Raw genomic sequence first — 242231 nt, 5'->3', positions numbered from 1 at the left:
AAAAAATTCTACTACTGGATATAAAGACACAGATTAACATCAACCCATTAAAGCAGGTGATTTCAAAACTCCACTTGTTTTAATAGATGGGTCATTTGGACCAAAAACATCTGAATTAATTGGCATCATCCATCAAATGGACTTATCTACAGAATATTCCACTCAAACACCAAACAATACACATTCTACTCAGCAGTGCTCCGGAGCTTATCTAAAACAGCCCAAGTTCTGGGACACAAAACAAATCTTTACAAATTCAAAAAGGCTGAAATACTTCCCTGTATCCTATTTGACAACAATATAGTAAAACTTAAAACTGACACCAAGCAAATCTCTAGTAAGTACACAAACTCATGGAGTTGAAACAACTCGTTGCTGAATGGTGAATGGGTCAAAGTAGTCAAGAGGGGAAAAAAAAGTCCTGAGACTAAATGAAAATGAAAACAAAATCTCTGGGACACATCAAAAATAGTCCTGTGAGGGAAATGTATAGCTCTAAGTGACTTTATTACAAATCAGAAAGAGCACAAATGAATGAATGATGCAACTCAAAAATTGGGAAGAACAAGAACAAACCAAATCAAAACCCCGTTGACGGCAAATTAATAAAAATCAGAGAAGTTGTCTTAATTCTTCTATTTCTGCAATGAAACACCATGACCAAAGCAACTTGGGTATATCTGGCATGTGTTCCCATATCACAGTTTATAATAAAAGGAAGTTAGGAAAGGAAATCAAATAGAGCAGGAATCTGGAGGCAGGAGCTAATGCAGAAGCTATGGAGGAGTGCTGCTTACAGGCTTGCTCCCTACGGGTGTGCTCAGCCTGCTTTCCTATAGAACTCAAGACAACCAGCCCAGGGATGGCACCACCCACAATGGACAGGGCCCTCCCTCATCAATCAGTAAGAAAATGTCCTACCAACTTGTCTACAGCCCAATCTTATACAGGCATTTTCTTAAATGAGGCTCCCTCCCGTCTGATGACTTTAGCTTGTGTCAAGTTAACATGAAACTAGCCAGTACAGAAATTAATGAACTAGAAACAATGAAAACTATATGAAAAATCCTGTAAGAGCAAGTTCTTTAAAAAGATAAAGATTGACAGATCTTTATCTCAACTAACCAAAAGAGGGAGAAGACCCAATTAACAGAATCGTAAATGAACAGAGAAGCATTACATCAGACAGCAAAGAATTTCAGAATATTATCAGGATTGCTCTTAGGAATGTGCTCCATTTAGTTGGAAAACCTAAAAGAAATGGATGAATATCTAGATTCAATCAAATTACCATAATTAAACCAAGAAGTCAATATCCTAAGCAGACCGTAACAAATGAGATTGAAAAAGCAACAAAAAGCCTTCTGCCTTTAAAAAAAAAAATGAGATAAAATTCAGGGCCAGATGGGTTCATAGCAGAATTCTATCAGACTTTCAAACATCTTCAGCCAATCCTTCTTAAAACTATTCAAAAAAGTAGAAACAGGTGGACCACTCCAAACTCCTATGATGCCAGTATCACTCTAATACCAAAACAGTCATGACAATAAAAAAGGAAAACTACATGCCAATATTTCTGATAAACATAGACTCAAAAATTCTCAGTAAAATACTTACAAACAGCATAGAAACATACATCAAAAAGAGTAGCCACTGTGACCAAGTTAGCTTTATCCCTGACATGCAGGAATGGTTCAACATATGCAAGTCAATAAATGTAATAAACACTTAGTTCCATCCATTTGCCTGCAAACCTCATGATGTCATTGTTTTTCTCTGCTGAGTAGTACTCCATTGTGTATATGTACCACATTTTATTTATCCATTTTTCAGTTGAAGGGCATCTAGGTTGTTTCCAGGTTCTGTCTATTACAAATAATGCTGCTATGAACATAGTTGAGCATGTGTCCTTGTGGTGGTATGATTGAGCATTCCTTGGGTATATGCCCAAGAGTGGTATAGCTGGGTCTTGAGGGAGATTGATTCCCAATTTTCTAAGAAAGCACCATATTGATTTTCAAAGTGGTTGTACAAGTTTGCATTTCCACCAACAGGGTAGGAGTGTTCCCCTTGCTCCACATCCTCTCCAGCATAAGCTGTCTTCAGTGTTTTTGATCTTACCATTCTGACAGGTATAAGATGGTATCTCAGAGTCGTTTGGATTTGCATTTCCCTGATGATTAAGGATGTTGAGCAATTCCTTAATGTCTTTCGATCATTTGAGATTCTTCTGTTGAGAATTCTCTGTTTAGCTCTATAGCCCATTTTTTAATTGGACTGTTGGGCATTTTGATGTCTAATTTCTTGAGTTCTTTATATATTCTGGATATCAGCCCTCCATCAGATGTGGGGTTGGTGAAGATCTTTTCCCATTCTGTAGGCTGTCTTTTTGTCTTATTGACCATGTACTTTGCCCTGCAAAAGCTTCTCATTTTCAAGAGGTCCCATTTATTTATTTGTTTCTCTCAGTGTCTGTGCTACTGGTGTTATATTTAGGAAGTGATCTTCAGTGCCAATGCGTTCAAGACTACTTCCTACTTTCTCTTCTATCAGGTTGAGTAACTGGATCTATGTTGAGGTCTTTGGAGCAGAGTAGGAGAACAGGGAGGGAGATACCATGATGAATGAAGTCCCCAGGGGAATAGGAAGAAGCAGAGTGCTAGAGAGGTCCCCAGAAATCCACAAAGATACCTCCACTGTAGACTACTGGCAATGTTCAAGAGAGTGCCTCAGCTGACCTGCTCTGGTGATGGGATGGCCAAACACCCTGGCTGTCATGATAGAACTCTCATTCAGTGTCTGATAGAATCAGATGCAGAGATTCACGGCTGAGCCCCAGGTGGAGCTCCGAGAGTCCAATTGAGAGAGAGGAGGGATTGTATGAGTGAGAGATATTGAGACCATGATTGGAAAAAGCACAGGGACAAATAGCCAAACTAGTGGAAATACATGAACTGTGAACCAATGGCTGAAGAGCCCCCATGGAACTGGACCAGGCCCTCTGGATAAGTGAGACAGTTGATTAGCTTGAACTGTTTGGGAGGCCCCTAGACAGTGGAGCTGAGACCTGTTCTTGGTGCATGGGCTGACTTTTTGGAGCCTGGGGCCTATGCTGGGACACTTTGTTCAGCCTTGGTGTAGGGAGGAGGAGACTGGACCTGTCTCAGCTGAGTCTACCAGGCTGGACTGACTCCCCATGGGAGACCTTGCCTTGGAGGAGATGGGAATGGGGGGGTGAATTGGAGGGGAGGGCTAGGGGATGGGAGGAGGGAGGACGGGGGAATCCGTGGCTGATATGTGAAATTAAGTTAATTATAAAATAAAAATATATATTTAAAAAAACACTTAGATGGACTTAAAGACAAAAATCACATGATCATCTTAATAGATAAAAAGCTTTAGGGGCTGGAGAGATGGCTCAGAGGTTAAGAGCACTGGCTGCTCTTCCAGAGATCCTGAGTTCAGTTTCCAGCAACCACATGGTGACTCAAAACAATCTGTCATGAGATCTGGTGCCCTCTTCTGGTGGGCAGGGATACATGCAAACAGAACACTGCATATATAATAAATAAATAAATCTTTAAAAAGGAAGAAAGAAAAGAAAGAGCCTTTTGCAAAATCCATCATGCCTTCATGATAAAAGTCATATAGCATATAGGACTAGAGGGAACACCTCAACATAAGAAAAGCTGTTGAAGTAACCATCTTATTCAATAAGAAACACAGAACCAATGCAAAGAAGAAAGCCAAGAGGTCAAAGCTAAGAGCTAAAAACCTTACCCTTCCTCTCGCAGTGGTCCTACCTCTCCGAAAGAGACCTACTTCTTGTGTGTCTGTCTTTATAAAGACTTTCTGTTCTGCCTTCTCATTGGTTGTAAACCCAACCACATGACCGCCTGGTCACTGCCTGTCTGTACAGACCTCCAGGTCCTCTATGGTTGGTATTGAGATTGAAGGCGTGTGTCTCCAATGCTGGATGTATCCTTGAACATACAGAGATCTGCCTAGCTCTGCCTACCAAGTACTGGGATTAAAGGCATGCACCACCAACGCCCAGCTTTCGCTATGGCTTGCTAATAGCTCTGACCCCCGGGCAACTTTATTTATTAACATACAAATAAAATCACATTTCAGTACAAATAAAATATCACCATAAAAAGCTATATATGAGAAACCCACAGCCAACATCATCCTAAATGGAGGAACAATTTGAAGCAATTCCACTGAAGTCAGTCATAAAAAAGTCCCTTCTCCTTTTCAGTACTGTGCTCAAAGCACTAGCTGGAGTAGTAGAACTAGAGAAGGTAATTAAAAGGATACCAACAAGAAAAGAAGAAGCCAAACTATCCCATTTTGCAGATGGTATGACATTATACATTAGTGATCCAAAAATTCTATCAGAAAACTTCTAGAAACAATTTTTAAAAATTTAGCAATATTACAGGATACAGAATCAACTTGCACAAATCAATATATTTTTATACACCAACAACAGACATACAGAGAAGATCATAAACACACTTCCACTCACAATATTCTCAGAGCAGATAAAATATCTAGGAATAAATCTAACCAAGAAAGGGAGGGACCTCTACAATGAAAAATTTAGAGCTCTGAAGAAAGAGATAAAGATATTAGACAATGGTAAGCCATCTCATGCTCATAGGTTGTGAAGATGGCCATTTTACTCAAAGCTGTTTCCATATTTGATGCAATCCCGATCAAAATACCCATCTTATACTTCAGTCTCACTTAATATTTGACAAAAATATAAACTGGAGAAAAGAAAGCGTCTTCAACAAATGGTGCTGGGAAAACTGGATGTCCATGTATAGAAGAATTAAAATAGACCCGTATCTATCATCTTGCACAAAAACTATCACCTTGCATCAAAATGGATCAAAGACCTAAACATGAAACCTGAAACAGCTAGAAGAAAACATGGACAATAGTCCCCTTACATTACATAGGGTAGGAAAGGACCTTCTGGACAATGGACAAGTGGGACTTCACGAAACTGAAGAGCTCCTGCACAGCTAAAGAAACAACTACGTGATGAGGAAGCCCACAGAATGGAGAGGGCCTGTGCTGGCTGTACATGCGACAGGACTAATATCCAAAATATATAAAGAACTCAAATCACAGAGTGAAAACAAAAACAGACTCATTGGGAAAATGGGCCTGAGGCCCAAACAGGAAGTTCTCAAAAGAAAAAAAAAAAAAAGAAGACTAAGAAATATCTTAAAGAATGTTCCTCACTCCTAGCAATTAGGGAACGTAAATCAAAACAACTTTGAGATTCCATTTTATCCCTGTCAGAATGGCAAAGCTCAACACAACCGCTGGTAACAAATGCTGGAAAGGATTCAGGGGAAAGGGAACCCTCATTCTCTGTTGGTGGGTTACAAACTGGCACAGCCACTATGGAAGCCAATGTGGAGACTTCTCCAAAAGCTCCAATTGAATCTACCATATGAGCCAGCTGTACCACTCCTAGGCATAGGCAAAGGGCTGTACATCCTACTCCAGACACTTGCTCAGCCATGTGCTCTACTCACAATAGCTAGGAAATGGAAACAATGTAAATGGCCTTCAACTGACAAATGGATAATAAAAGTGTGATGCAGATACACTATGAAGTACCGCTCACCTGTAAATTAAAATCAAATCATGAACTTTACAGGATGGAACTAGAAAAGATCATACTGAGGGAGGAAACCCAGACCCAGAAAGACAAATGTCACATGTTCTCAATTATTGGAGGCTCCTAGCTCCAAATCTTCAGATGTGAGTACATGTTATGGAGTAACTACAAAAGTCAGGAAAGGAAAAAGATACCATTGTTAGGGTTCAGGATGGAGGAAGTAAGAGAAATAGCAGGTACATATGATCTGATTGAGAAAATGGAAAAATGGGGGGCTCTAGTTATGAGGAAAACAGAGAAAGGAAAGGAGAGTAAAATAAAACATTGAGAATGCCTGAAAAAGTCATAAGCAATCACACTATTAATGATCTACCTACATATATGGTTTATATGAAATTCTCTCATCTGGGTTGGCAATGCTTTCTTGGAGAATCAAAGACCTAACAAAAAACCTACACCAGGCATGAGAAGCCTGCTTTTGAGTTATTGGTCAGGGCTGTTCAAGACACTCCAAACATTACAGGCTGTTACTATTGCCCTTTATTTCGACCACATCCAACCGTAAGACGATTCTATCTATCACTCCACCTTCCTTTCCTCCCTCGGTCTCCAGAACACACAGCACTTTACTCTCCAATGATTTCATTTTTGTGCAAAAAAGGTAAGCAAGAGAAAGGGGCTGGAGTATGGCTCCATGGTAAAGCCCTTGTCTGGCAACCATAAAGCTCTGGGTTTGATCTTCAACACTATGAAAAATGAATAAAGAAAACAAACAAAACTAGGCATCATTAAGTAGTCACATTCTGGGACTGAGGAGATAGCTCCGTGAGTAAAGTGCTTGCCCTGAAAACATGAGGATCCAAGTTCAAATCACCAGAGCCCATGTAACCTTAGTGTTTCTGCAGAGAGAATGGGTGGGGGTGGAGAAGGACAGGACGGCTCAGCGAGCTGGCGGGTACAGCAGGGAACAGACATCCCGTCTCAGGTGGAAGGCGATGAGGGACACGCAAGGTTGTCCTCTGATCTCTACTGTGTCACATACACGGGCTCATACTCCCAGAGACACTCCTCATACAGAGCATACTCGCTCTTCTCACCCCTGCTGCGTCATCCTAATGTCCAGCATGAAGGACGGGAACGGAGAGCAGAACAGCCACTTCTAACAACCACAAACTTCTCTGCCTGCCCTCTCACCCATCCATTCCTGTTCCCCCATCAGATCACTGAGAAGTGCAGGGACTTCTCCTGAGCCTCCAGAGAACAAGACAAGGCACCGTGTGAAGAAAGGCATCCGATGAAAACTCACCTCTGGTTGCTTTACCAGGAAAACTTAGGCAGGCATCTTTGTGTGTCACACCCTCATCTGAAAGGCATTCAGTGTGCTCTGTTGCATCTGTGACTGAAGTCCAAAGCGGAGCTCTACAACAGTTTGGTCATGCCTTTTTTGTAGTAAGTGCCCTGTATCTTACATCATTAAAATATTGTTATAGTTTATTTTAATTTTTTTTATTTTATGTGCACATTTGTCAGTGTGAGGGTGCCGGATCCCCTGGAACTGGAGTTACAGAGGGTTGTGAGCTGCCATGTGGGTGCTGGGAATTGAACCCAGGTCCTCTGGGAGAGCAGCCAGTGCTCTGGAGCCATCTCTCCAGCCCCCATATCATTAAAATATTATGTCATGTGTGGCTAAACCTTTTTTTCTTCTCCACTTGTATAGTAAGAATTTTATCTTTTTAAAAACTAGCTTACCAAAGTAGCAGGTTTCCTTGCAGTATTTCACACATACCTGGGTTTGGTCGACTCCTCATGGTACACTCTCCCCTCTTCTGCTTCCTATTCCCACTTTTTTTTTTTTTAATGATGTGGACCTCAGACTCCCAGACCTGCAGACACAAACAATGACTCATACAGCACCAGCAGTCATTATTAATCCAACATTACCCCTCCACTTCCCTATTGGATTATGAGTCATTGGCCACTAATACTGAGATCATTATAAACCACAAAAATCTAAGGACAAGATCCTTGAAGATACTCCAGAGTTTCCAAGGGTCTCTTGCCATAATTAGTGTCTGTTTTGTTATACATTCTTAATCTGGAAAAAAAATTTAATCACTGTTTCACCCACATGCCATATTAACCCTTCGGTGATGGCTGCTCTTCTCAGATAATAAGTGGGTTTTTATTGTTGTTTTATCAATACATGCATGGTCATTAAAAACAACATGAACCAACACAGGAATGCTGACTACTCACACAGTGTCTTCATTATGAACCCAAAAAGCTGAACATGAAGCTCACATCCAAGTGAGAATTTGTAAATCAACTTAGGGAAAATCCATTCTGAGAGTGTAAAGCGGAAGGAACTGTAAGAAGATTGGCATTCTGTTCACTCATCCATGCTCTCTGCTTTCTTGTCTTCCTCCTCTTATTATTATTCATCTACATGTGTGTTGCACTGCTATATGTTCTTATTAAACAAACAAATGGCCATTATTCTGACTACCAGGAATATTGCCTATAATTTTAATTCATGTGACATATAACCACCCTAACCCTAACCCTATGATTGGATGTATCATAGTTACCTAACCTTTTCCTTACATTTGGATGTTTAAGATATATTGAGTTTTAAAAACCAACCCCCAAGTATTAGGTTGTATTTTTAGATGCTACTAGTTCTTCATTTCAAAACCATCTGACCTGGCCAGGTGTGGTGGCACAGGCCTTTAATCCCAGCACTTGGGAGGCAGGGGCACACAGATCTCTGAGTTCGAGGCCAGCATGGTCTACATAGTGAGTTCTAGGACAGCCAGAGCTATGTAGTGAGACCCTGTTTCAAAAAACCAAAAAGAAAAAGTAAAAAATAAAAAATCTGACATGTCGGGACTCTGTACTTTCGGTCACTAATCTTAACAGCCCTGTTGTTCTCAACCCTCCTGGACTCAACAACTCCCAGATAAGCCCAGACGGCCAGCACCTCCCTCTAGGTATTTGGCTCTGACCTTCTTCCTCCCCATTACCACCATCCAGCATATCAGTGTGAGGGCCTAAAGGCTGAAGAGCAGAGTTCAGCTGTCACCGCCCACAGTGACAGCTCCCGGCAGGTGACTGCTTCTCAGCACTGTCATCAGGTGCTCATGCAGTTCCTTAACTCTCACCATGCCTGTGACCCACCACTCCCATTTACTCTGCCCAATCAACACTCTGCAGGCACAGCTCACATGGAAAGGGGATAGAGATGGCAAGTCCCTTCATTTACAAGAAGCGTCATTTAGCACTCTCCCCTCCATGATCTGACCAAGACAGTCCTTCCCTATAAGTCAGATATGGCACAGAGACCTTCACACATGCTTGTTTGGTCCACGTAGCAGTTTTAAGGGGAAAAAAAAAATTGGGTACATCCATTGGAATTTTGAATGACATAATATAGATCTAGTTCCCTGACTTCTTTTAATCTAAGGGGTAAGAGGAATTGCTCAGTTGGTAGCATGCTTGCACATGGATCTGAGTTCAGATCTCTGGCACCCACATAAAAGCCAAGCATTATGGCACATGTCTGTAGTCCCAGCACTGGAGAGACAGACAGGAGTCTCCCTGAAGCTCATCAGCCAGCCAGACTAGCAGAACTAATGAACTTTGTGTTCTGGGACAGTAACTACTAAGAAAGACAACTCATGTTGATATCCGGCCCCCATACACACATGCCCAGCCGCAAATATGTACACAAACACACACATGTATGCCACATACACAAACTAGGGACATCTGTAGGCTGAGCGTACACTTCAGTGGTAAAACATACCTTTAGTATGTATAAGGCCCTGGGTTCAATCCCCAAACCAAGAGGAGATGGGGGAGGGGAGTTCTAGCAACCAGGAGCCTGCACTTCAGGGATAGCCTGCTGCCCTGGGATTGCTGTGGGCAGGGCATGCCTGTCCCACCTGTGAGAGGCCTTGCTCAGTTCACATCACCTTAACTCAGCCCTGGAGGCTCATGGGAGGGTGACCTGTGAAGACCTCCCATCTATGCTGTTTCCAGCAGAAGGAAGGAAGTAGGTTTTAGTGACCAAAAAGCAGTACTACATGACATGCCACATGCACAGGAGGCTGGAGTCACTGACTCAAGGACATTTCCATGGCTCGTACGGAATCTCACTGGTTTTGTTCCTTTAGACATTCTGAAGGCTGGTGACAGCTGCAGGCTGAATGAGAAATGACAGGAACACAAAAGCAGAGCAGCAAGCCATCCCAAGCTCGTGCCCCAGCCATCTTGCTAACAGGAGGGAGCGGATGCTGGCACCACTGTCCCCAACAACCCTGGCAACATCCCGTGGTGACTGCAGGAATTTACAATGTCCCTTCTTGATTAGGTTAAGAAGGCAGCCTGTTCTAGCCTGATTTCTCTGTGCTGTGATAGACATCATGACTACAAGACACAAGAAGGAGAAAGGGATTATTTCATCTTGCATGTCTATGTCACAGTTCATCATTGGGGAAAATCAAGGCAGGAACTCAATCAAGAATCTGGAAGCAGGAACTGAAGCAGAGACCACGGAGGAATGTTGTTTGCTGGCTTCCTCCTCATGCTTCCTCGGCCTGCTTTCTTATATAACCCAGGACCACAGTGAGCTGGATCCTCCTACATCAGTCATTACTCAAGAAGATACCCCACAGACATGTCTACAGGCCAGCTGACAGAGTAACTTCCTTAGCTGAATTTCTATCTTCCCAAGTGGCTCTAGTTTGGGTCAAGTTGACAAAAAACTAGTCGGCTGGCTGGGCGGTGGTGGCGCACGCCTTAAATCCCAGCACTTGGGAGGCAGAGCTAGGCGGATCTCTGTGAGTTCGAGGGCAGTATGGTCTACAGGGCGAGCTCTAGGACAGCCTCCAAAGCTACAGAGAGAAACGCTGTCTCAAAAAACAAACAAACAAACAAAAAAAAAACTAGTTATCTTACAGCCCTTAACCCTGCCAAATACTGTGATTTAGAGGTCCTGGTGGAGGCAGGATCTCGAAAAGCCAAACTCACTGCTCTCCACTCCTTGAGGCTTGCCTTGGGAGACTTCATCCCACAGCACTGCATTGCCAAACCCCCAGGATGCCCCAGGCATCTACAATTCCACTGTATGGACAATCCTAGGAAAAGAAGCCTCCTTGTATTAAGTGGCTGACCAAACTAGAAGTTTTGCTCCACATTCAGCCAAGGCCCTGGTGAAGAGGACACTCGGCTGATAAACTGTCTGGTGGCATCAGGCACATAGGAGGATGTGCGCCTAAGGAAGAAAGGCCTAACAGACTCAGAAAATGAATGATGAGTCATGCTCCAAGCCTCAAGCTACCAAAGGGCACACAGGCTGGAAGCTGGAAGGTGGCAATCACACAGGGCAGTTGTCAAAAGCCAGTTTCCTCTGGGGTTGACCAACCCAGGTCAGGAAAAGTGCCCAAGCTCCTCACCCCACTGCTCTGTGTGAGAAGACACTTGGCACCGGGGAGTGGGCTGAGTGCCTTGGTAGTGACACTGCACGCTATTTACTCAATATCGGTCTCGGTCCTCCCTGTTCACAGAGCTCCAACTTTGCTCAGGAGACAGTATGACAAGCTTGGAAAACTCCTGTCTTCCCAGTTTGCCAAACCCGTGCTATGATTCCCAGAACTATAGATGCCCAGAAAGGGAAATAGGGCAAAACCCTGCTAGAGACAGTCCCCTTTGTCCTCCTTTCCTTCCTTGTCATTTTTAAATGCTGACAGGAGCCCCACAAATACAACAGCCCTCCCTTCTCGCCACCATTAAGTAGCATGAAGACGAAGTGGGTAGACGGTAAGAACCAGGGAAAGGAAGTTACACAGACCCCACATGTTAGGAGTACTCATGAAACAGATAGGACCCTGCCCTCGGAGGAGGGGTGCCACACGGCTCGTCATTAGCACATCAAGATCACTCTAGGTCATCTTGTTCTGCCTGTAGTCACAGCTATAGAACCCAGAACTCCCAGACTTCACTCCCAAGGGCAGACCCCCACCAAAGGCCACCTTCCCGACCTAACATCTGAGATTCGCTGGCTGTCTACTGCAGAAGAAGACTGGAGCCTTTAAGTCTGTTAATAGAGGCAGAGACAGTAACAGTGTTGTGACTGGAAATGACTCTGGGCTCTTAGCATCCACACGGGAGGGAAGGGGAAATGGAAGCTAAAGACTGGGCTTGGAAAACAGATGGGACCTTAGATGCCTTAATGCTTTGTTATATACTGGGAGGGGCAAACTCCAGCTTTTTGAATACGAAGATTGGTATGTTTCTTTTGTGTTTTGTTCCAGAGCCAGAATTATTGCTAATGGGGAGGCAGGAGGGAGGGATGTGCCTCACCCTGGGAGACAATTCTTCTTGGGTGTATTGTGTTTCTGTACTTCAGTGAAAAGACAGAAAAGCTTTTGTTTGAAGTGCTTTTCAAGGCCACTTAGATAGCAAGCAGCCTTGTGTAAGAGATACAGCCTCTCCCTGGGACCAAGAACAGATTTTTGTTGTTGTTTTGTTTTATAATGTACAGGCGAATAAGATAAAGTCTCTCATGGGCAAAACTGGGCCAAGAATGTTTGCAGACTCTTTCATAGGTTGGGCTTCCCAGGCTCATCGTGTCCAACTGTGTATCTGTCACACCCACCTGGGCCACTGTTCCCAGTGGGCCTCAGGGGGAAAGGATTACAAAAACACCAACCACAGTGCCCGTGGAGCCAGTCCGTTCTAGCCCAGGAATCTTGTGCCTTCTCTCACCATCTGAGAGTGAGGCTGCTGACTTGTGAGCAGCAGTGGGGTTGGCTTCTGGCTGCTTCTCAGTCCTTAATGCTTCACACAGATGGGGACTGTCGGGAGCACACAGAAGAGGAGGAGACTGGTGTGGAACTCCAGGGCAGAAGATGATGGTAGAGTCAATCCTGAGAGAGACATGACAACCAATGACTAGCTTTGAAAGGCAGACAGGGGCAGTGCAGGGGATCTGCAGGGTGCAGTCCAGGGGGCAGGACCGTGTTGCAGCCTTGGATAGGCAAGCTCTACAAACACAGCAAGCTCTTGGGTGCCTTCTCACTCAGTCTCTGCGCTGCATTAGAGTTCCCTCAAAATGCCAACTGCAGACTTTTTTTTAAGTCAAACTTTATGAAGCACATTAGGGAATCAAATTCCTAATACTGGAGCCTGCGAAGCTGGATTATTTAAGGATTTAAAATGAGGCTATCCATTTTCTGTGGTAAGTGGGAAAGCACTTGTGGTAGTTTCAAAGAAAATGGCCACATAGCGGGTGGCACTATTAGGAGGTATGGTCTTGTTGAAGGAAGTGTGTCACTGTGGAGGCAGGCTCTGAGGTCTCATATATGCTCAAGCCCCACCCAGTGACACAGTTCACTTCCTGTTGCCTGCGGATCAAGATGTAGAACTCTCAGCTCCTTCTCCAGCATCATGTCTACCTGTATGCCACTAATCATGATGATAATGGACTAAACCTCCAAACTGTAAGCTAGCCCAATGAAATGTTTTCCTTCATAAGAGTTGTCATGGTCATGGTGTCTCTTCACAGCAATAGAAACCCTAAGGCAGCTCTGGCCTGTTAAAAAAAAACAAGAGCATTCATGCATTCCTCAAAATTCACATAGGAAAATGTGTATGCTAGTTCCTGTCTGTAACCCCAGCCCTTGGAAAGCTGAGGCAGAAGAATCATGAGTTTAAGGCCATATATAGTGGTATATCGTGAGACTCCTTGTCTCAAAAACAAAAAAACAAAACCACAAACAAACAAACTGCCCACCTAAATTGGGATGGCCAATAGCCAGGTGACCACTGTTCAACTTCTATCCTTTTTGGTTCTGACTCAGGGCCCCATTATCACTGTCACATCTTTGTATGAGCAGACTTCCTAACCAGCAGCTCCAGGTGTTGGTCTAAGGTAGACACTGTCCCACTAGATCTATCAGAAATCTTGCTGACCCTCAGAAACCATCCTCCAGCAAAATAATTGGGATGCCTCATGCCAGTCTTCCTGGGAATGGCCCCAGATAGGACCACTACCCACCTTCATGTGCCCCATCACTGTGGATGCAAAGCCAAGTCTGCTCAGACATCAGAACCTCTCAGGATTCCTGTGGAGCCTGGAACTCTTAAGGCAGGCAAAGGACATGATTATACCCCAATCAGTACCTAGCCTTCTTCTTGAGTGTACCATGTGTCAGTGTGTGGTCCACAGCCTCCCCATGTGAGGCTTCGCTGTCCCTGTCTTGAAAAGCCAGGTCTCCTTGGAAGCCACTAGTCTTATGCATAGCCATCCTTACTACTTGATCCAAGAGCATGGGATTCATGTGAGTCTCAGTTCTGCCCATCAACACAACAGTGTTCTGTCGATCTAACCTGAATTCCACTCCCTGCAACACAGCAGCTCCAAAGAGCAGTTGGTTGAGAAATCCATTAATCCTGGAGAAACTCCCAATTTATTAGCAAACTAATCCTTCTAATATGGAATTCCCAGTCATAGTTACCTCCCCAGTTTGATGTTTAAATAGGATTTGTGACATGGAGGGAGCCAGAGATGTTCCAATGCCCAGGAGGCTTAAATAGTTTCTGTTCTCAGGAACCAGGCTTGGGCTATTCTAGGGTCATCTGACAGCTACTGGAATTGTATTATCATTCCGAAAACCCACTTAGAGACAAGTGGAGACACTTCTTTGTTGCAGAATAAAAGCCCATGCTTTAGGAGAACACAGGCTCTCTACACAAAACCAAATTACCCTGACATCTGCCTTGCCATTTGGTCAGCTCAGACGCTCTCACAGATTACCTGAACAACATACAGATTTCTCATGGCTCTGGAGGCTGGGAAGTCCAATTCAGGGTGCCAGGAAAGGTGGATTCTTTTTGAGGCCTCTGTTCCTAGATACTCTTGGAGGAGGTTCTTGTCTCCTCTCTTTTTTTTATAAGGACACTCAGGCCATCTTGGGATCAACACTCATGACCCAAACCTAATTACCCATCAATGGTCATCAAAATGCCACCTCAATAGAGATTACAGCTTCCATACATGAACTAGGTGGAGTGTGTGTTGAGGGAGGCATACTTTCAGTCCACAGCACTGGAATGCTACTGACATCGAGGTTAGCAACATAGGCCAGGCCTGCAGAGCCTTCATTCTAACAGAAAAGATGTCATTCATGTCAGTTCAAAGTGGTGGAGTCTTAAAAAAAAGGAAGCCACAGGAGTCCATGGAGGGTGGGGGACAATGGAGTTCATCAGACTTTCCTGATAAAGCTCTTCAGGACAGGCTGAGGCATGAACCGGATTTAGAGAGTAAGAACATTTGAACTCTTTTCATCTCTGAAAAGGTATTACTACTGCCATACCTTACGAGGGCAGGTGCTGAGGCTAGGAGAAAGTGGCCTGGCCGTGGCAGGTGACAGTGAAATGAATGTGCTGAAGCTCCCTCTGCAGCACAGCAGCAGCAGCAGGAACCTGTCTGACCCACTCTTACTTGAGTGCCTTCCTGACCTCCTTCTCATATCCTAGAAATGAGTACAATGTTTGACATGCATGAGGTTCAAAAGATGTACGTTGAGAGTTGGCATTAGCAATTCCTCAAGGAAACAGCAGAAATTGAATTGGGATTTGAAATCAGAGCCCCAGATATTCCTCTCTAAAAAAGACATTATATACTCTTAAGAGCCATTTTCTTGTACGATGGAGTGAAGGTCTCATGTAGCCCAAGCTGGCCATGAAGTTGCTCTTTAGCCAAAGATGACCTTGAACTCCTGAACTTCCCACCTCTACCTCCCCAGGGTTGGGATTACAGGCATATGTCACCGTGCCTAGTGTTTTGGTTATTTTCTTATTTTCTCACACTCTAACCAAGTAACTGGGAGAGCACTGGGAGGAAGTAAGTGTAAGTGTGTGTGTGTGTGTGTGTGTGTGTGTGTGTGTGTGTGTGTGTGTGTCTGTGTTTGAGACTGAGAGAAGAGAGGATATAAACATGTGTATGTGTGCAAGAGGCTCCATCTCTGCTGAGCCAACCGAGCAGGCACCAGAAGTGCATACACAAAATTACATCTGTAGTAAACAAGTAGACCCATTCTTTTATTATTCCTCAAAGAATACAATCTAGCCATGTGCACAATATTTACACTGTATTGTGTATGATAAGTAATTGAGAGATTACTTATGAAAAGGTGTATCTAGGTTACATACCAACATTATATCGCTTTATTAAAAATTTGAACACCAGTAGATTCTGTAAGGGTTGAGGGGGATTCTCAGGGACTACTGTGCCCATTACACAGCAGATTTTTGGCTTCTGGTATAATGGGCATCCTAATATTTTACCAGTTGACAACACGCTAATCTGGTATATGTAGAATACATTAAAATGATTTTTTCCTTAAATTTTTTTTGCAATGCTTCAAATTGAATTCAAGAGCCTTGCACATCCTACATCCATATCCAGCCACTGAGATACAGCCACAGTTGTCCCCTTTTAAGTACAAAGCCTTAAAAATTGTTGGCAGGGCGGGGGTGGGGGGGCGTAGAAACGGTTCAGTGGTTAAAAGCATGTATTGCTCTTCCAAAGGACCTTAGTTCAGTTCCCAGTACCTACAGCTACCTGTAACTACAGCTCCAGAAGATCCACTGGCCTCTGAGGGCCTCCACAAGCACTGTATTCACACACACACACACACACACACACACACACACACACACACACATACTTAAAATAAAAAAATTTAAATTAATTTTGGAGCTATCAAGATGGACCAGTGGGTAAAGAGAAAGGAAAGAACCAATTCCCCATAAGTTGTCTCCTGACCACCACATGTGTGCCATCACACACACACACAGTAAAAAAATTTAAATTACTTTTTACTTTAAAACTTTACACATTAGCCGGGCAGTGGTGGCACATGCCTTTAATCCCAGCACTTGGGAGGCAGAGGCAGGCAGATCTCTGTGAGTTCGAGGCCAGCCTGGTCTACAGCACAAGATCCAGGAAAGGCACAAAGCTACACAGAGAAACCCTGTCTCGAAAAACCAAAAAAAAAAAAAACAAAAACAAAAAACAAAAAAACTTTACACATTATGTAGCTCTGTTTTACACAGTCTTAAGACATATCAATAGGTATCATAAAATTGTTTTAGGATAAATTATTGTTATCATAAATCAGTAGGTATACATAAAAGTAGGTATCTACTTTTAATAATTTGACTCAATCATTCCACTATCATAATCTATCTAGAGCTATGTGCAAAGTGTTGGAAATGTAACAAAGGTCCCAGCAGCTGCATTCAGTTGTGAAGAGCCCACATCTGTAACAGATGGTGGATAGGGGTCTGCTAAACAATAGCTAATCCACATTGCCTCTCAAACATCTCAGACTCTGGGCTCCTTTACTCCTTCAAAGAAGGTTGAGGGCCTTGAAGAGCCCTTGTTGGTGTGGAATTCCTGTGGATATCGTGTTACAAATCAAAAGGGAGGACTACTGAGAACACTGAAAATGCAAGCACACACCCCTTCTATCCTGTATCACGCTACACCCTCTCTGAAGACCTCCATGAGTGACAGCAGAGAGGGGACATGACAGCTTTGGATTAGGAGACAGATTAAACCCCAGGGACTCTTGCCCACTAAGAATTGCAAAAAGTCCATCCACAGACCAAATTTTGAGAACACAATCTATTTGAACACCATGCAATCCCACATACTATTACTATATAAACTACTCACTGATATGGAAAAAAAATCCTGAATCAATGAGAGACAAAACATTTAAGGATGTGATTGTACAGTCTCCCAGGTGTAGCTGAAGTTTTCCTGTGTCCCACCTGGCCATGGGTCAGGACAAATCTCTCTCACCCGCCAGTCCTGCAGCCGCTTGGACCAAGTAAACACACTGAAGTTTGTATTAATTAAAACTGCTCAGCTATTAGCTCAGGCTAACTAACTATTAGCTAGGCTGACTAGCTCTTATACTTAAATTAACCCATAATTCTTATTCATGTTTAGCCACGTGGCTTGGTACCTTTTCTCAGTTCTGCCTTCACATCTTGCTTCCTCTGTGTCTGGCTGGCGACTCCTGACTTAGCCGCCTTCCTGTTTCCAGAATTCCCCTCTCTGCTTATCCTGCCTATACTATACTTCCTGCCTGGCTAATGGCCAATCAGCGTTCTATTTATCAACCAAATCAGAGCAACACACATTCATAACACAAAGACATCCCCAGCACCCAGGTAGCCTTGAACTTGAATTGATCCTGTCTCTGAAGTGCTGAAATTACAGGCAGGCACAGCCACATCGTCTTACTGTACAATTTAAAACAGAACTCTTAAAAAGTCAGCCTTCTAGTGTATTACAAGCACAGAGCTCTAGATGCTACACTTATTCTTTGGGTTTCTGCAATGAGATTGTTTTACTTTTGCAATCCAATGTTAGCTTAGTTATTAGAAGACACCAGCAGATATGACCAACACTAAGGTGCTCACTTGTTTCTTTGTCCTATGCTGTAGATTGAGCCCAGGGCCTTGTCCATGCTAGGTACACATTCTACCACTCAACTATGCCCCTCAGTGCCAGGAACCTGCCAGTCCTGCCAGTCCCCGGTGAGGCCAACCAGAGTTGTCTACACTCCACAGCATCGTTTCACTTGGAGCTTGCTAGAACTGTGGCTCTACAGCCCCATTCAAGAACTACCGAGTCAGAACCTGTGCTCAGAACCCGCTGCTCTCTGTGGACAGCAGCTGTGAAAGCCCTGGCCGTGCATTGCCTCCACCTGGGAGCTCAAAGAGCCAGGCGCCTGGGAGGGCTGCTGGGAATCATCTCGGCTGATTCCACCAATGCATCCAGAAAATGAAGATCTTGGTTTCAACTCTGAAAAAGGTAAAATTGAAACCTCCAGTATATAACCACTGCTTTGAAGCTTGTGCTCTGCAGCCGTCCCCAGCACCCACATGTGGGAACCTCCCTGCCAGTTCCTGGGTCCCAGAAATGTCAGCAGGACAGAGGAAGTGGGTGGAAAACAGTGCCTTAGTCCACTCACGCTATTAAAATAAGTGCTGCAGGCTAGGTATTTTATAGACAACAAAGAGTATTGTTTACTTTTCTGGAGGCGGAGGAGTCCAAGGTCAGGGCAAGCGAAGTTTTGAAGTTTCAGTGTCTGGTGGAGACCCGGTCCTCACAGCACATCCTAGGCCTCTGGACTTGCAGGAAGAGAGGAACAAACGCCTCCAGGGATCCTTCATAAAGGCACTCAGCCCACTTAAGACCGTGGAGTCCTCGTGCACCCATCACCTGAAGCTCCTCCCCCTACTTAAGACTGTGGAGTCCTTGTGCACCCATCACCTGAAGCTCCTCCCCCTACTTAAGACTGTGGAGTTCTCGTGAACCGATCACCTGAAGCTCCTCCTCCTTCTACTGCTTCCCTAGAGACGCCTTTCTTGGTTTTATGAGTATTTTGCCTGTATGTGCATCATGTATGTATGGGTATTGTGTGCTGTGGGGTATCTGCAGGGTCAGAAGAAAGATTCCCTGGAACTGGAGTTATAGTTACCCATGGTTGTGACCCGCCATGCTTGGAATTGAACCCCAGTCCTCTGCAAGAGCAGTAAGTGCTCTTAGCCACTGAGCCATTGCTCAAGCCGGGAATCACTTTTAATACAGAAAAATTTCAAGGATACAGTCATCCGAGCCACAGCGGCTGGCTTCCCTCATATCCTCCAAGACTGGAGAGAGTTTGCGCCCTGCCCACAGAGCTAGGGGCCCATTGATTTGCAGTTGTGTTAACTAAGTTTGGGGACAACTTGAGTGGGACAGGGTGTTGAGACTGTTACTATTTTTGTCTTTAATGGCATGCTGTGATGGACAATCCTAGCAAGTTTTCGGAATTATTTTTAAAACATTCCTGTGACATAGAGAGTTTGTTCCCTCGATGTAATGTTGTATGGAAAACTCTTTTTTGGGTTATCTTTGCTGCAAATGAAATCCACAACCACCAGGCCATTGGTTCCACAGTTTTACCTTCCTTTGCTGAGTGCTCCACAACCCCTCCAGGCTCCACACGTGACCTTACTGCCTGGAGTCTGGCAATCATAGCCCCGCAATGATTAAGCATCCCCACAACCCAGGTCTTATCACTTCTACCTCTACCCCTTTGGATACTTGGAGTCTATTCTTCCCTGGGAAAAAATGGCGGTTTAACTCTGAACAAGTCTAGACCTTCAGCCTGTGGAGATTCCACTGTGGTTACACCTCTGAAACTTACCTGAGAGCTTGCGGCAGTACCTGGAATACAGTATACTTTCACGACTGTTAGTTCAAGGGACAGATGAGTCATGTACCCCAGCAACGGCTGGCAACTGAGAGTTGGTGAACTGCTGGGTTGTTCTGGTGACAAACGTGAGGGACTCCCGAAGGCACAGATCATTTTATTTGTATTTTATTTATGTGATTTTAATCATTGCAGCAGGTGGCATTTCAGATAATTTGCTTCAAACAAATACAGAATGCACCACCCTAATCTTAAATATAATGTAATAACACATTCTTTATTTAAAGTACCCCCCCCCAAAAAAAAAAAAAAGATGGCAAGACTGGCCAGGCATAATGGTGCATACCAGGAATTCCAGCACTTGGGAGGCCTAAGCAGGAGGAATGAGTGCCAAGCAGCCTAAATTACACAGTAAGCCCCAGGTATATATACTGAGACCCTATCTTAACAAAACCAGAAAGCAGCAAGACTTTCCAAGAGCATACGGCAGACAGACATCATGCACCCCACAGTGTTCAGCTCCCTCCAATCAATATAACATGGGGACTCCTGACTGCCAGGGAAAGCATTCAGCTTGCAGCATGCCCCTTCAAGCCTAAAAGCAACAGGCACTGAGCTCTGTCCAACCCCATCAGAAAAACCACACCAATGGGATGGCTTCAACAGGCCATTTGTTCCCTCAGAGTTCTAGAGGCTAGAACTGCATGTTCCCTGTGCCTCCCAGTTTCTGGTAACTTCTGTCAAGCTTGGTGCTCCTCCGATTAGGGACATATGACCTGAATCTGCCTTCCTGTAAAGGAGGATTCCCTACACTCTGTGGGCCAGTGTCTGAGGTCCTGTGTAGACTCTCGGGGTATGAAATATTGAAAGACAGTTTAACCCGTGATAAACTCCTAGCATGTAAGCATGGTTTGCATGTTCTCTAAAATCAAAGTTGTAGCCAGATGGCATGAGGATTGTCACCACAGCTCTTGGATGCAGGGGGATTGCTGCAAGACTGAAGGCAGACTGAGATACAGAACAGGAAGTATCAGGCCTGTTGGGGCTACTCAACAAGACGTTGTTAAACCAAGAAACAAAAACCAAAAACAACAAAAAGTTAGAAACCCTCAAATCAAAGCCAACTCCACCAGCCCCTCGGTCATATTTTGAGAGGAAAATTCAGCAAAGTTTGCTCCCTTATTCTAGATAGTTTATGTTGAAGAACTGAGGTGCAGCTTAGGACCTGGGACCCTGGCTCACACAAAGCCCTTAAGTGAGGATTCTGTGCCCTGGGAGAGAGGGCTCAGCTTATGCCTCCTTCCACCAGGATGATGGATGCCTGGAAGACATAGCACCTCCAGAGTGGCAGATAACCACTTGGTGCCAGTAAGCGCTGGCTTCTAGAAACTGCATCTGAGACTGCACAGGAGGCAGAGCCGGCTTCCACCAGGCCTGCACAGCCCTGCTGCAACAGGGCAGTAAAATGCCAGTGGCAAGATCAGTGCATAGATATTGGTGAGAACAAAATGCTCCGTGCTCTAGGTTCTCAGAAGGAGCCCCGGGTCTCAGGAGCATGAAGGGATGCCCCTATCTTCCCTAAGCACCTGCCACCAGCCCAGTACTCTGTTTCCCATAGGAAGCTCCCTCTCCAGCTGCGGCCAGCTGTGGTTTTCCATGGCCAACACTAGAGGGCAGGCCACTAAAACTTTTCTGTTCTAACCAGTGAACAGGTTCAGGGAGATGACAGCCGCATGGGCAGCTTGTCTTGTGCGGCACCGATTCTTCCTGGAATTCATACCCACCGTGTAAAACCATGAGTTCACCCGCTCTTCTGTACACTACTTTAGCTCTCGTTCCTAGAAGTGGAGGTGTAAGACCTGGGGGTCTAGTTCAGGCTAACTGGGAGGGGACGGATCAACTTTCCAAAAATTTTACAAGGGTATAGCAAGCTTCCAGAGGGAAGCCATAATTAATTCCTCAAATCAAGAATGTCCTAAACACCCCCAGTATAATAATAAATAGGCTCTATATTTATAGCAAGTCTCTCAAAAAATTAAAATAAATAAAGGTCAAGGGGAACCTTGAGGTGGCTTCAGAGCTTAGTTTCTCTTCCCCACTTCCTGTGCCCAAACCCAGGAACACGACTGCCATGCCCCTAGTCCTGTTTCCACTAAAAGTCATCACTCAGCCCTGCCTGTTCGTGCTGCACATTTGGTTTCCACTTGTTGAGTGTGGGCAGTACCTCACTGTCACTGTCCCCTGCCCCAGTGCGCTGGCCACAGTGGCCAGTGTCTATGACCAGGTTTGGTTCCCAGTCCTTCCTTGGAGGTCTGCACAGATTTCCCAAGGGAAGGAGCAAGCACCAATGTATAAATGGCAGAGCTTTCTGGGGAAGGCCTGCCAGGTCACTGGGCTCTGACCCTCATTCTTCAGCCCACCCACTTCCCAGGGCTCTTCTCCAAGAGAGCCGGAAACAGGCGCTGGGAGAGCCACACACCACAAAATGATTCCATTCCTGCCCACACAAACACGAGCCCCCAGCGATCAAGTGCTTTTCCAAAGCAGCAAAAGCTTGGACAGAGTCCTTTCTATGAATCTCCTGGAGGCGGGTAACCTGGGACCTGAAGCAGGAAGGAAGCCCAGAGAAATGCCAAGGGGTTAGACCCTGGGAAAAGGAACGGGAGATCAAGTACTCTCTGATGTGTTCTGTTTTTTACTGTTCTTTTTATGAATAGAACATTTTTTATATTACAGAGGCAATCTTTGTGAGGACCAGTAAACAATAGAAATAAAAAGAAATGGGAACCATTCCCTAAAGTCTAGAGTCTGCACAAGGAAGAAGCTTCTGCTAGTTTCAAGCCTTGTAAACAGGGCATCCTTGTAGCTAGAATCTTTCCCCTGCTGCCAGAGCGTGGAGGGAATGACTGGGACCCATAACATCAGGCAATAAGGGACATCAACAGGACTTGCCCATCCTCAGTCATGGACAAATTTCCTCAAAATCAAAATACCTTTGTTTTCTATATCCAGGGAGGCGAGGCACGGCATTTCTCACGGCTTAGGGACATACTGCTCTGTCCTGTCTTAGAGCAGTACTACATGAAATGGAAGGTTTTGTTTCCATTTGCTCTTAGAGCATTATGCAGTGACAATCACAACAGAAAGACAGGTAAGCTGGTATTTTCCAGTGGCTTAAGATGACAGTTTCAAGGGACTACTGGCAATTACTTTCTTATAAACACTGTGACTTTTATCTAGGTCCACTGTGTATTAAATGTTCATAAGGCTTTTTTTCTAAAACAAAAATACACAGTCCAGAATGGCAGGGTCAAGGTCTGGGATCTGTGTTTCCCAAGGTTCCCAAGGTGTCTGTAACAAGTAGAGGACAACCCTGGGACAGAGAATGCCTGCTTACAGGGTGCTTTGTCTGTCTAATTTAGCAGCAACCCAGAGAGACTCAGTCCCTACAACCACAAGTTTCCCCTCCCTCTCAGGACTGACCGGTATTTCTCAAAATCAACAGTGATTTCATCAGCATCTTAGGACCTCAGCAGTGTAGGGGCTTGAGCCCCATTCTGACCTACCTCCTTAGGAATTCTGGGGATGGTGCTGGTTGTTGGGACATGGGATTCAACCCAAAGTTCCAGGCACACTACAAATGCGCTATCCCCCCGGCCCAGGCCTTTTGTGTTTTAACCAGCCATTCCAGAATGTTTTACAATAAGACAACATAATCCCATGTAAGGTAGAACCAAGTTTATTAATGACAGCTTTTATTACAATCACTCTCGAGTGTAAAAAATAAAGGGTGATTAAAATTTAAAACTCACTTGGGCTTGCGGCTTGGCTTTCACTGGGGGTGCCACAGGGTGGGGATCTTGCCTGATTCTGAATCAACTGGCCAGATGCAGTTCACTGGAGAATGAGGTAATAAAGAAGACAGACGTGCCGGTCCGAGAGCACAAGTGTCCGTGTTGAAGGACATCACAAACGACGGTATGGACAGGGGTGAAGTCATGTGACCTCACATCCACACATGGAATGACTATCTCTACCTACAACAGACACAGGTACATACATGCAAGAGCCACACACACCCAGACTGCAGAGATGGGACTTTTAAAGGAGTGCCTGTCCTCCCTCTGAGCGGACTGTCCACCGGCCACGGCAGCGCACAGGTTGTGGAAATGGGAAGCCGTGCTGAACTTCTCAGAAGGCTGTGGGCGAATGCGGAACTGCTATCACAGAGGCTGTAGCCTTCCCAGCAACCCACGGTCTAAAATCTGCCCCCCAGGACAGCAACACCCAGGAGCTATCACAGACTGGGAGAAAATTTGGGGCCCAGATCCACCCTCCCAGTGGACACGAGGCAGAGGAGGCCCTGAAGGTGGCTTCCCACCTCGTGTCACAGAACCGTGGCTGGGCCTCAGTGCAGCCCCTCAAGTATTTGTGCTTTGTTACTACCCTGAGGCCACCTCATGAGGACATCTCTGGCCGTGCAATACGCTAGGTTTGTTTTTCTTTTTTTTTTAATATATGGCAAAAAAAAAAATTGCAAGAAGAAGAAGAAAAAAAAACCCTCGTCAAATGCTTTTTGGCTATGTCATCCCTGCGTTAGAACTCGGTGTGGAAGACAGGGCTGTACAAAAGTTCAGCTGGATGCTGGGAGACAGTGAGCCCACCGGGTGTAAGAATACATGGCTGGAACAACATGCCACAACCACCCAAGGCTGGGACCTATGACAGAAACGCTGATTGATGTTCTCAAGTATCTCTTGGAAAAGAACATGGTGGATTCAGGGTCACAGCACATGCAGGTGAGGATCACACACACACACACACACTATTTAAGCTGAATAAGAAACATTACGCAGGACTGTATTATAGCCTTTGCCTTTGGGAGACAAGAAGAACCAAAATAACAACCAATACAAAAGGAAGCAAAAACACAAAAACGCAGCCCAGAGTATTCCAGAGTATCAGGAGAACCCAAGCACTGGTTTGGTAAGGTGGGGTGAGGGAGCGTTGAATTAGTGCCTCTCATTAACCTCATTTTCTCCTTGGATGTCACTGATAAAGCTCAGGCTGGCCACTCAGAGGAAAGATCAGTCCTGTGGAAACATGGGTCACAATCTCTGCTACCCTAACTTGCTACACCCAAACACCTGGCTTTCTTTCTTAAGGGGCTCTCTAGGATGTGCATCCTGGAAGTGACCCGTTCCAGCCATCTCAAAATCTGAACACAGGGGACAGCTGTTTTTCCCTCCAGAGGTCAGTTGGAACAGTTTCTGGAAATGTGCATTGAGAGATTTCAGAACACTTGGCCCTGGGGGGGAAGGGCCTCAGTTTTAGCCAAGATGTGGACAGCACTGGATTCTCCACAGATTCAAGTGCATGCAGTGCCCAGCCTCCCCGCTTTCCGCTTCTGGTGGCATCCATCCGTCCATCAACTCATGGCTACAGTAGAGATTCACGGCACAGCGACTCTCACACTGTTCTGTTTTTCTTTTGAAAAGTTCCATCTGGGAACAGCATTTCCCAGTTTTACCCTCACAGAAAGTAAGTTCTTGGCAGCTCCATTAGGTAGGCCGGCAGGCCCGTGCCCAGGTCCCTGCAGCCCGCCATCGGCCAGCACAGGAGAGTCAGCGAGGGGGTCAGTCCAGTGTCTTGCAGCAGTGGTCGAAGAGGTCTACCAGCTAGCCCTGACAGCTTCAATGTCACTCACCAAATTCTGCGCCAGGCATATCCCAAAAATCTAAAAGAGGAAAGAAAACCAAGTTAGACAGTGGAATTCAAATGCTTTGGGCTTTTCCTTGGCCACTGAGTCTGCCCACTTCCTGTTTGGTAATCTGATTCTTAAACTGATAGACAAGGGATGAAGATGTAACTCAATCAGTGGATTGCTTGCCCAGCACACGTAAAGCCTGGATTCTAACCCCAGCACCACAGAAAACCAGGCACGGTTGTACACATCTATAATCTCAGCGCTTGAGAAGGCAGAGGCAGGCAAGCTTGAGGCCAGCCTGGGATACATGAGGCTTGACTCAAAACCACTGAAAAGGAGAGTGAGGAGAGAGAAAATAAAAACTGAGATGCAATTAATATTCTATAGAATCCCTAATTTTAGCATGACCTTAGCTCTTCAATACTAAATACAGATAGATGTTCATTGCTCTCAAGCTAACTCTGTACCAAGAGAGGTCATTTCCAACCCTCCCTGTGGCCTTGACACCTCTCATCTACCTTCTTCCTCTACGGCTTTGCCTGCTCTGGACTTTTCATGAAAATGGGATCAGATAGTAAGTATGTGGTGCCCGTGACGTTTTTCCATGTAGTAAAATGTTCTCCAGGTTCATCCACTGGTACCGTTCAAATGCGAGGTCCATACAATCTCATGGGTTTGAATACTTAGCCCCCAGCTAATGGTACTGTTTGGAGAGGTTCTAGGACATTTGAGACTGTAGCTTAGCAAGCAGAAGTGGGTTGCTAGGGACAGACGACAGAGGTGTTCTCTGCCTCTGAGTTGCCTTGATCTCTAGGCCACCATGCTGGGCACTAGCCTCTCATGGGCCCAGACAAACCTCTCCTCCTTTGTTCTGCAAGACATTGATCACAGTGGTGTAAAACTTCATGACCCAACTACCCATTTTCTTTATATGACACAAATTAAGGAACTTAGGTGAACATTTTGATACAATGTACAGAAAGTTGAGGTAACCTCAACATGCACATCCTGCCTTCATGACCAGGGAAGTCACATGGGTACATGAGAAGGTCAGTGTGAAGCTCAGCTGGGTCACAAGGCCACCCAATCTTTCTATGGATTTCACCTGATCTTTCAGGTAGTAAACCTCAACGACGTCCCACGCAAATGTCGACTCAGCCTGTCTGATCCAGGCACCGCCTGCTGCACCTGCCCAGCTCTCCCTGCTGAGGTCAGGTCTGAGACATTCTGGAGAAGATTCCACCACTTCCCTGGGGCTGCAATGTCATCAGTTCCTTAGCTTCCTCCTCACTCTCCTCAGAGAGTGTCAATCCCCATCAACAAGGTCACAGTGGGAGGCAGAGCTCCAGGCTGATTGGGTGGATGAAAGTCCGAGGCAGGGGCATGGGGTGGGCTGAGAAGCCCCAGAGGTGGGGATGGTGAGACCCTGGAGTACTCCCAAGGCACTGTGGTGGGTGGCTGACTCAGATGGGGCAGGGGGGCAGACTGGGGGCAGGGAGACAACAAGTGCTGGGTTCTATACAAAAGCAGCTGAAGAAAGAAACCAGTGACTCTCCCAAAGACATGTCCAGCCAGTTGTTCTGTCTGGCTTTGCTCTTGAGACAGGGTCTTCTTATATAGTCTAAGTTGTCATCCTCCTGCCTCTCTGGGACTGAGATAACAGGCATGCACCACCACACCTAGTCAATTCAGTCCTTTTTGACGGCTGAGTACTAATCCTATTGTAAGTATATACCAAGGTCTTTAACATCCATTGATGGATTCCCCACTGTTTCCAGTACTTGCTGCTATGAAGATGTGTGTGCAAATGTTTTGGTAAATGTAAGTTTTCATTCCTTCTGCTTGCATTCGTGGAAAATGGTGAGGTCACATGGCAATTCCATGTTTTCCAAAGAGCTGAGCCGTTTCTCATTCTTCGCTCCAGAAACGTGTTCATGTTCCGTTTCACACCCTCGTGGAACACCCTCTGTCTTTTTTATTATAGTCACTCTAGCAGGTATGCAATGGTGAGCTCACTATAGTTTTGATTGGAAGTTTTCTAGTGACGAGCGCGGTGGACATCTTTTCATATGTAATGGGCCAAGTCTATCTATGCTGGAGAAATGTCTACTGAGATACTCCGTTCACTTTTAAACTGGGTCTTGCTAGGTAGCTCAGGTTGACCTTTCTTCTTGTTTGGTATAAGCCCCTTTTACATGTTCTAAGCATTAAGATCCCTTTCAGGTAACCACTCACAAATACCTTCTGCTATTTTGTGAGTAACCGTAAATAGCCTCATTTTCAGTGTAGAAGTTTCATATTTTGATGAAGTCCCATTACTTAGGTTTTATTGGGTGGTTATACTTTTGCCGTCATGCTCTTTGAAGGAAAATGTCCAAGACAAAAGTCACCAATTTACACCCTATTTTCTTCTAGAGTTTCACAGCTTTGGTTTTTATATTGGGAGTTTTGTTCATTTGTTTTTACACCAGGGTCTGACTATGAAGGCCAGGCTGGTTGTGCGGTCTTAAGCGACCGTCCTGCTTCAATCTTTTTAACAGCTTGCATTACAGGCATCCAGTACACCACACTTACATTTGAGTCTTTCATCTATTTTACGTGAATGTTAAAATATGATATGAAACAGGTATCTAAAAGTCAGTCTTTTCAGACAGAAAATCAGTATTCCTACATCATCTGTTGAAAAAAATTTTCTAAGTTTTTTTTTTAAATGTGTATAGGTGTTTTGCTTACATGCATGCCTGCACACCACATTCATACAGTGTGTATGGAGGCCAGAAAGGGCATCAGATCCCTTAGAACTATAGTGAAAGACAGTTGTGAGCTGCCATGTGGAGGCTGAATTTTGAATCCTGGTCCTCTGGAAGGGCAGCCAGTGCTCTTTAACCGCTGAGCCATTTTTCCATCCCCGAAAAACCTTTTTTTTTTCCCCACTGAATAATTTTGACTCCCTTATCAAAACAAAGCTCACAGAAATTCTGTCCGAAATTTAACTCCATTTGTCTACAATGGCTAACCTTATAAGAATATAGACTGTCTTGAGTCCTGTTACTTTGTAGGAAGTTTTAATTAGGAAACATGAAATTCTTTGTCTTCTTTCTCAAACGTGTCGGGCTATTCTTGTTTCTTGGTTTTCCTTGTGATTTCAGGCCCAGCTTGCCCACGACTGGGACTGAGAAGGTTGGGACTGAGCTAGAGACTGCATAGAACCTCTAGGTCATAGTGATGCCACGTGAATCATACTGAGTTTTCTGATCCATGAACACAGGATGCCTTTCTATTTACTCAAGACTTCTTTAACTTCCTTCCACCGTGTGCCCATTTGTGACCTCCGCAGAAACCATCACATCAACAGATGAGTCACTTCTGAGACTGCCCTCACGGGCACTCTGGCAAGCTGGTCCGGAGAGACAAAAGACACAGCACAGACTTCTGCATCTCCACAGAGCCTTAGCCCTGCTGCTGAGATCCACTCTGAGCAGCCATGTCTCCCCCAGCTGTCACAACGCAGTCCTCTAAGCCCATGGAAACAATGGGATGCCAGTGATTCGATCAACCTCTTCATGGTGAAGAGGAGGCATGGTTTCCTAATGTGCTTCCGGATCTAGAACCAGACCTTCAATAAACACAAACCTAACAGTTCCAGTCTGTTTCTAGGACCTCCAGTGTGCCTCAGAAGAGCTGGCGCTGAGGAGGCTGAGAAAAGCTCCTGTCCTGTTGAGGTCTCTCTGGGCACCACTGAGCTATACCACCAAGGACCCACACCTTACCTGCAGCAATGCAATGCCTATGAAAATGCCAGCCACGATGGTTAAATTGTCCTGTAGCCACTTCTCAAACTGGGGCACGCAGCCTTTCGTGTAGATTACAATCTGTTGGTCAACTTCCTTTACAGGGGAAGAGAGCAGAGTGTCACAGATACAGCCTTGCACACGCGCACACGCTCCTCCCAACACGCTGTGTGCTAAGACACAGGGGCAGGTTCCACTTACTGGTTTTTGCCTGGCATCATAGCCACACTGAGTGTTGATGACATCTTCCTGGGGGAGAGAGGAAGAGGAAAGTGAAACTCATTCTTGTTCAACAGAAAGCCCATCTAAGAATGAACAGGAGGCCCCGCAACATCAGTGGTGAGACCCGATGAGGGCACACAGACCACAGCACAGTTCAAGGCGCCATGTGCATCAGATGCCACATGCGTATGAGAGCAGCTTCAGAAGTATGCAATGAAAACGTTTCCACCTTAGAAATGAGGAAAACCGAGACCCTAGCAGGCCCATTATGCTGGGAAGGAACAAGATTCAAAATACTGCCAACCTCAGAAGGCTTCAAGGGTTTGGGGAAGTGGAGACATAGGCAAAAATCAAACTTAAAGGACAAAATGACCATCTTTATGCTCTTTCACAATTTCTGCTTAAAAAAAAACAGCAGAAGAGATTAGATCTAGGGTTTTATGCATGCCAAATACGCGCTCCCTTTAAAAAAATCTACAAAAGATCTAGGATCTTAAGCATGACAAATATGTGCTTGTCCCTTTTCATCAATAAAATCCTGTCCCTTAAAGTTTTTTTGTTTTAATGAAAAAGCATTATGTTACTAATTACAAAGCAAAACACTGCCTGACCACGTACGTGTCAAACAGACATCTCCAGGATCTGGTTGGAAATATTGTGGGTTAGCTGCTTCCTCCCCTCCGGGGTCAGAGATGGACCTCACCAGCTCAGAGTCCATGGCATAAGGCAGACTACTGTTGCTACCCACTCTCACGATTTTTCTCATGGACAGCTGATATAGGACAGAGACAGAAAACAGAGAGCATGCTGGCCAGTATGTGACCAGGCTGCCTGAGTGGGCACCACAGACTTCAACCTAGGCGTCCTGCTGCTACCTGACCTGCCTCAGGGGAGGAAGACAGGCTGGCTGGAATGGAATCACAGGCAGGGTGGCACAGTTCTTAGTGATGCTCAGCCCAGGCTGATCTGCCCTCCGATGGGCAGCCTGCAAGAAGGTCAGCACCCACGGTACTCCACTGTGGGGAAGGGCAGGCCTGTCCAAGGAGGGCAGTGGCCACTCCTCCCATGGGCCACACCAACTCCCGGTTCTGGCTTTTCACTTATTTTTTTTTTTTTTTTTTTTTTTTTTTTTTTTTTTTTTTTTTTTTTTGGTTTTTCGAGACAGGGTTTCTCTGTGTAGCTTTGCGCCTCTCCTGGAACTCACTTGGTAGCCCAGGCTGGCCTCGAACTCACAGAGATCCGCCTGGCTCTGCCTCCCGAGTGCTGGGATTAAAGGCGTGCGCCACCACCGCCCGGCTGCGCCACCACCGCCCGGCGGCTTTTCACTTATAATACAAAAGGTTCTTTTGTTTCTTAATTCTATGAGCCATGCACACAGTGTGACACGTAGTAAGGAGAAATGGCTTGTGAGTGGGTTCTCTATTTTCTTTTCAACGTAAAACGCAAATGACAGCCGCTGCTGCCATCCTCAGGCCCCCCTCGGGGTCACCGTGGCTCCCTAAGCAGCATGCCCACCTTGTCATGTCTCAGTCTCTCCTCCTACCCCAATCCTCTTCCCAGAAGTCATATGGGAAGAGAAGGCTGAAGAAACCCAAGCTGTTCCAGACAGCTCACCTGTGAGCCGTTTCATAAAAGAGGGACAAGTGAGTGGCACAGGCAGGCTGCCTGGGTCTGGCACCCAACTCCGTCACCTGTCAGCACTGCGATTTGGGAGAAGTCATGTGTACTCCACATGACGCCACGGTTTTTTTTTTTTTCACCCGAGAAAGGGAGCTCCTTTTCTGACCTCTCATGAGCCAATACACAGCAAGGCTGAGAATAGAAACCAACACACACACACACACTTGCTAAATAAATACCAGCCACCCTGTCTTGACTGGGAAGGTTGGGGCACAGCACCCCCACCTAGGAGCTGGATTCAGGCATGAGCTTGTGAGAAGAGATTCTGAGACAAAATCACTCTGCCGTCACACCCGCAGTGAGCACAGGGCCCAGCAGCCAGCCTTGAGTGAGCTGTGGCTCTTACCGCAGGGTCTTTAGTGCAGCAGGAGAACGGCACACCGCATCGCTCTCGGCTTGCATTGGAATCTGTGCAATTGAAGTAAATATTTAGGTTCCAATCATCAGCTCCAAAAGCCCCACAGCACTGCCACTAGAGCAAAGAGGAGAGAGTTAGAAAGAACATCCAGGCCGGGAGGTGACCAGCCACCTGCGCCCCACCCACACGACACCGGTGCGTCCCCTGCCAGGTCCAGCACCTCAAATTTCATTTTTAAGTTAAAATCAACCTAAATGGCCCTGCAAAGCCTTGCAAAATAATGAAGGCTGAAGGCTCTACAGATGGGCTGGCATGGGACACTAGGTGGGGGAGGGAGGGGCACTGTGGAGCAGGGCTCAAGATCTGTTTGGCTTGGTCAGATTCTAGAGGGATAAACAAGAACTTCCTAGAAGGAAAGATAAGACACTAACAACAATGGCAAGGTCTAATGAGGCAACTTGGCTATGCCTGAGGATCTGATCTTATTTGAATGGTTCCTAAACAGTTTCACCGAGTGTAGTGGCATCAGATGAACATCAGACACTTTGGTAAGTTCTGACTGTGTAGAACGCTGTAGAGCTGTCAACCCTTCACAAGACTGTGAACATCAGGGCTGGTGTTCAGCGGTGCAGTGGTCAAACATGGTAGGGCCCTGAGTCCAATCCCCACGACCACAAACAAACAAAACCCACCTCTATACAAACTTAGAGGCTTAATTTTCATGATCTTGGTCTCCATGCTGAATTTATTTTTTAATAACTTTCTATTATTTCATATTCATTGGTGTTTTGCCTGCATGTATGTCTCTGTGAGGTGTCAGGTCCCCTGGAATTGGAATTACAGATAGGTGTGAACTGCCATGTGGCTGCTGGGGATTGAACCTAGGTCCTCTGGAAGAGCAGCCAGTGCTCTTAACCTCTAAACCATCTCTCCAGACTCTGATTTAAAAAAAAAAAAAAAAAGAACATATTTTTATATTTTCAACTTTACAAAATAATTAGCTAATTAAAATATACTAACCAAGATGTTCAATTCGGCGGTTCTTAAATGGAGACTTATTCCAGCTACAATATAACCCACCCACAACCTCCCTGTCCTGGATTATCCTGGCTTCTTAAATAAAAAACAACCCTTGGCCATTTTAAGACTTTCAGGACCAAAAGCTATGTCAAAACTCTAACTCTAGAACAGAAGACCAGAATCACATGAAATAACAGTGTTGCTGAGTACAGCAAGCAGCATTTCAGGAACACTCATGAACACATGCTCTGTAGGTCCGGCTGCTTCTCTGGGCTTGATCTGGGCACCACAGGTTTCCCTGGGAAGCCCAATCAGCTCTGTCATGCAAACCACTCAGGGAGAACAGCTGGGAAGCTGTGAGCTTGCACCCATTGAGACCTAACACCACAGGGAGGTCTGCTGAGCAGGTCAAACAGGGCTTCATTTCACCCGTGGGCAGCTTGCTGTAGAGGGCAGCTGTTTGGAAGCCACGAAGCCACTGAGCGAGAACTAAGACCCCAGCTGACTGCTGAGCATCCTGACAAGGGTGGCCTTCCTCGACAATGGTGATGCCTTCCTGACTCGAGGTACATGTTATCCAGCCCAGCCGTTCCAACTCAAAGCAAGACCTTGGTCCACTGAGCTTGTGTGGCCCCTGATCTTGCTCTAAACATCAATGCCATGGACACCACTGGCCAAGTTTGCTTGGCTTACTCCTATTTTTCCAGCGCAGGTATGTGAGAGCCCCATAACCTGCAGGACAATAACATCTTGGGCCTAATATGAGACCATGCGCATCATTAGAGTGTCCGAATATCCACAGGAATTAGACAACAGCTCACGTTTACTCTCATTTTACTATCAGGGAAAGAGTTCAGGCTTCTGTTAGTCCCAAGTCAGTGAGACCGTGCGTCTCTTGGCTCCCTGTCTGTGCCACTCTGCATTTTGAGTGGCATGCCCTGTGCCTGTTCTGTTGGCAGGAGCAGTCAGTCACACGGTCGTGCTCAGACACCTGTGTGGCAGGCAGGGGTCCGCCTATCCCATGTTAGAAGCTCGCAGGCTTACAAGTCTCTAACTTTTGGGTTGGACTGCACACATGTGGCAGCTGGATAGGTACATTTGAGCAGCTTTATGAACAAATATCCTGTCAGTTATTGTGAGCTGTAGGGAAAGGAACATGGAAAATTCATATTCAGTCAAACAGAACTTTAAACATACAGAAAAGCAGTTTTCTCCAAGGCCCGACAAGGGTACAGCCATGGTGATCGCATTTTCACTTAAGAATTATGTCTTCCTTCCTCTAATTTAATACAAGTTGAAACAAGTGAAATCAGAACGTTTCTGTTTGGGATACAAACGTAAACCGTGGAGCAAGGGAAACAAGTAAACAAACAACCAGAAGCTACGTAGAAAAGTCAGCCGGATGTTGCCAGCCAGCAAAGACACGCAAGGCATTATGGGAGTCAAAGGCTCGCAGGGCATTATGGGAGTCAAAGACACACAAGACATTATGGGAGTCCCCCTTGTGAGAAGCTGTTTCCACTGGAGAGGAAAGGAAGCTTGAACTTACGTATTCCTGGGTGAAGTCTATGAGGTTCTGCAAGTCAATGTCATCTCTGTAAGCCCTGATGTTGTTGTTAATAAAGAAATAGAGCTGGTCTTTGATCCAGTCTTTGAAAACAAACGCCAACACCCCAGCAGTGAGTTCCAGGAAGAAAATAATCCCCAGGAACACAGAAAACTACAACGAGAGGAACAACAGGGAATGGTCACAAGGGTGAGATCACAGGAGTTAGGGGCTGGCGCTGAAAAGGACTGTAATTACATTCAACTGGGACAATCTCTGAACTGGAACCCTCCGTTTCTTAAGGTTTGTTAATGGAATATTACACTTCAAGAAAGGACTTTTAAAAATTAAAGATCACTTCATAATCACATTTTAGAGTCTCTGGTGTTCCATTTGATAATTAACCAACAAAGCCCAAATCAAACATGAGTAATAGGAATTTCTCATTAGACCCACATTAAGGCCTAATGAATTGCTCCTGATTAATGTACTACCAGACATATGAACAATGTTCTGCCTGACCTCCAGGAAGCCTTCTTCCTAACTTGAAAGGTAGATTATCCCATGTTTTACGACCGCCTGTCATTTGCTACCGTGGCTTGATTCCACGCACACTCCATTATCCTGTTCTGGATTCCCATTTTAATCCCTCCTTGCGCCTCCTATACAGTGTGAAGTAGATCTGTTCATCTTAAAGAGGTCAGAGAGGAAGTAGGGGGGGGGGTGGCTGTGACAGGAAAACAATTTCCAATCCTGAAAATGAAACTGGGGGTTAAGGGCATTCTCAGGAACACTAGCCGCTCTTGACTCCCGTCTGGGAAGCAGCAGCCTCAGGAAACACTTTAAATAACACCACAACGCAATCAAAAGGAGACTTCTGGCGAAGGCTGATAACAAGGTATAAGGCTAGAGAGCATGAGACCCTGAGGTAACCCATCAGAACCCTGGGGAAATTTCCCTTCCACCTCGATCCTTCAGAGTTTCATGTTAGTCATCCTGACTGCCGCTCCACCCACGGGCCTTTGCACACCTCCCTCCTCCTGCATCTTAACCCTCCTCAAGCTATGACCTGGAGGTGGCACGTGGCGGGGAGGGCATGCTGGGGGGACAGTGGGATGTGGCCATTCTCTTCATGGCATGGAGTGACAAGTGTATCTTTATGGGGGAGTGAGGGAAGAAGGCCAGAAGGACAAAACCAGTGCCTGACAAAGTCTAGGATGCCAAGGCACAGGCTCTGCTTCCAGGCTCTTCGGCTCAGCCTTCCAATCTCCCCCTGAGCTGCTGTTTATCTGTCCTCAATGAAGTAAAATGCCAAGTTCTCAATTTTCAGTGGTACCAATAATTTCAAACTAAGTTTGCCTTAGACAAGAAAAAAAAAATGAATACTTATGCCCCCTGCCTTCCTCTTCATATAAAACAACCCCCTTCCCTGTATAAGCTATCACCCCAAACGTGGACACATACAGGCCTCACACCACAGAAAGAATAAAATGTGAGCAGGCATGCATGTGTGTGAAACAGCTGGACAGCTGCACAAAGACTCCAGACTTCTGTTCTCACCTCCACAAAGGTTAGGGAAGTTCCCTTTCCAGTTGCCTGCTAAGTTCTCCAGTTACATAATATACACATCAAATATGGAGTCCAAATTCAATCCATATCAAGTCCTTGGCAGGGGCCTACCTGTCGAGCTGTGAGCTAACTCGCCCATTTCCAGAGGTGCAGAAAGTGACCTGAAGCTTCATTTGAGGGCATCAGTCAGCCAAGAAATGCCACGTCTATTTCACACTTACCTCTTGGGTTTCCCCCCAGCAATCTTCCTAGTCTTGGGCAACATGATCTTTGAGGTTGTGGGGAGGCATGGTGACACTATTTCCAACTTATCTCATAGCTCCTCCTTAGAGAGAGTTCTAGGCCAGCTTCTATTGTTAGTACTAAATAAAGGGAGGCCATTTAAATATTCTCTAAGATGAAAAGTTAAGAACATGACTCTTTTCACATCTAATGTGAGGCTTTAGGAAGGGGACTGCTATAATGAATAAAGCCATGTTCAAGAAAACCATATTAAAGGGATCCCACATTTGGGAGCATGGAGGTTGCATCGGTTGAGTAGTGGGGCAGATCATGGGTTACAGTGAAGCCAGGCCAGCATTTAGAGATGCCTGATACCAAGAAGACTGGCAGGCTGGCAGGTCATGATCAGGGACAAACATCCCTTGGAGGGACTCCATAGGTCTTTGACTCCGTGAAGAAAGCGGCAGTGGGGGTGAGGATGAGGGTGGGGGTGTCACACAAGCCTCTGTGTGTGCCAGTGTAGAAAAGGGTCAATCTAGATCAGGTAGCTAGGCAGCGAGAACCATGGGAAACTAGTCACTCCCACCATGCACACAGGAAAAAGAGCTAGCTCCTCATTAAACTATGTCTGAGAGCAAGGACTCCCCAGGTCTTCCCTCTTGGAGTGAGCCACATAAAAAGATTAAAGGAAACATCGATCAGGGAGCAGGAGCCGCCCCAGTTCAAAATGGGCTACCCTCGGATTGGAATGGCGAGTCTCCTCTTGGAGCCGGCCAAGAACACACGTCAGAGAAGAGTCCGGCGGACACGCTATGTGGACACGCTATGTGGACACGCTATGTGGACACGCTATGTGGCTGTTCGGAGTAGTTCTAGGACAGGCTCCAGTTTTAAGTGACAATGACCCAAGAAGATGTGTCAGCAGGGGTGCGAATGGCTATAATAACAGGCAACATCACACAAAATTGTTCTCTGGAAATTTCCGGGTCCTCCCTCCTCACAGGAAGGCAGGTCCTTCTGATCTTCCCTATCTTTGGAGAGAAGAGTGAATGTTTTTCCTACAGAAATCACTAGAATGCCAACCCCCACACAAAATGAGGCCAAATTCAATCCATACCAAATATTTGGCAGAAACAGACATGCTGTGAGCTAACTACTCATTTTCCAAAGTATAGAAAGCAACTTGAAGTTCCATTTGAGGTCATCAACAAGGAAGTGGCCACATTTACCAGCCTTATTGAAGACACAAATATGTTATAGGTGCCATTGTTCCGCGTGGAAAGGGGCTCCAAAGGGGAGACTTCCACTCCTCAATCTCTACTTTGCCCCGAATCCCCACATACCTCCTGCTAAAGTCCCTCCTCCACAAATGCAGCCGTCACACACTGGAAAGCAGCTAAAAAGTGCTGCTCGTGCAAAGGAGAATTCTCACCTTGACCAAATCGCCATGTTTATCCAAACTACGCAAGCTGGATGGGCTACTGAAGCCGGGCCACCGCCCACTTTCTCTGGCTCACTCTCTGCACAGCTTTCTATGTCCAGTATTCACCAGCCACACGTGTGTGCTCTCACACATACAACACACACCCCTACACATCTCATTCCTTCCTGAGGCTACATTAGGGACTGGAGACGAGTCTGTTGCATATATGTACAAAACCCTCATGCATGGCAAGGCTGGGTGGCACTTACACTGCCAAAGAGGCATGGGTAGGGGCAGGATTGGAGAGCCCTCCTGAAGTAAAAATGGACCAGGCCATATTTCTTGCCTAGGCCTTTGGTGTGCTTACCATCTTGCCAGCAGTTAAGAGCGTCATCTTGGTGTAATAGTCTGGATCTCAAATCGAGAGCAGGGTTGGCGATACTTACGAACTTGAGAAGGAAGGTGTTTTCCCGAAGTGCTCCGATGCACCCTGCAAACCCCAGAATGAACATCACTCCTCCCACCACGAGGAAGAGCCAGACGGGGTCAAAGCCCCCGAGGTCAGTGATGGACGAGATGTTGGAGAGGACGCCCTGGGAGAGGAAAAGAGCACACGAGGGGTCAGAGCGCAAGGCCGCACTGCCAACAAGGAAGGGTTAGTCACTTGCCTTTCCCTCCCAAAGAAAACCCTCGGCAATCACCTGACCATCTGGGATGATCAGGAAGAGACCACAAAAGGGAAGAGGAAGGGGAACAAGCAGGGAGGGGAAAAGGAACAGGAAGGGAAAGAAAGGAAACGGAAAATAAGAAGGGAAAAATTCAAAGGAAAGGGAGGGAGGGAGAGAAACAGAGTTCTTTGCAAGATCAACAGTGCTTATATTTCTGGTAAAACGATAAACAGCAAAAGAATAATACGATAAACAGCAAAAGAATAATAATTAAAGCATCATCATCAGACTCTGGATGCCAAAAATGTAGATGATGCCTTTGCTTCAATGCCCTCAAATACATATGGTTTTGAGTAAAAAGTGGATGTAACAACAAATACACCACCTTGAGCAGAAAGAGCAATCATTTTAAGCCCCCCAGGACCACTTGGAAGTCCTTGGCATGTCTCCAGAAATATGGGGGTAAGGGGGAGCTAGGAGCTTGAAAATGAACTTTGCTGGCTTGACTATAAGTGCCCAAAGCTTCCCAGGAAAAGCGATCCCCCAGAATCCACCCTTGAGCCTCGTGGGCGGCCCCATCAGGGTCAGGTCCCCAAGGCCCACTTTGTGCTCTGTGCTCGTGTGCTCCGTTAGTTGTTGGAGGCATTCCCTACACTTCAGAGGTGGAGGTGAAAAGACAACAGAAGTCACTTTCAATTCCTTTATTCTTCTACCCCAAGACTACACAAGGAATCCAAAGTAATGTTATTTCTCCACAAACAATACCCATTTAAATGAACTCCTTTCTAAAGTGTGAGAACACATCGAAACCTGCCAGAAATGATGATAATGTTTCTCTAAAATGTAATGGACATATTTAGATTCGGTCCTATGAGGTCCGTGATAGAATGTAATGTACATACTTAGATTCAGTCCTATGGAGACTAGTGACACTGTTTTTGGAACCCAAAGTCTGAAATACTCAGAATCACCAATATTTTATTTTCCTATTATATTTTTTTGAGCTCTCAAATCAAAATACCTACAGACAACTGCAGTATTGTTTGCCACACAACTTAAAATAGGTATTGAATACCTGTCTGCATAGCACTGCCACCAACCTGGAACGGGGTGGATGCATCTGATTTTGGATGAGGAAAATGTAAGTTGGAGGAGTTTGGTGGCGGGCTGAAGGTCACGGGTTATTTTAGAACGGGAGCAGATGTCTATCTCAGCACTTTCTGATGGAGCGGGCCACACGTCTGCCTGCGTGTGCTTCCCAGGCACTGCCTATCACACCCGGGTGTAGGAGTTTAACTTTCTATCCACTTGAAAGTTGTTGAAACATTTTGGGAACAGCATTTTAGGGCTTGGGGGGTTGTTTCTTTTCAGGAGTGTCAACTTGAGGACAACAGAATGTGTCTGAAGAGAAGCTACAACACTAACCAATAAAGCTTTAACTTAGCAAAAATGGCTGAGGGCTCAAATAAAGTCACAAAGGAAAGCTGGGCAGTTTGAAGGTTTCAAAGCAGGGGGAAGGAGGGTGTGTGTACCAGGACGTGGCATGGCAGCTGCACCCTTCAGGTCACTGCACAGACCCATGGCTAGGTCTAGCTCTGTGTTTAAGCTTCAACTTGGACACTCACCCCAGGAGGGAAAACCTGGACAGAAAATGCAGAAACACCAAAACAAATCTGCACTTACACAATGATGCTGAGAAAAAACTGTTGCTAGAGACATTAACTAGAATGCAGCAGGGGCGTTATGGTCCCATTGCTGGAAGGAGGCCAGCCACTGGGCTTGCCACAGATGTTAAAGTCTTCATGGTTTGGACTTGTTCAGTCAGTGGCCAAGCAGGCTTTGCGTGCACATGATGCACTTTGGAAAGTTCATTAGGGGAAAAGTAGACCTGACTTACTTGGTATGAAAGACAAAGCAGCAACCGTGTGAGGGAGAGAGAAACATGTCCCTTTGCCTTACAAATTTTTTAATTGTTAAATTGATACATAGTAAATGCACATGTTACTTTAGGGTACAATGTATCATTTCCATAGGCGGTTATAGTGTGCGATGATCAGCTGGAAGTAACTAGCATAATATCACCTTGGGTATTCATCATTCCTTTTCAGCAGTTTTACATTTATTAAGCATTTACCGTGTGTGTGCAACATACATATGTGTAGTGTTGTGTGTGCATGCATATGTGCAGTGTGTGTGTGTGTGTGTGTGTGTACATATGTGCAGTGTGTGTGTACAGTGTATGTATACACCAGAGGCCAACCTTGGGGTGTTATTCTTCAGGCACCATCCTCTTGGTTTATTTTTAAATTTTATTTATCTTTTTGAGCCAGAGTCTCTCACTGGAGCTTAGGGCTCTCTAATTAGTATAGCTTGCCTGGGCAAAAAGCCCCAGAGGTCTATCTGTCTGCCTCTCCAGTCCTGGATTACATGCATGAGCCACCACAACCAGCTTTTTCCATAGATGCTGAGGATGGAAGTGAGGTCCTCATGCATGTCCACCAAGCATCCTACAGACTAAGGCATCTTCCCAGCCTCATTAGTTTTGTTGTTTTTTAATTTGGTTATATAAGGCAAGTATATACTTGTAACTATATGTACTTTGAACACCCCCTCATCTCGCTAACCTCCCCTTCCTGGCTCTCCACACTCTCTTTAGTCCTCTGAATTTCCCTAAACATCTATACACACATGATTTTATGTATTTATAACATCTATTACCCGTAAGTGAGAGAAAACACCGGAATCCGTCATTCTGAGGACCACCTCATTTGCTTAGCAGGATGATCTCCATCATTCATTTCCTTCACATGACAACTTCATTCTTCTTCACGGCTGAAAACAACTCATCGTGTGCACACACCGTGTCATCTTTATCCATTCCTATATTGACGGGTATGGGTACCACAACGTAGTTATGGAGGATGGTGCTGGAACAAACACTGATGTGTCAGTGTCTCTGTGCTATGTTGACTGGAGTCTTTTAAGTAAATATCCAGGAGCAGAATAGAGTTGGGTCCCAGGGTGGGTCTACTTTTTGTCTTCTGCGGACACTCCCCACTGATTCCCACAGTGGCTTGACTAGTCCACATCCCACCAGCAGTGCTTACGGGTCCTCTTTTGTCCACACCCACACCACTGTTTGATGTCGTCTTCTGACGGCCACTCTGCCTGGGACGAGATGGGATCTCCATGTAGTTTTTATTTGCACTTCTCGGATGGCAGTTGAACATTTTTCATGTTTATTGGTCATTTCCTCTTTTGGTAACTGTCTGTTCACTAGTCCATTTATAGTTTGGTTCATTGGGTATTTTTTATTTCTTTGTATATTCTAGATAGTAATTCTCTGTCAGATAGCACAGATTTTCTCCCATTTTGCTATGTCTCCTCTCTGTTGCTTCCTTTTCTGTGCAGAAGTTATTTTCATTTCATGAAATCACACTTGTCAACTGCTTTGTGAGTCCTATTCAGAAAGTTCTTGCCAGGGCCAGCGTATTTTTTAAGATTTTTTTTTATTTACATGCGTGTATATGCACGCCTGCGTGCAGGTACCTGTAGAGGCCAGAAGAGGTGCCAGAGCCCTTGGAGCTGGAGTCACACAGGTGGCTGTGAGAAGCCAAATGAGGGTGCTGGGGGCCAAACCCCAGTCCTCTGGAAGAACAGCAAGCACCCTCATCCACTAAGTACCTCTCCAGCCCCTATGCCAACACCTAGAAATGCTTTCTACTGATGTCTGTGGTGATATTTTATTTGTGCTGAAATGTGATATTTTATTTGTATGTTAATAAATAAAGTTTGCCTGGAGATCAGAGGTCACATAGCGAGCCATAAACAGGAGTCAGGTGGTGGCAGCACACGCCCTTAATCAGATCACATGGCAGGCAGAGTCTCTGTGTGGTCAAGGACATAGCCAAGCGTGGTGACACACGCCTTTAATCCCAGTACCAACCACAGAGACCTGGAGGTTTGTATGGACACACAGTGACGAGGAAGTCATGTGGCTGGGCTTAGAGCCAATGAGAAGGCAGAACAGGAAGGCAATAAAAGCACAGGTTAGTGAGGAAGAAGCTCTCTCTTGGGAAGCTACGGCGTGGTGGTAAGTTAAGGCTAGTCAGGGGCTCTTCGCTATTTCTCTGATCTCTCTGGCTATTACCCCTGAATTTGGCTCTGTGTTTATTATTAAATAAGACTGTTTAGAAATCTGTCTGCAGGTATCAGAGTTTTTGGGGCTCATGCTAAGGTTTTGGATCCATTTGAGGTTGATCTTCGGCAAGAGCTAAGGCTCTAGCTTCACTCTTCTCCACGTGGATGCCCAGCTTTCCACCATCATTTGTAAGAGACTCTTCTATAGTCTTGGAATCTTGTCACAGTTCAGGCAGCTGTCACCGCACGCGTTTACATCCAGATCCTGTGTTCTGTGACTGACTCGGTGGCTGTTTCTGTGCCAGTCCCGAGCTGTTTGTCACCGGCTCTCGAGTCCCTGAGACACGCTATGAATCAATTTGTTGTCCTTTTTCCTCAGGGTTGCTTTGTGTATCAGGAGTCTTTCGTGCTTCCATATGAACTGAAAAATTTTCTTCTACTTCTATGAAAAATGATGTTGGAAGTTTGACGGGGATTGGACTGAATTTGTAGATTGCTTCTGGTAGCACAGTCATTTTCACAATATTAAAACTTCCAATCCACGAGCATGGGAGGTTTTTCTGTCTTCAGTGTTTTAAAGTTTTATTGTAGATAAAACTTTCCTTGGTTAGGTTTATTCCAAGGTATTTCTCTAGGCAATTGTGAACGGGGCTGTTTACTTTCTTAGTACATTTGTTATTGGTATATAGGAAGGCTACCTTTTATATGAGAATTTTGCATCCTGTTATTTTGATGGAAGTGATTATCAGCTCTGAGTTTTCTGGTGGAGTCCTCAGAGTCTCTATGTATTGATTATATCAGCAGCAAATAAGAAAATTATTTCTCTTTCTGTCTGTATCTTTTATTTTCCCATCTTATCTTATTGCTCTGGCTAAATCTTCAAGTGGCGTATTTCATCAGAGGGAGAAAAGTGGTGTGGGGAGAGCCTGAGGAGACAGTTCAGTGAAGAAAGGACTTGCTATGCAGGCACAAGGCCTGGAGCTCTCTAGCATGCACATACCAGCCAGGTGTAGTGAGATATGACTCTCATTCCAAGGTGGGGGTGGGGGGGGGTGGGAACAAGTAGATCCTGGGGCTCAGTAGCCAGATTAGCTTCAAGGATAAGCTGCACCCTATCTTGAACACTAAGGTGAAAAACAGAGAGAGGCAACTTCAGCCTCAGGCCTCTGGATATGTACACTACACACAAGTGTGTGCACACCCCCAAACCCCAGAGTGGAAAAGGTAGGGGCCCCCATCTTGCTCCTGATTCCAGTGGACCTTCACTGAGCTTTTCTCCATTTAGTATAATGCTGGGTATATGTTTATTACATATAGCTTTCATTATGTTGAGCTATGTTCCATCTACTGAGCTCCTTAAGGACTTTATTCGGATTAAGCTAAATCATTTTAAAATATGTGTAGTGTGTGTACAAGTGAGTGCAGGTGCCTGGAGGCCCGTCATGTCATTTTCCCCTGGGACTGGAGTTCGAGGCAGCAAGCCTGGCCCAGGTGACTTTGTTGTTTCTGTGTCTTTGTCGTGTTTTGGAGCCACAGTAATGTGACTTCATAGAATGCCAGTGTTTCCTCCTCCTCCTCTGTGCTATGGGATAGTTTGGGGAGCACTCGTGTTCTTCTTGAAAGGTCTGGTAGAATCAGCATGAGCCCATCTGGGTCTGGCCTTTATTTTAGTTCATAGTTCTTTTTATTATTATTGCTTGAATATTTTTAAAAATATATCTAAGTTATTTGTCTAATCTTGGTTTAACTTTGGTAGGTCATATGAGTCAAGAAATTCATTCATTTCTAAAAGTTTTAGGGATAGGTCCTAATTTTCTGATTTTCATTGGTGTCTGTTACAGTGCCTCCCTCTATCTGTAATTTTATTAATTTGTGTCAACTTTCTTTTGGATAGTTTGGCTAAGAGCTTGTCAGTCTTGTTTATTGTTCTAAAGAACTAACTGCTATTAATTCTTTGTGTTTTAGGATTTTGTTACATTAATTTCTGCCCTGATCTTGATTACAGCTTTCCATCTGCTGGTTTTATGTTTGGCTTATTCTTGCTTTTCCAAGACTGTAACATGCATCATTAAGTTATTTGAGATCTGATTTCTTCTGCTTTTTAATTTTTTGATATGTCTGGGTGTTCCACTTGAATGTATGTTTGTGCTCCATATTCATGCCTGGTGCCCATGGAAGGTGTCAGAACAGAGTATCAGATTCCCTGGAAATAGAGTTACAGTTGTAAGCTGCCATGAAGGTGTTGGGAATTGAACCCAGGTCCTCTGGAAAAGCAGCAGTGTTCTTAACCACTGAGCCACCTCTCCAGCCCCTAACATCTAAATTCCAATTGTACATACTTGTAGCTATGACCTCATCTCTTAGGATGGCTTTCATTGTATCACGTAAGTTTATATGGGCTGTGTTTTCATTTTCATTCAATTTTAGGAACTTTAAAGTTTCCTCTTAATTTTTCAGTGACCTATTCATCATCTAAGAGTGTGCTGTTCTGTCTCCATGTCCTGGTGCACATGCTGGAGGTTTTCTTGCTGTTGATTTCTAGCTCTATTCCATTGTGGTCAGACAGTATGTAAGAAATGAACTCAATTTTCCCATAATTGTTAAGACTCACTTTATGTTTGGTAGAATACTGATCTATTTTAGAGAAAGTTCCTTGGGCTTCTAGGAAGAATTTGTATTCTACAGTGTTTAGATGAAGCTCCTACAGATGTCTCTTAGGTTCATTTGATCTATGCCATTTAATTTAGATGTTCCTGGGTTTTATTGGACTGTCTATTGGTGAGAGTGGGGTCTTGACATCCCTCACTATTATCATGGTAGGGTCAATCTGTGTCTTGCATAAAACAGTGATTATTTTATGAAATTTGGTACGCACGTGTCTGGTGCATACATGTTTCAAGTTATGATTTCCTTTTAATCAGCATTAAGTGACTTTATCTACTGTGACTAATTGGTTTAAAGTTTATTTTGTCAGATATTAGAGCAACAGCCCCTGCTTGCTTTCTAGTTCCATAGACTTGAAAAATGTTTCACCCTAAGGTTTTATCTTTGATGGTAAGGTATGTTTCTTGGGACAACAAATAGATGGATGCTTCTGCATGCGTGTGTGTGTGTGTGTGTGTGTGTGTGTGTGTGTATGTGTGTGTTCATGTATTTGTGCTAGTATGTGTGTGGATGAGTATGTGCCTGTGTTTGCTGACCAGACTGTTGACTTCAATCATGCTCCACCTTAGTGTAGAGAACTGCCTCTCACTGAACATGGGGTTCAGAGATTCAGCTAGACTGGTTGGCCAACTAACCCCAAGGTTCTGCCATCTCTGTCTCCTACTGCTGAGTACAGGAGTGTGCTGCTGCACCCAGGTTTTCTGTGTGAGTTCTGGAACCACTTGGTGCTGGTTTAGCTGGGCCCTGGGTATGCAGTCTCTACTGCCCACTTCCAAGCAGAGATCTCACCTAGCTTCATAGGTACATGTGGTGGTTTGAAAGAAAATGGCCCCCAAAGGGAGAGACACTAATGGGAGGTGTGGCTTTGTTGGAGGATTTGTGCCACCGTGGGGGTGGTCTTTGAGGTCTCCTATGCTCAAACTATACCTAGTGAGACAGACTACTTCCTTTTGCCTTCTAGTCAAGATGTAGGACTTTCAGGTTCCTCTCCAGCACCTCCATGTCTGCCTGCACACCACCATGTCACACCATGATTTTACTGGACTAAAAATGTAAGCCAACCCAATTAAATGTTTTTCTATATAAAGTTGCCGTGGTCGTGTTGTCTCTTCACAGCAATAGAAACCCTTCAACAGTATGCAATTACTGTCTTTCCCTGATTTTATTTTAAAAATTAATGAGTGCTTTGCCTGCATGTATGTATGTGTACCTCATGCATGCCTAGTGTCAATGGGGGTTAGAAGGCGGTGTCAGATCCTCTGGAACTAGAATTGCAGGTGGTTTGTGAGCTGCTGTGTTCGTGCTAGAAACACAGGACCTGTAGAAGAGCAACAAGTGCTCTTAACCACTGAGCCATATCTCCAGCCACTTACCATGAAAAAGAAAGTAGATATGTAGTGTGTGTGTGTATACATATATATATGTATATATAGTAGAATTCATCACAAAATTTTTAATATCTCTTTTCCTCTTCTTCCATTTCTACACTTCAATTCCTCTTTTTCTAAAGCCAGCCCATATGTCCTTGAAGTTTCTATATGTATTCTAGGCTGGCCTCAACTCATGATGCCCCTGCTTCAGCTTCCTGAGTGCTGGGATTATCAGTGTGCACTGCCACACTCAGCTAAGTTCCATCCTAAACAGCGATTGGTTACCCAGAAGTCTTGTCAATGAACACTGAATGCTTTCCTTAGAAGTATAATGTGAGAGGGCTGGAGAGATGGCTAAGTAGTTAAAAGCACTCACTGTTCTTGCAGAGGACCTGGATTCTATTCCCAGCACCCACATGGTGCTCACAATCATCCATAATTCCAGTTACAGGAAATTCAACTCCCTCTTCTGACCTCTGAGGGTACCAGGCATGCATGTGGCATACAGATACACATGCACACAAAACACACAGACATATAACATAAATCAGTCTTAAGAAAAGTATACCATTGGCCGGGCAGTGGTGGTGCACACCTTTAATCCCAGCACTTGGGAGGCAGAGGCAGGCGGATCTTTGTAATTTCTTGGCCAGCCTGGTCTACAGAGCGAGATCCAGGAAAGGCGCAAAGCTACACAGAGAAACCCTGTCTCGAAAAACCAAAAAAAAGAAAAGAAAAGAAAAGTATACTGTGAACCTCTGTTATTGTATTCTAGGATGGATTCCCAAATGGATGGGAAGTTAATATTTAATGACCTACAGGCTACTTCCAACTTAGGATTCTTCTGGGATGTCATCAATTTTTTAAAAAATGGGCTTTTTATTTGTGACTCGTGTTCAAGTGTGAGCAAAGCTCAGATTGTTCCCAAACACTTCCGTGATCCATGGTTGAATGTAAAAAGCTCAGCAGATAACAGGGCAATTATCTAGATGGCTCAGCCAAAGCCAACAAATTGGGTGTAACTGAAATATCAAGATAAAATTCTTCCCTGGATGGAAAAAAAAAAGAAAAAAAAAAGTAACCCCAACTAGTATAGAGCAGATTCCTCACTCATTCGTCCTCTTTGGCTTTACTGTGAGGATAACTTGGCTTCTCAGAGAAACTCATTTTAATACTCTCCCTAGCCTGCGGGGACACTTTTAATTGAGAGGCTTTCAACTGTTTCCATGGAAACAATGATAATTTGGGGGCCCAGTTTCCTTATCTAATTCTAAATTCCAACAAAAGACAGGGCTGGAGACAGGTACCACTGAGTGCTGGGGGCTGAAGCTCTGCTCAGCACAGGTAGGGCCCCTGAGGATTTACTTTTGATGGCTTCAGAACATACCTGGGCTGTATCGGTTGTAAATTAATGCAGACTTCTTCCCAGAGTGGAAAGAAAAAACTTAAAACGTAGTTAACAGATGACCTTACATATGCTGCCAATGTGGTGGCACGTGCCTTTAATCCCAGCATTCAGGGCAACAGCAATGGGCCTCACACTGGAGACCACATTGGACTAGAGACTCTGAAGGTATCCTGGGCTACACACACACACACACACACACACACACACACACACACACACACACACACATACACACACGGGGTGGGGGGGGAAATGACAACACAATGCTCCCAAAACAGCAAGTGTGTATTTACACTGTACTATTATTATATATTACCCAATAAGCTCAATGTTTCTGAACTAAGTGTGTGTGAGCATGTGCATACATGTGTGTGGGAATGACGAAATCCAGATAATATATATTACCTCACATGGTTCTAATTTTTTGGTGGTAAGTACACAGTACTTTTCAAGAATACCGCCTATCAACTATGCTCACTAAGTCGCCTGGGATGACATTAGATACTTGGATGTGGGGAAGCAGGCTGACGCTCCCATGTGCGCACTGCACAACACTTGCTTCAGAGAACTGCTCTATTTCTGAGTACATAGAACTTCAAAACACACTGTGCATATTCCTAGGAACAACGGTTTAGTATTAAAAAAAATGATGGGGAGTCAAGGCATCATTTTTCTGGTGTCATAACCATGAGGTCTCTCACTGGACTTTTAATTCCATGAAGCTCAATGTGACAAATTAGGAAGAAGTGCTAGTCCATGCCTGCTAAAAAGTGATTATAATTCAAGCTGGAAGAACAGAACTCTAAGGTCACAGTTAAGTCAGACAAGTATGAAGTCGGTGCTTGGATTTGTAGTAAATCCTGAGAAACCTGAGAAGAACATGGCAGACACCTGGTTACCAGAAACCTGCAGCACTGGCCTCTTCTGTGAGGACTTCTCTTCCTCATCCTTTTCATGCCTGTCAATGCTCCACAGCTCCACAAGAGCCCCAGCCTCAGAGAGCAGAGAAGCCTCAAGTCCTCCACACTGAGGTTCTCTGGGGAATGAATCTGTGAACTGCACACCCCAGAGCCATGTAGCCATGGACATCCATGTGTCAGACTTTTCACCGTGTGGAGAAATGTAAAGGCGGTGCTCAAGGAACACCCAAGAGCAGGGAGGGGGAATCCTGTTGGCATTACAGATAACTGGTCCAGAGTCCTGAGTCCTCCTGTCACTCAAGATTTTTGTAGCCAGCTGGAGGTTTAGAGAACTCTATTTGGTGGGCAAGCCTGCAATCCCAGCACTTTGCAGGTGGGGGCGCAAGAGTCAGCAGTTCAAGGTCATCCTTAGCTACATAGTGAGTTCAAAGCCAGGCCATACAAGACTCTGTCTCAAAACACAAAACAAAACATCAAGAAAAAACCCCAAGGATTAAAAAAGAAAGTTCTATTTTGGTTTTCATTTGGACCGAAGAAGTCCTGCTCTGATGCTACTGAAAATTTTTGGGGAGCACATGCATGTCTAAAACTAAAGCTCATACTTATGCTGGGAAGGGGAGAGTATTGTTTATGGGGATCAGATAAGGGGTAGAGGAAAGCGCTAGATTTTAACTGATCACTTCGGCTGGGTAGCTGATATTTCAAGTTAACAGCAATGAAGGCTGGTCCAGTCTCATTTATGAGACCCCACTTTCAATTCAGCATTATCAATGAGATGAGCAGTTCTAGAATGGAAACTGAAAGGATTTTATTTACATTGCTGCCCAATAATACCTAACCTGGCTTAAATTCTAATGCTGCATGTAAAGTTGAATGTTTCGCTTTTGAGTTTAAACACTCACTTTAAAATTTTCAAACTTATTTTTAAAAACGAGCACAAACCATCCTCTGGCAACTGTCCTCCGTGACCAGAGCAGATCACAAGCGCACAGGCCTAGCACTGGAATGTCACGAGTTCTTATCCTTCTGCCTGCTTCCTGCAGTGATGCCAAAGGTGTTGATCTTGGCAGACTGTCAGAAAACACCGCCCTGAGATGCTGAGTCTAAGCGGACCAAGAAGTGGGGCAACTGGCCACATGTACTGATTTCCGTTGAACATTTCTTTTCAGTTCACATGGAAGGGAGGTTCTGAACACAGGGAGCGAAGACAGAAAGAGTGTGAGAATAAGAGACTAAAACAGTGATCACAAGAAGAAAATATGTAAGGAGATTAATAATACTGAGTATGCCTAAACATATATTTTAGTAAGACATTAAGATTATATTAATAAGAGCTGATATAAATGAGCACACATTCATAAGCATGTCTCAGATTCATGATGCAGTCTGGCCTAGATTACTTTTAGCATGGCTGCTAGAGCAGGTAGAAGAGGAAAATAAATCATTTATATAACAAAGTAATACTATAAACACAAGGTACACACCAGTTCATTAAAAAGGATGAAAGCTGGGCTGGAGAGATGGCTCTGTGGGTAAGAACACTGGCTGCTCTTCCAGAGGTCCCAGGTTCCATTCCCAGCACCCACATGGCAGCTCAAAACTGTCTGTAACTCCAGTTCCAGGGGATCTGACACCTCACACAGGCATACATGAAGGCAAAACACCAATGCACATAAAAATAAATCAATCTAAAAAAAATTCAACAAATCAATATTCCAAAAATTGCAGATTGAGAACTGTATGTAAGAGGGTGGCTCTGGAATGTTCTCTGGACAATGTATTTGGACAACTAGCTTTTGGTGTAACAATTTGAAGCTGCAAAGAAACAACCCTCCTGTAAAAACAAGACTTCCATCATCCACAAAGTACTGGACCCCAGCTCAGCAGACACCAGTGTGTGCTGAAAAGGAAGACATGTTCAGGGAAAGTTCTGAAGAGGTATCTACAGTAACAGAACCAGCTGACAAACAGATATTCTTTTTTTTTTTGGTTTTTCGAGACAGGGTTTCTCTGTGTAGCTTTGCGCCTTTCCTGGAACTTGCTTTGGAGACCAGGCTGGCCTCGAACTCACAGAGATCCACCTGGCTCTGCCTCCCGAGTGCTGGGATTAAAGGCGTGCGCCACCACCGCCCGGAGACAAACAGATATTCTTATGTTCATCATGGTACCAAACAGAGTGGTATTTCTGTAGCTGGAGAGTTCTCTCTGGGTCCCGCCAAGCCCTGGCAGTCCGACAGCCCACTTATAAAATAAACACGCAGACGCTTATATGATTTAAACTGTTTGGCCTAATGGCTCAGGCTTCTTGCTAGCTGTTCTTAGGTCTTAAATTAACCCATTTCTATTAGTCTATAAGTTGCCACATGGCTCGTGGATTACCAGTACCTTACATCTCACTTGTCATGGTGGCCGCAGGCAGTGTCTCTTGACTCAGCCTTCCTGTTCCCAGAATTCTCTTCTTTGCTTGTCCCGCCTATACTTCCTGCCTGGTTACTGGTCAATCACCATTTTATTTATACAGAGCGATATCCACAGCACTTCCCCTTTTGCAGTGGCAGCGAAGGGTAAGAAGGCATTTTTAAGTCTCAGCTCTAAGCTACTGCTCTGACCTCTTGGGCTTTTAGCTCTGCATTTGGCTCTGTGTTTCTTATTTAATAAGACCGTTACATCTACAGTATTCCAGCAGCTCAGAACATCTACACCACAGTGGGGCAGAGAACATTCCAGAGCCACCCTCCTACATACAGTTCTCAATCTGCAATTTCCCTGTGGTCCTCAACACAAGTAGGACAGCCCAGACAATGGCTGGATTACAGAATTGTCTGTCAGGGCTGGAATTTAGCTCAGCTAATAGAGGCCTTGCCTAGTATGTATGAAGCCCTAGGTTCACCTGCAGCCCTCATGGCGTGGTGGTACACACCTGTAATCCTAGTACTTGGGAGATGGAGGCAGGAGACTCAGAAGTTCAAGGTCATCCTCAGAGCACACAGTGAATTCAAGGCCAGGCTGGGCTACATGAGACCTTGTCTCAAAAATATTAGATATTTACTTTTAAGCTAAGACATTAAGAACATAAAATTTGTGTGCACTTATGGGATACCCATGGAATGTGTCAACAAATTTACATACTTGTATGATATTTTGTTTGTGTTCTGACAAATAAAGCTTGCCTGGAGATCAGAGGGCAGAGCTAGCCACTAGTTAACCACAGAGGCCAGGCAGTGGTGGCATACAACTTTAATCCCAGCACCCAGGAGGTGGAGACAGAGAATACAAGATGGGTAGAGACAGGATTTTGCCCCATTGTCTGAGGATTTGTAGAGATAAGATCGCTGCCTTTGGTCTGAGATTTCGTAGAAGTAAGAAGTCTCTGGTGGCTGACTGCTCTGCGTCTCTGATATCTGATTCACCCTGCTATCTGACTCCAGGTTTTTATTTGTTAAGACTAATCAGGATCACATTTCACACACTGTCATGTTGAATTCAAGGTAAACATCTATCTTGAACATTTCTTCACGATTCAAACATCTGAATGTTTCATGTAGCTCTCTGAACTGCATGGTGCTTTTTCTATCATAACTGTGTTGGGGCATGAGAATTCATGCACACCTAGAACTCACGTGTCAATTTTCCTCATCACAGTCTTTCTGTGCCTCTAATTAGCAACTGCCCTTCTACTCTCAGCATCTACAAATGAACTTTTTATATCTCAAGTATGACTGAGATCAGGTAGTTTTTTAATTTCTATGTCTGGATTATTTCACTAAGAGAATAATGCCCCAGTTCCATCCTTGCTGTCACAGATCACAGGACTCCGTTTATGGCTGTATAGTATTCCACTGAGCATATATACGTGTTCTTCATCCATGCACTAGCTGATGGATACGTAGGCTGCTCACTTTCTTGTCTATTCTGAATGTGCTGAAATAAATGTGGGAGTGTGGGCTTCTCTTCAACACGCCAATGTCACTTCCTTGGGATTTATATCCAGAAATGTGATTGCTGCATCAAATGATAGGGGTGTGTGTGTGTGTGTGTGTGTGTGTGTGTGTGTGTGTGTGTGTGTGCGTTATATGCATGTATGTGTGCCTTCCTGCTACGTGGGAGTGTGTAGATGCCAGACATTGACACTAGAATTATTTCTTCAACTGCTTCTCCATAATTTTTTTTTGAGACAGAGTCCTTCACTGAACCTCAGTTTTGGCTATACTGTCCAGCAAGACCCTGGAACTGTCTTGTGTCTGTAACCCGCCCCTCAGTGCTGGAGTCACAAATGTACCACCTTGTCTGATTTTACATAGATGCTGGGGATCTGAACTCAGGTCCTTGTGCATATGCAGCAGACACTTGACCCGCTGAGCCATCTCCCCGGCCATGACAGTTCTATTGTTTTCTTCTGAGACACTCTCAGTATGTAGCTCAGGTTGGTCGTGAGCTCATTGTGCAATCCAGGCTGGCCTTGAACTCAGTGTGATCCTCCTGCCTTAGCCTCCCAAGTGTTGAGATAACATGCATACACCACTTCACCTGGCTCCTACCTTTAATCTTTTGAGGAACCCCTACGCCTTTCTCCATAATGGCTGCTCTGATTTACATTCCTACCAACACTGTGCAAGGATTCCCTCTGCCACATCCTCATTAGCCCCTGTTATTATCTTTCATCTGACAAAACTGTTTTGCATCTCAGTTTCTCTACTTACTGCCTATGTGATCATAGGTTGGACAGCTCACCTGCCTAAGCCTCAATTTACACATCTGTGAAATTATACCACCTGTGAAATTATGCCATAAGGTTATTATGAAAATGAAGTAAATCAAGTAAATGCACCATGCTAAGTACCCGGCACAAAGAGAGAATTCAGTGAAGTTCATCTCTCTCATCTGCATCACTATGATGTTGGAATAAGAGGAACCACTGCATCCATAGGGGCACCTGGGGTGATAGCCCTGCTATACTGGAAGAGAATCTCTTAATCCGAGTCCTTGCCCTGCCTGATGCCTGTCTAAGATTCTGCCTAGTGAGGTGGCAGTATCTGGAGCATGCTAATATGACCTTTAGGGGGTGTGTGAAAATAACCTAAGCTGTGCACAGAAAGGCAGAGGGAGACCATGCGTAAACAGGAGCTTCTGTAGGTACACAGACGTGGTACACTGGGATAGAGAGCACAGAAGTCACATGACATCACACACTCAGCAGCCGGATACTTCTGCAGCCAGGGAGCTGACTGTACATGTTGGCTGTTGGAATCCGAACTCTGCAATGACCTTCTTAGTTGCTCAACCACTTTCAGTCCCCATGAGCTCTGGCTGTTCAATGGCTTGATGAACATAGTATGTCTCAGGAAGAATGTGGAAACATCTGCCACCCTTCCTGCCCACCTTCACCGCCTCATCAGCCCCTCACGCAGCCAGCCATCTATGCGATTCAAGCAGCTTCTCCTTCGTGGTTCCACAATAAAGGAGTCTGTTCTGGGTAACGATTTCTTCTTCAAAGAAGTTGCTCTGCAAGCGCCAGAAACAAAAAAGAGGCAAACAAACTTTGGAGTATTCCGAGCCAACACACTTCAGGAGTGTCTGTGGTTTTCTTCAGCGCCAGCACAGAGCAGCCTCTGTGTGCCACCTGGCAGCCTGCAGCCTCTTCTCCGTCAACCCACACAGAGAAGAAATGCAAAAATAGCATGAACGCAGCCAGGGTCCAGGGCTCTGCTGCCTTTGCAGACACAAGCACATTCCTTCCAACTGCTGGACGAGAGACAGAGGGACAGGCACATGAAACGTGTATGAAAACCCAGACCAGATGGACCTCTCTGAGACAGTTATGACACTCACCTACCCCTCCATACACCAGGCCCTACTGTGGTGGGCCTGAACACTTCCCCAGAATACGAGGGGAAAGAAACACTGCCATCCTGACAGACAGTGACAGGTGTAACATTTCAAAGGAAACTGCAGCTACTCACAGAGTGGGTGGTCTTGGAAAACTGGAAATGTGGTTTTGAATGATGTCCACAGAAGGACCAGGCAGGGGCCTATGGTATCCAAGACCCTCCGAGAATGTTCCATTGGCAAAGCCACTTTGTAAAAACCCAACTTTCCATCTACCTGATGAATTGCTGCAGAGGCCGGAGAGGGGAGGGGATGAGATGAGCGGCGGCAGGAGAGCTTGCGAGACCCAAATAGTCTCAGGAGATATGGTGGGGTGAGGGCAGCTTAGTCCACGCCTAGTAGAAAAGCTCACCTGTAGGAAGGCGAGCTGATTCAAAGGCATGCGATCCTTTCCATTTCCCTTGTCAAGAAAGGCCATCAGAGTGAATCAAGTAATCCTTTCTTGCACATTAAAAAAAAAAATGTTCACGGGGTATCTTTGAGAGGCTGAGGAGGATCATCTTTTAGCCTATACAAAATGTGCTCTACCTGTGAGCAATACCAGCCCCATGGAACCTGGCCCAGCCACTCTCCCAACAGCTGCTTGGCTGCGAGGCACAGTCCCCACCCACACTAGTGAGCAGCTGCCCTGCAGACACAGAAACAGCCCAACACAGAAATGTCCCGTGTTCTAAGGTCCTCATGTCCCTTGCCACTTGCCAGACACTTTCATGCACCTATTCAGAATACGGAAAGCATGCTTAGGAGCATTCTAGTCTTCAGCAGCATGTTTGAACTGAAGTAATAATAAAGGCTCTGTGTAGGACTGAACACCTCTCCACCCCATTAATATGTTGATACATAATCATCACCAACGAGACAGTAGTTGAAGGTGAAATCTTTTGAAGGAAATTAGGCTTGGAGAAGTTCATGAGGCTGGACTCCCCGTGACCGGACAGGTGTCACTGTAAGAAGAGGAGGGCACCAGAGCCTCTCCCTTCTCACCCTGCCATGTGAAGATGCAGTGAGGAGCCACCATCTGCAGACCAGGATGACAGCCTTCTCTTGGAACTGTTGGCCGGCACCTTGATCTAGACTTCCAGCCTTCAGAACTATGGAATGAAGAACCATAATTCAAGTCCTTTAGTCCACAGTATATTATTATCTTGTCTGAGTGTGCAGCCCAAAGGTGAGACGCCAAGTACTGTGTCAGCCGTGGGCATTTAGAAGAAGATTCAGTGACACTCCATAGCGTGTCTACAGCGAGAGGCTACCCTGGGGCAGAGATCCACAGTGGTGCCATGTGCACAGAGCGGAGCTCCTGCACAGAAGCTCACGTCAGCACGTGTGGAGACGAAGAAACAGAACTTGGCCAACAGGGTCTGTGTAAGTGTGTGCCGAGGGACGAAAGCAGAGGAGGATGTCAGGGTGCCACTGGATCTGTCCTTGGGGCACTCGGTCACTTCTGTGCTGAGAGACCCTGTGCAGGCAGTGGCAGGGCACCATGGAAGCAGCTTGTGGACCTACTGCGGCGAGGGAGAGCTCAACCCTATCCTGAGCGTCACCCTGCTGTACACCGGCTCTGCCAGGCCCTGGGATGCCTGCACTACTTCATCCTCATGCCGAACTGAGCACTCTGGTGGGGAAACACACCAAGTGAGAGAGAGCAAGGCCCCCAGATCACTGAAGGGAGAAGGGGGCCCAGTGGGGATTTGCAGCTAGCTGGCCTGGCCACTGAGCTGTATGTCCTATCCTCTCGGGATGCCCTACTGAATGGCATCTGCACGCAGCAGCAGGAGCCGCAGCAGGAGAGGGGCTTCTTATTGCTAACGTAGCACAGTTCAGTCAAGACACATAGGACGCGTTAGAACACTCTTGTCTCAGATTTCACCGGAACAAACAACCAAAGTGAGTAGGAGCTAAGCCCTTCCTGTTCTGCACCCACCCCTGCCACAGGCACCCCTCCAGCCAAGTCAGGCATGCAAAAGGTGGTGAGAGCGAGCCTGGGGAGGGGACTTAAACTGTCCCAGAGGAGACTGCTGCAGGAACTGGGGAGATGGCTCAGCCAGTGAGGTTTCTGATGTCTGTGACAATCTGAGGCCAGATCCCCAGAACCCAGACCCCAAATAAGTGATTCATGAATGAAACCACTCGGGGGGCGGGGGGGTTGTGGGCGGTGAGACTTCTCTTTTTACTCACTGCTTATGTCGAGTGTCAAGGGGACAGCCAGGGAGCTTGCAGGTGGTAGTCTGTGATAAAGACACAGGGCCTGCTCACCAGGGAAAGGAGGTGGGCCCGAGGACTCACTCCTGCCCCCCACCCCCGGGAACCTCCTGGAGAGAGGGGGGATGCTGACTGCTCTGCTGTCAGAGGCAGGCGAGGGCTGTTCTGGCCTCTTTGGGAGATGGGTGTAACCAAGAGGAAACATGAGGGCAGCATGGAAGGGGCAGCTTGGGCCACGATGACCCCACCACGCAGAGCTGCCCCCAATGGCGTGATGTGACATCAGCAGAATTCAGAGGGACAGACATAAGGCAGACAGAGGAGCTGGTGGGGATAAGAAGGACACTCAGAGTCCAGCTCAAAGCAACCAAGAGACAGAGGGACTCGGCAGGGAAGCTTCAATAAGACCCTTACCAGCCACCACCGGGCTCGGGAGCAAAGCCTCATCTCTACTCGGAGCTGACAGGAATTAGACTAAGGAACTACGGCCAAGGTCCATATCCCTGTCCTCTTCTCAGGGCCCAAAGCAGTTCAGCACGGGTAAAAGATAACACCTTAGTGCCAGACAAGAGTCTGTCTCAGAATGGGCCAGGAATGGAGATCGGACCGTTAGTAACCAAGCCACTGACCCAGTTTGAACCAGTTTGAATTTTTGTACCTAAGAAGTTTGTCTGAATAACATTTCAAGGGTTACATACAAAACCAGAGATTTTATTTGATTTTTCATCATGTCCTGTACTTGCTTCAAGGCTGAGAGATCACAGGGTCATCTTCCAGGCTCTGACCAAAAGCTTTCTTGTGTGCAGCGCTTAAGACATACCAGGGAACTTCAGGGGGTGACAAGGATAGCTGAGGGAGGGAGGCAGAAAAACTTATTATACTTCAGTCAATAAAGGGAAATATTTGAAGACGACTTGCAGCATCTTATAGCTATCCCTTCAAAGTGGCCCACAGCCAGGGTAGCCAAGTCCTTCTATCTACCACATTCTTTGGTGATGGGAACCTAATCTCTGCCGTGAACTGCCTGACTGTCCAGGTCCCAGCATCCCTGACTCTCCTTCCTGGGAACACGGGGGCATTCTTCCAGGATAAGTCTACTACAAGATGGTGATGGACAGCCTTCCAGATACAGACACCAGGGAGGGAAAAAGGCCCTGAAGAGACAGAATTATCTCTAAACACGGGAAAGCCACAGTACAGGATTCACTTCCCACCGTCCCTCCTGGGATCAGGGCTGTGTGCCTGTTCTTTTCTCCCCACTCAGGGAACTGGTGGAGAATGTGAGGGAGGATGACAGAGGACCAGGAGGGACAAGGAGAGAGAGAGTGCGAGCAGGAATCCCAGCTTCACATCTCAGGGCCTCAGTTTCCCTATTTCTGAAACAGAACACCACCTTCCTCTTAAAATTTAACCCAAGGTAATGCATAGATCACAGGACTGAAAATGAAACCCCCTTATGAGGATGTTTTTATCCTAACCAGCACTTGGCAAGCACAGAGTTCTCTGCGCACCTGATTCATGTGGTTGTGAACATCTGGATGTCCATTCCACAGGAGGGGACCGTGAGGCCGAAGGCACAAACTACTGTCCTCAAGGAGTTCGGTTTGCCAAGTGGAAGGGGCTATGTTAGATAGAGAAGACAGAGGAACACTGGAAACTCCAGAGTCACATGCAGGATCAGGGGAGCAGAATCCCCTCCTCCCCACCAACAACTGTCTGTCAAACTCCCCCTTGCAGTCATCAGTGACGCAACCCCCTTTCCTGGCTCTGCCCAGAACTAAGTAATGAGCAGGAAAGATGGACAGAGCAAGAGAGGGGAAGCATCTTAATTCTCCCATGAAACAAGGTGATCGCCGGGCGGTGGTGGCGCACGCCTTTAATCCCAGCACTTGGGAGGCAGAGCCAGGCAGATCTCTGTGAGTTCGAGGCCAGCCTGGGCTACCAAGTGAGTTCCAGGAAAGGCGCAAAGCTACACAGAGAAACCCTGTCTCGAAAAAAAAAAAAAAAAAAAAAAAAAAAAAAAAAAAAAAAAAAAAAAAAAAAAAAAAAAAAAAAAAAAAAAAAACAGAAACAAGGTGATCATATAGATTCCCATTCTTAACAATAGAAGTGAAAGGCCATTTCCCAGCACTCACAAATACGGCTATTCTGAAGGCCGTATCCCTCATATCAGACACCAGAAATAAACCAGACATAATTTTATCTCCTTTCATACAGTAAGAAGTGTGAATACAGTCAGTTCACTAGAGTTCTTAGGTATCGATGACTGCCGTAGCTCAATGACAGAGGTCATGGAATGGCCAGGATTTAACAGAATGCAGCCACTGTTCATTATTCATCTTTCACTGTTTCAAAGATCATATTTCTTATGACTGTTTTTAATACATGGTCTTACCAAGTGGCCCAAGCTGACCTTGAGTTTGTAATCATCCTGCCCACACTGCCCCCAAGTGCTGGACTTACAGGCATGCATCATCATGCCCTGTGTAGATGGTATTTTTTCCCTTCTCTTCTCCCCCTTTCCTACATTTTCTGTCTTTGAGACAGGATCTCATGTAGCCTGAACTCTCTACATAGCCCCAAATGACTTTAAGTCCTCATCCTCCTGAATCCACCTCCAGAGTGATGGGATTAAAGGCATCGATCAACACATCCGGTTTATGTACTGGAGACGGACCCCAGGGCAGCCCTGAACATCTGCGCTACATCCCCAGACCCTAGACAGTATTTCTTAAGCATCACACTAAAATATGCTGTTTAGGGACTGGAGAAATGGCTTGGCCGGTAAGAGCATGTACCTCTCATGCAGAGGACCTGAGTACAGTACCCAACATCCGTATCAAGCAGCTTATACATACTCCAGTTCTAGTACATCTGATGTCCTCTTCTGTCTTCTGCAGACACTTGCATTCATATGCACATTCCCCGCCCCCCATGATTTAAAATAAAATAAAAATGTGCCATTTAATGTAGTAAGGTACTGGAGCCCAGCAGGAAATCAAGGCTCCTCGCCCCCAACTGAGCTTGCCTTTGTCCCAGGGAGAAACCCAGCAATACGTTTTTACAGCATAAGCAGAAGTCCTCCAAGGTGGGAAAACACAGGATGGGGGAAGAGTGGGCTAGGGACAGGGAGAGTGACTCCCTCCAACAGACAAGAAGCCTATGGGCGGATGGCATGAGAGCAGAGATCAGAAGGGAAAGGAAGGAGCCGACGGGGATGTCCGGGGTAAGTGTACCGAGCCAAGAAGAGCAGCTGAGGGGCCATGGTGTGCTGGGTCCACTTTTGGGTGGTAGAGGACCAGACAGCAGGGGTTGGTGCACAGGAAAGGAGGGCTCAGTGCAGGAGATAAGGTCGTAAGTGACAGGCACTCCCCCACAGCTCTGGGGTGAAAGCTTACTGCATGGTCTGGAACAGAAGCAACAGGATCTGCCTCACATTTTTGGGGAACACTCAGCTGTTACAAGATGCCTGACCTAGGTGGGTGCGTGGGGGAGGGTGGGCAGAAACCAAAGCCTCCATACTGATGCAGGCCAAGTCCCACAGCTGGACTCTCATAACATTGTTACGAAAGGGGCACAGAGGACAAGGGACCGGTATAGCTGCAGAGTAAAGGTGACTATTTGCTGACGACATGAATGTAGTTTTAAAAGAAAAGAAAGCGAAGGGTCTACTAGAAACGCAGGACTGTGACAGGGCAGTCTTGTCCTGGATATGCTGAGTGTTAGAAGCCCATTGAAGCATTAAATACAGATACTGGGTAGGCCACTGTGTGTGAGAATCCGAGGTTCAGACAAGGATGGGGCCAATGAAATACACCTGGAAGTCCCAGGATTTATGAAGTGCAGCCCCACCCCCACCCACTGAGACTCCCCAGAGCGTGAGTGAAGGCAGAACCAAACTTTAGAAGTCAAGAAGGTGAGGTGGAATTGGCAAAGCCGTGAGGAGGGAAAAGCGGCAGAGCATGGGTCTCCTAGAACCAGTGAGCAGATGAGAGGAGTGGAGCGCCACGTCCTTGCTCTACTCATGGGCTCTAAGTGTCAGGGGATGAGAACAAGGTTTGTGGCAGGACCCAGCAAGGGCTCCGTGAGAATGTGGAAGGTTCTGCCAAGTCCCTAGGCTGGCAAAGGGATGGGAGAAGACCAGGTGGAGGATGTCGCCTATCAAACACAGGGCTCAAAAGATGGTCCGACGCAATGGCAAGTAGAAACCCTGTGACTGACCCCAGGGTGCACATCAGGTGATCCAATGCCAGTCTCAAAGGGAAATTCTAATGACATGTCCTTCACCCGATCGACACTCTGAGGGATTTTATTAGTCACTGCCTCTAGAACAACTGAGAAGGCCTGCGCAAACAGCGGTCACAGGCCACCCCAGCCCTTCCGAGTCAGGTCTTCATAGACATGGAGGTAGAGGAAACGGGAAAGGAGCAAGACATCGTTGAGAATGAGGAACTGAGGGAGACTGATAAAAATGCTCAGCTGAAGCCACACTGTGTGGAAGGGCAGCCTTCTAGGTGAGAGCTTCGGGATGTAGGAGTGGAAAGGTGGACCCACACATTACCATGGGCATGCTTAACCTTGCACTGACCCCCAAACCCAGCTAGATGTGAGGCAGATGTGGTAAGCCAGCTGGGTCTGAGAACAAGTTGGAACTGTCAGCAGGCTGTGGACTCAGGGATGGGCAGTGGGTCTCAAAGTGTGTGGACGCTGCAAAAGGGAGATGGGACACAATCCAGGTCTATTCTCTTTTGTACAAATTGTATTTCAATATTGAGAGCATTAATTTGTTTATATTTTGTGTCTGTGCATGTTTCTATCTGCATATATGTATAATACCATGTGCATTAAGTGCCTGCACAGGGCAGAAAGGGGGTTGGACCCCCTTGGAACTGTAGTTACAGACAGTTGTGAACCACCATGTGGGTGTTGGGAACTGAATCCAGGTCTTCTGCAAGAACAGCAAGTGATCTTGACCGCTGAGCCATCCCTCCAGCCCCTAGGCATACTTTCTATGGCTCTTCTAGTAGCCTCTCAATGATGGAGAGGATAGACTATAGGGAGGCCAGAGGAACGTGACCAGGAGGATGGTGGTGGGACTTCGGCCCATAGCATGTGAGGACCACCCAGAGAAAAGATGCTTCATCTGGTAACCTCAAAGGAAGCAGAGCTCCCTCCTGAGAAACCTCAGGAGCAAGCATGTGGAAGGATTTATTCTGTGGATTCTGACAGGAGTGCTCCAAAACAGAGTGAAAAATCTACAGTTCATGATCCTCATCTGATGGGAAAAAATTTTTTAATAGTAAAAGTAACCCAGAGACAGAAATGGTGAGAGTAGAGAACCCTGGGAACTGTTACCTGCATATTCGGTCCCAACCAGCATTTACTTCAATGTTCTCGTATGTATATCTTTTATGGATATATGCATGCCCTTCCTGCATCTAAGGTCTGAGGTTGAGTCTGAGGATTCCAACTCTTTGCTTCATCTTCCTAGACCCAGCATTAGGACCCATCACGAGCTATGTGCTCAGTAATGTTATTGGGATACATGAGTTCACTCCGGCTACATGTTGCCGAGGGCGTTAGAGAGGAGGTTCACGTTGGACAACTGCTAACATTCCTTCCAAGGAGCAGATCCTGAGACCATGGAAAACTAAGAGCAGACCAGCTTCCCCTGGAGACACAGTCATTCTCTGTATCTTCAAGGCCAATTTGGAATTTAGATACAATTATTTAATAATTATTTCCAGTACTCACCTGCAATATTAACTATGACTCATAGATACTAAGTTTGAAGGGTAGTAATTTTTACCTCTGCTGCCTCTGTATTCTACATAAGTGTGTTTTGTGTATTACAGAAATCTGAGCCCTGCTGTGGATCCAACATCGTTCCAGCTTTGACTCAGTTCAAAACTTTGTCCTTGACTCCCCCTTTAAAGTAAATGTCACAGCTTTGTCTGGGAGTTTACTGATTCAAACTGGTGTTAGCTCAGCAGGTTCAAACTACATCCCACCTTCAACCCGACTGGGGTTCACCTTGAACTAGAGACCTGGGCTGGTGGAGGGACAAGGGGCTTCTGCAGTTCCGAAGGTGGAATCAGCAAGGCCCTGTCATCCCTCTCCCTGAATGGCCTCAACCTGTTCCTACGTAGATCTCTCTTACTTCCTAAAGATCCCAATGCCACCTCCTCAGGAAGGCTGGTTCTGAGCTCTAAGAGGGACACCTCAGGGTTAGGGTTATGGCTCGGTAACAGAGCATTTGCCTGGCACACACAAAGCCCTGGGTTTAAATCTTACTACTGTAACAACCAAACTGTAGAGTGGCAGATACCAGTCTCCTGCCACGCTCTACGTAGCCTGTGCTTAGTGTTTCTTGCCAGCGTTTGGACGCAGTTTCTGGCCAGTGACCTCCTTCCAGCCAGTGAGTGTCTCTCCTAGAATGTCAGTGCATGAGGCAGGGACTCCGCATCAACCTTGCTATAGCTTTGTGTCCAAGGTCCAGACTCAAGCGCGGTGCGCCACAGTTTGGGCTACTGTATGGCTGGCTACCTTGAGTCCCTGCTCCTCTTACCTGCACCTTGCTCATCAAGTTCTGCTGGGTAGTAGCTGAGTGATGTGGGCCATGTAACATCAGTTCTCAAGAAAAAGGTTCCACTTACTGGCAGCGGCCCTGACAAAGGACCGCTATGTCATCCTTTTCTGAACATGGTGGTGCCTCCTCTATTGGGAAGATGCTGCCAATTTTGGAAGTTTTTTATTTTATCAGAAAAGAGATATGTGAGGCCACCAACAAAATAAAAACATGATTGTATTTCATAAAGAGAAAAAAAATTTCAAAATGACCAACAGCCTGTTTATTGCTAGGACAGACAACTGGTTCATTGAATGCCTTCCAGTATCTTTTTCAAAGCGGCCACAAATGGCTCTTATTAAAGGGTTATAAGAAGCTGTGTTATCTGGCATTTAACCAAACAGAGGGTTCTAAAGGGAGAATTTCTGAGATTCCACCCGGACAAATCTCAAGGCTTAACTGGGATGAAGAAGAAGCTAACCACAATCCAAGAGAAGATTGGTATTCAACAGAGAAGTTTCGAGGGATGAACTTATCTGTTCGGGGAACTTAATTTGTCTTACTTTGTATAAGGGAGGCTTTGTCTCAAAAGGTTACTGTTTGCTTGGCAGTGGTGCATTTCTGGAATGTACTTTATATGTTATAGACGCATTCTATAAATATAAAAGGGGTGCTGCCTTTTTCTCCTTATTCTTTCTTTAAATTGTATTACGTTCATGCATTTATTGTGTGTGTGCATGTGTCTCTCTCTGAGTATGTGTGTGTGTGTGTGTGTGTGTGTGTGTGTGTGTGTGTGTGTGTGATACATACATGCCATGGAGGTCAGAGAATAACTCTCAGGAGTCAGCTCTCTCCATCCACTGGATGAAAACTGTGGATTGAACTCAGTTTGTCAAGCATGGCAGTAAATGCCTTTACCCTCTAGGCCAGTGGTTCTCCACCTGTGGGTTGTGACTCCTTGGGGTTCCATATTTGCATATCAGATATTTACATTTACTACCCATAACAGTAGCAAAAATACAGTTAGGCAGTAGCAACGAAATAACTTTAATGTTGGGGGTCACCACAACATGAGGAACTGTATTAAAGGGTCACAGCATTAGGAAGGCTGAGAACCACTGCTCTAGACCATTTCACTCAGCCTATTTTCTTTGTTTAAAAAAAAAAAAAAGGCGTGTGTGTGTGTTTGTGTGTGTGTGTGCATTCACATATGAAGAGTGCATGTGCGTGTGCAAGTGTGCATTCACATGTGTGCACATGCATGTGGAGGTCAAAGGTGGCGTTCTTCAGTTGCTATCCATCTCATGTTTTGAGATGGTCTCTCACTGGGACCTGTGAGAGACCTGAAGCTCACTGACTCACAGCCTGGCTGCAGGGATCCTACTGTCTCTACCGCCCCGGTACAGAATTAAAAACAGGTGCGATGATACCTGGCTTTTTGCATCCGTGTAGTGATGAACTGAGGTCCTCACATTTGTCTGACAAGCATTATACCAACAGAATGGTGTCTCCCCTCCTTTCATGCAGTGCTGGGACTAACTCAGACAATGCTCTACCACTGAGCAACACCCCCAGTCAACGGGAAGACTCAGGTCTTACTCTTTGCCTCCTGTGGTCTATCTGCAAGAGGCTCTACTCAGAGAAAGCTCACCTGGTGGCATCTGAAAGTCTTTTGTTTGACAGGAGCCTTGGTTGGGGTCTCCTTTCTATTTACTGATAATGGTTCTTAACACATTTAACACTTCAAAAGAACCTTTGCCTTCAAGTACAGCCAGACTCATGAGGACAAACATCAGGAGGTAAGAGAAGACTAGCTAAGTCCTCAGTTTGCTAGGACACTGACCAATCCAAACACTGCGCACTCTCACAAGGTAGGAGACAGAAGTCTTTGCTGTGTGGCCAAAACATGCTGTGAGTGACTTCCCTTCCAAACAAGGAAGAGAGAGGGGGTGACTCTCATTTTTGAATTTCAGTGGCGACCAGGGAAAGCGAGAGAAAATTAAAGCTGCAGTGAGGAGGAGACACAAGGGCCTGCTTACCAGCCCAGAAGCCCCATCTTCACTGCCAATTGAAATATGTCCCTTGGTATTTCCAGATTTTCCTTTTTCTATACTACATGTGACCATCGACTTAGAGCATTTCTTAATATTTATGACCAGCTGCTGCCTGTTCACATTCTTTAGCACCAGTGATGAGTTTATCTGATATTTAAACAGGAATTTATATTTGGCTTTCTTCCTACCACACGGCATGACAAACCATTTTTTAACATTTAAGTCATCTTCCAAAAGGGTTCATAAGACACGAGATGGGGGTGAAAGGTTACAGGTCACACAGTGACATTCCTAAGCATACTGAGATCATCATGGCGGGGGGAGGCTATGCCTTGGTCAAACCCAGTCCCCTCTGCACACTCTACACTGTGACTATAGTGATTAATTTGATGTAGTGATCACCTTAGACACCCAAACAGTCTTGAAGCGGGCTTCCTTTCACTAAACACTGTTGTTTTTCCCTGTGGTGGTCAAAGACAAAAGGGAATATTCAAGATATGGCCTTGAACCAAACCTGTTTGCCTTCATGAGATTCAACTTACTTTTTCATTCCACGCCCACAGTCCAATTCCAAGAAATGTTATTCCAAAAAACTGAAAGAGAAAAAGAGATCAGGGTAAGTGTTAGGGAAAATCCATGTTTTTACTCATGAAAATAAGTTCTTTTTTCTTCTTTGGTTTTTTGAGACAGACATTTCTTTATGTATCCTTGGCTGTCCTGGAACTAGCTCTGTAGACCAGGCTGGCCTCAACTCACAAAGATCCACTTGTCTCTGCCTCCCAAGTGCTGGGATTAAAGGCATGCACCATCACTGCCCAGAGAAAGTAAGTTTTCAATTAATTGCTTCACTAGATTACTTGATCAGGGGGGGAAAAAAGCTTTTTAAAAAATCTGCATTAACTAGGAAAAGAAATACCATGGCCTCCTCGCTTAAAATTATTATAACATTGAAAAGAGGTAGGTGCCTCAAAGTCATTCAAATTATGAATTAAAATCTTCAGGTAGAATCTTGAATGAAATGAACATTTAGAGTAGAGAAGGTGAGTGAGTATGTTCAAGAATCTGAGCCACTGTTCTTTAGACATGGACATAAAAGGCACGAATTTAGAGACACAGCGGTCTCTGTCCCACTGAACCATTATGAGCAGACCAGGTAGCAGAGGGGACACAGGAGCCCCTGTGTCCTCCAACAAGTCCTTTATGGCTCCTTCAAAGGCAGTAAGAATCCCATTAGGTTCAAAGTGATCTAAAGAAATCCCCAGATCTGTGAGGTTTGTTTTGTTTTGTTTTTTATAAACTAAAACTGTAGTTCCCAAGGCTTCATGAATTCCTCTTCCTGGTCTAAGCTGATCCCGTAACTCCACGGATAACTTGGCACACACACAGCATGCAGAGCGAATTAAGGCCGACTACCTTGCTGCTCCATCAGTTAGCCACACTGGGGACAGGAGGGCCATGACTCTGGGGACGGGAAGGCCATGACGGTGCCAGCACCCATGGTGGAAAGGGCCTGCCACATTAACTGATTCTCACTATATCCTGTCTGCTCTGAGACACACATTTTCCCCTTTACATTTTAACATCCCTGAAACTGAAATGTGGTTTAAAAGTCATAGTATCGTCCCCCACCCCTGACAGTATTTAAAATAACAGCCTGTCTTACAATTGAGGCACCAATGGTGCAGGTCCGCCCACCCACTAGGAAGCCATGACCCGGACTGAGCGTGCCGTGCGTGACTGGTTACCTCACCCACTCCTTGTCTTTACTCTCAACAGAGACGTGCACTTTACTTTCCAAACACTGAAGTGGGGGTGGGGTGGCAAACGGTTTTCGTCGGACAGCAGTGTGAGAACACTGTTTACTTTACTAACATCTTGATTAAGTTAAATGTCAGAAAAGCTCTCTACTGAGAGCGTGGGCAAAGAGCACAATGGTGGTGGTGGGGGGCAGCTATTCTTCAGTTTCCGGGAAGTCTGAGAATTGTCCGCCTAGCAAGATCTTGCCATTCACAGCAGGGAGTCTGAACTGAGGGAGGCAGGGGGATAGTAAATCCCAGTGGAAAAAGAGAAATGTAGAACTTCCCAGAGCTCAAAAACAATATGACATCAAATAAGATAGAGTGCAATACATTCTATGCACCCATCGAAAAGCCTCAGTGTGTCTTCCGCAAAAATAAAATAAAAATAAAAATAAAAACTAGGCCTCCATTCTTCCTGCCCTTGCTCTGAGGGAGCTACCTTAAAAATGCTGTCATGATTAGCTTTCTATTCCTGTGATGAAACACCATGACTAAAAACAACTTGGGGAACAAAGGATTTATTTTGCTTACACTTCCACATCACAGTCCATCACTGAAGATGGGCAGGAACTTAAGGCGGGAGCCTGGAGGCAGAACTCATGCAGAGGCCGTGGAGGAACACTGCTTACTAGATTGCTTCTCAAGGCTTGCTTAGCTTGCCTTTTCTTTCTTTTCTTTTTTAAATACAATCTAGGACCACCTGCCCAGGAGTGGCACCACCCACAGTGATTTGGGCCCTCCCACCTCAATCATTAAGAAAATGCCTCCATAGACTTGCCTTAGAGAGACATTTCCTCAAGAAAACACCTTGGCAGGTCCGTGTCCTATTTATAGGTGCCAGACAAAATACAGTCACAACTGGCAGGTGGATAGGAGTATACAGGATTCTCTGAGACCAGGATTACTCCAGAGGGCAGAATTCACGCTTTGTTTTATGCAAATGAAACCAAAGGCACCCCAGGGGGGAAATGTCTGACTCTCTAAGGCTAAAGCTCTCTGTGGACAACAGTCACCATCCCAGATGCAGTGCTCAGCCACAGTACCACCACCAGCAGTGGGAGGGATGGGAACAGAAGGTATCCTGGTTAACTGCCTGTCTCGCTGCAGGTTGCCCATGCCAGCCCCTCACGCTTACGTTTTCCATGTTTTCGAGGGTCTGTGCTGACTGTGTCGGACGCAGTGTCTTTTTTTTGAGCGTCACAGAAGCTTTACTTTGAAATTGGCACTATACTGGCCCTTTTCAGGAAAAAGGGAAAACAAGTTTGGATAAGTTTTGGAGATCACAGAGCTCCTAAGTGGAAGAATGGAGGTTTAGCTAAGGGCAATTGCTCTCACCAGTCCTAATGAGTTCCCATTCCCACCTGGGATGGAAACGGCCTTGCACTCAGGCCAGAAGTTTTATGGGATGTGATCAGGACATAACATAGGACCATGCCAGCAAGCAGAGGAAGTGCTGAAGTAAGAGATGGGCGCCTACCTCAATGTCAACACTTGGAGGTGGAAGCAGGAGGATCAGGAGTTCCAGCCCAGCCTTGGCTACCAGGGACTCCATCTCAAACAAGAAGAGACAAAATGTTGCCTCACATAAGGACTGACTGTGGAAGGGACATTCGCCATGCTGGTGCTGAGCACGGAGGGAAGTGGGAAGTCCAGCTGGGGTGCGGTGCGCACCTTCTTCTCTTTACACAGCTCTCTTTCCTCCTCTTGGCACTTTGGGGAAAATCGTTCTTTTCTTTCAAGAATCAGAATAAAAAACTAGGAAAGAGATGGTTTTCCACAGAGGGGAAAGAAAAAAAAATAAGAGACTCATAATTTCCTTTATAGTTTTGCTTCAGTGTTTCCTGTTTGACTTGTGTCTTTCCAAACTCGGGTTTAAGAATTTGGAAAGGGGGCATAATTTGGACTGAATGGAAATGTTCCACACCTAAGTGAGCAAATGGCACGGAGCAGGGCCTCCGCTTGCTGCATACCTTCGGCACTACATCAGCGGCAAACGTCCTCCCAACTGCCCTCAGCACATATGTTTTGTTTTAAAATCAAGTTGTTCCAGCTCCAAACAATTACGAGAGAAGAGCCAAACCCCAGAGACAGGCACACAGCACTTGAAGCAGTTTCCCCTTCCCATTTCCTGAAGGGAGGGTACCCAGAAACCCCACACTGACCTCCCTCTGAAACGCAGAGAGACTGCTGTGGAAGAGTGCTGGGAGCCCTTAATGGCAACCTGTTACTCTTCTGAGCTGGAAGGAAAACCCAACCTGACACTCTTCCCACACAGTCGTGTATGCAAATGTGTGGCGTCAATGTCTGTCCGTCAAACTGCTGGAGTTGTAACATGAGTAATGATACTTTCGTCAAAATTTGCTGAATGCAAAATATGAGCTGAGATACTTATTTTCATTTCTGTTTGTGGTGCTGGGGCCAACTTTGGGTCTCTTACACAGCCAAGCAGGTGTCCTTCACGAAGCTATACTCTCAGCCCCGAGATACTAGATCTTTATATTTTCATACACATATATAATGAATCTGTTTCATGTCCACCTCCAACTACCCCCTCTAGCTCTCCCAGGCCCACCCCCAACCCGTGTCTCTCCCTTCTCTGTGTTCTCTTTTTCTTTCATTCATCATTCACTGAATCCCGCCGTCTGAATGAACGTGGACTGCACTCTCAAAGAAAAATGACTCCTCCTACCCCAGCAGGCTTCACTTGCCAATAGCTCCTCAGGGAGGGATGGAGCTTCATGAGCCCCTCCCCCACCCATGCAGAAATTACTGGACTAGCATGATCTTGCGCAAGTCTTGTGCAGGTAACCTCGGCTGCTCTGAGTTCCTAAGTTGCAACGGCCATTATGTCTAGAGGACAGCATCTCGCAGGACTCCACCAAACTTCTTAACCTCTTTCTAGTCCCTCCTCCATGATGCTCCTTGGGCCTTAGGGAGACGGACAGAGGTGTCCTATTTAAGGCTGAGCCCGTATTCTGGACAGTCACTTACTCTCAGCATTGGACCAGGTATAAGACTCTGCACCGACTATTGCCTACTGCAAAAAGAAGCTTCCCTGACCAAGGTTGAGAGTCACGCTAACCTATGAGTATAAACATATATACATCTATATTTAGAAGGAAGTTTGGTAACATGTCTGTTGGCCAGAACAACAGTAGCATGTTGCTTCCAAGTCCACAGGCTTTTGACCAGACACGAATTCTCTCCACAGAGCAGGCCTCAAATCTCATCAGAAAGCGGTTGGTTACTTCTGTAACGGTCATGCCACTATTATACCTGTGAGCACATTCTTTCCTGTAAGGTCGGTATTGTAGCATTCAGGATTCAGCACCGGGTAAGTCCATGGATGACGTTTCTTGCCCAGCAGCCTGCATAGGACCTTTGGTCACTATGAAAGCTATGCATCAGGAAAGAAGATTCCAGGTCAGTTCTAGCTCGATTTCTCTGTCCTGCAATTAAAGTCATCTTGTACCTTCAGCAACAGGGTCTCACCACTAAGAAAACGTTTCGTTTTCTTAAGTTTACTTTTTCTTAAGTTTGTTTTTGCTTTTTTGAGACCGATCTCGACATGTATCCTGGGCTGGCCTAGAACTTGCTTTGCAGACGAGGCTGGCCTTGAACTTACAAAGATCTGACTGCCTCTGTCTCCCATGTACTGGGATTAAGGGCATGTGCTACCATGTCTGGCCCTGAGATTCTGTTTTTAATGTAAATTTGCAAAAGCAGTACTAGCAATGTGGTTGGTACTAACCAGTGGTGGTTCAAACTGAGGTACGGAGGCAAGTGGTAAGTGGACACCAGGTTCGAAGATGTGACAGGAATCAAAAGAATATGAAACCTCACTAATGGCTGTTTTGTTATTTATTCCATATTGAAATGTTAATATTTTAGATCGACTTGGTAAATATAAATCTATAATTAATTGCATCTGCTGTGGGATGTCTTTCCGTACGCTGTGAATATGTGTGGCTCCCACTGGATAATAAATGAAGCTGTTCTGGCCTATGGCAAGAAAGCTTACAGCCAGGTGGGAAATCCAAGCAGAGATACAGAGAGAAGAAGAGTAGAGTTGGGGGAGATGCCTGCCACCGCCAAAGGAGCAACAAGATGCCAGCAGACCAGTAACGCCACGACCACGTAGCAACATGTAGATTTATAGGAATGGGTTGATTTAAGATGAAACAGCTAGCTAGCCGGAAGCTGAAGCCCTAGGCCACAGAGTTTGTAATTAATATAAGCCTCTGAGTGATTATTTTATAAACGTCTGCGGGACCGCGGGTGGGAGAGATTTGTCCAGACCCCGGGGCCTGGCGGGACTGAGAAACCTTTATCTTTTCTCTTTTAATCATAATTCCTGGAAAATGTGCTGTATGTGCAGCCTGCATTAAATTACATTTGTGTAGAGTAATATTGGCCTAAAGTGTCCCACACCAATTCGATGCAGTAGATAGCTGAGATTACTCATATTTAACTAATAACTGAATAGGTTTAGAAACATTAAGTGTTTCTCCCAGCACTGCACAGGTAGGTGCTTGAGCTGGGTCACTCGGAGAATAGGTACTTTAATTTTTTATTTTTTAAATATTTTATTTATTTTTATGTGTATGGGTGTTTTGCTTGCAGTGCCCACAGAACTCAGAGGACAGCACCAGACCCTCTGGAACAGGAGTTATAGATAGTTATAAATAGCCAGTCGGGTGCCAGGAACTGAACCCAGACTCCCAGATTAGGGGTGCTCATCCTGTGCTTTCCTAATACGCCTAAAACTTGTTCTACAGTCCCAGCAGAGGGGGAGTATTGGGAATGCGCGCGCACTGATCCTCTACGTCGCTCCTCTGATGTCTAGGCATCAAAGGCACATTCTTTTGACAGAACTGAGAATGGCCCCCAGTAGAAACAGAGAGGGGTGCAATGATGGAAGCCTGCTAGACTCGGCTTCCAGGGCCAGCACAACTGATCCTTTGGCAAGGCTGGAAAGGAAAACGGTCTAATGGGGTGATTCCAGAAGGATGCATCTGCTGCCTTGTCAAGTGGAAAACTTCTTCCATATCCAGTTATTTTCAGCCTGGCAGGCTCTCCATTATCTTGGAATGGAACAGTGTCTCATCCTAACTGGCACTAAATGGATACTTCAAAAAGCCACTAATCCATCCCTTTACAGTAATTCAAGTCTTTTTGAGTTCCAGCTTTGTACTTGACCTTACATGTCTCAAGATACACAGAGGTAAGAAAACAGACACAGTTCTGGTTTGGAGTACAGTTCAGTTAGAGGAAATAATCAAATAATGAAAGACCAAAATTGCCCCGTGGTAAGAAGAGAGTAACAAGTCCCTGAGTTTGTAGGGAGACTGGTGTGGCGGGAACACAGCAGCTCAGAGAGACATGGCACGCACTCAGAAAAGCAAGTATGGCACCGCACATTGGCTCCTTGTAAGGCGCCCATTCATCACCCTAGTGACAGGAAGTTGCTCGGGGACCATCTGTGTGGTGGGTGGGAGTGGGTGGGGCAGGCTGGTACTGATGAAAAGAATCACCATGTGGGTGGCAGACGTCTGGAGTGGATCCACAAGGATCCAAAGGAGGAGGCTTGGAAATGCAGACAGGAACTGGTCGTGTCCAGCATAAGGAGGAGAAATGGGTACAACCAAGAGCTACTGGGTGACATTTTTCAGAAACGGCAAGACAGAGGTGGGAAAGTCATTGACCTTATACCTGGAGACTATGGCCCTTCAATTTCCAGTACAGGGGAAATAAAATCCACTGCTCTGCCAACAGAATCAACTTCTGGGTGCTGTTTTCAGAGCTGGCTGGACCTAGTGGCAATTCTGAAGGATGTTTTTCTTGAATGAGTACTTGGCTGCTATCTGAAGTCTCTGTGAAGCAAATCTCACGTTTTGTAGTTTTGAAAACTAAATTATCTTAAAATCACCAAATATTTCTACCACCTCTGCTAGTTTTATTTTAAAAAAAAAAAGACCAACTACATACGAGGGTGCAGCTCATCAAAGTTGTCAGGTAGCTTCTGAACTCTTGACCTCTTTACTCCTGTTTGCTCAGAGAGGAGCAGTTTCACCCCAGGCTCCTGCCCAGACCGAAACAATGTTCAAGATCAGCAGGGCGGGAAGCTGAAACGCTATAGAACCTCAGTACCAGCCTAGCAAGCAATGGAAGGAAGAATTAACATTCTGCCAAATGTTTGAAGAAAAAGTCAACATCTCTGCCTGAATAAACAGGACAGGTACACCGAAGGCTGTCCCCAGACAGTGCAGAATGAGCCAGCAGGGAAGGTTTTCTCTGGAAGATGCGGCACACACTTTTTGACCCTCTTTATTCTGAACCAACACTACGGTTCCGGCAGATGGGTAGCCCGTTTACAGAGGTCTGCTAAGTGCATACACTAACACAATACCTGTCTTCTTAGAGCAGGGACTTATTTCAGGAGTAAAACGTCCCTGGGACAATTCCTGCCACAGCAAAGAAGAAAGTGTGGGCTGGTGGAAAATTCAATACACAGAAAGTCAATCCTACTCTTGCCACGGGGTTCTGGTGTCCCAGTTTACACAAACTGCCCAGAACTGTCTTGATACGATGGCATGACAGATAAAAACTCAAATCTGTAAACAGGACATTCCTCATCGAGGCCAGGGCCAGTGTCTCTCACTCCACACAGTCACAAGGCCATTCCCAGCGTGCCCTGCCTACATACTGCTCACAGAACTCTAGCCCCAGTGCAGACCATGGGAAAGGCAGCGTTTGTTGGTACAATCAGCAGGGCTGGAGGGCTTCCGACAAGTCGGGGAACTGAACAGACAAGTGCCTACTAGCGGGGGGTGGGGGGTGGGGGGGGTGGTGGGTGGGGGGTGGTGGTGGTGGTGGTGGTGGTGGTGTTCGGGGAGAGATGAGCAATAAAAGTCACAAGCGAGCAGGGTTGCCCTGGGGTGGCCGAGGGCGAGGGCAGTGTGAGGACGTGGGAGCGCTGTGGAAGGCAGGTGTAGCCACTAAACTGTGAATGCAGGGTAGACAAGGGGTCTCCCTTAACCCAGGGGAGGGGCAGGAATTAATATGCAATGACTCTGGAGTTGAGTTTGCTGCTGCTGCGTAAGATTGGAGCTAGGGTCCTAGCACCCACATTTGGTAGCTCACAACCACCGGTAACTTCAGCCCCCGGGGATTAAACATCCTCTTCTGGTCCCTGTGGGCACATACACACAGAGACACATAAATAAAAACAAAATAGATCTTAAAGGAAAAACACCGGTGAGCAACGCGGCGCCGTGAAGAGAGGAAGGAGTCGACTGGCGGATGTCAGAACAGCATCCTAGCTGAAGCCAGACATCTGGGCCGAGGCCCTGAACAGAGGGGAACAATGTGTGACACCAAGTGCCAGGGGCAGGGAAGCACAGCACAGTAGCCAGGCTGTGTCAGGCTTCCTGGGCCACAGTCCTGAGGAAACAAGAACCCCTGAAGGGTCTTTGGCTTCCCAGAGCACTGCAGTCCTTGCCTGTGGAAAACAGATCTAACGAACGCCTCATATATCTAACTGTTCCAAACTGTAGGGTCTGTGAAACCAAGCGTGAAGAGTCCATAGGCAGCTCCCACTGCCCGGGATAGCAAGTATTCCATACAGATCTCTCCTCAGACAATCCCCTAGCTGATCCCCAACTCCTACCACCCACAGTGGTCATCCTAACACTGGACTCCCCTCTCAGCATCAGCAAACACCTGGTGCAAGATGCACACGGGCCCCATCTCCTCAGAGCTTCCCTACCACACCAGGGATGGCCTTCTCACGGCTGCAGGTGCACACAGGACTGGAAAAGAATGACGTGTCAGGCAAGAGGCAGGTCAGGACCTATGCTAGTCACGGAGCACATGCACACATGAAGCACCGGAGCACTGTTCAGTTCTCTTCTGTCACCAGCTTGAGGATCCTTCCAGAACAGTGCACCAAGTATCTATGTAAGTAAGAGACACAAACAAACTCTAGAATTTGAAATCCTTGCTACTCCTTTTCATGGCAGTCTGACTGAATCGCTCCAAGTCCCACAAATTTTGGGGATCCACAATGAAAGACATTTCTCAGGCTGGGGACGTTAGCTCAGAATGCTTACCTCTCATACACAGGCCCTAGGTTTGATTCCCAACAGTACAAAATGTAAGTAAGTATGAAGACAGATATATGAATGAATAAATGAAGAAATTTCTCCCAGATCTTCCATTTCTATGTCTCTGTCTCTCTGTCTGCCTGCCTGCGTGCGTGCGCGCGTGTGCGTGCGTGCATGTGTGTGTGTGTGTGTGTGTGTGTGTGTGTGTGTGTGTGTGTGTGTAGTATTTGTGTATTCATGCATGTTTTCAAATATGTAGGTATAGTTCTGTGTGCACACATGTGCAGAGGCCAGAGACTGCCAACTGATGACTTCCTCAACTGCCCTCCATCTTATATATTGAGACAAAGTATCTTACTTGAACCCAGAGCTTGATGATTAGGCTGGTCAAGCTCTAGCCAGCCAGCTTCCTCTAGGGACCCCTTCCTTGCCTCTGCCTCCCAAATGCTGGCATTCCCGGCAGGCTGCCACAGGCCCCCTGCACCTATGCGGTGCTTGGGATCTGAACTCACTCCCATCCTCGTGCTTACGTGGCAGGCAGTTTGTCCATTAAGCCATCTCACCGCCCCATCTATTCCAGGCTTTTTCACATCTTCTGGCTCTTCGGCCCATCATTCCTTGTTTTGGTATGATGACCTACATGCATGAGCTGCATTTCACTTACCTTCCTCCAGACATGTGAGTACACCAAGGCTGGTCATATGTCTTAAGAAATCATTCTACATGTTCGGGATGGTTTTGGTTTTTTGGGTTTTGTTGTTGTTGTTTTGGGTTTTTTTTTTTTGTGTGTGTGTGAACTTGACACAAGCTAGAGTTATCTGAGAAGACAGCTTAGTTGAGAAATGTTCCTACCAGACTGGCCCGGGGACAATCCTGTGGGGGCATTTTTCTTAATTAGTGATTGATGTGGTGGGGGCAGCATATTATGGATGGTGCCATCCCTGGGCAGGTGATCCTGGACTGTATAAGAAAGCAGGCTGAGCAAGCCATACAAAGCAAACCAGTAAACAGATGGCCTCTGCGTCAGCTCCTGCCTCAGGCTTCTCTCAGTGATAAGCATGTCTTGAGTTATAAGATGAAATACACCCTTTCCTCCCAAGCTGATTTTGGTCATTGGTGCTGTATCATAGTAAGAGAAGCCTAAGTCACATAACACTAGGCAAAGCCACACGGTCTCCTTTCCCAGGAGTCTGCTACTATATGCAGTGACTTCTAGTAACCTCAGTCTCCTTACACTACAAAGAACTTAGGAGAGGTAGTCTGCTCCAGAGAATGGAGACCAGACATTACCGCTTCTGGTACCTCACATATGGGGAACCTGAATACACTTTCTGAGGCTGGCTTCCATGTGGCACCCCTGGTTTTCTATTACAACAACCCCCTCAGCTCAAGCTGCTTCAGGGGACTTTGCTACATGCAGCCACAGAGTCCTAAGACACAGATAACTCCCATGTTGTGAACAGAACATTTAAAGCAGTCTGGAACCGCAGGGTTCAGGGGCTTCCTCTGTCCTGGAGTAGTGTGCTATTCTTTTTGAGGTGTTAAACTGCTGGGCCAGCTGTCCTGACCAGGCATGAGAAGGAATCCATGACTTAGTCTGCACATCCACCTGAAGGCTACCCTCTGCTTGTTTATGGAACTGTGGACACAGACTGCCAGGGCTCGAGTCCAAGAACCAGATCCGGAAGCAGTACATCACACAGAGCCTGGGAAAGGAATCAGGGGCCAGGAAGGGGGCCTCTTTGGAACTGCCCAGCATGATGGGCCGGCAGTATCTTCCCAGCGATGATGAAAGGGCTTTTGCCTTTGAGCATGCACTGTTCCAGAGAAGGCCTTAAAGAAATGCCCCCAGTCTGGGACAGTCCAGTTTAGAAAGCTCTTTGTTAGAGTTTGGACCTTGACATTTTAGCAAGAGCTAGTAATACGAGATGTGGAGGGGAGGGCTATGTGAGCAATAAAATCCATATTCTTGGAAATTACCCAGGCAATGCAGGCACGTAAAAAAAAGAATGTGAGGGATTAGCTATCCACTCCTGGATAGAAACATGGAAGCTGCAAAAGCTTACAGCTCACTAATCTTTGCTTACCCTGACAGGGCTGTTCCATTTGTTACCCCTCCCCCAGCCATTAGATACAGCCAAGGCTAAAAACACACCAGAGGGATGTCCTGAAGGCTGAAATGGACTGGGGGTATGGCAGACTACAGACGTGAGAGGTAAGTCATCTGCGGCCAGGCATGAGCCTCTGGGAACAAGCTCGAACCATCTGTGTCAAGCAGCAAGCCCTCGGACTCTGTCTGAAAGTTTAGTGTTCAAAGGTGCACAGCTTCTGTGCTGTAGTATCTTGTAAACTTAAAAAATAAAACACCATAGACGTGTTTTAAGAGAACACAAGATTCAAAATAGGATTCCTCCTTTTAAGGGCGCAAGAAGGATTATATTTTTCAATGAAATTCATATATTCAGTAATAAGCAGGCATCATGCTAGGTGCCAGGGGTAGAAAGGTGAATGACAGAGCCAGACTGTGGTGGCACACGCCTTTAATCCCAGGACTTGAGAGGCAGAGGCAGGCAGATCTCTGAGCTCTGAGTTCAAGGCCAGTCCGGTCTACAGAGCAAGTTCCAGGACAGCCAGGGCTACGCAGAGAAACCCTGTCTCGAAAAGAAAAAAGAAAGAGAAAAAGAAGAAAGAAGGGTGAATGAGATAATGGATGTGGCCTTTTATTAAAGAACTAATGGGGGCACATAAATAAAATCACAACTTAGGTTCAGGGACTGGAGCCTTCCCAGAGGCATAGACAAGTTGCCATAGAAACAGAGGTATTGGGGTTGGGGTTGTTGTCAGAAGAAGCTTTCTAGGAAGCTGTGTTTGAAAGGGAAGGCAAAAGGAGCCTTCTCTGCAGAGGATCAAAGTCTGACACAGTGAGTCCCTTCAGGAGTCTGCAAGCGTACTGCAAGGCTCCAGGCTGGCAGCGGTCCTCACAGGACGGTTCTGCACCAGCCATATCACCAGGGAACTTATTAGAAATGCAAGGTCTCAGGAATCTCTTGTCCTGCTACATGGAAACTGGCAAAGGCCAGCGAGCTCTTTCAGTGACATGCCCTCAAGGTCACTGTGATCCAGGGCTTTTAAAAAAAGGTTTGTTTTTATTTCATGTGCACGAATGCCCGCATACGTGAATGTGTAGTATGTGTGTGCCTGGTGCCCACAGAGGCCAGAAGGAGGCATTGGGACCCCTGGGACTGAGTGGCAGAGAGCTGTAAGGTACCATGTAGGTACTAGAAAGCAAACCTGAGTCTTCTGTAAGAGCGGGAGGTGCTGTTAACAGCTGAACCAGCTCTCCAGTCCCTGCTGTACGGCTTTTTAAGCTTGAGAACCTTGAGGCTAGAGGGCTAACTGAGGGCATGGTCAGCACACCACACGTGGTGTGAACACCCAGGGACCACCAAGCCACGGGAAACCAAGTGAGGACTGCAAGCAGAACAGGGACCTGGTTTGCACCTTGGAAGCTTATTCTCTATAGCAGAGAATGAAGAGAAGGGGGGCCGGGCTGCTGACAGCAAGGCAAAGTGGGAGGCCATTGCAGCCATCGCGGAACCAAAGCGGGAAGACACAGGGACACCTGGGTGGAGACTGAGGAGACTCCAGAGGACGTAGTGACAAGAGGCAGAAGGGTGGATGGAGAAGACCGCGGGCCCTTCCATAGGTGTGCCTGGGTTTGTCGGTAGTGAGAGGACTGAGCCACCGCTCCACACCGTCACACTCATGGTCAGACTTTTCCTAAATATTTCTGGGCCTCAAGCCTGGCCAAACTGGGATTCATAGTTTCAACACAGAGAAGAATTTGGGGCTAGCTGGTTTAGGAAGCAGAAATGGAGGATTTTAATATGGGCTCCAGCATAAGGATTAAGAGAGAGAGGGTTTCACAAGAAAGTAAGACATACCCAAGTGTGTGACTATGGGATTCTTAAAGAGTCACAGAGGAACGGCATAGGTAGGTAGGTGTGCGCTTCACAAGGGTGAGGCACAACTGTCTTAATATTAGCCATATATATATATATAATTTTGGTGACTCTCAAGTTACATCCCCCAAGTGCTAAGATATCTTTCTCCCTTCATTCTTTTTATGTGTAAGATTATTATAGAGTGGCTCCAGAGATGCCTTGGACGGATTATATATGATACACCAGAAGCCACTGAGATTATCCAAGGGTAGTAGGTTAGTCTGTGTCCTTTCCCTGTAAATGGGTTATCTGGGGAAAATTCCTAGAAAACTAAATTTTTCAGTTTATAGCTGAAAAGGGGAAAAGGCCTTAAGCAGTTATTAAGGGCACAGAAATTCTCACTTTGATGCAGCTGAGTGGCTGGTGTCAACCAGATTCCTGGTTGAAGGATTTCCTTTCCCTTCTCGTGGTCTTCAAACATTTTTGTCTTTCTACCTTACAGTAGGTCTGAGTCCCCAAAACGTGAGTTTGGCCAAACCATCCAACCTCGCTGCTCCTCAGTTTCCAAATACACGAAATGGGGTTATTTATAGAAACACAAGATCCAGAGAGGTAGAGGTTTTTGTCTGCTCAGTTCACTCTGTGACACCCGAATATAATGCCATATGTGTGTCAAACACATACACAATCACACAAACACAGCCCTCATTCAGACTAAGCTACTAGAGAAATCCATGTTGAACACAATCTAATTTCTCGTTGGAATTAGAAGTGAATGCATATAGACCCCATTAGTAACAAAGGCACCCAAGAAAGCCAGAAAGTACTTAGGGTCCCTCTTCAGACAGGAACTGAATTACCCCACAGTGGGCCTTCTGAAATGGTCAGTCCTAAGTGAAATAAACCACTTCCTAGAAACACTGCGGGGCCTTGTTAACAGCTATTACAAGTTACAATTCTGGTCAAGTCAATCACAAGGGAAGTGGTGGCAGGTGCCTTCACTTCCAGCTCACTCTTACATTTCCATGCCTGAGTTTAAAATCCCTTTAATACTTTTACTGGGCTGACGTCATCTCTCTGATCCTCTACATTCAATCAAAACCTAGAAAAAAAAAAGTAACTTGGTGAGATGAATATAAGATACAGAGAACACACCAAGGAAATCAAATTCATTGATTATCATGTGAAAGAAGGCCCAGAAGCAATTAGCCCTTTGTTGTGGGTGACAAACAGCCTCCATATACAATGCTCTGTACACTGAGGCATCTTTGATCAGCCTCACTGGCTCAGTGGCTCACAAAGGAGGAGGGAGCGGGATGCCAGAAAACAAAGGGCAGCCTGCCGGCAGCATTTAGTTATTTATTCTGTATGTTCAGCTCAGTTTTTCCTCTTTCCAACTTTTCATGACACTATAAAAAGAAACGGGATGGATCCCTTTCAGCCAAGAACATCGGCTCTGCATACTAAGGAGGATGAACTTCACAGGAAACCCACATACGCCACCACGCATCAACCTCTCTGCAGTTGGGTACGGGGAATGGGCTTTGACACATCAGCCATTTATATGTTCTTTTATATGAGAGCTGATTTCCCAGACTCTTGGAAATTCATTTGCATACAGGACAAGCTGTAGTCATAACCATGTGCAGCTTGAAGAAGATGGAAGGCTGAGCGCTCAACAGGCACTGCCTTGGAAGCTATCCATGTGAACACACTCTGGAATTTTCCTTTTCTTTTACATTTTTTTTTTGAAGAATGATGAGGAACAGCATGAGGGATATGAATAAGCTATATTTATTTCCCCTGGTTCAAAGACGCTCGTAACTTCTTGTTCTCTGAATAAAGAAAGCACCGTGATGGTCAAGTGAAGGGATGAAATAAAGAACCTGAAATCAACATCCTTCTAAAATGACTGATTCAGATAAATGTAAAGAGTCAATATGGAAATAGAAACGTATCAAGGATTAAGATCACTGAACCTTTCCCAGGTAAAAGAAAAGCACAGAGGGACTGCATGAATTAGAAACAGTAATACGGTCCAATAAGCAAGACCTTGAACGGCCAACTCCGGTTCAAAACTGGCCCCAGCACTCACCAAATGTGACCTTGGGCAAGCTGACAGACTGGGTTTCACAATGGTACGTGCAGGCAGTAACAATATTCACCAAGGCAGACGTAAGAACTGCTGGTTAAAACACTGCGTGTGCAGTAGACACTTAATAAACACACTCCTGCGGCAATTAAAACGTAATGGAGAAAGTTTCCCAAGCTTAATATCAGGTCACTCCTCAGCTAATGGAAAGAAACTACCATGCCATCTGTGCCTTACACAATTAATCGAGGAGATTTCTATCAGAACTGAAAGAGTATATATTGTGTGGGGAAAAGATTACAAAGAGGATTTTTTAATCCCCTTTTCCTCATTTGAAAGAAAGTTCTTTTCATACTTAATATAAAATTTCATTTAAAGCTGTTTAACCAGAGAAGATCGCCATGGGAGAGTAAACCACTGACAGAATATATTAGGTTTGCATTAATTCTGAGCGGTAGCATAATGCCTATGAAAAAGAAGCTGGCGGGAAGCCCACGGTCTGCCCGCGAGCCTCAGGCAGCAGGGAAGGTTCGAGCAATATGATTAGTGAATGGGGAGACCCTGGGTGATTAATTAGTGCCCCATGTCAATCCTATCAGAGCAGCTTTCTGCCAGTAATGTAAATAAGCCACCGCTTTTAACTTCCTGATCTCAGAACCAACGGCCACATGAACATGACTTTGTCAAGCACTTTAAATATTGAAGGAAGATTTCCTCCAAATCTCCTTTAAGACGAACCCTGCTTCCTTTGACGTACATTTTAGCTGGGGTAAGTGGCAGGCGGGATGGGAAAGACTCCAAATAAGGCAACTTGTCTGCAAATTTGCTGAGTGTGGAATTAAACTAAACCCACTTCAAAGTCTCCGTTACGTGTTTGATGCTCAAAAGAGAAATTTGCCTATGGATGAACAGACTTGCTAAATATGCTGAGAAGTCCATCAAGCCTACAAAAGAAGTCATTATAGGAAGTGTGTACCAGTTTATTCATAGTTAATGGTTGCCAGGGGAGGAGGGAGACATGGCAGTTCCTGGGGGCTGGTTGGGAAGAGTCAGGGGAATCGCTGGGGTAGGAGAAACAGGAGGATAACTGGGTGAACACGGCGAAAATACATTGTATTCATGTATGAAAACGTCAGAGCGAAATCCATTGTGAATAATTCAAATAAAAAGCCCCCCCCCCCAGAGTGTGCATTAGTGACTAGGCCTTCCTGGACTTGACATTGCAGTCATTGGTGGGTTCTATTTTAGTCTTTTAACTGTTTGCATCATTAGATGTTTAGTAATCTTCTTAAGTTATGAGCTCCTAGATGTTTCTGGCAGATAGTTTTTTAAGAAAATTATAAACAGCATGTATTTATTTCTCAAATTATAAAGTCTGGGAAGTACAAAGATGGCATGTATTTTAATCAAGGTACTGCCCCAAGATTGATGGGGCCGTGGCGACATCTGTTAGTCGAGATGGTATGGGGCAGGTCCTATTACATCCGTCAAGCTTCTGAAAATTAGATCAATGGGGACTAAAACAACCTTCCCAAATCGAATCACTTCCTTTAAATAAGGTCAGCCTTTGGGTAGATAATTCGTGTAAACATAAAATAGGCCCTGCTCTTTTCTGGATGTCATCATTAGAAGCACAAATCTGAGTTCCAAATGTGAGAGACGGCCTATAATTAAGGTATCTGTATTCTTTCTCCCCCACTGTAGGTAAAAGGCTCCAATATAAATAAGTAAAATACTGCATATACATGCTCTCCTGTCAAGGATCTACAGATCAACACAGAAACACATGAAAAGTCACTTCTGCGGTAAAAAGGCAGGCCTCCAGGCTGAAGTAATTACCTGTTACATGCTGCAAAGGTCCAAGGTTTAAGAATCTGCAACACCAACTTAATGTCAATCTTTTTCAGATATGTACGAAATCAAGGCAGCCTCGTAGATAAGCATGCCACTGGAGCACGGGCAAAGGCAGTCTAATTTGGTGGCTTTCAAATGTCAGCACAAAGGTAGGGGAGCGTCCAGGGCACTGTGCAGTTTCTAAGGGCTTCAGTGGCCAGGACACTCTGCGGCGTGTGTGGGTTGATGGATGAGGTTAGCACAGAGCCCGTGCCCTGACCGCACTCACCGTCAAGCCACAGAGATAAGTTGTAAATCAGTAATTAGCATAAGAGCCAATTTGCAGTAAATGCTGTAAATGAGATTGAGAAAAGTGATAAGGTCATAGAAGGCACCAGATGCCAAGATGAGGGAGGATTTCATGAGGGTCACGAGACTCCAGGGAGGGCTCAGGATGTCAAGAAATGAGGATGGAGAGCCTTCCAGACCACTGTTTTTCAAATAGCAGGTCACAACCTCCCTGCTGTCAGTTTAATAGGTCAGGACCAGCATTTTCTTCCTTAATGAAATGGAATACAATGTTATTGAGTGTGGCAAGATGAAGGACTACTTCAAGAAACTTCTGCTTCACCGTTAAAATGAAACATCGAGGGTCTTGGCTTAAAGGGTGTGTCCTGATTTATGGGAAACCAAGAGTGAAAATGTCTACCTGGCTAGAAGAGAACGTGGTCATGAGGTCCCTCCAGGCCATTATCTACAAAATGGCATTAGAGCGTTCAGACTGGATAATGGGTGAAGAACGAGGTCCTAAGAAGCGTTCAGTGTTTCGCCTTTTCTCCCTTATGTTTTACTGGCACCTGCAGCACATACCGCCTCGCCCACAGGCTTCTGCTTAATTGCAAGAGCTATCCTTTGAGGTAGTACTGACTGTGGCCATTACAGTGAGACCTGATAACCAGCCCACAAAATGAGGCCATGGTTTGGAATCCAAGGCTCAGAATAGCCAAAAGAGATACAAAACTACGGAGTGATCAGAGCCGGGGCCTCAGGAATTTTAATCTTGCACCTTCAAAGGACTAATGTGAATAGACATCACATGACTGTATTACTTGAGTGTCTTTTGATCACTCAATTCCAGAATATGAGATCAATTTAATACTCTCCAAATCTCAGGCAAAAAAATTACATAAAACCTCGGGAGTTTAACTGTTCTTTCTTAACAACTCCCCCAAAAAGGTTTGAGCAAAGGCTCTCATTTCTCATCAGCTGCAGTAAATCCCTCTTACTTCATTTGGCAGCAAAGAAGTTAATGACTGTTATCACTTGAAAAAATGCTTTGAAGAAAATATAAAAATAGGTGCAAATGCAAAAGGCGGCCTGAAGCAGAAATCCTGACATGAAAGAGGGAACCCACTGCCTTCCCCAGACTCAGTCAGTGCAGTCTCTGTTCTCCCGCTAGGCATCCTCTCTGATCCTGCCCACCCCAGAACACCCGATGATTCAGAGTGTGAGCCATGCACAGCCTGGAAAAGCCAGGGCTACAGACAACCCAGATGCCAGCCCTCAGGATGTCTGAGAACATCCCAACAGTCCCAACCAAAAAAATAAATGTAAAAGAAATATTGATAGACAGAACAATGGTGTGTCTCAAGGAGAAAAGAAAGGAATTGGAAGTCGTTAGTTCCGATGAATAGAATACAGGAGGTAAGGCTACTGAGCGATGAAAGGGAATCAGTCTTCCCCTTTCTACTAAAAACGCCACTCGAAAGAATCAAAGCTGTGCTTCCATATGCCCAGCATAACCCACTGCCCAGCGGGCAGAGGAGCCAGGACATGTGCTAGATGGCAGTTCTGCAACCCATCAGAGAAGCAGCTGTTTCTGCTCGTCTCCCACACTCTTGGTGATCTAGTCCAGGGTGCTTCCTTACACAGAAGAAAGAGACCCATGATGTGGACATTTCAATAAAATAGCCCTTAAATGTGCAGATGCAGAGTGGTATAAAATCCCAGATGAGCTGATCAATCAACTCCAAGGAACATTATCAAACCCACAGAAATCACACTAGCCCCAAGAATGAAAAGTAACAGACGCTGTTTTCTCACTGTCGCTAAAACACTGATGTAGCATCCAGTCTGCTTCTATATTTAATGTTTTGTTTTTGACTTCCACAAATGTTTACATAGAGAACACCTGTTTACATAAGTGTATTGAACAAAACAGCCAAACCCAGAGGCCAGACTGGAGTAATTAGCCCTCGTACTTAACCCAAGCCAGCCAGTTATGACAAGGAGTAAGAGGGCAAGTCTCAGATTCATTTGAAGACTTAACATTGGCAGCATTAGTGAGATTCAGTCTGATGTGGATGTAATCCAATCTCCGCTGAATGAGAAAGAGGTTTCCCCCTCATTTATTTACCAGATACACGATGAGGAATGATCAGTTTTGTGAGGTGCACCAACAAAGGTGGCCACCATTCGACTGGAAATGGAAGCATGCTACCAACTCAGAATAAGCGAACCGCAAACCAATTTTCATTTCTCTCATTCATTCTTCACAGTTATCTTAGGGCAGAGGCACTGTGAGAACCACATTTATCAGATGAGGGGACAGTTAAGGAACTCATGTGGGTCACACAGTGGTAAAGTCTGACTCCATAATCCAAACTCCAAATCACAGAAGCCTCTTGGCCACTTCAATTCTTAAATGATATAGCATGCTATGATGTAAATGGTATAGCATGCTATGATATAAATGATATAGCATGCTATGAGGTAAATGGTATAGCATGCTATGATGTAAATGGTATAGCATGCTATGATGTAAATGGTATAGCATGCTATGATGTAAATGGTATAGCATGCTATGATGTAAATGGTATAGCATGCTATGATGTAAATGGTATGTCATTCTGTGATGTTACATCAACCCCCTCACACACATTGAGAACACACACACACACATATGGGACTGCCCTCTACCCAAGTATTCACTTACAATGTACATGATCTTAGATCCTGAAGGCACTTGTATTTTTACCTGTCTACTAGAGTGCCCCCGATGTTCAATTAACACAGGTACCCTCAAAGGTTAAAGAAGTTGGAGACTTTCTCTTTCAATAGAGAGGGTCTGATTCAAATTTGAAACCAATCACAGCTATTCCTAAAATGTAAAATAACTGCCAGAAGCAGTCAGGTAGGTCAAAAGCAATATACTCCCTAGAAACAAAAATAAACAGAGCCAATGTTCGTGTCTTTACCATGGACCTGGTCTACTTAAGCATCTGGCTTGATCATCTCACTGAACTATCACACACACACACACACGCACACACACACACACTCCTGTGCCCTGGGCTGAGTTGCTTGGATTCCTGCTAACAGTGAGATAGAAGCGCTTGTGTGGTCCTTATATGGGCACGTCTGGTGCTCTGAGATATGGGGACCAGCACCCAAGATGCTAGCTTTTGTCACAACCTGGCACCTTCCTCTGCATCCCTAGCAAGAGGATTCTCCAGTTCTCCACTCACATGCAGAGAAATATCTAGATCCAGCAGAGGAAACAGACTGTGGGGGCTGTGGGGAGCCACAGGGATCCAGTCCTCAAAGACAAGGCTGCTTTTTTGGTTTTGTTATTTATTTGTTTGTTTGTTTATTGGTTTTTGAGGCAGGGTTTCTCTGATTGATTGATTGATTGGTTTTTCGAGGCAGGGTTTCTCTTATTTATTTATTTGTTTATTTTATTTATTTATTTATTTATTTATTTATTTATTTATTTATTTGTTTATTTATTTTTGAGGCAGGGTTTCTCTGTGTAGCCCTGGAACTTGCTTTGTAGACCAGGCTGGCCTCGAACTCACAGAGATCTGCCTGCCTCTGCCTCTTGAATGCTGGGATTAAAAGCGTTCGCCACCACTACCTGACGAAGCCAAGGTTTTTAACCAACAGTTGTAAAGTAGTAGCTGCCCTTTGAAAACAAGTGACTTGGAACACTATACCAAGGGCAAGGACCAGGACCTCTGTGGTCACGCTGCCTGCTCTTCGACCTTGGTCATCAGAGGATCTTCTCAGAGCTGGAGAAATCTTTGAGTCTCTCTGACCGAGGGAGGTAGAGCCAGAACCAGTGGTCACGTGGCCACCGGTGTGCCACGCTGCCCCCTTAGTTTGAAAGAGAGTTCATGATACAGGTGGGAGCAGAGGGTAGGGTTGGTATGTCTAGGATTCACACCCATGTGGTGACTATGACACGTGGTTCAATAGCAAAGACAAGATCATCAATATTAGGGCAGAGTCATCCAGTAAAAACTGGTGTTATGTCTCCCTATTGCCTGGTATGTGTGCTGTTTGACAAAATATTAGCCTTTAGTGAATGCAAAGCCCGGAAATTCCTTCAAAGTTAATATTTTATGCTATACTTTGTTATCTGTTTAGGCTGAAATATTTATCAACATGTTCTATGACTGCCTGTTCAGGAATTTATTCAAATTTATTCTGTTTTGCTATTCATTTCATATCGATTGTTACTGATATATTTCCCGACTATATGTACTAAGAAAGTATTCATTCAAATTTATTCATATTACAATGTGCTTTTTATTACCATTTTTCACCAAAGTATATGTTTGTTTTTAAAAGCCGAGTATGTATGACAAAGCGTCCTCTACCTGTAAATTACATCAGCCACTGTTTACCTGTAAGTTTCCTCTCCTGTCTGTGACTTGAGAGCTGAGGGAGGGGGCTGTAGAACAGTGACATGCACAGATGCTGTGACATCCTACCCTGCCTCAGGACAGTACATCTACAAAAGCACAATGCTTCTCTCTCCACAAAGACGGAGGGAGGGACTTCACTTTCAATACTTTCATGTTTGAAGTACTTAAATCTTTTCCCTCAAATAATGATTTTAAAATTTGGTTGGGGGAGAGCAGCTGGAGAGAGGTGCACAGCAAGACTGCTTGGTTCCCAGCACCCGCATCAGGTGGCTCACAGCTGCCTCATCTGTGTGATACCTTCTGAAATCATCAACTTCTGCAGGGTAACAGCACTTTAATGTTTGTGTGTGTCTATAGGACTCCACTAGCCAACAGTTTGAAGAGGTAACCCACACCCAGCACTGGGCTTTTTATTTGCTAGCCTGTGGTACTGAGGAGAAACGTTTGCTCCTATTATAGGGTAACTCCATTAAATCCCTTATGTATATGTAAATATGGAAGCTTCTACAGTAGCAGGTTCCATAAGCTTTTTCAAAGATTTGTTGTATTCATTATCCCCCCCCCACTCCCTCCTCTACCCTGCCCTCCCATACACCACCCACTTTAACTGTTCCTTTCCATTATTCCCTTTTCCCTGTTCATACCACCTGCATTTTCTCTCTCTCCCCCTGAAATCTTCCCTCTTATGGCCACTTACTAGTTTTCTTATTCCTGGATGTATTTCAGGGCAAAAACACACATATCTAAGGATTCAAAGTTAGTGTTCACCTATGAGAAAGAACATGTGGCATTTATCTTTCTAGGGCTTGGTTACCTCACTTAGAATGATTATTTCCACTCCATCCATTTACCTATGAATTTCCTTATTTCATTTTTCTTAGCAACTACATAATATTCCATTGTGGGTATGTACCACATTTTTATTATCCATCAGTTGATGGACAGCTAAGCCCTTTCCATTTCCTGGCTATTATGAATAAAGCAGCAATGAACTGATGAATAGGTATCTCTATGGTAGGATATAGAGTCCTTGGGGAATATGCCCAGGAGTTTTACAGCTGGTTCATACAACAGATCTGGTTCTAATTTTTTAGGAACCTCCACACCAATTTCCATATTGGCTGAACCAGTTTGCACTGCCATCAACAATGGATAAATGATTCCTGCCCTTCACATCCACGTCAATATCTGTTACACACACACACACACACACACACACACACCCCACACACACACACACAATTTTGGACATTCTGACTGGGATAAAATAAAATCTCAAAACAGTTTTAATTTGCATTTCTTTAAAGGCTAAGGATGTTGAATGATTTAAAAACATTTATCAATTATTTGTATTTCTTCTTTTAAGAACTCTCAGTCTAGTTTCATGCCCCAATTTGTAATTGGGTTGTTTTCCCTGATCAAAAAATATAATTTGGAAAAAACACAGCATCTTCACCAAATGGTGTAGCCATAAGTTTTCTCTGGTCCTGCCCAGCCCCACAGTCCTGCAGCCGCTTATAAAAAAAAAAAAAACATTCAGAAGCTTAATATTATTTACAAACTGTATAGCTTATGGCAGGCCTCTTGCTAGCTAGCTCTTATATATTAAATTAATCCATTTCTATTAATCTATGTTTGGCCACCTGTTCCATGGCTTTACCAATCTGCTGGCATGTTGCTTCTTGGGTGGCAGGCTGGCATCTCTCCAGACTCTGCCTTTCTCTTTCCTATCTCTCTCCTTGGATGTCCCACCTGCCTCTAAGTTGCCTTGCCATAGGCCAAAGCAGCTTATTTATTAACCAATGGGAACAACATACATTCACAGCGCACAGAAAGACGTCCCCCAGAAAAATGGTGCTGATCAAACTGGATAGTTACATGTGGAAGAATGATGCTAGTTACTAATATCACCCTGCACAAAGTTTAGCCCTGAATGGATCAAGGACCTCAAAGTAAGATGGCGGACTGTCAATCTGTTAGAGGAGAAGGCAGAAAATATATACTTTGGCTTAGAGGCAGAAGAAAGGACTTTCTGAACAGGACCCCAGAAGCATAGGCACTAAGATCAACAACTGACAAATGGGACCTCACAAAACTAAAAAGTTTCTAAAGAGCAAAGGACATCATCATTATAGTGAAGAGGCAGCTTGCTGAAGGGGGGAAATATCTTTACTAGCTCTATCTCCAACATGGTGTCCATGACATAGAAAGAACTCAACAAACAAGCACTAAGAAAGGTCTCTGCATCTTGACCTGCATCCAAGAAATGAAGAGGTGGAGGAGTCTTGAGCCTCTCACAAGTTTCAACTAGATTGAATCCTAAATACTTCATCCCATCTCAGAGGCGGCAGAGCTTTGGGTCCTCCAAGGACAGATGAGGGTAAAACCGAGGTGCACCCCGATCTGTTCATTCACTCTATTGCCATTACTCTACTTTTTCCCAAGCCACACACTTAGTGCACTGCAGACTCGGAAGGCAACCAGAAGGCTACTGGAGCACAAGAGAGCAGTCAGCAGCTTGTAGGGGGCACCTACCCTGTATCATTGCATTTCTATCACAATGCTCTACTGGAGGTCTACTGGTGATCCTTTATAGTTTGCAATACTTTGGGAGGGAGAGGGGGACCATAGGTACAAACTTAAGTTACAATCACAAAATTATAACTTTTACACTGTGGTTGGCAACCATCACAAGAGGCACTGATGGTCCCTGAACTGTGGTAGTAACACCCCTCCCACCTAAGATATACTCAGAGCAGGTGTGGCCAACAGAACACTGCATTTGTGATGAACCATCAATTTGAAATGAGCTTGTGAAGGATGCTGGTTTCTGTTTTGGTCACTCTCTGGCACATGGCACTAATGGAAGTCATGTTATGAGCAGCCCTTGTGAGAGGTCTACATGCAAGAACAAAGTGTACAGCCAGTGTCCCTCAGAGCAACTCTGAAAGAGTTCCTCCACACCCAGTGACTAGGGCCTCAGCCCACACCCTGGCTGCAGCTTCGTGAGACCAGCAGCTAGGCCATTCCCAGACTCCTCATTCTCAGGCCATGTGAGAATTTAAGTTTGCTTTACAGTGCAAGGTTTTGGGTAATTTGGAAGATAGTGATAGGTAACTGATAAACATCAATATTCATATTCTTCTCTGAGCTTTCTCCAGTAATGACATGAGTTACTTTTGCAAACAAGAAAACAAACTAGTGGTTTTTAAGCTCCATTCTGTGCAGACTTTGTTTGTGACTTCTCAATTGTGGAGCATTTTTCAATTCTGTAACAAACATCTAAAGGAGCAGCGTGAGGGTGAGGGATTTATCTTGGCTCCTTGTTTGAGGGGATGCTCTCCAACATGGCAGGGAGACACGGTAGAGGGAATACTGTTGGCAATGGAGGCAGCTCCTATCTGGGCAGGCAAATAAGCAGAGGGGTCAGTTTTGAAGACAGACAAAGGACCCAGCCATCCACTTCCTCCCACTAGGCCCCACAGCCGCCAAAACAGCACTACCGGCTGAGGACCAAGTGTTCCAACACAATCAGATCACAATGGAGGCCAAGGAAGGGCTGAACCGTGAAAGGAGATAACTTCCCCTTCATGTTGCCTAATTCCCGGGCTGAAAACCATGTCTCTTGGTCCTGAGATGCTACAGAGCAGATGTGGTCACAGATAATGGCAAGCTGAACATCATTCTTTCTGAGGAATCCTTAATTATTACTCACGTCCAACACAGCCAGCCCATGCCTACTTTTCCCACCCAAATAAGCTGATCCATTGCTGCTTTTGTTGACTGTAAAGGATCCCATGAAAACACTCTGCTGTTGAGTCAGACGTGAGAGGTGACCATAAAAAAACTAGAGGAAAAAAACAGGAAAATCTGTAGCCGGCAGGTTTCTCCAGTACCACCCGGCCGCACAGTCCCCCAGACGCTTATAAAATAATCATTCAGACTCTGTGAGTTCGAGGCCAGCCTGGGCTACCAAGTGAGTTCCAGGAAAAGGCGCAAAGCTACACAGAGAAACCCTGTCTCGAAAAAAAAAAAAAAAAATCATTCAGAGGCTCAATATTAATTACCAATTGCATGGCCTATGGCAGGCTTCTTGCTAGCTAGCTCTTATAACAAATTAACTGATAACTATTAATCTATGTATCTCCACGTGTTCCGTGGCTTTACCTGTGTGCCATCACATGCTGCTCCCTGGACGGCAGGATGGTGTCTCTTCCCTGCCTCTCCTTTCTTCTTCCTGTCTCTCTCCTGGATTTCGCACCTGCCTCTAAGCTGCCTTGCCATAGGCCAAACAGCTTTCTTTATCAACCAATCAGAGCAACACATATTCACAGCATACAGAAAGACATCCCACAGCAAAAGTCTTCAGCTTATGACAAACGTCACTAAGGTCTAGATCCTTTGTAGACTTGTAAAGGGAAACTGTGATCGATAAGTTATAGCCAAAGTTTATACAAGAAACAACAACCGACTCAGTGGCCATGATCTCAAGGAAAAGGCCTCTGACCTACATATAAACACCCCTGGTACTTTTAAATCTATAGCAAGTAACAGATCCAGGTCTCCATTTCTAGAGCAGTAATGGGGAAAACAAAATGCTAATCAACATGGTACTTTTAAAATAAACATTTATAATACGGTTTTGATTTTAAATGTGGCTAATCACTTTAGCTCACCAATTTCCTGTCATAATTGTAGTATAACAACAGTACTTCAACTCTAGCAGTATAAAATAACTACTATTAGGTTCTCAAGCTCCCACAAGAAAACAAAACATAATTATTTATCTCACCGGGCCTTTTATTTGTTTGTTTGTTTTGGGAGGGTTGTTGTTTGAGATAGGGTTTCCTCTGGGTAGCCTTGGCAGTCCTGGAACTCACTCTGTAGACCAGGCTAGCCTTGAACTCAGAGATCTACCTGCTTTTGTCTCCCAAGCGCTGGCATTAAAGGCATGTGCCACCACTACCCAGCTCACCTGGCACTTCTTATGTGATATATGTGTAGGCACACATGGACATGAACACATAATAATTCCAGGACTTGAGAATTTTAATGTCTTCAGAAAATTTCCAGTTTCTCCCCAAAATAACACACCCTTTAAAACTATCTGAATTCGGGCTGGAGAGATGGCTCAGAGGTTAAGAGTACCGACTGCTCTTCCAGAGGTTCTGAGTTCAATTCCCAGCACCCACATGGTGGCTGGCTCACAACCATCTGTAATGAGATCTGGCAACCTCGTCTGTGTACATAATAAATAAATAAATCTTTAAAAACAAAAACTATCTGAATTCATAGCTTTGTTTATATATGACTTTTCAATATTTGACTTACCAATTCTATACAGTTTTAAATGATGCACCATAACATGCTCTTATGAATAAAGGCATGCTTGCCTTGTTTCTAATTTAATTAGATATTTAACACACTGCAGATAAAAGGCTCTGGGGTGTGTCAGAACTTTTCGGGCTCTAGACCCACAATTCTCTTAAATTCCCTGGCAGTCACATTGCACCATCTGGAGTCCTCACTAAACCCAAAGCACTCTGTCCTGTGTGTGTGTGTGTGTGTGTGTGTGTGTGTGTGTGTGTGTGTGTGTGTGTGTGTGATCACAAGAAAAATTATGGTCTGTCTAGCAACTGAGAGACTAGACTAGACTCACGCTTAGCCAGTGGATAAAAGGAACGCTGCATAATGCAGAGCTGACCCTGGAGCTGGCTGCTCCACAAAAGGAAAAGGTGCAACCACTAAGAAGGTGGGGAATCCCATGTCTGAGTTTTGTGGTTCATAACAAAGGCAACACAGGGATGCCTGTGTGCAGTGGGTGCCTGCTGGGACATCCCTGTAGAGTGGTTTGAGTAGGGAGGTGTCCACAGGGTGGGTATGTGCTGTATGGCATCCAACAACTACTGTCTCTCTTAGCCAAGTGTCTAAAGTGGTCAACAGGGGTGGCCTGCATCCCGCTGACCCCTCTGTGTCCATCAGACAAACAACTGAGCTAAATCTACTAGTTGGGGGCTTCATTTTTCTACTTGGAGGATGTGAAACTAGAGCAGCTGGGAGCTGTTTCTAACACTGCCTGGGGACAAGCTTGCCTAGAAATGACGCCAACACAGAAAGGCACAGAAAGAAGTGAGGAGAAAGAGATTCTAACATCAGGGGGGCAGCTGGATATGGCCAATTCCAAATGAAATGCTCACCGACTCTTCCATTATGGGACCGAACAAATTCCTGTTTGTACATAAACCAGTTGGTATGCAGAATGTAACAGAGAGAGTTTCAACAAAGTCAAACTGCAAATATCTCGCTGCAATTTATTGTTTTCACGTAATCACATTTATTAGAGTTGACACTTTGGTTCATGGGGCTTAAGCCACCTACTCTTAATGGACTTCAAATGCCACTCAACTGGGGATGTGTATAAACTTAAGATTCTGTATTAATAATTCTAACAGAAAGTGTCTGCTAACCTAGAAAAGGTACATGTGATATGAAATAAATGTTTGCTATTAGTACTATAAATGCTGTTAGTGTTTGTGCATTAATATAGGATTTATATGTCAACCCTCACAACATTTTATAATAAAAAGTTTTATTGCCTTCATTGTAAATGAGGGACAAGTGACTCAGGGAGGTTAAGAAACCTACCCAATACTACAGCAGATGCTGAGGTCAGAACCCAGATGGAGCAGAACACTATAGCCAGAACATTTGCTCTTAGATACTCTATTCCACTCCTCTAGAACATTCTGCTGCTACTGAAAGGCCACCAGCTTGGCTCTGCTGTGCTTGGCCACTTAGGATGCCCTAAGCTATCCCTTACGACAGTGAAGATCACAGTGCACAGAGCACCTCTTGGGGACAGTTTTCCCACTATAGGTTGCAAACCATGAGCCAGTCACGGCACTGGTTTAATTAGTAGAAACCGGAAGAGTATTTCCCCAAACAGGAAATATGTTCTCAGAATACAGTATGTATCGTTCTTATAAGAGTGCTTTGTACATACTTCATTATATATCGTGGTCAGAAACCATTTGAAGGCTACAAAGGCAGAAGGGGAAGCTATGTAAATGTTGGCTGTAAAACTGCCCAAACCAAGAGTCACAGGCTCAGACAGCAGAAGCGGATCTCAAAGCCAAACCAGCTCCCAGGCAAGGAACATCAGAACGGACCCACACTGCAATCCATCTGCCAGAAGAAATCCTCTAAACTCATGCATCTGAGAATTCCCTGGGGACCTTTATCCTTAACTAAACCTTAGTGACCGAGAGTCCTTTCTGGTCCTCAGTACCCAATGCTCATGCAGAATCTGCATGACACTGTTCCACTCGAAACTTCAAAGAGCCATGATGGTGACAGTGAGACCAAATGGGCTGAACACTAGCTAGTGAGGTTCTCATGTCAGACTCACAAAAGCGGGGCTCTCAGTAGCCCCCCGCCCAAGCACCCCCATGAGACTGAAGTCAAAACGCACCAGGAAAGCTTGAGTTCAGCGAGCGTGTGTGTGTGTGTGTGTGTGTGTGTGTGTGTGTGTGTGTGTGTGTGGTGGTGGTGGTGGGGGTGTCAAAACGGATCGGCCTAACAGGAGCTCTGACTGAGTTAGAAGCATCCGGCATACCACCTATGCTCCCTCCATCTTTTCATGTGCAGCCAAGAAGGAGGTTGAGGGGGCCAGGAGACACAGAGGACTTTCACACCTGACCTTAAACTTAAGATCCCCCCCCCACACACACACCATGCTCTCTGACTCTCCTCACAGGGAAAGGAAGCTCCTGAAATTTTTATTAAATGGCTGTCATAAATTGCTTATGAAAGTAAAGCCACATTTTATCACTTTCTTTTCTCTTCCAAATGGCAAGAGGTGGACCTGAGCCTGTTCAGAGCTCTGAGCCAAGATCAGCTGGCAGCGAATTTCCAGCCATTAACTGTGAAACTGGAAGGGCCAAGGAAGCCCATTTTATTACAGGTTCATCCATAATACATCACGTTCTAATCCTGTATGGACCAAATTCATTAACATGGCCAACAGTATATCCTCAGGCTTAAATTCTTTTGTGCTCTTCCTAACTGGTATCACACCACTTCTCCCACCCGAGAGTTATTTAACTTCCAGAGGCCAGGAACCACTTCCTCTCTATCAACAAAAGGCATTTTCCCATCAGTGGTTGGAAACCGTTTGTGGGTTGGAGATACCTCTTTGTACATGTAATAATAGTGACAGGTCCTTTCTCAAGAAAAGTACTCACAGGTGTGGACGGGTGATAGATTCTTGCTAGGATTTCTAAGGGACACACGGCCAGAAACCCTTTACAGACCCTTAGAAAAGCATATGAACCTTGGTTCTAATCCATATCACATCTCAATTTTAGTTGTGTATGTTTATTAGATGGTGTGAAAGACGCAATCCAAGGCCTCCTGCGTAGTGGGCAGATGCTCCCTTGCTGAGCTGCACGCTCCGCTCTCTGTCATGTATGATAACATACTCATGGCAAAAAAATAAAAATAAAAAAAATATGTCCACTTACAGAGTTACTTTCTCTCAATGATACTAAAACAAAACAAGCAAAAATAAAAACAACTACCAGTTAACAAAAAAAAAAATGTTGTTAGAATTACCTATTTAGGATGGTGGTGGCATACACCCTTAATTTCAGCAATTGGGTGGCAGAAGCAGATGGATCTCTGTGAGTTTGAGGCCAGCCTGGTCTATGGAGCGAGTTCCAGGACAGCTAAAGCTACACAGAGAAACCCTGTCTTGAAAAAAAAAAAAACAAAACAAAACCCAAACCAAAAAACAACAATAAAACAACAACGAAGAATTACCCACTTAAGGCTATTACCCTTCAGAAATAACCAGTTAAGTACTTAAGGTCCAAATTATTTAGACTTTTGCATAGGATGATGCCAAGATAAAGCCCTAGTTCCTCACAGTAAAGCTAACACGATTCCCTCACACAACAGTATGCTAAATTAAATGGTCCAGTTAACAGTTTAATGAATCAAACTTCATTCCTCACTGATCCTTTTGACACTGGGGCTCGGTGGATGCTGTGAGTCTGTTTCCCTTCTTCTTGTCTCTTGTTAGGCAGCTCGATTCTGGCAGCGGCAGCATGAGATAGATAACAGATCTATGATGCAGTTCAAGTGATCATCACCTTTTACCTCCCTTGCCATGGGAATCGGCGTGGGAATACAAGATGCAAACCTAAGATTCTGTGTGTGTACATACTTAAGTAAGTGTGCATGTAGGAATGCTTGTGTGGGGGGCACATGTGTGTGGGGGGGGAGGGTCAGGGGTCAGAAAACAATCTCTGGAGTTCTCAGGAGGCATCTTCCAAAGTATTTGAGATAGTATCTCACACTGGCCTGGGGCTCACCAGTTAAGCTGGACTGACAGTGCCCAGGCTTCCTGACTCCACCTCCTCAATGCTGGCATTACAAGCCGGCAGCATCATGCCTGGCTTTTCCCATGAGTTCTAGGAATCAAATACCTACCCCCATGCCAACTGAACTATCCCCTAACCCCACAAACCAGAGATTCTCACTCAAGCAGCAAACCTACTTATTAGAGTTGTTAAACTGTCAGGGTGTCGGAATGCTAAGAAAGAAGTCAACCAGGAGAAAGGAAAGCCGAGGAATGGACAGAGCATTAGGACACAGGCAGACCACTGCATGTGGCATTTCGGGCATATGAGCCTGGAACTTCCATCTCACAGAACACACTGAGAACAGCGTCATCTTTGGCCTCTAACCCCTTCACCTCTCTAAGAGCATCGGGAACACACGAAGTTCTCACGTATGTGGCAGATTTAAAATGACGAGTGACCCATCCACTGCTACCTTGATGCACCCACATGCCGGCTCACAAACAATGGTGTCCATTTAATTAACAGTACACATTTTCAGCCTCTTATGTAATAGGCTTTTAAGTTAAAGGCTGTATTTTATGAACTAACATCTTAAAATGGAACAGTAAGTAAAATATACTGCTAGATAACACTGTGAGGATTAAATTACCTAATTTTCTATCTAAACGTACTAGAGTAAATTAAATAAAAGCTGAAACGATAAAACGGCATTTTAGCACCAACCTTAATCTCCAAGAAGCAGGAAAATTAAAATTGAGGCCAAAACACTAAAATGCATCTTAAATGTTAGACAGCTTAAAAACTGTTATCCCTAGGTGGCAGTATTTCAGAAAATTAGGGAAAAAAAAGAAAAGGGGTGGAGGAGAATTTCTAAACGGTCCCATCTAAATCACACTATCTGGATAATGGAAAAAAAATGAGCATTCAGAAATAAAAGACAAGGTAATGACCGAGACTGAAAACAATGATATGCTTCTCTCCCTTTAGAATGTCATAAGAATGGACTCACACTCCAGAAAAAATTGCTCACATGCTTTTATGGGAAGACTCTCCCAACAGCACATTTGCAGACGCACCTCCAAGTTGCTTCTGAGGAGGACCAGTTCAAAGGTCAAAATGAGCAACAACAGTTACATCAAACCCGGTCTGGCAAAGAAAACGCCCAAAGCATTCTTGATGAGATGTTAAATTCTCAGGAGCTTGGAATCAACAGGTTTTTTGGTGGTTGTTGTTGTTGTTGTTTTTTCAAAATAGACTGCCAGTTACATTTGATTCTTGATATTTTCTAATATGAAAATGTCCCTATTATAAAAAAGAAGCATCTTGCCTTAACTCTCTAAAAAGATTTAAGGCCTGTCTCTGGTTCCAAGACCAGCTTTTAACTTTTCAGCAGCCTTTCTTTTTGATTGTTTGTTGTTTTTTAAACCTGAAACTCACTTGATCTGAAATGTGAGTCTACTGATTCCAGAGTCCCACCGTGATTTAGTGAGGCTCCAGACTGCACTCTCTATGTTCCCAGTGTGAAATGTCAGGGAGCAAGTGGATAGAGGGTTCACATGGCACACCACACCCCAATTCTGACACACCAGTTACACTCCTTCAGTCATTGCTCACACCACTGTGCACAATCATCATCATCAAGGTTCATTATAGGGCTGGGGCATCGGCTCAGCTGGTTACATGTGACCCTGTCTAGAAAAAGGGGGGAAAGAGATTCATTATGGACTAAGTGGTTCTCAACCTTCCTAATGCTGCGACCCTTTAATACAGCTCCTCATATTGTGGTGACCCCCAACCCTAAAATTATTTTGTTGCTACTTCGTAACTGTAATTTTGCTACTGTTATGAATCATAATGTAAATATCAATATGCAGGCTGTCCAATTATGCAACCCCTGTGGGGGTCGTGACCCATAGATTGAGAACTGCTGCACTAACATAAAAAGTTTCATCTTGAACATAAAGCTATCTGAAATTATTGTGTTATCTCCAGTTTATTTACAGTTCAAATTTGGTTGGGTGCCTGCAGGCGTCCTATATAAAATTCTGGAGTTAATGAACAGCACACCCTGAAGTATTCTATTATCAGAGAATAAATATAAACTGTGTCAAAAATAAGCATTAAATATGCATAAAATGTAACAAAACGAAAGTTTCGGTTGAGACCTGAAGGATGGATATACAGATCTGAGAAAGAGCCTCCTATGGGGCAAGTCTTGCTTTCGAAGGAAGAGACAATATATGACAAATACATTAGAGAAGAGATAAACACTTAGCAAGTACTTCCAGGCATAGGTTTGAGGCAGACACTGGGGGAAAGACCAAGAGAAATAGCCTGCACGCTATTTCTAGATCCCCGAGGCTGCAAGAAACAGACTGCAAACACCAGAACTTTCCGTGAGCTGAGGCCCTGGAACATTAAATGGACCTCACCTATGAGAGAATAAAACAGGACCATAGCACCCAGCGAGGCCCCCACAGTGCTAAGATGATGCCTCCTGACCTGGGTTTTGTCTACATGGGTGTTTTCAGTGTGTGAAAACACGTCCACATGTGCCCTTTTCTAAGGAGAGCACACATGGGAGGTACTCTCAGACCTACCTACTCCCGGTACAGTTCCACACCCTACTCTCTCTGTAGTCTAGTCGTACAGGTCTATTCTTCAGTCTTTTACCGATCCAGGCAATCCCTCCCCCTCCCCCTTCTCACCCAGTGAAGCCATCTTTCTCTTAGAAGAATGGGCGGTTCCTACTTACCAGGGCTGACTTCAGATGTGCCTCAACTACGCCTTTGCTGGCCACTTGTGCTCCCTTATCCGCCTCTGTCACAGTTGCCACTTTATAAAATAATCCACTTTAATTACATTTGCAATTGTTTTTCAGGAGAGTCCCTTTCTAGGATGTATGACTCAAGAGAATGGAGTCCATGTCCATCTTGTCCACTTGTGGTCCCCCGAACAGCACCCTGCACCTAGGAGTGTTTTTTAAAAAGGCTAAATGAATACAGGAAGTCGGCTCCCCACCACGACCACCTATTCCGGTATTCTGCTAGAAGGCAAATGCAAAAACAAATAAGTAAACAGAGTTTTTAAGAAATAGCCTGAACTGATACAAAATGCCAATCTTCAGATGGCTATCACATATTCCATTACCCCACTGCCAAAAGTATAATCACTCACAGCGCTGAGGGCCAAAGAATAAACGAAGCTGTGCTCAGTGGCACACACATCTTGTCCTTGCTATTTGGAAACTGAGGTTGGAAAGCAATGGAGTGAGGCCCTTATCAAAACAAACACAAAACAAAAACCTAACAAAATTAACTTGGAAATCTGATCCTGCATTTTAACCAGAAAAGACCTTCCACAGTGACAGGGGGAGTTATTAATTATTCTAATTAATTCTATCATAAGCAGAAATGCTAGGGATTCATTCTTTCCATACAATAAGACTAGTAAGTTACTTGGGGCACATGCACTTGCATGTAGAGCCACATGCATATCCTGTACACAGGATGCATGCACACAAACCTTGCTGGGAATGCTCTGAGACCTCCTAATTCTTACATAGTATTGGCCTCAGATGCAGAGGAATTGCATGCCAATGTTGTGGGTGGAAAAGTGAATTCCATCCTTCCTGCAGGAGGATGTACAGATGACATTTCCATATCCGGTGGATGACTGCCTTCCTGTCTCGGGAAGCTCAGGAGGGCCGAGCTGCCTCCCATTCAGTCGCAGTGCCTTTCAGCCTTGCTCAGAGCACGAATCACCTGGATATGAAGCCAACATGGAGGAAGAGAAAGGGACTCGGCAATACTTTTGTTTCTTCTTATTAAACAGTATTTGTTTTTCTGGCATAAATGACAGTATATAAAAAACATGCACAGAGGGGAAAAAACCAACACTCCAGTTTGAACTTGTGTTTAAATAAGAGAGTTGCTGGATTGTCTGCTGCCTCTGAATTTCTCTGTTAAACACTTTTTTTGTTACCTATTCACTCATTTTAGTAATATTCACCAGTAGGCATGTAGGACTGGACGCCAAGGGTTTAAGGAAAACTGACAGGAGAAAATCTTACCACTGGAAACTTGCCTCTCTTAACCTCTTTTTTCTTCTTGAGGCTCAGAGCAGCCACTATTCACTGTGGCAGTGGACTGTGGGAGGGAGGCACTCTGGCAAACACTGTGAGAGGACCAACCTGTCACCACACTCCTAATTCTCTGCGGCAGCCCAGGCACAAACGCATGTAGGTTTCTATGCTTTGAAAAACTGTCTCATTCTCACTGACTATATATTCAACAAAAAGTAAGTAAAATTATTTTTAACTAATACATTTCTCAAAAGTGATATGGAATATTTATTTCTAGAACCACACCGTCACATAATGTGCACAGTGTTAAATATGAAGTAATTAAAATTGGACTCCATGGGAAATCTTTAATTATATATTCTTATTAGGAGTCAGTTAAAGTCAAAGGCAATTAATGGACATGAAAAGGCATCGTTGACAGTTATGTCCTTACAATACTTAGGGATATTAAAATGATAAATGTTTTCCTACTAACATTTTTCTAAACAGGGTACATACCCACAGAAATACATACAGGACAAACAGGGCTGTGATCTCCAAAAATGCCAGGGAGCTAACTGAAGCAGAAGAAACACAAACAGCCCTGGGTCTTGACCCGGAACAGAAGTAGGCAGCATCTGGCATGTTTGGCACACGAAGACAAACCCTGGCAGACGCTCTGCGTCCACGGTCTCTGGTCAGGGCTGGATGGCTGCAGTTTGGAAGGGTGTTTCTTCCCTCCAGTTAGAATAAAATGGCCACCACGGTGAGTTTATAGCTACAACAAACAGAACAGATTCTACCATCAAAGTTATCTTTAAAGTCACATACTTAGACTACAGCAGAACTCCAAATAATGTATTTCGACCCTCTTCCCAAAGTCAGCTAGGGGATAGTTCTCCATTCATTAAGCATATGTGTACAGTGACTTCCCTCTGAGAATACAGTGTAGAAAGGAGGGATAGACCAGAGGGACTTAGAGCAGAGAAACATGGCAAGATCTACTGGACAGGTGATCACACGGTGGTAATTCATGCCAAATGGATGCCCTAGAAAGGACAAAAAAAAAAGGCGTTTTATCTGGGATCTTCTCTCCCACTCAGTGTGTGGGGTGTGTGTGTGTGTGTGTGTGTGTGTGTGTGTGTGTGTGTGTGTGCATGTTCACATATGTAAGTATGAATGTAGGTGTGCTATGATGTGTAGCTAGATTTTTCCGTAAGTTACACCATTAAATAAATCTCCCTTCTAACTACGTGGAGTGGCCTTAATAATTTCACCAATAATGATGCTTGTAGGTCAGACGAAAACCTTGAGCATTGGACTTCACCTTCCACTCTGAGGTGGGTCTCTCGCTGTTCACCGCTGTACATGCCATACTAGTTGGCCCAAGATCTTCCAGGGATTCTCCCCTCTTGAGTGAGTGCTGGGATCACAGACACTCACTCCTGTATCCCGCTTTAAACAGGTGTTAGGGATCCGAACTCAGGTCTCATGGTTGCATGGCAAGCACTCTACCCATGGAACCATCTCCTCAGTCCTTCCTTTGGGACCTTCCTCTGGTATGTTCATGAGAAGTATATGAGGCAAATCTTAATTGGGGGCCCTCTAGAAATACTGAACAGCATTCCTCAGGCCTGTAAAATAGTCTGACAAACTGCAAACCTAGAGGAGCCTAGGAAACTACGATGGTGTGTAATACAGTAACTTGGAACTGAAAGGGATAAATGGTCAACCCTAAGGAACTCAATCTGGGGGTGCAGCCTAGAGGTAGAAGGGATATGCTGGCTGGTTTTATGTCAGAGTGACACAAGCTAGAGTCATCAGAGAGGAGGGAACCTCAATAATGCATCCATAAGATTGGACTGTAGGTAGGACTGTAGGGCTTTCTTAATTAGCAACTGATGGGCAAAGGCACAGCCCATTGTGAGTGGTGGGCTGGGAGTTCTGGGTTCTATTTTTTAAAAAGCAGGTTGTGCAAGGCACGACGAGCAAGCCAGTATGCAGCAATCCTCCATGGCCCCTACCTCAGCTCCTGCCTCCAGGTTCCTGCCCACTTTGAGTTCCTGCCCTGGCTTCCCTCAAAGGACTATGATTCAGGATATGTAAACCCTCCCCAAGTTGCCTTTGGTCATGTTGTTTCAGCACAGCAATGATGACCCTAGTTGAGACAGAGTCATCTGCAATACCACATACACACAAAAAAGCTACAAAGGTCAACTGGGGAAAGCATGTACTGTACCTCAACGCATTATAATCAATTTGAGTTCATAAACTGCAAATACACCATATTAATATGAGATCTTAATAATAGGAAGCTGAATGCTAAGTAAATGGGAACTCTATTTTATCTATGAAATTTTTTTCATTAATCTAAAATTTCTAAAAATTAAGTGTAACTTTAAAAATATATAATTGAGTATGGTAGTTTGAATAAAAATAACCCCCATAGGCTCAAAGATTTGAATACTTGGTCAAGAGGGAATGGCACTATTTCAGAGGATTAGGAAGTGTGGCCTTGTAGGGGGAAGTGTGTCACTGGGGGTGGGCTTTGAGGTTTCAGATGCCCATTCCAAGCCCAAAGTCTTTCTCTTCCTGCTGCTTGTAGATCCAGATGTAGAACTCTCAGCTCCTTCTCCAGCACCATGTCTGCCTGCATGCTACAGTGTCCCACCATGATGATAACGGACTAAACCTCTGAAACTGTAAGCCACCTCAATGAAATGTTTTCTTTTATAAGAGTTGTCTTAGCTAACTAAGACACTGAGTTTGATGTTTTGGTTTCCACATACAACAAGATAGAAATTCATCACTGGTACTTCTGTCCATCCTTAAATTTTGTTTTCAGTTTTTGAGACACTGGTTATTATATGTTGAATTAAAACAAAAGAGATCTTAACCAAATGGACCCAGAAATGGAGGCTGTAAAATCATCCATGCTACTCTCCCCTTAGGGACCAATGGTATGCAAGAAAACATCAAAGAGGAGCGAGGGTGTTGGGTGGCAGAGAGTGGATCCCATGTTCAGTGTCAGGAAGCTCTGTGAAGATCTCAGGATCTCTGAGAAACACATGCACAGAGAAGAGAGTACTTTGCAGTATTCCCTGAACTTGTCTAAGCACAGAACTGATTCTGATGGGAGGGTGGCTCTGCAGAGTCGAGGTTTCACGGTATAGTTTTAGCAAATGCAGGTGTTTTTTGCATCCTGGGCAGGCAGGATGCTGGCTCTCTGCTCGGAAGGCCTGGAAGAAGCCTACCTTCTCTACCATACCATGGCTGTGCAGGACATCAGGGGTCTGTGATTCTTGGTGTCATGGTGGTCACCACAGCATATTTAATGACCAATGTTGGAAGCAAGGGACCCACACGGGAATATTTCAAGGTTCTAAAAGGAAAGTGGGAGTTGAAACCTGGGCAGTCAGTGAAGAGGATGCGAGACTCAGAGACTCGCAGATATGATACTTTCTCACTGCTCGGCACCACTACGCTTTGATGGCTGGATTTAATTTGTAAGGAAGAGCTACAGTACATTGGGGATACTTCAGAAACTGAATATTGACAGTCAGTGCAGAGAACACAAGTCCCTGGCAAACTCAGAGGATCCACAACAGCCTTCAGACTGACCGCCTTCATAGTTTATTTAATAGATACAGCGTTTCTTCTGCATGTATGTCTGGGTACCATGTGTGTGCCTGGCATCCACAGAGGCTAAAAGAAAGCGATGATTCCTTGGGAGTTACTTCTGGTGAAAAGAAAACGTCTTCTACTCAGATTTGTTCAGTTTGGGGTTGGAGAGAAAACTCAGTAGCTAAAGTACTTGCCACACAAGCAAGAGAACTGGAACCCGGGTCCCAGCACCACATAATGTTGGGTGGCATGGGTGACCCACTTCTAATTTCAGTGCTGAGACAGGGGCCCCAGGAACAAGCTGGCTAGCAAGACTAGCTGTACTGGTGAGCATTGGGTTCAACTGAGGGACCCTACCTCAACAAATAAGATGGAAAGCAACTGAGGCAGATACCAATGTCCATCTTAGGGCCCTATATGCATTTTCATATAGAGGTATACTCACCCACACACATACACCTGTGACCATATACATGCAAACATGCATACATACTAATATGTATACACGAGAAAAAAGTGAAATTTGTTCATTGCTTAAATTCCATCACTAAACACCCAAGCTTCTTTATTTAAACCTTCCAGTAAGCACACTCATAAGTGTAGCATGTACATGGTGGACCCGAATTTTAACTAGATTTTATGTAAATAACAGTGAAAGTGATCTTCCTGTCTAACCCATTCTAGCTACAGATACATTTGTTATAGTATAATACGTCAGTCATCTACTGTAGCCCAAGAGGTGAGGGTTTTATTTCATCAAAACTCAGTTGGCTGAGACCCAGAAGAGGGCAAGACTCTTCTGGGCATGGGCCATTTTGTCAATCACTCAGATAGTGACTTTAAAACCCAGCCGCTGAAAGCAAGCTGACAAAAATCAAAGGTATGCATGCCTCAAGAACGCTGCCCATTCCAAATGTAAAAGAACGAATAGGCTGGGCTGTAGCTCATTGGAAGAGCACTTGCCTACAATACACAAGGCCCAAGGCTCAACTCTAGAGCTGGAAAGAGTAAAATAAAATATTTCTCTATAATTCATAGTTAGGTAATATGCTAGCCTTCGGTTAATATAAAGCTTAAAAGCACTTCAAATGTTCCTGGGCTGTAAGGACAGACAACGATAAAGCTTTTTTAAAAAGTGAGTAATTTCCTACACCTGGGAAGGTAATGTCTAAAGAAATTAGCAACTAGAAACTAAATCTCATGTTTTCCCTGGCCCCCAATCTCCTGGTTAACAGGAGGTCAGAACCGAGATTAGCAGCAGGAAGTGGGGGAAGGCTCTGAGCAGCTGGTAGAAATGGCTGTGTGCTGACACCCACCACCCTTCCTGGGGAGTTCTGTCTGCTGGCCCTTCAGAGGTAGGCTGCTTTTGTGACCCCCGTTTGACATGCACAGAGCATCCAAATGCTTTGAGAACTTCCTTCTACCAATTCCACACGCCAGCTGGTGCTTCCTCTGGGCTCTGATAATCCTTCCTGCTCTTCTAGGCCCTTCCTTAGCCTCCCATATCCATGGACACCTGTATGTGCTAGAGAATTTCAGCAAAGCACAGCCACTTCTAACAGTGTGGCCAGCCCATCTGACAGTGCAGGGGCGGTGGTCCAACAGAGAGGCATCGAGACTTTTCTGACTGACACCTAGACAACAAATTCAAAATGCTAATTTCTTCCCAGTGGTGAATAAGTTGCTTAGGAGCCTGACAATGTAGGGCCTGCAAATACTCTCACTTTAGTAAGAATGGCATAGAATAAGCCAAAAACCCACCTCCCCATTAGAATGGGGCAATGGAACCCTAACTTAAGGCTCTGCCCTCTTTCTGGCTTATATGATCTGTTCCCAGAGTGTATCTATGTGTCATGCATGTATACATGTGTGCGGCACAGATGGGAAATCTCAGCAGAATCTCAGATGACAGCAACACAATGCTTCTTCATTTAGTTTCTGCAGTAAAAGACAGCAATGAGGCAAAGTCACCAGTCTAAACGCTCCCTTTCCAACCTTCCAAACTTGGAAATCTTGAGGAATAACTTTAAATATATAAGTGGCTAAATAGTACTATGTAGTCAAGATGGATGCTTCAGCTAACTGTTCGGGGCTGTTTCCAGTGGTAGACTGTTGTCTAGTATGTATTGGGCCTGGGCTTCCAACCAGAACACCAACAAAACAAAACAAACACACAATACAAAAACAAAAAGCCCACACACAATAGTCTAATGAGGCAATTTTATTATGGGGTGCGGGGGGATTGGTATTCAGCTTTATTCATCTATCTTTTTGCAAGAAGGGAAATTCATCAACGAGTAAGCATGGGATAATAAATTAGCAACTAGGAGGCCCCAGAGGGTTTATAATCCTTTAAATATTCAAAAATATTAAGTATGCACTCTATTTTCTTGAACGCTGTTTTAAGGCAGCTTTTTTTTTCCTCTTACTAACACTAGGCTCTGTTTTTTGCCTGAAAACAGAGTAATAAATAATAAGCAGAAGCTGGAAATGCTTTATGACCTAGGGAGATTCCCAAAGCCCTTCCACATTTGCAAACGTTCCAAACACCATGCCAACACAACACCTTCCACCCTGTGTCCTCAGAGTCCGGACAGTCAGGGTCTCTTCACATTGGAGGAAAGCAGAAATCTGAGTCAGCCAACCAGCCCAGCCCACAGACACCCAACACGCACTTCATTTCCCTCGGTGCAGCATGACCTCTCCAAATCTGAGTTGTTCTGTTTCCCGCTCCAGAGAGGTCACTTCCCTGCAGAATCTCCACCAACACGCAACTGAATTTTTTCTGCAAAACAAGCTTTCACCCCAAGTTAATTCTTGCCCTGTTTCTATCCACAGCACCCCAACACAGAAGTGCAGCTTTACTAAGTGGAAGCATTCCCCCCTTTTCACCCATGTAACCTTCCAGACTGAGCCCTGTTGCCCCTCAATGACTAGCGCTCCACCCAAACAAGACGAGCCGTTAGCTTAGCATCTGATGACAAACGTCTCTTTCTTCCACTTCCCCCAGTGGCATTATTATTAGCAATGAAGAGACCATACGCAGAGTTTTTCAAAGGCTACAACAAAGTGGAGATTTTATTTTCTCAAATTTTTCCTCCATGATCTGCAAAATATTTCACTTATATTGTCATAATTTCCTATAACTGAGTAATATATTAATTTACAAGGAGACCTCCAAGTACGCTATTAACTAGTTCTTTCATGCCACAAAGAACCAGCACAGAGAAATATCATTGAATGAAGGACTAAATGGGTGTGCACTGTGAGGACGGCAAAGGTCTACTCACCAAACCCAGCAGGTGTCCATGACCTAGCTATGATAAGGGCTGGGTAGCAGGGATTTACTGACACACAGGCAGCAAATCTCTACCACGAAAAGTTCAAGAATCTTTGAAGACAGTGCCAGACATGATTCTAGGGCTCAGTGTCAAACCAACAAATCTTGTCTACTTGCATCAAGCTCTAGCCAGCTAGATAAAATAAAATCACGTGATAGAATGTAAGCCATAGCAGCTCTTAGGAAAAGGCAGTGTAACAGGGTAGGGGGTTCAGAAACGCTCTGTTAGCTCCTTTGGGGGTACCCAGTGAGTCCATGCCTCAGCTCCTCTTGAGATCTGAATGGCATTTTGATTGTCTTTGTCAACAGACTGCAAGAGACATGGTGTAGGAAGCAAATGGATCTACTCCATTGTCTCCCCTTCCCCCTTTACAGAAAACAGAGCGCAATAGCACTAACAGAGTCACAAAAGGAGAGCCTGGGTCCCTCAAGCACTGCACGGAAGGCATTCCTTCCACCGACCAAGCAGACAGCAAAAACAAAATGGACTCCCTTGAGATAACGGTCAGGTCTTTTCAATAGTCACGGCGGTAGACTCTGGCTAAATGCAGTTACACTCGGCATTTACTCGGTAATGCTAGTGAAGTAGTAACAAGCAGACAGAACTGTCAATAGGAAACCGTGGAACGGGCAGGGAACTGCCAGAGTGCAGGAAAAGGACTATTTTTTTTTTTTTTAAAGTCAGCAGTCTTACTGAAGACAAATGGACTAGCATTTACAACTTGAATGAACATAAGCCATGTTGACAGCTTGCTGAAGTCCACAGTCAGAGCCTGGTCGAGGTCACGGCTCAGCAGGTTATAAAAATGGAGTCCAAGTTGTCCCCCTGGTAAAGGTTTCTTATTAAAAGTCATGTGACAGTGACAGCCCAACACAGTTTTACTGTCACACAGTGCGAATGACACTAAATCAACACACATGGAAATGCTGCCAGGGTGTGCCACTGTCACCACAGCCAGGGGACACAGAAGTACACCATCCTTCAGCAAAGCTAGTCCCAACTACTGATCGCCTGTTTCTATCTGCACGTTATCCTCAGGGGACCAGTGGTAAATGCTTGTTTCCAGTTAAACCAGCAACAGCAGCTCACACCACCGAATTCTGCCAGAACCCATCTGAATAGGGTTTGCCTTTGATTTTCCCTTTTTCATATAAATGCCTGCCTGAGCACAACTGTCAAAGTGCACGTATGAAAAGCTTGGCTGGATGACAGGGATCTTTTAAAGAATGAAGTAAGCCACTTAGAAGCAACAAGTACTAGGGTATATATTCCTGGCAGGAGAGGAAGAAAACAAGACACCTTTGAGGAATGTCAATCCCAAGACTCTCCTACTGCCTTGAAGCATTTATACAAGACCATTTATTAAGGACCACTGGGACTACTGGGGGATTAAAAGGCAGCCTGGAGGCCGGACTCACATGGAGGCAGACCTAAATGACAAGGTGCAAAGACACAAACCATGGAGCATTAATTCTATAGGGTCAGGACATCATTGCCCGGGCCTGACTTGAAACTCCAGCAGACTCTGCACGGGCAGGTCCCCAGACAAAATCGAGAAGAGCATTTGAGTTCAGGGAACTAAAACAGTCCAGCTCCTGAAGGGGCTCCATGAAAGACGAGGACTCACTTTCTTCACAACTGACTCTCAGCCTAGACCAGGCCCTGAGCTCAGCGGATAGGGAATGTTCAGAGACTGAGGAAGAAGGATGAAATCAGACTAGAGAGACACAACGACCACAGGGCGATAGAGGATATCACATCCTCCACCAGGGAGCAAGCCTTTTTCTTTCCATTAAAAACATATATATATATATATAGTGTGTGTGTGTGTGTGTGTGTGTGTGTGTGTGTGTGTGTGTGTGTGTGTGTGCAGGTGCCAACAAAGACAAGAAGAGGCTATCAATCCTATGGAGACAGTTAGAAGCAGTTATGAGTCATCTAACATGGTACTGAGAACTGAACTTGGATCCCTTGAAAGAGCAGCAAATACTCTTAGCCATAGTCCCTTGTCTCCTCCTCCTCCTCTTCCTCCTCCTTCTCCTCCCCCTCCCCTCCTCCTCCTCCCCCTCCTCCTCCTCTTTCTCCTCCTTTTTTTGGTTTTTCGAGACAGGTTTTTTTATGTAGCCTTGGCTGTCCTGGAACTCACTCTGTAGACCAGGCTGGCCTCAATCTGCCTGCCTCTGTCTCCCTAGTGCTGGGATTAAAGGTGTGTGCTACCACCACAGCCCAGCAAGCTCTCTTTTTTTTCCTGGAGCACCTGGGTTGAGGGAGTTGATGCCCAAAAAGAAATAGCACTTAGGGGATGATGCCTAGAACCCCATAAAAATGGGACAAGGTGAAACAGGACAAATGGAAGGTAGAATAGCCATCATAGGATTTAAGAACTATGTGGGGAGGACTCAGTATGTGTGCGTGTGTATGGGTGTGTCTGCCCAAACACACATGCATGTGGGCATATTTGTAACAGGAGCTTCTAAGATGACGACTCCTAATTTTAGGAAAGTCAGGTTTAGAGTAAGTACACTTCAAGTGTGTTACAGCTGAGACACTTAGAAAGAAATGTTCAGGAGGTAGTTAGAGCCATGGTGCTCCAGAGAAGGTCTGAGGTGTTAATGAAACCGCTGCTGTGACAGATGTGCACGGCACAGCTCCCAGGGCTCCAGCTGGCTGGGGTCACTGGAACTGCGTTCCATTACTATAGCGGATTTCTGGCCAACAAACATACTCTATTGTGAGGGGTACCTCTTCCTAATTCATCATCATCACTGACAGGTGACAGGCTTGCCAGAGGAGCCGAGAGGAGACTTGGGAAGGAGAAGGGGAGAAGGCAGATGACAAAAGAGAGGAATACCCAGCAAGTCTACTTGGGGTAGGTCTCATTTAAAACTGATCGATAAAAAAGTTTTTACATCCAGTTAAGATTCCCACCACTTTAATAAGGTCTTAAATGGTCTGAACAGGGTCTGTGAGGTCGGAGATAGCTAGAGTTTGATAACAACAAAGCTTCCTCCTCTCTCCAGAGCTCAGGGTCCCTCTGGCTGGCAGGATCCAGAGTTCTACTCTCACCCACAGGTATCCAGCGCCTTTTCACATTAGGACACGACACTGTCATCTACAATGTGCTGGGCCGTATTCATCCCTATGCTGAAATGCATGCAGCCTGTGAGCAACAGGTCAGACACACTCCTGCCAGACAATGACGGGGGTCATGGTGCAGACACCTCTAAACCATCACGCTTCCATGTACACAGTTTCCCACCCTTCTGAAATCATGTAAGACCAGAATAAAAGCCATGGAGGACATCTTCTAGTGGCTTTTCTAACACTTGAACACCTACAATGCCAGAACACTGGTGTCGCTCTCTCAGGGCACACCACATCAAACCAGATGTTTAGAAATAAAAGCGCAGTTGCTTGTCCCTCCAGGGACATAGGACATTTGGAGACTGGGGCTGGGATGCTACTGCCATCCAGGAAGTGGAAGCCAATGGTGTCACTGAGCGATGTACAGTGCACAAGACAGTCCCCACAACAGAGGATGATGTGGCCCATGATGCCATCAGTGATGAGGCTGAAAAAACAGTGTGTCACTCTGTGAGCCCCAGGATGCCTAGACCCAGTGGAGTTCTTGGTGCCTAACAACAATGTTTGATGATACAAAATCAAATGGGAGATGGCTGCCACTATCTCATGAAGAAATGGGCCACAATTCCATCAGTTCATTTCCCACACAGAAACTGCCTTCCTTCCAAGAGTGCTTTCAAATGACGTTAAGATCATTAGAAATCTAAAGGGTGCATTCAGTGTGTGCTTTTTAAAAATGCTTTATAAGCATATGTTATTTCTACATAATAATGGATATTATTACGTCATTTTCATGATGTATTTTGAACATACACACACCCATCACTCTCTCTTGTCCCATCTTACTCCCGCTAATCTCTTTCCTCTTTCCAACTAGCCCTTTCTACTTTTATGCTGTGTGTATGCATGTGTGCGAGCATGTGTGTGTGAGCATGTGTGTGTGTGTGAGAGAGAGAGACAGAGACAGACAGACGACAGGCAGACGGACAGACACTGAGACACCCCCCCCCCCCAATGACTTTCATTAAGATTGTTTACTAGGGCATAGGTACCTTACTATTGGCTAGACCACTGAAGAAAATGTCTCCCTCCCTCATCAGCCATCAACTACCTATAAATCCTCAGGGAGGGGTGGGGGGCCCCATGAGAACTCCCCACCCCCAACCCCATTCCACAACCGAGTGTTAACACAGCTTATGCAGGTAATCAGAGCCACTTTGAGCTCAAGAGTACAATGTAAGTGCTTTTCTATGAAGGAAATTCTGTCATTTCTATCAAATTCTTGCCCCAAAGACAGTCTTTAGGAAGAACCCCTATTATTTCCAAAGACCACATAAATAATAGCAATGCCTATTCACTACCACGAAATATAAACAGAGTCATTTTGATCATTGTTCTTCAGCATATTAATATGTGCATATTAATATTCTGCCAGTTAACTAGGACTAATGAAGAGCTTCAACAGAAGGAAGTGAGATCAGAAGCTAAGAGAGGCAAGTCAACCTCACTGGGTCCTCACGTCTTCTAACCAATTCCTCCTTCCCATTCCTGACCCCAACTGCCATTCACGCCCATTCTCAAAATCCTAACGAGGGTAAATGACTTTCACACATTTATTAACGAGGCATCCAGTTTAACTTTGTCATTTGCTCAGATCCTGACACGAAATTAATGGTGTTTTAAAATTGTAAGGTCCTTTCATTTGTCCTGTCACCACATTAAATACAACAAACATGTTTCTCTCAGAAGCCTTAGACCACCATGCTCTCGCCTTCCCTGGAAAAAGACATGGGCTATGTCTGTCCCAGACTATCGCCCTCAGTCCTAAAGCCCTTCTGTCCTCATGCTGAATGGGGAGATATTGGGCTATATCTGCCCTAAGTGTCAGCTGCCCGGGAAGTGTGACAATGGCTGAATGTATTTTCATGGGACATAAATCACTCGCTCACTACATGCCACCTTACAGAGCTGCTTCTCATGAACCCCACATCCTGCACAATATGGCTCGTCATATCCTCTGTGACAGTTGTGAGCAAGGGGACCATTTTCATGAGGAGATAAACGGCATTTTCCTTTTAGAGACAGACTTCTCCTTCTCCCTGCATGATGAAATTTATTTTATTAAAATAACAGTCACATCCAATTCCCACATGTCGGTTAAAATTTCAAATATACGCTCATGCTTCATGTAACGGTTGAGTGTTTCAGTAAGACTCTTAAAATCATACTTAGCTGATCACTGCTTAATGTGGCTCTGAGTGTTTCAGCTCTCCTGCTGTCAGGATTTTATACACAAACTTCAGAGCAACTTTTCAGCCTCTTTCGGGAGAGGCTGTCTACGAAGATTTGAGGTCAGACAGGGTGACACAGGCCTATAATCCCAAAGCACAGGGGGCTACGGCAGGAGGATCATGAGTTCAAGGTTAGCCTGGACTACATAGTGAGGTCCTGTGAACACATATTTGCTGACTGGGAAATTCTATATAGACCTCTTAAACTGAGTGAATCCTCTTGAAAGTAATTCATTGAGAGAACCATGATCAAGACACTGTTGATGCGGAAACACCATCCACTCTAACTCTGCTGCTTCCTCAAGTCACTGTGCCTCTTCTCCAAAGTTAATCTATCGTACCTTTTATCACACGTGGCTGAGTTCCCCAGAAGCTGCGTGAAAAATGGCATGTGCAATAGTCCCAGCCAAGAAAGGCCCTGAGACTGGCCAGACTGGGCCCCATGCTCGCAACGCTCAGCTGGCCCAGGGCAAACGCTTACCTGTGTGCCCCGTGAAGACAGGAAGTAATGCTGTCATGCAGCAGCCCTATCCCACACCCCAGGCTCTCTGGGAACTCACTACGCAATTTAAGATAGGCCTGGAGAGAAAGTTAGTGAGCTTCAGTGGCCAAAAGGAACCGGGGATGGGGGTGGGGGGGTAGCACTCTGGTTTCAGTAAGAAGAGGAAGACAAGGCAGAGCGTGGGTCAAATGGAAAAGATGGAGGAGAGTAAGGGGCTGGGGCTGCTCTGTGGAAATGAGAAAGCCTCTAGGTCCAGGGAGCTGGCTCAGGGGGTAAGATCCCTCACTGCCAAGCCTGACAAACCAAGTTCAATCCCCAGTACCCACAAAGGTAAAAGGAGAAAACCAGCTCCTGCACGCTGTCCTCTGAACCCCACAACCTTGCCATAGCATGCTGCTGTCCTGCAGCTAAATGTAATTTTTTTTTTTTTTTAATTTAAGCTAAATGTCAGCCTCACTCTGGCTCTTGGAATTCTGAACTCTTCCTAGGGTCAAGAGAAGCAGGACTCAGAATCGGGGCAGAGTGAGAGTTACAGGTACTAACTGGGTTCCATGCAGAGCAGGCCCTGTGTTTTTCTAAAGTGGCTGGAGGTGGTGGTGAAGGAGGAGTCGGGGGTCGGCTAAAACAAGCCTCAAGGGAGAACAAGAAGGCAACCAGGGGGACTCACTCACGCCGCCACAACCCCCAGGACAGACAGACCACGGCAGGGGCCTGAGCATGTGGTTTCCATGTCAGGCTGGAGCCCAGCTGCAGCAGCCCTGTGAAAGAAAGATGCCATAGAGGAGGAGGTGAAGGCCAGAGCCAGTGAAGAGGGTGACAAATTGGTGCTCTGGTACCACAAGCAGCAGGCTTGTTTTCTCCGGGGAGCTGAGGCTGTTAGAGGCTTTTACAGGGGAAGCCCAGCTGCTGGGAAGCAGGCAGGCGGCCTGTGTGCGCTGCACCTTACTCTCAAAGGCTGGGATTCTGTTACCACCGGTACAGCAGGGATGCGGTGACTCACACTGAGATTCTGGTCTCAGGGACAGTGGGAGGCACGGCCCTGGATAGGGGCAGGGCATACTGGATGGGAGAGTCAAGCCCAGGAATGCATTCCCTGCGGACCAATAATGCTGGTTTGGCTTCCAGCAGAGGCAGCAAACGCTGCAGAGGATTGCTGTGGAAACAGCTGTCTCAGCGTGCACCAAGTGTGGGGGGACCTGTGGGCTCCTGGTCGGGGCAGAAACAAAGTTGCCCCCAGGGGCTCCCCAACAGACCCTTATAAAGGAGTGATTGGCAAATGACTTATGTCTAGCATAAATCTGTCCCCCACAAGTCTCTCTACTCTCAGCCCCAAAATTAAACAACAAGGATCAGATGAGCCTCCAGTCACTTGCTAGGTTCGTGAAGGCTCAGGAGAATGAAGTGACGCCCCCCCCCCCCCCGCGCCACTGCCTAGGTGTCCATCAGCCAATGAGTGGAAAATGAAAATATGGTACACATAAACAATGGAATTTCATACCGTCACAAAGAAAAAGAAATTATGAATATGAAATAAAATGGATGGAACTGAAAATTATTATATTAAATGCTGTAATCCAGGCTCAGAAAAGACAAAAACAAGTTCTCATGCAGATCCTAGCTTCTCGTGCGTGAATGCGTGCGTGCATGATTGTGTGCATGTGTCCATGCGCGTGTGCGTGCGTGTGCGTGTGTGTGTGTGTGCGTGTGCGTGTGTGTGTGTGAATGAGTATAGATAGAAGCCAGGAAACTAGAAAGGGGCCCAGGAAAGAGGAAAGGTAGCTTTAAGGGTAGGGGTGAAGGAGGGTAATAGAACACATGATATCAAAGGGAGATGGGGAGATGGAGAAAGGGGGGCAACCAAAACTAATTATGTATGAAAATTCCATAAAGAATCCTGTTACTCTGCATCTAGTTTTAAAAAAAAATGGTGAAGGGTACTCCTGGTCTTCAAGGGACTTAGCGCCACTCAGGCTACTGTGGTTGGTCTCTGACAGTGGACAGTCAGCCATCAATTAAACAGCACAAGTCAGCATTGTTTATAGCAAACACACATGAAGAACAGAAGAAAATGTTCTGGAGAAACTGGGCATGCTCACTGCCACCAAATTCACAATATTAAAGAAGAGTCATGTATTTCATAATAATGTTCTGTTAGCTGGACAAATACACAAGAGTGGTCCCTGAGGGGTCCACTGTCTGTGGTAAAATGCGGCCATCTCAGTTTGGGTAAGTGCTCTATGATCAAACAACAGTGAAATCACCTAACTATATATCTTGTTACCATTGGACCTGGCGAGAAGTTTGGATGGTCACTCCTGTGTTTGGAGAGGTGGAGGAGGGGGGTCTGTTTACAAAGAAAGTTTCTATAGAATCATCTAGAAAACTCATGAAGCCCGTTTCGCAATGAGCCAGAGTTTAGCTAAGCAACACAGCATGGCTGCTGATCACAGCAGACAGGTCTGCTTCTAGTACCAGCTTGAGACCCTTGGGAGTTCAGAGACGACAGGCAGGAGAAGGGGAGAGGAGAAGGTGCTGGAAGCAGCTTGGGAAAGAAGGTAGGTGTGTCTGAGAGACAGAGATGCAGAAACAAGCTGGGCCCACCCCAGGGAGAGAGAAGGTCAATCTGGACTCCAGCCGGGTGCACTAGAGGACAACAGAAATTCAGTGCAGGGGAAAAGAGGCTCAGGGTTCTACCAGCCCAGGGCTTCACTTTCTTCACCTATAAAGCAGGGTTAACAACACAGCATTGTATCTGAAGTGTTTGAGGCCAAATGTGGTTTGGACTTGGGAGCTCTTTAGGATTCTGGACTATTTGCATAGACTTTATAGATTTAACATCCCTAACCTGAAAATCCAAAGCACCTCGGATTTCAATTTTATGACTAGAAATGTCTTTGTTTAAGAGGATTAAATGGAAGTGTATGCAAAGTGCTTGGGCTTCAAGATGAAGTTTTGACCTAGGGAGCACCCTGAACAGATACGGCAAGTGAGCCAATGCCCCTTTCTTTGGAGATGGTCCAGGTGGGATTTTAGAGCTCAGGACACTTCAGCAGAGACACAGCAGAGACACAATGATAGGTTACGTTGGGACCATGACCCAGACCCCTTATTTATAGGGAGAAGAGCAGAAAAGCAGGCTGGCTGGCTCAGAAACAGGCAAAGAAAGGGAGAGCGTCATCTCTGGGAGTCTAGCCTTAAAAGGCTTTTAGGGGAAGAAGATGGGGCAGGGGGACCGTGGGGCTTTGAAATGAGGAAAACAATTCCGCTCTCAGAGTTGAACTTTAAGAACCACATGTGCAACGACCCCTCTACACACACACACACACACACACACACACACACACACACACACACACACACACACACACACACCACACACGCACACACACGCACGCACACGCACACGCCGCCCCTAAGGCCCATAAAGTTGAAAGTTTGAAGTCTAGGACTGAGAACATCGATCAGAAGGGGCCTGACTTGAAACTAGATATGCAAAGCAAATACTCAAAGAGAACAGCAACGGCCGTGCACTCAGACCAGCATCCATAGCAAAAGGGTCATGAGCAATGTTAGGACCCACCGTGGACAAAGACACAGCAGCTAAAGCCACCTGACTCAGTGCCTGCCACACTGGAGGCCCCCCGATCACGATGGAGACACAGGGGACTTAACCCAATGCCATCTGACACTAGACTTCTCTGTTTTCACTCCACGTGGGCCAACAAAGCATCTATGATTTGAGTCCCGACGGGGCCTGGCTAACAGGAGGAGAATGTGTACTGGCCATTCCCACACCAAGAATTCCAGGTCACCAAAGGGAACTAGAAACAGCTTGAGTCTGGCTCAAGTAAGTAGGCTATGATCTGGTTTTATGCAGCCACTCTCCGGGTGGGTTATCAAGATGGAGACGTCAGCCCTTTTTATGTTCAGGGTGGAGCGCAAGGGGCAGAGGGCCATGAGGCACCAAGGACATTTGCTGAAACACACTGCCTGCAGGGATGCCTTAACGGCAGAGAGGGTGGAAAACTGGAGTCGGCAAGGGAGCTCAGCGGTCACAGATGGGAGGTGACCAGAAGTGTCCACCAGGGCAGTGGCAACGGCGGCGGTGGGGACAGAGGAAAGGAAGACAATACAGAGGAGCCTGGGGGAGTGTGTTTGTTTCATTTCTTGTTGCCCTGACAAGTGACAAACTGGCCAGAGCAACTTAAGGAAAGGGTTTCTCTGGGCTCCCAGAGGGCATCATCCATGATGGTGGGGAGGACCCACGGAGTGGGGCAGCCGGTCATGGTGCACACCCCTCCAGGATGCATAGAGAGGGAGCGGGGCAGCCGGTCATGGTGCACACCCCTCCAGGAAGCAGAGAGAGGGGACTGCTGGTGCTCAGTTGGTTTTCTCCTTTTCATTCAGCCCAGGACCCCAGCCCATGAAACAGTTCTGTCCACACTGGAGGCAATTCTCCCCGCTTCAAATCTAATCTAGAAAATCCTCACACACGTGCCATGAGATCCTAGTATGCTGACAATCAATATTAACCATCATGGGGGGAGGCAGATGCAAAGATGACTTTAAGATTTTCTACCCCAGGGCCTCAGAACTTGGGTTTGGTTTGCAGAGCCTGTGTGAGAGGCCAGCACACAGCTGTCTGGTCTAGTGGCTTGTGGAAACCGTAAAGGTATTCTGGAAGCTGCTCACCACGCCTTCCATTCCATAAGTGCTTGTTCGGTTCCTACAGCAGGCCTCACTGGGATCCTATGTTCACGACCTTACAGCATAGCAGGGCTCACGGGACAACTCACCATTTTAGTAAACATAGCAAGTGCTGCGTCAGGAGTACACACAGAGCACAGCAAATAACGAACACTGTGGGGGGCAGAAGCGGGTTGTTCAATCAAAAGATTTAGCTTAATTTTAGGGAGAAGAATCGTCTTTTTTTTTTCATCTTTTTGAGGGGTGTGTGTGTGTGTGTGTGTGTGTGTGTGTGTGTGTGTGTGTGTTTGTGTGTGTTAGGTATAATGTATGTATGTGTAAATGTGTTTATGTGCATGAATATGGCTGTGCACATGCCGCAGAGCGTGTGGGGAGGTGAGAGGACACCCTCCAGTGTCAGCCCTCACCTTTGGCCTCATTTCAGGTGGGGTCTCTTGTCTACCACTGCATATGCCAGGCTGGCTGGTCTGGGTGCTTCTGGGGACTCTCTGTCTCTGCCTCCCATCTCCCTGTAAGAATGATGGGATTAAAGATGCATGCTGCCATTGCATGCTTTACGTGGGTTCTTGAGGAATCCAACTCAGATCCTCACATTTGCACAGAGTACTGAGCCAGTTTATTTATTATTTGTGTGTGTGTGTGTGTGTGTGTGTGTGTGTGTGTCTGTGTGTGTGTACCAGAGTATATATGTACCACATGAGCCTGTAGATGTCAGAAGAGGGTGTTAGAGTCTCTGAAACTGGAGTTAAAGGTGGTTGTGAGCACCATTTGGGTGCTAGGAATCAAACCCCAGTCCTCTGCAAGAACAGCGAGTGCTCTTGAGCACTGAGTCATCTCTCCAGCCCCTTTGTTTGAAGTTTTCAATCCACAGAAATGGCTATTTTCCTATGAGACATCAACAGTATCTTAGCTTTACGTCCTTTCGTCATAAGGGTGATGACAGAGAAATTCCGAGGGGTCTAGGAAATCTGACCTAGTCTGCTCCACTGCAGGAACATGTGGAGAAGCTCCCGAGGATAACACAGGCACATGCCAGATCGGTGACAGCACAAAGCAAGGCAGACAGCTGGAGCTTGGGGCCAAAACACAAACCCTGGGGCACTGCCCACGCAAAGACCACACGCTCATTCACTTCATCATCGGACATTAAATTTCCAAACTGCAACTCATGCGAATTCCCCACTCATTGAGCATCTAAGACGATTGCAGGACATGGTTATCTCATGTCCAAATGACATTTCCAAGGGTAAGGTCAAGTGTACAGATGGTGTAGAGCACTGTAGGACTGCCTATCAGTTCTAGATAGAGCAGAACCTCCTCCATCACTGGAAAGGATCAACAGTAGGGGAAATTACAGCTGAGAACACGGCACAGTGGGTATTTTAAAAATGCAGACAGTGAGAGGCAGAAATACAGAAAGCTATGTCCAGCCTCTGTCTTTCCCCCTTACCCTCATTTCCACTTATCTCTGCACAATTCCCTGCTGTCTATGCAGACTTGATGATCCAGGAGCAAATATCTCAACTATGCTCCTCACTCTTGGCCTCTGGTAGACCACGCATGCTGGGTATGTTCTTCAGTGGCCCCACTGGTCCACACTGAGGGCTGTCATGGGTCTGCCTTAAACATTTTCGTATTGTATTTACTGTGGGGATTTTGCTAAAGATCTGGTCTGAAATGCCTGTTGTTAGGGAAGCCCTGGGAGAGTGTTCAAGATCTATGAGGAATAACTATTCAGTGTTGGCCGGGAATGAGCCTAGCCCATTTATTACAAAGAGAGCTTACTGCCGCTTGTGCAGAGAGGGGAATGCCCCTTTAGGAGAACTCAGACCCACGAGGAGGAATCTGTCCATCGTTAACTGTTGCTATGTTTGGGGGCAGGGGTGGAAATGTAGTTCAACTTCAGTGAGTAGGTGAAATATGAGCTAAACCTTTAAAGGCTCAAGGTTGGCTGTTTTTGGTGATAAGGATTACCTTAGGGATTAATGAATTAAGAGAGCTGGAAAGCTAAAAACCTCCTTTCTGCATCATTCAATTCCGTTCAACACATATTTTCCCAGGCCAAGTGAACCATTTGCCTTGGCCGAAGCCCTTGGCCTTTTAAAATGATGACATTGCGGCCGGTTTTGTAACTGTGATTTATGCTTGAGTCTGTAGACTGTGGGTCAGATTAATTCAGTGCTGCCCTGAGGGACCTAGTTGTTGAAGAACTGGTGCCTCCCTATCCAGCAGCTGTGTTAATGACCCACCGCAGCCCCGAGAGCCCACGTGTTCCCCGCAATATTGTTTCAAATCACAGAAATACTTTGGAGATAATCTTTATTCACAATTTGCTGAAAAAGGAAGACAAATCAGCCCAAGATCCATAACACTTGGTACTGATGCTGCTTGTCAGTGGGTGATACGAGATCAGTATTTAACAGTTTGGGAATTCTTCGCCACGTCAATCAAAGCAGCGCCGCATGGCCGTTCCGCACCATTTCAAGTGATGATTTAAATTCGTTTCCAGTTGTCTGTGTTAGAGTGGACTTTCTGTGCTTTGAAACCGGCTGTTTCTCCACGCAGCGTTTTAAAATGCAGTAGACGGGAGTGAGGAGAAGTGTTCCTGAGATGTATTTGCTTATGTATATTCCTCCTCATCTCTCCAGGTCCAACCACAGAGGACACATGCAATTCTGGATGTAATGCCTGCACACTCGGTGTCCCCAAGGCCCCTTCAGAACTTCGTAGACATTTTAATGCTGCTTAAGTTGGTAGCCATGGACAGAACAAAGGAAAACACCTCTATGCTGAAAGGAAACAGGGTAGAAATGCCTTGGCACCTTGGCGTGCACCCCTGAGGACCCCTCACCTCACGGGAAAAATGTGTATCATTTTCTTTGGATCAGCGTTGATGAAAACAACATATGGTTACTTTTATGAGGACTTTGAGACAGATGGTAACCTATAGGCTAATTATGCCATGGGCAACATTCTTTAAACAAATCACTGCAATTGTGACATGGCTCTTACTCATGAGGTAGACAATCTGGATTGTTTATTGTCACACCACGTAAACATGTGCCAGGTGAAGGAGGAAAGGTGCTACCCGAGGGAGCCTATTTATAGTGTCTTTTCATTTGCATATTGATCTTCCTGGCCAAAAGAACAAAGGAAGTCAAGAAATTAAAGAGAATACACTAAACCATCAGCTGAGGGGAGGGTGTAGCTCAGCGGGGCCCTGGAGGGCTAGTGTGTGTAAAGCCCTGGATTCAGCTCCCTACCCACGAACAAACCAACAAAGCCAAACCCTCCCGTCACACCAGGACTGTTTCCTTGGGGGATTCCTACCTGTTAATCACTTGGAACGGACGCTTCTGATGTTCCTGCCATCTGAAAGCAGGTTGTCCAGAACAGCAGCAGCAGGCTTTGGATGAGCAAAGTGGGCAGGTCATCCCTCAGAGTTCTGCCATGGCTCCCCTCTGCCCATGCCTGTTCCTTCCTGTTCAAGATTGCTGTCACTCACCCGCTCCTTCTCTTTCTCAGCATCTCCTTCCCCTCGCTTAAATTTTCTACATTACACCTTTGACCTGAGGTATTGTGTGTGTTTAGAAGTTTTATTAGTGAGTGTGCCCTTCCGCAGGGGGAGCTTCACCAGGGCAAGGGACTCAGTCTGCTCTCTGCCGTGAGAGAGCTGCATATTACAGGGTCGAATGTTTGCAGAAGTAAGGCAGTGATTCATTAAAACCCTACAACACAAACATCGTCCTTTCTAGTCTGTAGACATGCCACACAGGCCCGGTGTGCGCACTGACCACGGGCTCCGATTGTTGTTCCCATCCCGTCCTTGAGAACAGAAGGGGGGGGAGGGTCACTGCCATGTTTTCCATCTCCAGTCCAACTCTCTGATGTGCACTTTTTTTCCAACTATACAAGCCAACTAATTCAGCCGAGGAGGGGTCACTAGGCAGGCTTGTTCCTGGCCAGCAGCCTAAATGGTGGGTGTTTCCCCGTCCATCCTGTTACATAGGTTTAGCCGAGGGAACTGACCATGGTTTGAATCCAGGTCTGTTTGGCATCCAGCCTCCTCCTCGGCTCCACCAGGAGTGGCTGACTGCTTCACACACAGGACTCTTGATTCGGTGTCGTTTCTTAAACCTCACAAAACCGCAGTACATGCATTTCTTACTTATCTGATGGAGAAACTTTATATAAAACTTCATGTAACAGTAGTTAGCTTAGTGGTGCCTTTTAATTACTTTTTCTTAGTTTTACTGATATTGTAAATTTGGGAAATCACCCAGGACAGCGGGTGGGAGACCTTTTTCTCTGGAGCAGTGTTTGCCAGCCCTCTGCGGACTCCGATCCCCCACGGCCACCTCTACACTATGCACCTCACGCTCTGAGAAGTTTCCCTCTTCACACTGTTTCATTTCTTCCCTGGCCAGCTGGCTAACTTTGATTTGTTGGGACTGCTCCTGGCCACCTCTTCCTCTCCTTCAATTTGTTGCTTTGTAAAAAGTCCCTGGTGTGGAATCAGGCTTGCTAGAACCCATAAGAATGAGGGACATGGCCGGATACATTCTGACTGGTCTGTAGGAATTTACTCTACATAGGTTTGGTTGGTTGGTTTTAGACCTTGGAAGGCCAGGTCCTTGGGTCTTTTCAAAGACTTGGGTCAGGTGAGGAATAGCATGCACCACTCTCGGGGAGGTTGGGCTCAGTTCTTAGGTGGGGCACGGCTGTGAAGGGGGCAATGTTTACCAGAGCAGAGGTAGCCCGATGAGATCTTAAACCTGACTGAGGGTACAGATGGTAGCACTAAGGCTCATGGGAAGGTTGGCTTCCTGTTGATGTTTCCTCAAGTTCTCATCTCTGCTTGGGTCCCCTGTCTCTGCCTAAGCCACGCTGGTGTCCAGATGGCTTGAGCACGGCCTTGTGTGTATTCATGCCTGCAGCTCGCTTTCTTCCCGACTCTGCTAACAGCTGAGATTTGCAGTCAGCATTTGTATGTGTCCCACAAGCAAGGCAGGCTTTCACTGCAGCTTTTCTAGGACAGGGAAGTGAAGTTTTCAGCCTTTCTGGCATTCTGTTGCGTTATATTGTTTAGTTTTGTTTTATGGTCATGCTGGCTTTCCACACAGATCCCAGCCTTTAAAACTGCTGTTGATGCAGGAATCTACAGCCCACATCCCAGGGTGTACCAAGGTCCCTGCTGGTGTATCTTCACCCATTTGCCATTGCTAGTGTCCTTTCCCTGTGACTGGGTGGAAAAGCCACCAGAGGAATGAAATATTTCTCCTGCTTTCCATCAGTCTGTCCATTCATCTGCCTGTGTTTTCAGACAAAATTTGTGTAGCCTATACCTGGACCTAGAGGTTCCCTATCTGCAAACTGAAATAATCACAGCTCAAAAATCCTAGGGAAAAAAAGCCCCTGTACAAACATCAACAGACTTGTCCCTTGCCATTTTCCCTAAACAGCACAGTGCAGTTACCATCTCTGTGACATGCACACTATGCTGGTCACTGCGCGTAGTTGAGATGATTAAAAGCGTCCAAGAGGCTGTGTGCAGGCTCTCTGGGAACACCTCTGTCCAGCAGAAGCTCAGTGGCCATCCAAGTGGTCCATTAAGATCTCCCTCCCCCATGCAATGTCCCAACATGTCCCAGCTAAAAGAAACAGTGCAGACCCGGCTTCCTATCACAGCCTACGCCATACTCTCAATCCTGGTTTCATCTTTTCTAAAAATGAAATGCCCTCTCCTCATTACTATTCTAGGTAACTAAGACTATTGAACACAAGCATGAAGAATGCTCAGAGAGGCCTGAGCCCCAGCTCGCAGTTAATGACACCACTCCTGAGGAGTTAGAAGACTTCTGCACAGTTAGGCCTAAATTTTAAAAGCCAGTCTATACGGCCTTTGGCTACTCTCCAGAGCATTTTATGTATCTGAATGAGAAATGAATATGGAAAGCTTGGGACCGAGGAGATGGCTCAACAAATAAACGTGCCATTCAAGTGTGAGGTCTGGTGGGTGTGGGAACTGGTCTGTGATCCCAGTCAGTGCTCTGGTGGTGGACACAGGGAGTTCCTAGGTCAAGGGGAACAGAATAGCTGAACTGGTGAGGTGTGGGTTTAGAGTGACACCTTGTCTCAATAAATGACATGGAGAGCGATCAAGAGAAGACACTCAACATCAACCTGGGTTCTTTACACAGGTGTATACACATGCATGCGCACAAGAACATATAAACACACACACATACACACACACACATACACCACATATACACACAACACATATACATACACACACACACATACACCACATATACACACAACACATATACATACACACACACACATACACCACATATACACACAACACATATACATACACACAAAATATACACACAACACACACATACACATAACACATATACAACACATGTACATACACACACATACACACAAAACATACACAACACACACATACACACAACACATACACACAACACATATACATACACACACATACACACAAAACATACACAACACACACATACACACAACACACATACAAACACACGCAGATACAACACACACATAACACACAACACACACACAACACATATACATACACACACATACATATAACACATACACAACACATACACACAACACACATACACACACCACACAGACACACACAACGCAACACATACACACAACAAATACACAACACACACACATACACACCACAGACACACAAAACATACACACAACACAACACAGTACACACACACACACACACACGGGCAGAGTGGGAGCCTCAGGAAACAGCTGCCCCAGCTTTCCTGCTTGTCTTTTTCTCCTGTTATGGTCTGTTCCAGCTAGTCAGAGCAACAGGGGTTAATTCCAGAGCTTTGTTTCCTTACATTAGATGGCCGGACAAAGAATAACACTCAACAATTTTCTGTCTTAATTCACAACAATAACAATCCCCTTTTTAAAAAAAACTCCTAAAAATAAAAACTCCTTAAAGGCTTCGCTCTCCCCTAAATAATCAACACATTACACATCTACACAATATTCTGAAAACTTTTTCTGTTTCATCAGAAACTAAAATACCCTATTTCATTTGATGCTAGTTCATGTATCTGGTTATTATATTTCCTTTCTCTCTCTCTGAAGGGTTAGAGTGCTTTATCATCTTCTAGATGATCATATAATTTACAAGAGGATAAAAAAGATCAAACAGTATTATTTTTTCTCCTCACAATTTATATGCACAATCTACTTTTCCAATGTTATTAAGACTTCAGTATCAAATCTATTTTACACACACATTTACCACCCAAAAGAGCAAAATCCACAACAGAATTAGGACTAGAAAAGCAATTAACTTTATATCTTTTTTCATAACTCATACCATTACCTGCATCAGTCCCTCCTCATCCCCTTACACTTAGCCTTTCTTGTACTCTTTTCTTTCATGCTAAGAAAGAGCTTCAAATATTTCAGTTAAGTCCAAATCAATCAGCAATATTATGGAACTTAAATCCAAATATCCGCAAATTTTGCTTTTTAATAAAAAAAAATCAGCAATACTATGAAATTTAAGTCTAAATATCCACAAATTTTGCTTTTTAATAAAAAAAAATCAGCAATACTATGAAATTTAAGTCTAAATATCCACATATTTTGCTTTTTAATGAAAAAAAATTTAAAATAACCTAGGTGTACATTAACCAAAGTAGGTCATCTATGATGACCACATAGTGCAGACTCTGTGTTCCAAAAAATGTCACGTCTAATGATTCTTAAACATGTATTTACTTACTTCATTTTATTGAGTCTCCTCATTCAGTATTCGTGGCTATAGAAAATAACTGCTTTAAGGTCTATTTAAAAATAGAAACCATTCCCCGCACATCTGCCTTTTCACATTTGTCAATTCAGAAGGCAGAAGCCAGTCAGTGCTTTTGACTCTGAACACTCTTACATTCTCGAGTCCTGTGAAGACGCGCACTTCTTCGGAAGCTCCTGTGCGAGGCGCTACTGAGTGGAAATGTCTTCTGCTCTTCCAGCCCCCAGAGCCTGCCTATCAGAATCCCTGGTGGCTGTGTTTTAGCCATGGAACTCCAGGACCCTCACCGGGGGGCTTTTTCAACTCTAGGTTTCTGCCACTATGAAATACACGCTCTTCCCTCACAGAATCTCTCCGACATTGACTCCGAGCCCTTACAGGACCATGACCTACCATTATGCAAGTGATGTAATTTGCCCCAAGGTGGGGGGAACTTTCTTAAGCTGTGTTCTATATTAGGGGCCATTTATTTGAGACCCTTTCTATACCAACATGCTTATGATGTTTAGCACATCTGACCAGAGCCTTCACAATGGACCTGAGAAAGGATGGCGCAATAAAGACAACCTGAAGACCAAGTTGGGGGGTGGGGGTGGTGGCCTGGTTTGGAGGAGCACTGGTTTGAGTCTGACCTTGAAGCTCAAATCCAGGGCTCCTATGCACTGGCATTGTCACTGGGGGACAACTTGGAAATGAGGTTATCCCAATGCTAATTCTTATTCTGGACTGGCTGAGGAGAACCTTGAACTTCCACTTCCAATCTTCCTGCTTCTACTCCCAGGAACCGGGCTTACAGGCAGGGGCCACCACACTCAATTCATGCGTTTCTGGGGACTGAACTCAGGGTCCCTTGCCATCGATCGTAGCAAAGCTACTCAGATGGGTGCTGGGTTGGTATAAAGAGATAAAGGGAGTGGCTGTGATGCCCTCAGCATGGTGCTTGGCACGTGGGAAGCCATTAGCACTAAACCCTTTTAGAGACCAGTTTACCAGTTCAGGACTAAGAACGCCGGGCGTCACCGACACCCAATCCTTAGTTACACCTTTTTCCCGGCAGCTGCCTGCATCGCATCCGATCACAAGACTCACCACACATCCTGGTTTTATTTTATGGGCACTTATTAATTCTGGGGAGTTAATTAAAAAGTGGAATTTATTTTAGGAAAGGAATGCAAACAGCGATGGCAAGTTAATCAATTATGCAAAGCTGTATGGTCAGGAGGCAGACCAAGGCTCACAAAGCCTCCTCCTGAGACAGGAACTTGCAACCTGAGCAGAAACCCTGTCACCTTTATCACTGACAGCTGTGAAGGAGTTCACTCATGGATCCAGCCCCCAAACACTTACACTTCGATAAGAGAAAATAATCCTGAAGGGACTCTCAGCTCATCTATCCCAAGACAAAGTCTCCTCTCAGCTCTGTTCCAAGAAACCATGCCTGGACAACTATATACGTGTGTGTGCACGCGTGCGTGTGTGTGTGTGTGCGCGTGTGTGTGTATGTGTGTGTGTGTGTGTGTGTGTGTGTGTGTGTGTGTGTGTGTGTGCATATATACATACATATAATTTGCCAGCCCCTGTCCTGTGCCGGGCTTTGGGGATAAGATGAAAAAAACAAAACAAAAAACAAAAAAGGGCAGTTACAAGCCCTTTCCAGTCTTGGAACCTGAGAATGATTCCTCTATTTGGAAAGTTCTCTGAGCATAATGTGGAGCAGAGAAGACTGAGGAGCTACAGCCATGAGATGAGCAGTCTGTGATTATTTCTACCAAAGAAAGAACAGAATACGCTCCTGCCCGCACAGCTGGATGCTCTTCCCAGTTTTCACCCTTGAACTCGGATCACTTGACCACAGAAGAAAGAGCAAAACGACTCCAGCACAACTCCACTGGGGAGAGAGTGTCGGCCTGCCCTCCTGCCAGACCCACATGCTCGTCTCCTGCTCAGCTCAACTCAGGAATCCTCTCTGCTGAGCCAAGGGTGATGCTTTCTGAAGATGCACACTGCCCACCCATAGGCCAGCTGAATGCTTCAGGGAGAAGGCAATGGCTGCTTCTCATTTGAGGTTGCCCCCCAAAACACTGAACGGATCCTGTGCTCTTTAACACCTCCACAGCCCTGATGTGCCCCCCCAAACACTGAACATATCCTGTGCTCTTTAACACCTCCACAGCCCTGAGGTCACTACTGATGTCAAGGAAATAAGGACAAGTGAAGCCGGGGCGGGAAAGGGAGGCTCTCTTCTGCACTGGCCACTGAAGTAGAGGACCTGCCACCCACCACTCCCGGTCAGCAGCAGCAGCTGGGTATCCACAGCCCTCCCTCTTCCCTGAGGCCCCAAGCTGGCCGTGCCATCCCCCAGCTTCACCCTGGCCTCCACCAGCATCCTCTCAACCCCTCTCTCCTCCCCTCCTCCCCTCCTCCCTCCTTCTGAAGAACCAACACAAATACCACTACAAAAGAAAACCAGTTCCCCGGCCTCCAAGACAAAGCTGCTGTTTTCACACCCAGACCTCCATCCTGGACTTGAGCTGTCAGTGAACTGGGTTAGCACCAACTGGATTGGCCGAACAGAAAGGACTCACGGTTCTGTTTTCAGAGAACTGACAGGAAGTAAGCCAAACAGATGAATGCTTAACAAAGGCCAGGGCTCCATTTTCAGCTAAGTTTGATTATCTTTTTTTTTTTTTTTTTTTTTTTTTGGTTTTTCGAGACAGGGTTTCTCTGTGTAGCTTTGCACCTTTCCTGGGACTCACTTGGTAGCCCAGGCTGGCCTCGAACTCACAGAGATCCGCCTGGCTCTGCCTCCCGAGTGCTGGGATTAAAGGCGTGCGCCACCACCGCCCGGCCGATTATCTTTTAACCACTTTTAAAAGACAACAGTTATTAGTTTCTGCACTAAAACCATGAAGATAGCAAGGCAGACAAGAGCACTGTATTGCACCCGGTACTTCAGCAGGAAGGCTTTCCCACACAGCGGTCTCTCCTATTATGCTCTTCAAGGGCTCCTCTACTCCTAGCTGTCTTGTGGGTCCAGGCCTATCTGGAAGGCAAAGGCTGCAGACATGTGTTCAGTCAACTCAGAGTTCCATCGATAGTGTAAAGGGCAGACATTTAAAAACTGGAAAATAATTATGACATTCTCTGTAGGTTTGTGTTACCTGCCAAACCCGGAGTAAAAGTTTCCATCAACCTTTAAGAGAATTGGCATATCCATAGTATGTGATGGTTGGCCAGGACAGTGTCTGCTTTGTGAGATTTTAACAACATTGTTCTTTCACGAGTGATTTGTGTACAGAATACAGAATATGCCTTCACATTTCCAGCCATGATGGCAAACATACCTGTCACCTCAGCATCTGGGAAGCAGAGGCAGAATAGTGCACTCCAGGCCAGCCTGGGTTACATAACAAAAGCCTGTCCTAACTTTTTTTAAGGGATAGGAATAAAGCTCAGTTGGTAGAGCGCTTGCCTGGTAGCCGCCCAGTACCATATAAACTGTGTGTGTGTGTGTGTGTGTGTGCACTGCATACCTGTAATCTCATCACTCAGAAGGTAGAATTAGGAGAGTTAAGATTTCACGGTCATCTCTGGCTACCTCTTGAGTTCAGGGACAGCCTGAGCTACATAGGACCTTTTCTCTAAAAAAAATCCTATTTATATAAGAAATCAGACACAGTTGAAAACAAAATTTCAATTACCTTCTTTAAGAAACATAAGCTCTTATTCATCACAGTTATAAACATGCACTTTTCTATGTCAGCTTCACAGAGTCGAGTCTCTGAAAAGCTGTTTTAGCTTGTGATCATCCACGGTCACTGAGCTGTGCTGATGAACCTGGTGGTGCAAGCAGCATAGTCAACCTGGTCCCAACAAAAAGTTCACAGAAGCATCAACTCAGCCAGACTGCCAATTCCAGCTTACCTCCCTTACTCTCTTGAAAGCCAGAGAGAGGTTCAGAGGGTCAAGTTACCCCTGGCTCACCCCGGCTCAAACTTCCCAGGCAGGCTGGAGGCCTCACCCACTGCTCTTTCAATCTACCTTCCAGCAGACCGAGGAGGGCAGGGCAACCCAATGTTCTAAAGGTGACCTGTGCTGAGTCAAGTATGGCTGTCAGCTGAACGCCAAGACCAAGAGGGAGTGTCCTTGGCAGCAATAAACCAACAACCAAAAAGTACGTCTGATTTATTCACAAAGTTATTTGCCTTTAAAGCTAAAACACAAATTTTGAAAAATTCATATATATATATATGTATGTTGTGTATATATGTACATATGTATATATTCATAAATGAAACGTTATACCTAGGACTATTCCCAATGCTAGCCAGTTGGTCAATGGTATAGGAAGGAGCCCCTTTAATTAGGTAAGCACTGGGAAGGGCAGAGCCAGCGTACTGTACTCATGCCTGGAGCCTTCTCTCTCTCTCTTTTTTTCAGAAAACAAAAGATTCTGACTGGCTCTGGATTTTCTCCTCTCTCCTTTGACTTCTCAGATCCCTCCTGTTTTGGTCAAAGTTAATGACTTCAAGCTGTAAGCACAAGCTGGCCATCTGAAACCCCAGCGCCCATCAAAAGGGCAAGAAAACTTCACCAGAACCATTGGTTGGTACTCCAAGACCCACCAAGCTGTGATACACAAACAGGAACTCCATGGCAGAGGGTCCTACTCATCTGGTTTTCGTCTTCTAGGATGTATGTTAGCATAAATGATGACCAAGAGCTTTCATGAAAACAAAACCCAGTAAGGTGGAGGAACAAGAAAGTCTGGGGACACACAGTGAAACAGGGATCAGTCCAGGCTGGTGGCCCTGCCAGCAACCACGCTACGTACGGAGCAAGTGCAGACCCGTCTCAGACCAGGATCGCCTCTGATCTGGGTCACCTGTACAGCCTAGGTGCTTAGCTCTCATGGATGTGAACTGTACAGTCAAGAGAGCTAAAACTCACCTGAGGGAACTGCCTGCCTCAGCACTTTATAAACTCCCTTGTCTTCTGGGCAACTCCCTCTGCTTCTTTTATCTCATTTTTGACTGCTAATCCCTCTGTAGGGTATTAATTACTCCATCACAATTACATTACTCCACAAACAAGAACAACACAGTGGAGTCCAAAGTGGATTAACTTTTCATTTATTGTATTAAAACCTTGATACTTTATAATTGCATCATTAAAGCAAATTTTGCTGCACATTAGACTGTTCCTTTGTCTTTGATTCAACCTTCTTCCCTTAAAAAAAATAGAAATATTTCTAAGTAATCTGTGGAACCAGTAATTTGCTTCTAAGAGAGAAGGTCATAGTATGTGAAGGCAAGAGTTGGGTCGGGGGTCCAACAGCACAAAGACCCAGGATTAAATGCCAGCTCGTGGCTGGGTTAGATGAGTACCCAGGATCACCTCTTTATTTGTGATTAGACAACCCACAACTAGATCACCCTCACATGGTACCCAGGGGAATAACGGTGAGACTATGCTAAGTGCCTCCTAGGGAAGACTGGGTCATGCACCTGCTGTAGCCCCTGTCCTCTGGGTCACTGTTCCTCCCATAACTGTTCTTCCCGGTGCAGCCAGTACCAGCATTTGAAGCATTTGTTCACACACTCACTCCATGACTCTGCCCTACTTGTTCCAGTTCCCCTTCCCACTGTCCAGTCTCAAATGTCCCCCATGCCAAAGTCCACAGGTCCCTACTATACCTTCAGACACAGGAGAGGGACATCGTGAGTTATTCTTGCTAGAAGAACAGTAAAAACTAATTCCATTGTATGAAAAACTAATTCAATCATTCCTGTTATATGTAAGCAATTAAAATGTTCCTCTCAGAGGCTGGGGAGATGCTGCTGCGGATAATGTGCACGCACTGAGGACCTAAGTTCAGGTTCCAAGCGCTCATGTAAAACACCTAGCTGTGGTGGCGCAGGACTGCTGTAATCCCAGTCCTGGGAGGCAGAGAAAGAAGGATTCTGGGGGCTCACTGGCTGGGGAATGTCACCAAGCAGTGAGCTCCAGCTTCTGTGAGAGACACTGTCTGGAAAAATAAGGTGGAGAATGACAGAGGAAGAAACCAGACATCCACACATATGGGCACATGCATCTCCACCTACATCTAACCACACATGCACCTCTTTTTATCTGAAAATGTCCTGTAACCAAGTCAACATGTATGCCCAAGTTTCCTGAAGCCAGAGGTTATGAACAGTACTCATCTCTGCTTCACAAGCACTCTCACAGTGCACAGACTTAAGGTCAGCTCAGCAACTGCCAAATAAAGACACTGCCTAGGCTTGAGCCAGGAGGCAAGGACACATACGTGCCAGGGCAGAGCGAATACATAAAATCACTCTGGAAGACACTCTACATAGTCCCTACCATGACACGAAGCCTCAGAGCCACCACCAGAATACGGTACTGTGCTGAAAAATGACTGCTTTCCTACAAGTCTGTTTTCAAAGTTTCTGTACTTCCCTTGGGCTAACATGTTCTCCACACGCTTTTCAGAAGAAAACATCTAAAAGTCATTGTATTTCCCCTGCTGTAGGTGGATCACTACCGCAAAGAACAGTGAGGGGAGCGTCACAAGGAAAAAAATAGCCACAAAGAGAACGGCGCATGCTTGAAAGGCACATTTTTGACAACTTATGCTCTGAGCATCGAAAGTTCCAGACTCCATCTAATTCCTCCTATTACTTGAAACGAGGGACTTAAAATTTGAGGCGACATCGCCTTTTCCTTCCAGTTTGCCAAGCAAGCTGATTGCAGTTTGGCTTCAAGACAATAGCTTTCTCACACGCTTCCTCACTCACACGCTTCCTCACTCACTCACACGCTTCCTCACTCACTCACACGCTTCCTCGCTCACACGCTTCCTCGCTCACACGCTTCCTCACTCACACGCTTCCTCACTCACACGCTTCCTCGCTCACACGCTTCCTCACTCACACGCTTCCTCACTCACACGCTTCCTCACTCACACGCTTCCTCACTCACACGCTTCCTCACTCACACGCTTCCTCACTCACACGCTTCCTCGCTCACTCACACGCTTCCTCGCTCACACGCTTCCTCGCTCACTCACACGCTTCCTCGCTCACACGCTTCCTCGCTCACTCACACGCTTCCTCACTCACACGCTTCCTCACTCACACGCTTCTTCACTCACACGCTTCCTCACTCACACGCTTCCTCGCTCACTCACACGCTTCCTCACTCACACGCTTCCTCGCTCACTCACACGCTTCCTCACTCACACGCTTCCTCGCTCACACGCTTCCTCACTCACACGCTTCCTCACTCACACGCTTCCTCACTCACACGCTTCCTCACTCACACGCTTCCTCACTCACACGCTTCCTCACTCAGCCTCACCTTCCACTGCACTCTGAGCAAGTGATTAACTGAGTCGGGAGGGATGCAGAGGAAAAACACAAAATCGAACACTAAACCTGGAGTCAGGAAGCCTGGTTTCTAGAGCAGATTCTGCCCTGACGCAGATCTGAGCGCTGGGTGATTTATCTCAGCTCTGGACGTGAGGCTCCTCAACCACGGAGCAAAGAACTTTCAGAGCTCTCAAGGCTTCCTCACTCCATCCGGACATGGAGGCAAAGTCCTCAGCTGAGAAGGTGGGCCTCTGTTCCCTACTGGCTGCCAACTAAATCTAATCCTTAAATAATTTCAACGGAGTATTCTGAAAATGTTGCCAGAAGAACACGTCTCTCTCCTTTTCATTCTCTATTCTGTTCTCTTAACCCCTGAAGATATTTTAGAAAAAAATGTAATCTTTCCCCATTCCCCTGCTTTTCCTGTTAAAAAAAAAAAAGACAGCAGACCTCATACAATGTCTAAGCTGGGGCACGGTTTCCAGGGTAACAAGTTTTTCAGACAAGCACAGATAGGTCACCCTCTAGTTATTTCATAAACAGGCAAGAAGGAAGACAAAGTCTTTTCCTCTTACACCAGGAAGAATTTGTTTGATGCTTTTACATTGGTAATGATTCTCTCTGGGCAATGTGGTTTCTAAAATACAAAACTCCAGAGGGGAGACTGCAATGGTTAATCAGAAAGTCTACAAGGAAGAGGGTCCCGGAGCATGGGGTCTGATTATGGAGCTGTTTCTGCAGCTCCCTCTCAGCCGCCACAGTGGCACAGCACACACTCCATTGCCCGCTCACCACACTTCGGGTAGTAACGATTCTCATTCTGATCTTCCCACTGGGCCACTTGCATGCACAAGAAATACACAGTGCCCTGTCGGAGGAGCAACTTTGGCTTCCAAATGGAGATAGGGAGCCAAGGAGGTGGTACCCCCTCCTACCCCAAAAACAAAGGCAAGGAACTGAATCCCCTGGCAGCTGGAAGGTGGTGGGGCCACCAGCCAAGGGTGAGGAGGCAGAGGGATAGTAGCTCTTCCTGTAGCGGATGTCCTGCCATGGCCAGCACCCAGAGCACGCCACTGTGGGCTAAGGGTTCTTCCCAAGCCTTCCTCCAAGAAATGTGAAGAAGCCAAAGAAGGGAAATGGTGGTGCATTCACAGCGTGGCAGAAACAAAACCAAACAGATGCCAGGATGCCGGGGGAGAATGGGTGGCCCTGCTGTGGGCACCAGGAATCCAATGAGAGAGCTTGCTCGGCACAGTCAGGTCAAACCTCCTGCAGCTACATTAGAATCTGGGAGCACCCAGCCTCCACGATTTCTAGAGTTCTGGGGTGCAAACAAAGACTCCTTTGTGTTGTCTTGGACATCCACACTGCCAATTTGTCTCTCACCTTCTAAATAAGCCTAATTATCAGTCTCTTCTTACACTGTCTGCTCTCTCCTTGGCTCCATGAAAAGTAAGCGAAGATTGCTCTTCTCAAAAGGGGTTGAGTCCTGACCAGGAACTCTGCAGCACGCAGGCCAGGTACAATGCTATCTCCGTAAGACCTCAGCGCTCTGACCTGGGCCACAAACATGTGCACATCCAAACTTTCCAATAACTGGTCTTCTCGGGTGTTCTCCTGAAGGTGTTCCTACACTCACCCTGTGGGGATGCAATGCAGGGCCTCATGCCACATCCCGGCCCTCACTGTCAGTTCCCACACGGAGCCCTTTGCCAGCCATCCTGTCCTCTGGCTCAGGCTGGGCTTGTCTGCTCTGGAGACTGGGTACTCTGTCTCCCTCCTTTGAGTCCCTTCATTTTCCTGTTTTGTAAAACCAGTGTGTCTCAGAAAGTTAAAAAGGAATTAACTTCCTTGTGGCCTGCAGGATGAAAACGTAAAAAGCATTCCATCTCTAAGACTTTGCTGAGCCTTAAAAAAAAAGAGCCAAATGTGCCAATGTCGCACGAATGCAGAGGATCACAGAAATCTGTTCCTGCCGCGTGTCTCACTGGGTTAGGAAAGGGCAGCGTGGGGCGTTAACTTCAATTTCCAAAAATGTTACAGTCCCATTTTTCATTCCCTGAGCCTGTCAACTCTGAAGACAAAACGTAGGATTGCCGTTGTCAACTTTCAAAGACTTTCTTCTCCTGGAGTTCTGACTATGTTTAATGTAATTTCTCCTCTCTTCCCACAGGCCTTTCACTTATTTAAGTTTACTATCACCAAAACATTACAGGTTTCCCATCTTTCTCAGGATTCGAAAATAAAGGCCCGAGAGTACTAAGGACCAGAGGGGGAAATAAGAGCCAGTTAGGTCACTGAGACAGACTCACTTCCCTGAGGCACCTTGATGTGGCCTGGAAGGCTTCAGAGAGGGAAGTCACAACCCTACCACAGCCGGTGAGCTCCTGGAGATGCAAATGCCGTCTCTCTAATGTAAACGCTCAGATAATGCCACCGAGTGTGTAATTAATCACCGCTTATACCTGTGGAAAGCTTTGTTTTTAAGATGTCTTCATGAACGCCATGTATCATTTTATTCTTTGGATGAGACGCTAGATTATAAACTGTGCCATGACATGGTTCAGGTGAGAGCGCAGATGCCAGGCAGGTAACATGGTGTCAGGACCCCCAGTGCTCGGCTCAGAGAGGGACACTGCCCGCTCAATGCTCCCCACAGGGGAAGATAATTCCCCAGGACTGATACAGGCTGCAACCCAGACCGAAGTCATGGTGACTACCAGACAGCCATACGCTGGAACGCCGAGTTCCCACACAGCGAGCATGGTCAGCACACTGGGGCAAATGCATGCTTGCTTTATAGTATTTTAGGGTCGACTACTCTCATAGAACTAAATCAACCCTGGTCCCAAAGCACAACTGAGCCCCCAAAGGTGGGTGCTTAACAGCTGGATCCCCGCCTCAGCTTAGAGGCCGGAAACACTCCCAGGCTTTCATTTACGGCCTCTGACAACAGAAGAGAAAGCGGATTCCCAGGGAATTTAATTCCCTATAAACACCAATTTTTCTGTAATTGACGAGGGGATGAGGGGTGTCTTTCTTGCTCCTTAGCAGGATTTTTTTTTTTTTTGCATTAGCTGGATAATTGCTTCCTTTCTCCCATTGCCTAAATCTACAACCAGGGACCAGGCTGCCAGCCACATATAGAATACCAGAAGTAAGTCCAAAACAGGAACACCAATAATATAATTAAGCTTTTTAAAAACACTTATCACGGTCTCCAAATTTCCATTACCTCCTGCTAAGTATGGGGTTTTGTTTGTTTGCTTGTTTGTTTCACTTTCTGACAAAACTGTACAGCAGAACAAAAGACAGTGACTTTTCCATATGGTGCTGCAATCCGGCTAGCAGTGTGGGGGGGGGGGGGATGCCACCGTGGAAGGTACCCCCCCGCCCTTTTAGACCCACCGGCCGAGTTATTTCTATCGCACATCAAGCTCCATTTCCACAGTCCCATCTCCTCCCTGGGTCTGCAATCACAGGTAATGAGCCTCCGGTGAGCAGATTTACTCTGAGCCTGGCAGCCACGGTCTGTGATTCTAGTCACATCACTGTGTATTAAGACACTGAAGAGCACAACAAGCCAGGAAATGAAGGGGCACTGGCCCCACCTCAAAAATACCATGCTGCTAACAAAACAGCACCTGTGGTCGCTCTCTTCTGGCCTCACTCTCTCTTCATTCCCTGGGTTTGCAAAATGAACAGGGCGTTACCAGATGTTACAAGGCGTTACTGGGCATTCAGCTCTACAGCAAGCTGATCCAGCGCCAGCTTCCCAACAGAGAAGGGTTTAGAAAGGCCTGCCGCGCTCACTCATTTCATCTCATCTAATTTTCTGGAAATCCCCGTGCATTCATTCCTTGCCTTCAGGCTGTGACAAAATACCCTGACAAAACCAACTTAAGGAAGGGAGGCCTTATTTTGGCTCACAGATCCAGGATGCAGTCCATTCTATCAGGGAGGCATGGTGGCAGGAGCGTGAGGCAGCTGGCCATGCTGCATCTGCAGTCAGGAAGCATAAAGTGAGGACTGCTAGTTCTCAGCTCGAGATCTCCTATTTATCTGCTGTTTCGGTGGGTCTTCCCACCTTGGTAACCTAACCCAGAAAATCCCTCACAGACACACCTGGAGACTGGTCTCTCAGGTGACTGAAAACCCCATCAATGTTGACAAGGTTCAACCTATGAAATGGCATTCTCATCTTGGAGCTGAGATTACCAAGCTCACAAAATGAGCTGCCTGCCTGAAGTCACAGAGTTGATCAGGGTCATGATGAGGGGCACTCCAAGCCTCCTGACCTACACGATGCCCCCAGAGCGCCGTGTCTGAGAGAGGCTGAAGGTGATATCGAAGAAGCTGAGAAAGAAGTGCCTGTGTTCTGGTCCGGTTTTTTTTTTTCCAAGAAAGGACAGGTCTAGGCCACCAACAGTTGGCCAGGTAACTGAACCCAGCCCTAGACTCCAACACACTACCAGACATCAAACCCCTCCCCTCAAAAACTCAGTAACCTACTTTAATGCATACCTTGTCCTAAACGTTCAAGAGACTGGTATCTTCAGAAACACAATTTCCTTTCCTTTAGGTTTGTCATGATAAGAGATGGCTATGAGATTTTGAGGTTTTAGACCACAAGTTCCTCCAGCAGCTGACTCTCCAAATAAGCACTCCACGGGCCCCCAGGAGGAGGAGGTGGCACCACTCGGGACACAGATGGGTGACACCAACTGATTTCCAATCCCCAAGTGTGTATCAAGTACCAATTCCCTTCCCCACTTTCCTGCCCTCGCCCAGGGCCTCTCAGAAGTCAGCATTCTGTCCTACCCAGCTTCCAGCAGGCACTGTAAGTTTTCTCTTCCTCGGGCACAGGACAGGGAGCTCATGTTCTAAGTTCAAAGGCAGAAGGGACAGGAACTGCAGGGTGATTTAACATAAAAGAGGCAGGACAACAGGAAAGGACAAAAGAGTAGGCCAAAAAGAACTCTCTTCTGCTGTTATTTATACTTTCGAAACAATGTAAGTATGAAGCTTGCCAAAGAGGTACAGGAAAATCCTGGGAAAACATGCACTTTAAGCCGTCTCCAAAGCCCTATGAAAATAATAGAACCCAGAAGGCTGTTTAGAAAGAATTAAAATGGAATAATAGTCTGAACAGATGAACAATTCCCAATTTTACACAGACTATAATCTAAAACGACACTTACATTTTCTGAAACTTGAACTTATTCCTATGTATAGGGAAAAAAAGCCCTAACTGATAATAAAATTTATCAAGAATGACACAGATGTCTTACATTTAAACATGAATCTTAAAAACAAAAAACAACAACACTTTGATGTAAAACTGACTTAAAATCCACTCACGTTGCATATACAGTTAAGTGTTTTGACAAGTTTATATACCCATTCAACTATCTCTACAATCAAGACCGGAACATGATCACTGTTCAGAGTTACCTTGTTAATCCTACATGCTGAACCCTAGACATTTTACCCGTCTGCTTTGTATAATCACGGACTAGTTGTGTCTACACTAGAATATCATCTAAATGAATGTGCACGATGCTTCCAAATTTCCATGCATGCTGTCGTATACACTTGTACTTCTATTTCTTTCCGCTGCTGAGTAGTATTCCATTGTGTGGATAGGCCACCCTATGTTACCCATTCACCGGGTGATGGACATTTGGATCACGTCCAGGTTTTTTGCTGTTATGAATAATGTTTCTAATTATATTCACAGATGTGTTTTTGTGGGCATGTGTTGTAAATGGTTTCAGGTAGCTCCTAAATGTTTTTCAAAAGAAAATGTACTATTTTATGCTGTGATTAACGGTACACATTTAAGGCTGACCTACAAGTGCCCCTTGACCTACAGCATGTCTGACGTCATCGCTGGCAGGGTAAGGGACTGCGACATGGTATACAAGATAACAAGACAAACTCTTCTTCCCCATTTTGGGAAAAACTAGAAACATTTGGCCATGTCAGAAGTTTCTTTGTTGACAAAGTCCTATTCACGTAACTCCTCTCCTTGGCCTCCATCAATGCCTGTTACCCAGAAAGCTCACACTAGCCCAGTCTTACCCAGATGAAGTCCCAGAGGATGGCCACTTGAGTGCCCCAGTTCCAAAGCCACATCCTTTATTTTTTTTTCTATTTCTCCCCACGAAAATCCCAACACCTTCCCCTGCTAACCTACTTGTACAGATTAGGAAGGCAATCTCAACAAACCGGTGGGCCCTTAGACGGCAGGGGTCCTGGGTGTAAGAGAAAGGCACTGCCATAGTTCCACCTGGCCGCTCTGGTTCCGCAGGAACCAGCAGGCGCCACACAGCAATGACCAGGAGACCGGACATCACAGAAGGTGGGGAGGCCTGCCGGAGAGTCGTTTACCTGGTCATTGCCAGAGAGGAAGTTCACTGTGTTTACAGACTGGACCTGCCTCGTCCTAGTCTCCCCCCGACACACACACACACACACACACACACACACACACACACAAACACGCGCGCGCGCGCGCGCGCGCGCGCACACATTTTTTCCCCTTTGGTTTCTTTCCTCCTTCTGCACCCCAGAACCCCTGGATTCTCGACAGTCTCACTTGCACCATGGCAGTGACAATGGGATGCCATGCATGAACTACTGGTTGTCACCTACACCAGAACAAGAGTGTCTGTCCTTCACGCTACCTTCCACATCCTTTGGACTGCACCCTGCCAGGCACAGCGCTCCCAATCCCAGGAACGGGTGTACGCGGTTTGCTGAAGCCACTCCTCCTCAGTGCCGTATCATCACCATCACAGATTGCCGTGGTGTGGCTGGAGGAGATGTACCCTGGACCTTTTAGAAAAACCACATTTCGGAAGCTCAAGGGAAGGAACAATCCCGAAGGGTTGGGGAGGTGGCTCAGTGGTTAAGAGCACTGACTACTCTTCCAGAGGACCCGGGCTTGATTCCCCTCATGGCAGCTCACAACAGTCTACAACTGTGGGAATCCGACATGTCTGTCAGCCCAGACATGCATGCAGGCAAAACACTCATACCTACAAAATAAATAGACATTTAAAAAACCATTTTAAAAGGAAGTAATTCTGCTACCAAGTCCAGTTTGTTGTCAAGACATCTGAAAGCCGAAACGATCATTAGCTAGCCCCCTCACACCAGGGTAAGGAACAGAAACAAAAGGCAAGCTATGAACTACACCACTGCATTTTTATCTCCTGCTATCTCAACCCCAAGAATAACTCTTCCGGATCGCGCAAGGTGAAGCACGCTGGGCGGTGTGATGAGGTGGGCTGCCAGGCCACGGCAGGCCTCTTCTTCCCGGGTGTGCCTGCGCGCCCTGCTACTCATTTCCGACCCCATCCACACTCACGCACCTCCTCTTCAACCCGCTAATTGCTCTGCAACGGGCAATGGGCTCCGGGCCACGGAGCATGGTAAAGCCAGCCACACAACCCCTCTCCCTTCCTAACCATGCACACTCTCGGGAAGCCCAATCCCAACTAGCACATTAAGGAAAAAAAAAAAAAAGTTACCTTTAATCCCAGCACTTAAGAGGCAGAGCCAGGCTGATCTCTGTGAGTTCGAGGCCAGCCTGGTTTACAGAGCGAGATCCAGGACAGGCACCAAAACTACACAGAGAAACAGTCTCGGGAAAAAAAAAAAAAAAAGTTACTTTCCTGACTATCCAGAATTACGTCATTTTGAACTGCTGCTCTTTGTCTGCTACTTCCTGATGCTCACCTGGAGAGGTATGAAAACAGGTTGAGTCAGGATTTTAAAAAAGTGTAGGGGGAATGGAAGGATATCATTAGTCATTTCATCACCCAGCCTTGCACTGGGGCCTTGTTCTTTTTGGGAAAAGCCATGATGGAATGTCACTCCGAGAGGCTGAGAGTCGGCTACTGGGAACTTTCCCAGCTCCAATCCCCGAGGCTTTGGCTACGTCTCATCCTGGTACCAAACCACAGCACAGGGCAGTTTTAATGAGTTCTTGGGCTTCTTCAAGGCTATGCTCTAGAAAAACGAATGATTGGTAATGTTGGGCAGACTCACACACAGAATGCTGTCCTAACCCTTCTTTAACAAGACGACAGAGCTACTTACCACATCTCTGCCGCCATGTTGCTCTGAACCCAGGAACTGAGATGAGTCAGCGCCAGACCCTCTTATCAGATGGCTAGCCCTGTCTGGACCCGTTCATGAGAATGAGTCCCAAAGCACCATCAAAGTGCTTTTAATCAAAGCACAATTAAAGTAATTTTAATACTATATGCAGTCTGTGGTTCCATCTATGAAAATACAAGCTGCAATGAGCTGGGGTAGTGCTTACTTAAGAGATTTAGACAGAGCATGGTATATTTTGATAACGTAAAAGTGGGAAAAAATTTTTTTTTACCTACTAAAAGGTTTTCCAACTACAAACTCCAGAGTAAGGGAAAGAGAAGAAACCGTGTACTGAACACACATTCCCTGCCTTTTGAGGTGTAGGTGTTCTTTTCATTGTTTTCAAGACAGGACCTGTGTCATGTAGCCAAGGCTGGCCTTGAACTCTTGATCCTCCTGCTATCATCTCCCAACTGCCAGAGTGGAAGGTGTGCATGCACCACACTGTCTTACTAACGCTACGCTGCAGTTAGAACTGATGGCTTCTGCAGACGAGGCAAGCATACTCCCAGCTGGGCTACGTTCCCAGCCTCACAGTCTTTCTAATTCCTTAAATTTTGTGAGTATTTTTAAAGGAAGAAAAAGAGAACTCTTCAGCTTGGTAAAGCAATCCAATTTGAAGCTCAAAGCTTTACTGTGTTCTCATTCCAGTATTAAAAATACATTTTCATCTTTCCAAGGCATTTCTGAATAATCATCAGGCGACTGTGATTTAGAAGAAGACAGAGGACACAGGACTCAGCGGAGAGGCAAGGGAGACTGCAAAGGCCTTCCTCCCCTACTCAGCTCCCTGAGGTAGGAAGGCTGGGCCCCTGCTTTGCTGCAAGACCTGTCACTTGCTTCTGAGCGGCATCGTCCACACTGGTGCGGGCAGCTCCCAGTGTCCCCTCACTGGAGCTCCCCGCCTCCTCACAGCCCTGCAACTGAGTCGGCAAACTAAGAGAAGAGAACTAAGCTCCGTGAGGGGCCAGGCGCGAGGCCAGGCTGGGGTCCCCTCAAGACTCCCATGTCAAACCAACCATGCAGGTGGGAAGCTGTCACAAAATGTGATACCTCCAGATGTCTGGTAAAGGTAGCCAAGATGGGTACACACGGTGACAGACTATAAAATCTCAGACCGGAACAACAGAGTTTCTCACCTAATGACATCATTTGTCTTTTTTTTTTTTTTTTTTAAGCTTTCTAGTCAGGCTTAGTGGTACAGGCCTCTCATCTCAGCTAATTGGAAGGTTGAGAGGATGGAAGGATGGAAGGATGGAAGGATGGATGGATGGATGGATGGATGGATGGATGGATGGATGGAAAGTTCAAAAGTAGCCTGGGCTACAGAATAAATCCAAGGCCAGCCTGAGGGACATAGCAAGGTTCTGTGTCATCTTTACCTTTTCTGAAGTAAAAATAAGGCTGAGGTTAGATTACTTGCCCAGCATGAGTTCGGAACTAGGATCACTTCCCAGTCCCAGTACTTCAAAAAAAAGGGAAGAGGAGGACAAGGAGGAAAAGGGATGGAGGAGGAAGGAAGGGGAAGAGGAAGGAGAAAGAAATCTATCACCCACCATGTTTCTCTTTTGGCCTTGGTTTCTGGGAAGCTCCCATACAGGCATCATACTCATCTGCACGAGGTTTGATAGTCTAATGCAGTTGGAATAATTATTCCCCTTTCCTGTATGCAGCTTTTATCATTCATTTGCAATTGTCAGGGTGTGTGTGTGTGTGTGTGTGTGTGTGTGTGTGTGTGTTTAGTCTAACTTTCCTTAGATACTTTCCGTCTGTAATTAAAGTACAAGATTTTAAAAAAGGAAGCCATTTGTGATGCTCTACATGAAATCTATATACACCACACCTATCCATAAATTGACACTTTTTCCCACAGGATTTCACAAAAAAACACTTTTAGCTTTGGAACCAGATTCATTATAGTGTAACATGCGAGACACACTGCTAGAGTGTGAATGAACCAAAAGTCTGTTTGAATTCACAGGATTCTAGACTGTGGTACAGACGTACACACACCCCCACACATACCAAGAATACCTGTGACACCAATCTATGCACTCCCCAAGGCTACCTGTGACAGGAACTCACATACCCCACCAAGGCTACCTGTGACAAGAACCTATATGCCCCTACAGCCACCAAATACCCGTGACAGGGATCCATACACCTGCTCTCCAAGGACACCTGTGACAGGGACACACATGATCCCTATGGCAGGGACTCTTTTTTTCCATTAATTCCTTGGATCTAAGTTTTGAAAACCAACTGAACTTCTCCCTACAAACTGGTGTTATTGCCCCAGCTGCCAACGTGGGTCCAGGGCACTCAGAGACCCTGGGTTCCATTGAGGTTGCCCCCTCCTGTTACAGCAACTGTAGGCAGAATAAGTTCACTCTGAGATGGGTCACATGGAGTCTTCTCGTGCCCCACAGTTCCAACAGGCCCACTCTGTCCAACTCATTCTCTCTCCCCAGGGACTCACCAAAGGTCCAGTCTTTGAGGTCCCAACACTGGCTGGTGACAACAATCGTATGATGCCCGGGTGTCCTGGCCCCAATGGGGTCTACAGAAATTTTCAGCCTCTTTTAACGTGTCTCTCTCCAAAAGGAGAGCATGTAACACTCCAGGCCGTTACAGTAGAAACTGGCCATTCGGGTCCATGACTTTGAACCATAGTCCACATCCAGGATGCACCCTTATGGGGTCTGTCCAGAGTGATGTTTTCTGGTTTAGTTGTTGGAGGACTTTCCTCACTAAGACCAAAACTTTAACACCATCAAAACCACGTTCATTTCTTTTCCTTCTCCCATTCCGGCATCTAAATGGTTTTCTTTCCTCCTCCAGGGAGAAAAATCCAGGCATCAGTAAACTGTGTGTTTTCTGTTTCTAAGAAAGCTCTCTATCACTCTGAAATGTTGGAGGGTTTATATAGCAAGTCAGGGTGAATTCAAGGTGGTCTAAAGACTGGCCACAAGAATGGGAAGGGCGAAAAAGTAAACAGCAACAATTAACACGAGAGGAAGATTTTCAAACCCAGGGGCCACATTAAATTCAACTAAAAATAAAGAAATCATTTAATAAGAAATCCCGCTGCCCAAGCCCCACAGATAACCAGGCAAAGTGGGATGTACTGGGGAAGGGGCAGGGAGCAGGACTATTTAAAGCATCCTTGCTACTCCACTTACAGCCACAGTGGAGAAGACCCATCCAGACTGCCGCTGGGAGAGGTGGGGCAGGGGCCAGGGCAGAGGGCAGGCTCTGCTCAGCAGTGAAGGCAAACTAAGATGCGAGCTGTGTGAGACCCTTCCCACTGGTCCTTCTGGGTAGACACAATCACCCAACATGGGTGTTTGTAGAAATCCATTTCTAAGGAACAGAGGTGGACAGTCAGTGGGGTCTTGTGCCTGGAGACAAGAGTGGTGGCCAAGGAAAGGAGATACCGGGGTATGCTGCCTCCACTCCTCTGTGATCTCAGGGCCTGGGTCCAGTCTACTCTATAGACTGAGCTTGGTCATGGAGGTGTGAAAAGGATGCTTCCAGCAACTTCTTCACCATTATCAACATCACTTCTCACAGTAGGGGACTAGCGCCCTAAATCCTTCTTCCATAGATGGTTAAGGCAGAATTTATTTATCCCTTGCCCTCAAAGGGCAGAAGAACCACCAGCCCCCCAAACCCAGACTTGGGGGGGTAAGGGACAGCCAGGGATGAGCTTGGAAGGGATGGGCCAGAGTGGCTAAGGCCTGAGAGTACAAAGGAAGCTCACGGGGAGCCTATTGCTGTGCCTTCTTGGTGTGCAGAGCAGGAGGGCCCTCCTCCAGCGCACGCAGGCTAATGTGATCTGCACTCCTCAGCCCCCTCAGCCCCATTGCAGAAAGGAAGGGCCTCAGGCTCGCACGGCGCTGTCTCCAGCTGAGGCCACCGCCATCCTCCCAGTCAGAAAAACATTAAGATCTGACAGTAGCTGAACCAGCTTCCCTCTTACTGGGGTTCAAATTTAGTTATAAAAGTCGGGCTTTCATCATGAGCCAGGTTGGCGGAGGCCATCGTACAGACACCACCAATTACTGGGCCACTCAGTGCTTAGCACATATCGGTGGACTGAATGAACTAAACCCAAGAAGCACATTGGAGCTGGTGTGCAAAGAACAGCCTGGATAATTTGGGATGACTGTCGACAAATGGTAAGGTGTCAGCGGCAGCCCCTCACTGTGTGTCCTTATTAGCTAACACCTTGCCTGGGGACCCTCACCACCGGGATGCCAGGTCGGGGAAGAGCAGAGACCACCGAGGCAGGTAGGCCCCCAAAGCCTCCTTGCTATTTTCAGTACTGTCTCCCCTAAGGCTGCCTGGTATGGTGATACAGACATGGCTTCCCAGGCAGAGGCAGGGGACTGCTTTAGGCAAGGAGTTCAAGGTTAGCACAAATTAATTAGCTCTTAAAACACCCATAGGTGAACATGCCTGGTCTGTGGCCCCAACCCCTGGGGAAGGGCATGTTTGCCAAGCTCCCTGGATACTGCTATAATCGGCAGGATCTAATTTGACACGAGGAATCTATCTTTGAAGTCATCTTCTCTCTCTGTTCTGCGGGGAGGGGCAGGATTAGGTATCAAACCCATAGCCCTACACATACTGAAGTGATTGAATATGTACAGGGCACTATCCCTTGAAGTCATTCTCTTAAAGAAACAGTCATTTCTATTACTGGCTAAGAGACAGTGACAGATGTAGTCTCGTGGTAACTGGTAGGAAGGCACAGCTACCCTCCAGTCCTGGCTACTCTGTACTCTGTACTCTGATCTGAGTCTCCACTATCCTCGGGGATGTCCTGTTACAGGAGACGAGCTGTTTTCCAGCCCCAACTCCACCACATAAGAAACGTGCCTTCTTGGGCAGAGGGGTCCACAGAGCTTACTGAGTGGGGTCGTCTCCCACACTGGGCTATCTTGAACTCCCCAGGCTGGGTGGCTGGAGTGTTTCCTAACAAACAGAAGACACTCCCTTCCTCTGAGCTGACCTAGCCCTGTGCCCTGGCTTGGGCCTCTGGGGGGTGGCAAGTGGCTACACTGTAGTGGATTCTGCCCTTGCGTGGTCTCAGCTGAGAGCATGGGGGCAGAGGACTGTCTCACTAGGTCACACAGGCCCCTGTCCCAGACGGAGTGTGGGTGGACCTAATGATTCCCTAGGATATTGATTCCAGACTGGGGAGTAACTGCCACCTATCACTAAATACACCAGCGTCTCGTCCTTGGAAAGTGAGTATAGTTCATTCTGAAGAATAAACTGGGTGAGCTTTCTTTCCTGTCCCAGGAGGAAAAGAGGGAGCCGGAAGCCAGCGCCAAGCTTCACAAAGACAAGCTGGAGGTGAGGGCTTGACTGTCCAGCACTGCATGTAGCTGCCAGTGAGCAGGATGAAAGGACCAAAGACAATGGCCAAACATCAAAGGATTTACAAGAACAAGATGCGGCCTTCAATTTCATTCTTTTGCTAAAATTAATCTTTCAGCACTTGTAATGTTTTTCAGGTGAAGTCCATTTATAACTCCTCAAACAGAGCCAACAGCCAGGAGCTTCCTTAGCAGGGACAGGGCTAAAACTGACAAGTCATTCTACAAGCACAGGACTAAGGAAACAGACTAGACACAGCATGGAACGACCACTGTGACCCGCCTAGAGTCACAGTCCCTTCTCACACCCCACTCAAGGCCTTAAACCTAGCTCTTCCCACTCTCTGGCCTTCACCGTCTTATACCAACCTCTCCGTGGCGACACTGTTCCACGTGGAAGTACTCTTGCCCCGCCCCTCTTCTCCTAGCTCCTCTGCATCCTTAGGTTTTCAGCAGCATCCTCTCTCCCATCGAAACTCCCTTCCTCTCTCTCACCCTGCCCCTCTCCCGTGTTCTATTTTTCCCTCACAGCAATAACTCCAATTTGTAATTATGAGATTTCTTCCCCCTGAAGTATTTACATATTTATTATCAAGCTCTAAGACGGACAGTCAGATAGAGATCATCAAGCAGACATGAATTATGTTTTTGTTTTGTTGTTGTTTTTCACTATTTTAGACTTGGCACTGTGACAATCACCAAGATCAGTATGCATTCACTTAAAGAACGGGAAAGTAGAAGAGACCCAAGTGTGGTGATATTGTGTTCCCAAAAATATTGTGCACCTTAATAAACTTATCTGGTGTCAGAGAACAGAACAGCCACTAGATAGACATAGAGGCCAGAAAATGGTGGCACACACACACCTTTAATCCTATCACTTGGGAGGCAGAGATCCATCCGGATCTCTGTGAGTTCAAAGCCACACTGGAAACAGCCAGGCGTGGTAACAAGAGCCTTTAATCCCAGAAAGTGATGGCAGAAAAAAGAAAGGTATATAAGGCATGAGGACCAGGAACTAGAGCCTGGTTAAGCTTTTAGGCTTTGGAGAAGCAGTTCAGCTAAGATCCATTTGGATAAGAACACAGAAGCTTCCAGTCTGAGGAAACAGGATCAGCTGAGGAATTGCGAGGTGAGGAAGCTGTGGCTTGTTCTGTTTCTCTGACCTTTAAGCGTTCATCCCAAGAACTGGCCTTGGGTTTGTTTTTATTAATAAGACTGTCTAAGTTTCGTGCTACACCCAAGAATTAAAAGTTCAGTGCCTGGGGCTCAGGAGAAGGTTCAGTCAGTCATGTGTTTGCTGCTCGTGCATGAGGACCTGAGGCTGAATGCCCGGCACCCAGGCGGAAGCTGATCATGTTGGCACATGCATGTCACCCTAGTCCTGGGGATGAAGAGACAAGAGGACCCTGGAGCTTGCTGACCAGTTAGTCAAAGTGTGAGCTTCGGGTTCAGCGAGGGATCCTGTCTCCAGTAAGTAGGAGAATGACAGGACCACTCCGACACTGCGCTCTGGCCTCCAGGGGCACACACGAATACATACACTGCAGTACAGTGCCCAGGCCCAGCACTGTGGATCCAATGACAACTAATCAGAAGTAAATCCAAAATCCGCTTTGTTTTGAGTCGCACAGGTGGTTCGATGCCCTTTGCAGAGGAATATGAACTTGACATTTCCCTGGCAAACTAATATACTGAACTAGAGCAAGGTCCAGTGACTAGCTCGATAGGAAGGGTCTGGAGAAAAATTCACAGTAATGTTACAATTTCTGATAAGTACCCTCTCCCCCACAGAGAAGCAGGCCCTCAAACAGTGCCTGTGCTCCACTCTCCTAAGGCATCTCAAGGTATAGTTACTATCCCATGAGTGACGGAAGTAAAGCCCACCCGCTGTATTATGGTCTCCATAAGCAAAAGAGAAGAGGCCTTTGTGAATGACTAAGAATCCACATCACTAGGCTACTTTAGCGGGTGCCAAGATTTTATCCATAAATCTGTGTTCTCTAATCATGCAAATGTAGCCTTTGCAGAACACTGAGGTCCAAAATCCCTTCCTTCATAACACGACAGGGCCCCAGACTGCTTACTTCATCATCTGCTAACACGCCAATCTTCCCTATAAAAGCCTCTGGTCGCTTCTGGAGACATCAAAGTTTTGGCCAAACAACAAAAATGGTTGACGGATGCAGTCCAGCCCAGCCTAAGCTATCTTCTGAGGGTGGTTGTGGTATGAACTATCACAAGCTGTAAATAGAAACTGGGAGAAAGAGTGCTAGATGGTGAAGTGTAAATTTAAAATTGCGTGCTGGTAACTACCAAACATCAAGTGTTTACTTTGATCCCTCACCCCCCACCCCGCCCCAAGTGGCTTAAACTGTGTTTTCACATTGCTTTCCAATTTTAACCCTCCCTCAGCACAGCCAATTATCACTTTCAGCCTTCATCTAGCTGACTAAATGGCCCCTTGCATCTCTTTATCCATTCCTGATTTCTGGAAATGTTTTTCTCATAGAGCTATTTAATCTGTAGCTTTTCAGAGACAACGACCAATGGCCTGAGCAATCACTTCACTCTAAGGAAGCAGCTTAGCAGTGGCTTGATCTCTCAGAAATGAGATTTACAGGGTCCCCGGGTTTTCTGTGATCCACCTGCATTTTGTAAGCATAGACACTGAAAAGGAACAGAGCTCAAAACTTCAGGGCCTCGGGACAGAATTAGAATTCTGCTTTAGCCTTCAGTCTTACTAGTCAGTCGCCCAGGTTCCGCATCCTCAACTCAGCCACAGCCCTGTCACCCCCCAACACACACACACACACCACAGCATTTCCTGAGGGCAGAAGCTGATTCACATCCCAGGGGCAAAGGTTTCTATACAGTGATACCTCCATCACTGATAGGACCAGAAGTGAGCACATGACCCAGGACAGCCAATGCAGAGACAGTTCAGCAGGCCTCCCCAGAGGCCAAGAGAGGTCAGGGCCACTCATGCTCTTAGAGCTCTCAGTGATGTTAAAAATAAAGAAATGACACAACATTTCAATGCCTGCATTGAGCAAATTAACATTTCCAACACCCAAACACTTATGACTAATTATGCCCTCCATAAGACAGTTACAAGAGTTATAAAACATATTAATTCAGGGTGCGCTACAGGCAGAATGTCTGTTAATGAGAAACAAATTTAAATTTGGATGATGAATGCCATCGTCTTTCAATCCTGCCAGCTTGCCTCTGACTAAATGTGTAAGTTCAGGAGGATAATGGAAAAGCGTGTGGGAATGAGGCCTGAGCTCCGGCTTTCCCACAGCCTGCCTCCACCCGTCCTTTCTAACCACAGACGACACCTTGACACCCAACAGCCTGTGACCACGGACCTGGAGTGAGTTCTGCTTACACAGAAATAACGGTTACTGGCCCATCAGTCACCCTGGCAGAAATGCTGATAAATTATTAGTCATAAACTATTGCTCAGCGCTGCTGTGGATCTAGAAACATCTGTCAGTCTAGTACCCAGGAGACCTAGCCAAGGACCACCCTTCCTATCCTTAGCTACCCTCAAAACTCTCATCCTTTGCCATTTGTAATCTGCTATAATAACATCACTGCTGGACAGCTTTTGTACCTTGAATCTGGAAACCAGGCTCACACCACAACTTTCTTGCCAATTTTTGAAAGGCTCCTGTTGAGCAAGTTATCAGCATGAAAACCTCAGGCAAAAGAGGAGACTATAGTCCTGTGGCAGTCATGAAGGCCTGCCTCCAGTACCCCAGCAGTCAACTCCAAGGACGTTCAAGTCCTTTGTATCAAGTGCCACGGTTTGCATACAAGCATTACATATCCTCTGGTATATTTTAAATCACCTCTAGGTTACTTATGGTACTCAATGAAGTGTAAATACTACCAAAACAGCTGTTATTCCATATAGTTAGGGAATGGCAACCAGGAAAGACTCCTGTATGTGCCCAGAATAGATGAAAATTAAAAATAAATATTGGGGGGTGACAGGAGGGAAGAGAGGGGGATCTGTGGTTGGTATGTAAAATTAATAAAAAAAAAAGTCTTAATAATAATAATAATAAAGACATGGGAAAAAATAAAGTGTTTTCCCTCTTAAAAATAAAAACTAAAATAAAAATAAATATTAACATAAAATCCGCAGTTCCTGAAATACTTGGATGTGGAACACAGCACGCAGTAAGTTTCTCCCTCAATTAACAAGCTGTCCCTCCGTTGTAGATAGCATCCGCCTCTCTTTAAACTAATTTCACTCTCCATTCCTCACCTTCTTTCTTCTTACAAACTCTCAGTGTCCGCCTACTGTTATTTCTAGATTCTTGGAAGACTTCCGAACAGTGGTTTTGGGTAAAGAAAATGACTTCAATAAATATACGTGCTGGTTCTTCAATTTCCAGTTTCCTTTCTGTTGCTGTGATGTAACACTCAGACCAAAAGCAACCTGGGGAGGAAGGGGTTTATTTCATCTTACACTTCCAGGTCACGGTCCATCATGATGGACATCAGGGCCCATACTTCCCTAGCTTTCTCATGCAGACCAGGACCACCTGCCTAGGGATGGCACTGCCCACAGTGGGCTGGGTCCACAGAACAAACTGATAAGGCCATTTAGTGACCCAAGTAAGACTTTAGATGGAGTCAAGCTGACAATAATCGTTAACCAGGGCGCTTGGATGAGCTAGAATTTCAGACGTATTTAACAAGTTCATGTTTTAACATAAAGACAATGTCCAGTAGGAGAGAAAAGGCTGAAGGAGAAACAATGGAACAGGGCTGGTACCAGAGCCCCGGGTCACAGGGTGTCAGGTGCTGCGGTGAGGTTAAGAAGTAGAAGAGAGAAATGAGATGCAGGCAGAACTCAGTTCCCAGGACGCACACCAACCTCTTTGAAGCTTTCCAACTGCACAGAACTTGGCCAGAAAGCCATCTCCTGACACCGGGTGGATGGGCAAGGCCTGGCTGGTGCGGATGCCACTACAGATCCACGACAGCCTCTGAGCTCCGCGTGAACACCAATCCCTCAGCTTTCTCGCACTCCACAGAATCCTCCTCTCTCCCCATCCCACACCTCTGCTTCCCTCCCACAAGTTAAAACCACAGGTAAAAGGAATTGCAGGTGAGGACGCAAGAGGTTACTGCTTCTAAAAATATACCTAAGCCCCAAGCCCTGCTCAAGAGGAAACCTGGAGCTCCAAAATTAGTTCTACCTTAAAATGATGCTGCTGGACCTGGGTGAGGACCAGAGAGCATCCCTCCTTGATGCTGCTGGACTTGGGGAAGGAACAGAAAACATCCCACCCTGATGCTGCTGGACTTGGGGAAGGACCAGAGAGCATCCCTCTCTGATGATGCTGGATTTGGGGAAGGACCAAAGAGCATCTCTCCCTGATGCTGCTGGATTTGGGTAAGGACCAGACAGCATCCCTCCCTGGGCTGCTGGACCCGGGTGAGGACCAGACAGCATTCCTACTGTCACAGGAGAGTCAGTTTGAGAGTCCTTTGTCAGGTCACTCTGCCAAATGTCACTAAACAACATGAGAAAAGCACACTGAAGGAGCTCTGAAGGGGCTGAGGTGTCAAGATGCTTGAAGCCCACCTTCTGCACTCAGAAGTCTGTGCTGCACGGCTGCATTCACCAGAAAACATTCTGGGGCCTCAGTCTCCTCCTCTTCCCAGTATCACAGCTGACCAGGTGGCCTCTGAGTGCCCGTAAAAAGCTCCTGTGGTTCCATGGCATGCTTTCTGGGCCTTAGCTCTCCAAGAGCGAGAGCAAGTAGTACTGTCCCAACAACAAAAGGAACAAGACTGCTTTACAAACACCAACTGAGAAAACGTAGGTCCTTAACATGATAGTCAACTCTAATTCCCAAATGCTTTAACACTAGTTATTAAAAAGCTCTAAATTTTTAAGAAAAAAAAAAATTAAGAAGAAAAGAAAGGTACGTGTCTTAAATAAAATTCATGAAGCTCACATTTAAAAGAAAAGACTAAAATCATAAAAACATCAAATTTACGTGGTCAGATTTGGACATAAAACATCATTGTAGTCCGAGTTTTCATTTTATAGACAAAATTTGCCAGGCACGGAGAGATTAAATAATTTGCCCAAGGACATGCAGCTAATGGGAGGCAGGATAAGTACAAGAATCCAGCCAAGAACGATTTAACTATTCCAAAAGGGTATTAGAGGATGTTAGCAATGTCTGGGATAGGCTCCTAGTCTTTAGAGGCTAATGTCAAGAGGACAGCCAAGCCCTCCCACGAAGCATCACTCTGTGCTCCACACAAGCCGCAACTCCAGGCTGATGAGCATGGGATGCACGTATCTTTGGTTCCTACATTCTCGCCTTCCCATCCGCACCAAAGGTGGCAAAAGTCCTGCATGGCGTAGCAGCTGACGCCCCTTCTAAGTCTGCCAACAACTCCCACATGGTCACGACCCTCTCAGATTCCAGGCCCGGTTTCCCATCTCATTGTTGTTATTGTGTACACACACACACAGAGTCATCTCACTGAACCCCACAAAGCCAATGCACACTGCCAGCCCACCAGCTGAGCAGCGGCAGCTGCCCCAAAGACATCATTCTGGGACCTCACTTCCTGTTCTGGCAACTCCACCTGTGTCTGTGCCAGTTCGGGGTCTGGCCCATCGTTTTCAAAGCTTAGAACTGGACAGGTCCCAGATATCCAAGAAACCATCTGTTATAAAACCTTCCCTCTTCCAACTTCACTTCTCCACAAGCCACAGCATCTGCCGCCATCCCTGCTCTTTCGAACAGAGGACATGGGGCTCTCATCCACCACCTGTGAGACAACCAGGCTCATTCAGAGCTGGCCCTGATGGGGAAGAGCCACCAACTTTAAATCCAATGTTATAAAACAAACAAGTTCACATTCTACCTGGCAGCGTGAACTACCACAGTTGTCAAAAAAAAAAATGTAGAAAAGTACATTCGGTTTCCAAAAGTCCTTATTTCAGCTTATATTCTTTTTTGCATGTGTATGTGTGAGTGGTGTGCATGTGCATATGTATGTTTAATGTGCACGTGCGCACGCTCACGTGTGTGTGTGTGTGTGTGTGTGTGTGTGTGTGTGTGTGTGTGTGTGTATACACATGTGTAGGCCCAAAGTTGAAATGGGCTGTCTTTCTCAATTGCTCTCCACTTTATTTGTTGAGCCAGGGTCTCTCAATTGAACTCAGCACTCACTGATTGCCCCGCCTCTGCATCCTGAGTGCTGGGATTACAGGCACTGGCCTTGCCTATAGCTTTTCACAGGGGTGCTAAGGATTTGAACTCTAGTCCTTACATTTAAGCAGTAAGCGCTGTATCCATTGAGCCATCATCTCCCTGGCCCGTGTTCATTCTTTAATAGAAGCTTTCCAAAGCAAAATCCTCAAGGATTAGACAAAGACAAGCTGAGAACGATCTTCTCACTAATACTATACTAATATTCCAGACCTAAAACAACGTAAGTTTTCTTTCCAATGAGAAACAAAGCCAGAATAAGATCAGTCTTTAAAGCCATTCAAGTACTCCGCCATATCAATTCCAAGTAGACCCTAAGCAACTGCATCTATATAACTAATAACTAATATTGATTAAACATTCTCCACCTGACAAACTGCAGCCGGATCTTTATAGGCATGACCGAACTGAGTCCTAACACATCTATCAGCCATTTTCGTTTTTGTGAGGGGGTGACGGGAGACATATGGACGGGGACTAACTTGCCTAAGGTTACATCAATAAAAGGTGATAGGGTCAAAGTTCACACGTGGGTCCATGCAATTCCACCGTGCTTTTTGACACTATACTGCACTGCCTTGGGGCGGGGGGGGGGGGGGGGGGGGGGGGGGGTCGTCGTCGCTGTATAAGAGAAAAAAAACGAAACTGCACCATTAATCACAGAACCACCTGACTCTGCATTTTAAAGGGTCCTGTGCAAACCTGCTTTGGAATTTTACAGACCAAGAAAGGAAACTGGAACTCATCTAACAGGTCTGAAACAGCTGCCAGGCAGCTGTGCAGAAACAGGGGAGTAAGTGGACGGTGTCTGGCACGGTCACATGTGTCTCTGCCTCCACCTAGAATTCTTAAAAGAACTGAGGACCAGGCAGATGAGAGACTCTCACACTAAATTCCACAGGGAGTGTTAAATAAACACGACCAGCCCCATAAAGCTCTGAGAAAGGCAGTCTGTTAAAAATAAAAAAGTGTCCCGCCTCCCACCTTCCCTTCACCCAATAAACACAGAAATCCATGAGCACACACAGCCCTATTAGCGATGGCCTATTTAAACCTTAAATTTTTAATTCTGTTTATTCGCCTTTGTAGAAAGCATTCAGCAAACATCCAGCCTCACTTTTACTTACGTTGCTGTGTCTAATTGCAGGTGTCAACAGGACTTGGCAGCTTCACAAGGCGGCCTCAGACTGACTGCAGGGTCAAGAGCCGGGCGACGGTACGACCAAGCCACCAGTCACACATACTTCCATCCTGGTTCGGCCTGGTGTACAGGTCTGTGATGCTTAGGGCTTTGCTAGTCCTACTTTTTTTTTTTTTTTTTTTTCAATTTCCATCAATCTACCAAGCTCCTGCTCTCTTCCAGCCACTAAGAGGCTCAGAGTCCAACAGTTGGGAAAATAAGCTTACCGTCTCACTGGAAAAGCAGAAATCAATTAAATCATGAGGCAAAGGAGTGAGTGGTTTACCAAGGGGCACTGCGAAGGAACACAGATTGATTAGCGGCTGTCTGCTCAGGCGACTGCTAAACGAAATTACCAGGGAGGAATAACTAAAACACAACAGACGTTTCTTCTCACAGTCTGGAGGTTAGGAAAGCCAGGACGGCAGCACCTGCAGACTGAGGTCTAGTGGAGCTGCTTGCTGCTTCTCGGATGGTGCAAAGAGGCTGCCTTGGGCTTCCTTCATAGGAGCAGACATCCCACATCATCCAGGACCTACTCACTTCAGAAAAGCCCCCCCACCCCGGGCTTAATAGTATAGGGCCGGGGAGTAGATTTCAACATATGAATTGGGGGTGGGGGGACCTCAAACATTCCGACAATATAGAACTGAGTATCTGAGCAGTTATTAAACTATTAAAGGTGGCCTCATTCTACTCTTGGTTCACTGAAAAGTGAGATCTGAGCCCATTCCTTGTGCATCCTGGCCAGCCTGTGGTGGAAACGATGCTATGTGACTTTGAGGCAAAGACAGAAGAAGCCATGCAGTTTCTTGCTTATTTTATGTCTGGAATTCCAGTTCTTAGAACTTTAAATGCCCCGGGGGGAGGGGGTGGGGAGTGTGAACACCCTGAAGTCACCTGCTGTGAGGACATCTCAGCTACATGAAGGAGCTGGGCCAGGAGGGCTGAGCCTTGCCTCAAGTCATGCCAACTCAGACTACTGGAACATCTTCCCAGGAGGTTTCACAGCACTGGAGAGAACTGCCACGTAACTGTGCCCTGTCTGAATTCCTGGCCCACAAAATCCATACGAGTAGGAAAATGGTGGCTATTTAGCCAATGGCATTTGGTGTGCTTTGCCACATAGTGGTAGGTCACCGGAACAGTGCTGTGTGTGACAGAGAGGCGGCCCTGTGCTGGGAGGTCACACGGGGGTTCTCCTGCAATATGACACTGGGGCTGCAATGTCAGGGTGAAGAAACTTCCATCAGACGTAAAGGAGAACCAGGCTATGGACAGAACCAGCTGCCATGCAGACGGGGTACGCAGACACCATGGAGTCAGACCATGATAAGGGGTTGAACCTCTCAGACGCTGGAAGTCCATGGAGGGTTTGTTTTCTGTGGATGTCTTTATGTCTTATTTTTGTTCTTTATCTTTATATCTGTTGTTGTTTCTCAGTATGTGTGTGGGTGCTTTGCCTGCATGTATGACTGTGCACCGCTTGCATGCCTGGTGCCCAGGAGGCCAGAAGAGGGTGCTGGATCCCCTGGGACTAGAGTTACAGATGCTAGGAATCAAACTCAGTTCCTCTGCAAGAGCAACAAGTGCTCTTAACTGCTGAGCCATCTCCCCAGCACCCTCCTCCTCCTCTTCTTTCTTAATTGAAGCAAATCACACAATATAATAGTCACTGTTATAGACTAAATGGTACACCCCCTAAATCATATGCTAAAGCCAGGATTTCACAGTATATTTGGAAACAGTTATTACAGGTATAATTAGCTAAAAGGAGGTCACCAAGGGCGGACACGACTCCAGTATGACTATGTCCTAATGAGAAGGGGAATCTGGACAGGCACACACAGGGAGACTGTCACATGAAGATGAAGGCAGAGACAGGGTGAAGGGTCTCCAAGCCACTGACTGCCAGTGAGTTCTCACCCAGGAGCAGGGGCGGGGCCTGGAGCAGATTGCCCCTCAGTCCCGAGAGCAACCTCCCTCGCTCACACCTCCATCTCAGTCTTCCTGCCTATCAAACTGTAAGACAACAGATTTCTGTTGTTCCTGCCACACAGCTGGAGGCACTTCATTACAGGAGCCCTCGGGGACCAGCATAATCACCGGCTTAGACTATTTTTAAGTGGCCAACTCAGAGATTTTTAGTAGCTTCATAATATAGTACATCTTTCCATACTGTCCCCAACTACAAACCATTTTCCAACCCCTCCAAAGGACCCCCATTCCTTCCCCCCCCCCCCCGCACCCTGATATGCTCCCTGTCTCCGTGGGTTTGCCTGATCTGGACACCTCACAGAAAGGAATCGCACAACACGTGGCCCTTTGCAGATGGCTGCTATAATTTAGCATAACTTTTTCCAAGTACATTCATGTTGTAGCATGCACCATTACTCTCCTTTTTATTGCATTTTATGAAACTATCACAATTTGTTTACCCAAACTCGTCACTGATGGATATTTTTCCCCCTTCATTTTCCACTCTTTTGATTTTAAAGCTGACACTGAACACAGATATGTACATTCCATCTGACCACCTGCCCCGTCTTTTGGGAATACACACATGGAGTGCTGGTCCTTATGATAATTCTATGTCTAACTTTTCAAGAGCCCATTGAAACAGGCCTGTAGTGACTGCACTCCTGCATCCCCACCAGCATAACCATGCATGTGTGAGGAGGCCCTTTGGACGGCTTCCCGCAAATCGGGGAAACTGGAAAAACCAAAGCTACAGGAGCGTGCTTTCATGAAGGAGCAGGCCGTGGGTTTACAAGGCTGGGTCTGACAAGCCTTGAAAACAGTCAAGAGACCTGCTGGGTAACAGGGTTGCTCTGGCTGAGAAATGAGGTTGGCCGGGACTAGTGGCAAGGAAAGACTCCTCAAAAGAGAATACAAAAGGGGTTGCGGGGAGGGAGGGTGGCCTAAGCTTTTGCGAGCTCCAAAACCGCGTGGCAGGGTAGAAGGAAATGGGTCTACAAAGAGGAATGTGACAAATGGGACTTCACAAATCTATAAATCAGTGATGAAGAAATAAGAGGCAGAGTAGATGAGATCCACCTAACTACTAAAAACCAGAAGACCTGAAAAGGGTCTAAATTCCAATGCCTGAAAGATAAGCACCAGCCTAGTTCGCTGTTTTTCCCTTCCCTCTTCAGAAGGGGGTCAGTGGTGATAGACTGGGAAGCTGTTAGCTCCTTATTCTGCTGTGTAAGAGGTTAAACTACTTTGACCCGCTATCAGAACTGGTGAATAAATGCGTCTCAGTCCGGGTGCCAATCCTATCTAACTTCAAATTGTCCTTTCCTGGGGGATCTGCGTGAACAGAATCCGCTCATGTCCTTAACAAATTCTATTGGCTCCGCAAAGCACCTGACACCTGGAGGAGCAGCCGGACACCACTGCAAAGATCACTAAGAAGTCAGGAGAGATTAGCACGGTGAGATTATCATTCCTGCTCGCCCTCCCTTCTGGTGAGCCGGTTATTTAATTACAGAGGCCAATCAAAGATGGGACTCCTAAGACCAAACCTTTAATAATATCCTCCGTCCTGTCACAAAATTACAGTTTTGAGTTGTTGGGTTTTTTTTTTTCCTCAAAAGACACAGTTCCAGAGATTATAAATCTCTCTTTATGCATCAATCAAGAGTGTAAACTAATCTTTAGGTTTACAATACAAGAGGTTGAATTGTAATTTAGTCATCATGGGAACAAAGGGTTTGGGGATTAAACAAACACTGCTTTGAGAAGTCCAGGCAGGAGGTCTCATGGGTTCCAGCCCTCGGTCCTCTCAGGACCCAGACCTAACCAGACCCACCCTGTCCTCCTCCAGTGGTACAGTGTCCGTGCCAAACAGCATCCTACTACAGTCCCTTATTTGGATATGCCACACACATTCACATTCTCTAACAGATTTCATCAACGGTCAGAAAAGGCGTCCACTGAAAACCAGTCATTTAAGATAACTCTACATCGGGCAAAACCCCATTGCAATACTAAGACTCAAAGAAATACCTTCTTTTGCTGCATATGAAATGTATTATATTACCAGATAGAGTCACACTGAAAAAAATAAAATCACATTTATTTATTTAATAATATCTATTCCCAAATCATAGGAATTAACATCTCCGTTTTATAGACAAAAATTCTAGTGGTAGAAGATCCTAATCTTGGCTCTATAGCACAACAATACAAGCAAACATGTACACACACACACACACACACACACACACACACACACACACACACACACACACACACACGCTGCTAAGATTGACTCTACCATCCAAGACATTCATAAATCTGTGCTGAGAAATTTCAGGTTGTTGTCAGCTTCAGACCCAAATGCTTCAAGAAGACAATGCCAAAAATGCAAGATGCTGGTCTCCCAAATCTAATTAATTGCGAAGAGGTAGCACTTTCTTACAGAGAGCCCCCTGAGAAGTTACTCCATTAGAGTTCTTTTTTCTCCAGCAACGGAGGTATAAAATTTTAGATATGAGGAATGATGGTCACATAAAGTTTTAAAAGACAATTTCCCCACACTACATAAAGAAAAGTCCTTTTAATCAACGCCTCTGCTTTGGAGAAACTGTCAGAGAAGTAACTGATGCTCATTAGTACTTAATGGACTAGGGCCACAAGCATTACGTTATTCATTAATTCTCACCACATGTCCCTGAAGCAAGTGGGAGAGTCCCTTTTTGACGGGGAGAGAAAGGCGATGCTGTGCATGGATGGCAAGCTGCTTCCAGCCACTGCTGACCATAAACACGGGATTAACAATACCAAACACTGAATGACTTTTGAGCCGAGGATGCCGGAGAACATTCCCAAGCATGACCAATGCTACCCCAAAGAGCAGTAACTAAGATTTCAGAAGACAGACAAAGACTTGAAGTCTCTGAAATGTAATCCTGGTGATAACAATGATAATCACAGGAAGAGGAGGAGAAAAGGCTAATTGTTGAGCGTTTATATCAGACTCAGTGGTGCATCGGAGCGGAGCGTTAACTCTGAGTCCTCGGTGAACTTAGGAAGCAGGTGCTAACTGTTCCTTCCCTGGAGGAAACCCAAGGTAACATGACTTGCCCATCAGAACGGGATTCAGACCCAGTTTGGTCCCAAAGGCTGTGTGCACTTGACCTCGGTGTCACCCAGTTAAATCAGGACTCGTTTTTCTTAATTGACCCAATTCTATCCAGGCAAAGTGGAAGTTAATTCACAAAAGAACCAAAAGTCCCTCGAAGCTTTGCCCCTAACAGCATTTGGTCAGAGGGCCAAACCTTCTCCATCTTGAAGCTCTGGTGTAATGTAAGGGCAAGCCAGATCTGGTCCACTGGGCCCAAGATTATGTACTTGCTATTATCTATCATTAATGGCTTCATACAACCTACTCTCTGGGTCCAATTTCCTATTGAAACATTTAGTAGCTTCTTTGTCAACGAATCCTGTTAGTAGCATTTATTCATTCTTTCTGAAAACCATGCATTTAGGGGGCAAAAAAAGAGAATGTCAGAGTTTTGTGTTTAGTCCATAAAATAGGTAACTCCTCTCAAATTAAAAAAAAAAAAAAAATGCTGAGCTTAGTGATATCTTTTGTACCAGATAAATACATAAGCTGAGTAATGTGTTTGTGAAAAATAAAGCAGTAAGACTGAAAACACTTCATAGCTAAGTATCTCAAAAGGATTTTCCATAACCCAATTATTCACTCATCCCCAAACCACTCACTCCTGTATTCATCAACACATGCTTCGAGGACCACTCTCACACCGACAATACATGTGAGGCCCGAAGAATTCCAGATTCCTGTGATGCCACTTACAAATAGCCCAGGTGAGCCTCATAGCTTCTGCTGTTTCAGGGCAGCAGTAGGAGCTCCAAGCAGCATGCTTGCCTGACATGCATGTGATTCTTGGTTCAATCCTCAGTCAAGCACAGTGCTACACACCTTTAGTCCCAGCACTCCAGAGGCAGGAGCAGTTGAATTTCTGTGCGTTCAAGACCAGCCTGGTCTACACAGCAAATTCCAGGCCAGCCAAGGCTACGAGTGAGACCCTGTCTCAAAAAGAATAACAATAATGGTGATGGTGATGACGATTAAGTCTGACAACCACTGGGTCCTCTGATATGCCAAGAGGACATGCCACTGTGCAGTTTGCCCCAGCCTGCTGTAACTCTTCTCTCTTCTGCCTTTAACCTTGCCCCTCACCTGCTCTGCTCTACAAAACAAAAGGAGTTCTTCCTGAGGCAGGCACAGGTCAGATCGAATAGCTTCTGTGTTCGAAACTCTCCAAGGGTTTCTCCTTTCCCTTGCAGCCAATACTGGACCAGCTCCTTTCTGTTTCTACCCATCTCCAGCTACCAGGATGCCTCTTAACAAGCCTTTGTTCCAACGGCTTCCCCTGCCAGGACTGCTCTCCTGCCATGGCCTTTATACCATTTCCCTGGGACCCTTGGTCCATAACCAAATTCAGAGAAGACCTTCCCTGCCCTCTTATCAAGAACTAACACTCTCTCTCTCTCTCTCTCTCTCTCTCTCTCTCTCTCTCTCTCTCTCCCCCCTCTTCCTCCCCCTCCCCCTCTCCCTCTCCCTCTCCCTCTTTCCCTTCTTCCCTCCTCCCCTTCCTGACTTGATTTTTTCAGCATTTATCACTATCTAATTTATCACTATCTAATATATTTACTATCTTATTCATTTGTTACTCCCACTAAAATGTGAGCTGCATGAGAGCAGGATTTTATAACTTACCAGCTTTCCCCACAAATGTAGGCCATTTGTCACACAAGAGTGCCAAAGCATAGCTGTCCCTCAGCATCCTTATGGCATTGGTTCCAGGGCTCCCAAGAACACCAAAGTCCTTGGATACTTAGGTCTCTTCCATAAAATGGTACCTTGTTTGCACATGACCTATACATATCCCCTTATATGCTTCAGATCATCTCTAGATTATGCATTATTCCTAGAAAATGTAAATTGTACAGAAATATCCATTATGTTACATTGTTTAGGGAAACAATGTAACACAAGATCTGTATACAGTGAATACAAATGTAGTGAGTGTGTGTGTGTGTGTGTGTGTGTGTGTATTTACTGGGTGAAAGAATAAACATCATATAAATACCATATAAAGGACATTTGACTAAGGAACTAACTACAGGTCTTGGTGGGCATACCCCGCCTCTCCCACAGACTACAACACGAGCTCGCCAATATTGAAGGACGGCAGAGAGCAGAAAACATCCTCTGAGAAGAGAAAAGAAAGGGCATTGTGTGCATCAACTGACGCTATAATCTTAAAAAAAAAAATGTCACAGCCACGGCCGGGTATGGCGACTCAGACTCTACAGCCAGTGCCCACGAGTGAGTGCAGGCCAGTCTGGGCTGCAGACGAAGACCACATCTCAGCGCTCTGAAAACTGACTGCCCAGAGAGATAAGGACTAAGGACGGAAGGACTCACAGACCAAGGGAAGGCAGGAGACAGGAGCGGGAGGTGCAGTCCTGTGTGCCCCGCCTTTCCGAGCTAACTGGGCGAACCTGAAGAGAGGTCTATAGAAGAACATAGTGCTCTTCTTCTCTCTGTAACTCCCCCCTCAGTCTGAAAGGGTTTCCAAAGAAAGAGGCTAGAAAACCCAGGGAAACTAGGCTAATATGAGCAAACGTCACGCATCAGATAATCTAAATGAAACGCAAAGAAAACGGAGAATAAACGATTTCTTCCAAATGCTTCTATTCACCTTGCTCCCCGCCCCCTTCCTCCAAGAAAGATTTGGGGCCTATATCATGTTGGCTTAGAGTCAGCCCAAATATGGTCATTTTTCTTTCAGTGTAAATGCAAACAAACCCCCTGGATCACCGCGGAAAACAGCACGCAGCAGAACATTCATCTGTATGAACTCTGTTGTAAATGACACCTCTCTTCTCCCTACAGAGTCCAAGCTTGATCTCCAGGAATTGCTGTAACTCAAAACATACTTTTTACATAAAAATAATGATGGGGTTGGAAATAGAAAAAGTCAATCTCTGGACTGGTCTGGCGTTGGGAGCCACAGAGAATGATTAAATATAAAACAAGGGGGAAGCAATAGCACTAGGTTATAGAGGAACAGATTGACATAGATTTTTTTGAGGCTGGAAGTTGCAGGCAACATGCCTAGAATTTAGATGCCAATATTAAGGACTGAACACTAGCCCAAGCATCTACAGCTCCCCGGGCAGGTCAAATCTCATTACAACAAACACCACAGCTATAAGAATCTCTGTGTAATCTAGAACAGGCCCAGATAATGACCCCTTAACTCAAGCTGTATGTGATCCCTAACAGTGCTCCCCACTCTGAACACAAGCACAGATGCACAGAAGAAATATACCGAGTGACTACTCGCTGTACAGAGACTCGTCAAAAGCCCCCAACCTACCATCCAGTGGAAGAGACTACTTAGAAATGTCAGGGAAAAAAAGAAATTAACTTGTAAACAGCCTTGGAAAGGCATAGATGCAGACGGTATAGCCAAACCTTCAAAAGACAAATGAAAGCAGGCATATGACCGCTGTGCCAACACATTTGATACGGTACAGACAGCCCACAGATTCGATATGGCACAGCTCCAAAGGCTCCTACTTCTCTCTGCAGGTGCCCCCACCAACACTGTCCAATGTTGTTCGCTTTAATTTGAATTTTCTTCCTTCTCGAGTATTAAAGATGATAAACTCTAAAGTGAAAACTCTGTGGGGTTCTAGCTACTCCTGGAAAAATGGCTAGATTTGGCAACATATGCACACATTCCCAGGTCAACTATCAACTGGAGGTGAGCATCACCTCTGCTCCATGGCATAAGACTGCCAACTGGTTACCCTACTCTCCAGAATTCCACACTACATCCCCAGCACTGCACACTGCATCCCCGGGACTGCCCACCTCCAGTGGCCTACAACCTTAGATTTTAAAAACAAGGCCCGGTCCTAACAAGACTTCAGAGAGCATGTGTTGGCTGATATTACCTAGATGTTACTTTAACATTTCTCTTATGTGGTACTAGTGGTGAAGTTCTTCTTCCTTAACTGTCTACACTTTGCTTTGGATATGATAATGTTTGGAATGTCTCTTAGCAATGAAAATGTGACAATACTGTTTTCAAATGGGTTCAAAACTAACCATCATGGCTATGTATATTTTAGCACAGTTAAGTAAAAAAGAAACATTGCTAAATAATCACATACCTTTAAAAAAACACTGAGCATCACCAGCAAAAGAATATTATAATCTGTTTCTGAACAATTTCGAAATCTTCGTTGTAATCTATGTTGTATAACCTTCAGTTTCAGAATGGGTTACTGGCGGGCATAAAACCATAAACAACTTTTCCATGTCTCATAAAACCATGGCCATAAACAACTTTTCCATGTCTCAGGCCCTCATCATACCCACATGAAGAACAGTGAAGGCACCTCATGGGGTGGGGGGTAATCTGGAGAATTAATCCAAGCTAGCATACGCAAGCTTGTGCCTACCACATCGTAAGTGCTACATGAGAAAAGTAAACAAAAACTGTTGCCAGTCTTCTGTTACCTTCACACACTGGCCTAAATTAACAAAAAATTATATACTGCTGCACACATCTTCACCTCCACCTTGGTTTGTCTGCCTGAAGAATTTCTACCCAGAGCACACTCCACTACCATCAATGTAAGTTGCTACTAAGTCTCACAAGTCATTAATAAAATGTGGTGATTTCTCAAAAGGTTTATACTCTAAAATGTACTTAATAGAAAAGAATTAACTCTAAGCCACTATCTAAGTGATAAAGATTTATCAAAATAATTATCAAGTTGAAAGAAAGTCCCTAGAGCAGTAAAAATATTCAACATTCAAAAAATATCACAGAAGGAAAAGTCTGGTATTACAAGAAAGGAATAGCTTATGAATGAATGAATGAATGGACACCAAATGAATGATGATGGGCTGCCAAGCACAAGTTTGTGCTTTTCTAAAACAAAACCAATAGAGTGTGTGTATGCGAAGTAAGGTGTGCGTGTGTGTGTGTGTGTGTGTGTGTGTGTGTGTGTGTGTGTTGTGTGTGTGCATATGTGTGTACGTACACGTGTGCATGTAGAGACCAGAGTTGATGTTGGTTGTCTTACTCCTGCGCTCTCCACCCATTTTCTGAGACAAGTTCTCTCCCTGAACCTGGAGCTCATGATTTGGCTAAAACGGCTGGCCACCAAACTCCAGGGATGCCCTGTCTCCATCTCTTAGAGCAGGGACATGCGGACATGCTGGGCCTTTCATGCCAGCAGTAAGAACTTGACTCACACCCTGACGTTTGTACAGTAAGTACTTACTGACTAAGCCATCCCCTCCCCCCCCCCCCGCCCTACAAAAAGCACCGTGCTTTAAAAATCACACTCTGCTGTACGAAAGAGTGGTGCTGAATGGTCTGTCAGAACGACCTGTATAAACACACTCTCACTACCTGACCCTAAGTCTGCCATTTGTACTAACTGTATTTGATGTGGCTGGAGCAGTTCCTGCCTTCAGTGAGTTACAATCAAGGTGGGCAAGAAAAGTAACAGAAAGTGGTCGCTTCAGAGTGTCTATGGAACAGTGGGAGAGTGTCATGAAGGGCACCCCAGGGCAGGCTGCAAAGGTTCTCAAGGGGACTGAAGGAGAAGAAAAGATGAAGCCCTCAAAAGAAGCCCTGCCGCTATTACAGGCCACTGGGCCATCGAGAAAGATGGCCAATGTCACGCTCAGCAAATCCTTAATGGTCCTTCGACCCGCACAACACAGCCTTGAACACGCCCATCCACTCCATCCTCAGGCTTACACACCACTTTCTTGTGTGTGTGTGTGTTCATGTGTCTTCCCTCCCCTCACCATGGACTCCCTGTAGCAGGAATCTTAAAGAGTCTTATTAATAAAAACAAACCTGAAGCCAGGTATTGGGGTGAATGCTGGAAGATCAGAGAAGCAGAACAAGTCACAGCCACCTCACCTCACCGGTTCCTCAGCTGATCCTGTTTCCTCAGACTGGAAGCCTCTGTGTCCTCATCTAAATGGGTCTCAGCTGAACTGTGCTGCTCAAAGCCTAAAAGCTTAACTAGCTCTAGTTCCTGGTCCTCACACCTTAAATACCTTCCTGCTTTCTGCCATCACTTCCTGGGATTAAAGGCGTGAGTCACCAAGTCACCATGCCTGGCTGTTTCCAGTGTGGCCTTGAACTCATAGAGATCCGGATGGATCTCTGCCTCCAGAACGCTAGGATTAAAGGTGTGTGTGCCACCATTTTCTGGCCTCCATGTCTGCCTAGTGGCTGTTCTGTTCTCTGACCCCAGATAAGTTTATTAGGGTACACAATATTTTGGGGAACACAATACCACCACAACTCCCAAAGGAGAAGATGCAATCCAACTCCCTTATAGCCCCAGACAAATTCATTCTATAAACCTCACTGAACTGAATCCTTAGGAGGGACAGTCCCTCAGTTGGGGAAGAATGTCTCGATGCCAAGTACTGAACAGGCCGGGCCACACCTAGAAAACGTGTGTTCATGTAGCACACTGTGTACTATGCTTCCCACAGGAGGGAGTGCCTTTGTCCATATGAACAAGGTCCACTTAGCTGACAGAGCTCTCTGAGAAAACATCTGAAGGGCTCCATTCAGGGGGTCATTTACTACTGGGAAAATGACGCACTCCTCCCTTGAGATTTGAGGCATGATGGCTTTTTGTTTGTTTGTTTTCAGTGGGGACAAATACCTCAACATGTTGCCTAGGCTGGCCTCAAACTGAGAATCCTCCTGCCTCAGCTTCCGAAATGCTGGAATAGCAGGTGTGCACCACCACACCTGGCCTTGTGTAAGGCCTTTTAAAAGACACCAGGCCTGTCCTGGCACCCAGGACAGACAGGGAACAGGAGTTCACTGGGTCACACTGAGGAGAGGAACTAAGATACCCCTGGGCTTCCAAAGCTCTCTTCTGCTCACTGGCTGAGAAGGTGCCATCTGGAAGGCTCCACAGAGAAGCACTGTCATGGTTCTGCTGGAATATTTCTGGTTGGCAGAGAATACAAGATGCCAGAACTTGAAGAAAAAAAAAAATCATGTAATTATGATTACCTCGATTCACCTTGTTCTTCAGCCAATCCAAACTCAGCCTGCTGTAGCTATTTAACCATTAGCAAGGGCTTGCAAAGACTCTGCTGAGCCAGCCAGCTGGCAAATCATCGGAAGGTCTATGAATCACCCACATTCTAATGCTGGGGTGGCTCTGTTCCCCATAGCGAGCACAGCTCACCCCTGGCAGTACAACCTTGACACCCAGAAAAACCAAACAGGCCACACTTCATGCAGCCTCTCATCCCAGCCTCATGTGCACCCTTGACAGGTCAAAAGCATGTGGCATGTCATGTGCAAATTCCACCCTGACCCTACGGAGGCACCTGGACATGAGCACTGTACACACCTGCCCTTAGCAAGCACAGGCCACCTGCCAGGGCTTCAGCAGTTCATTTTGTTTTCTGGCACCTCCTTCTGACTGTGTAGGCCTCTCTCGGGAACATTCCGGGGGTACCTGGACCTGCTGCAGGGCCAGCATGGAGGAATCCACCACTTCAAGGGCTGGTCCAACGGCAGTGCGGAAGCCAGGCCCTAGAAGGGCTTTTTGCTGTTATTGAGTCCTCAGGCTACAGAATCTGATAAAAATTATCTGCAGACTGCTGTCACAAAGAGCCCTTTTCCCCTGAAGGGACCGAGCAATTTGAAAGTGCCTGGCAAAGCACGTTGTGCTTCCATTCTTCAGAGTCTTCCCTGAGGCAGGCCAGTGTCGACACCAACTCAAAGAGAGGAAACTGAGTCTCCAGGGACATGCAGAGAGCAGGCCTTAGAAACGGGGCCTCGTGCCACCTTGAGGTGTTTACTATTTCTAATTCACCAAGCTCACCCCGGCACTGTCCACTCCATCTTCTTTGAGTATAAAAAGGGGCGCAGAAAAGGGAAGCCTATGTCCCCTCACTGCACCATTAATCACCTCCATCACATGACCCACACCAATCACATGACCCGCACTCATCAAATGGTCCCACTAATCACACAACAGTCTCTCCACTCACCACATGGCCTTCACCAATCACAGCCTCTCCAATCATATGGCCCCACTAGTAACCGGTCCCCACTAATCACAGAGCCCCTCACCAATCATGTGTCCTCCCTAATCAGGAGATCCCACTAATCACACAGCGTCCTCCCACACTAATCAAATGGCCCTATTAATCGTGTGGCCCTACTAATCACATAGTCTCCCTTACTAATGGCCACCTGGAGACCAGATCCCTTTGGGATGAGAACATCTCCCCAAAGTGCACACAGCAGTAGCCTCCACCCCTTCTGACAAGTCTATTACCTTTGACCGGCAGAAGGGTCTCCCTTACAACCTTCTGTCTATTTTCCAGTTCTGGAGCAGTCCAATGCTCCTCACCATCACATCTCAAAACCCCGGGTGCATAGACAATATTCTTCCTTCCTCAAAATGCTAAAAGCCTGGACATCTACATATGGCGCCAGAGTGTAGAGCAGAATGTATCTTCAGTCAGGAGCAAAATGAAGCCACATCATCTGCAACTCAACTCTCTTTCTCAAGAAGCCTGAAAATGGAAGCCTTTATTTCAGTGGCTTTGGGGCTTTAAAAGGGATCACCATACATACTGTCACCTCAAATTAGTAATTGTCAAAATCAAAGGGGACAGTATTAATAACTTTTCAGGGATTGCAGGTGTGAACCACACTGTTATTGAAAACCAAGTCTTCCGGGGCATTTTAAGGCCCTGCTTGGGGTGTACACCATCAATGGCTCCACCCCCTACCTGGGGTGTACACCATCAATGGCTCCACCCCCTGCCTGGGGCGTACACCATCAATGGCTCCACCCCTAACAGAATGCTTAGTTCCCACATAATAACCAGAATATGTAATAGTGATCTTATGATAGGTGCTTGGAAGGAAAAGTCCTGGGAAGTATGACAAAACAGTTCAAGGGTTAACCTAACAGGGAAGCAGGGGAATTGCTGGAGTGAGAGAAGAAGGGCATAAGGCCTCAAGGTGACTCTGAGGAATGTAAAGGGTCACTTCTAGGGCAAGGGCATGCTGACACAGGTGATGTACGACCCACAGGAGGGAATCAAGAGGCAGGTGACAGAACCCTTGGTGCAGTGAGGATGGAGGCTGGACCAGGGTGATGTCAATGTAGGATGGAGGCTGGATCGCAGTAATGTCAATGTAGGATGGAGGCTGGATCGCAGTAATGTCAGTGTAGGATGGAGGCTGGATCGCAGTAATGTCAATGTAGGATGGAGGCTGGACCAGGGTGATGTCAGTGTAGGATGGAGGCTGGACCAGGGTGATGTCAACGTAGGATGGAGGCTGGACCAGGGTGATGTCAGTGTAGGATGGAGGCTGGACCAGGGTGATGTCAACATAGGATGGAGGCTGGACCAGGGTGATGTCAATGTAGGATGGAGGCTGGACCAGGGTGATGTCAGTGTAGGATGGAGGCTGGACCAGGGTGATGTCAGTGTAGGATGGAGGCTGGACCAGGGTGATGTCAACATAGGATGGAGGCTGGACCAGGGTGATGTCAGTGTAGGATGGAGGCTGGACCAGGGTGATGTCAGTGTAGGATGGAGGCTGGACCAGGGTGATGTCAGTGTAGGATGGAGGCTGGACCAGGGTGATGTCAGTGTAGGATGGAGGCTGGACCAGGGTGATGTCAGTGTAGGATGGAGGCTGGACCAGGGGGATGTCAGTGTAGGATGGAGGCTGGATCACAGTAATGTCAACTTAGGAGGACTTCAAGACGCACTTCAAACCTGGAGATGGGTGAGGGGTTTATCAAGATTCTGGGTCATTTAGAAAAGCAGGGCTTGGATGTAAGAAAGCAAAGAAGGTTCCTTACATAACCCTCCATTGCCTGAAGGTGGCCTTGTAATCTTGTTCACACAGCCTCAAAATTCCCTGATGATTGTGGTAAAATGAAATGTAGTCGCTAAAAATTACCCTGCCACAGTTTTCCACATCCATAAATCAGTGTACTGTTCAGCAACCTAAACAAGACACATTCACCTAAACAACTCAGTAGTTCTCAGTGTATGTGGTGACCTGTTCAGAATGTCACCCAACAGCACAGCCAGCGATGAGGTTGTTGGAGTTCTGAGTGCTGCTGACGTCAGCCTTCTGCTGTAGATGAAGCGCTGCAACCCTGGGTGCTTTTCCGAATCGAAAATCTCAAAATCACATCTGGTCCCCACTTATTTGCATCACTTTGAGGAACAATTTTGTTTCTCAAACAGAATTCACAATGATTGACTGTCACCCTTCCAGAGAAATATAATAAATAAACAAAGGAACCACAATGCTTACAGCGGTGGCACTGCCCTGAAACTTCAAAGTCTACGTTTTCCTGAAACACGTCATAAATAGGGAAAGAAATGGTATCTAGACTTTTCTGCACACAAAACCAAGGATTCTCAGGCACTTAAAACATGAACAGGGCTGGTAACACGGCACTTGCTGCAGAAGCCTGGCACCCTGACTTCAATCCCTGGGACCCACAGCGGAAGGAAGGAACAGACTTTTGGAAGCTGTACTCTCTCTGATCTTCCTGCCTGAGTGCTAACCCATACGTGCACACACAAACACACTTACAACCATGTGTTACTTAAAATAAAACGATCACTCACAGTAAAAGCTAACGACAACTTCCACTTCAAATACTACCAAATTACATGCACAAAGATGCACCTTTCCTCTTCATAATTGATAATAAATTCTATTCATTAAATGGATAGTTTAACATGTACTATTTTCAAATGTTTGCTATAAAAACAAGTCCACACATGGAAGGGGTTCCCGAGTAGCTTCTCTGTCCCAAAGTGAGACTCTAAAAACACATAGTGACCTCACTCTATCTTACCAGATATATCCCAGTCCACTCAACAGAGGGTTCCAGAAAGCACCCAAGAATCATGAAAGGGGTCCATGGCTCTAGAAGAAAAGATACTTTGGACACATGAAAATGGTGGCAGATAAAATCCCTACAGATGAAGACAGAAAAGTGCTAGGGAGAATTAGGCAGAATGATAAAAGGGTTCAAGAAGTTATAGGTCCATGAGATGAGGTAGAAGAAATGCAAGATGTCCTTCCTTGGAAAGACCTTTGGGTTTGTTATAAATGGAAGCAAGAGCTGGGACCACCTGCTCCTTAGAGATTGCTCCACAGCCAAGCCTGACACCCTTTCAGGGCAAGGGAGCACAGAACTACTAGGGGAGAGAAAGGTGAGTGCCGTGGGCATTTTCCATCCCCCAGGTCTCCTCCACCAGCTCGCCTCGGCTACACCTGAGCATCCATCTATTTTGCAGATGGGGCTGACCAGGGAGGGGGGCGGGGTAGTAACTCACATGTGACTAACCCTTTACAGTTAACTAAGAACTTTCATATTTTCTTAGTCACTCAAGCATGCAAAACAATTTATGGAATGCCTTCTGGGAGCCAAGCCTTGCCAAAACCTAGGCTGAAACCCTCTCATCTAGATCTTCTCCCACATGGACCTGAAAGATGATTGGGATATGGGCCTCTAACTGAATCATCATCACGGGGCCGAGGGAGGGGGGGCAGCATTAGGACAAGGAACTGTGCCGGTGCAGTCCGCCATTGGATCCCTACGTGAGGCAGTGGGGCATCGGGCTGCTGACTGATGTATTCATGTCTGTACTGTTGCTTAAAACCATTGCAAGGTGGACCCAGCCAGACAGAACTGAGCCCATCTGATCTAGAAGCCTGTAAAACTCAGTTTAATGGCCAGCTTGTAAATTAACCATTTAAAGGCTACTTTGACATAGCCTTTAAAAAAAAAAATAAGCAATCTGCTGTGACTCAAAAATCGTCAGGTAAAAAACTGAAGTGCAGAGAGAAAAAGGACAGACTACAGAACAGAACAAAGAAGACTGCCCAGAGCCAGCCAAACTGAAAAGGGCACGGGGTAGGAACGGGCTGGGAGAGCACCATAGCCACACCCCTTTGTGCCAAACTGACCAAAAGGGGAAAAAATACATTACCTCTCCTTTTCCATGTTACAAAAAACTCAGAATTTTGTCTTGTTTTGGTGAGGCTACAGATGGCTAGCACACACTCCACACTGACCCACATTCCTCATATCAGGTGTGGTACATGTGGTGGTCAGATGATGACTTTCAGGACTCCGTCCTCTCCTTCCACCTTGCAGGATCCAGGGATCAAACTCAGGTCAGACAAATGTCTCCAACCTGCTGAGCCATCTCACCAACCCAACACCAAAAACAGGTATATTTTTGATGATTTCTGAATCTTCCTGGGCAGATGCTGAAGGACCCAATGGGGTCTCCCTAAGTGACAGAGTAGCGTGAGGGGCAGAGGCTCAGGAAAACGCAAGCATAGATTGGAATTCCGGAACAAGCTCTTCCAACGACAACAGTGACAGAAATGGTAGCGGCTAACCTGCCTTCTGAGGTCAATGCTTTGCTCATGACCTTCTTACCTTTACAGTTTCATCTTGGTCCACACCACACATGCGACAAAAGACAGAGATGGTGGAAATGTCAATGAAAGCAGAGATCAGCACAAAGTTACAAGACACAGTTCCTCAAGCTCCATGCCCCAGAGGCGAGGGAAGGAGACATCACAATAGGTGAGAGAGAATGACCAGAGCCTGAGGTCTAGTGAGAAGACACAGATGAGCCCTCGCTGATGAACGTAAGACCGAGCATTACTGCTCACAGTACCGTGCAAGTATCAGCCTACACGGACGGTAACCAGCTACCAAAACAATGCATGAGACTCTAGGGTCAGAGACAGAACAGCTCACTACTGCAAAGAGGAAGCCACAGTGTCATTTCCCAAACCCAGCTTTTCAGTAGTGGACAGCACTCTACAGTTCCTTGTTCCAAAGACCCCCAATGGTGCTGATTCAATTAGAGGCCCATTTCCCAATGGTTGTTCGGGTCCTTGTGGGAGAAGATCTAGATGATGGGGTTTCATCCCAGGTTCTGGCAAGGGCTTGGCTCCCAGAAGGCGTGTGCTTGTTCCTCAAGCCGAGATTCTCACAGGACATCGCAGAGAGCTCTGGGTCACTGAGGACTCCTGAGTTTAAGGAACCCAAATGTTGTGTAACGGTTATCAACTTTATAAAAGCTTCTTATACAGACTGACGTCTTTGACCTCAAAAGCAACCAATACCCGACCCAGCTCCCACGCTGTAAAAACACAAGTGACCTATGGAGAACTGTGTTCCAACACCCACTTCATCTACAGGGAAACCAAGACTCAAAATGTTTAACCAGAGGCAAAAAAAACTCCTGGAAAGTAAGAGAAGTGAGTGCTGGGAAAAAGTACTACAGTGACAGAGTACTTGTCCTGCATTTGTGAAGCCTTGGACCCAATCCCCAGTACCACCATCACTGACAGAGAGACAGAGACAGAGAGAAACAGAGGCAGAGAGAGAGAGACAGAGGCAGAGAGAGAGAGACAGAGGCAGAGAGAGAGAGACAGAGGCAGAGAGAGAGAGACAGAGACAGAGAGAGACAGAGACAGAGAGAGAGATACTGATTGATTGATTGATTGATTCAAACTCAGACTTTCTGATGCCAAGCCTTACAGTCTTCCACTATCGAAATCCTATTACACAAGCCCCGAGTCTCTTGTAGAGAGGCAGAGGAAAGGGAGTAACAACAGGACAGATCCTCCATGTTCTTACAAAAGCGCCTGACCTAGCTCCTCTGAGCAGGGGCCAAGACGGGGGCCAAGGGACTGGGAGAAGTAGCACGGGTACTTCAAAACTCCAACGGTGGTACAGAACAGGATCATGCAGCAGGTAACCATGGCACCTGGAGGTGAGGGTGGGACCAGTTCCATGTCCGAGTAGTTCCATGTCCGAGTATTTTCAGGCCTCTCCAAATCCCTGAAAATCTTCATCTTTTTTAGGAGAATTTATGTTCCGTGGTAATGAAAAGCATGTTAATATTCAAGTCTTTTTCCTAAAATTATTTGCCATAAAATAACTATATGTTAAAGATTACCTTTTACTGGGTATGGTGGTGTATGCCTTTGTTCCCAGCATTCAGGAGGCAGAAGCAGGTGGATATCTGTGAGTCTGAAGCCAGCTTAGTCTACATAGTGAGTTCTAGGACAGCCAGGGCTATAAAGAGAGACCATGCCTCAAAAAACAACGACAAAAATTATCTTTCTATTAACCTATGCATTTAAACATCTCATATGCATAAATAAAAGTGAAATTGCTTTTTTAAAAAACAGTACACAGACTCTTCACTTTGATAATAAATACACTGTGCCCAAGAGTTGAGGTAATTACAGGCTTTCTACAAACAACCCCACAAACATTCAAAAATGTATGTGTAAAATTTTTAAAGAGAATGAAATCATGAACTAAAGACGAAAAGGATCACAGCCAAGAGACAACAGTTTTGTCCCTGAATGACCAAACCCACACTGATTCGCATTGGCCAACAACAAAACACTTCCTTGTCTTCAAGGGCAGCTTCAGCAACTGCTGTGTCTGGTGTTCCCCGGGGACTGGCTGAGAAGTACACACAGTGGGAGGTTTCTCAGGCCATTCTGCAAAGTCCCCATGCCTCTGAGCCATCCTGCCAGCTAGAGGACCTTCTCTCCTCCCTTGTCAGGGAGCCCCATCACAAGAAGTCCCTCATTCCAGCCACCAAGCTTCTCTTCAAAATGGGGGAGACAAGATATAATTTACACCACCAGAAATGCCCGAAGACATTCAACTTTAAAAGAACCGTCTGACACTTTCTATGCCACTTAAAGCTTGGAGTGGCAGCCACTGCCCCCTCTTCCACAGCACACAGCACAGCTCCAATGGAAACCATCATATCTAGGAGAGCTGTGCAGTTCACAACCTGTATGTGGCAGCCCTCAGACACAGGGGTCCCCCTCCCATAGATATCTTCTTATTAAAATCCACTTCCTGATCCATGATTAGTTTTACCCTGTTTCTGAACTCCTGGGTTCCAGCCCGATTCCTGCTGGATCTCAATTAGCAGCCACAGACAGTTAATAATTTTCTCCTATCATTAAGTGAATAAAAAATTGTTATTTCAGTTTAGGATCTGACAAGATGCCTGTAAGATTCACCCTGGAAACAATATGAGGAAGGTTCAACATCGTATTTCCTACCTGGGCGCCTCCTGCCATCTACTGCCTTAATTTTAGGCCCAATTAAAGACATCATTCTTTCTGTCGGGGGTGGGGGGTGTCCCAGTGCAGATAACAAGTGCATATGTTTATAGGGAAGTCATAAAGAAATGCACACAGAATTGCTCTGAACCAATGTCTACACTCGGCTCCGACTAGCTGCGTGACTGGTGATCACGCACTCCTCGCTAACTTCCCTAAGCCTGGTTGGAGGTGAGCTCAGAGGCATTCTCCAGCGTCGTGGCCAAGTGCCTGAAAACAACTTACAAATACCAGAGAGCAGATTTCAAGGTCTGTCTGGCCCCATTTCCTCGAAGGCCAACTGCTGTCAAGACATGCTCTCGCTGCCTACCTTAGAACCACCTCGCCAGGACTCTCCCGTCTCCACCAGTCCTCGAGGGCCAAGCAGCTGGCAAGTCCTGCGTTTTTGCCTCAGCTGGGCTGGAGTTTGTGCCCGAAGCGGCTGCCTACACTTCTGGCTTCAGGCTCCTCTTCCACAGCCAATAGTCACACTTGGACTTAGCACAATCAGTCTCAATCTCGTCCAACACAGGACACAACTCTTGAAGGTGCCATGGTCTGTCTCCCTCACTTACCTGGAGGCACAGTGGCACGGAAAGAACAATCTCAGGGGTGTCCTCGGGTCTAAGAACCCTCACTGCCTAACCACGCTCTTCGTGGAGGAGGCCCACATGAGGATTTCATACGCAGGACGTATGTGAGCACGTGTAAGCTGTACACGGAGACCCAGTCCAGTCTAGATTTGACCTCATCCCATAGACAAGGCGATAAATTAACTAGTCTGCTTTTTGAACCCTGGAAGAAGACAGATTCCTGGATCGGCACTAAGGACTTATCATACAGAGTACAGGAGGCGGCAGGAACATCACCCTGGCCTTAGTTCTCCTTGCTCTAAAGGTTGAAGAGGGACCCTGTATGTGCAGTGGGTAGGCGTCACAGCTGAGGAGCAAGGACTGGGATGCTGGTGCCTCACTGTCCACAGAGGCTGCTCCTTGTCTGGAGAAAGACATTACATCACCTCTGAAGGCTGAAGGCTACTCCCTGCGAACACAACCCAGAGCAATGGCCCAGGTAAAGCTGGCCCCCAGTACAAGTGTCAGGAAGGCTGTGCAAGAGGGTCTCCCAATGCCTGTGTTGACTTCCAAACATAGAGGACTATCCCTCTGTAGCTCACAATCCCAGCCGTTCCTTCCCAAGAGCCTCAGTGCGCTCTTCACATCACAGGTGGCAAAGGCAGAGAGCAGTAAAGCCCTCCCTGGAAGGGGCTTTGACACCCACCCGCGTAACTTAACAGAAGCCAATGGCAGAGTCTGCTGTTCTCAGGCGCACACTTCCCTCAACGTGGTGACTCCCCCAGCTCCGGCCTCTTGTCCCCCTTTCCAACCCACTTCTTCACCTCAGAAACTTGTCTGTATTTAGAGATGTGCCCAAAAAACAAGAAAGTGGACTACAGCACCATGAGGAGGCAGAAGCTGGTCCCGGTGTTGGTGAAAGTTGAGTTCCAGGAGTCTCCCATGTCAAGGAAGGAAGAGAAATCACCTACAATAGCACCAGAGAGCAGGACACCTACATTTTACTATAACATCAACCGTTTCTCTTTTAGACCTAGAATTTTACTTCTCAGACAACAGAAAAACAACTTAAAATGCCAGGGTCCTTAAAGCTCAGCAGCTCATAGACACCAGTTGTTTAAAAATATTTTAAAAATTGCAAGCATACAAGCGTAAATTCAATTAAGAGAATGCAAGATTTGGGATGAATTATATGTTAATAAACTAAATAATTTCACAGACATACCTATTTGTGTATAACAAATTTTTTTTGTAGTAGGGGCCAAATGGATGCTTATTTTGTTCCTAAGTGAAAAAAAAATACTTCAAATTTAATTAAATTATTTCAACAGATAATTATTACTTAGTATATTTAAGCCATCTTTAGGCATACTTATGTATATTTAATTCTAATTACAATGCATATATAAATGGCTTCAAAGGACCCCTAGTAGGAAGAGAATTTAGTTGGTAAAGTGCCTGCCATACAAGCATGGGGACCTAAGTTTGATTCCCTCGAACCCATGTTTTGTTTGGTTTGTTTTTTAAGCCAAGCACACCGGTACACATTTGTGATCTCAGTACTAAGAAGTCAGGGGTAGGGGACACCCAGCAATATCACCTAATTGGTGAGTTCCAAGCCAATGAGAGACCCTGTCTCAGAAAATAAGACAGATGACACCCGAGGACGGGCATCGAAAGTTGACTTCCGACCTCTACATACCCATGCACACATGTGCACCTGTGCACACAATGCACACATGCAAGGACCCCCATATAAGAAGAGGAAAGCTTCCAGACAACACAGGAAAAAACCACAGCTACACATGGATATGGCGGGCAGATGCAGTTAAACATTTCTTTTCCTTTTTTTTCGGGGGGGGGGGGGCAGGCAGACAGGGTGGGAGTTTTGAGACAGGATTTCTCTGTGTAGTTTTGGTGCCTGTTTTGGATCTCGCTCTATAGACCAGGCTGGCCTCGAACTCAGAGATCTGCCTGGCTCTGCCTCCCAAGTGCTGGGATTAAAGGCGTGTGCCACCGCCGCCCAGTTGCAGCTAAACATTTAAAGAAGTGAGCCACATAGAGCATGTGGCAGCTGACCCCACTAGAAAACCTTAAGAGCCAAGAAAAAAGATGGACTCCAGAGTTCCTTCCACGGGAGAAGGACAATGGAAAGCAAACTTGAAAATTGACTGATTCTATCCTTTAGGGAACACATCCCTAACATGGGCTCAGAGATTCCTGGACATGGACAACAAACATCCTTCTCAGGTGACAGTCACCCAGAGCACACAGTGACAGCGGTACGCTCCCTGGCTGTCAGTGTTCTGGAGCGATCCTAGGCACACAGGTCTCTGCAATGACCCGAAAGGTGTTGCCTACATATAATCACACACGTAGGAGGTGTCAGGCCTACACCTGAGCCCAGGCTGTCCCCTACCCACTGAAACACTCTCTGTCTAGCCGAAGAGGGCGAGGGAATGACGGAAATAAAGAGGAGACATCTGTTTTCCACAGACCATGCATTTCATACTTTCTGGAGCTCATCAGAGCAAAACAAACAACAAAGATTCCACAGATATTTGCATTCAATAATAAAAATACAAAACGGGACATATGTGAACGCATAGACTGTTTATCACCATCACAACTTCAAACATCTAATAGCTTTCTTAAATATTAGAGACAACAATCTCAAACAATGCCTGTGCTATCTAGCTTAATCTATTCAATATGCAGCTTATGTGCCAATTAATTGTGTTTCTGCTAACTTAACAGCTGCATATGGAGTCCATATGAGGCAGAAGTCTTTGGCCGCTCATTCCAAAGCATAAGAGTAATACATAATAAATAACCTGAATAGTTACTTAACATAAGCAAGGTTGATGTTAATCAAAATGACTGAGCCAAAACTGTCAAGTCGAGCCAAATGGAGGGAAAGTGCTGGGACTTGGCAGCCTGCATGATTCAGCATGCAGGCATCCTACCAACAGTACCAACCAAATGCCACCTTCACCCCAGCTCGGTGTGTAAATGGTGTGCAGACACTCTGACCACTGGCCACAGCTGACTTGTGAGCAAACCCACAGGGACTCCTGCTGTCCCTCTGCATACCATCCCAACAAGTGAGGCTGAAGGCATCTTAGGCCCATAAACCGCTGAGCGGCCAGGAGGAAGCTCTGTCCCCTGGTTTATGACTTGTGGCTGGACAACAAAAATCCATCACTAAGAGAGAGGATCAGGTGAGGAAAGATGACTTATAAGCGACAGAGACTAGATGATTTTCCATGTCCTTGTCAACTTATAAGTCCTAAGGTTACATAATCAGGTCTGCAAAAGGCCAATTAAAGCACGGTTCCTTCCAGTACTCTGCCCTAAATAGACCAACCAAGGAACAATGAATTAAATATTTGCACAGCCATTCCTGTTCAAAAGAATTCCAGCCTTCTATTCTTCCCACAGCAGGCTAACCTCTTTTTAAAGACTAAGGAAGATTTGGCTTCCCTTAAGAAAACTCCCTGTCTCTCAATTCTAGAATTAAAGTCACAGAAGGAAGGGAGCAAGAGAGGAGAAATTCCATAGGAAGGACCTTTAAAATTAAAACTGTGTTTTGAAAGGTGCTTAGCGGTAATGAATGAGCTGTTAGCTGTTCCCGGCTGTGATGCAATAATCTCACAGTTCAGGGTTTATTTTCTAGTCCTATCTACAAATCAAAAACACAATTGTGCTCTTTCTGCACGTACGGTAAATACTGAAGCTGTCTCTAGACTTTATTTTGAACTTCAAAAGGGTTTATGCCGGGCGGTGGTGGCGCACGCCTTTAATCCCAGCACTCGGGAGGCAGAGCCAGGCGGATCTCTGTGAGTTCGAGGCCAGCCTGGACTACCAAGTGAGTTCCAGGAAAGGCGCAAAGCTACACAGAGAAACCCTGTCTCGAAAAAACAAAACAAAAAAACAAAAACAACAAAAGGGTTTATTTCATCAGGTCTGGTAGCTCATATCTATAATTCCAACACTGGAGAGGCTGAGGCAGAAAGATTGCCATGAGATTGAGACTAGCCCAGGCTAGTGTGTCTCAAACAAATTAACGAAGGGTCCCATATAGTTTGAAATCTTATAGTATGCTATGATAAAGACATTTTATTCTCTTAACATGCATGAAACTGTTTAGAGGTCAGATAGCGGTAATTCAGGTCATCCCCCTGCGCACGCGCACACAAACACACACACACACACACACACACACACACACACACACACACAGACAATACACACCTATGTTTAAGACAATCCAAGGATTTAAATTGGTATTTAATATCCATTAATGGTACATATCTATATTTAAATTGAATATTCATATATTTCACAAAATATAAGAATTTCCATGTTGTTGTTTTGGTGCCTTCCATTCATTTCTAAAATATTGTTTCTTCATCTTAAGGAAAAATAAGTAAAACATCATCTCAAACTTACATGCAGTTGTTTCAAACCCTAACTGAATAGCAATTTAAAACTCCAAGCATACGGCGAGAATACCAAGAACTATTAAATATTACAGACTCGAGGAAAAAAAATGAAAATGCCACATATAGTTAGATCATCTAGACGGCTCTTCGTTCCATTTATTCTCTCAAAAACCAACAGGCAAAGCGAAAGGAGCTGAAACCAAAGAGACACGATTTTCCTTAGGATGCCTGCTATGACATTCAAAAACTAAGAAGGCTGCAGAGCTGTTCTCCTTGGGCTGTCGGGGGTGGTGGCTGCCCTTCCTTGGCTACCTGGAGCACCAACAACAGAGTAGGCAATCAGGCCATCCCAGCTGCAGTATTCTGCCCACAGAAAGTCGTCATCAAAAACACAAAAAATGAAAGATGGGCGCTCTCGCCTTGCAGCTTCTTATCACTGGCAATTCCTTCTTCTAAAAGTACACAGTTTTTCAAATGCCTGCAGGAGGTTTATTGATTTTTCTTTTTTTTTCCCCTCTTTCTGGTTGAGTGAAACCAGTGTTTATTCACAAGGAATTGCTCTGTATGTTGAAAACACTTATTCTAAATGTTATCCTGAGGGGTAAGACACTGGTAAAGTCAAAACACATGCTTAAAGGGTAGTGATGTAACAGTTTCCACTTCAAAGTTAAGGAACCTTGGTTTGCTACATTTACAGCCTCGAAGATGACTAGAGTGAAACTCTAAGATGTTTGCCTGGTTGGCTGGCTGGTTGGTTGGTTGGTTGGTTGGTTGGTTGGTTGGTTTGTGCATTTGTTTGCTGCTCTCAGCATTTGGGCAGGAGTTTCCAGTCTAATATAGCTGAATCAGAATAATAAGGGATAATAAGCATCGTTCCTTCAAAGTTCTATCAATGTTTTTGTATTGCTTTCACAATAGAAAAGCATACAGAAAGTGCCCTGTTTAAAAATGCATCAATTGTCGGGTGGTGGTGGCGCACGCCTTTAATCCCAGCACTCGGGAGGCAGAGGCAGGCGGATCTCTGTGAGTTCAAGGCCAGCCTGGTCTACAGAGCAAGTTCCAGGAAAGGCGCAAAGCTACACAGAGAAACCCTGTCTCGAAAAACAAAATAAATAAATAAATAAATATGCATCAATTAACAAGACTCATTCCCAAGTTTTGAACCTAACAGTAAGATGTAGGGGGGAGCAAAAGGGAGGGAACCTCCTAAGACAGACTTCCAAAGCATTCAAAGTGAACCTCCTGTTAATCTGAGATATACCCCAAATTATTTTGCCTTTTGTGCCTGAACTCCTCAGTGACCATGGGATTCACAAATTTCTGGAAGTGGAGGAAACGTTGGCTTCCCAGGTCCAGCACTTTACAAGAAACAGAACACAGAGAAGACAAACATGTAAACACATTCTACAACTGCAGCACCTCCAGAGATTGTGACTTAAAACACATATGACTTTTCAAACTGTTTAAACATGGGGTTTTGCAAAGTAAGATTCCTAGAGATTCGGGGTTCCAGAAGAGACAACTTCAAACCACAGCAGCAAATAACCCTGAGTAAGGAAGTTGTTTCCTTTCAACTCGCTTTTAATCCTTTGCTCTAGTCGAGGAAAATTCTTCATTTGATGCCAAAATGCCAAACACTCTTAAGCCTGTTAACTTCCACTACAACAAAGGGGACAAGCTGTTGGCTCAGCCTGCCAGCGGGTTCCACCAGCTACCTAGAAGTTAATAAGCCGTATTATTGTCATTGTGTGCCTTTGAGTAGATATGTTTAATTTTTCCCTTTTAAATAGTATATTTAAGGTTTAAGCACAGAATTTATTTAAAAGAAAAGAATAAGCTTGAAATGGACTGATCCCAACGACTCAAAATATCATCAGCTGACTGGAAGCATCAAGTGGGAGATTACTCAAGACACATGCCACATCACTGGCCCCTTTCTCAACTACCGAATCCAAGCATGGGTTACAAGAGTCCCATGTGACATGCATGCCCCTGAAAGACTCTGGGAAGACACAAGAGTTTGTCCAAGGCCATGCTACTTGCTTGCAAAGATTGCTCCTTGGAGCTTGAGCTTGGGATCAGGGGGCTCGAGGGGATTGAGCACACCTTCTACATGGGAACCAGTGGCGACATTCTTCCTGCCTTCAGTCTTGCATGTCCTAGCCTTTTCTTCCAGGGATAAGGAAGCCTAGCCAGGAGGGAGGCTGTGCTTAGATATGACAGCTGATACCTTCTATGTAAGATGGCTATATTGAGATACAAGCACATCCCATTTATGTACCAAAGGAGAAGCTAGTCAGTCACTCACTCATTCACTGAGATGAGTGGCCCAATCCACCAATGATCCAGGTGGTGTAGGCCAAAATCCTAGCTGGGCATCCCCTGAAAGGACATACAAAGGGAAACTCACAAGTCATTGCTATCACTTACAGGGTTTTCACTTTTATGACTTGAAGAATATACCGAAAAAAAATAGAGAATATGACATGACACCAAATATGCAGTGTTTACAATGAGAAGCTGAAGCTATGGTTCAGCTACCTAGAGAGCTCTAGACTACCCAAGCTTAGCAGATGCTAATAGAGTACTCCCCATCCTTCAGCCCAATACTCGATGTCAGGCTCAGTACCAGAGCTGAGCTTCTGCAACGTGACTTCCTGGCGCAAAATTCTAATACAGGCCGTATGGTTCTGCAAAGAAAACAGAGTCACTCTAACCAGGTGCGATGGTTCCTCTTCACTGTCCGGTTGACTGGGCTACCTAGGAAACACCAGAGCCAGCATTCTACTTTCTCTGCATCTTGGCCGATCAAAACGGGAGAAGTTCCAGCCACGTGATCGCCCAGCCATAAATACTGACATGCCTTGCCCACCATGATGGGTTGTACCTGCGGAATGTAGGCCAAAACGAATCCCTCTCCTCTGAATTGCCTCTTACAGACAATTAGTCACAGCAATAAGAAAGTAACAAATGCACTGGGTCCTGAAAGTGAGAAGTTAACGATAAATAAACAACAGCTATGAGTTCACAGCCAGGTCCTCATGGTAAGAATGTTGTGCTGTCTAAGACAGTAAAAGAGCACCACGAACATTCACTGGATCTATTTCTCTTTAGTTATTCTGAAAATGCATTTATGTAGACAGAACATTACAGAGAACAAAAAATATACATTACACTGTACAATTATCTTAATGGTGCCGAAGAAGGGAGGGGAAAGCCATCAAAAGACAGGATGATGTTGAAAAAGCAGTGGTGACTGCTAATACGAACAGAATATTCCCGGCTGCTTATACACATCTGTTCTCTCGTCCTCATGACTGAGATAGATCTTTCTAGGTCTTGTTTGTTTGTTTGTTTGTTTTTGAGACAGGGTTTCTCTGTGTAGTTTTGGTGTCTGTCCTGGATCTCACTCTGTAGACCAGGCTGGCCTCAAACTCACAGAGATCCGCCTGGCTCTGCCTCCAGAGCGCTGGGATTAAAGGCATGCGCCACCACCACCCAGCTAGATTCTAGGTCTTAATAATCCTGTTAAGAATATTAATTAACCAGTGGTGTACACTCCTTTAATCCCAGCACTCTGGAGGCAGAGGCAGGCAGATCTCTGTGAACTGGAGCCCAGTATGGTCTACACAGTAAATTCCAGACCAGCCAGTGATACACAGTGAGACCATGTCTCAAGAAAGGAGATATTAATTAAGCTGGGGGTGTACCTTGATGGTAAGACGTTTGCTTGCTTGCTTGCTTGCTTGGCATGTGTGAGGTCCTGCACTCAAACACAGCTCTGAGCACTAAACATAATATTAAAACTACTACTAAACATGCCATTTTGCAAAGGAAGAAAAGACTTAACCAGGAAGTAGGCAATTTGTCTAAGGTCCTAAGGCTGGGCTGGGGTAAGAACTGCCACATTCTTGAAGCCCAAACTCTTAACAGCAGACTCCTCCACGTAACAGGAGCACACCCAGTGCCTAAACCAAAATGCACTACGGATTACTGTGTACTGCCGTGTCATAGAAACGGTTCTCCTAAGCTGGATGTGGTGGCACGCACGTGCCATAATCTCAGCACTGGGGACACTGAGGCAGAAAGATCGTGAGTCCAAGGCAGTCTGAACATAGAAGATCATCTCAGAAAACAAAAACCTTGAATTTCCCTGGAAAATGAATGCATGGCCCACAGTCCTCGTCAGCTAAAGGTTTGGACCATGCAAGCGCAGACTTCAGGATGGAACCTCATCCTGGTTGGATAAAAGACCTACTGGGCACAATGAGGTTTTAAGGTTATTGGGAGAAATATCAACACTGGGAGAAAAATTTTGTTAGAAGCAAAGCGTTACACTTTGAGAAATGCTTAGGGCAAGTGCTCCTCTTTTATTAGGACAACTTAATTGAGTACACAGCATTAAAATAGCTGGCCTGAATATTTATTAGAGCACCAGCTGTTCCCTCCAGATTTTTAGAAATTCAAGCTTTGGTGCCAAGTGTAATTTGGAAAGAACGTTGGACAAGTAGAAGAGCCTATGTCGCGCAACCTACATCTAAATAGTAAACAGTCGCTGGAAGCCGACAGAACATCATCACCACGCCCGCGGCGAGGGTGGCAAACTGTCCTGCCACCCATCCTGGAACCTACTCTGTTAATAAGACTGCTGATTATATATTTTTAAATTATACCATAAAATTCTTAATTAGCAGTCCTTTACACACATATGGATAGTATCACAAGGATAACAACCATAGGGTTTGTGTGCCACTCTGGTTTTACATTTTTCATTTGTTTTTATTTTGTTTTCTACTCTAGGAGTGGGGCTAGCCCTAATGAAATGTCTCAAAGAATGGAGATTTTAATTGAAATTTTCAACTCTTTCAAAAAACCTCCACTTTAGGTACCCGACTGTAATCAAAATACATAATTTTTAAGGGGGTGGGGGAAGGAAGAGAGAGACCAGGGGATGGAGAAAGAGGGAAGTGAAGAAGGGAGGAAGGGAGGGAAGAAGGGGAAGAGAGGGAGGGAGGGAGGGAGGGAGGGAGGGAGGGAGGGAGGGAGGGAAAGAGAAGGAGGGAGGGGGAAAGAAAGGGAGGGGGAGAGGGCACCTGCACGTGCAGAATATTCTGGATATTATACTGAAACTTCATTGTAAAGAAAGCTGAGACATCACATTTCTCCTCCGTGTTTGCTTCGCTGTCCCTGTCCGAGCGACAGTACCGCTGAACTAGATCTGGGGGAAGCAATGTCCCTTCTGTGCCCTGCAGCGGAGTGACCTGTGAAGTCCTCAGGTTGGCCACACCGATGACTTGCCTCCCTCTGAAGAGAGTGCTAGCAAGGTCAGAGGCTCTGGCAGCCCAGGGCACAGAGGCTGGCAGGAAGAGCTTCTGTGGACAGGAGGGCAGTCTCCAGAGGGAGGACGGCATGTGGCAGTCACCTCGCCATCTGTGGTTCACACGGGCGGAGTTTTCTAGCCTGCCTGCTCTGACGAGCTTCCATCCCTCTATGGCCCTGATGGTCGGCACATTCACTACGGCACACGCGCTCTTTAAAGACATGCTCTCATTTTGTTTTTAGGGCCCTCGGGTTTAAAAATAAAGTGGCACTTCTGGATTAATAAGAGATTCCTTGCGGGATTAAATGGGCTGCATCTTTTATCCCAGCAAGCGAACAGCATCCTGTGCTGGTGCAATCAATCACCCTTTGCTCACGTTTGTACCACCTATCTCCCTCAAAAAAACGGAGGGGCGCGTCAAGACACATCTCTCCTATCCCCAAAAATAAACTGCAGCCTGGTTATAAGAGTTATCTGTAAGACTTTTTTTTTTTAAATACAACACTAATTCCACCAATTATACCCTGTGTGGACCTACTGAATCAGATTTCCCCAATGAAAAAAGATTGAGGTTCTCTAGCTTGCTGGTGTGTCCAAAGTGGGGTGAAATCGCAATTTGTCATATCCTTCGGAAGTCACATCACCCATGATGAACACTGAAAGAGGAAATTCCACACTGGAGCTATTGTTTAATTTACTTACGTATTTGCTTCCTTTCCTGTCTTATCATTACCTACTATCTACCTACCATTTTGATTTTTGACATTGAAGGGGATACAAGTCAGGGTCCTGTGCATACTGAGCAAGAACTCCACCAATGAGCTTCTTCCTCAGCCCCAGCATCAATGTTTTTAAACATACCTTAGCCATTTAGGCTTCCTTGACTAGAAAGATGAATCCCATGGACTTCTAAAGACTGCTATGATTTCTCTTCTTCTTCACCCTCTTCGTCCTCCTCTTCTTCTTCTAATTTAAGCAGGAACCTTTTGCTATGATCTGTACCACATAAAGTACAAAATCTTAGTGCCAGCTTCTGGTACTGTTGAAGGGAGATGGAGCCTTTAAGTGCGGCGCGTCTCTGGAAGAAGTCAGGTCATTGGAGACATAACCTTGAAAGGGATCCTGGAACCATGACCCTTTCCCTGCCCTCTTTCTACAGCTCAATCACCATGGCATGAGTAGCTTCTTCTGCACACTCCTGCCAAGATGAAGTACTGTGTTTTCATAGGCTCAAAGCAACAGGACCACAGAACCACGGACCTCTGGAACTTTGAACCAGAATATACCTTTCATCCTCCTAAGTAGTTATCTCAAGGATTCTGTCAGAGTGATGGAAGGCTGACTAATATTTTCCTCTCTTTTTCCATGCAAAACACTTAATGGAATTTCAAAATAATGAAACTAACAGCCAACCTTCTCTGGAGAGGAGAGACACACTGGCTCAGTCTCCCCCATGCACAACACCCCTACAGCCCTAAAGGATGCTTATGGGTACTGCTGAGTTTGAAAAGCAATTGGGCCAGAATAAACATTTAAGCAGGTCTATTCAATAGCAGATCCAAGCTGAAACCATTAGTGCAAAGGGTAAGGCTTCCGAGATTAGTGCCCACCCTGGATGCATAGGCTTAGCGGAAGTTCACTTGAAAAGAAGAAGGAAGGTGTAGCTTCACTAGAAATTCAGCATGAGCCAACTACGTTCCCTGGCTGTTGGGAGATGGCTGCAGTTTAGCCTGAGTTAATAACTAATGCTTGCACTGAGAGATTTGCTTCTTACAAAGTGCTTTCACATGTATAATCTCATTTAATGCAGGATAATGGGTCTGGAAATGTAGTTTCCCAGTCTTCCCGATGAGTAACTAAACACTGCTCTCTAATGTGAGAGTAACTTCTTCCAAGCCAAATCGGCAGAGTAGAGGCTTCTGGCTCAAGACCCGGCTTGGAGCTCAAGGGTAACAGCCCTCTGGAGGGTTGGAACAACTCGTGAAAAAATGTGTTCCATTCCGGTTCCTACATTAATGAGAGTGCATGCAAATGAAACCTTGGGCAGAACATCATGACCAGAGCCTGTGACCAGGCCAGAGCCTGTGACCAGGCCAGAGCACAGCCTGTCCATGAGACACAGGAGGACCTGGGATCCTTGAAAAATGAAAAATGGGTTTAGAGATGGTATCACGGCTATTTAAAATAAGGAAGGACCACAGAGGAGGGATAGAAGTCTTTGGATAGGACCATGCAAGGCAGGCTTCTCATAAAGGTTCAGGTAACAGAAGGATGCTGTGGGAGCCTCGAGCTCATACCATAGGAAGAAGGGTGCTCCCATGAGGGTAAGGGGCTGTGGTCCAGGGTGCCTGAACACCAGCAAGCAAGGGCAAAGGGTTGGTTACCTTTCTTATCACTGTGACCAAATCCCTTGCAGAAGCAACTCAAGAGACTAGGAATTAATTTGGGTTCACTGCTGAAGCCATACAAAGATGGAAAGGGGGAAGTCATAAAACGTTACTGATGTACATTAGTTAGCTGAAAAGACAAGGAGAAAGGGGCTATTGTGTAGCTTCAAAGTGACTTGGCAAAAAATAGTTACAAGTTGCCAAAGCAACAAAAGTACCTACATGAGCAGAGAAGCTTGACAGACAACGCCTTAGGCAGAAATCACTGCCACCTAATGAGATGCATGGAAGCAAACATCCCTCCCGGACTCTGTCTCCGCAAACACACAGCGGGAACCTAAGCCTGGTCCCGCAGGTAACCCACACAGAAAGCAGTCCGTCCGCCATGGGTTCATCAACTTCTGAAGTATCAAGATCCTAAAAGTGAAGGGCTGAAAGAGACTTAAGAGATATAAGCAGACATGCTACACCGCTCCGGCCTGCAGCCTTTGCCTTCAATGTCATTACTGAGATGGGGAGAGTGATGGAGGCCAAGGACTGGGAGGCAGGAATGTACAATTCCCCCGGCTGCGATTGCGGTACTATGGCTATCAAGGAGAACACTCCTGGAGACCAACTTGACACTGAGAGTGTTTGTGAGAGCCACCAGGTAGACAACTTCTTTGTCATTAACCGTGACAAAAACGAGTTGGAAAACTTAGAAATGAATAACTTTTTTAAATATAAAACTTTATCAGTTGCTATTTTCCTACAAGGTTTCAGTTTAAAATTAAACCGAACAGTCAACACTAGGGGCTGGAGAGATGGATGACTCCATGGTTCAGAGCACTGGCACTCACGTGGTGACTCACAACCATCTGGAACTCGAGTTCCAGGAGACCCAACACCCTCTCCTGGCTGCTGCAGGAACCAGGCATGCGTGTGGTATACAGACATACATGTAGGCAAAATACCCATACATAAAGAATTTTTAGTATTTTTAATTTTTAAAAAAAGAACCAACAGTAAGTTGGGAGGCTGACAATTTCAGAGAGGCGTTCCATCGGGTTTGAAGACAGATGCAACTCTCTAACCAAATGTTCCAAAGACAGGCTCCCCTCAGATGCCCGTGGCCTGTTACAGAAGCAAGGCTTCCTTGACCAAAAGGACGAATCCCACGGACTTTCTCAACATTCTGAATGTCACTCACTCAACAAGTATTTATTAAATACCTATGTGTTTCAGACAACATGTGACATGCTGGGCTTAAGGAAATGACTGAGAGACAGTCCCCACACAGGAGGCCATTATCATCCCATATAGAGTGATAAAGTCAGAATTCTGAAGACAATCATTTTCAGGCAGTTGGTATTATGTGTAAAAATAAACATATGACTCAAAAATACCCTCCTTAATACTCTAATTGTCATTTATGAGTTTTTCAACAGACTACATAATAATTTACTATTCTAGCATACTCTTTAAGAACATTTCATCCTAAACTTTGGTGTGTGTGCTTGTGGGTGGTGTTAATTGTGGCATATGCAAAAAACTTTATCACTTTTCAATTATGAACAGATGTAAATGACTTACTTGATGTTTAATTTTAGAATAACAAGCTTCTTCTAAAATAAGTTTCAGGCTGAGAAACTGGGGCTATAGCCACAGAACAGACTTAACACTCCCAAAGCAAGCCCTGCAAGTGCTCCAACACCACAAAGCCATTTCACATCTCTGTGCTCCAATTTCTCTACTGGTCACAAAAATATCATCCTATGTTTTTGTAAAATACCTTTCCGGGATTTTCCAAAGGACGTCACTATGAAGTTGGGGCTTTTGAAAACATATCCAGTCCTAGGCACAGCAGCTTGTATCTACAGCCCCAGTCACTCATGGGACTGAGGAAGAAGTATCATGTGAGCCAGAGCTGGAGACCAGGTTGGGCTAGGCTGGGTTAAATAGTAAGACCCCACGGAGAAATCGAGAGCGCCTTGCTTGCACTTCTGTAAGGCACAACATGCCAATCTGAATGTCGGACAGAGTGATCTGACTAAATGAGCTGCCAGCTGCAACTTCACGCAGGACCGAATGTCACCTGGTTTTCTGACTTTTGCCTTTGGCTCCATCTCAACCTTCAAGAACACCACCCAGCAAGAAGGCACGCACGGCCCCAGAGCGAAGGCTGGAATGGTAAGATGGTGCATCTTGACTTTCCCCTCCGAGGTCCGCACACCTTTCCTACACTTCCCTTACATGACACTCCCATAGCCACATTTAGCTTGCTTCCTACCGTCTCCCTGTAATTCAAAAGGCAATTTAGACTCCCATATGGTTGCCATCGAAGCTAACAGATGTCTAGCAAATTAAAACAAAAATTATGACTTATAAACTGCTGATGTACCATCATTCCAGAACATCTCGAAATTTATACTGAATCATAAGATAAGACTTGATGCCCCACCCCTGAATCTCCCTCCTCTTGGAATTTAAGCCCCGTGGAAACAAATTATATGCAACATTCTGCCATCTAGTCTAGATAAACCTCCGCTTGCAACACAGAGTAAGATCTGAAAGTACACCAGAGACATTGGGCCTCAAACACACAATAGCTTCTCCAGTCCTTGGACAGCACAGAGAACAAAATAACAAGTGGTCCTACCAACTAACGCAAGGCTTCTGCTGACCAATGGGGTCCCTTGTTTTCTAATAAGTCATTTCCTAAAGATGGCTGAAATCACGTCTTGGTCGGGGTTATTATTGCTGTGATGAAACACCACGACCAACAGCAACTTGGGAAGGGAAGAATTTATTTCACTTACAGTTCCATAAAACAGTTTGTCATCAAAAGCAGTGAGGGCAGGAACTCAAGCAGGGCAGGAACCTGGAGGCAGGAACTGATGCAGAGGCCAGCTCTCTCCCCATGTCCTGCTCAGCCTGCTTTCTTACAGAACCCAGGACCACTAGCCCAGGGATGGCACCACCCATAGTGGACTAGACCTTTCCCCCACTGCTCACTAATTAGGAAAATGTCCTATAACTGGATCGTATGGAGGTGTTTTCTCAGCTGGGATGCTCTCCTTCGGGATAACTCGAGCTTGTGTTAAGTTGACACAAACCTAGCCAGAACACCACATAATCTCCTACAAAGTGACCTTGACACTTCCTATCAAAGACAGAACTTATAATTGAGAAGACTCCACGGGGGCTTTTATTAATGTGCCAAACGGCAGTGCAGTGAAACTGCCCAGAAGCTGCTTCAAGTCTGAGAGACAGCAGGGTCTAGATGTCGCATTACAGCCGACAACCACAGCTGAGCCATCAGTAAAGTCTGCCAGTCACAGGTGAGCCCCAGCCTGGGCTCCCCACCCAGAGGAGACTTCAAAAAAGGCCAGCCACAGTTCACAGCGACTGCACAGAGATCCCAGCTTAGAATCATCCCTATGATTAGTTCAATCGCCAAACTGGGAGCTGTAATAATGAGGTTTTGTTTTAAACTACTAAAGCTTGGGGGGTTGTTATGTGCAGCAATACATAACCAGGATGTGGACATTCATTTACTTGCCGAGAAACAGTTAAGTGCCAAGGTCCAGAACAAAACATCTACAAATGGTTGGTCAGTGATGGGATACGAAGATTAACTCCCCAAAGGGCTGAACTTAAAACAAAACCCCTCTTCTCCCTCTCCTCCCCCCCAAAGACAACTCAGTGTTTCTGAGAAATATCTTCCTATGGTGACACCCTCAATAAAATCAATCCCTGCTGACTTGAGTTCTTCCAATATAGAACAAGAAAAACAAGGGTTTTCCCCCACCACCCTGTAATAACTAACAAGAAAGGAATCTGTACAAGATGTTGGCTTTGTTACTCAGAATATCACAACTGTTATATAAGAGAATTAGGGCTTTACACATGAAACTGTAATTCTAATAATAAAAATATAGCTAATGACTCAGAGGACTACATTTGAGATTCACAGTGCAGATAGGGAAAGATGCCTGCCATGCCAATAACTCAGCAAGCAAGGAAAATTTCGTGGAAGACTCATGGAGGAAGAAATGAAAAACAAATTAGTCTGTGAGTGTGTCTCAGTCCAGGACAGTCTATCACTAGACAAGTCTTCCCATGAATGCTTTCCCATCACAGGCTACTGCTCATCTCTTGTATTTCATTTTTCACGACATACTAGAACTCAACAAATTCTTTGTCAAAAGCAGAAAGAACCTCGCCATTCACCCAAATCCTTCATTTGAATGTCGGAGTATCGAAGGCCCAGGGCAGTGAAGTGACTAACCGTCAAAGTGGTGATTAGCAAGAGATCTGAACTGTCACAGCTGCCTCTGTGTGCTCCCTTTTATTTTACAGGAACTATTACTTTCAAATGTCTTCAATGAATTTCAGATTTAGTCTACATGTCAATGTGAAAATGAAAGATTGGGAGCCCGTGGTCTCTGGGAGCAATTTCTCCTTCATAACTAACTGTACAGCCGGAACACCGACTCGGCGGTTTCTGGCAGTGACAGGCAGGCTGATGGCTCAAGAGAGTAGAGGTGTGCAAGTTTTTACAGCCGCTGCCAGCTCCCAGTCACTAGCATTTTAGTGTGGATTGCTTTAATTATAACATGGACGTTTTCCTGCTGCTTTCTGCTAGAGCTACTGGCCCTGATAAAACGGGACATTTAAATACAAGGTAATTTGGAGATGGCGAGCAGTATAGAAAAAGGACTAGGGGCGGGCCTTGGTACTGAAAGGGCAGGGAGTGGAAAGGACTCGCCTAAGTAGGCGCCTCCTCGGCAGCGCTGCCCAGGAGTGCTCCTTTAGTCTCAGTCTGTTCTCTGGCTTCCCACAAAACTACCTACCGCCCACAGGAATACCTTCAAAATCAGGCGAGATGTGGGCCCTATTCTGGAGCTCTCCATGCCAGCAATCTGCAATTTCGTCGAAGCTCTCCACAGCTCAGGGGTTTTGCTGCAGCCTAATCCAGAGACAGGGCTAAATTTGCCTTTGTGCTCTCTACAAAATTACACCCAACTGCCAGGGAAACAGTCCCCAATCCTTTTTATTTCCTTTTCACTCCCTGCTATGAAACTGCAGAGAAAGTCCGTGGGTGCTTTTTGTTGCCTGGTAGCTGAAATGTGCAACTTTTGGAAGTGTTCAAGCGAATGAAGAGGCCTGGACGCACCGCCCCTGCAGCCCCATTCGGGGCCCTTGCCTCTCATAGTTCAACGCTATCAGAATACCTCACTGGGAAATAGCCTACCCACCACTTTTAAACATTTCCAGAAAGGGTCCAGGAGAGAAGCAAAAAAAAAAGAAAATCATTTCCTCAGCTGTGTGTGTGTGTGTGTGTGTGTGTGTGTGTGTGTGTGTGTGTGTGTGTGTGTGTGTTGGGGGAGTGGGGGTGCTCCCAGTTACCACATACTATCACTGACAAAAAAATCAAAAACTGACTGGTTGGCCATGGTATCTATTCCCACACCCCCTCATCAATCTGGTCCAGTCCTGAGAACAGATGACATGCTGACACAAAGTCCATTTCCTTTCACAAAACACACATGGCCACTCCGACAGAAAATAAAATAAGCTGGTAAGTGAGGGGGAAAACTGAACATGAAGAGGATCTACAACTAGTCTCCCAGATGTACATATTTACAGCAAACAGCCACAATTAAGGGCAGTCCAAATTAAAATGTCCTGTACTCAGACCGCTGGATCATTGTTTATTTACCTCGCAGAAACTTGGTGACACCTCCACGGACGGCCACCATCTTTACCGCCCATGGAGAGAGGGTGCCAGTGAGGAAGACAAGCGAATAGGAAGAGGTGGGCTGAAAAACAATATAGTCTTCCCACCAACCATTTTCCCCTTGTCCTGGGGAACTCTTTGTCTGGTTGCTGAACACGTTTGTGAGGTCGCAGAAAAAAATCAAAACAAAAGAGTAGGGTCCCAGCCTGATTACAATAGGCGCCCGGCACAAGGCAGTGCCAAACAGAGCACGGTTTGAACCCGGTGTGCCAGCAAGCAGCTGCTCGCCTGCTTAGCCAGTAAAACAGGTCTCACACACCTTCTCCTTTGCATTTATTTCTCCGAGGGTTACTAAAACCCGGCCCGCTGTGTGTCACCCCTTTAAAAAGGGAGGACGTGAGGCACGCGCACACCGAAACATATGTTGACTGGTGACTAGTTATTCCACAAGGATACACAGAGAAATAAATCCCTCCACCCCACACGCCCACTTGACCAGTCCATTATGCAAAGGGAGCGCTTTCCAGCCGGAGAGGAGCATGCAGGACGTGTTATTTACGTGCACATTACAGAACCACACGCCACGGCATCTGCATCCTACACAAAGCCCGAGATGGTGCAAGGAGATACACGCTGAGCACGGCACAGACCAGCCGCGGCAACACCGAGCCAAGCCCTCGGCCAATCAGAACGGCGCTGGAAGGTGGATCTCGGGGTCGGCTCTGCCCGATTAGCCTGCCCCATTATGACACCACGCTCTGCCCAACATCCAGATCCCACGGGAAGCAAATCTAATCGGTGTGCTCGCTCGTTTCTCAAACTGCCGAGCCGTCCTCCCATCCGTACCCAATCTATTTACCCCTCCTTTTAAAAAAAAAAGAAAGAAAGAAAAAACAAAAAAAAAAGCCACCCAGAGGCCTGGCTGCCCCCTGCCCGGCTCGGTTCCTCTTTTCACCTCCTCCGGGTCCTGGAAAGGATGAAGTGTTTCTCTCCCCCGCGCTCGAGCCGGGAAGGCGGAAGGTAGACGCCTCTCGCCCCGACTAGGGCAGGCGCCCCGGGGGCGGCGAAAAGTAGAGGCAGCGACCACGGCGGGGGACCGTCGCCCACCCATCCGCCACAGCACTTGGAAGCCCAGGAGCGCTCCAACTTACCCAAAATATGACATTGAAGCCAAAAATGAAGTATTTGATGCAACAACTGACTTCAGGACCCTTGTAGTGCTTCCCGGACATCCTCTGGGTTCATGAAGACACTTTCCCCGCCAGCCCGAGTTTGGAGCCCCGGAGCACCGCGCCTCGGAGCAGCCCGGCGAGCAGCGGGGCACGCGGGGCTCAGCCGCGCGGACCGAGCGGCTCCGGCACCTCCAGCCGCGGGCCTCCGAGGCCGCCGGGACGCGGTGGCCGCAACCGTCGGGAAGCCTCGCCGAACCGGCACGGAGCACAAAGCGGGAGCCTCGCGTCCGTGCGCCAGGCGGCGGGTCCGGCGCTCGGTCCCCGGGCTCCGGGCAGAGGCGGCCGCGCAGATGCCGGCGGAGACGCTGCCCGCTGCCCGCCGCCCGCTCGCCCGCTCGCGCGCCTCCCACCGCTCGCTCGCTCCGCCCGCCGCTCGCTCCGCCCGCCCCGGCTCGCAGCTCCGCCCGGCGCCCGGGTCGGCCAGGCGCGCGCGCGCTCGACTCGTGCCCGGGAGCTCCCGAGAGGCGGCCGCACCACGCAGCCGCGCCACCTCTGTCGCGGTCCACCGGTCCCTCTGCTTCGACTCCTTGCTCCCCGCCCCTTCTTCCCGAGCCCCACGCTGCCCCGGGGAACCGAGGGAGCACCCCGCAGCGCACTGGTCCAGAGCAGCCTGGGCCGAGGGACCGACCGCGGTGGATGAGCTGCTGGTCCTCCTTCTCTCGGCCACCAGCAGCTCTGGAGGGACCCCAGAGAAGAGAGTGGCTTCGGGGCGAGAGGGCTGGATGAACCCCTCCCCAACACACACACCCCTGGACAAGGTCCCCATGAGATCTAACCACTGCGTCCCCCGGCACCGCTATGTGGAAGAGCGGACGCCTTGCTACCCAACAGCAGAGCAGAGTGTTACTCGGGGCTTTGCTGAGGGGTCCAAGGGGAGTTAGGGAGTTGAAGAGAAGAGGATGGGGGTGTGGGCGTCGCAAAGGATACTCCGAATCTCTCTGTGACTAACCCAACCTTCCCACTGGCCAGAGAGAGGATTTCATCCTGCAAATGGGGGCGAGGAAGGGAAGCCGACCCAGAGGAGTCTTGACCCAGGTCCACTTCCACAGCACGAACATCCCCCCACCCTTGGTGGAATAGCGCCCAAGGAACACACCTGCTTCCTAACTGAGGAAGCGGATCCAGGAGTTACAGGATCGATCGTCTTCCTCTGGGGGATCCCAACTGAAAGTATAGACGCAGACCACTCCTGACCGCTAGGAAAGCACAGGACTAGAGGGTGGAAACTGAGAAGCACGGGTGTGCAGATATCCAGAAACTGTGTATCCACACTCTTCTCAAGTGCAGGGAAACAGGTGCCAGTGTTTCGTGGGAAAGAGAAGAAAGAACAGCTAAGAAGTGTGTGGCAACATCTATGGGTATTTGCTTACGTCTTCAAACATCCATGATAGGGATAAAAAAAAAAAAAAAAATCCAGAACCACCCAGGGAGACGGCCTTACCAGGCCCAGGAATGAGCATGTTTAATAAGCTCCACAGGGGATAACTTCGGGGTCTCGGGAGGCTTGAGGTCCAGAACAGTCCTGAGTACGGTTTTGCTAAGTAACTCCCTCTGCTTTTGCTCAGAAACTGGCTTCAAGCTGGCAACCTGCCATCAAGCTTTGTAAGGCAAGTCTACGTTTACTTGCAGTAAACTCTTTCTAGATGGGCCCAGCCTTCAGAGGGATTGGAGTTATGTTAGAGCCACAGTTAGGAGTCAGGGTACCCAAAAGATGGGAGGACCAGGAATCCTACTCACGCTGTACCATGACACTGGCTAGCCTCGGATGAAAGAGCTTTCTTTCCCTCCACCGAGCCCAAACACAGTAAGGTCCTCTTCCCTTGTTAACCGAGCACTGACGAGCTTTACCTAAGCCTATTCGCTCCGTTGTAATTCTTCCTGTATATAAATAGATCTGCTGCTGCAGGGCTCTGGCAAAGTCAGAGGAAAGGTCTCTCCTAAGCTGTGTGACACCTTTCCACAGAGGACTAGACTTAAATCCAATTGACGGCTAAGTTTTATCCTTAAGTGATACCTCAAGTACCCTGGCCCTCACACGTGCATCGTTTCCGGCTTTGCCACCATCCCGCACCAAAGTGGTCCGTTTGCTGCAACTGATGAACCTTCACTGACACATAATTATCGTTCACATTCCATAGCTTAATGAGGGTCCACCTCTGGTGCTGCATATCTACAGTTGAGATGAATGTCTAATGACATGTATCTCTCATGAGAATGTCATACCATGTGTTTTCTCTGCCCTGAAGACCCTCTGTACTCTGCCTAGACATTCCTCGCTTCCCTTGCCCCCGAACCACTGATGTTTTATATCTCCATAGTTCTGCCCTTTTTGGAATTTCATATCGAAGAAATCCCACAGGCAGTTTTCCCTCACAATGAACCTAAAACATCTCTCAAAGCAAAGCCTGAGATGTCAGTGGACTATGGTGGTGTGTGTCTATGTTGCCAACTCTTGGAGAGTGGGAACAGGAATATTAGGGTGCAAGGTCATCCTTAGCTATATATTAAATTCCAAGCCATTCTGGGCTACCTGTGATGATATCTCAGAGAAGAAGAAAAGACAAAAGACCAATAGAGAAGGTACAGTTCAATCACTCATTGGCAATTTGGAGAACCGTTAAAAAAACAAACAGAAACACTAGTTGACTAGTCCTGTGTCATATCACATATCCAAAGTTCTGTGAAGATTAATGAGTTAAACATATTTTTAAGCAACCCAGAAAATAGAATATTTGTTAAACTTCGTGATAGAAATATTCCTTGACTTAGAAACAATGGAAATAATCCATGGATGTGACTAGTGTACCTTCATAACAAATTATCTGTCAGACTTTTGTTGTATCTAACTAACCAGAAAAGGCTATAGGCAATGAATAGGAACAGTAAGTCTGAATACCTGCATTGTAAGAAGGGCTCAGAAGAGCTGAAGTACGGAATCCCTATGTCAAACCAAAAATGAGCTGGCCGTTGTGGGGCACACCTTTAATCCCAGCACTCAGGAGGCAGAGGCAGGGTGGAGCTGTCTGAGTTTGAGGCCAGCCTGGTCTATAAAGCAAGTTCCAGTACATCGGAGGCTATACAAAGAAACACTGTCTCAAAACAATCAATCAGTCAATCAATCAATAAATGCCAAGAAGTCTAAACAGGTGTGGGGAAATTTAACTTTCTGGTAATCAAAGAGTATGCATCAACTTAATGATAAAGGTGTAAAGATAATGAGCACTGGCTTACACATATGACATGCAATGTATCACAAGGCCTGTACAGTTACAACATATGAGAGATCTGGTCCATTTGGAAAGCGGTTTAGCCTTATGTCTCAGGTCAAAGCATTACATTTTGACTCAGCAGCCTCGAGTCTGGGAATGTAGCCAAAGAAATACTCCAAGATATGGAAAAAGCTATATACTGCAAGTTGTGTGTGGTAGCATTATTTAGATTGAACACTTGACCGAAAGTTGATAGATCAAGTAGTTGGGGCTGTACCCACCTCCTTATAGTTACCTGACTGCAGTGCTCTTCCCCACACCTGGGCCTTCGCACATGTTCCTGGTCCCTGACTGGGGTCCTCTTGCCTTTTGTCGATGAGCCAACTTGCCTTACTTATCCTTCAACACCTTTAACGTCTTGGAGGCTTCAGCCTTTGCTCTTCAGCATCCCACACTGGCACTTAGCAACAACTTGTAACTATGTGTTTACCGGACTTCTTTTCCAGGCTGTGACTCCTTTCAGGGTGTGGCCTGTCACATCTTATCTGAGACTCACCAGTGTTCTCTCTGCAGGGGTGTGGTAAATATTTATTAGAGGATTGAATGAATCATTTGCTCAGCTTTTATAGCTATTAAGGATGATGATTATAAATAGTGTGCCAATGTATTGATATTATAAAGTTTAAAGGCATAGTATACAGAATTATCTCTAAGTAGCATTGTTAAATGACAAAATGCAGGGTGCATAGCAACACACACGGTAGGTTACCATGTTGTAGAATAACAACTGTGTTGACAAAAGAATGTGTGTACACATATTTCCTTGATGAGTAAGCGATCCAGCTTAGTTTGCTTTCTATTGCTGTGATAAAACACCACGACCAAATCAACTGTGGGAGGAAATGGTTTATTTGGCTTACAGGTTACGGTCCATTGCTGAGGGAAGCCAGTACAGGCACCTGGAGACAAAAACTGACACAGAGGCCACAGAGGACTGTTCCTCACTGGATCGCTCTCATGGTCTGCTTAGCCAGCTTTCTTATATGCCTGAAGACCACCTGGCCAGGGGTGGGGCCACCACAGTGATCTGGACTCTCCCATGTAGTGGGTAGCCATTCCAGCTTTGATCTGGAAGTTCCAACCCCCACACAGACTTCAGCAACTGTCACGCCTACAAGGCGGGGCCAAGGGAGGCGCCTGGAGACTGGAGATCTGGATCGGTGGGCTCGCTCTCGGTTCCGGTTCCGGGACCCTGGACGGGAGAGGTGGACCAAGCAGAGCTCCAGAGAACACCGCTGGACTGCGATACACCTTCCCCAGGCCCCGCGACCTACCTATCCCTTAATTTGTAAGTTAAGCCATTAAATAAATCTCCTTTTAACTACGTGGAGTGGCCTTAATAATTTCACCAATACTCCCACATCCATCATTACTCTAGAAAACGCTCCACAGACTTGCCTGCAGGCCCATCTGATGCAGCCAGCTCCTCAGCTGAGAGTCCCACTTCTCAAGTTGACAAAAACCAGCCAGCACACTATGTACGACAGAAAATAAAAGAAAGTGTAGTGGAAGCATGGTAGGAGACGCAACAATGTTAGTGAGAATGAGATCTGCTTTATTTTTACATCTGCATTTGTTTTCTAAATCTTGTCACGTATATGATACATTTGTTTATCACACTCTTATACCACGTATATGATACACTATACAACATTGTTCACAATCATATATAAAATGATTTCCTGAGAAACAATAGTGGTTGGGATTGTGATGAACCAGTCTACTCTCAGAACAAGGCCACGTCTGCCTCCAAACAGATCAACTCAGACTAAGGCCAGGATTGCCTCTGAGCAGAAACTCTTGCCAGAATGAATTAACCATAACAAGCCCTAGCTGCAGTCTGGCTGAGGGAATCACGACACAGGTGCAGAGAATTCCACACTTTAATGAGCAGGCCGAGAGCATCCAGTCTGAAGCCTAGTGGCTCATGACATCTCACGCAGATAGCTAGTCCCAAGAAGAAACAAATTCATGACTTAAAATATATTCCTCAGCAAAATAATGAGGTGTCTGTCTAGTCATCCAGATATCTGCCCCAGTCCACAAGACATAACCACTTCCCTTTTGACTACGAAGCTGGGTGTTACTCTCCCTCCTGCCTCCAGACACAGCGATGCCCACCAAGGCTGTGGAATTGTAAGTGACTTTGTTTTCATGTTCCTGATCTTCAATTTTCAAAGAAGGATAACTATATTGCTTTTATAATTAGAAAGCAAATTATAAATAAAGACAGAAATAAGTAAGCGATCGTATTTCATATAACTCCATCACAATCCAATAAATTCCGGCTTACTTTGAGAAGAGAAGAGATCTGCAGGGATTTTGCTACAGCCATCTCATTTAAGATTCTGAGGTTGGAAAACGGTTAATAAGTTTAATTACTGAAAAGCTAATGGGATTTTTAAGTGGCAGCCAAAACAGGTAACGCATGTTCTGATAGTTGCCTTGATGTACAGCAAGATGTGACAACCACCTTTCCGCTGCAAACAGTGCATTTAGCAAGCTTGCCCACCTGCCTCCATCTTGTTTCACTCTTCCCACCTCCCTCCACTGGGGCTCCTTCGCTGAGGCCTCAGCTCCCCTCAGCTCTGAGTTTCCCATTGTCTACTCCCCAGCCCACACAGCTGGGGGCCTGCCACTGCCTTCTTTGCCCAAAACCCAGTGGTTAGCCAGCGTGGAGGCCTCGCTTTCTTTTCTCTCTGCTGCGTGTGGTAAGGAGAATTTTCTGGGAGTCTTCTTGTATCTAAGAAACGACCTGATCTTGCCCTTGACCTCCATTCACTATGCTGCATGTGACACTCGACCCTTGGTAATAAAGACCACACCAAGGACAGCAGAGAGTGAAGATGGAAGAACCCGGGCCGTCACACCACACTGCGTGGCTGATGTACCCAGTCTTGAAGGAACTCTATCTCAGGACTTCGTGCCCTTGACACCACTTTCTTGGTTATGACACTTTGAGAGAAGGTGCCATTTCTGTACATCTGAAAGAAAACACCTCGGTTTGATCGTCACTTTCCTTCTGAAGTCCTGCACTGGTTAGGTTTTGCCAGCTTGACACAAACGGTCATCATCTTGGAAGAGGAAACCTCAGTTGAGGAATTGCCTATGTCAGAGTGGCCCGTGGCAGTGTCTGTGGGACATTTTCTTGATTCATGATTGATGTGGGACGCCTAGACAACTGTGGATGGTGTCACCCCTGGGCAGGTGGTTCTGGGTTTTATAAGAAAGCTGGCTGAGCAAACCATGGGGAGCAATCCAGTGAGCAGCACCCTGCCATGGCCTCTACTTTAGTTCCTGCGGTTCCAGGTTCTTGCCTTGAGGTCCTGCCTGACTTCCCTCAGTGATATTCTATGAGCTGGGAGTGATAAAATGAAACAATTCCTTGCCTCCCCTAAGTTGGTTTTGGTCAGTGCATTATCACAGCAACAGAGGAATCTGACTAGGACAGTATTCTTCATCTTCGAGAATCACCAGCAACTCCTCCCACGTATCTCCCACACCACCATCTCCATGCTTTCCTCTTTCTTTCCCAGTTTCTGTCTCTGTTCAACGTACACAGGGAACTTCTCGGGGGACCTAACAGTTCACACTCACTCCTTTCTCTCAGACTTTCACAACGCCAAGTGCTGCATGTGGGCCCCACAACAATCAGACTGGAAGCATGCAAACTAGGTCAACCCCAGACTCCTCTCTCCCTGCTTGGGATTCAAAAGCAAGGTGTCCCTGACTACAGTTCCGATGGAGACAATGTTTCCAGGCTTTTCCAGGAGGGAGCCAGAGCCTCCTCTGCAGAGAGAAGGGAGCCTAAATGAGGAGAAAACAACATCACCAGCTCAGATAGCATGAGCAGCTGCCAAGGCTCACACATTTTGCACTCTGAAAGTCTGCTCTCTCTAAGACTTCCCAACAGGGCTCCCTGCCTGGGGTTTACAAATCCTTCACACAGAATTCTTCTATCACATCTTCTCACCCTTGCTTTAGATACTTCAAAGTGAGTGTCTCAAATTTGCAAAGCAATGAACCCTGATAAAAACCATGGCCACCCCAACTCAAATGCTTTACAAATAGAGTCAACCTAACACATTTCTCTTAGCAAACCATGTTATAAAATCAAACAATCTTTTGTTATGTTCAATGAATAGTGTGCCTTCTTCTCCATTGCAAAGGAAATCAAATGCTACGCTTCTCTAAAACATAGCTAACTACTTCCCCCAGGATTATTCCACCACTATGGCCTCTGGTCCCATGTCCCATGCTTATTCACTAAAGAAGATGAGTTTTGGGCTCAGGCGAGTTCTAGCTACCCACAGGCCAGCATGGGCCCCGGCTGCTGCCGAAGGCCATGTCTGGGCCCATGGTCCTATCACAGCCAGGGTCTGTGTTAACGTCCATGGCCCTTGTTATCACCAAAGGTTACACAGAAGCCTGGGGGCTGGGCCACAACCTGTGGCCTTGTTGGTGTCTGAGAGTTGTGCCACCACTGGAGTCATCCTGATCTGAGTGGCCTGTGCTGCCCCCTGGGGCCATAGCTTCCTCCGCCCGAGCTGCTGCCAAGGGCCATGTCTGGGTCCACGGCCCTGGAGCAGCCAGGGTCTGAGTTGATGTCCATGGCTCCTGCTGCCATTAAGGGCCATGTAGATGCCTGGGGTCTGGTCAGCCACCTGATACCATGTTGGTGTCCAAGGGCCATGCAGCAGCCAGGGCTACGCCAATCTGAGTGACCTGCATTCCACCTGGGGCAGTGGTGACGTCTGGGTCCATGGTCCTACTGAGGCCGGGGTCTGTGTTGAAGTCCAAAGGCCACACGGAAGCCCGGGGTCTGGGTCACAACCTGTGGCCTTGTTGGTGTCCGAGGGCCGAGCTGCCGCCAGAGCTATGCCGCCAGGAGACAAGGTGTCATCCAGGCCAAGCTGCTGCCAAGGGCCATGTCTGGGTGGGTGGTGCTGCTACAGCTGGAGTCCATGTTGATGTCTGGCCTGTGTTACCACAAGGGGCCATAGGAACCATGCATAATGAAGGCAGAGGGCCATGCTGAACCAGTCCCTCCCTTTGCTGGCCTTGGGAAAGCTGGCCCAGCCCCTCACTGGACTCTGCAGCAAGAGAGTTGACCTGACCTTCACTGTAGAGTTGCCCCCTCCCTGGCACTTGAGAGATGGCTCCACCTCTCACCCTGAGGGCTTGGATGTAGGAGAGCTGGCTCTGCCCTTCACCTGAGGGGTGTGTCCCAGTTGTCCCGACTGACCAGCTTAGCTACCACCCAGGCTCACATCCTGGACCTTGGGTTGGCCCACCCTAACATCTACTCCACCTATGACCTGCTGGAGCTCGTGAAGGGACTGGTCCTGTGGAACGATACTTGCAGGATCTCCATGACTCAGGGCAGCCACAGGATATCCGAGAGGAGATTCAATGAGAGTCCAGTGATGATGGAGTACCAGAAACCAGATGCATTGAACCAGACTAATGACTTATTGCAATGAACATTTGCAAGTGAAGCTGACTGGACAAAAGACACACCTCGGTTCCCAATGCTGTGTTGATATTTTCTTTGTGCACCTAATAAAGTTTATCTGAGGATCAGAGGAAAAACCAGCTATATTAAACATAGAGGTCAGGTAATGGTAGCACACGCCTTTTAATCCTAGCATCCTGGAGGCAGAGGTCCATCTGGATCTCAAGGCCACACTGGGGAACAGAGCCAGGCATGGTGACTCATGCCTTTAATCCTAGCACTAACCATAGAGGTCTGGAGGTCTGTACAGACAGACAGAAAGTAATGTAGCTTGGCAGAGAGAGGAAATGAGATGGCAGAACAGAAAGGCATATAGGCGTGGGTATACAGGAAGAAGGTCTCTTGGGAGACTGAGGTGTCAGTGAGGTGAGGTTGTCTGTGGCTTTTCCTATTCCTCTGATCTCTCAGGTTTTTACCCCAATGCCTGGCTCCGGTTTTTTTTTGTTTTTTTGTTTTTTTATTAATAAGGCCATTTAGCAGTTTGTGTCACACAATGCCAGTAGACAAATGAAGAGGTTTTGGAGGGGCAGAAAAGATGGAAGAATGAAAAGGATTTTTGCTTGTTTGGTTTGGTTTGGTTTTAATTTTTTTTAATTTTCTTTGTGGGGGCGGGGGATACTGCAAGGGTGACAGGTAGATATGGGGAACTTGGAAATGAGTGGAATTAGGGTGCATGATTCCCAAAGAATCAATAAAGAAATTACGTTTTAAAAAAAATGGTGAGTTTTCAGAGCCCCAAGAAGAAGATAAAAAGGGCAACAGATTGAAAAACCCTACATAGGACATAGTTGTTGCACTTTAAAATTATTACAGCTTGGGCCGGTGGAATGGTTCAACAGTCGGGGTACTTGAGGAAAAGCCTAACTCCTTGAGTTTGATTCTCTAGGGCCCGTGTGATGGAAGGAGAGCACCCACCCCCTCTCTAGAGCCATGACATACACGTGCCTACATGGGCACACATGAAAACAATGGACAAAATTTATAATTGGATAATAAATTCAAAATAGGACAAAGAGGTTTTATATATATATATATGTGTGTGTGTGTGTGTGTGTGTGTGTGTGTGTGTGTGTGTGTGTGTGTGTATGTGTGTGTGTGTGTGTGTGTGTGTGTGTGTGTGTGTGTGTGTGTGTGTGTATTAAGTAATAGTTCCTCAATTTCTTCTGGCTTTGGAAGCAACTAGACTTATAAGAATCTGGGAAGTAGGCCTTACCCTCTCCACATGAGTGGGGCACAAGTCATCAGAAGCTCCATTCCCGATACTCAGCAGAGTGAGAGAAAAACTAGGCACCACCTGGGCCTCCCCCCTGGACGCCTGTGGATGAGCCAGAGGTTGCCCTCTGCTTCCTTCCGAATCTTCCTGGTTCCCCTGCCTCCCCACTGCTCCCTAAGCCAGCCTGTTTCTTTCCTGTGGATTTTCTTTCTGACTGATTGAGTTAAAGGTTCTTTCTGCAGCTTAGAACAAAGCATCCTAATCAATACAACGTGAACTTTCAAAGCTTCATCTTACAGAGAAAAATAAGATATTCTCATTACCTAATATTTAGAAACACCTTCAAAGAATCCTTCATGGAAACCATAAAAAGAAAACTATTGTGGATGTTTTGGCAATTTTTTTCCATTAATAAATAATATGCTTGATCTTACTGTGCAGAGGAAAATCTTGTTCATTAAACCTTCCATTTGTCAGTGCCCAAAAACAGAGCAGAGAAATCCTTCATCAGAATGGAAGCAACTTCCAGTTCCTTTCTCAGACTGTGATTTTCAATCAAGAGCCTGCCCTCATTGCCAGTACATCCTGGAGTGGCCTCCTTCTCACTCTGCTTCATGCATAGAAGGCAAACTACTTGCATATGCCCTTTAATTCCAACCCCATTCCCACTTCCCCATAGCTTTGAAATGCCGTTTGCCACACCACAGACTCCTTCTCCTATCCATCACAAACATTTTCCCAGGTTTAATGTAATCCAACTCTTTATGAAGCCTGTTCCATTTAACTCTGGGCACGATAATTGTATCCAGTAATTTCTATGAACGTTGATTTTTCATTACCTCCAAAACCTTTGCTTCTGGGGCTAGAGAGATAGCTGAGTGATTAAGAGCACTCTCTTACAAGGGACCCAAGTTGAGTTCCCAACATTCACATGACAACTGACAAGAGTCTGTGTGGTGGTTTGAAAGAAAATGGCCCCAAAGGCAATGGCATTATTAGGACCTGTGGTCTTGTTGGAGTGAGTGTGGCCTTGCTAGAGGAAGTGTGCCACTGTGGAGGCAGGCTTTGAAGTCTCCTTTGCTGAAGCTTCACTTAGTTGTCTAAGGTTGCCTGCAAGATGTAGAACTGTCAGCTACTGCTCCAACACCATGTCTGCTACATGCCGCCATGTCCCCTGCCATGATGATAATGGACTGAACCTCTGAATTATAAGCAAGCCACCCCATTAAATGTTTTCCTTTATAAGAGTTGCCGCCGGGCGGTGGTAGCGCATGCCTTTAATCCCAGCACTCAGGAGGCAGAGGCAGGTGAATCTCTGTGAGTTCGAGGCCAGCCTGTCTATAGAGCAAGATCCAGGACAGGCTCCAAAGCTGCACAGAGAAACCCTGTCTCGAAAAGTCAAAAAAAAAAAAAAAAAAAAAAAAAGAGTTGCCATGGTCATGGTGTCTCTTCACAGCGATAGAAACCCTAAGACAGTCTGTAACCAGTTCCAGACTTGATGCCCCTTTCTGGCCTCTTTGGGCACTATATGCATTTGGTGCAGTTACATACATGCAAACAAAACACATACATACAATAAGCATTAAACAGAAATCTTTGAAAACAGAACTCTGCTTCTGTGACACACAACTTTCCAATGCAACTGTTTTGTGGAATATTAAACTATGCAAAAATGTATTGCATTTGTTTATGTTGTAGAATATTTGTTTAATTATGTAAAGATATGTTGCATTTGTTTAATTATGTAAAGATGTGTTGCTGTTTTACCTTGCCTGCCTAAGGCACCTGATTGGTGTAATAAAGAACTGAATAACCAATAGTGAGGGAGAAGGTATAGGCAGGTCTTCTGGGCAGGGAGAGTAAGGAGGGGGAGGAATTTAGGCTCAGGGGAGAAAGAAAAGATGAGAGGGAGACGCCAGGTCAGCCAGCCAGACAGGGACGAAGCAGGAAAGCAGGACATATAGAATAAAAGAAAGGTAAAAAGCCCCAAGGCAAAATGTAGATGAATAGAAATAGGTTAAATTAAGTTAAAAGAGCTAGTGGGACAAGCCTAAGCTAAGGAAGAGCATTCATAACTAATAATAAGTCTCTGTGTCTTTATTTGAGAGCTGGCTGGTGGCCCAAAGGAAATTGCAGCTACACAACTGTAAATACTGACCACTGAACCTGGTGTCTAGAATCAGAAATGGGTATTAGCAGACACATCAGATGTCTGTTCAGGTTTTATTATTCATAATCAATTGACTCAACAGCTGATATTAACTGAGCACACAGCCCATGAGGGCATGTGCGCCCAGTCCGGTCTAGTGATGTACGCCAGTCATCCCGGTACTCAGTGGAGGCAGGAGGGTTGTGAATTGGAGGCCAGTCTGAGCCATATAGTCAGACTCTGTGTCTTCTATCACTGCCATCCCCACACAGATAAAACACATCCAGATTCCTGACTGAGCCAATACCTGGAAGAAATAAAAGTCAAAACATGGGTCAGAGTGGATTAAGTGCAGCATGCAAGATGCACGTGGTTAGCAATCAGGATGAACTATACTAAAAACACCTCTTCGACTTCTGGTTTTCCTCCTTCCTCTTCCAACCCTTTTCTTTCCTCTCATAGTAGCAGTCACTGAATACAACTACCAGGAACAAAAACCACATTCATCAAGACTGTCTTCGAGCCACGTTGTTGATTTGAACGAGGTTAAGACTGAAAGAATGAATTTTAATTTTACACTTACCCACGAGGTTGTAGCTGCTGTGGAAAACCTGTCAGTGGTTCATTAGACTGTTACAGAGAATGCCCAAAGTCCCAGTCCTCAGCTCATCTTAAAGAACTGAGGCTAAGAAGCCAAACAAACATGTGACATCAGTGCTGATCACTGGCCATCAACCAAAGGGTAGAAATAACCAACCGGCCATCATGGTAAATAAAATGTTACATATTATCACATAACAAAATTATGTGTCGTATAATCATTATGTGCAACTGCGATGGTTGGTTTTAATGCCAACTTGCCACAAAGTACACACACATAAGAAAAGAGATTATCAGTTGGCAGATTGCCTCTATCAGATTGGTCTGTGGGCATATCTGCGGGGCATTTTCTTGATTGACAGTTGATGAAGGAGGGCCCAGTCATTGCGGACATTGCCATCCTTGGGCAGGTATGTCGAGGCTGTGACGAATGGCAGATGGACGTAAGGCTGGAGGGAAGTCAGTAAACAGCATTCATGGTCTCTGATTCAGTTCCTGCCTCCGCTTCCGTTGATGATGGCTGCAACTTGTAAGCTAAAATAAACCCTTTCTGCCCTCAAGTTACCTTTATCACAATGGTTAGCATGGTAACAAAAAGAAAACTAGGGCAGCAGCTACATTTTATATTAAGTATACACTGTTTCCACCTTAAAAAGGAATGAGATTCTAACAGCTTTTTAAAAAGTACTGTGTGTGTGTGTGTGTGTGTGTGTGTGTGTGTGTGTGTGTGTGTGTGTGTACAAGCAGGTTCATTTGTACCATGGCACAAGTGTGGGGTCAGAGGACAAACTATGGGGAGTTGGTTCTCTCTTTCATGGTATCTCTGCTATTTCACTTTCTCTAGCCTAGCTGGCCAGCAAGCTTCCAGAAGCTTCTTCTCTGCTCTCCATCTTGCCTCGGGAGTGCTGACTGAGACCACAGATGTCAGCCACCTCATGCCAGTTTTTGTGGGTTCCAGGAACTGAATGCAGGCAGCAAGGTTTTACCCCCTGAGCCATCCCACTGGTGTGAAATTCTGATAGATATTACAACATGGAGGAACTTTGAAAGTATTAATACCCTGCTGAAACGATTCAGGCACAAAACAATACATGTTGTGCGATCCATTGTAAGAGGTACCTAGTGTATAGTATTATACTGTAGAATTATACTATAGAACACATAGAATTGAGGTGCTACCAGAAACCCAGGAAAAGGAAAGGGGCCGTTAATGTTTAATGAGCAGAGCTTCTGTTTGGGATCATGAAGAAGTTCAGGAAATCATTAGAGTTGGTGGTTGCAAGGTTCTGTCAATGTATCTGACACTGTGGGACTATCCATTTAAAATGGTTAAATTCGTAACTATGATGTCATGCATAGTTTACGACAGAAGCAAAATCCATTAACTAGTGACAAATTGAGGTACAGTTCAAGACAGAAATAAGTTGCTCTTGGAGTTCAAATGTGATAAAAATCTGATGTTCATGATATGTATTCTACAGCTGAGTTGTGTGTGTCTTCACTTTAAAAAAATCAAACAGAATTGAAAATTAATTAAGAGGTGGTTGCATGTCAAAAGATGTTTTGCCCCAGGGTTTATGCCAGCATTCTTTTATACAGGGAGCTGCCCCCCTACTAAATCTAATCAATTGCTAATTGCTCCTTAGACCCCCAAGGAAGGCTGTTGAGAACAGAAGCATTCTTTGGAAGAAGGAATTAGAATGCCCCAGAACAGGAGCCTCAGAAACTAGGTCCTTCTAGGCAATGCTGTACAGGCAACCCCTTTCTGGTGCCTCTGCTCTACAGGAGGTGCTGAGTACCCATAGGTGAACCACCTGGCTTATGCTGTTCTTCTTGCAGTGACTCAGTGTCTTTTCCAGTAGACCGCAAGGATCAGGCTTGGTCTGTATGGTGTTGCCTTGCAAGTATCCTACATATGCTCATACACAATATTATTAATATAATATAATATAATATAATATAATATAATATAATATAATATAATATAATATAATATAATATAAGTATGAATAATATAAATTACCAAATTAATTAAAAGCCTTAACAGAAATGTAAGTGGAGGGTCCTGTGGAATATTCCTTTTCACTGTACAAATATATGTCACTACAATGGGTTTAATAAACAAGCTGACTGATCAATAGCTGAACAGGATAGAGTTAGGCAGGAAAGCCAAACTGAGAATGATGGGAAGAAGAAGGGCAGAGTCAGAGGAGTCACTAGGAGACACAGAGGGAGAAAGACATGCTGGAGGACAGGTAAAACCATGATGTAACAATACATAGATTAATAGAAATGGGTAAATTTAAGTTGTAAAAGCTAGTTAGTAATAAGCCTGAGCTATCAGCCAATCATTTATAATTTATATTAAGTCTCTTGTGGTTATTTGGGAGTGACTGCCAGGACACAGAAAAACTCCACCTACAGGGTCCAATAGAAATGGCTATAAGTCTACTCTGAAATTCTAATACATAGAAAATCCACTTAAGAATTCAAGTGAGCCAGGTGGTAGTAGATGCACACCTTTAATCCCAGCACTCAGGAGGCAGAGGCAAACAGATCTCTATGAGGGCTGGAGAGACGGCTCAGCGGTTAAGAACACTGGCTGTTCTTCCAGAGGTCCTGAGTTCAATTCCCAGCAACCACATGGTGGTTCACAAACATCTGTAATGAAATTTGATGCCCTCTTCTGGCCTGTAGGCAAACATGCAGCCAGAACACTGTATACATAATAAATAAATAAATAAATAAATAAATAAATAAATAAATAGATAATTGTTTTCAAAAAAACAAAAACAAACCAGATCTCTATGAGTTTGAGGCCAGCCTGGTCTACAAAGTCAGTTCTAGGACAACCAGGGCTACATAAAGAAACCCTGTCTCAAAAAAAAAAATTCAAGTTTTATGCTTATTTACCTGTTTATTTTTTAGATTTGGAGTCTCGTGTAACTGGCTTTATTAACCACGGGTGATTCTGAACTCCTGACCCTTCTTCCTCAACCTCCCAAGAAAAGGGATTCCAGGTACACACCACCACAGCCAGCTGACATATAATTTTAGAGTACTCTTCACAACATGAACTAAAATTAAGTCTAAGTTTGCTCTCCCTTATCTACAGAAGGGACATGTTTTCCACAGAATTTGTGACTTTGTCCTGGCCCCAGACGTACCACGTGTGCTGCGTTCACAGTAAGGACAGCTGACAGCATGAACGACAAGGCAAAAAATAGCTCGCGGTACTTTTCATTTTTTACAAGTGTGGAAGGCATATTAAACCAGCTGCTGATTAAGAATGTGCATGTTTTGACTTGCATATGAGTCAAATTAGCATACATAAATCCAGCGTCTTCATGCCACTAGCGTAATAGCGATAGCTAATGTTCAGCATTTTTTTTTCAAATCCATCAATTCCAGAGTGACATGCTTAAGTTACTAGGCATAAAATACAAAGCAATTTTATAATCAAAAACTAACTTTTGTTTTATTTCAATTCAATTATCATTTATCTTCTATTAAAAAAGTTTTAAAAGGCGTAAGATTGTTGAAAAAAATGGAGTTTTGTGTTCAAATTTACTCTATAAATACTTAATATTACCCAGAGAAACTGAAGTTTGAGGTACAGACTAAGAATTATCCTTCAGCTTGGTGAATTAATACTAAGGCGAATACTGTATGCTGAACCCATATTTTCCTCTCCAATGCTACCCCAGAAGTGATCATGCTTCCAGCTTGCAGCTTCTGTAACGTCACCTTCTCCCTGCCTCTCAGCTCCCACTGGTCCATCACCACCTCCTTCTAACAGTGTCCAGGCAGGGAAGAGTCTCTGTGAACTGGAGAAACACCCTGTAGAATGTGACACTAATGGACCAGGCCACCATTTGGGGAGGAGGAACACGTCCAAAGTGCATACCTGGAACAGAATATAACCAGGTTGGAGCCAAGACAATTAGAAGGGAGTCCAATTTCTGTTACAGAAAGACATCTTGTCCCTTCTAACTCCTCTCTCCCTCAGAACTCAGCAGGTCCCAGAATACCTCCCTGGGGTCAAGAATGTAGCCCATGTGGACCAGCCTCTCCTTGCACCCTGCTATCAATATGCCTCTGACACTTTAAACCTGGCACTATATAAACACCAAAAACTTTGGTTCCTGGGTCTTTACAGAACTGCTGGCATTAAGCCTCAGAAATCTTTATAGAGTAGTGTTTTCTAACTTTGTGTGATAGCAAGAATTTTCTAGGACAATTGATGTAAACACAGATTTGCAGGCCTTTCTCTGGGTGCTTATATTTATGCATCTGTTTGGGATCCAGGAATTTGAATCTTTAACAAGTGCCAATATGCTTCTCTTCAGTCGAGAACTCTGGGAAATCCTAAGCCTATATAATCTTCAAAGTGTCCCCCAAGTCTCCTGGTAGAGGCAGTTGCCCTTCATGTATCCAAGCATGGTGGATTACTGAGGTAAGGAAGGCTTTGTCTACAGGAATCAGGAAGCATTTCCCACAGGACAGTCTATGTATATCCAAGGCCTGTGGTCATTATCAGGGTCATATACCTTTACCCACAAACACTAGGTAATATGCACAACCAGGATGAGCCTCTTCTCAGTACATAGGACTCTGAGCAGTCAGAGTGCCGGAGATCCATGAAGGTGGAGGGGGATGGGGAGTGACCACAGGTGGAGGCGAGAGGTAGGAAGAAGGGCCAAGCTGGAGTCTAGAAATCAATGCATATGTATTTCAATCCACAGCTGCTTTGGCTCTTGATATAAATCAGACAGAGAAGGTGGGAAAGGCAGAGAGAAAATGTAAACAGCTGGGCAAATTCAATCCTGTGTTAAATATGAATTTTCAGATATTCCAGACTGAATATGCTGGTTGAATTATTCATTTTCTCGACTTCCAATTTTATTTTTAGTAGTACTATGTGAACAACTTTGAGTTTGGAGACACAGCTAGATGCTAAGATGAGCACCCATGTGATGAGTTGCCACACTAAGTTGGGGGCCTGTGTGCTCACTCACTTTTATGAGGACAGAGTTGGGAACTGTTTCTATCCTGGCAGGTTTGCTGTTGAGTTCCTATAAATTACAGAAGGATGTCTGTCTTAGTTAGGGTTTCTATTGCTGAGATGAAACACCATGACCAAAGCAACTTGCGGGGGAGACCATTTATTTGACTTACTCTTCCACATCACTGTTCATCATTGAAGGAAGTCAGGACAGGAACTCAAGCAGAGAAGGAACCTGGAGGCAGGAGCTGATGCAAGACCATGGAGGGGTGTTGCTTACTGGCATGCTCCCCATAGCTTGCTTAGCCTGCTTTCTTAGCCTGCTTTCTTACAGAACCCAGGACCACCAGCCCAGGGGTGGCCCCACCCACAATGGGCTGGACCTTCTCACATCAATCACTATTAAGAAAAGCCCTATAGGTTTCTCTACAGCCTGTTCTTATAGAGGCATTTTTCAATTGAGACTCTGTCCTCGCCAACGACTCTAACTTGTATCGAGTTGACATAAAACTAGCCAGCACAATGACAGAACATAGTTTTCCCACAAATCAAAGGTCCAGCCCCTTCCCTAAATATTGCTGAAGAAAATTTGTAATGATAACAGAAATGAAAGCAGTGAGTATTGTTGCAGCGTGCTGGAAGACAGAGATAAGAAAGTCTCTGTGTGTGGGATCCTGCAGAATCAACTGGCTTTGTACAGGAGAAACCCTTGATCCAGGTCTCCTTAAAACGAGGATGGAGGAACTGGATAGATGGCTGTAGCAGAGGACCAGAGTTCATTTCCTACCACCCATGTCAGGTGGCTCACAACCTCCTGTAATTCCAACTCTAGGGAATTACAAATCCCAACCCTCTTTTGCTCTCTGAGGGCACCTGTACACGTGTGCACACACTCTGACACAGATACATATGCACAATGAAAAATAATTTTTTTTAAGATGGATTCACTCTATGGAACTTGGTCCTACAGTTAAGCTAATGTTTTACCATCTCATTTAGACAATATGATTATGCAAACAAATATTAACAACTCAATCCAGCAAAGGTACATTGTACATGAAAATCACATGAATGAGAAAAACAGTGAGAGTCACCTAAATACAACTTTTTGGAAAGACTCCTTCAAGTTTCTGAATAAGTCTAAGGGTAGAGAAATGCTAGCTTAATTCATCATGCCAGGGGTCCATCTTAGCCTCTTTAGAAGTTGTGGTTCCTTCAGATATTCCCAAGGATATAAGTTGTAGCCAGGCGATGACTTTGGTATAATTGGAAAGTATGTATGCAGTGCAGGAAGCTTATTAGATGGCAAAGAAGCCTTACAGCGGCTTCCTTTGACAGTCACCTAAGACAAGCAAAAGTTACTTAACAATTCTTATTTTCAATGGTAAGTTCATAGGTTTCAGTGCTACTTCCTAAGGCATATATATATATATATATATATATATACATACACACACATATATATATATATACACATATATATACATATATATATACATATATATATATATACATATATACATATATAATTTCCATGGCCATCCTGATGACAAAATTTCAATCATTGAAACTTTCCCTCTAAAAATAACCCACTACACTTTTTATCTCCCCACACGGGCCAGATAACGATTGCACAGGACACTTGGAATTACCAGAGAGATTGAAAGTGGAGCAGCCTAGATAAAAGAGATCACTGTGGAGTCATCGCAGAATCCAGAGCAGTCCAGCCTTGCAACTCTTGCCTCACTTTACCTTGGGGCGAAGCTGCTGGGGGTGATGCGGTTCCCTGCGCTTCTTTCTGTGGAGATGAACAAAGACCAAGATGGACCCAGAGAGGAAGACGCCATGCTATGTGAAGGAGGAGATACTGCGTGAGGATTTAGGAGTTTAACCATGCATGCTGCCTTCATCAGTCAGTTCCCACTCAAAACCCTCCGTGTTTGAAAGGGAAAAGCTGGACTGAACCTGCTGGGGAGAGATTTCGAAGAATCTTCCACAGTACCTTTGTGAGGCATGTGGGAAAGGAAGTGGATTCCGGGCGGTGGGTCTTTAGAATGGTTCTGCTTTTATCTGTTCTTACACTGAGGTTTTGTTCTCTGAAATGCGCCTGATGCTAAGGAAAATTTGCAAACTCCTGAACTTAAGTCCGATAGTTTCCAGCTATAACACCCTCTGATTTTCAACATGCAGTGCTAAGAGACCACCGGCTAAGCAAACAGTAGATCTGAGAGCGTGCCGGGCGGTGGTGGCGCACACCTTTAAACCCAGCATTGGGGAAGACAGAGGGCGGCGGATCTCCGAAAGATTCAGGACTCGTATGTTATACAAACAATATTTTTTATGGCTTTTAATTTATTATACAAAGATTCAGGACTTGTATGTTATACAAACAGTATTTTTGATGACTATGGTTTTACCTGTAGTTCTACAAGAAGCCATATTTTCCCAGAAGCCCATTTAGTTGCCTTGGTCACTTGCTCTTAAGTAAGAAAGAGACCTTGGACTCAGTTCTGTCTTAGAATCTGCTTTTGCAGAATAGTGTGTGACCTCCTTCCCATCCTGCCCCTGGGCACCTGTCCTAATTAGGTTTCTATTACTGTGATTTAAAAAAATAACAATAACACATAACCAAGCCAGATAGTGGTGGCTCACGCCTTTGTTCCCAGCACTCTGGAGGCAGAGGCAAGCAGATCTCTGTAAGTTTGAGGCCAGCCTGGTCTACAGAGAGAGTTCCAGGACAGCCAGGGATACACAGAGAAACCCTGTCTCAAAACACCAAAACAAAAACAAATAAACATGACCCAAAGCATCTCAGAGGAAAGGGTTTGTGCTTACACATCTGGATCCTACTCCATCACTGAGAAAAGCCAAGCAGGAACTCAAGTAGGGCAGAAACTCACCGTGGAAGAATGCTGCTTGCTAGCTTGCTCTCTATAGCTTACTCAGCTTGCTTTCTTTTACAACCCAGAACCACCTGTCCAGGGGTGCCCACGGCATGCTGGGCCTTCCTTCACCAGTCATGAACCAAGAAAATGCATCATAGGCTTGCCTCCAGGGCATTGTATGGAGGCATTTTCTCACTTGAAGTTCACTCTTCCCAGATGACCCTGGTTTGTGTGAAGTGGATATTTAACTAACCAACACAGCATCTCTAAGTTAGCCCTCTTAAAGTCACTTCCTCTGCCCCACCCTCAGGAACTCTGCCGTAGCTTATCTCACTTCCATCACTGGCTTAATTTACCCAGCGTCATCGTTTCACTCACCCTCTAATTCCCTGTCACAGGGAGACACCCTTTTGTACAAGTGTGTGTTTCCTTCCCTGTCTAGAAGAACAGTGTTTCTTGCAAAGGGAAGCAGCAGAATGCAAAGATCCTGGCGTAGAGCTGGGCTTACAATGTATCAATGTAGTGATACATTGCTACTGGTGCAGAGTGAGGGAATTATGGACTGAACAGAGATGAAGGCAGAGGGAGTGTGTGCCAGATCATGCAGGGGCTTATAGGCCATAAAAAGGCTTGGAGTTTTGTCTTCAGTCTGACAACCGCATTTGACCAGCTCGGAGTGTGCTCTAATTTTATTTGTGAAATGATCTACCTGAAGCCAGGTGTGCGGGCTCACACTTATAATCTCAGTCCTTGGAGGTAAAGACAGGAAGATCAGAAGTTCAAGGTCGCCGGGTGGTGGTGGCACACGCATTTAATTCCAGCACTTGGGAGGCAGAGTCAGGCAGATCTCTGTGAGTTCAAGGCCAGCCTGGTCCATAGAGTGAGATCCAGGATGGGCACCAAAACTACACAGAGAAACCCTGTCTTGAAAAAAACAAAAACATACAAAAAAAAAAAAAACTGACCCCCCCAAAAGAAGTTCAAGGTCATCTTAGCTACATAGCAAAGGCCAGCCTCGGCTACATGAAACCCTGTCTCCAAAAGGGGTGATAGCTGGGGAGATGATTCTGTGTCCGCTGAGCAAACATGAAGACCTAAGTGTAAATCCTCAGACCCCTGCTATGGAATAATCCTCTGTACACTGTGAAGACGTACTGCTCTCGCTGTTTAATAAAGAGCTAACTGGCCAATAGTTGGCAGAAAGAGGTTAGGCCAGAGCACCAGACTGAGAGAATGCTGGGAAGAAGAAGGGCAGAGTCACCAGCCAGACAGAGACAGAGCAAGACATACAAGAGGTATGAAAATGCCACAAGTTATGTGGCAACATGTAGACTGATAAAAATGGGTTAACTTAAATTGTAAGAACTAGTTAGTAACAAGCATAAGCTATCAGCCAAGCATTTATAATTAATATTAAGTCTCTCTGTGATTATTTGGGCCGCAGTTGGTGGGACAGAAAAGTCCACCACGTAAAAATCTGGGCACACCTGTAACCCCATGGCTAGGTGGGAAGCAGTGCACTCCAGCTTTGGGTTCAGTGAGAGACTTTGTCTCAAAGGAAGAGAATGGTAGAGTGGGATACCCGATGTTCTGCTCTCTACTATGACACATGAATGTTCATGTGCATGTGCACACACATACATCTGTTTAGTCTTGATACTGAGGACAGATAAGCTAGAGATGGTGAGAAAATAGTAAAAGCAGAAGGCTACATTCAATAATTTAGGTTGAAGAAACTGTGCTCATAGTAACATGGGGGCGGGGCAAAAATCAAATTACATATATATTTGGAGGTATATATAAAAAGATTTGCCCAAAGCTGGGCTTGGTAGCATGTACTGTAACCCCAATACTCAGGAGACCAAGACAGGAAGATTTGAGTTCAAGGCCAGCCTCTGGTTGACATCGTAAGACCCCAACAAAACAACAAAACACAATAAAAGTCTTACTGCTGGACTGCATATGAGGGTGTAGAAGAAAAAGGAATCAAAGCTGTCTCCTGAGTCTTTGCTCTGAAGCCACTGGTTGCTAATCCTAGTGAGGAAGACTCAGGAAGGGTCTAGAACAGGGGTTTGGGTCCTGCTGAGTGTGGAATGTGCACTAGACTTCAAGTGGGGATGGTGAGTAGGCACTTGCTCTAGTCTGACTGTCCAAGGAAGCATCTTTGGTCATCACCAGAGAGACAGGAAGCAGAGCCAGAGCCTGAACAAGGTCATCTGCAGAGAGATGTGCATGGAGGCCCCAGGATCACCAGCATCAAATCTGAGATAAGAACAAAAGATCCAGCAGAGGAGACTGAAGGAAGAAGCCTGATGAAACAGGAGACAACCCATGAGAGTTCGACATCCCGGAAGACAAGGAAGTGGTTTAATATAAATCCCATTAAAGTATCCATGGTTTATCTTTATTAACTGACAAAACGATTCTAAGCCATGCCAGAGAAGTGTAATGTATGCCTGGGATAATGGACCCTTCTACCACATCCTTTCCTTTTTAGCAATTGATATGGATATGGTGCTTTTATGATCTTGAAAAAGGAAAACTAAATTATTCTTACTTAAAAAAAGAAAAGCTCCTCGCATATGGAAGCATTCTGTCTTCTACTACATAACGCCTCCATTTTGTCCTGGCATACTTCCCTCAGTCACCTTGCTGGCACTCTTAGAAAAAACTGATAAAATGCAGCATATTCTTGAACTAAATTTTGCCTAATAAATTTTGGGTTTCAGATGCATGGATTGAATCCATCTTTGTTTTTGCTTTCGAAACAGGGTATGCTATATAATCTGGAGAATGATCTACAGTAACCATCATTTTCATTCTGAATGAGTGCATTTATTAAGTGAAGGCAAGGCCAAGCAAAAGATAAAAAGCAACTACCCGACAGACAGCAAAACATCATCACATGAGACATGCAAAATATTCAGCAGCTTTCATAGTTCCAGAAGGTGCCATGCAGACTGCTGGAAGAGAAAAGACATCAGTGGCCGTACCCAGCACTGGACCCTGTGTGCTGTGCTACAATACCAACCTGCCAGGCAAGGCGAGGTCATTGGAGCTCTCCGGGCATGACTTTCATGGGGTAACTAATTGGATTTGAGGCCTTCTCCACAAGAGAGAATTACATGCCTGGTACTGTAATCTTTGTCAAAAATCATAGCTGAGGAAGCCATAGGCTCTAGGGTAGAACATGATATTGTTATTTTGCTAAATGGTCATGCTGTCAAATTATCTTCTAAATATTTGTGTTTACACCAATAGGCATGGATTCCTCTCAGTCTTGATCAGGGAATTTTCTTTTTGCAACGGGCACTAGTCGGTGCAGAAACTCAACAGGTGAAAGTGCCGAAACAATAATTGAGTGCTCAACCCTAAATGCAACACCTATATCAATCCTTCTGTCCAAGGTTCAGGGAACAGCACAGAAAAGTAGGTAGAAGGAATGTAAGAGCCAGAGGGAGAGAGGGGTGCCCCATCTCTTCTGGACATGATAAGGCTACTGCACTCATGAGCCCAGAGCCGCTGCCGCTACCTGCACAAGACCTGCATAAGATCAAGCCACCCAGAATTCTGTCATAGCTGGGGTAGATGATCTCCAGCCTCTCCCCTTACTGAGGAGCTAGTAGCATGGATAGTTGCTGGGGGAAGGAAAATCATTGTTTTTGGAGGATATGATCACTGATAGGAATCCCATGTTCAGTGGATGACCAGGCACTCATACACACATGGGAGGCTCTAAATGGAATTAGTAGGTTATCAGAAAAAAAGAAAGCAAGAGAAAAAAGAAAGACATGAAGTTGAGAGGGGGATGTGTTGAAGGGGGCAAACAGGGGAGCAGGAGGGGGAAATGTGAGTTAGATATGATCATACGTCATTGTTTATGTCTATGCAATTCTCAAGAATAAAGAAAAAAATTTAGCCCAGCAGAAGTCAGCTAGGGAGGCCCCTTTAAGGCAGCTAGTAGATGTTCCCAATAGAGTCCCAAGCTTCCAAGCAAAAGATCAAATAGCAACAAAAGGTGACGTCATCAAACTGGGCCTTACAAACATCCAGCAGAAACCAACTGAGGTAGCATCCTTAAGGCAGCCGGCTGGATAGCCCCATCAAGAGTCTTCTTCCTAATTAGCAACAGGTAGAGAAGAGAACCTCAGATCCAGTGCTCCCACACTCAGCAGAGACCGACAGCTGGACTTGAGCTTTGTTTCCCATGGCTGAGTCCCTGGCTTTTCTCTTTTACATCATGAGATAAACAATAGTGAAGTTGGCTGGAGACTGTTCACCTTCTAGCTGTTCTCAGGGACACAAAGTTTTGTTTTGTTTTTTTCTTGGGTTGTTCTGTTCTCATCCCTTCCTGTCATAGAGTCAGAGGAGTCGGCTCATCCCCCAGATAAGGGACCTTGGAGGACACTTTGGACAAACAGACTTGTGTCTGAAATGGGGAGGTGGACAGCCATATTCCCAGATCTAGCTCTGCAGCAGGCTCAAGCAGCATTTGACAACTTACCAACAGAGTGAACATTACACAGGGTCTCTCCTTGGCTGGCCTCGAAATCATGACCTCCTACCACATCCTCCAGGGGAGCTCCATCACACCAACTTGACCATAAAAATGAAAACTTTTATGTAAAACAATATTAAAATGAGAAGATGTTTCCAATAAAATATTAAAGTCGATGCATGTTCTATACAAATGGCTCATGCAAATAGATATGAACATCAATGTTGCCCCAACTAATAACTGGTCAATGGAACATTTGTGGAAAGATCATTAACCATAAGAGAAACTTCAGCCTGTCAACTCACATTCATAAGAATATTGAGTTTTTATAGTAACTTTTATAGGAACCAAAGAAGTAACACAAAAGTGTGTGACCACCCAAGGCTGATGGCACACTCTGGGAGGCAGAGGCCAGTGGATCTCTGTGAGTTTTAGGTTAGTCTGGTCTACACAAGGGCTTCTAGGCCATCCAAGGCTACACAGTGAGATCCTGTCTCAAAACAAAACCAAAACACAAAACACAAAAATCCCCAAATCCCAGGCCAAAAATTTGTGATTGTATTTCATTAACACTGTTACTAAAGATTAGTTTTTAAGAGGCTCAGTACAGAGGATCCTTTTTGTCCCAATAAGCTAAATTTAGAGGAGCATTCTAACTGTACTAAAACCCTTTCCTGTAGAAACACCTACACTCAACTGTCAACCCAGCATCAAACACTGTCAGACTCTCTTAAAGAAATACAAACCTTCCCACAGAATAAACATCCCACAGTAATAAACCAATGTAGCATTATTATCAGCATCTCTAGGTGGAAGTAATCTAAACATTTTTTGCAGAAACACTGGACATGCAATGGTTAAATTTGAAAAGTTTTTGTCACAAGCAGAAATAATTGTCAGTAATGTTTCAAAGGCAGTTGGTTGCTGTTTTCATATTTCTACAGGGTGGGATCTCTCTGTAACCTTGACCTTGGTCAGTATATTACTTTGTCCAACAAAAGAGAATTTAGCTTTCTGATTATAGAATGTGGGCAGGGCCTGGAAACCACCGACCAGAGAACATGGAGAACTCAGATTAAAGGGCTAGAGAACAGACAATGAGCCCCTCCTGATAACAGCTAAACAGGAGTGGAGGTCTGGGGAGCTTATTGAAGGCAAAGAAAGCCTCCTTTGAAATAAAATAGATAATGATTATTATTTTAGACAAATGCAAACCAAAGCCTTTCTGCAGAGAAATTAGGGCTTTTCGAAAAGTGGTATTTCTGCAAATACTAGGACAGAATGAGACCACTAATGAGAAAAGTCAGCAAAACTCAGGTGAGGGAAAAACGGGACTGTGGTCCAGACTTTCTTCCATGAGTTCGGTCTTCATTACGTTTCTCATTCATTTCTATAATCCATTATTTCAGACAGTATATGCCAGACCCTAAGCAAGTGGTGAGGGATACCTTAGCAAAAATAAATAAGCAAAGGACGTGTGCTTTCAGAGAACACAGCCTAGGGACAAACTTCACAACAAAGTAATAATAATATACAGTATCATTTAAATTCAAATGGACCAAATACCAAAGATAAATTTTGAGACCTGTGAGAGTGAACGCCAGAGAACCGCAGAAATAGAATCCTTCTTCAGGTTTCTAGAAAAATTGACATTCTTAATGAAAATTTAAAGGTAAAAAATTATGGAACTACGATAGCCATTGTTACCAGTTTCTTATTTCAGAAGGAACTGGGAACTGAATTATTTGGGGCTCAGTGAATATATAATAGATATTTGTTCCATATAGTTAACTTAAATGTAAATATACTTTTGTTCCATTGTTTGAATTTCATCATGACTATAATTAACACATTCTATTAGTTTTATAAAGATATATTTATCATTTTTATAAAGACCTAAGTTGTGGTGGATCTTCAGGCTAGGGGAAACTTGTCATCTAGTTAGTTCAGACTCAGGGGTTAACAAGATTTACCCCTGTCTGGGTATTCTAGCCATTGCTAAAACATTGGTATAGGCATTTCTACACCAGGCAGGCTCTTATTTAGTACATACTACATGCTAATTTCTGTTTTTGCAGCTGAGGAGAGAAAGTCAAACAAGGTCTCTGATTGTATGTCATTTTTAAACATAGTATGAACTTAAATTCTGTTTCAGATGTTCTAATTGATAGTCTCCATAGCAATATATAAGAATGATCACTTCAAAAGATTTTTTTTAAAGACAGGGTTTCTCTGTGTAGCCCTGGCTGTCCTGGAACTTACTCTATAGACAAGGCTGGTCTTGAACTCAGAGATAGATCCCCTGCCTCTGCCAACCCAATGCTGAAATTAAAGGCATGCACCACCACTGCTACGCATTTTTTATTATTTTTAAGTGTGTGTGTGTACGTGTGTGTGTGTGTGTGTGTACACGTGTGTGTGTACGTGTGTGTGTGTGCGTGTGTGTGTGTGTGTGTACGTGTGTGTGTGTGTGCGTGTGTGTGTGTACGTGTGTGTGTGTGTGCGTGTGTGTGTGTACGTGTGTGTGTGCGTGTGTGTGTGCGTGTGTGTGTGTGTGTACATGTGTGTACGTGTGTGTGTACATGTGTGTGTGTGTGCGTGTGTGTGTGTGTGTGTACGTGTGTGTGTGTGTACATGTGTGTACGTGTGTGTGTACATGTGTGTGTGTATGTGTGTGTGCGTGTGTGTGTGTACGTGTGTGTGTGTGTGTGTGTGTGTGTGTGTGTGTGTGTGTGTGTGTGTGTGTAATGCAGGCGCTCACAGAAGCAGAGGTGTCAGGTGCCCTGGCATCAGAGTCACGGCATTCCTGAGCTTCCCGGTGTGGTTTCTGGAAACCAAACTGCAAAAGCAGTGTGTACTCCTAACCACTGAACCATCCCTCCAGCCCCCGAAATGATCACTTTACTGCATTGTATGCTCATTAACATTTAGTATTACCTTTGCTTGCTTTTATAATGAAGGGGAAACTTTAATAGGCCACTGGGCAATTTTAGGTTGAACTGTGTCTCCACAAAAAAAAAAAAAGATTAAAGTCTTAATCTTACTACCATAGAATGAGAGCTTATCTGAAAATGGGGTTTATGTGAATGCAGATAAGACAAGGGGTCATTAGAGTGGGCCCTACCCACCAAGACTATTATCCTTAGAAAAGCAGGAAACTAGTTAAACATGAAGGTATGTCTCTGTACTCTCAACACTCAGGAGGGTGAAGCAGGAATCTGGAAGATTTGAAGCCAGCCTGGGCCACAAAGTGAGACCCTGTCTCAGAAATAAAGAACAAAACAAAATAAAAAGATGGGAAGTTTGGAGCTCAGAGGTCAAGCTTGTTTAGCACGTACACCGCCACAGATTTGATCCCCAACACTGAGCTGCCGGGAAGGGAGAGCAGAGGGGAAGGAGGAAGGACAAGTGGGTGTAGGCACACAGGAGAACGTCCTGTGAGGGGAAGGCAGAGGGCAGAGGTGCAGCCAGAAGGCAAGCAGCACCGATTCCAATGACCACCAGGAGAGAAGATTCTCCCAGAGCCAGCACTGCTGACGCCTTCAGCTTACACTCTCGGCTTCCAGTACTGTGAGAAAATTAACTCCCGTTGGTTAAATGACACAGTTGGTGGTACTGTGTTAGGTCAACCTTAGCAAGCTAACGCTTACCTTGAGCTCCCCTAGAAGCAGAGACAGAGTACAGAAGGGGTTGGGTGCTCACTCAAATCTGTTTGGCCCTTGTGATTAGAACATCACTCTAGCTCCTAGAAAGTGTCACACTGTGCTTTGGGTTACTTCTCTGTATTGCCTTAAACACAAAATGACAAAATGAATAAAGACTTCAATGGGCAATGAACCATGTATTGCCAAATTTGGGTAATGAACTATTTTTCAAAAAGCATATAGACTGGGGATATGCCTCAGTTCTACATATGCAAAGCTTTGGATTCAATACTCATCCAGCACCACCAAAAACTGCACCAAATTAAATATGAACATAAATTTTTGTTTAAAATAAAAATATATAAATCTTCAATATTACAATAATAATAAATACTATAAAGTTCCTACTATGGTTTGATATGTTTACCAAAGTCCATATGTTAGGAACTGAGTACTCCATGCCACAGTGCTGAAAGGTGGGACCCTGAAGTGGCAATTAGTGTCATTATCAGAAGAGTGATTTCTACTACCCCCTTCCCCTTCTCTCTCTAGAGCAGTGGTTCTCGACCTTCCTAATGCTGCGACCCTTTAGTACAGTTCCTCATGTTGTGGTGACCCCAACCATAAAATTATGTTTGTTGCTTTTTCATAACTGTAATTTTGCTGCTGTTGTGAATTGTAATGTAAACATCTGATATGTAGGATACCTGATATGTGACCCCTGTGAAAGGGTCATTGGACCCCCAAAGGGGTCAGGACCCACAGCTTGAGAGCTGCTCTAGCATGATCTCTTGCCTGTCTGAGTTCCTCCGTGAGATGATGCTGTGAGCAAACCCTCATCAGATGGATCCTTCAACCTTGAATTCCCAGCCTCTAGACCTATAAGAAATAACTCTGTTCTTCATAAATTACCCAGCCCCAGAGAGCCTGTCATAGCAGCATTAAATGGACTAAGAGTACCCCTAAATCTAGAAATACATATTATTATGGTGATACTTTATTTGTGCTGAAATGTGATTTTATTTGTATGTTAATAAATAAAAGTGCCTGGGGGTCAGAGCTAGTAGCAAGCCATAGCAGAAGTCTGGTGGTGGTAGCACACACCCTTAATCCCGATCACATGACAGACAGATCTCTGTGTGTTCAAGGATACCACCAGCATGGAGACACACACCTTTAATCTCAATACCAATCATAGAGACCTGGAGGTCTGTATAGACAGGCAGTGATGAGGAGGTCACGTGGTTGGGTTTACAACCAACGAGAAGGTAGAACAGAAAGTCAATAAAAGACAGACACATAGGAAGTAGGTCTCTTTCTCAGGGGAAGGACAGCAGCGGCAGTGGGTGGTAAGAAGGTGGTCTCAGCTTTTGGCTACTGCTCTCTGATCTCTGGGCTTTTAATTCTGCATTTGACTCTGTGTTTCGTATTTAATAAAACCATTTAGAATTACATTTACATATTATTTTTTTAATTCTCTGGCTCTCTTTTATAATACATCATCTACATATTTTTGATGTATATTATTTTATCATCTCTTTAAATTATATCAATTTTGTAATAAGACTTTCTATAGAATGACACAAAAGTGAATTCTCAACAGATAGTTTTATCTTTTGTTTAAAAAAAATGAATTCTCATCTCATCTAGAATTGTTGGTCAAAATTTGTGTCTTATTGTTGACAGAATGCATAAAGCATGTAACCTCATATAGATGCACTGTAAGAGAATTGTGTCTAAATAAAACATCTATTCTCAGTGATATGCATAAAATATATTCGTGTTTATGATTATATATAATGTATCATCAAGCATGTTCCTGACAGGAGAGAACTGCTGTCTAGATGAGAGCCTTGTCATCCTACTTAGAGTGGTTTCCCACAGAACAACTTCTGGCTCTGTTAAGCTTTCTTCTGGTCACGTCTCTCTATGCTAGGGTGTGTAAGACATGTTCTTATCCTCTTCCTTCAGCATGATGCTAGTAGTTGGCCCCAGGAGCAGGAAGTATGCAGAAGCCATCCTAGACTGGGTCAGCCAGAAACCGTCTAAGAAAATAGAGAAGTGGTTGTATCTCCCATAACTATGTCCCATTACAGCAAATCCTAATGTCCAGTAACTGCAGCATGGCAGATGGCCGGAGTAGAAAGAGGCAATGACCAGTTACAATCCAAGTATTTTACTTCTGGGAATTCTATAAAACTAAGTAACTGATCATGTGCCACACGGGGCCTTGGCAGGAGCCCATGCATAAAGGAACGCACAATGAGAGAGGCATGAAGCCCAGATCTCATTAACTTCCTATCAAACCTGCCCCTCACAAAGCTCAATGAATTGTCTCAGTGAATTTGTCACTAGTATACTCTACATATGTTAATTAAATTAATATATTAATTTTTGATCATTTAGTCTAAGGCAGCAGGGAATAGTTTAGTTTAGTCCTATGGGGCAAGCAAGGTGTGGTGCGTAAGACAGAGGACGGGCAAGAGGACACATGCATGGTGTTAATAGGGTGTGAGTGCAGAAAAGTGATCCCTTTAATATAAAGGCTAGCTTATTAAACAGAGGCTTCAGCTGCTATCAGCAAATTCAAATGAGAGTTAGAGACATTACCTTGCACCTTATTATCATATGTGCCTGACACTAAATGTTCTTCCTTCATGTCTTTATATATGGAGAATACGTAAGGTTTTATTTTTAGCAAAAATGGCAATAAACTGGGCCATGCCCATGTTTGGTATTAGCCACAGTGATAGTATTAGTTGGTGGGCCTACAGGATTCTGCTTGGCTTGTATTACTTAATCCAAGCAAAGCCCTCAGTGTTAAGGGAAGGTGAATGCATAGCCATAGGGTAGGCCTCTCTGTAAAGGTTGGCAATGTAGCATCTCTCTGACTCTTTCATCATCCAATGGTTTTCTAAAGCCAGCTGGGAAAAGTTCTTTACTCTTCAGAAAGTTGTAGTTAGTCTGGGCCCTCCTGGATAACCCAAGACATTCTCTGCATACCACAGCCCTTAATCACACCTGAAAATCCCTTTTGGCCACAGAAGGAAAAATCTTTACAAGTTCGGGTGTGTGGAGGGGGGGGTGCTTAAAATGCAAACATCCATCTTTGTGATTCCAACTGTATTCCATACTGTAGAACATTTCCAGAGTCAGCCACCTCTACCCAGGCCCTTCCTATTCTACTGCAAGGGACATTTTATAAAATATCACCATTCCTAACCCCACTACCCCCGAATGCAACTATGATAGCGGAAGTGTAAGGGGCATGGGAAAGGCTTTTCTCATAATAATAACAGTGATAAACAAAAGATCAACATTAGTGAGATCTCTCTTAAAAAGATCTCTTGTTGATACTTTGTCTGAGTGAATCGCCTGACCATACAGCCAAGAGATGAATAACCACACTAAGACTGTTGTTTGTCTTGGCCCAAACTAAATGCTGATTGTACAGTGAAGCCAAGGGGCTTCAAAGCCCACTTCCAGACTTCTAGGCGGTCCATTTCCCTTCAGTGCTGCTTTGCCATTTTCGTGATTTCCTGATTTTATCCAAATATTTGTGATTTGGGTGGAGGCCACAGTTTACCAACGAACCCAAAATTCTTTTCACCTGCACCCTATTATTCAACTTTTAGTCTTACACAGTCACTTTGAACTTTACATATCAAAGACAAATCATTCTTTTTTAGATTAACTTCAAAAGCAGCCCAGCACACATGGAGGAAGATGTCACAGCTGCAATTGAAATAGAGACCCAGGGGGACTCTTTTGGCAGCTATCCGTGCTGACTGGGGAGGCCAATTTTAGAAAATTATTGTTTTTCATAGAGGTGTTGGCTTCTACTAACATCCTTTCATCCTTTGCCATCAAAATTATTTCTATTCACAACACTAATCTCAAACGTGTTTCTCGTTTTCTTCATTGTTCCAGACCCACCATCAGGGCACTGTTTTGTTTGTTACAGTAATGGTTCAATAGGTGAGTGAATGAACAGAGGAGGTGATGCTGTTTCTTGGGAAGCCAAATCTATGACGGTATGGCTTTATCAATGCGAGCAGGGCGGTGCATGTCTGGGTTCACAGCACTGGCTAAGCTGAAGCAGAAGGAAACCGAGTTCGATGCCAGCCTGAGTTGCATGTTGAGGTCCTTTCTCATGCTTTTCTTTGCTGTGATGGAGGCGGGGGTGGGGTGGGGGCATGGTCCTATCTGTAACATCTCCACATACTTGACACATCAGTTAATGTTTCTATCCTTCAGTTTTCTCACCTAGAAAATATAAGTGATAATGCCTATCTTGTAAGTTTATTGTGAGAATTTGAAATAATATATGTAAAGTCCATGAAAGACTGAAGCAGGCAGTAAATCTCTCTCAGCAGGAATAATTAACTAGTGTTTTGCTCTGGGGGATTTCACAGCTAACCATCCATAATCCACATGTGGCTTTTCTCTCTGCAAATCAGCTCCAGCACCATTTTTGAAAGTAAGTGGATTTTCCCATGAATTCCTTGCTTACTCCTGGCTGAGTTCCCACCCCCAATCTTGTGTGTGTTTATAAAAATGCAAACAACTTAATATGAAGTCATGTATTAAGTTAGTAGGGAGGTAGATATGCAGCCACAAGTTAGATATATTAAAAAAACAAACATAGGAGACATTTGGATCCTCTAACTCGCAGTTACTTGCCAAGTTGCTGAACTTGGAAGATGTAAGCATTTTAATTTATTGCACCGAATGGAGAAACAGAATAACCTGTTGTGTGGTTTTATAATTTTTAATTTTTTGACATAACTCTTAAATCATGCCTGTGTATGATTTAACACCAATATTAATTTTCACACAACAGCTTTTTCTGACATCTAAAATATTTGCTGTCACTGGTTCAGTTGGGATTATCAGATCAGTCACGTCTCCCCCTCAGTTCCTTGCCTCAGCCCCAGGAGAGAAGCGCTAATGGAATTGTGGCTGGCTGATGAGGTATCATCCACTCCACGACTCTGAGTCTGGAGATTAATGGAGAAGAGGCAAGGTTAGAGGCATGGGAGAAGGTTGGGATGTAAATGTGAGGGGAGGCTTAAAGTACAGCGGTGGAAATCTGAAAAGGAAGGCTTTAGGTTATCACTGATGAAAGCACAGCATCATAAATTCAGAATACATTAAAAGTACAGGATTTTTTAAATTAAAGATAATGCATGTTATGAATGGCCAGTGCACACAAATTTTTAAAGAAAAGTAACAGTATTAAGTATTCCTGAGGTTTATTGATGAGAAAATGAAATATAGGCGAGGGGGGGGGGCAAAGAGCCTCATTAAAAGGGTGTGTTTCAGCATCTTCCCACCATGTTAGGAAGGATGGATGAGGGCTGGTCCTGTGGTTTTCTTCTTTGCTAATGGTATCATCACTGGGACCAAGTTCAGATACCATGAAAGCTGCCATGTAAAATGTATAAATCAATGCATTTTATTATATTCAGTGTGTGTCCACTTTTTGTCATGATAATAAAATACCTAAGGCAATTAACTTATAAAGAGAAATGTGAATTTTGGTTCATGGCTCTAGGTGATGAAACCTTACTCTCCTAGATTCTAAAGATCACCTCATGACCACGTGGGACTGTGTGTTGGAGAAAGCTACTTACGCTGTAAGCTAGAAAGCAAAGAGAGAGATGAGCAGGGTCGCCATGATCCTGTTCAGGGACATACCTGCATGATTCAACATCTCCCACTAAGTCCCACTTCTCATAGTTTCCACACCTCCCAACAGCTCCACCCTGGGGACTAAGCTTTTAAAACTCTGGGAGGAAAGGCTGATCAAACCATGAGGTTCAGGTATGCAACTATCACAATTTTAAGACATTTGCATCAGCTTCAAGAGAAAACCTCTACCTTTTGGTGATGACCCCCTCACATCTTTCTTTTCTTCCCACACTCCTGCAAAACCCCTATTCTTCTTCCTGGTTATCGACTTCCTATTGTAGGCATTTCATTAAGTCGAAATCACACAATCTGTCATCTTCTGAGCTGCCTTGCTGTAGCTAGAGTTTTCCTGCCTGGCCCACGGTCAGGGCAAATCTCTCTCACCTGCCAGTCCCACAGCCACTCAGACCCAACCAAGTAAACACAGAGACTTATATTGGTTACAAACTGTATGGCCGTGGCAGGTTTCTTGCTAACTGTTCTTACAGCTTAAATTAATCCATTTCTATAAATCTATACTTTGCCACGTGGCTTGTGGCTTACCGGCATCTTCACATGCTGTTTGTCATCGTGGCAGCTGGCAGTGTCTCTCACTCAGCCTTCCACTTCCCAGCTTTATTCTCCTCCTTGTCCCGCCTATACTTCCTGCCTAGCCACTGGCCAATCAGTGATTTATTTACTGACCAATCAGCAACACACTTGACATACAGACCATCCCACAGCACCTTGCTTTATTTATCATAATGTTTTCAAGCTTCACCTATAGGTAGCACATATCAGTACTTCACTTTTTATATTAGCTTTAACGCTGCAAGTTCTTCTAAAGTGGTGTAAGAGGTAAACATTGAAACGTGAAAAATCTTAATTTGTGTTATTTATAAAGTACGTTCACATGAACATGATTACATACCCTGTGCATTAAAAACAATTCTAACAAAATCTCTTATGATTATGTGGAGAAAGGAAGCTTGCTCACAAGCAATACTTTGGTTTTCAGATCAAATAAAATTAAAGACTTGAAAGAATGCGTCTCCAGCAAAGAATCTGCGTGTGTGCCTGTGGCTGTTACACTGAGCATATGTGACAGGAGATATAGGGTTAGAGCAGCTGTCTTGTTGGCGACAGGCAATAAACAAGTGGAAGCTAACCAAACAAGACAGCCAGCAGGTGGATCAGGAGCCCTCACCATGATGCTGAGAATCTGCCAATCAACCTCAGCCTGCCCATTGCCAGTGACAAGGTGGTAGCTATCATCCTTTCGCTGAAAATGAGCATTTGTAACTAATAATAAATAACATTATATGTGAGTGTCTAGATGCTGGATCCTAATGCATGGAAAAAGTATATCATCCAGAAATAACTACAAAGTGAAAATGGGAAACAGAAATGTAAAACAACTCAAAGTGTTGTTTATCAACACCAAAGGGAAAACTATGACTAAGAAGAACGGAGTAGATGAGGCTGAAGCAGGATCCAAGTGCCATGTCTGCACTGGTAGAGGTCACCTGAACTTGTTTTTGCATACCATCAAAATAATTGTTACCATGCCATTGTGATTGTCTGTTTCTTATTTTGTAAACCTGCTTTTAATTACTAAAATGCTGTTTCCTGTTTCTTTAATGTAGGCTATTATTTTCCCTTGTATGTAGTTTTTTTCCCAAAATATATTCATGAAATTAGATGTTCATTTCTCTGCATACATCATTCACACTAAACACACTGAGTGGTTCCTCCTTTTGTCTTGAAGATTTTTGTTTCAATCTGATGTCTATGGCACATCTTGGTAATTTTTCTCAAATTCTTGATGAATTCAAAATTCATCCTCTTATCTATAAAATAAGCTCAGAGTTGCTCAATGTCTGTAGCATAAGTTGGTTTCACCATACAAGTCACATCCTTATCTGTTCACAGTGGACACAAGCATGGCAGTGGGTGTTCCAAGCATCATGACTCAGAGCCACACTGGCCAGGTTTCAAGGTCGTTGTCCACTCTGGCACTCCACACCATCCTGTATGATAATGCTCCTGCTTTTGATCCTAATGATAAAACGTCCTACACCAAAATACCCTTAGAGGTGTGCTTATAAAACTGAGTTTCCTTCTCAATGGATTTTTCTCCTTCTATTTATACACACATATACATTTTAAATCTAGGTTCCTCACATCAGAGAAAACGTGAAGTATTTATTTGCCTGTCTTAATCTGGCTTATTTCACTTAATGTAATGATTTCTGGTTACATCCATTTTCCTGCAAATGTCATGGTTTCATTTTTCTTTATGGCTGTATAAAATTCCATTGTCTGCTATTTAATTTTTGTTTGTTTGTTTGGTTGGTTGGTTTTTTTGTTTGTTTGTTTGTTTTTTGAGGCAGGGTTTCTCTGTGTAGCTATGAAGCCTGTCCTGGAACTTGCTCTGTAGACCAGGTTGGCCTCAAACTCACAGAGATCCACCTGCCTCTGCCTCCTGAGTGCTGGGATTAATATTTTCTTTATCAAGTCATCTGTTGATGGACATCCAGGCTGCTTCCTTTCCCTGACTATTGTGAATAATGCAGTGATAAATAAGGATATACACAGCAAGCATCATTGTGGTATACAGAATTATCATCCTCTAGGTGCATACCCAAGATTGTCATATAAATTCTATTTTCAGATTTGTTTTTAGGAACCACCATACCGGTTTTTCATTGTGTTGTATAGACAAATAGTATTCCGTTGTACTTCTATATACCATTGTGTTTGTACATTCATCAACAGATAGACATTTAAGTTGTCACTACTTTGTCACTATCACAAATATGGATATGGCTCTACAATAAACCTAAGATGATTTTCTTTCTGAGGATGTACTAAAACAATTTGGATGGTGAAAGGGAAACTTGAGGTTGAATGTGAAGTGTGTGAGTGTGTGTGAGTGTGTGTGTGTGTGTGTAACACACACATATAGTTTCTGCATTACCACTTACATAATCCAAAGTCCCCCTCTACCTCGTGGTTCTCTGAATGCGTTCTCAAGTCACCAGCTTGTGATGGGTCACTTTGAGGTGACGTTCACATAGCACCTCTACTTGCTCCCACTAAATGTACATCCAAGTTTTCTTATTCTTATTGGATGAGTACCTGTCTTGCCCGGTAGCCTGCCAGGCACTGGGGCAGAGTGACCTTGGAAGTCTCCCCCTGTGACTCCAGCAGTTAACACATGTATATACCAGATGGATTCGCAGAGTGAAACAGCAAGGAGGATTTTCGTGAAGTTTTCTTGCTTACGACGCCTTTCAGCAAATGCATGAAAATTAGGCTTCACTGAGGTGTGCGTGCTATTGATGAAAGCCCATGCTGTACCCCCGCTCTCTGACACACTTGAGAGCCAGCTTGTTTTCCCAGCACATTCCTCCGAGTCAGCTAATGCTCAAGTATTTGTCTGGAAACAGCTCCTAATCTTCCCTAACATGGGCCAGAGAGCAGCTCAGGCAGCTCTTCTGATCCTGTCAGTCAATCTCTCTTCTTTATCGAGTCCCTTCAAAGCAAAACCCTGTTTTCCTGTTGGGTGAGGCATTCCCTCCTACCTAATAATGCCCAGTTGTCTTTCCGTTCCTTTAGTGCACAGGGAACCACCTGTCCAATTGAGATCAGAGTGGTGGATGTCAAAGTGTCTCGTTTTATATAGATGTACAGCTGTCAGCACGGGCTCAAAGGCTTGGCCTTTAATGAAAATGAGTCATTTTCATCGATTTGACTGCAGAACTTACATGAATACAGATACCTGGATCAAATGATTGGCATTTCTATCCCCAGCTCCCGCTGTCTTAACAGTGATCTGCCCTGCTGTACACACGTCCTTTCTCACATCAAGGCCTCTGCTCTCCAGTCTTGCCCCTTCTGCTATGGCTCCCATTACAGAAATCTTAGAGCAGGTTCTCATGATCCAAGTGTGAGGTGCTTTATTTGATGAAAACCATATAACAATTTTTAAAATTAACGGTCAGCATTAACAAATCAGAAGGTTTCACATAAAAATGTGGGTGAGGCTTGGGGGCACAGCTCAGTTGGTAGAGTACTTGCCTAGCATTCAAGAAGCTCTGGTTTTGATCCTCAGCCTGGCATAAACTGGGTGTATGGTCCATACCTATAATCCAAGCACTTGAAAAGCAGAGGCAGCAGGAGCAGAAATTCAAAGTCATTCTTGACTACATAATGAATTCAGGGCCAGCCTGGGCTACGTGAAACCCTGTCTCAATATATAAAACAAAAGGAACAATTCCTGATTTTCTTTCATTAACCACACTGAATAGTATCCCTGAAGGCAACCATCACAGCGTAGCCACTGAGATGGTCCCCAATGGCCTCATCTGCACTGAATAACGTTGTCGAATGTCCTCCCCTGGAGTGTGGACTGGACTTACTTCGTTGGCTCACTTTTCCCCTCTAAGACAGGGTTTCTCTGTGTAGCCCTGGCCGTCCTGGAACTCGCTCTGTAAACTAGGCTGGCCTCAAACTCAGAGATAAACCTGCCTGTTGTTGTTTGTCTTTGTTCTTTTGGGGGGCCCACCACCCAGCTCCCACATAAATCACACACAGAAGCTTAGTCTTAATTATAAATGCCCAACCTTAGCTTGGCTTGTTTCTAGCCAGCTTTTCTTAAATTATCCCATTTACCTTTTGTCTCTGGGCTTTTTCCTTTTCCTACTTCTGTGTATCTTACTTTCACTCTTACTCCATGGCTGGCTGGGTGGCTGGGTGGCTGGTCCCTAGCATCCTCCTCTCCTTGTTCTCTTGCTCTTTCTTCTTGCCCAGATTTCTCCTATTTATTCTCTCTGCCTGCCAGCCCTGCCTATCCTTTCTCCTGCCTCACTATTGTCCATTCAGCTCTTTATTAGACCATCAGGTGTTTTAGACAGGCAAAATAGCACAATCTCACAGAGTTAAACAAATGCAACTTAAACAAAAGTAACACACCTTAAAATAATATTCTATAACACCTGCCTCTGCCTCCTGAGTGCTGGGATAAAAGGCATGTATCATCACCTCCCAGCCATTGTGGCTCACTTTTTAAAAAAAACTTTTAGTTTATTCTTTATGGCTTTCACATCATGCATCTCAATCTCATTCATCTCTCCATCCCTTCGTATCCAGTTTCTGACCTTGCAACCTCCCCTTCCCAAAATAAAATAAAATTTAAAAGAAAAAAGAAAGAGAGAAAAAGAAAGATCTCATCATGGAAGCTATAGTGTGACACAGTGAGTCACACAGTAAACCCTTTAGTCCATGTATCTTTACTTGCAAGTGTTCATTACAAAGTCATGGGTCTGGTTTGAGGCCTCTCGTTTGTGCTACATCATCAATACTGGACCCTCAATGAGACTCCTCTTGGACAGCTTGTTGTTGCCCTGTGTCGTGGAGATCCTGCAGCTTTGGATCTGCAGGACTGGCCCCTTCATGTGCTCCAGCACATCATAGATGGAGAGGGTGTTGGGGTGGGCCATCATATCCCTGGTTCTGGGCCTGAGTGGTAGCAGAGTTGGTCAGTCTGCCAGCTTTTCCCTATCCTCACCACCAGGATGAGCTCTCTGGCATTGCCCTGGCTAGTTCACCCTAGGCAGCAATGAGCAAGGGGAGGGCTGGTTCTCCTGCTTTCACGCCCTCAGGGTTGGCTCACATGCACCTACACCGCCAGGGCCAGCTCTACTGTGTTGCCTAGGAGAGGTACAGGGGCCATTCTCCCGGGTGCTGCTGCTGATGAGGAGCAAGGACAGCTCTCCTGCTGTCATGATCTCAGAGCCAGCTCTCCCACCTGCCACAGGCAGTGACGGGGGAATATCTATCCCTTGCCCACACCACCATATGGCAGATGAGGGGTAGAGCCAGATCTCCCATGCTCACATTTTCAGGGCTGACTCACACATGCCTGTCAACAGGGTCAGCTCTACTGAGCTGCCCTCGTGAGGTGCAGGGTTGGCTTGCCCCAGTGCTCAGTTGGTAAGGGGGAGGGTTCGCTCCTTCATCTACTGCAGGGCATCTTTCCCTCTCTCAAGCCACCACATAGCAAACGAGGAGGGCAGGACCAGTTCTCCCTAGTGTTAGAGCCAGTGAGGGGTGGGACCAACTCTGTTCAGCCCTATCCTCTCCGTGTTTGGTGGTAATAGGAGGAATGGACATCAACACAGACCATGGCTATAGCAGAGACACAGACCCAGAACTAGATGGCAAGCATGTGGTCCTTAGCAAAAAGAGCCATCTAGCTCTAGTTTGAATGTGAAATGGTCCCCAACAGGTTGATATGTTTGAACACTTGGTCCCCAGCCAGTGGTACTGTTTTGAAAGGTTGTGGAACTTTCTTTAGGAGCTGGGGCCTCACAACAGGAAGTGGACCATTGAGGTGACTCCAGGTAGCTGCCACAAAGACGACTGAATTTGCAAATGGCCCTACCCTGATAAACCACAGACACTTGGATTGTGGCCTTCTCACAGACTTCTCTAGACAAGAGAACCCAAGAGGACCCAATGCCAGGATCATTGACCCACAGAAACCATAAGAAAATACATATTTGTTGTTTTAATCCAGTAAGTTTGGGGTGATTTGTGGGTTTTTTTTTTGTTTTGTTTTGTTTTTTTTGGTTTTTTTGAGACAGGGTTTCTCTGTGAGGCTTTGCACCTTTCCTGGATCTCGCTCTGTAGAACAGGCTGGCCTCGAACTCACAGAGATCCACCTGCCTCTGCCTCCCAAGTGCTGGGATTAAAGGCATGTGCCACCACTGCCCAACAGTTTGGGGTGATTTTTTACAAAGCAATAGATAACCAATACGTAATCATTTGTCACCCTTGCCCTGCACTGTGAAATGTTTTTCCATCCACTCAATATCCCCATCAGGACCCAGCATCATCCTCATCCACCTCTGGGCATCATCCTCAATCCACCTCTGGGCTGTAGGAAATGCAGCTGGATTCCTCTCTCCTCCTTCACTCTCTGTTTTTAGAGCTCAGTCCCTCATGATGTCATGGATTTTAGCACGTGACTCCTAATTCCTCTGTTTTCTGTCATACTCACCTCCAATTCATCTCTTCACACTGAAACCAGGCACACCTCCTCAACACAGTCCAGATAACATCCCCACTTTTTTTCCCTTTTGGTTTTTCGAGACAGGGTTTCTCTGTGTTGTTTTGCTGCCTGTCCTGGATCTCACTCTGTAGACCAGGCTGGTCTTGAACTCACAGAGATCCACCTGCCTCTGCCTCCTGAGTGCTGAGATTAAAGGCATGCACCACCACCACCCGGCCACATCCCCACTTTTGACCTGGCTTCTAAAGCCCTCTGAGACTACCCAACTGGCCTCTTATTCCAGCTACACCCCTCTGCCTGCTCCAGGAACCTTAACCTCCTCACTAACACCTAAGTGTACACGCTATCATTTTCTGTGCATCCTAAGCTTTGCCTACAATAACATGTTCCCTCTCTCCCTACACTGCTTGGTAACAAGTACGTCATCTTTCTAGGTCTGCCTTTTCTGTGAACCCATCACTAAGACAGGCTTCCTGGGGGCTCCTCCACTTGCTCACTTTTGGTGCCACACTGGCATCACCCAGCAGGATCCTTCTGGTGGAAAAACTACACAGGTGAGCTCCTCAGTGCCTCTACCACTCAGGTGTGTGTGTGTGTGTGTGTGTGTGTGTGTGTGTGTGTGTGTGTGTGTGTGTTGGGGGTGCAGACAACTACAAAAGGCCATGCCATCATTCCCCTTAAAGCCACTCTCTAATGGTGGCACTGCCACTTGGAGCAGAACCCTCTCCACTGTCCCCTTTCTACTCTACTTCGGGACCAGCTTAAGTGATGCTCCTTAAGAAGCCGTTTCCAGCCCTGAGACTGCCATGGTACCCCTTTTGGTAAGCCAGGATGATCGTTGTCTTTACATATCAATCTAGCGACTAGATTATAGTCTAGTTCATTTCACTCCTACAATTATTCAATCTTGCTTATCTGTAGTTTATCTGTGGAGAAACTGAGGCATTTGAGCCCAGGCAGTCTAACTTGGGATCTATGAACCTGATCAGTTTCTTTAATATTTTCTGGTTACTCCCCTTATCAACACACACACACACACACACACACACACACACACACACACACACACACACGCTATTTATTAATCAGACTTTTATTAAAGGTCCAAGTTGTGTTCCTGAGAGCAGCCAGGCATGTGAACACCGGAACCCAATGGATTGCACTGGGGTCCTTGGTCACAGAATGCAACTCTGAGCATCTCACTTCAAATAGCCAGACAAGTTTGACAACCTTTGTGAGAAGATCAGATGTCTACAGCTCAGGAGTGCTGAAGCTTCAAGTCTGCTTGCAACCCTTTCGGTAAATGGCACAACTGAGCTCCACATCTGGACCTGAGTGCCCTCACTGGCCACTGAGTGCGATTCAGCAATGACCTTGAACATGCATCAAGTTCTCTTGACAACAGGCCAGTCTACTGAGCCTCCCAAAGGGGGCCACAAACTCCCCCTCACCAGCCCAGACCTGTAACTGTGAGTCAAGCTTGGCTTGAAGGTTTGGGGCCAGAGAGGATGCTCTACAGGGGTAATTGCATTCTGGTACTAAGAGAGCTTCAGTGGCACAGCAGGCCAAAGGGGTCTTTGCTGAGTGAACTTGATAGATGAAGACAGGAAACTTAGGTAATCTGTCTGTTGTCACAAAGCTGTACAGTCACAGTCTCAACGGAAGGCTCCCTGAGCCACATTCAGGCTTCTTGAGGGCTACCCACGGGATAGTTAACACTGTCAGTTTGACGGGATCTAGAATCACCAAGGAGACAGGTCCCTGGGCATGTGTGTGAGAACTTTCTAGATTACATTAACGAAGTGGAAAGAGCCACTCTAACTGTGGGGGGCATTATTCCTTGGGCTGGGATCCTGGAGTGCTGAGCACGCGCGTATATCTCCATTCTTAACCATGGATGAAATGCGAGCGGCTGCCTCATACTCCCGACGCAGTGCCTTCCCCTCTGTGATGGGCTGCACCTTCAAACTGTGAGCGAAAATCAACCTGCCTTCCTTCCTCTAGATGTTTTTGGCAGATATTTGATCACAAAACCAAGAAAAGTAACCAACAAACCTACATGCTTTCCTATGCTTGAAACCTTCTGAGTACTGAAAGACCTTGAGGGCTCGGGGTTGATGCCTTGTTACCCGGAGCCCGGGTGTGGCCCTTGAGAGCTAGACTCACGTGGCTTGGGTTGCTATGCTGTCAGAGAACTTAGAAACGCTTTAATCCTAAGGCAGATGGTAGCTACACAGACCACGTGACTCTACTTCCACCACGATTCCCAGGCCCCATCTTTCCCCTTCAATGTCACTGTTTTTTGGGGAATAACAAAGACAGACAGTCTTTCTTTGCATGCTCTTTTTTCCTGAACACTCATGTCAGCACACTGCCTTCTTTTCCCGAACGTTCCCGAACCTCTGATGGCCTCTGTCAAATGTGCTGCTTTCAGAGCTGACTCTCAGGCTGGATTAAAAGACACAGTCCTGAACCAGTGTTGGCCTGTGGCCATGTGCTGCATTTTTAAAGACCCGGAGAGCCGCTGAGGTATGAAACGGCATAGTTTTACAAATGACTGACCTCCTTTCGCTCTGTAAAAATGCTGGCCTCATTATTTATGTGGATTATCTGTCCTCTCTTTACAAATCTTGAAGAGAAAGTTTCTTCTTCATTGTCTAATGTTACAGATTGCTGGGATTCAGTTTCCACTCTGCAAAAACACTCGCTTCCCAAACCATAAGTTAACCCTGTGAACAGATGAACGTGCACTTACAGAATAGGTGTCTCCAGACAGGTGAATGATCCTTGCTTCCTGGCTCTTCTCCTTGTTTGGCATATGTCTGTAGGAATCACAGCACAGTGATGGTGGTGGGGGAGGGGGCACAGAATGGACATGGAAGGAAGGTCTGTTGACATCAGACATCAGACATCTGCTGACAGCCCATTCACAGACTAAAAGATGGCTGCATTCAGAAAAGCTGTGCTAATGAAAAGATTATATAACTGGTCTTATATGTTAGTAGTGAGGCCACTGCCCTCTAAATGGTTAATATGAGGCTCGCAGAAAAAAAAAAAACTGTTTATGCTTTAATAGAGTTAGGGCCAGATTTGTTGGTACTGTCCACCTGACAGTTCAGAGGTTGAGGAAAGTCAGATGTAAAGCAGATCAGGACCAAGGGCAGCATTCGGAAGTCCAAGTGAGGGGCTGGGAATCTTAGTTCCGCCATGCTCTGTTTCAGCAAATAATTCACTCTCCCTGAACCTCATTTTCTCCATCTCTAAATAAATGCAACTCTATGTACAGAGTTATGAGAGTCGCCTTGAGATATCAGTGAAGACACTGATGTGTTGCTTCTAGGTTAAACCGCAAGCTACCCTCTCACCTCAGCATGCCCGAGGCTAGCCCACTGTTAGCTTTCTGCTGTCTTTCTCTGGTGTGTAGTGATGTCTCATCCTCACTCTTGTGTTTGTTCGTCAGCACACAGGGAGAAAACATGTAAGCACAGCTGAAATAGTCAAGCATTGGCGGGGAGTGTGGAACGCTGGGATAGGCAGCTTCCTCGGTCATTCAGTGATGTATAGTCATTAACATCTTAAGCCAGCTGCTGACTGCTATACGGTTTGGGGGGTATTGGCACTTTATCCTCAGCACCCTGTGACGTGTTCTCCATGGAGAGCTTGAACCCTCCTTCCCCGTTCTAGAACCTGCAGGATCTAGAAATGAAGAGCAGAACAGCAGCCAGGAAAAGGCTTGTGGTCTGGACAGAGGTTGACCACGTATAGCCATGGGACCATGGACCTGCAAAGCATCCTGTCCTTAGCCACCTCCAATATGACACGGAGAGATGAATAATGCATCTTTGGCATGTCCGTGTTGATTAATATCAGCGTTTGTATCATTTCGACTTTTGGGTCACAGGACATGAATTCATTAAGATGAGACTCCACTGGTGGCAAAGTAGAGAGCCCCTCCCACAGGGTCGTGTAGACTGAGAAGTGAAGAGACAAGAGCATCTCTGAAAATGTGGGATGAGAAACACAATTCAGCTCCCTGGGCCTGGAGCTCTCCTGTCTTACTCCCTGTGCACACACATGTACAGACAGACACATACACACATATGCGCACACAGGATTTTTCATTATTTTCCTTTATCATTTTCCACTTGATACAATGGCCTCACGGATTCTCTCCATACAACTTCAGTTTATATATTATGTTATCCCACCATGGACAAAGGCTAGGCTTGGCACTGCTGATCCTTAGACATGACTTTCATAGGCACTCCTCTGGCTATGAGTACTGGCATGTGTTCAGCTAGATTCTAGAGTGATGCTAAGTTTGGGCGAGACAGTGGATTTGTTCTTCTGGGCTCAGATATGGTGACCACTAGCTGAGCTGCTGATTGGTGAGTGTAGGTCACATGATATTAAGTTCTGACCAAGGGATACAAGCAGGGCCAAGTAAGCTCCAAGCAGAAGATCCAATACAAACAAAACCTACAGAATTCAAATATTACTTTGACTTTGAAAACTTTTATTTTCATTGGCTTTTTTTGTGATAATCGACACTTTATTCAGGTCATTACAGTGGACAAGAGAACTAATTGCACAGACACAAGTATGGTATTCCTGATTATGAATGAGTCTGTGGAGGTCAAGGGAGAACACAGTGGTCTCAGAGTCAGACCTGGCCAGAAGTCCAGCACTGAGGGCTGGCTGGCAGAGGTGCTGTGT

The 242231-nt window shown here is 45.5% G+C and overlaps 1 protein-coding gene and 1 non-coding gene across 3 annotated transcripts; both read right to left on the bottom strand.

Annotated features, from left to right (window-relative positions):
* Positions 1-7506: 7506 nt before the first annotated feature.
* Positions 7507-7578, bottom strand: LOC128106799 (small nucleolar RNA SNORD113/SNORD114 family). The gene has a single exon (XR_008216847.1). It is a non-coding gene; the product is annotated as a small nucleolar RNA SNORD113/SNORD114 family (small nucleolar RNA).
* A 16071-nt stretch (positions 7579-23649) lies between these two features.
* On the bottom strand, positions 23650-196289 carry Tspan5 (tetraspanin 5). 2 transcript variants are annotated; one of them, XM_052732168.1, is made up of 8 exons: positions 195906-196287; positions 65887-65937; positions 37911-38057; positions 34254-34424; positions 31673-31798; positions 29626-29673; positions 29404-29520; positions 23650-25663 (listed from the first exon to the last, which is right to left on the bottom strand). In XM_052732168.1, the coding sequence occupies exons 1-8, from the start codon at positions 195984-195986 to the stop codon at positions 25598-25600; spliced, it is 807 nt and encodes a 268-aa protein (XP_052588128.1). In that variant the 5' UTR covers positions 195987-196287; the 3' UTR covers positions 23650-25597. The 2 variants fall into 2 exon arrangements, with proteins under 2 accessions (XP_052588128.1, XP_052588129.1); XM_052732169.1 differs by lacking the exon at positions 65887-65937 and having other exon boundaries at positions 195906-196289.
* Between the last annotated feature and the right edge of the window lie 45942 nt (positions 196290-242231).

This window comes from Peromyscus californicus, unplaced genomic scaffold, assembly GCF_007827085.1.
Source record: "Peromyscus californicus insignis strain IS unplaced genomic scaffold, ASM782708v3 Scaffold_9__1_contigs__length_137607984, whole genome shotgun sequence".
NCBI lineage: Eukaryota > Metazoa > Chordata > Mammalia > Rodentia > Cricetidae > Peromyscus > Peromyscus californicus.
The sequence above is the reverse complement of the archived record's forward strand: the minus strand, read 5'-3'. Positions and strand labels throughout refer to the sequence as shown.

Coding starts and splice junctions, on each gene's coding strand:
- Tspan5 (XM_052732168.1), bottom strand. CDS start 195,986: ATGTCCGGGAAGCACTACAAGGGTCCTGAAGTCAGTTGTTGCATCAAA. Junction 65,938..195,905: donor GCTTCAATGTCATATTTTGG/GTAAGTTGGAGC, acceptor TTTCTCTTTCAG/TTTTTTGGAATAACATTTCT. Junction 38,058..65,886: donor TGTGGGCGTGGAATGAAAAA/GTAAGTTGAATC, acceptor TTCCTCTCCCAG/GGCGTCCTCTCCAACATCTC.